The sequence below is a fragment of the Bombus terrestris genome, chromosome 5 (genome assembly GCF_910591885.1).
Source record: "Bombus terrestris chromosome 5, iyBomTerr1.2, whole genome shotgun sequence".
NCBI lineage: Eukaryota > Metazoa > Arthropoda > Insecta > Hymenoptera > Apidae > Bombus > Bombus terrestris.
The window spans coordinates 7,846,327-8,049,111 of record NC_063273.1 but is presented as its reverse complement, the minus strand read 5'-3'; the positions used below and the strand labels follow the sequence as shown (position 1 = coordinate 8,049,111).

At 34.1% G+C, this 202,785-nt stretch overlaps 18 protein-coding genes and 3 long non-coding RNA genes across 51 annotated transcripts; 9 read left to right on the top strand and 12 right to left on the bottom strand.

Moving 5' to 3' along the window:
• Window positions 1-24,781: 24,781 nt before the first annotated feature.
• LOC125385088 lies at window positions 24,782-27,647 on the top strand. Of its 2 annotated transcripts, none has more exons than XR_007224052.1 (2): window positions 24,782-26,565; window positions 27,094-27,647. It is a non-coding gene; the product is annotated as an uncharacterized LOC125385088 (long non-coding RNA). The 2 variants fall into 2 exon arrangements; XR_007224051.1 differs by having other exon boundaries at window positions 24,782-26,575.
• Window positions 27,648-28,198: 551 nt separating this feature from the next.
• Window positions 28,199-34,350, top strand: LOC100642688 (transcription factor mef2A). Its single transcript, XM_003395445.4, has 4 exons — window positions 28,199-28,335; window positions 29,124-29,226; window positions 29,375-29,572; window positions 29,650-34,350. The coding sequence occupies exons 2-4, from the start codon at window positions 29,131-29,133 to the stop codon at window positions 31,327-31,329; spliced, it is 1,974 nt and encodes a 657-aa protein (XP_003395493.1). The 5' UTR covers window positions 28,199-28,335; window positions 29,124-29,130; the 3' UTR covers window positions 31,330-34,350.
• A 1,610-nt stretch (window positions 34,351-35,960) lies between these two features.
• LOC100643158 (proline hydroxylase buaE) lies at window positions 35,961-80,222 on the top strand. 11 transcript variants are annotated; one of them, XR_007224138.1, is made up of 9 exons: window positions 35,961-36,324; window positions 39,953-40,271; window positions 41,237-41,470; window positions 41,977-42,212; window positions 42,278-45,229; window positions 45,509-46,171; window positions 46,791-46,885; window positions 47,094-48,260; window positions 49,248-49,442. XR_007224138.1 is itself a non-coding variant. In XM_003395450.4 (8 exons), exons 2-8 carry the CDS (start codon window positions 49,623-49,625, stop codon window positions 79,841-79,843), a joined length of 1,194 nt encoding a protein of 397 aa, XP_003395498.1. In that variant the 5' UTR covers window positions 48,017-48,260; window positions 49,248-49,622; the 3' UTR covers window positions 79,844-80,222. The 11 variants fall into 11 exon arrangements, 7 of the variants coding, with proteins under 7 accessions (XP_003395498.1, XP_012163907.1, XP_003395497.1 ...); XR_007224139.1 differs by lacking the exon at window positions 35,961-36,324 and adding an exon at window positions 38,041-39,566; XM_003395450.4 differs by lacking the exons at window positions 35,961-36,324; window positions 39,953-40,271; window positions 41,237-41,470; ... (2 more) ...; window positions 45,509-46,171; window positions 46,791-46,885 and adding exons at window positions 68,664-68,852; window positions 71,868-71,983; window positions 78,238-78,350; ... (1 more) ...; window positions 79,143-79,325; window positions 79,490-80,222 and having other exon boundaries at window positions 48,017-48,260; window positions 49,248-49,716.
• Window positions 46,018-47,168, bottom strand: LOC110119324. 2 transcript variants are annotated; one of them, XR_002307722.2, is made up of 5 exons: window positions 47,026-47,168; window positions 46,688-46,878; window positions 46,526-46,611; window positions 46,247-46,463; window positions 46,018-46,158 (listed from the first exon to the last, which is right to left on the bottom strand). It is a non-coding gene; the product is annotated as an uncharacterized LOC110119324 (long non-coding RNA). The 2 variants fall into 2 exon arrangements; XR_007224140.1 differs by having other exon boundaries at window positions 46,034-46,155.
• LOC125385137 lies at window positions 55,979-57,450 on the bottom strand. Its single transcript, XR_007224141.1, has 2 exons — window positions 57,350-57,450; window positions 55,979-56,961 (listed from the first exon to the last, which is right to left on the bottom strand). It is a non-coding gene; the product is annotated as an uncharacterized LOC125385137 (long non-coding RNA).
• Window positions 80,216-83,766, bottom strand: LOC100651367 (translation initiation factor IF-2, mitochondrial). Of its 3 annotated transcripts, none has more exons than XM_003395433.4 (11): window positions 83,650-83,766; window positions 83,231-83,369; window positions 82,772-83,082; window positions 82,519-82,679; window positions 82,131-82,357; window positions 81,780-82,050; window positions 81,449-81,702; window positions 81,089-81,374; window positions 80,857-81,021; window positions 80,630-80,770; window positions 80,216-80,469 (listed from the first exon to the last, which is right to left on the bottom strand). In XM_003395433.4, exons 1-11 carry the CDS (start codon window positions 83,697-83,699, stop codon window positions 80,297-80,299), a joined length of 2,178 nt encoding a protein of 725 aa, XP_003395481.4. In that variant the 5' UTR covers window positions 83,700-83,766; the 3' UTR covers window positions 80,216-80,296. The 3 variants fall into 3 exon arrangements, with proteins under 3 accessions (XP_003395481.4, XP_048261962.1, XP_048261961.1); XM_048406005.1 differs by having other exon boundaries at window positions 83,673-83,692; XM_048406004.1 differs by lacking the exon at window positions 83,650-83,766 and adding an exon at window positions 83,515-83,576.
• A 948-nt stretch (window positions 83,767-84,714) lies between these two features.
• LOC100649878 (beta-mannosidase) lies at window positions 84,715-94,619 on the top strand. Of its 2 annotated transcripts, XM_048406003.1 has the most exons (16): window positions 84,715-84,848; window positions 84,935-85,055; window positions 85,202-85,317; window positions 85,457-86,104; window positions 87,138-88,118; window positions 88,196-88,517; window positions 89,894-89,923; window positions 90,005-90,151; window positions 90,243-90,391; window positions 90,468-90,673; window positions 90,739-90,982; window positions 91,061-91,787; window positions 91,857-92,285; window positions 92,361-92,572; window positions 92,655-92,876; window positions 92,947-94,619. In XM_048406003.1, the coding sequence occupies exons 2-16, from the start codon at window positions 84,965-84,967 to the stop codon at window positions 93,193-93,195; spliced, it is 4,773 nt and encodes a 1,590-aa protein (XP_048261960.1). In that variant the 5' UTR covers window positions 84,715-84,848; window positions 84,935-84,964; the 3' UTR covers window positions 93,196-94,619. The 2 variants fall into 2 exon arrangements, with proteins under 2 accessions (XP_048261960.1, XP_048261959.1); XM_048406002.1 differs by having other exon boundaries at window positions 84,738-85,055.
• LOC100651834 (transmembrane protein 245) lies at window positions 90,242-97,779 on the bottom strand. Of its 2 annotated transcripts, XM_003395437.4 has the most exons (11): window positions 96,959-97,779; window positions 95,939-96,868; window positions 95,702-95,866; window positions 95,435-95,633; window positions 95,163-95,347; window positions 94,978-95,078; window positions 94,871-94,888; window positions 94,491-94,793; window positions 92,972-94,404; window positions 92,780-92,894; window positions 90,242-92,299 (listed from the first exon to the last, which is right to left on the bottom strand). In XM_003395437.4, exons 1-9 carry the CDS (start codon window positions 97,472-97,474, stop codon window positions 94,221-94,223), a joined length of 2,601 nt encoding a protein of 866 aa, XP_003395485.1. In that variant the 5' UTR covers window positions 97,475-97,779; the 3' UTR covers window positions 90,242-92,299; window positions 92,780-92,894; window positions 92,972-94,220. The 2 variants fall into 2 exon arrangements, with proteins under 2 accessions (XP_003395485.1, XP_012163917.1); XM_012308527.3 differs by lacking the exons at window positions 90,242-92,299; window positions 92,780-92,894; window positions 94,871-94,888 and having other exon boundaries at window positions 94,169-94,404; window positions 96,959-97,778.
• A 261-nt stretch (window positions 97,780-98,040) lies between these two features.
• Window positions 98,041-112,843, bottom strand: LOC100649448 (ubiquitin carboxyl-terminal hydrolase puf). The gene is made up of 12 exons (XM_012308532.3): window positions 112,705-112,843; window positions 112,133-112,229; window positions 111,666-112,014; window positions 111,298-111,595; window positions 110,475-111,218; window positions 104,391-110,379; window positions 103,593-104,310; window positions 103,340-103,530; window positions 103,089-103,266; window positions 102,836-103,002; window positions 102,085-102,755; window positions 98,041-102,016 (listed from the first exon to the last, which is right to left on the bottom strand). The coding sequence occupies exons 1-12, from the start codon at window positions 112,745-112,747 to the stop codon at window positions 101,184-101,186; spliced, it is 10,278 nt and encodes a 3,425-aa protein (XP_012163922.1). The 5' UTR covers window positions 112,748-112,843; the 3' UTR covers window positions 98,041-101,183.
• LOC100646377 lies at window positions 112,694-116,502 on the top strand. 2 transcript variants are annotated; one of them, XM_003395478.4, is made up of 3 exons: window positions 112,694-112,827; window positions 113,970-114,312; window positions 114,776-116,502. In XM_003395478.4, exons 2-3 carry the CDS (start codon window positions 114,169-114,171, stop codon window positions 114,968-114,970), a joined length of 339 nt encoding a protein of 112 aa, XP_003395526.1. In that variant the 5' UTR covers window positions 112,694-112,827; window positions 113,970-114,168; the 3' UTR covers window positions 114,971-116,502. The 2 variants fall into 2 exon arrangements, with proteins under 2 accessions (XP_003395526.1, XP_048261818.1); XM_048405861.1 differs by having other exon boundaries at window positions 112,694-112,831.
• LOC105665731 (AT-rich interactive domain-containing protein 4B) lies at window positions 116,009-125,742 on the bottom strand. The gene is made up of 7 exons (XM_012308534.3): window positions 125,507-125,742; window positions 124,279-124,715; window positions 123,954-124,199; window positions 123,535-123,739; window positions 119,010-123,468; window positions 118,791-118,931; window positions 116,009-118,686 (listed from the first exon to the last, which is right to left on the bottom strand). The coding sequence occupies exons 1-7, from the start codon at window positions 125,510-125,512 to the stop codon at window positions 118,643-118,645; spliced, it is 5,538 nt and encodes a 1,845-aa protein (XP_012163924.3). The 5' UTR covers window positions 125,513-125,742; the 3' UTR covers window positions 116,009-118,642.
• Window positions 125,743-125,944: 202 nt separating this feature from the next.
• Window positions 125,945-129,581, top strand: LOC100644398 (protein arginine N-methyltransferase 1). 2 transcript variants are annotated; one of them, XM_003395460.4, is made up of 3 exons: window positions 125,945-126,093; window positions 126,786-126,926; window positions 127,800-129,581. In XM_003395460.4, the coding sequence occupies exons 2-3, from the start codon at window positions 126,861-126,863 to the stop codon at window positions 128,880-128,882; spliced, it is 1,149 nt and encodes a 382-aa protein (XP_003395508.1). In that variant the 5' UTR covers window positions 125,945-126,093; window positions 126,786-126,860; the 3' UTR covers window positions 128,883-129,581. The 2 variants fall into 2 exon arrangements, with proteins under 2 accessions (XP_003395508.1, XP_012163925.1); XM_012308535.3 differs by lacking the exons at window positions 125,945-126,093; window positions 126,786-126,926 and adding an exon at window positions 127,288-127,427.
• Window positions 129,582-130,596: 1,015 nt separating this feature from the next.
• Window positions 130,597-133,671, bottom strand: LOC100652158 (exocyst complex component 5). Its single transcript, XM_012308537.3, has 6 exons — window positions 133,403-133,671; window positions 132,869-133,312; window positions 132,208-132,785; window positions 131,651-132,139; window positions 131,073-131,580; window positions 130,597-130,994 (listed from the first exon to the last, which is right to left on the bottom strand). Exons 1-6 carry the CDS (start codon window positions 133,433-133,435, stop codon window positions 130,896-130,898), a joined length of 2,151 nt encoding a protein of 716 aa, XP_012163927.1. The 5' UTR covers window positions 133,436-133,671; the 3' UTR covers window positions 130,597-130,895.
• A 141-nt stretch (window positions 133,672-133,812) lies between these two features.
• LOC100645673 (ras-related protein Rab-1A) lies at window positions 133,813-137,449 on the bottom strand. The gene is made up of 4 exons (XM_003395472.4): window positions 136,974-137,449; window positions 135,569-135,965; window positions 135,273-135,503; window positions 133,813-135,161 (listed from the first exon to the last, which is right to left on the bottom strand). Exons 1-3 carry the CDS (start codon window positions 136,994-136,996, stop codon window positions 135,303-135,305), a joined length of 621 nt encoding a protein of 206 aa, XP_003395520.1. The 5' UTR covers window positions 136,997-137,449; the 3' UTR covers window positions 133,813-135,161; window positions 135,273-135,302.
• A 1,832-nt stretch (window positions 137,450-139,281) lies between these two features.
• On the bottom strand, window positions 139,282-149,128 carry LOC100642924 (cactin). The gene is made up of 12 exons (XM_048405862.1): window positions 148,740-149,128; window positions 147,819-148,660; window positions 147,566-147,742; window positions 147,285-147,483; window positions 146,713-147,211; window positions 143,778-144,244; window positions 143,145-143,616; window positions 141,981-142,097; window positions 140,850-140,939; window positions 140,524-140,784; window positions 140,136-140,307; window positions 139,282-139,600 (listed from the first exon to the last, which is right to left on the bottom strand). Exons 1-12 carry the CDS (start codon window positions 148,985-148,987, stop codon window positions 139,392-139,394), a joined length of 3,753 nt encoding a protein of 1,250 aa, XP_048261819.1. The 5' UTR covers window positions 148,988-149,128; the 3' UTR covers window positions 139,282-139,391.
• Window positions 149,129-149,326: 198 nt separating this feature from the next.
• Window positions 149,327-151,344, top strand: LOC100645907 (cyclin-dependent kinases regulatory subunit). Its single transcript, XM_003395474.4, has 3 exons — window positions 149,327-149,520; window positions 150,133-150,260; window positions 150,403-151,344. The coding sequence occupies exons 1-3, from the start codon at window positions 149,465-149,467 to the stop codon at window positions 150,456-150,458; spliced, it is 240 nt and encodes a 79-aa protein (XP_003395522.1). The 5' UTR covers window positions 149,327-149,464; the 3' UTR covers window positions 150,459-151,344.
• A 1,092-nt stretch (window positions 151,345-152,436) lies between these two features.
• Window positions 152,437-158,237, top strand: LOC100645369 (excitatory amino acid transporter 1). Its single transcript, XM_012308544.3, has 10 exons — window positions 152,437-152,571; window positions 155,032-155,301; window positions 155,751-155,934; window positions 156,003-156,045; window positions 156,123-156,162; window positions 156,245-156,431; window positions 156,503-156,736; window positions 156,820-157,011; window positions 157,104-157,238; window positions 157,318-158,237. The coding sequence occupies exons 2-10, from the start codon at window positions 155,046-155,048 to the stop codon at window positions 157,463-157,465; spliced, it is 1,419 nt and encodes a 472-aa protein (XP_012163934.1). The 5' UTR covers window positions 152,437-152,571; window positions 155,032-155,045; the 3' UTR covers window positions 157,466-158,237.
• On the bottom strand, window positions 154,627-159,205 carry LOC100645242 (vacuolar protein-sorting-associated protein 25). 5 transcript variants are annotated; one of them, XR_007224095.1, is made up of 6 exons: window positions 158,929-159,205; window positions 158,672-158,817; window positions 158,369-158,587; window positions 158,117-158,291; window positions 157,096-157,414; window positions 156,783-156,947 (listed from the first exon to the last, which is right to left on the bottom strand). XR_007224095.1 is itself a non-coding variant. In XM_003395468.4 (4 exons), the coding sequence occupies exons 1-4, from the start codon at window positions 158,976-158,978 to the stop codon at window positions 158,179-158,181; spliced, it is 528 nt and encodes a 175-aa protein (XP_003395516.1). In that variant the 5' UTR covers window positions 158,979-159,205; the 3' UTR covers window positions 158,114-158,178. The 5 variants fall into 5 exon arrangements, 1 of the variants encoding a protein (XP_003395516.1); XR_001098702.3 differs by lacking the exons at window positions 156,783-156,947; window positions 157,096-157,414 and adding an exon at window positions 154,627-154,798; XR_007224094.1 differs by having other exon boundaries at window positions 156,783-157,414.
• Window positions 159,206-159,330: 125 nt separating this feature from the next.
• On the bottom strand, window positions 159,331-161,141 carry LOC100646500. Its single transcript, XM_012308543.3, has 2 exons — window positions 161,008-161,141; window positions 159,331-160,927 (listed from the first exon to the last, which is right to left on the bottom strand). Exon 2 carries the CDS (start codon window positions 160,724-160,726, stop codon window positions 159,455-159,457), a length of 1,272 nt encoding a protein of 423 aa, XP_012163933.2. The 5' UTR covers window positions 160,727-160,927; window positions 161,008-161,141; the 3' UTR covers window positions 159,331-159,454.
• A 1-nt stretch (window position 161,142) lies between these two features.
• LOC100646139 (NEDD8-conjugating enzyme UBE2F) lies at window positions 161,143-162,797 on the top strand. Its single transcript, XM_012308541.3, has 5 exons — window positions 161,143-161,376; window positions 161,635-161,755; window positions 161,841-162,002; window positions 162,074-162,235; window positions 162,313-162,797. The coding sequence occupies exons 2-5, from the start codon at window positions 161,648-161,650 to the stop codon at window positions 162,427-162,429; spliced, it is 549 nt and encodes a 182-aa protein (XP_012163931.1). The 5' UTR covers window positions 161,143-161,376; window positions 161,635-161,647; the 3' UTR covers window positions 162,430-162,797.
• Window positions 162,798-162,803: 6 nt separating this feature from the next.
• Window positions 162,804-200,064, bottom strand: LOC100649328 (obscurin). 9 transcript variants are annotated; one of them, XM_020863075.2, is made up of 29 exons: window positions 192,938-200,064; window positions 192,341-192,450; window positions 190,334-190,495; window positions 187,074-187,196; window positions 186,844-187,014; window positions 185,705-185,786; window positions 185,522-185,617; window positions 182,270-182,362; window positions 180,224-180,388; window positions 179,993-180,130; window positions 179,451-179,688; window positions 179,160-179,420; window positions 178,734-178,937; window positions 178,457-178,495; window positions 177,444-177,689; window positions 177,221-177,362; window positions 176,743-177,134; window positions 175,643-176,547; window positions 174,943-175,522; window positions 174,144-174,296; window positions 173,494-173,598; window positions 172,055-172,945; window positions 170,952-171,354; window positions 170,303-170,486; window positions 169,928-170,228; window positions 169,226-169,804; window positions 168,644-169,068; window positions 163,502-168,561; window positions 162,804-163,434 (listed from the first exon to the last, which is right to left on the bottom strand). In XM_020863075.2, exons 1-29 carry the CDS (start codon window positions 197,528-197,530, stop codon window positions 163,188-163,190), a joined length of 17,088 nt encoding a protein of 5,695 aa, XP_020718734.2. In that variant the 5' UTR covers window positions 197,531-200,064; the 3' UTR covers window positions 162,804-163,187. The 9 variants fall into 9 exon arrangements, with proteins under 9 accessions (XP_020718734.2, XP_020718735.2, XP_048261815.1 ...); XM_020863076.2 differs by having other exon boundaries at window positions 179,160-179,405; XM_048405858.1 differs by having other exon boundaries at window positions 179,160-179,378; window positions 192,938-200,063.
• Window positions 200,065-202,785: the final 2,721 nt, after the last annotated feature.

Here is a 202,785-nt window from a genome sequence, read left to right as displayed (position 1 = left end):
ACGGCATTAGGCGTCCATCAGTGGCACGAGTGCGAAAATGAACCCTCGATCAGTTGCTCGACAACTGTGAAATCGTTGTCTGAACGAGTAGCAGACGATGTATCTACTGATTTTATACGACCTAGCGTTGTTACAGAATATACCGTTAGAATTTTTGGCTACAGTTTGGTAATTGTTTGTAGTATTTGCGAGTTCGTTGCGTAAAGGATAAGATTATTTTATTTTATTCTATTTAGTTATTTCTCCATTTCACTTGGAAGTGTGTTAATATGGAGAAGATTCCTAATTATTTATAATACTATATGGTTCGAAAGTTTATATAAAAAGGAAGATCCTTTTATTTTATTTTGTTTACTTGGTGTTCCACTCGCTTGGAAATGTATTACACAGAAAGGAAATTTGTTTTATTTTATATTTACGTTTATATGGTTCATAAATAAATGAATTAACATCAACGGTACGTATTGTTGTATTGTTGTATTGTTGTCACCGTATTGTTGTATTTTATTATAACATATTATCGCGCAATAATACACAATTTACTACCGTACACAAATATCGGTACTGTATAGATCGTTTATAGGAACTGTTGATTATTAGATTTCAGATTAAAGCGGAAAGTTATAAACGAATTATAATTTTTGCCCTCGCGAGTATACAAACTGTCTTCGCACGAATTAGACGCAACATCGATGTAAGTGGCACGTAAAAATGACGATGCACCGGATCATCGAGACAGATTCACAGCACGTGAACATTATCGCAGACATTAGACGGCACGTGGCTTCGGTGTATTATCTGTGATTTTGGTTTTCAATACTGTGATGCGCCTTTCGGGATATATTAAAGGATGAAAGAGCGAGGAATGAGGGGGCACGGACACGTGGAAGGGAGAACTGGCACACGCAGATCATTATTCTTCTTAACGATCCCCTCATTATCGTGTCTAAACAAATTGATGCTCCTGTTCGCTGCACTCGATGCTACCATTCTTCTCATTTTTCCAAACACTTCTTCCTCCGCGATTTTTGTTAGTAACGAATGTTCCTCGTTATTTTAATAAATGTATAGTCAATCGATATTGCCAACCATTATATTTAGATTATCAGAATTAAATATTATACGACAATATCATATTTTATAACTGTAAATGTTATCAAATATCGTGACATGGATCTTGACTCCGTTGGATTGTACTATTGCAAATTGTTAAATATTCTATCGCAAACATCACTTGGGTTCTACGCTATCGGGTAATTTTTTTATTAAACAAGGTATGATTCAATTTTTAATTATATAGTAACTCGCAATTTGAATGTCAGATTGCCCACGATTAATATTAAGAAAATATGCAAATTGTTATAATTCGGAAACTTTTCCAAAAATATGTAACTTTTTAACCAGTTCGGGTTCTACACTATATCATTTAATGATCGTAATGTTTGAAAAATTTTGCGTATAATAATAAGTTCACAGCTTTTTTATTTGTTCCACTGGTTTATGTTAGTCTCAAGAAATTTTCAACGCACTTCAATTTGCTATACAATTTTATACGTATCTGAAAAACTCATTTGTTCAAAGAGTGGGCTCAATATTTTGGATGGCAACAGGATCGAGATTGTGGAATTAGTTGCAGGTCGTGATGATGGTAGTGGCATGGTCACGGTTGATGTGAACGACTCCCGTTTCATGGGATCCGACTACGACGACTCCCATGTCGTGAGACACGAAAGAGACCACCCCCAAATTATAGAACCCAATAGGGACGACTCTTGTCTCGTATAACTTAATAGGGACCCATAAAGTCGCAAAACACGATATTATACAATTAATACCATACTTGGGAACATCTTATTAAAACATATACAAAGAATATTGGCCATTGAGTATCTCACTTCCTAATTGTGCAATTTCATAGAGATTTTTAGTCAAGCCATAGGATCTCGTTATAAATGGAACAGAATGTGCGTACCATTTTAAGAATTGTTCGTAAATTTTCTCGTTTCTTTTCTCAATCTAAATGTACAACGGTCTGCACGATATTGTTACTATTAAAAGAAAAATCCATGTTGAAACGGTTAAGAGTAAAATCGGAGGAAGGATGGAAATTAAATGAAATAGAAACCTCAAGGTAAACAAGTTAAATAGAGGTGTTACTACTCGTCGATCGTTTTATTTTATTTTATTCACGTTGCCATTGAACGAATGCAAAATTCATATAATCTGCAAGTCATTAACTTTCACTAATTGAATAGAGAAGACTTCATCAGTCTTCAACAACGACTGTAAATTCGTATAAAATATACAATAAGAAGATAATACATATAAAGACCAATGTATCGAATATTTCCAAGTACAAAGCTTTCGTTACATCCGTTACACGAAGAAGAACATTACAATTGTAAATTTACAATCGTTCTACGATCTACAATAATCCGCGTTGTAAATTGTTATTGTAAATTTACAGTCAGTTTTGATTCGATGGGCTTCTAACAGGCATCATCGCGTGAAATCGTAGTCTAGACCGATCAGCGAGCATCTATTCCATTCCACGATCGAACCATCGAACATAAACCCTACATGATTACTCGTTTATATAGCAAGCAACGTTTCTGATTTGTCTACGAGCAGGCAGAGAAGATACAGCCTTCTCCATCGCGTTTAATTTCCAGCACGATGCGTTCGCAGAGCTCTAACCAATTTCCTTGGAACAGTCTCTGGCTAAATTGAAAATGCTAATCCTGTTCTACATTCTCTGTCTCGTTACTTAGGGTGACAGATTGGCAGATAAATGATTTCTTCTTTTCACACGATTAACGTTCGCTTCTTATTCTATCGTCTTAATCAGATGTTTAACTCTGATGTATCAGGTTGTTCGAAAAGTTTCTTTCGTTTTATGAGGAAATAATAGACGCAATAATAGACGGTTTTTGTTTTATATTATTTTGCCAATTACGTACGATTCATTTTATTTTGTTGAGATAAACACCGCGACATTTCACGGACTTGGTTTCACGTTTGTACGAAGGTGCAGTGTTGTAAGAAACACGTTTGCGAAAGAAAGACACTTTCCGGACAACCTAATACAATGGTGAGAATATGAATAGGAACATTTTGTTTTCCTGAATTTCTGTAATAATTATTTAGAATAAATTATTCAAAAAATTGCGATGATCATTTGCAGAATATATCTATTTTTTAGACAATAGTTAAAAAGAAACTATAGAGACGTATATGGAATATCTAAACCTTGTGAGGAAACACTTAAGAAACGTAATATTATCGCCATAAACGACAATAATAATCTACATATCCATTATCAATAGAGGTAATAAAATACAATCAAGTCATGTTACCTATGAATGAACCATCCACCATTCAGAACCTATTAACAGGATCAAATCATCTTCATCAAACCATCCTCCAGAACTTCCAACAAATTTAAAGTCAACACCGATTAATTCTCAAGTCCCACATACAGGATTCACTGCGGATTCTTCGATCAAACACTGGGCAATTAATTAATCTAATTACACCATCTGACTCCCACCAAGTCTTACGATCAACACTGGCAAACTCTCAGATCTTCATCATCAAATTTCACTGCAAAACCTTCAACCTATGAACCCTAGGATCTTGAATGAAACAAGATGAATCTAGATGATTAATCCTTCTGACTCTCAACAAATATAACATTAAAACCTACTAATCCTTAAGTCTCCACATGCAGATTTCACTGTAGATCCTTCGATCAACCACTGGGCAATTAATCAATCTAATTACCCCATCTGACTTTCGCTAAACCTCAGGATCAATACAGGCGAACTCTCATAGAATGTAGAATCTTCAACCTATAAAGCTTAGGATCCCAGACGAATGTAGATCCAGATGACCGATCCCTCTTGACTCCCAACAGAGACACCAAACGAATCGTAACGTCAAGATTTCCAAGCAGAACTTCGATTCAGCCCTTAAATAATTAATTATGTGAAATCGCAGCATAAACCAATTCCACCAGCCAGCAATCTGAAAAGCAATTTCCTAGTCGTTGGCACGATGTGAGCCGACCTGGCATGTGGCGTTTGTGGCAGCAACACACGAGCAAACGAAGGATCACAATGGCGTCGTACGGCTCGTTTCCTCTGGCCGTATTTACGAGTCGTGGCATTATGGTCGCGTGACTTTGGCGACCGGTGCCGTTGGTATCCGGCAATGCATCGGTAATGAAACGAGCCAGGCAAGAGGCAATAGTCGTAAATAGCCGGCTACCTACTTACTCGAGAGGCGCGAGAGAGAGAGGCGTGGTAATTGTTTTGCCAACGTTGGCCCCGTTGTTATTGCCGGTCATGGGGGGCCATCGCTTCAACCGCATCGTGAAGCAACCATTCTGTCAGCGAGCTCTTCTAAATCCTCCGGGTTCCCTCGTCCGTCTCGTCGATCACGATTCAATAACCCAATGACAATCGCGATAAATCTTTTCATCGATTCCTGTTATGGCCGATAAAATCGCGCTTCCTGACACGAATTGGCGATAGCGAGTTATTAAACGGCGTGCTAAACGGGCAATGACAGAAAGGTTGTATAAACGTGATTCGAAATAGGATCGTGAAGATGGATATGCAAGTGTTTGGTGCTTATGGTTTTGCGTTTATCGTGTGCGGGTGTGTGTCTATGCGGTATACACGAGGTTTTTAGATGTGCGCGATTAGACGTTATATACCGCCGCTCGAATGATTCAAGACATCTCTCGTTCTTAATGAAATTGTTGGCATTTCACGAACATCCTGAATCTTAAATTGCACACATTTTTTTTTAATAACGTTGTTTATACATTAGCAGTGCATCCGTGTTTTTGTCGGGCCAACTACCACATCGAATGAACTATTCGACATAGTACATCCATGACCTTTCCAATTATGCAGCGAATAACCGGTCGGTGTGTACGGTAAACACTTGTTTGTTTCGTTTATTAGAAAATTCGAAACTCTCGGTATAACAAAAATTCCTGAAAAAGTGCAATTGAAACCTGCCCAAAAACGCCGAATCTTAACATCATGCAAGTGCTGCGAGTCTCACGAAAAAACTGTGAAGCGTTGGTCGAAGGGGATGATGCACCAAAATGGTCACCGCGTGGTCAGGACGAGCGATGGGTGCCGTATATTTGCAGGGGGCGCCCGTGAATTTCCGGTCGTATCTCGATACAATCTTCGTCGTGGTCGCGAGAGCAGAGATTCTTCTCGATCCGGTCGAAGACTGGCGCGGGAAGACAACGTCAGGATAACAAGAGAGGAAGAGAAAGAAGAAGAGGAAAGAAGGAAAGGAAGTCGAGGAGAAGAAGAGGGAAGAGGTGGAGAGTGGCCGAGCGCCGAGAGAAACAGAAAAGAAACACGCTACACTCTATAAATACGGACGGGTAATTGATTCAGTAATAACTAACTCAACCGAGCCAACGTGAGGCGTCCTCTCTCGCGCATTCCTCACTCTCTGTTCCCTCTTCGTTTCCTCGTCTATCTCGTTCAGGCCCTTCTCTTCTCCTTTTTACTCCTCTTAGTCGTCGTCTTCTTCTTCTTCTCCTCTCTTCGTTCACCTCCTTCCACCTCCACTACGATGGTCTTGCGTGCTCCACGCATAAATATGTATGCCGGTAATAATATAAGCAAGCCACGGTGGTGGTGCTGTTTGGGGAGAGGCGCTTTCGTATCGTAGGACCCCAGGGTACCATACGTCACGCCCTTTTTCTCGCCACGGTACCACGACGACACCGCTATCGATACGTACCAACGACACACAGATCTCGAACGAATACACGTCCGAGGCTATCTCCGAGGTTTTGGACACCCGGATGTTTCCTTTTCTCCCCGTTGCATCATCGACTCGGTTCCCTACCTCAACGAGACTTTCGTTCGTTCAGATCGGGAATTGCTTGGTTCTTTATCGTTTTCTTTTTGTCTCTTTTTGGTCAGCAAAATTTAAATTTTTTTATTTATTATAATATCTTATATCTTTTTCACGCGATTATTACGTAATGTGTATAGGTCATTGAATTATATGAGCAAAGGCAGGATTGGAATATACGTACTTAAATGTTGAAATAAGATCACGCCAGCGTTAGATCTTGGAGTACAACGATTTCTCTTGTGGATTTGAACTTTATCTCATATAACAGCTACCAATGTAATTATACGAATTCTATCATTATATTCTATCAAAATCTTCATTAAAGCTTATCACAACCCATAATCCTCAAATTAACATTTCACATAGTACACTAACGAAAGAACACTAACGAAGATGTATGAAATCAATGAACAAGTATATGCCGTATTTTCTGTATTTTAGGTTCGACAACTATTGGATCCTACGAGTCAAGGCGTTTGTCGAGCTTTGCAATTTGATCGTGGCATTCTTCGCGATCAATCGCCGATGCAATTACAAATTCTATTTGCGAGCCACGTAATGGTTTCGTCACTTTAACGTTCGAATAATCCTGCATCAGAAAGTCTACGATGTTTCAATCGAGTCCAACTTTTGTCAATTCGTTCAGACATCTAAAGATTTTAGTTTATCTAAAAATCCAATTTATCTGTTCGAATAATTACATTCCTTATTTGTAATCATTTTCACAATTCTACAATCCTATAATTCCTCGGTACCTGTTGACGCTAAAAACTGTTTAACGTGCTTCGATCGGACTCCACGTTCGCTCCGCAGAGCTTCTCGATCATTTCCAAAAGCACGCCAATTATTCTTCATTGGCGTTTCACCTCCATAACTCAGACTTGCTTCAGAAAATTTGCAAATTCATCGACCGAACCGAAGCATCCCTCGTGCAGGCTCACGACGGGACAGGGTAAACGCGTTCCCCGTCAGCACCCATAATTCTATATCAATTTGTGGGTTAACCGATAATTGCGTAACGCCATTCATATTCCCAGCCGGCGTATATTAATTCCCCGGGCCCGTCGTATTTCTTGGGCATCCGGCTGAAACCACCCGTCCCACCGTGGCCGATGCGCGCGAGGTTAAACGGCATGCTGGCCAACAACCCCGCTTCGTTCCGTGCTTTCGCCGATCCTTATCTGTTATCCGGCCCCTCTCGACGAGGAACCTCTGGCGCGGGTAGAACCTTCCTAGAGCCGCCACCGTGCACCACCTCTGACGCCGCAATTAGAGATACAGGATGCACGGTTATTATCCGACGGCCGCCGTAGCCATCGCGAATGTGTTGCATATAGCTAACGAGACATAACCAAGAGTTGATATATGTCCAGCGGGTAGAACGTTATCAGAAAGGAACGGCGAGTTTCTACGGTTCTAGCGAGATTTTTCACTTTATTGTTGTTACGCGGATGAGGGAAAACGAGAGAAAGTGGAGGAAATAAATTTTAGAAATTTTCAGTCAACGGTATATTTAGTGTTTTAATGTTAAATTACGTCTGTAAATATTGCAGATATACGTATCTTTCGGTTTTTCGTATTTTTCAACGAAGCTCCTTTTTATTACGTTGCATGTCTCGTTTTTATGGTATTAAGTTTGTCTAATCATATGGAAGTATTATTTATAGATGGTATGAAAGTTAGTGGGTTTGCTTAATTAGTATCAGGTCATCCGAAAAGTGTCTTTCTTTTACAGACACGTCTTTTACAGCGATGCATCTTTATACAAACGTGAAACCTAATCTGTCGAACGTTGTGATCTTTATTTTGATAAAATAAAATGGTCATATGTTATTCGATAAAATAATATAAAACGGGAAATGTGCATCCATTATTTCCTTATAAAACGAAAGAAACTTTTCGGACGACCTAATATATAGAAGCTTTGATACGTACAACGAAGAATAAATGTACGTACGATGTGTAAATAGTTTCTGTAGTGTGTCGTTGTACATTATGCGTATACCAAGAAAGAAGACCAGTTTCTACCGGAATTTTCCACTTTATTTCCGTTGCTTAAATAAGAAAAATTGTTACAAATTTTCTGCAGGAAATAATGTGAGTAGTACATGGTGTTTTGACCTTTAATAGTACTTGAGTATATCGTTATTTTTTAGTAAGGCGTCTTTTTATCATTACATGTTTTATTTTTATAATATTCAATTTTTCTAGTCACGTGCAACTGCCAGCGGATGATACGAAACCGGTGAATTTCATTAATTAGTATACAAATGCTATAACAAATACAATGATGTAGAAATATTTTCTACAGCCATCGTATGTCATACATCGGAAGGAAACGACGAGTTTCTACATGATTTTTCACATTATCGTAGTTGCCTGAATGAGAAAAACGAAGCAGATAAATTGTACAAATTTTCTGGCAGAAGTAACGCGAACTTGATTACCCGGTATATAAATGCTGTAATAAATATAATGATGTACAAATACTTCCCGTAGCCACTGTATATCATATATCAGAGAGAAACGGCGAGTTTCCACCAGGATTTTTTACTTTACGGTTTGAATAGGGACAAATGAAAGAAGTGAAGGAAATAAATTGTACAGATTTGCCAGGATAGTCAAGATAGTGAATATGAAAATCGAACATTGTGATGATCGAATAGTTTAACTTTTACTAACGTCGCGACATGGTGCAAATGAATTTTTTAAACAAAAAAAAAAAAGAAAAAAAAGAAGAAGAAAGGAAGACGCATGGGCGTATTTTTAAATCAAGCCCATAAAGGGTGCGAAAGAGGGAATTTTAATTTCGTTCAGGTAAAATATGCAAGTTTCAAAGAAACGGACCGCGCAAAAAATGGAATTAATGCGTCGTATGCGTCGGTGAGAAGTTGAGAAGTAGCGCGGCAGTATTGGAAGACGGAGAGATAGGTCGTCGCGGGTTTCGGTAGGGATTTACGAGGAACTGGTAGCAGTAATATCTGCCAAATGTATAATTAACGGTGGGCCGACAGGCTGCTTCGAAAAATGCTGAAATTCGAGCTCCCATTGGGCGCGGTCGCTTCTGGGACGAGTGATTTCGTCGCCCCAGGGCCGGCCAGAGCATTCCGTGATCGATCCGCCGATCGATTGTTCTGCCTACCTGTTACCGATCGTCAAGAAAACGCATTGCTAAGTACCAATCGATTTCTCATTGCCTAACAGAGTTGTATCTTTTAGCCGATCTCTCTTGATCCTCCAGACATTGATACATAGAGTAGCAGCGTTGCTATGTATCGCCATTGTCTTTCAATCACTTTCTATCATTCTATCGTATTTTTAATCGTCGTGATTATGATGGAGTCGTTGTTTCAATACTATGAGAATTGTAAGGGAATTATGATATATCTTCGGTCACTGATTCTTTCTTTCTTCGCGTCAGACCTACAATCTTGCCTCCGTCACCTCACTCATTGTCGAGTATTATGTTTTAATATCGCGTTCATGCAGATAAATCGACAGGATTTTCTCGCTTGGACCCTACAGTTTGACGAATTTTTTGAGAAGACTGAAGTATTTGTAGAGTGATATAAAGTATCTTAATAAATGATTCGGATCGTGGAATTTGCAAAATGTATTTATTATTAATACATACGATAATTAATAAATACGATATACGTACATTCCAGGATAAATGATTGTTACCAACATGGAAAAAAACAATGTTCTGTAAGCAATTCTACCGCGGATATTTATGCAAATTCCTATTTACATTAACTCAACTAAAATAATAGAATCTCGATGGAGTCTTCTTTCGGCTGTTAAATATTAAAGCGAGAATGATACCCGCGCGCCTAAATTCCCCATACTCCAATACCAAACGCTCATCATATCGAACCTCTTCCAAGGTCTCAATCAAATAAACCAACATTTCGTCCCCGCGTGGCGACAACAAAAGGACCAAGGGATTCTACACAATGGATTCGTGTAATGCAACGACACTCATTAGTCCCTCGTCGGTGATGGTGGGTAACAAGAAACGAGCCGGAGAAACCGCTTATGGAAGCTCATAGAAGACGGCCCTGGCGCGAGTTCCGCGGCAAAGAAGAAGAGAAGCGAAGAGAAGAGAAGAGAAGAGAAGAGAAAGGGAACGAAAGAGAAAGAGGTTAAAGAAAGGAAAAGAACGAGAAGAGAGAGAAAGAGAAAGAGAAAGACAAAGAAAGAGAGAGAGAGAGAGAGAGAGAGGGCAAAGCTGGCAGGAGCGGAGGCTCACGGGCAAAACTGGTGTGGGGCTAGGTGTTAAAACACGGTAATTAACAACGAGGAACGCCGTGGAGAACCGACGAGGACGAGAGAGACCACCTTCGGCCGCTCTCTCGGTGGCTACCAAGATTTACTGCCAAATGGCAGCGTATTTATGAACTACGCCTGGTGCAACCACACAGGAGGGACACGTATAAGCGAAGACGCAAGCTTGTGTAATCACACGTACGAACGAAGACACGGTTAAGGGACTGGCCATAAGGGCCGACCAGTGGAGTGCTAACCGGCCATCGATCATGTTTCGTGGATAGTTAGGAGCCATGAAACATTCATGCACGATCGACCACCCATCGCAGCCTTCGTCTTTTCGCTCGAACGGACAAACGCGCGACCAGCCCGTTTCCATTCACCGTTGTCCACGCTCACGAAAATCGTTTCCCGGATAATTCTGCGCGATCTATCAAGAGGCCGTTTTAGAGCGTTTAGACCGGGTGATAGAATGCTCGTCCTTCCCCTCCACTTTGGCGAAATATTTGCAGACAAGGAATTGTTACTTACTTGAAATTATAAGTTTACTGGTTGTTTAGAATTGAACGGTTGTCGGTTGTTTGGAATTGAAAGTTCCTTAGTTATTTAAAATTGACAGATTGTTAGTTGTTTGAAATTGAAATTTTCTTGGTTGTTTAGAATTGGAAGTTTATTAGTTATTTGGCATTGAAACTTCCTTAGTTATTGGATTTGAAAATTCCTTAGTTACTTAAAATTGACAGATTGTTAGTTGTTTGAAATTGAAATTTTCTTGGTTGTTTAGAATTGGAAGTTTATTAGTTGTTTGGCATTGGAAGTTCTTTAGTTGTTTAGAATTGGAAGTTTGTTAGTCGTTTGACATTGAAAGTTCTTTAGTTATTTGGAATTGAAACTTCCTTAGTTGTTTGGATTTGAAAGTTCCTTAGTTATTTAAAATTGACAGATTGTTAGTTGTTTGAAATTGAAATTTTCTTGGTTGCTTAGAATTGGAAGCTTATTAGTTGCTTGGCATTGAATGTTCTTTAATTGTTTGGAATTGAAATTTCCCTAGTTGTTTGGAATTGAAATTTCCTTAGTTGTTTGGAATTGAAATTTCCCTAGTTGTTTGGAATTGAAATTTCCCTAGTTGTTTGGAAATGAAAGTTCCTTGGTTGTTTGGTATTCAAAGCTTACTAATTATTTGGAATTCAAAGTTTCTTAGTTGTTTATAATTGAAAGTTTGTTAGTTATTTGGAATTGGAAGTTTCTTAGTTGTTTAGAATTGAAAATTTATTGTTTGTTCAGAATCGAAAGATCTTTAGTTGTTCAGAATTGAAAATTTGCAGATTGATTGCCAAATCGAACATAAGGATGCTCCAAGAGTATTGGAGGAATGATCCAAACATGCTTGGTCGATTTCTGTAGCTATGGACAGAGTGAACGAATGATTCCATGCAACATTCTTGCAAATATATGTTTTCTTTTTCCCTAAATCATGGGAAACAGTGAAATGGTACAAATCTGTGTCAATTCTATGAAAGTACATTCCTTTAAATCTTTCTTAACTTTTGCTATACATTGCATGAACAACTTAAGACACAAGTGCACAAGTTCACGAAAGATGTTGATATAGCAATTGATTTCAAAGTGTATTTTGTTGGCTCTTGAACTTCTGGAAAAATCCGAAGAACAACGAAAGTAGTTATAAATATAGTAAGATTCTAATCCATCGCTCGATCTAATACCTAAAACAGAACAGACACTACCTGTCAAGTGTTCAACAAGATAATATAAAACTCCCGACTAACATCTGAAAATTATCTTTAAAAAAGAAGCATGCAGCATAATGAAGCCGATCTAACAAGCACAAAGTCATCTCTTCGTCTCCACGAAAAAAAGACTATTCTAATAATTCCATCTCGCGATACCATCTTCGAAAAGCCCACAAACCCTACCTCGGCAAACACTCGGGCAGAAAAGACGCTTACACCATTCGAAAGCCTTCGATGCGCCTTTACCCCGAAGAAAACGGTGTTTCTCGATTGTCACGGGAACGAAGCGTGATGAACGTTCGTTCGTTAGCGGGAACAGGCCAGCGATGGTAACTCTTTCAAACGAGGTCTGTTTAGACGGTCGGAAGAGCGCCGACAGTATATACGATGAACAGCCACGGAGGAAGGAAGGAACGAAAACGAGGACGAAGCTTGGAGTAAAAAGAGAGAAAAATAAGCAGCGAAAAAGAAAACTTAAGGAGAGAAAAAAAGAGGAAGATACGGACAAGGTTTGAGAGACGAAGAGGAGGAAGGAGAGACATCGGGGCGGGGGATGAGGAGAAGGAGGAAGAGAGAGGGGGGCACGTCAGACCCTTGGGCCGTCATAAACAATAGCAAGGAGTAATTGATTCTCTAATAACTTAACGCGCCAGCACGAGGTGGCCACTAACAGCCTTAGGTAGGTATAATGTATTATAGCCGGCAACAACTCGACTGCCAAGGAGAGGAGGCTTCGACGAGCACGGCCTACGAGCGCCTACGAGATTTAAGGCTCCGTGCCAATAATAAAGCAGCCACCTTGGAAAATGGCAAGACCCGGCGAGACGCGTCCTTCTCGTAGCCGCTTTACACACCACGAGGAAACCCACCACCGACCACCTTTCGCGACGCGAACCAGCGATATACGATCTTCCGACCGGCACCTTTCTTTCTCCACTCTCCTAGCGAAAAATAACTGATTTTGTCAATGAAATATTCGCGACGCGAGCTGAAACAGCAAGATCGATGACAACGCGGCTACGCTCGCTTATATTATATTCCAGCCTCGGGGTAGATCGGCTTTCTTTTTGGCTGCGATGGATTTTTTGATTTCGAGGAATAGTTGGTGTTCGATGTAGACGAGAGACCAGGGAATTAGAGTGAGTATTGGTTTCTTAGGGGAAAAGATTGGTGTTTCGGCTTATGATTGTGGAGACTGTAAAGATGTTAATTGGATATGATGTATATGTTTAATGTGGATACTTTGATAGGTAGTTTAAATAAATATGTATTTACGTGTATACCTTGGGTGATCACTTTGAATGTTGATCGCGGTGAAATATATTTTTTGGATGATCGATGGATCGATTGAAATTTGTTGTATAGATGTTGAAAATAAATTATACTTATCGCATAGACAGGTACCTGACATAGTCTTCATGCAAAAGAATTTATCGATTAATATTTCGCATTTCCCTTCATTCTGCAATTGTTTTTCATTTTTCTTTTCTTCTTTTTTTTGGCAAGTTTTCTATTCCTTCTGTATAAAATTTCTATCGCTCGACTCTTAGAAAAATTGTATTAGATACGATACGATTTAATATAACGATACGTGTTCGTTCGCTGATGCGAAGAACCGATATTAAAAAATGAAATACGAAATGGATGAAAATGCCAATATCTGTTTTCACTGGATTTAACACTTCTGTCTGTATGATCCAATCGTATCGTTAATTTTTAATGAATGCAATTCTTTGATGTTCAATTTTATTGGAATCAGACATTTGAATTTTGTTTATTTACATATAATTATAATTATAAATTGTTACGAGTGCAATGGAAGGGTTAAACAGATGAAATTGTATTAAATTAATTATTTATTATGTTTTAACCGCACTATCAATTTTCTCTGCATATTAATTTTGTCTTTATGGCGTCAAATATATTTGCAAATTATTCTGCTGGTTGTATAAATGTTGTAATGAAATTAACTTCTTTACGCAAAATTATGAAAGATATATGTGTACCGGGAGAATTAAAATTGATCCAACAATAATTAATTGTATTTTTAAGCTTCTACTCTTGTAGAAGTCCGAAAAGAATTTCTTTCTAAGAGAAATACTTCAACTAACTTTTTTAACGATATACACCGGAATTGAATTCCAAAAAGTTTCAATTCTCTGGAAAATGAAATCCGAACGAAAAAAAGGATTCCAATTTACTAAATAATAATTACTAAAAGAAAGGAGAATTCTACTACCCCTTTGAAAAATGAGTTTCAAACGGAGGAAGAATGTCAAATCACTGAAGAACGAATTCCAAAAGAAAGAAAAATTCCATCTTTCCGAAAAGTGAACTCCAAACGGAAAAAAGAATTCCAACTCGCTTCATAATCAATTCCAAAAGAAACGAGAATTCCAACTTTCCGAAGGACAAGCCCGAAGAGAAGAAATTCAAATCACTAAAGGACAAATTCCAGAAGAAAAGAGAATTCCATCTTTCCGAAGAGTGAACTCAAAAGAAAGAAAGAATTCCAACTCGCTTCATAATCAATTCCAAAAGAAACAAGAATTCCAACTTTCCGAAGAACAAGTCCCGAAGAGAAGAAATTCAAATTACTAAAGGACAAATTCCAGAAGAAAGGAGAATTCCATCTTTCCGAAAAGTGAACTCCAAATGAAAAAAAGAATTCCAACTCGCTTCATAAGCAATTCCAAAAGAAACAAGAATTCCAAGTTTCCGAAGAACAAGTCCCGAAGAGAAGAAATTCAAATCACTAAAAGACAAATTCCAGAAGAAAAGAGAATTCCATCTTTCCGAAAAGTGAACTCCAAACGAAAAAAGGAATTTCAACTCGCTTCATAATCAATTCCAAAAGAAACAAGAATTCCAACTTTCTGAAGAACAATTCCCGAAGAGAAGAAATTGAAATCACTAAAGGACAAATTCCAGAAGAAAGAAGAATTCCATCTTTCCGAAAAGTGAACTCCAAACGAAAAAAAGAATTCCAACTCGCTTCATAATCAATTCCAAAAGAAACAAGAATTCCAACTTTCTGAAGAACAATTCCCGAAGAGAAGAAATTCAAATCATTAAAGGACAAATTCCAGAAGAAAGAAGAATTCCATCTTTCCAAAAAGTGAACTCCAAACGAAAAAAAGAATTCCAACTCGCTTCATAATCAATTCCAAAAGAAACAAGAATTCCAACTACCCGAAGGATGAGTCTCGAAAAGAAGAAGGAATGTCAAGTCACTAAAGAACGAATTCCAAAAGAAAGAAGAACTCCATCTTTCCGAAAAGTGAACTCCAAACGGAAAAAAGGAATTCCAACCGATCGAAGGGCAATTTTCTCCACAGAACAAAGTCCATATTATAATACGCGTGCACGAAAATTTTCTGTCGTAACGACAACGGAGATCGTTGGACGAAGTCAGCCATCGCGAAAAGCGATGAAAAGTCGCGTAGCCTGTGGCGTTGACCGAAAAAGGGTGAGCAGAGTCGCGAACTTGAAATAAAAAGATCGAAAGCGGGGAGTATGAGGATCGCGCACGGCGGCGGCACGGCGCGGCCTGTCATTAGGCCCGATATATCTCACACCGGCAACAACACATCGCAAACAAGAAATGACATCGAAGCCCTGGCTCTCGCGGCCATTAACGCGTCTGCGCGTACCTGCAACTTCGACGAACGCCTCCTCCACCCTTGCCCGATGCCAACCCCACGAGACAACATCGTAGTACCTCGACAATTCGTGAGAAATCTCACGGTACACGCTCACGTTTGTACGCTGGACAGTCTCTTGAATCGTTCGCTACATGCTTTTCAGCTTAGCTATCCGTTTCCCTTTCGCTTCTACACTTGTCCCAAAATTCATATCTATCCTTTCATAGTTCTTGCGTTAGGTTGTTGCTATTGTTATTATTTATCGATTCAATCGTGTTATTGTAACAAGGAATATTTGTACATCTGCTCGTTACAATTTAAAGCTATGTCCAACTGATTATTTACCGTTAAAACTTACCATTAATGTTTTATTTGCGGAAAAATTTGTCCGCCTTATATACGAAGTTAGAGAAACAACGATAAAGCCATTAGATGAATAACAATTTTTTGGGGGAATTGTTTAAACGTTGCAGAAGTTATTAATTAGTTAGTTTGTTTTTGACGAGTATATTCGTCGTGCGTAAAAAGTAGTTACAATTTGTTGTTTAAATTGTAATTTTAGTGAAGATTAATATGTATTCGTAAATTTGAAGACGTTTTAAATATTTGCAGGCCAAGGCGAAATAAAACGAACAAATAAAAAAATATAAATAATTATTGTGAAAAAACTGTATATGACAATGCGACACATTTTAAGTACACACTTTTCAAAGTGATCGCAACAGCTGATTGGTTAAGGTATGCATATATTGTATAAAGTATTTTGCCAAAGAAAGCAAAGTCTATTTTGCATTTTATACACTTTTTTCTTTTAAAAATTTTTAATACAAATACTTCCTTTTATAAATTTATAATAGATCTATCGAGTCACTTGAATCGAAGGATTGCAGATTTTTAAGGTTTACTTTTATTGCGAATATACATATGCGTGTGGAAGAATTAGTATTAAGTTTTAATAAATCAGGAACAAAGTTACGTATATTATACAGAAATGGACAAAACGTATTATAGTTATTATATGGAGGTGTTTTAAAGGAAGTATAAAAATATTCAAAGTGTGTTCTGTGTGATAAATTTTCAAACAGCAGATAAAACGTGATATAACATTACAGTGTTAATAACATCTCGTTCCTATTTCTCGTCCGCATTTTTCCTCCGTTTATTTCGCAATTTAACTTTCCCAGCAAAAGGCAAACTAGCCCAAAAGCTTCGGTTTATAAATTTTTCGATTGAATTTTTGAATTTCACTATATAAGTACGTGATTAATATTCAACTCTCAAGAAACGAGTTCACTTACTTCCGCAAGTTCGTTCGTTATGCAACAGGATAACGCTAATAATAGTAGATTCCAACTAAATTTAGAAAACAGCGTTTGTAACTTATGACAGCGTGTACTTTCCTGTACTTTCCTATCTATAAAGTCGATCAGTATGGTTTCTTATGATCGGTACAACTAGTCGCTATAATCGATCGATGAAGCAAACACGAAGAACGTACCTCGCGAAGAACAGAAAGCCATCTTTAGCGAAGGATAATTTAATTTGAAATGTTTTCTTCGGTTAGATCTGGTTGCACCGATAATTACAGAGACCTTGCCGCTTTCGTGAAGCCACCATCGTGCCCCTTTGTTCAGGCGAGTCTGATTTCCGTGCGAATCAATTTTTTTAATTTATTCTCACGCGCAAACAGACACACGATCCGTTCTCCGATAACCGATCTCAAACCATCTACGACAAACCATATCGATGTTTGTCCAATCTTTTACCAAAGACGCTCGTAATATCCCAATTTTTTTCAAGGAAATGAAATTGCTTAAAGAAAGAGAGAAAAGTTGAGAAGATGCTTCGTGATAAGAGCGTAAGAAAGAGACAAGTCGAAGAGAACGAAAGAAGTAGAATTTTAAAACTCTGATGTAAAAATCTTTAACGCAAAGATCCTTTGACGATCAATATTGCATACTGCCAATATTTCAAGGTTCTCAACATCGTTGTAGCTACATGTAAAAGAAGCCTCAGATGAGTAATGTATATTATTAATACAGTGCAATAGTGTTGAGTACTCTAAAATATTGACAATATGTATTCGTCTGAGAGTCTCGTATGCATAGACAGTCGGGAAATGTAACAATTTTTATTGGCTGTTCAACAAGTAAATTTGAAGCTCCGATATGTAAAACCTTTGCATTTTAGTTAAGAGACTTAAAGATCGTGATATCTGATTTAGGAAACAAAAAATTGCTAAAAGAAATATAGAAACGAGTAGGTACTTGATTGCCTGCACCAAACTTAAGGAAGCAAAAATACCGCTATCGTATTTTTCCTACGTAAACTGTGCAGTTATCCTGTAAACTGTGCTGCAAACGAAGACCTGCGGTTTCCTATCCAACAGCGATAATTCAATATACATCAAGCCTAAGAAAGCAAAAATAACGTCATATTTTTCCTGCATAATAGTCGTCCTGTAAACTACGCTCCAAACGAAAACCTGTGGTTTCCTATTCAACGGTATAATTCAATGTACCCAACCAAAATAGGGGATGTTCTATGAAAGCGAGGAATAGAAAGAGCAGGTTCGACGTTCGTGTCTAACGCTTTTTGACAGTTCCCGAGGCAACCGCGCCGCCATCGTGGTAACCACAAAGTTTCAATAAGGAGGCACCGATATAAAACCACTATCTCGGTGGTTCGGTATATAGGATGATCGGCCGTGTAAAGCCAGCGTAAAAGATAGCGCAAGAGCGTGAACGGGAATGCGCGAATAAGGTGTACGTCAACGTTACTAAAGAGGCCTCGTTACCATAATCGTCGATGCAGAGAGAAGGTGGCCAGCCGGTGTATTCTTAAATCTGGCAAGCCAACACCTAAACACGGTCATCATCGCTTTGCGGTATAATAAGATCACACCGTGCCAAGGCCTGAACGAGCCGCTCGTGACCCTCGTACCTGCGATATACTTACGCCACCATATTCCTCTTCTTTCTTCATCTCCTTCTTCTTCTTCTTCTTCTACTTCTTCTTCTTCCTCTTCATCTTCTTCATCCTCTTCTCCATCTTCTTCTGCATCTTCCTCTGCATCCTTCCTCTTCATAGCGTTTTACAACTCGTCCTTTCAACTTCGTCTTCTTTTCTCCTTCATCCCCCTGTAACCCCTGCTCGACCACCTCTCGTGCCCCCTAAAGGCACGAAAAAAACAACGAAGCAAGAAATTATCGGCGGTTTAAAGATGATTTTCTGCACGGTCGACGCCTTACCGCCTGCCCCCTATACACGTGTACTTTGTTCCCCTCGTTATTAAGCCTATCTTCCAACGAATCACTGTAATACGCCCGTAATGTGTGACAATTCCGGTGATTTGTATGTGGCTGCTCGCACGCGGAAGTTACACGCTGTGTCCATAGGTACATGTGGCTGTGTACATACGCGCGTGCACACTCGTAAAACGTTATTAAGGGTCCTAAAGTATCGCAGGATTTTCAACGTTCCTGGCATCTGTTCCTGGTCTCTGGAATTTTTAACACACAAGATATAACCGTTTCTCATAATCATCCTTATCGGCGTCGTTCTGTCTCTGATTTTCAGTTTCTTAAGTTGCAGCAATGATTTTGAAAGGAGAAAGGATAAGATTCGTTAGGTACAACAACGAGAAGAGGCAATCGCATTCGGATAATTTGGATGTCACAAAATTTTACGAGCCGATCACCCGGTACCTCGGTGGGGCACTCGATACCCACGGCACGTCCCTCCAGCCGACAGACGAGGACGGAGAAAGAAATTATCGGCGATTTAAAGCTGATTCCCTGATCGATCGACGCCTCCTCGGCCGGCATACACCGGGTATTCCGTAGCCTGGTTATTACGGTTATCACTTTCCAATCACTGTAATACGCTCTTAATGCGTGACGATTCAGATGATTTGTGTGTTTCGACGGGGAAGAATAAAGGGCCGGCCGGGAAGGGAGACGAAGAAAATGCGAAAACGCGAGCCGGTGCGCGATCATGGTTGCGTTGCCGATCAGGAGAACGGTACATAGCGAAAGGTGCTTATCCTTTCCATGATCCTTTAAATTCCTCGCTAATTCTCGTTTCCATCTTTCCCTTACGGGTCACGGAATTTATATAATTTATATAAAACAAATACCACGTCTTTGGTTGTTGGATGTTGAATTGTTAATTGAGTTTTAACCATCAAGCTGTACATTTCGTGTTTCTTTAAAAGAAACTCATCGACAAAGAGCAATATAATGTAGAAATTCTTCACTGATTGTTTAAACCTTTTCGATAGTTTAGACTGTTTCTGGTTTGGCTAATAGGACGCCGTTTTTAGTCGTTCGTTGTTAAATTCGTAATTAAGTTAATCATTAGGTCGTGTATTTCTTTAAAAGAAACTCATCGACAAAGGGGAACATAATGCGAAGATGCTTTGCAAAATCGTTTAAATTTCTTCGATGGTTTACTGATCTTTCACTTTGTTAATAAGATTTTCATTTCGCTTTTAATTCGTTTTGCGAGCAAGCTATTAGGCTGTGTAATAGATGAGACATAAACAATTCGATGAAATAAATTCAGTTTTATTGTACGTGAAGTTGTGCAAACAAAGGAAGATGTAATTTTGGAAAATGTCTTTGAACAATTCAAAAAGCAAATACTCGCTTTAATTTCAAATAACGTATATACGTAAAATCTCCCAAGACACTTCTATATTTTATACATGCTAATATCTCAGAGTATTTTTATGTTTCCCTAAATTTCGTACACTTTCGTATCCTTTCTCTTATCTTTTTCCTTTTATTAGCAACTCTATCAAAATTGGAGCGTAAATTGATACAGGCAAATAAAATACTAAAAAACCGAACAGAATACAAGAATAGAAGGAAGCACGTTAAAGAGGGAAGGTCAGCGAAGGAAGGTGAAGATTGGAAGGAAGGGGAAACCCCGAACCTGACCAGGTGCGCGGAATACCCCACGTACGTGCCCCCATTGGCTCGTCTGGCCGTTTAAACGAACCTCCTTATGAAAATTAATTGACATATCGATCGACGTCGATACGTGTTCCATGCACCAGGCTTCTCGTTCCTGTTACTATACGCAACAAGACGAAAACGAAACGAAGCGAACAACCTTTTCCATTCTTCGATCAAGAAATCAGACGAGAGTGAAAATGCGAAAATAACAGAACAAAATAGGAAGAAACAAGAAGGAAAAGTTGCTGCAAGCGAAGATTAAGAACTAGATTAAATTTCGTTGTTAATTCAATCGTTCGGATTATCTGATTCGTCGATTCTCGTGATAATCAAGGAAATAGCTCGCAGGCATAAATTAATATTAACACACGCTGCGAATTATGATAATTACAAAATCGAGAATATTTTAATACCACGTTACGATATTTCCATATTTTATAATACCACATTACGATATTTCCATATTTTATAATACCACGTTACGATATCAATTTTTTTTGCTTTGCTATCTGACTATTTATCAAAACCATTTTTATAGATCGTTCTAAAAAAAAAAAATTGAATCCTGATTTTTCATTAATATACCAAGGGAGAAAAAACGCATCTAAAGAGTTAATAAAAATTCCTATGTAGCGGAAAAATGAATCACAGAGTTAGCAAAATGTTCGGGCACGAGAGCGGTATGTAACACGACCTTTAATCGCCTCCTCAAATCAACGAAAACGAGCATCGAACGTTAATACTCTTATGCTTTGGGAACACGGAGTCGAGACGAGGAAAGGTCTACCTACCCTGACTGGTTGTAATTAATTCACACCTACGATCGTGCTAAGGTAAATCTTCTGGATGGAAGCACGAAGGAAGGAAGAGTAAAAGGAAATCGAAAGGTGGTCCATCGAATGATAATTCAACGACATACGTGGAACGGAAAGACGATAATAAAAATATGCTTCTCTCGCGTCGTCGGTATTACAGCTTAGCGATCTCGTTTACATTGTTTATCGTTGGTCTCGTGCGACACACGCACGGGGTATACGAGAACAAATACAGGGTGTCCCACGCAACGTTGTATAACGTGCATTAATTTAAAAAATATAAAATAAAATTTTGTCATAGGACGCCTGGTTTGTCAGAAAATTAAATTAAAAAATTCAACAGGTACGCGTATACCAGGTGTATATCAATTTCTAATTAATCTTTAATTAAACACGTACAATCTCTATGTTCTTGAAAACAAAGCCCCTCAACGGGAAAATGTCATTTGGGCGCTTTTTTACTTATTTCCGCGAGCAAATTTTTACGGTTCATTACTCGATTCACGACTCGGAGATAATATCCGGCATGCAAAATATTCCGCTGCTATGACACTTTCTAGGGGTTTTCGAGGTTGTTCAAGTCGAAAATGAGAATCGTTTTTCACCGAAATAAGGTGGAAAAAATTTCCACCAATCCTTTGCTGCGCGTTTTTATCATAGGTTTTGAGGATATCTTTTTTTCAAATTTGGCGCTCTTAATCTACTCTATATCGATCATTTCCTATCGCTTTGTATGATCACGGTTTAACGTAGATTTCTACAGTTCAGACGTTCATCGGCCAAGTGTTCATAAAGCTGAATTTTCAGAACCATTGGTTTCCGCGAAAAATGACCCATATTTAATTTCTATTAATCGCTTCAGCGATCTAAAATGCGAAAAACACGCATAAAGATAAAAAATTTTGTAGTTCGCGTGTATATTATACCTTGATCCTTGATTTCCCCGAAAACGAAGCGTCCTGTAGAAAGATTGTATTCCACGACGATTTCCAAAACTGTTGCAACACGTTTTGAAACTGAATAACTTTTTTAAAATTGGACCGAACGAGTTAGGTTTCTTTTAGAAGTTAGCGGAATCGATTTACTAGATAACGTATAAAAAAAAAATTTTTTAAATTTAAAAATTCATCAGAATGGCGAAGAAAAAATGTAGAGACCGGAATTTTCAATTTTTTATCTGGTAAACTTTTAGCGAAAATTTAATCAACACTTTTCAAACATTCGTATCAACGTGTATATTATATTACATATTCACTTTTTCATTTATTTTGTTATATCGTATTGAATGTGTGTTATGAATGTGGCGAATGCATGTGATATGTAATCCTATAAGGAAACCAACAAAGATATACATGCTGAAAATAGCACGCAAATCAGTTAACCTTGCAACGAACTGCAAACGGTTAAAAATGGGGAAAAGCACAATTTTCACGATTTTCTGAAATCTACGTCCTTCGATGCGTGTCGATTGTTTCCTCATCGACCGATTTTAATAACATTTTCAACAAGCATATATTTAATATGAAAATCTAACTACTCTGTATATACATATATATATAGAACTGACATAAACGTGCAAAATGTAGTTAGATTTTCATTACAAACCGGAATAAAAAGGTTGAAAGGTGCGATCTTTACTTTCTTCTTCGCCATTCCGACAAATTGCTATTCTCTCGCGAATTTTTGTTTCATGCTTCGTCTAGTAAACCAATTCTCCCAATTTCTCCAATTTCAAGGATAAAAAAAATTGCTTGGTGGAATTTCAAAAAAAGGTTACTCAACTTCACGGTGTGTTGCAACAGTTCTGCAAGTCACTGTATATCGTCGACCTATTTTTGCGCGTAGGATCACCCCGTTGTCGGTAATACTCTACGTTATAAGGGCACCCTGTATGTCGGCGCAGTGTGCACGACGGTCACGATTAGGAACGAACGGTTCAGGATAATATAATAACGAAAAAAAGGCATGTAGATATAAAAATAAATAGTCGGGGAACGGAGAACCCGACGTGCCACACGCAGAGACCACGCGAGACGTGTTTATAGTAATGAGCCTTGTCGTTATTTGTCCAGCGAAAGGGATTTATCGAGATACCTCGTGAGATCTTGTTGCTCGATCTTCTTCTTCTTCTTCTTCTTCTTCGTGGCCGTAGTCGTCGTGGTTATCTTCGTTTCTTCCTCTCCTTTTTCCTCGCCTTCTCTCAGGAAGTCCCCTTATTTTCATCCTCGTCGCTCGCTTTCTTCCTTCATACGTTGGTCGCGAGATGGCCATTCAATTCTCCCCTGTTGCGGCTTTTCAGACGATCCACTCGTATGAAAGGTTCGTGTCGTAGCGAGTATTACTCGAATTAAAAAATGTACGGGATCCACGAGAGATGGCTCGCGAGCTTCGAGGCGGGGGAGCTTTATGGGGTCTTAAATGGAAAGGGAGACGTGCAACATTGTTGAGACGCGTGGTCCACGCTAATGAAAGCGCGTTTTTACGAGCGTACAGACTAGTTTCCATAATTAAATTAAAGGACTGAATGTGAGATATTCGTAGTGGTAGACTGGTGGCTTATACGTCGCCAGAATTGAAGAAACTTTTATCGAGATCGTTCATTTTTTCTGGTCTCGTGGAGGAACGTTTGAGGAGGTTTCAAACGCGGCTGAATCGTTCATCTTCCTTATTAAAATATATCGATATACATTTGCAATACATATTTGAATAGTAACAAATTATAATAAGGAAAAACGACATCTTATTTCAACTAAAAGAAGCAGAGAATCTTATCGTTCTTCTTCGTTCAAGGTGCTTTTTTAAGAAACAATTTGTCGTACAATTGAAACGAGAAGTCACGTACATTGATAAGTAATTTCTTGGCGATGAATTTTCTCGAAGATAGACAAAGTTTTCGACGACAGAAAAACACTCTGCGCTCGAAGACAAGTAGCATATCATCCAACTGAACTGCAATCGTAGATTCCTATTATTTGGACTACTGAAAAATCAACTCTCTATCCACTTCGTGAAAAATAGCTGATCTTATCTATACAAATACGACAAACTACGAATCGTGTTACGAACATTGTACGAGCCGCTTGTCCTCCTGTTCGTCTTTACGCGAATTCCTATAGAAAATCTTCAAACTATTTCAAACTATGCGAAACAACTTCCAAAGGCAATTCTCTTATCCTCAACGCTCTCTATATTCGCAATAAGAATTTCACGCAACAGATGTTAGAAACCACCAGCTGTAGCAAGCTCGCGTCATCTTGCAGCTCCGTATCGATTCGATATCTCGAATCTGCATCGCTTTTAATTACAGCATTCGCGCCTGCTAAACAATTATCCCGAAAACTTCAGGGTTCCCTACGCGCGCGCCATCATCTCCCTCCTCCTTTTATTATTTTCTCCTCTTTTTCTATCTTTTTTTTTTATTTTTTTATTTTCACATGCCCTTCAGGATGAATGTTGGAGCAGGAGGGGCAGGGGGAGAATCGGTCGGTCCGAGGGGCCACGTCTCGTGTAATTTTCATCGAGTGGGTGGATACCCATTATTTCGCATTACAGGCTCCTTACCGGCACCGATCGTCCTGTGGAATCGCGGCCCCTATCGCGACTTTGCGTTACGTTCGCACATCTTCCGCCTGTTAACACGCTTGCCAACGCCGCGACTTTAATCTTCCGCGCGAGAGTCAAAGAGGAGGAGGAGGAGGAGAAACGTTTCTGGAATATCGTCGACGAGGGAACGCGCGAGCAGCGTGCTTTTAAAATTCGACGATCGAGAAACGCGATAATTCTCTCACGCCTTTTTCCTAACTCTCTTATTACGTTCAATAGTAGGCTAATTGCGCTATAATCGCATCATGTTTGAATTGAACAGTAAATGTAACTATGTACATATCGGTAATTATGTCGCGATTTCAGATCTGCGGCTTTTTTTAGATTTTGAGCTTTCTGGTTGATAAATGTCATGCTTTTGGTTTTCTGGGATCGATCGTGTTATGCGCTTTTGCTTCGAGTTTCAGGTCTGTCCCCGAAGAAGTGAACTATAACGTTCATGAAATGTGAACGCAAATGTGTTGCAATTTACATCTTGAGTACATTATTGAAATCAGAAAATTATCCCTTCAGATTTTCATACTCTATCGTGCAACACCACGAACGAAATTTATATCTTGTATAGGTTTGTCATAAATATGGAAACTTTTAATGCGGTAACAAGAAACAGGGTAATAGCGTAACCCCGTCAAAATTAGCAGGATAAGTGGAATAAGTAGTTTCAGCGTCGCTCGTGGTTGGGAGATTAAAATTAATACTAGAAGGACGTTATCAAAATTATAAAAATGAATATAATAAAGAAAATTGAAGAAACTTGGAGAAAATTCTGTGCGGAAACACGTCGTATATAATAAGCAAACCGGTTGCTTTAGACAGTAGGAAGAAAGCAACCGTGATAAATCATTTTGTAACAAGGTCGTCGCTTCTAGCATATTAATATGGTCATGAGATAGAGTAAATAATTGATGAAGATGAAGAATGAAAACGAGGTAGAAACACACCGACGGGATACCACAAAAACTAGAGAAGTTTACTTAGAGCCAGGCAATAAGCTTAATGTATACTCAACGCGCTGATATAATTATAGTGATCGATGAATTGACAAGAAATCGAGTAGAACTTGCAAATCTGTAATTTTGCATTTACCTACGAAGAAAAAAAAATACAGGTAATTTCCATACCAATTGTTAAAAAAGAAACACCATAGAAATTTATATAACTAGACAACAATTTAGGTTTCCTTCTAAAAACTAGAAAAAAAATTCCCTAGCATCTCGTCGCTTTAATGAGGAACGACGCAATTCGTATGTATTACGGAAACTCCGCAAATTTCTTCCTCACTTAAGGGCAAATTTATTTACGTGTCGACTATCACGAGAAGATAGCGAGAAACGCGAGCACGCAACGATTCCCATGGTGTCCCATGATGCGCGGCGGTTTGCATGGTGTAGAAGAAGAAAAAACGCCGGCTCGACTGGCGAAATACAGCGTAGAACGCGAGCGGTGTGGAAGACTGTAGTTAGCGACTATTAATATCATCGATCGGGATCGATAGTTGCCTGCGAGGCGTCATAATGATACGGTGGATTCAACGGGGCCCCATCGATGCTCTTCCGATACCCGGCCACGTACACACCATACACCCGGCTACAAGTGGCGCCACTAACGATCACCGCAAGATCATGTACGATCGAGTAAGCTAACGATAACTTATTTGAAACGATCGCCCAATTATCATTCCACTAATTGCTCGAGCTAATTCAAAATAATGATAGCCGAATTGGAATGGATGGGAATGAACACGTGCGGACCACTCGATTTACCAAAAATCTTCATGGAACGTGTTATAATAGTCTTTCTTCGATATTTTTGATGTTAGGTTATATGCTGGATCTCTGTTAATCATAATATGTCGGTAGATAGAACAATTCGGATAATTCAATGCTTTCGATAACAGAGATTCACTACATATGTATGTGGCTAATCTCTCTAAATATTCTTATTAAATATTCTGATATATGAGCTAATGCTTAGAAAATTAAAATTGCATGTGTCTATACACTTTATCTACGTCCGTCTATCATATTCAATTGTGCCTTCTTATTGCTAGGTTATTGATACGGTCAATATCGATCTTTTGTTGAACTTTTACTGTACCTATAAAAATATTTGGAAAGTTCGTCGAAAGTGTTAAGGACTTCCTTTATTACAGATAGTTTAACCGACTATGGTACGTTAGGTCGAATGGTCTGTTTTCGATCAGTGGTTCATGCCAAGAAAAAATATTTGATGAAACGAAATTAAATTGGACGATTTATGCGTGGGGAAAAAGAACAATTATGTATACGACGAAGAGTGGTTATTGTTATTTGCAGTTACGAGGGAGCTTTTATTTTCGCGGAAGCGTAAACGATGCATGGAAGGATATAACGAAATGCAAAATATAATGATAAATATGATTGAAAGTATGATATATATAGATATAATAATATGATTTTTACTCATAAAATATTTCCGCACGTGTTACGATAAAAACATTTGTACCACTTGAGTGCAGTGGTAAATATTGCGATTTCATCTCTGGGAAACCGATAAAAATAAAAGCACGTTACGAACACAGTAAGAGATACGTGATGTGTCATCGTAAGGCGTATTTTGTGGTACATGGTAACTGAGATAAAAAATGCAATAAAAAAATTGTCGTATAAATAGAAAAGATGTATGTTCATACGTATAAGGTAATATTAAAAGATACGTGAGTACGTACCTAACTCGTTGATAATTATTTTCCAACAGTTTCTTCCAATTGTCCCATGATGTATAACATAAGATCATTAATATAACACATAAAATAATAGAACATAACTATCACAAAAAATTCGTGACACTAAAAATTACACATTTCTTAATTAACAATTAATATCACCATTGTTATAAATTAAAAATACTACTATCCAAGAACCAAATTCTAAGCTGCGCGTCTGCAGCTCCCGCTAATTTCGCTACTGAAACGATTCGATTATTGATTCAAATATATCGATTACCTTTCAGCTAATTTCCTCCAAATTTTACAACGCAAAATATAATCTGATCGAAAAATATTTTAACATTATATGATATACTTGACCTTTCAAGCTTTTATTTATACATAAATCAACGATAACAAAATTACATAGAATGAAATAAAAAAAATAAAAATTGAATCTAGGGACTTTTTAGGCCACTTCACACTAATGCACAAGCATGATTTCCGTTTCGGCCATCTTAGATATTTTAGTTCGTTATTTAAACACATAAAGTAGTAAAGCGCCCGTGGTCGATTCAATCGCGCAAACTCCGGAAAAATAATAAACAAAAGGAGCGATGGATCTTTTCCACCGAAGCTGCTCCATAATGTGTCGTATCGTGTCCCTGTTTGTTTAAGTGTTTATACGCGTGAAACAGCACCGCGGGGGTGAGTTTACGTAACAGAAGACTATATATTGTTATTTCAAAGTAGTGCATCATTTAAATAAACCTTCCGCTTACATTTATTGAAACATTTACCGTATAAACTTAGAGAATTTTGAGGTTATATTGACAATCTATGATGGTCGCGTAACGAGAGGGCTCTAATGCAACGACGATATCATAGAAATTGTTCGATTTCTGTATTCAAGTGATCTCATGAAATTTATACATGGTGCATTTGATTTAAATAAGTGTTTATTGTTAATATATGAATATAGAAATTTGTTAAAAGCAAACTAGCATGCAATTTTTTACGCATTTGCTCCGACACATTTGTTAGTACGAATTTTCAGCCGCCCCTTCTACTGCTCCTATTTACAGTCGTATCGTAATACTTACGTGACACAATTACTGATATTCTTTAACTGATAATTTTCTTCTCCGTGCTCATTAAACATAATAATGAACGACATAACGTTGTTTTTCTTGCCTTTTTATTTCGAACATAGAATCTCATTGTTAGCATTGTTATTAAATAAGCGTAAAATTTATAAATAAATTAAACGAGTGAAAGCATCAATGATATGATATTTATTTTTATAATCTTTCTTTCTTTGAAATATTGTTTGTTATTATATATATCTACCATAGAAGCTTTTAACTTATTGTTGCAATTTATTTATTAATTTGGAAGTGTTTTTTGTTTATGTTATTTATTTAAGTTTATGGAATTTGTTTATGTATATATAGTAAAGTACTATTTTCACTTACTTAGAATACTTTTATTTTCAGTTACAAAATGACAGAAGGTGGCGCAACTAGAATGAAGCGCAATGGCGCTCGTCTTTTTAAAAATCCTCCTCAGCCTCATATGTGTATACAAGATTTCATACAGGTATACTTAGTTAAAAGAGAACTTCACGTGTTTCAGAAACTCCCAATGATTCCAGGATTTTCTATGAAGTTTTACCAATGCATTTATAATCATATTGAAAGTTCATGCAATTAAGATTAGTTAAAACTGTATTATTCTGTTACTTTAGGGCACTGCTGTTCCATGTTACGTAAATGTTTTATCTTGGGAAAAGATTGCGATGCCATTGAACCCTTCACAGCCTGTACGGTTTTATGGAGGAATGAGGGTTCGACCACCACGTACAAAAACAGAAGCTGTAGTATTCGCGGTAATGGCCAATCCCGAAATTCTTCGAATTAATGGCAAAAACGCTCAAGATCCAAAGGTACTTGTAGTACACAATTGTTATACTGAACACATTTATGAAGAACAATTTCCTGCATGGCTCTATTTTTGCTACAGAAGCGTACCAGCTTAATAGAACATTTACTAGACTTTGTGGAAAGGATGAATACAGGCATAACTTTTATGCGACAATATACAATACTGAAAGATCGAGATATTACCGGTGAATTGAAAGAAGTTTGGAATGCAGTACAGGCGAGACGGGATTTGGAACAGCCTCCGCCACAGCAAGAAACTTGGATCGATGCGCAGCCACCTGTTCCTCAATATCCTCAGTACCAAGATCATCAGCAACAGGATTACACGTCACAACCTCCACAATATCATTCAAGTGTAGCATATGGTAGGCCAATGAGTAATGAAGGTATGCATTATGAAGGCTATGGTCATCAATCTCAGAATCCAGTAATTACACAAAACGATCAGATGTACCAATCCGGGCAATTAGTACCACAACAATATCATGGAAACGTTCCTCGGATTACACCGATCGCTCCTAGAGATCGTAGAGATGGCATAGTACAGAATATTCCACAGCAAAACTGCCCTGCATATCCAGCCCCACAATATCAATTTCAACAATTACCTAGACAAATGGTACCTCAATATGTAAATTCGAATGTTCATCCTAATGCCGGCCTTAATTACGGCCCAAACACAAACGCGAACGTTAATCCAGCTATGAATACAAATTTAGCAGCACCTTACCAACAATATATAGCTTATCAACAGAGAATGGACCTTGACGTGCGCAGAATGCAACCACATCAGCAACAAATGCATTTGAATCATGTGCAATCAGTTCCACAATATGAACCAGCAGCACCGTACAATGCTCAAACAACTTCGTCGATTAACGTTCTTAGATTAGGTAGACCGCATATGGGTGTTGCTCAGAAGAACAATGCCAGTAAGAGACAAATGAATTCTCCTACTCATTCCAAACAATCCTCTTGTACAAATTGTCAGAACAAAGACACATCCGATAATGGCACAAAACCGAAAAGTCCCGTTAAGGTCTTGCAGCGCGAGATATCATCGAATGATCGACAAGATACAAATAACCATATACTCAATGATAATAATAAAGTAGTCATAGAAAAAGGTTCCATCGAAGAAACAAACAACGTACAAGTAACGGATTTAGACGAAGAAACTAAGAAGGTTAATGATTCTGATAGTGAAGAGTTGTCTAGAAAACCACACGATATTCTTACTTCAGATTCGTCGTCGACGAACACGATAGGACGAGATGCAATAAATTCTGTCGAGGAAAATACATCTGCTTTCGAGGAGAAACAGCAAGAAGTAAAAAATACGGATGTTCCAAACGGGCAGAATTCATCAGATCAAAAATATCCAAAGTCAAAAGCTATCGTGATGAAAGGAAACAAACACAAAGAAAATACGGAGAATAACAGAACGATTCGCATTAGATTCGTTTCCGACCAAAAGAACGATAGTCCAAAACGTTCTCAGACGGTTAATAACATTATCAAGAGCGTTTTCAAGATTCATCCTGGTATGTCTGGCGAAGAAACGTCAAGTAAACGAAAGAGTAATGGACAGGCGAAGAATAGTGCTAAGATTAACGGCGAAAACGAGGAGATACAACCAGGATATATGATATTAAAGAAAACAGATTCAACCACTCAGGAAGAAATAGTGAGCGAGTTAGCTCAACTATCCATTCAAGACTGCAAAGATGCGACTGAAGTTGGTGCCGTGCTCTCGTGATAACCTTGTTTGTAGCTAGTATCAGATACTAGCTTGCAACTAAAGAGTAATGTAAATAGATAGAAGATTAACCAATAAGAAAAAAAGAAAAAAAAATGTCAGAACGATAATAAATGCAAAAGAGAGGGACATGAAATCACAATATATATGAACACAGTCATACCAAAATATCAAGACGTGCTTTTGCTGACCGCCGTTTATTTTTCGACGAATCCATTCGTCTTCCTTTGCATAATTTTGAAGACGGATCATAGTGAAAAGTTTTTCAATCGTGAAGCTGAATAATTTTTCACTGAATTTAGAATATTTGCTGTGGATATACACAGATGATGAAAGATTTTAACATAATCTATACATATATGCTAGATACAGGTGAAACTTTTAGAAGAATGATCCCCGTTAACTGTTAAATAACTTAAGAAGTGTTCATAATACAAGTTCAAACGGCAACATTAATTACATATTTGTTTATCAAGATCCGTCAAACAATTTTGCTTCCAGTAATATCTGTTGATAGTCTTTGAGTGAAAAAATTAAAACCATGGGACATCATCAACATTTGCATGCTGGATGCAAGAAAACAAATTTGCAGCTTCCAATCTTGGATTTGAATAGATACATGTCCAGAATAATACAGTTTCGAAACAATTATTATCGAGAAGAAAAGCTGATCAATACGTCTGGTATTTCAGTAATATATGTAATTTAACGTAAAATATTGAGTCGTTCCCGTAGGTTAGACCAAAAGAACAGTTTCACGATGGAACAACGGCTGGTCATCGCGTACTTACCTTTCAACCAAGCAATTAGTGGAATTATACCGGGTGGTACAGATTAGTACATGTTCGATAACAATATCGTGGATCGTAATGCGTATAGCTTTTAACAACTGAACTCAAATTCGTGTCTACGCGTTGATGCTTCCCTTGCGAGGACGTTTTCTGCCTCCTTTATTTTTCATACTCGTATGCAGGATTTCGCACTTGAAAAGGGAGATTTCGAACATTGCGTTTTAAGATTGAAAAAACAGGAAAACGGGAAAATTTGTCCACCCGGTACATTCTCTCATAGTATCACTAGTATCATATATTGAAAAAGAGGAAAAGACACAGAGCTGCCAAACCTCCATAAATCATATCAAAATATTTGGAGGGATATTACACGAATAATTTATTGATTGACAAGCTCTTTCTCGTTGACTTGTTATTCTACCGCAATTTTTGTAGCTTGCCTAAGAGGCTTTCAATCATTCACAGAGGGAAAAAAGGACAGAAAGACAAAAAAAAGATAACGGTTCACCTTGCCAATGATCTACACCAATAGAGATTGGACGGTCAATTAATAAACTTGGCTTCGTTCATGGCACAACCGTACCATATCATACGGTGCATTAGTTCAACATCGAATTAACTACGAGGCCTCTGTAAATTCGACGTACCGTTTTGCACTCTAAACATAAAGTATCGCTGCCACGCGAAACGATATCGTCTGCTATCAATTTATTTAGCGTTATTATATTACTGTCGTGCCGTGTGTTCTCCCGACGCGAATTGCATTCTTTGATATTTTATAGGAATATACCCTCCATAATTCGTTTACAGTCGATACAATAATCGAGAAACTTTTAAAATGAAACCAAAAAGCAACAAAGATATAAAAGAAGATACAGAGGATACAAACAACATCAGCGTGTTCTGTCCATGCAACTGAGCTAATTAACTTCAATATTTTTGTCGTTCTCCTAATTTTTTCTTTTTAGATATCTAGAAAACATTTTTCTTTTTTAACTATCTAGACATTGTCCATATGTTTTCTTTTTTAGTATATTCAAGGTGCTTCGTTAGTAAGTTTAAGATCTCAGCTCGTGATACACAAATAATAAATTTAGTCATCAATGATCATGGCACCGGTGGGAAAGGACCAATCCGCAAGACCAGGGTGCAATTAACGATTTCCAGATGTCTGGAAACGGCGTAGAATTCCTAAAACGAGCTGGCTCTCGAGTGGAAAAATGATGTGCTCGATCTCCTTTTTTTCTTTTTTTTTTTTTTTTTTTTTTTTTGTTTATTTTTTTCATCTTTTCTCGCTCTCTTATCGCCTTCGGTTTGTATGAACAGAAAAAATGAGGGAAACGCGATAATAACAACAACTCGACGCGTATAAACCTGTCGTGTACTAACAAATGTTTTTACGTGCGTACGCTGCGCAAGTAATGTTACGAATAATATACTGAGAAACAAAACATTATGTGTACGTATAATGCAATACATATGAAAAGGTTTTTTCCTTAGTTTATACTACAGCACGAAATAAGATAAAACATTTACGGGTTGCGTGTTTAATCCAAGAGATTGCCCGAACAAATTATCTATATTTTATTATTTTTCGAAAGAGAAAAAAATGAAAAGAAATTTACATTTTATATAAATCAGCGCCGTGAACGCGTTGTTTTTTTTAAACAATCATAAATTGCTCATTAGCAATTTATCGTAATTACTTTAGCAGTAAGTCTTAAACGCAGCCGATTGTCATTCCTGTCATTGTATTTCGTTTTACTTATTTTTTTCTCGTTTTTTCGTCTTGTTCTATCGATTCAAAGATATAATCTTTTTTTTGCATGCGATAAGAGGAGTGGATCTCAAATGTGACTGAAATCGTCTTGCGGCGGATTATTTAGTTTCATTTTAAAATGTTCGAACAACTGGAACATGTCGCGAAATGTTAGGTTATCGATCCGAAGATCTTATTGGTTTTATCGAATCTAATGTTTACTACCCCTTCTCATCCCATCTCTCTTTTTGTTTTTTTCATTTTTAAATATAATTCTAAGCGGCTTGGCCCCTTCCTTTGCCAAACATCCCCAAAGTCCCTCCTCTCATTATTGTTAATAATATGTATTCAGTATTCGTGTTATTTTAGATTCTTATTATTATTGTCAGATATATTCTGGTTTATTATATCATTATTACCATGAACAATGTAATCTATATTATTATTCTATAATACATGGTTTTTCCAAAGCTTGCCTGTCGTTGTTTATCTATCTATAAAAACAATGTACCTTATAGAAATCATAAGTGTATGAATCAAAATAGAGTAAACATTAAGCATTTTACAAAAGAATAAATGTTTAATCTGTCATGGCTGACACGTATATAAATGCAACTTCGCGTCTTCGCAAACTCTCCATTGTTTAATATTGAACTTACTTTTGTAAATATTGATTACGCTTAATTCTTTCATCTGTATTTAAGTATAGTTACTTAAAATCAGCAAGACATATCATAAAACATCTCCATCATTTTCGAAGTTCATGTAGGAGTATTGAAAATGTGTTAGTATCTTTTTCTTTATATCTATACAATAACAAATTTATTTGTCGTGATTATTGTGGACACCGCGAACAATGATCTTTTTTAGTTTGAATGATTTTTTGCACTTTCATCGTCAATTTATTTCTCAAGAAATGATAACAAATTTAATAATTTTCACATTTTTTATATACACAAATCTAAATTACGTATAAAGGACACAATTCATACAGATGGTAATTAATAGTACTGAGGTACAAGATTTACAAACCGAAGAATTTTATTATGTATGTTACAATATTTCATAATATGTAATTTGTATGTTTTCGTGGTAGTTAATAATTATGTTATGTTTCAATACAGAACTGCACTAAGGTATCCTATTGCATCCTTAAAATGGTATTAATTATTCTTACTAGAATCATCGAGGAGTAATCAAACATATAAAGACTATACATATTTCATGATAGGTGTATGACAGTTCTAAGAGATGTCTATTCTTTATCTGTAGTTTAAAACATTAATACGTGCAGAACGACATAAACAACGATATCGAAAATACACTAGCTATCTACTTTCTCCAGCGCACGAACACCATACGAGTACTGCGTGCATATACGTACAAAGTTAGAGCTGACAGAAAAGTAAAAGTAAACCACTTTCCCTTTCTCTTCGTACGAAACACGATAAGCCGCGTTTTAACGTTTATTTTCGCAAACGAAATGAGGGAGTTTCTTGCTCTACCGATAATTTCATCCACCGGCATTTTCGCTCTATCGGTAATCACGTGATCACGAATATCGCCTACGCTTTGAATTTTTTTCAGGGAGAATTAAATTAAGATACGCGATATAATTAAATAAATTTAATAATATTATTTTTAATATCAGCACCATGTATTTCTACAAAATATTAATATAATATCTAATTCAGCAAATCTAATATTTAACTTCCGACGCAATTAGATAAATGAAAAAACCATCCACTCACAGAAAGAGAAACGAATATTAATAAAACGGAATGAAAACTATAAATAACTTAAAGATTCAAAATAAGTTTATACAGTATCAATATGAAATTTTAAATAAAAATTCGAAGTTCGTATCGTAAAAAAAAGAATAACATTTCATATTTTAATTTTTTCTTGAATAAAAAATTGTTATAATATTTCATATAAAAAAATATATTTCTTATATAAAAAAGCATTCGATATTCAAATTTTTACATCAAGGTTGTTCATATACTCCACTTACATGTCTCCCATATATATTTAAAGAGAGCGTTGCACAGCTAGGAGAAGGAAGGAACGAACGAAAGGTAGGAGACTTACCTTTCTCCTAAGATGTACGCTAGAAACTTGTTCCTTTCATTCCCTTGCAATGCACGCAACTAGCACGATCAAGTAATGAAGACGTGACAATCTTGCAGTTCGTTCGCGGGGAATTGTGCTTACGTGACGATAAATTGGTTCGTTTGATTACCTCGTGCATGTGGGGCCGACAGTGTTCGCCAATGAACGTGACATTTGCAGCTGAACATTAAACAGTTTACGTATAGTGCAGTGCACCCCGCGATACATGTGGCTTAAATGAAAAAGGAGTGATTCCGTTATTCGCGTGTACAAAAATGAGAAAGAAGATCAAGCAGGATACAAAAAACACAGAGAAACAAACGGACTTTACAGGTCAGTGGCTTTTTTCGAGAGGTGCAGTGCACCGACGATATTTTGTTTACTCTTGGTGAACCAATTTGTATACATGTGCCAGATATTTTGCTTTCATTCCTGCGAGATATAGTTCGTTTCCAAGCAGTATTATGTTTCTTGTTTCAGTCAGATAAGAATATTTGCGCAGTGTCGATCTCTTTTCTTGCAGAATTGGGAACCTCGAATTTCATAAGTTTAAGATCTTATAGATGGAATCGTTGTGAGATGCAGAGATAGTTTTAAATATGTAATTATTTAATGTAATATAGATAGCAGTATGAAGGTTAAGTTAGCGTAATTCTTTGACTTTAAAGTGGAAATTTACTATCTCCAGTTTTCGTCATGTTTAAATGTAGATACAGTTACATAATTTTGGTTCGTGACCAAAATTATTTGTATGTAGATTTATAGAATCATTACTATTATTAGTTCTCTCATGTAAAGGTCGCGTGATATTTTATCGAGATTATTTAAAGAATTTCAGAGGTGAAAGATCGTGATTATTAGATTATAGATGATTTCCTATATTAAAAAAAAAAAGAGTAAGCACTCGAACAAAAAAGAAAAAAGGTTTATCTTACATCGTTGGCCTCTCTTGTCTCTATGAAGTATGCGTAAATACATGTACAGGAAGGTTTCGTAATTCCTGACAAATCCAATTTATGATTTTTCTATCGATCGTGAGACTATACCATAGTTGATATAATAGTTTTTTTCTGTGATATAACCATTCTTTTTTCTCCGACTACTGAAGGTTTTGTGCTAAATATCAGAAATGTTACGTATTTAAATCATGAAATAAAATTTGGAATGATTCCATTAAATAATTATTAAAGATTATTATTACTACTATAATTATTACTTATTATATTATTATATTAATTTACTATCATATTCTTTATTTATTCATTTGTCTACAAGATAAATAATAAAAAAAAAAGAAAAGATCAATAGAAATATCAAATTTGGAAAGTTCAAAGATTATTTCTATTTGAATTTATATATGAATTTATAACTAATTTTCGAACCAATTATTACATATAATAATATTTAAAGACTGAATAGATATTTCCTCACTATGAATGACCAACGAAATCGATTTGATAACTTACTGTTAATGTAGAATATTAGCTATCGCCAAACATCACTTAACACGTTCAGCGTTTCTCGGAGGATTGCACGTTCCTTCTAAACATGCAGTAATTGACGAAAGTGCGAATAGAAACGGACGTCCTCGACTTACTTTTCTCGGTTGTTTAACTACGAATGCAATACATGTGCAACACGCGAGAAAATAGCTGAATTCTATTTCTTCTACGTTTTCATTGTTCAAATATTCAACTAACGTTGTTAAAACAGAAACAGAAACGACTAACTGTTAACTAGAGACTATATCGAAGAATTGTTCAGTGAAAGCAATTGTTTTCGCAATGTGCCGGTGACATAACCTCGATGATCTAACTTTCTACATACTATGCATGAGTAGAAAATCGAATTTATAAAGTAATGGTAAAATAATAATAATAAATAATAAAAGAAATAAGATATGACGAGATAATTTTCTTTTAAAAAGATAAAATAAATTTTGTTGTATGATTGATATCGACTATATAATATATTAGAAATTTTTTGATATATCATGAAAGAAGTTTTAATTATATATTCTTAATTCTTCTGAAATAAATTAATCCCGTAATATTATTTATATATTGCACTCAGTGTTTTATCCTTCTGTGATGGAATAAACGTCTATCGTTCGATTAGACTGAACTGCATTTTGAAGTCTGAACAAGTTGACAATTGCAAATAATTTCTTCGATGTTTCGCAACCTCTTATAATAGCTCCTCCGTGATCAATCAGACGGAAATAGATTTTATTCATTATATCATTCTGCAAGTTTCTCTGGTTTGTAAATCGATAGCTATTAGAAAATATTACTCGATAGAAATACAATATTTTTAGTTATATAGTTAATTGAAAAATTACATACGAAAGGATTTGGAACTAATTACAAAATTAGATAAAAGAACTGTGATCCTTTGTTTTATCCTTTTATCTTCTATGGTTGCATCTATGTATGATAAAATGTTAAAAAGCGGTAAAAATTAACCTATAACAGGGGTATTGGTGTTCGTAAGTATTCAGTATTACAGGATTATTTACTTACTTCAAGAGTTCTTTATCCTCGCGTTATTTAATTACATACGAAACTATGAGTCAGATAAAGCAGGTTATTCTAATTCTAAACGAAGAGAAACACTACCATGATTAATTCAGATAGAGGTATCTAATTCTAGACACCAATTATCATCGTATTTAATTATAGTACATTATATTTTACTGCTTGCTACTTCTATAAAATCAATACAAATCGACTAAAATACCTATTAAATACTTATTAAAATTTGGCCATAAAATGACCGATCTCTTATAGATTTGATCATAGGACAATCTCGAACACTTTCGAACAACCTTCAATTTACTTTATATGATATGTATCTAGAAGGCCATGTGGTAATCATTAGAAATCCTTGCATGGCATGATTGCATACTTTAAGTGAATTCGATTGATCTATTTCAGTTCAATTGAAGACTGTACTTGAACCGAATTTGTACTTTTAAAAAGTGAAAGGTTCGAAAGTACGGGAATTACTGGAATAATCCACCATGGTTAAATCAATTCGATAGTGACCTAATGATAATGGGCCTAATATGAGCAAGCACACCGTATTCGATTACGCCTCATTATGGGCATCTATCGATCTTCTTTATTCCTGTCACGTCTGCTGCACAGATGTACCCACTTTCGATGGCTCTGAATACCAAATGAATTCCGTTGTATCGAATCGTAAGATCACCCACACGATCTACGTTCTATGTGCGTGCGCTTGTTTTACAAAATCGGTCCGTTGTAAATTTTTTGTCAAACAATGATCGAATCACGAAACAACTTCATTTTTACGAAGATTTGTTGTCATTCGTAATACGGTAGAATTGGGATTTATCAGATTCAATGCTAGTTTGTTACAAGCAATCCGTTACAAAGTATGACATAGTATTTAATGGTATTTTAAGATACTTCGGTAGTTAATTTATTTTAGTTAATCGGATTTTGGAAATTTCAGTTTCCTGGAATTCTCTAAATTTTAGACTCATCGAAAGATTCTAGGAATCATCTAGGTTCTGAGGATATCGAGGACTTCAGAAGAATTTAAAGACGGTGAGTCTCAAGGACTTTCAAGAGTTTGGAATGTTCCTATAGTATGTGTATTAATATCCGTATTAGGAATTCGAGGTCAGAAATTCAGCACCCAAAAGAAAGATTCAAGAATCAGAATTCGAGAGCAAAATTCTTGGTTCTGCATTCTGAACTCCAGACCTTTATTTTTCAGTCCGGTATAGCGCTTCGCAAATATTCTACATTTCTTCATTATTATTTATATAACTAATTTTTTAATGCATTAACAAGTCATCCTGTACATTAACATTAACAATCCTATAACAAGTCATAAATTTAAAACATTGAAAAGTATTTCGATCGATGAAAATGAAAAGAACTTTTCATTATTGAAATAACAAATGTCATAAGCCTGCGTCTGCATTTAGATGCGGAATCGAAGCTGCAGACGCTCCTCAAAGATGGAGCAAGCACTTTCATGGACTTTGAATGGCTACAACCAGAATTACCGTCGTTCTTCGACGAAAAAAAGTTTCTCCTCGGACAGCAGATGTTTTATAACAACGCTTTCACCATGATGATTGCCAAACTATGTGGATTATTATCTTTATTCGCTGTACCGTCGATCAAGGACGTTTTAATATTCACCAGACGGAGTGGTACACCGTGTGCTGCCTTTCGCAGATACGTATCCACCATTCTACATAATTGGGTTTGGTATGGAAAAAGAGCTGGCATAGAAAAAGAGTAAGTACACCTAACAATGGTTATTTAAAGATCAGACGAGAGTAACATAAATATTTTCTTTTCCATTTTATAAACACTTTTCAGTAATTGCAGAAACAAAAAATCTGGTTTTTAACTGGGCAGCAATTTATCTACTAAAGAAGTCTTAACTTATTCATATAAGATACCTGGAACAGTGTCAAAAAATATTCAAAAATGATAAATGAAAAGTAAATCATTTTCCTGCGAACCAGTAACTTACTAATTCAATTCCTCGGAAACGCGAGGCGTGTTAAGAATACCGTTTTCTTTAAATAAGTTTCTATTCTTATCATTTGTCGCTATCTATAACAGTAACACTTCCAACGCGTGTTGACCATTGTTTATCATTAAATTGGCGCTTTGAAACATCTATAGTAACGTATTCAACATCGTGTCGAAACGTTGATTTTTTTACGAATTCTGACAAAGTGTCCTGTGTACGAAAATATGAAAGAGGGGAAAATCCATCGGGTACTCGTCGTTCATTGACATTCAAGGAATCATCGAACGCGTGCAGCGCCGGTATTTTAATCGATTTATCTTGCCGGATATATATTCCTGTGTAGACGAACGAACGGAATAATTTCGTGTCTGGGAAAGTCCAAGATATTCAACACGAGTATCATACATATTTTTTCAATAAAACCCAACCATATAAAATATATGCGTATAGAATAGAATAGTCGAATATCAAATGGAAGATTCGATCGTAGGATTCGACTTAAATAGACCGTAACGTAAGCGTAAATAAGAGAAAATAAAGAAAGAGAAATAGAGAGAAAAATAAAAGGATTTAAACTAGGTAGATTTGTTTGGTATGAAATATTAAGAAAGATTGCTAGATCGATAAATTAAAGACGAATTAAACACAAATTTTGAGTTCATTCTGAATAAGATCTTTTATAAGAATAATTTTTTTGCTTTTTCTCTTTCTTGTTTTGCAGATTTCTCGAATCGCTGAAAATCGTACGGAAAAAACACTGCGTAGCGTTTCGAAGAAGTTCAGAGGCGGGGCTGAACAGAGTCTCGCAACTGGATATGGCATTGGCTCAATTTGGATTCATGGGTTTCACCCTCCTGGCTGGTGACTATCTTGGGGTGAATAACAGTTCCGAGGAACTGGAAGGACTGATTCACTTTTGGAGAGTCATTGGCAACATGCTGGGCATGGAAGACAAGTTTGTAATCCAAACACGAATACTTCTTTCCTTTCAAAATCTTAAAATTAATTTCAATTAAAATTTCTTTTCCAAAGTAACGAAGAGAATTTATGTAAGTTCAACATTTAATAGCTATAGTAGTAATAATAGAAATAGTTAGAATGTGGATATTTATGCAAACTTATAATTACATAAAAATTTACAGAGAAATGAATGTAAATAAAAATGTTCTTTTCACTAAATTATATTTATATTTCACAATTATATTGTAAAGAACACTTTGCATATTTTGTATATTTTTATATACATATTACATGCACTTCTAAAAATTTTAAATTTTCCATAAATGTATAAATTTAATAATAAATTATGAATTGTTGAAGTGGATGTGAGAAGGGTAAAGAATTTTCTATGTAAATAATAAGGAGAATGCTCTACATAAGTAATAGAGCTAAGATCTTCTACATGTATAAATAATAAGGATAGAATTTTCTATGTAAATAATTAAATACATCTATCCATAGATACAATCTTTGCACCGGAAGCGTGGAAGAGACACGGGCTCTTTGTAGAGGACTTCTGGACGAGGTTTTTCTCCCCTCACTCGCCAGTGGTAGCAAAGATTTCGAAGAGATGAGTCGTATTTTAATAGAATCCCTATGGCCGGTGAATCCTTATATGGATTCGAATGCTTTCATTGAATTCACATTCATTCTAGCCTCCACTGCCGCAACGAATAATAATCACTCGTTAAAAATAGGTAAATCTTCTACTATATAGACGTAAATTGAACTTAGCGTATATGCAAAAAGATAATATTTTTAGATTCATCAAGGATGTCGTGGTACGGTAGATTTATCTTGAATGTTCAACTAATTACACACAAATACCTATTACCAACTACGTATTGGTGGTCCCGATTCTTCAGGGCGTTCTTCAACAGCCAAATGCGATTGGCCATCTATTTAACGGAAAATTTACCGTTTCTGGCGTTCTGGAGTTATGGTATAAAACACTCTTACGTCAATATATACAAATACCGCGTCGTCTGACCTTAAATGTGGTAATTGTCTTATAAAATAATCAAAGAGTAATTTTCATCGAAAGTGTACATAATCTGACGTAAAATGATTCTACAAACGTATAATGTATTCTTAATAACTTATAATCATTGCAGTATATGTATTTAGGATATGTTTCACAGTATTTTTAGACTCGTAACATGTTCGCAGGTTACTACTGCGGTTCTCGGATTTTTATGTTTTCGTTTTATTCTTTTTTTTTTAACAAACAATGAGATTTTTAATATCTTAAGAGAAATTGTAGTGGATAATGAAGATATTACTTCCCTGTAATTTAAGAAATTTGTTAGTAACAAGAAACAGAGTCGTGTCTAATATGAATCAAAAAATCTAACAGGGTTAAGGTCGATTTAAGTCGAAGCTCAATTTAGAAAATAAGCGATATATAATAATAAGATTAAATAGCGCTGTGTTTAATGTAATTGTTTCGGTACCTGCAAAGAAAAGATTTATTACATTTATTACATGTATACTTAAAACGTAGTTCTTATCACCGTATTTATAATTTTATAACTTTATATTAACTACTTAATGTAAATATAGATACAGTAAGCGACAAGTTAAAATTAAAGGAACGCTATCTGTCTTTATATTAATAAATTGATTGAATGAAAGTGTGACGTGTGAAGTTGGTTTCAGACGAAAGACAATGACCCATCGAGCGTGCATCATACCCGCTTACACGAAAACCTTAAAAACTGTGTAATATTTCCACGCAACGTATTGTAATTTTAGTCAAGTCTGCCTTATCTCTCGCATCATGGCGTCTGGTAAGTGTTCCTTCTTCAGGCGAGACTACAACAATACTTTCGCACAGATCGTAAATCTGTCGTTTAACCAGTATTTCATTCGAGATGTTTCTTCATCGTTTATTTTCTTTACAAACAGATATTCTTGGTAAATATGAATATCTAATTAAAAGATTATCAGTAATCGAATCTCAGATCGGTGTATCTCGAGCGACTTGAGCAAGTGCACGAGTAAAACTTACGTCCAGAGACAATTAACCTTGGATGCTATCCACGACACTAAAATAAACACGATGATTGAACAGATGTATAACTCGTTGGATAAAATATGCTTGCGATTCTATCGACAGTAGTATGAGACGTTGCCTTTCTATTTGCTAGATTCTTTAACTCGTTAAGAAGGTACTCTGATTTAGAATGCCATCTTTTACATATTTTTAAAGATTTTTTTGTATTATTTCTTGCACGCATATTTATTAACGCTTGAAAAATATTCAACGTCTTTTTCAAGTGAAAATAATCATTATTAATTATTAGTTATTAGTTACTAGATATTAGTTATCAATTATCTGTCATTACATGCAAGCATTGGAATAGTTGATCAGAATTGCATAAATGCAAAGGTATTGAAGGACGTAAACAAAGTAATTTAGATATCGTTTTGCCAGTATAGAACAAACACAGTAGAATAATAGTGTATGTTAAATGAGAAGCATGTCAAGTGTAATCTAAGAATTTTAAGCGTGTTTATAATATAACGATCTTTTTAGGTTCTTAAGCCCCTCAAATGCTTTTATACGAGTAAATTGTATGGAATTTCGGTTCCAATTTTTCCATGGAACTGCGCCAATAGAAAGTCGAAACTCGTCACGTGATTTCAAATCTCGACCCGAATAATTGCGCTCGAACCTCAGGGAATTGTTTCTTTTTCTTTGGTAACTTCCTGTTGGTATCATCCTCGATGAACGTGCATAACGATGATAATACGACGTCGCGTGTCGCCGGCAATTTTACGTTTTATGATTTACAAAATTGAAAGATAAACAGTAGTTTGCATATTTCTTAACAATTTTACGGACAACATTTTCCTTATTTTTAGAATGACAGAATAATTGAGATTCCTTTTATTCGAGTGACTCTATTATTCAGAAAGATGTAGCCTTCTTTCGACAGTTTCGATATTCTGTTAGGTTGATGCATATGAAATATCGTTTCCTCCAAATTTTCTACCGACGTATTAAGGTAGAAGAAATTTACTATAAATCGTATACGTAGGTATATTGAATGTTAAGGATCTGCAAAATTTCTAATAAAAACATAAGAATTTAACGATTAATCATCAACAGGTCGATTCTACAAATGTTTGACCTGTAGAATCTTCGCTTCTAATTCTTATAAATCTAAAATAATGAAATCAATTATTATTTAGAAAAATGCATTGAATCACGTGAAAAGTTTTTGTTTTCGTTAGACGCGTGATCTTTTAAAAAAATTACGTTAGAATTTTATTTAAGAAAACAAAGATTTCATACGTATCAACATGGAGTTATCCAACAAGTATAGGAGGTTGTTTCATTTTAATATAAACTGGTAATTCTAGAAGACATTTACAGATAAACCGACGAAGATTCACTGAATGAAAAATATAGAATAGCACGTTAAGATTGTTGAATGTCGAGCAACGAGTGCAGCCGGAAGAGCAACGTAGTATTTAAGAAAAATGCAAGAATTCCATGCAACTGTGGATGGGAAGTGAGATTCGGTTACGGTGTCGCGGTTACATTGGCCATCTTCGAGGCTAAACGTTTTTTCATGTTGATCCTGGAGATATTTGCCGAATGGCAAATCATTCGATTCGCAGGTGGTCTACGACCAGTCATATTTACGTTAATAAACGTCAGCTTGGGTTTACCGACTGCTCTAATCACTGTCCGCAGTATACGATCGTAAGTATTTTATCATAACATTATACAAATCTCGTACATAAATAATTTAACGGATTCTATAATAATCGAATTGCAGAGAATTGCATAAAAACCTCGTACAAATTTAAATTAGTATATGCAATCTGTATTTTAAGCCAAACTTTTTTTACTGTTTTGCACTTTCTAAAAATCTTACGTCATCTCAAGTCTTACGTTATACATGGTTGTAATAGTATATTATACATACAGAATTTGTGAATAAGCTTTCATCAATTTTATATCCATTATTTCTTCTTTTAGACGAAAAGTACCACGCTGCTGCGCGGAAACAAGACGAACGCTAAAATGCTTGTTAATAGTGATCGCGATATGCGCCATAATGAACGCGGCTACTCTGGTCTCCATAGGATATCACATGAACGTCAGACAAGAAACGTTAATCGACATTTTCAACAATTCGATGCAATTGTACGTGAGTGCATCGTCTTACAAGTACGCGCTCGACGAGATACAATTCATCTTTCAATGCTGTGGCCATTCCTCCTACACAGATTGGTTTCTCTTTGACTGGCAGGTGAATCCACCATTCAAAAATGGTAACTCAAAGCACGGTATAACAAGTGTGAACAGAATAGTTTAAGAATATTGAATAACGTAAATAGTATGAGAAAAATATTCCACGATCAGGGAGTAGACTATGCTTCGCGAGATGAAATGGCTGTACAAAGTCCAGTATCTGATGAAAGATACAGAGACCGAAGTGTCCCGTTTAGCTGCTGTAATTTACGTGCAATGACACCGTGCGAACACACGGAGATCTCGGAGACTGACGTGAAAACCATAAATACGAATGGCTGCGTCGAAGTCGTTACACCTGTCATCCTTAGGATCGTCATCGTCGCTTACGTCATGACCAGCACGCTTGTAATCATTCAGATCTTCTTAGCCTTCTTAATTACAAAGGTAGTTTTAATTACAGTATAAACTTCTGTTGTTACCGCAGTATGTTACCGGATGTTTATGCAAATTCGTAAATACCTTTGCAAAAATTGATAAAGAAGTGAAACTTGAATAAAAGAAAGTATATCTTAGCATTTGTATTTTGTAATATGTATTTTATATCTCGTTCATTTTATTTTTTTGTATTTTATATAATCTGTTCTTTGTCCATTTTACTCTTTGTATTTTATGTACCTTCTCTTCGTCCATCTAATTGGTATTATATTATGACAGTTGTTGCGTTAACCATTTCCCACTAGATATTACATATAAGTATGTAAATTATGTATGTAAAGTACGTAGTTAAAGTAAACTTACATTTCACTACGTTATGCTTTCCTTATAAAAACCTTGGGAAAAAAGGTTCCTATCATTAATCGATAAAATGTAATTTTTTCCATTGTCTAAAGAAAATTCAACGAAGAATTAGTTGTAAGAGCTAACAGAGTTCTCTGATAGACTCAATGACAATCTATTTACTTTATATGACGAAATATTCAATGACAAAGACATACAGTGTCAACAGTGAGCTGCAACTGGATTTTTAATTTGCTCAATTAGATCTCTTGGATCTTTCCTTTAGATCATACGGAAACTTTTATGCGGAACGTGTCTCACGTACCATTTTCCAAAAACCTTCGCCAATGAGTCCACCAGCGCATCATTAGATGCTACAAGGTAAAGTTCAATTAAAAAGATAAATTTCATCATTTTTGTAACGTTCGCGTATTAATACGATATAAAATTCTGTATTCCCAATAATACAATTCTTCTTAATAAAATAACACCGTTTAATAATAAATTAATGCTATAAAAACCTGTAAGAAAAGATGTAGCCCAATCCACTTTTGCTGTTGATGCTTAATTTCATTTTTCTATTATTCAGTTCGGAAGCAGATGGACGAGATCCCAGCACATCTTCCTCAAACTGGGAACAGCAACCGAAATCTACAAAGAAACGCCATAAACGTATACGAAGCAGCAAACGCATGCCATCGAACAAAAATACTTATCCAAGAAATAAAAGCAACTCCAAAGACGATTCTACTTCCTCGTCGCCATTCGACTCTTCGCGTGGGACCAAATACTCCAGTCGTATGTCTAGAATCCTCGATGCCGCTAGAATCAGACCAAGTACTCACGAGGAGCACACGATATTCAAGAAACGATTGCGCGACGATGGAACGCGTTGAACAAACGAACTACCTATCATTCGCAGTGTTTATTCCATCCGTCGTACAAATCAAATCACGTCACTGCTGATGTTTTACGAGCGTTTAGCTACATATATTCGCGTCTAAAAAAAGCATGAGCGGGTTAAACATGGAATAAACTCGCGTTCTCGAAGAATCGGAATAGGTATAAAGATCATTTCCTGGAGGAACAGCTGGTAAAAGCACTGCAAAACGAGGAGGATCTTGTCGATGTCTGAAAACAGAATCTTCTGTCGAAGATATTCGAAGAAAACTCGGGGAAATTTAATCGGAAGACGGGCTACAATTTTGGAAATTATTGGATGAAGAAATAGGAAGAGAGCTGTTAAGAGGTAGCTAATTATTATGTATATATAAGAAAATAAAATTCACTCCATGTTATAAGAAAAATGATAATAAACGCGTGGAAGAGGCGTTAAGACACTAAGAGGCTAACTATGCGTCTTCGATAACGATGAAACACAAATTCCGTGAAGAATATTCAAAGAAAATTCAGCGAAATTCGTTCGAGAGACGAGATGGAATTTTTTCGATATTGGAAACAGAAACACGAAGAAGAATGATGATAAACACGTGGAAACGGCGTTAAGACACGGCTAACTACGCGTCTTCGATAACAATGAAATACAAATTATAATGATTAGAAGTAAGCGACGACAGCGAAGAAGACACGCGTGGTGGGGATCGACGAATCTTGCGTTTAGTAACACAAGATCGTCTACTGGAGTGCAGTACGATTCAAAGCACCGTGGAAGGCGCATTGGTAAAGTCGCTAATCCTAAGTTCCATATAGATATAGTCGCACTACTTTGTGTCTTTAACGAAACGACTCGTATCAGGTTTGTAAAATTCTGTCTCACAGATTTTGCATACGTAGGATTTCATTTAATACCTAGGATTAATTTGGTAAGACGTAGAGCATAATATTGTATAAGTCAGGCTTGGAATCTTTTGTAAATGTGTAGAGAGTCAAAAAAGAAGCTTATCAAGGATCGCTTGATTTTTTAAATTCTTGAAACCAATCGGAGATCAAATACGTAATTACGATTCTCGGAATTGATGGTATTTTCACATTTTTGTGATAAAAAATTCAATTGAGTTTATCATTTCCGAAATACATCGGATAACATTTCTTCATTCTAAATTCCAATATTCCGAATATAATACATACATACAATAATACTTTATAGTGTAAATGAAAGTACCGAAACGTATGTATGTTACGATATTAAGATGTAAATAAAGTTAGAATTATACAAATAAAAGCAAAAAGTCCCTCCAAATTGATTCGTGTCTCATTCGATGCGAGCGCGCGAATATCTGAACGCTCCCCACTCTCACGTTCGACGAACTTCGTGAGCGTTCGAGCGCACTTCGGTTCCCACTAGAGCTGTTCGTGATTCTCCGCCCCATTTCGGCCACGCTCGCACCATACAGGCGCGCGCGTCGGTTAGTTGCGAACGCTGTCGGTTCAGTTGAGAAGCGTTAGCTTGCTAGTGGTGATCGTTACGATTATTACGTTCTTTGTTAGTAGTCGGTTATCCGCCACTCTGTCGATATCATAGCATGTGCCCACCAGTTCACAGTCACGTATACGTCTACCTGCCGCACCACCAGCCCCATAATAAACTCGTCTCTTACGGCTACCGTTAGGGTTGCCGTGACACTGTGTCTGTTTTGTGTTCTTTCCTTCTTAAAAAAAAACCGGTAACGCCATCGTTTACATTCGCGAGCTGTCCTTTCTTCCGGAGAATGTCCAGGCTATAACTTAAGAAATCTTCATCGGTGTGCATAGTGATAGCATGATTTTTTCTTGGATATTCTAGTGAATTTGTTCCAAATTGTGGCATTCGGTGGGTGGGTTCGCACGTGGTTGAATGATCGGCATACATGCGTTAAGCACGACCCACGTATTTTCCGTCCGTATAGTGGTGCTAGTTGATCGAACCTAAGCGGCGCGATCACACACAAGAGATCAACGAGAAAGAAAGAGAAGAGTTACAGGGGGAAGAAAAGGGCGGCACACGCACGAAAAAAGAAGCGATCGAGTGAACGGAACAGAGAGAAAGATCGGGGACAAGATACGAAATTGCGAGGGCAGCCGAAGACCGTGAGACGAAGAGAGAAACTAGTTAAGGAGTAAAATAGAAAGAGACAGCAACAGAAATCTCATTTCGACCGAGTAACTAGCCACAAGCAAGATGAGCTGCTGCACGAGTGCTCCGATTGTAACCCAAACCTGTGAGACTCTTCTGAGCAAGTGCGAAGTGCCGATCATCGACCTCGCTCACATGGGTAAGTGTTCGTTGTTCTATTCGAATTTTTTCACTTGTTCAGCGTTAACGCTGTGGCGAGCGGATTATGGATGAATATTACTGAATCGTTTGATGCCCATATGCCTTTAACAGTAAATGTTTGTAGTATTTAGGTAAATGGTATGTTAAATAAGGTTAGAAATGTTATAGTTAGGAATTTTATGGGAAAGTTGTGTGTATTTATTCATTATAACTTTGTTATATATTTAGTATAAAGTAACGGAACCTGTGAAATTATATAGGTATAGAGATAGTACTATATGATGAAAATTATGCAACTGTGAAACATTATAAAAGCTGTATCGTATAACCAACAGTTTTAGAAGCTATGAAACTATTAAGGATATAAACGTGCGATTAACCGAATTTTCAAAAATTTGTAGAATGACCCAGCCATCTAATCGCGGGGGTTAAAATATCTTATCTTCATTGAAATATCAAATGTATATTCTCATTCGTAGCCCAGTATTAATGTATAACTCGCAAGAAAAGGAATGTAATTGCGACGATACTATTGTAGGACGATAATATTAATCAAAATAATTCGCATGAAAGTTTCATTTATGATAATTTGCAAGGGTTAAACAAAAATCCATTAAAGAAGAAAGAAAGATGTCACGCATCGCAAACTGTAGCAACTCGGAACATAGGTCAAACTGGCAAAATTAGCTGCAGTAAAATCGACGTAGTTCAAAATTAACCGCGATACAAAGGCACGTGGCAATGCGCGACGTGATACATTATTTGCCCCCAACGCTCTTAATGATTAACCGTTTCATTCGCTATGATGACTTCACGCAAAAGTTCATGGTTACATTGGTTGCCGATTAATCCACCGTATAACCAAAGAGAAAGACTCGACTGTAAAATAGAGAATATACGCGTAAACATTTTTTCCTTTTTCTTAGCCAAGAAAACAGGTTTTTTAGAGTCGTTAACCCTGCTACGTCTTTTATGTCATTTTTTAGTCAATCGTGTTCTTCTTTCGTCATTTTGAATATTAAAAAATATAGGAAGTTTGAATCACGAAGTTGAATACACGAGATTTTTCGCCCTAAATTTTGATTCGCCTATTCGAAATCTTTCTATCTATTTGAATGAGATTGGATATTAATGGATATAATACAAATTTTAAAGATGGTGGAGAAATTACTCTGTCGGTAACTTGAAAGCCCACGAAAATAATATTGCACAATAGCTTAATTAAATGCAATTTGGGTAGAAAAGATGTAAAAGTAAGTGTGAATAAATTGCAAGCGTTTCAGTTTAGACCTGTATTATAATTTCAAATTTTGGTCTCATGTTTAAAAGCTCTTTATCATTTCTTTAAATATTACAGTAGCCATTTTCAGTTTCATTGCAGGCGGTTTCTGAAGTGTATTTGACATAGTTTGAAGATGTATTCACATCATTATGACAGAAAATTTCCTAAACTTTTTCAATTACTTGTAAATATTAATAGAAATGTAATTGGTATTCTAAATTACATACAGTCAAATAAATTCCCCAATGTAAATTTATATTTTATTTTGAGTCCATAGATACAAAAGAAAGGAATGAATTAGGATTAAATTACAACGGTAAATAAACTAATTAGTTCACTACTTTTAGAAAACTCATTTAAAAACAAAATGGAGTCACATAATACCATCTTCTCGTATTATACCACAAGGAAACAGTAAATAATACATACTATGTTTGTATTGTAACGGTTGATTTTATACGTTACCGAATGATATGCTATAAATACGTGTACTTTTCTAAATATATAACGTCGGGATCTAAAATCGTTGGCCTTTCACATGTATTTTTAAACTGGATCGTTTTCTCACGTGGAAAACGTGATCGCCTTGTGGCATGAATAATGTTCTGTGGAAGGTTCAATGTAAAGAGTAAAGAATTTTAGAGATTCAAAGGGTGACGCTTTTACGGTTGCTTGGCAACGAGGCCAGGCAACTGGCCAGACAGACAAGCAAACCAACAAGCTTCGCTTCGTTCAGTCAGAGGCGCCTACCTCAGGCCCGACGATCCGTTGAGGTCATAGCCCAGAGCCCGTCTGACAAAGAAGGGCCCCTCCCTTGGCGCCCTCCTCGATTCATATAGGGTGTCTTGTATACATTTTCTGTCTGTATTTGAAGCACTTTATTTGAAACATGTTATTATCTACTTTAATATAAAATTTAATTTAATATAAAAATTATTGTATATCAAAATACCATTTAAAAAATGTAGAATATAATTTATTACTCTCAGGAATAATTCAGATATTTTTATAAAAGATTTTTTTTAGTACTTATTACGTTATATCTACTCTTATCAATATAAGAATTATGGTGTATTCAAATTTGATTAAAAAGTATATAAGATGTAATATATCACTCTCAGCAATAATTTAAATGTTTTTATAAGAAAATTTAATATAATTTTAATATAAACCGTGAAATAGAATAATGTAATATTGTTTGCATAAATTTCTTACTTTCATTTTCTCTTTGAATTTTATTTTCATATTATTTTTTATTAGAGGAAATTGATTTAAGTACAATAATGATTCATAATTAAATTAGAACAATTGTGATTTCAATCACACATTATCTTTATCTTTTCTTATCCATTTAGCTATCTAATTGATTGCAAATGAAAGCAGATAAAAGTAAGAACATAGTTAACATAGTTCAATACATAACAATTATAAACAATTTTTTATCGTAAATTTGCTTACGTAGATCAATGGTTGTTTCATTTAATATCACTTTCTACTGCATGATGTTTCGATTCTTTTATGTTCGAGGACTAAAACGATAGTCAAACAGCTCGACTGCAGCATGTTCAAACAACTCATTCAGTCGCTAATATTGATAAACCACACTGACGCTTGTGCAACCATTTCGTCGACAAATACAATATTGACAGTATTTGTGGAAGAATAATTATTCATTATATATTATTAGATCCTCTAACATCTTAAACAGTAGTTGGCATTCTGACAAAGATAATATTAAACTCATTGATTTTTATATAATACTATATAGATTAGGTTCACCAAAAGGCCACTTTTGTTAAATTTACAATACGACATCTGCTGCATTGAAATGGTATTTATTATCGTTTCGGATATTTTTAATGTATTATAACTTCTAGATTGTAGATATTTATATAATTATCAGAAATTTAAGTATTGAAAAATCCAAAATACGTATGGAAGAATATACGAAATATCCAGCAAAGTACCCATTGTAATATTTAGATAAATAGATTTCTATTTGCCTCCTATTTCTTTATTGCATTTATAAAAATAAATTGACAGTGATATGCAAAAAATCTATATAAAATTACATTTTAATATTACCATTTATTACCGTAACAGAATAGAACAAAAAGTATCGAATGACGTATCGAACACAGGCAATAAGCAAATGTATAGTTTACATTCAATATGAAATGAAAACCGCACGAACTTATGAACCTAACCTAATAGGTTCTCAGGGTTGTATGGATATGTTATACTGATCATAGAGCTTCCTTGTCGATCAATACAAAAAACGTATAAATACTCGTACAACTCGAATAAAACATCTCGCGTGCCTCTTCGTGATTGTAAATGTGTTGGATAATGATTTAAGTGTTCCCTACAGTGAACGTCGTCGAGAATAATGGATTGGCGTGCGCGGTGTAAACGAAAAGATAGCCGCGTTTGAATTTGCGACCCAAGCCACGAAACGTTTCACCGTTTCTCGTTCTGTCCTTCTCTGCCTTCGATTCGGTTCAGTTGAATCGTTTCGTTGCTCCTTCTTCGTTTGTGTATATGTATGTATTTCATGTCTGGGCGGCAGGCCAACGACTCGTGTACAGTATTACTGGCGTCAACAGAAAGAGACAAGGGACAGAGTATCGTTTCAAAAGTGTTTCTCGATCGAGATCGCAATCGGCACGGAAATATCGTTGTAACGGTCACTCGATAATCATCGATTATGTAAATGATGACGAAGTGTATGTAGTTAATTGAAATTCCTCAGTGATCCCCCTTAGTCATCATTGATCTCTTTGTGTCTGGTAATATCATAATATAGATATGTATGTTATGTATAACAAAGCCGTATTAACTAGCCGTCGCTATCCCCACAAGAATCCTTTCGCACAATGATTTATTAGCTGATAATATTAGTCGATTGACGACTTGCATATGAATTATAGGGTATTTCCTTCTCTTTTACAATTTCATCATTCTTTGTTAAATAAAATAATTAAATTATTTTCAGATAGAGTAATTTCATGATTTTTTATAAAAATTTAGTTAAATTTATTATAAACTTGTTACTATTGTGCAGGAGAACGTTGTAAATCTAAAATAAACAAGTGTATCAGGTATCTGTATCTCACTTGGTTTCAATGGCGAAGAAAGATACTCAAAATTACCTGGAAATATATCTTCCTTGATAATCAACTAGATAAAATCCTAACCAACGGTCTGTTAATGGAGCACCTTAACCACCTGTTGAAAAACATATATCAATGAAACCAAGATAGAATAAAGATCACGTGAAATCGGTACTACGTTCTTAACCTCAATCACAACCGCGAGAAAACATTTTTTATCGACGCACACGATCGTCCCTGTACATAATTGGATGCACGATACACTCCTTTGTTCTACGCTCTTTGTTTCGATTGTTATTACCAATTTTACTTTCATCGCACGAAGACAACCATAACTAATACATAGTCGTGTTATTACTTGCATCAGTAACCATCACGCAATTTATCGCGGTCAACTTCCGACCTTCTTCGAAACGTTTCCTTCTGCGAGTTGCTCAGTAATCTTTTCAGTAGTATTTATCTTTAATTATGTAATCAAGTATATCTACGTTGCATCATATTTTCAAAAGGTACTTTGATTCATCGTTTCCAGGTATCGAAGTACAAATTAAAGTTGAGTCAATACATACCTCGCAAAAAATACATTGACCTCCAGAAGTCTATTGCCGGAAGTGTTACTTCTGCGCAAAAAGTTCTAATCTAAAAAGCCTTTTACGATAAATTTAAAACGTATAATGCGTTATAAGAATATTTATCGAACTAATACTAGCATAGCTGACTAGATTGGTCTTTTTATTCACTAAAAGACATAGTACAAGGTTTCTACGAGAGGAAAACCTTAAGAATAAATTCGTGTTATCGCGTGTACCCTTCAAAGTCTGGAATATCGGCCTTGACAAGATTCTCGTGTTTTCAATGATAAAACATTCAGGTGTCCCCTTTTTGGTGTCTATATTTACATATATTAAATCGAGGGACGTATATATGTGTATATTTTATAGTACTACCAGTGTCAACTATAAACGATACTAAAAAGGTATCGTTTCAACATAAGACTTGTTTTATTTTATTTTAATAAGTAATTATTTAACTTATAATAGAAAAGGAACACATCCTCCGCATACATGAGCTAATGGCTACAAAAAGTATTGGCATACCATTATATTTATTACATCTATATACTAATTAATTAAATTCAAGTATAATAGATTTCATATCATTTAATAATACTTTCATATGATTGCAATTTGATACTATGAAAATGAAATGTAGAATTTGATAAAAAAGCAATTCATTGGAAGATAAGGGTATGTGCTAATAACTTTTGTACCTGCTGTAGATGTATATTTTGCGTAAATCGTGCGACAAAGTTATTTTATCCGTTAACTTTTCGCGTTGTTTGGTTGTATCCTCGGCACAAAGCGTTTGTTCGCAACGTATGTGCGTGTGCACGCGTACGCGTATTGACATAGATGAGCGGCGCGATTTTTTTGCAGTGTGCAAGCGGTTACACGTGCCTGTCCCCTGTGGCCACGATCTGCAACGACGCGAATAAGCGGACGCTTACGCGCAAGCCCAAGAATAGACTTCCAAGCAACGTGAATTTTTCATTTGTTCGTTACGCGAATGCATCATTAAAATTAATTATTGGATGCATCAGCGAACTCCGGGAAAACGAGCTCAGTGTAATTACGCGATCTTATATAGTGTCCTTTCGGTCATAATACTTCATTCACGATCATCGTTCTGATAGGCCAGCTATTGATCGACGATATTATTTACTTTGAATTATTTAATCGTAGTTTTTTTATGATTTCATAACATGTGCAGCTGCAATGCAAATAGAAAGAAAACGAATAGGTAATCGCTTTGAGGTTAGACTTAAACGTTATGTATATTATGAATAAATTATTAACGCTGTTAAATGTTGTTTCTACGATCTTTCGTCTATTTTCTTTTATTAATAAATGAAATGGTAGCAAAGGACTATATAAATATAGTGAACACTCCATTTAACTAATTTCTTTCGTAGTCTTCTTTTAATTTGCGATATTTTGTAAAACATCGTATAACACTTTGCACTGAAACACGTCCAGTAAGCTTTTAATTGTTCCGTGCCAATCATCACGAAAGAATTCGGTCGATAGTGTTCGCGTCCGTAACGGGAAAAACAGCGTGACGCGTATTTCAAAACCTTTCCACCGAAGCGTCGCCATTGTGTCCGTTCGTTCATAGTTCAACAACAAACACTTTTAAATCCCGGACAAGTAACGTAAAGAAATAGAAGAGAGAAAGGAAAACAACAGCCAGTCAAATCAACGAGAGAAAAAGAAACAATCAAATCAATAGGTAGGCAACAAATCACTAGAATAAAACTGCCAAAAGTCACTCTAGCGACGGATACTAGAAACACCACCATAATTTCCCCTGAATTTCGTTGGTAAAACCCCCGAAATTCTACCGCGAAATGCCACCAAGAATATCGCAGCGCAAACGATAATAATACTTCACGACACTGAATGCATTCGCCGTGTAGCGACAAGATCTCTTTCTTCTTCCTTTCTTTTTTTCTTGTCTTTTCCTCTCAAGCCACATTCTCTGGTAAGACTTAAATACCCTGGAGGTTTCCACATTAGCGTTGGAGCGTCTCAGGGAGTCACGGAATGCGCAAAGCGACGAGACCGTAGCGAGAGATCGGTCGGTATCCGGAGAAAACACGTAGGCAGCAAGTTGCAAAATTCGTACTTGCGCAAACATCGTTTACCATGGAAGCGTAATGGGATGACGTTGTCGACTAGGATCGTGTGAATTCTTATCTGATTTGTCGATCGAGCCAAATTTTGCTCGTTACTGCAATTCGTGTCATCCGTTTGCTGGAAACGCGACATAACCAAGAAACATTGAACATCTGTAAAGGAAACCAGTTTGAAATAGAAAGTTAGAAATAGAAAATTGATATTAGCTCTATTTAAAATTTGTCTTTTACGTTTTAATTAATAGTTTTTAGGTTATGTTGGTCTCAGATAAAATGATATTTATGCGTCTTGCTTATTCTTAAGGGAAGGATTAAAATTTTATTTTAGATTGTGATATTGCTTTTACTAAATAATATAACTTAATCGACTAATTATGATATCCACATTATAGAAAATATGTGACTCGCTTTTAGAATTTTTGCAGATATCTTATGGTAGATGGTCTTTACAGTGTAAGCTAAACTCTTTGAGCAAACTGACGATATAGACCACGTGCAAAAATAGCAACCGTCTATGAATAAGTTATTTTCTAGTATATACCTTGTACTTGAATCGGAAAAATTGTTGCTGGAATATAAATTAGAGAATGCAACCGAGGCTTCTGAGAATCGTGCGACAGACAATGGCGTCCGGAAGTGGTGCGAGGCGAATGGCCGATAGTATAGCGGACGTATAAAAAAAATTTTAGTTCTAATCAGATTGAAATTAAACCCCCATAATAAACTTAACTAACAGTCAAAATAATAAATAAGGTGGGGAAGATAAGACTTAAGGAGGAATTAAAGAAGTAACCGAATAGATAAAGAAGCGGGAAACCAAGCTCACGAAATAATAAGTAATTCTAAGAGAATGAGTGAGAGATATAACTATGTATAGAAGGAAAAATACGTGAGAAGAAGTTTTAAAAATTGGGACATTTTTCTGGGTCGAAAACTCGAGAAAGAATGGTAATCATCGAGCACGTTAGGTTCTTGTATATTTTTGAGGAGAAATAGGGAATGAAATGTAAACAAGGTCGATGGTTACTTTAATCGTTTGATCTTTCACTGAAAAATAATAACACGAAAAATGAATATCTCTGGATGTGTATCAAGTGTAGCTATTCTTTTCAATATATCACATTCTTGCTTTGAAAGTGATACGATTTAAACTATCAATTTTGACATTCAATTGAAATATGCTACTTTCTCATAACGATATTTATTGTCATAGTAATATTTCTCTAGTAAATAGAAAAGCGTTTCCTTCGAGTTTCTTCGAGACTCAGTATTTCACTTTTATATAGCAAAGAAGCGATATCATCGGCAAATTTTGTTTGTTTTTAACTCCAATAAACAAATTGATGGTTAAGCTAAAAATTTCTCATGATGATGTTTCTCTAGCAAGTAGGGAAACATATTTTTCGAGATTTATCACTTTTATAATAAAAATGCGATATTATCGTTAAATATCGTAACATTCGTGCCTAATAAATTTTGTTTGCTTTCAATCTTAATAAACAAATGGATCGTTAAAGTAAACAGAAATCGAGCACTTAACATTCTGTTAACAGAATGTCCAAACAATTTATGGCTTGCGTAACTGCGATATTACTAACGTGTCTGTCTTTACGAGACAACAATACACACTAAAAACAATGGAAACCGCAATAAGGAATTATGATCTCATAAAGAGAGAGAAAAAACCGTATCATTGAAATACCACAGACGGTACTAAAAGAAACTTAACATTCGTAACAGTTATATCTTGAGACGCTTTTATCTTGACATGCATCATAAAAACGGTAATACAGCATTTAGAAATACATATTTCAACGAATGTTGGCAAAATGCAGAGTTTTAATTTTGTATTTTAACTCCGATAAACAAGTCTGCGTTCCGTCTGATTTATAGACATATCGTCGCTCGTACTATTTGCTGATTGTCAGAATTATATTGTCAATCTATTTATAATATTATGTTAAGTAATCCTATCGGTTAGAGAGTTTTGTTAGAATTAGTCGACGCAAATTTATTTCTCCAGTTTACATAAGAGTACGAAAAGAGTTTTATTCTTATTCTAGTATTATGTATTATTCTTGTTACGTGCTCTTTGCCAAAAGTCGAAAAATTATACAAAATTTCATAAAATTGAAAATGACGTTACTCTGATTTTCTTGGCTCATATTGTGTATATTGTACAACTACGGCATTACAGTGACGTCATTGAAATCCTGGCTGTTAGTACAGCCGGTAGGCGATATACCAAATACACGTGTTACGAAATAAAATGGTAGGATGCGTGTTCATTAAATCGGTAAACGAATCCATATCAGAACAGTAAATGCTAGATAGAAAAATTATACGAATATAATTAATGTATATATATTCAATGCATTCTAGTTTTTAATGTTAATTGAATAACAATTGTAATTACCTAATTATCGTTTAAGCGATTAATAAATGTATTACGCATAGTCGTGCAATTCTTTGTAACATTGAATCGCGCGTACCTAATTTTCCTTAAAAAATATATCACATTGTACGAAATTAATCTTATAGGAAAGATAGATGGTAGAACTGCTTAAAAAAAAACTTTCTCTTATCATTGGTACTATTTATATTAATTTAAACGGTTCAACATAATTTCTTCAATGTCCAAAGTATAATTTTTCTTATGATATGAAAGAAAGAAGAAAAAGAGATATTCATTCAAAAAAAAGATTATTTGAACATTTAATAAAGTAAAGTATCGTTTAATTTCTCATAAATTTAAATTCAATGTGTTTAGCGAGCGTCGGTTCAGCACCTATAATTAACTAGAAATCGGCAAGATGGCTGACTGCGACTCATCCAAGAAAACGGTTGTTCTAAAAAAGTATTGGTTGCATAGCTGGCGTCATGTTCCCTAGGTACAAGCAGCGTAACGGTAGTATTCCAAAGGAACGATGAAATCAAAATTTCATCCACGCGATATCGCGTTCGATTGAATTGTGAAATATAGTTGGCAAGTAATCGCAAAAATGTGTTATCCATGTTGTAGGCTGGCACCGAGTTCTGGCTTATTTGTATGCGGCTGAAACATTAGCGAATGAATGATGTAGATCGCAATCATTAATTTCACTTTCATCCTTGCGACCATGCGCTTTAGCTGTAACAGATATCCGTGTTACCTGAAAGCTAGATCGGCGTGGTTATCACAATTCAGTTGAAAGCGATTACTGTGTCCTATTCTGCTACTATTCACTCTTTGTTACATTATACGTTACAGATTTCACTATCCACTCCATCGTGTCTAATAGAAGAAAATTAATTTCTATATCTATTTTTGATTAGCTTTTAACCAGTTAACTGCGTACGACGTGTATACACGCAAATTCAAAACCTTATTTCGATGCGATTGACGTGTATACTCGTAATTGCTTGATTTTAACTACGCACCCTGTAAGGGATTTTTGAAACTAAACTCCGCAGATAACAGGTTAATCATAATGTTCTACAAGTAATTATACAATTTACTGACTCTCTTCAATTTAGCTATTTTATTCCGATATCGTTTTACGAAATCAGAATTTATTATCTTCTTATTTACCTTTACAAAATAAGATTCATTTATCCATTAATCGTCAAACTTATATATTATATATAAACTTTTGTTATATGTACATACTAAATTCTTTTTTGTTCGGTTTACGTTCAATAGAATTCATAATTATGCAGAATTCCCTTGATTTTAATGTGAGCCGTTGCGTGTTAAACAGTTCCACATCTATATGTAAATAGAGTCTCGTTCCAAACAGGAAACCTTCAATTTTTCCACCACCTAATATGTATCATTTTTTTCAATTGCTATCTTATTTTCGAAATAGTTCATTCTAAAGTTGTTGTAACGGCGTAACGATCGTTTTACGTGATAGATTTGTACAAGCTTCGAAAGAAAGTAAAGTAAAAAGGACACGAAGGAGAAAAATTCGACGGAACGAGATTTCACATTCAAAAGAACGCGTCGAAAAGGTGAAGCTGTCAGTCGACGTTACACAGCGCTCGAGGCACACATAGTTTGTTTTCACACGGTAGTCGTATGTACCGTTATCGTCTGTCGCGATCGCATTTTATCGTTGCCATTCCATCGAAACTATTTTTTCCTCTTAATATTCAACCGTTCGCCGTTGTGCAACGATCGAGTCTTCGGATAAAATCGAACGTTGAATCGATTCGATAGATTCCGTTTGGTAACGGATGAGAACAACCGTAGATAGTGAATATTTCGTACATGTACTGCAAAAGAGTCACAACTTTGAATAATTCAATTCTGTGTTAGAAGTACATTAAAGTCTTTAAAATCCGATTTCAGGGGCCATGGATGGATAAGTGCAAAAAATATTTCATCATTGCCTTTGATATGTTTAATATAAATAATGTTTTTATAAATTTATGAATAATTCCTTTTTTCACCATGGAATAGAGACAAGCTTTTCGATGGGAACGATTGTGTATCTCAGCTGCGCCACCATGCGTTTTGATCAGGAAACACGTAAGCATTTCGCACTAGTTCTAAGATCTTATCGAATGTTTCATAAATCGATGTACACTCCGGTGACAACTTTTATCTATGACTATTGCACGTTACTGTCAGAAGCCTCGACCGCTTCCGCATTGGTTGATAGTCATTTTGAATGCGCAGTAGAATTTCACAAAATAAATTGCAGATTGAATATTAATCCGTATTAGCGGAAATGCATTCACAGGTGTTGTGGTTGCATTACTGGTAATAACCCTACGTAGTTAAATACAAGCATAAAATGTAGAATTCCCAACATATTGCTCATGTGAAATCGTAACAAGCATATTATCACAGAATATATCATGCTGTATTATAAAAGTTTATAATTTTTCGATTTAATTGCACTACAGTTACTTAATAATAGCTAATTGATTTAAGCTACATAAGCTAATAACATCAATATGATATTTCACGTCCATAAAGCGATATCGAAGTTATCGGAATCCTAACTTGAAATTTTAATGTACATTCCAGTAATATCAATAAGATAACGAATAGTTCTACGATCGTTCAAATTAAGTTTCATAGCGTTCTCGTTCGATCTATTGATCGAGTATCGATTTAAGATAGTTTCTAGGATGCACACACATGACCAGGAGAAAATTTTCGCTAGTTTCTCCTGGTACCGGCAGTCTCGCCGATACTTTCGCCTAGTAAAACGAATCGAATATACCGTTACCGAGTCCATACATAGCCATTTAATATCTCGTTTGCCACTATTCAAAAGAATAATCGTCTGGACAGATAAAAACAACTTTGCAGTCTACCTGACTGATAGGACTCGTTTTCGCTGCAACGTTCAGTTTGAACGTCATCGCTGATACGCATGCTCGATATATCGCAGAATGTCTGCCCGCGATACATATTTTTACGTTGACTTCTGTGAACACTGTGATAAAGTACGATGCTAAGTTGACGATATTTATCGAAACTGCAACTTTATGGAACAGACGATGCGATATAACATAGTTTCTTTTGTGCCAGAACTATGAATGTGTAAATTTGTTTGATAAAAAACAATGGGTAATTTTAAAAGTTATGCAGTTTAGTGACCTTTCCTAATCTCAACTATTTCACTCGTGTTTCGTTTTACAAAATAAGGGAAAATTTTAAAATATGACGCTTTCGTAATAAAATACAAACTATACTAGTCCCTTGATTGATTTTCTGTTTTACCGACGAAACAAAACAAAGCTTGTCGAAAAAAAGAACTGCTATTAACTAATCAAAATTAGAAAAAATTACTAAACTGCGTGATTGCCTTTAATTTTTCGTAGGATATAGAATATCTATCGCTTTCGAAACACAAAGCAAGAGGTCTGTAAAGAAAGATATCGCGCATTTGTATCGTTGTAAAATCAATCAGCCAGTAAATAGGATTGCAAGATATCATCTGACGATATCGTCTGCAACAAATCGTCACAATGACATCGAACTGTCGGACAATAGATTTTCCACTCGCTCCGTAAATTTACCTAGGCCTTGTCGATAAATCAACGTTTCACAGTCGCGAAAGAATGGTAATTTATACTAGAAGGTTCGCGTAACGACCATTTCGACAATGCCTTTTTCTACGCTTGGTACCAACCGGTCACGTTTCGTCCATGTTTTCACGTGAACAACGAATGTAACGGCGCCTCTCGAGACAGGAGTGCGGAATCGTCACGATGAAAAATCGCAAGTAGATGTTTGCAATAGATTTCCAACGATTGATTTACTGTACGATCACGCGCGATCAGAAGCTAAGAAGGGAAGAAGGGGAACGATTTACGACAAGCATGTGACGAAAGACCTTCGCTACCGCGTACTAATATTCGCGGAACCATTGCCATTCAGCAGTTTCGAGCGAATTTCCTCAGCATCGCTAATTCGATACGCTGGGCTTAGTCATGCTGTTTCCACGCTTGCTTTCCGGATTAGGATCGTGTTTGTTGTCGGAAACTCCCTGTTGTATTGTATTTTATGCTAATCACTCGGTCATACACGATTTCACACATAATCACAAATTAACGACTCGTTTTCGTTAGTCTTGAAGGTCGTATACATAGTTAAGTGCTGTTAATTGTTGGAGAAGAATTTTTCCGTCTATAGTAGAAGATTTTCATAATTCGTTTTCTAATTTGTCCGATTATTTTCATTGTAAATTACATTTAAAGAATGAAATTGAAAGATTAATTGGAAATTGGATCGAGTCAGTTTACTTTTAATTCGTTGTTTTCACTTATTAAATTTGTTATTTTCAGTTGGAATTGGAGAAGAATGTTTGCCTAACGTTCAATTCAGGTTAAGTGAATTAATCAGAAGGATTATTTTGTAATAAACGAAGCTATTTATTAAAGCGTATTACAAAATGATTTGAGAATGTTCGCGAGTCGCTGATATCGAAAAGTGAAAATTTCGCAGCTACGGTCCCTTAACTCCGCCAACTCTCGATGTTGCATAAGAAATGAGTCATGAACGTGTTTAAAAAAAAAATATAAGGAAGCAAGAAATCGAAAATTATCAGCCAAGTATCACCCTTTCCCCGTGGACAAGCCAGTCCACTGGGACTGCGTTCTCATTTTTTATTTATCAGAAACAATTAGCAGTTGCCTTTAAACGTTACCAACAGGTTATACGTCTCATTGTTTCGCGTCTGCCTTCGCTTTCCATCGGTGTTCGATAAGGAAACTCTTCCTGTATAAGATCTCTCTAGGAACCATTGGAGACAATTTCTAGTTATTTTTCTATTTCGTAAAGGAATGAATTAACGAATGGGGAAAATACAAATTCGATTAACCCTAGAACTACTTAAATAATAAATATGTGATTTGTTAATAAAATTTCCTAGGTCCACAATGATGCACTTTTGTGAATTTCAATAATTTTTCGTATAAGATTTACGTAGAAGATTTTTTTCTCGTCTTTTATTTATTTTTCATTTTCTTTTCTATGGTCAAGGATGTCGTAGTCCTTGACAGTAGTAATATTAAATACAAATGTGGCAGAATTATACGGAGTAAAAACTTGCAACACAAAAAAATTAAGAAAACAGAAAAAAAGATTAAAAAGAATTTATTCGATATAATCTTATCGGTAATCTAATACTGTACCATAAGCTTTCTTATTTTATCTGCATTTATTATTTCGCTTAATATGTACGTTTCTATCGTGGATAAATGGAAGTTTCAAAATGTTTTCTAACAAATCGCCATGATTATCTTCAGTTAAAAGTTATTAATATCAAGTTACATGTTTCCATTAATGTTTTCCTGTGCATGTTTTTCATTAAATGTTTTTTCTAAATAAACGGATTGTTATTTGCCAATAAAAATTAATATTTATGAGATAACAAGTACTGTACACTTCGGTGATATCATGGTGTATAGTTTTAAATTTAACACCAGATGACATATCGGAGGCGGAGTAATGACGTACGTATATGCATGATTGTTGTGAATTCTCTCTCGAGCTGTCCACTTACTGTCTAATCGACATAATGTTTTATTCTTTTTTTTAAGGTATTGTTGGAAAATGTGAATTTTGAAAGAGAAAAGAAATTCGGTCTTTAATTATTTTAAAAGAAAATTTCTCTTCAGTTCTTAAGAACTTTGTTTTTCTCCTTTTATATATGTATTTTAATTATTAGTTTTATATGTAGATAAAATATCGCTCATAAGTATCGGAATAATGGAAACTTCGCAATTCATTTTATTTCTATTGTAGCTTAAATATTTGAATTACTTAATATATATTGTCAGAATAAATTTGAACTGTAATATATATCTCGAAAATAAACTCCCTCACTTTTTATGATAAATGCTATGAATGAGTGATGAATGAATCGCGTATATAACATGAAACGTATTAATTATTTTGGTCTTTAGATCGAAGATAAGCAATCTATATTACCTATACAGGAAAACGTAAGTGTTTGTTGTAGTATTATTTTTCTTGAATATATCTAGCTGACATTAATGCCACTTGTTTTTAACTAATATAGATAACGCATCTGGGTTAGTTGTTTTCGAAGTCCCGATAATCTTATGATTAATATAAATTCCGATATTAATTACATAGTAATTAGACTCAAATTTTCGCAATAAAAGGACTATACCCAAGACGGTGTAAGACCAACAATTTAATCGTATAAAATGTGTACTACAGAAATGAAACTGACTTTCTCCGCCAATAACAGATAAAGTTTCGATAAGGAATCGGTCAAAGAAATGCGTTCGAAACACGTGGAACAAGGTATCAAGAAGCTTAAGCAACACTTTATCGGGAAATGGAATATAAAAGACTTATCTACTTAAAACAAATAGCCCATTGAAATTAGCAACCTAACTACGGAATAATCCACGATCAATCATCTTCTACTAAGTAATACATTTTATACCGTGACGCATTAACTTCGATTGACTGGAAATGTTGCAAACAAAATATTGAATGGTCACTCGATACGACTGATTTATACTTTTTTATTCCTAGAAAGATTTCTAATTATCTCGTTCGTTCTTTTTTTTTCTTTCTTTTTGTAAATATTTAACGACTAGTTAAAGATCTATACAGATTGTTTATCGAAGTAAATTTCATTACTCCGAGGCTATCTCCACCGATTTTATAGTTCTTTTCCGTGTAACGAAACTTCGTAGAAACGTGATCGATAAATTGACGTCAGAGTTTTACAGCTTTCCTTGATTTCGATGTTTGCGTACAAAAAAAAATTACACAAAAAATAACTCAAATGCCACTAGGTCCAATCTCTTTTAACCAAAATTATATAGCTATTTAATCGATTAGTATTCTACCTCGATGCTCGTCGAACGATTTCACGGAAAGCAATCAAGACAAATTAGATGCAAATTCTTCATGGTCGTTATCCTCGGATTCTTCTATAAAGCATGGTCGTGCTTATGCTTTTGAGAGCCCTAGGCGTGAATTTATTACCAGAACTAATTAAGTTTGAAATTTTGTTGCAAAATGTGATCCCATTGAGAATAAGGCCTCAACTTTACGCCTAAGACGCCTTATGGTAAATGCGTTTAAATATTAAACTAGCGTTTCATAAAATAAAATAAAAATATTGTATATGTACTTATTTATTTATTTATTTATTTATTTATAATGTATCTTTTTTTTCTAGTTTTTTTTCTAGTTTTGCGAAAAGTTCGCGACGCCAAAAAATTATTCAAAGTAGGTCCGTGATAAACAAATGATTAAGAACCGCTGTATTGGACAATTATGGTAACCAGAGATTGCTCAAAAAAGTATCGTCCTGTTCGAGACATTTGACTGTAAAAAGATTACAGAATCAAGATAAAAGATTCTTCAAGAACGAGCAACCGACCTTTGAATCTACAAAGTGTTTCACGATCAGGGTCATCGAGTTTAAAACGTAGAATTGTTTAGAATAAGTGGGTTGTAAAGAAGATTGTTATGGAGGTTTCGACTGTTATTCAGATTTAAATGATGATTTATCGTGGTCTGTTTTGTGGCTTGAAACGCGATGCAAGTAAAAATTGCGCAGTTCTTCGCAATGAAAGGACTCAAGTGTTTGGAAACAGTGAGAATCTTGTTGGACATATGTTACAGAGATAACGGCGAAGGTTATTTGTACCGTAATAAAAATCGATTGCAAAGCAAATTTATAGTCTCTAAAAGTTTTATAATCTCTTTGTACTCTTAAAGATTTTGTTTTCTTGCATGTATATTGCTAAGACTACACGATATGCAGAGATAATAAAAAGTACCTTAGCGAATTAACTAAGGTCTTGTCGTCGTATTCTGAATACCAATTGGCAGAATATAAATTCCTCATAAACTTGTTTGTAGAACCAACGACCTCAGCAAGTGCGCCATGACCTTCAAATTCACATTGTTGAGATACCGTTAATTCCTGCAATTTCCGCATTGATTTTTACATCCGTAATCTTTTCGCAACAAAATTTACTTTATAAGTTCCCCTAAATCTGATGCATTTATGGATGATGATATTTATACATAATGTATTGTATATTAAGTATCTTTATAGAAGATATCAAAAATAAGAATTAATTCTTCCCTAAATCCCCTAAATCCGATGCATTTATGGATGGTGATATTTATACATAATGTATTGTATATTAAGTATCTTTATAGAAGATATCAAAAATAAGAATTAATTTGTGCAACCCAACGTTCTATCACTTTGGCATTTGCGAACGATCATTGGGCGAAATGTACATATTTCGCGATACGTTATAGTTCATGCGAAACTGTAGGTGCGTTCTAATGAAAAGACACGCGACGAGAGTGATACATGGCTCGTAAACGCGAAAGGATTAATTAACGTGTCAAGGTGATATATTTAATATATTTTTAACGTATTTTTATCATAAGGCCTCATTGATATTCTAAATAAAGTTACTAGAAGTTTAGATTAAAATTAAAAATATTAGAGGACCGATATAGCGAAGACAATAAAAAACAGAGAAAGTTTGCGTCCTCGAAGATAATTATGTGTCTTGCACCATGAACAAATTGCATTGATGAAAGTTTCACAAGGCCAACCTTTCCTGCACATTGTTACTGCAACATCAGTGTTTCGAAGCATTTCAAAGTTGTGTTACAATGATATATTTAAAATGAAATTTTTTAATAGCAATAAATAATATAAAAATGTATAACACGTAATGGTATATATAAAATTGGAAAATAGTATTTATTGAATATATAAATACATAGACAACGTTTTAGATTTTGTATAATTATTGCTTAAGTTTTATAGGTTTCATAGATCTTACAAAAGAAAAGGAAATCTTAGATGTTATATAGCATACAGGATGCGACCGAATAACGCGTGCAGGCATGAAGTGATTTTTTATGAAATAACAAAAAGAAGATATAGAATAACATTTTTTTATATGAGGCTTCGTTTTCGAAAAAATCGAGTTCAAAAACTTATCAAGTATTACTCAAACATGGCTGATTCCAGACTGGACAAGAATAAGTAATCGACAGGACGTTATTCTACGCGTGAGAATGAAAATGTAGAACGAAATTTTTCCACGCTAGGCTTTGTTTCTACGAAAAATAAATTGGATATTTATTACACGCATATACTAGACCAATGCTCAACTAAACATGTTCAGACCCTCTATCTTCTTGAAGATGAAGCCTCAAGCGGAAATTTTACTACTTATTTTTATTACGTAGAATAGGCTCCCGCTGGTCGTTTATTCATACTCAGTCGGTAATTAGCCAAATTCCAGTATACCTGACAAATTTTCCATTTTCTCAACTTTCTGAAAAACCAAGCCTAAAAAGATTTCATTCCATATGTTGTAAGAAGATGTGAAGTTCAGGCATCTGGGACAGCCACCCGGCCTCCGTCACCCTCGACTGTGGAAGGAGAAAGCGTCAACACTTGAGGGTATCATAAATTTGATGCCCCCTTCCGGACGGTGTTCTGGGATTAACGGGCCCCGACGTTCTACGAATGTGACGCTTGATATTTTCGAGTATTCGTACAATTCCCGAGGTAACACGACACGAGTTCGGCATTTCTGCATCTATAGAACGTGCTGTAAACGCAACTACCTTGAATTCACCTTTAGTACTTTGTCATAATTTTCTCCTTATTTTGTCACGATCAAACATTTCATATCCGCGTACATGTTATTCGGTCCACATCTTGTATTAGCATTATAAAATTCATTAATTTGTATATATATATAATTTACTCTCTCATATGTTTTGTAGATCAAAAGATATCAATTGTCAAGCGATACATAAGAATAAGATATCAAATGGCTGACAATTTCAAACACGATCGCGCCTGCCTGATGCAAAATCAAGCGAGCCAATTGCTGTTTTCGACACCTAATGTCTCGTATTAAGTTAAAAGAAGGAAAAACGTGTTTATGTATACTATATACACCTCGGTGTAAGGGGAAACGTGTCCGTATCATGGATTTTAACGAGATCTCTCGTGTCGCGAAGTGAAATCACGTTCTCACGAGCGAAGAAGCACCGAGAAAGCAATCGTCGTCGCCACGTGGCGTTGAAACAAGATCTGTCGGCGAGCGCATCGTGCGTGAATCGCGATAACGTTTCTTATCGGCATCTGGCGAAAAATGAGAGCGTGGCACGACACGAACGAAGGTTTTTGCTTCGAATCGCACAATTTCGCAATTTTTTTTTTTTTCGACCTTCTTAATTAACAACAGCCGGAAAAGCTCATCTTACCATTAAGTCTTTTATTTGTTAAAATGCTGGGACTTTCTTTTTTAATTCCTCAGAGGTATTGGAATCAGATTTTATTTCAAATTATCCGTTATATGATAACTTGCAGATAACAAAATTGATGCATATGCGGAATTAGTTGTGCCTTGTCCTGTTCGTTACTCTGAGATTGAAGAGAAAATGTCGATTATTTTGCGCAAAGTCGTACGTTTGGTTTCGGGTAATAATTTTAAATTGATTACAAATAGAATGAAACATATTTTTAGAAGAAGTTATGATTCCTAAGAAGAAGGTAGATGAGGTAAGACGAAGTAAATAAATTTAACGTTGTTAGAGTAAACCTCTTAAGTTTATCTTAATTTTAAAATGCATCTGCCTGTATAATCGAAACATGGAAAATAGTTCATAAAATGCCTCGAAATATCCTTTTATTATATCGTGCTATCGACGCAAAGAAAATAAAAAATATTAAATAAAGAATTAGAAGTAAACTACTAAAAGTTTCAGATATTCATAAAAAAAATAATAATGATACAAAAAGACACAAACGTATACGAGTGAAATTTTAGATTGTGCAGTACCAGTCTTTCCTTACTGTCAAAAATAGCTTGAGGAAGTGGTTTCATGCTCGAAACATTGAAATCACATTATCCTCACGTTTTCTACTGATCGATTCACTCGCGAACGTAATACGTCGGACTTATCGTCCAAGAACTTGATTCCTATAAATAATTGTCACGAAACAATTATCGCAATTATCGTTCAAGGTTTAAATCATCCTTGCTGTTGAAAATCGCGTTCCCAATTAAATACTAAATACACGTTTTAGATAAGATTGAAGAATTCATAACTTCATCGGAGAATAAGCGTGTAACAGACTACATATCGAACGATTTCGTGATCTGTCTCGAGTTTCGTGTTTTAACACGCGATAAACAACCAAAGTAAAACGCATCTATAAAAAGGATTTCAGGAAGTGTATTTCCACAAGATACATCATGCACGTATTGCGTTTTGATAAACAAACAACATACGTAAATTGCATTGAACGAAAAGAATGAAGAAAAGCTACGTAAATAAAATAAATAATAAAAAGGAAAGTTAAGAAATGTACGAAAAAAAAAAAAACAGAACGCGGTGCATCAGATATCTTTGGAATTCTGGACGAAGATGTTAGAAAGAATGACACGAATTAAATCAAAACTATTGCGAAGTATTTGGGTTTACAAAAATTTCCAGTGTTAACGATGTTTAAGAAACCGTAAAAATTTCGAAATGCTTGAGAAAGTTGCATAAATCAAACACAGAAAGTCGTAAAAATCGTAAGAATTTGAAGGAACGTTGAGTTCATGTACACAAAAATTGTGCGTAACATTTGAAAATATCTGGCCGAGACCTAAAAGACTCACCGTGTCACCCATTCAGTGATTCTTTTACGAGCTTCACAAAGCAAAAATATAACGATTTGTCGAAGGAACGGTCTTGTCTCGCGAACGTGACCTCGTATCAGAAAAAGATGAAACTCATCACTTAACGTCAATCCATCGCTCTTCGTCAGCGTGGTTCACCGAAGAAGAAAAGCGTCCTCATCTTTTTGCATTCCGCGCGCCGATAACCGCGTGTCTATCAATGAACGTCAATCCGTGAATGAAAAAAATAATCGATACACACGTCTAGGGGGGCGAAGAAGATACTTCATGGTATTATCGCAAGGTTAAATAGCGAAACGAGCTGCTGTAAATACAAAGAAAGAAATTTGGCTTTGTCTATAAGTGGATTATGATATATTTATATTTGATTATATTTAATATTTGAATGTTGTAAATCTCTAGTAGATAAAGTAAATAGAAATAACTTGGATCAAAGTAAAAAGTTTGAATTTTTTGATCAATTAGATCGTGTGCTGAAGCGAGTCGAGTGGCTCATGAATCCGATTCTTGAGTAATTCGAATGATTTACAAAGTTCGGTTTTCAGATAACTCGAGCGATTAAAAAATTCGATATTTGCTTGAGCGATTTAAATTAATCCAAAAAATTCTATACTTCAGTTTACTAACGAATCGAGATCGATTCGAATCTAAAATTTTCGATTAATATTATGACGTTTGACTTCCCTACAATTTAATTGCGATTTCAATCTAATCGAAACCACGCAACGCTTGAGAATTTGAGTACACTTAAAGTAGCACTCGACCATCAACTTGAAAAAAGCTCAACATATATGGAAATCCCTGGTATTTATGATCTGTTCTACTGTCTCCCATGTTTTTGTCTTTCTGCTTCTATCGCTCTTTTCGTTTTCTTGTTCCAGGGACTGAGAGATATCCTCAGAAGGGTGTCGTGAAGCAAGTAGCTTCAAAGCTGCTAAGGGCGCTGTCCGAGAAAGGACTGGCCTTGCTCGTCAACCACGGCATTCCAGAATGCAAGGTACGCATTTCCATCGATACTCGTTCTACATCGTAATCGTTGGATCGTACAGCATTTCGAACATTAGGTACACGTATCAGGACACTTGCGTAATTATACGCGTCAAAATGTGTTAACAAGTTGAATGATCGGAATATTTGAAAAAATAAAATTCAAAATTCTGTTGAACGTGTTTATCAAAAGTTTTATGATAGTTTAAGCTTGGTTGAATAGAATACGTATTTTTAAATATTTATATGTTAAATAATTTTTAATTATTTATATACATATATTTACGTATGAACACTTACGTATTACAGAAAAGAAATATAAGTCTATTCTTATAGACTTCTCTGATGTTAATATACTAAATGTACAAAATTTAATAATATATTTGATATAAAGATTAAATTATCGCTCAGTTTTTAATTTTTTCATACTGAATCTCTGTGCTCTAGGTTCCTAGTATCTTAATTTTATTCCTGAAATGTATCGAGAATAAGGTATGACAAGAGATACTATATCTTGATTTTACTATATTTTTAATGTATGTTTTCACCGTTTATATTCAAGTTTAGTTATAATTGAACTCTGAATGAATAAATACATACGTTACGGTATTTAGGCAATCGAATTACTTACTATCGCAAAATACTATACAAATAATCAAGTTCCAAGCGTCTACTCACGTTTCAAGCATACAATGTCGTTTTAGTAAAAGGAGTGGCCGACTCGAATTTCGAATATTTGACTCGGTTCAATAACCAGAGCCTCTACCCCAGCTTCGATGTCACCCGCTTAAATTTTGTAAAACAAACATTTTCCCACTTCCAGTTGCTCGAATCGTTAATTCAACTTAAATTTCACCCACTTTGTTAATTGGAATTCTCAAATTTCTCCATTAAAGATTATAAGGAAGGAAGGCTGTAATTTTATACTGATTTAATTAAGCATGAATTATTTAAAAAAAAAGAGAGCATATATCCAGTTGCAAAAGTGTAAGCTTGTTAAATGGGCAGAAGTATTTTTGATGGCCACGCGTTCCATCATATTACACGCACGATGAGACCTTACCTTGTAACAAAACTCGCGTCCTCGGCTGACTTACAAAATTACTATCTCTCATGGAACCAGAATTAAAGGAGTCAAGGCGAAGTACGACGAAATTTACGTCAAAGGAAATAGGTATAAAATTCGCAAGGTTGCAGCGAAAAAAAAGAAATTTAACCCCTTAACGTGCAAACTTTTCGTTGGTTTATCACTGAAAATGATAACACTTTTTACGATATGAGAAACGAATAATAAAAATGAATGATACGCATTCGGACATTTACTCGTTACATTTGTTGCAAAACTAATAGCTTTATTTAGTATCTTTTATTATAAGACACATATGATGCGAATGAAGTAACATTTTTTATAATAAAATAATTAAAGGATACAAATTCTGAAAAATGTTAGATTGCAAGTACACAAAGCTTACATAAAGGTATTTATTGTAATAAAAAATATCAAACAATATCCCAATATTTATGGGTGACATTGTATTCTCTTTCTTTTATTTTTTTTTTTTTTTTTTTTTTATAAAATATAATATATTTTAGTGTAAGATATCGCAGCTTCGATTGGTAAAAATCAGTGGTTAATTGTTAAGGCTACGCACGTATATAATTGTTGATCAGTCGTAAGATTATGTCAACGGAGATTTCTTAATGCCCTCGTTACGATCATACGTCATGACAAATTTTCAAGGGTTCGAAGATAATGTAATAAGTGGATTTTACGCGATGACCTTGCCGAAGTTGGTGAGACCTCGTATCAAAGAAGAAGCCCGTTATCATGACCGGTTCGTTACAATTTCACGAGATAATTCGCGCGTGATCTACTATAAATACGCGAACGTATTTATCGTTTATCTTTACGCTACGTCCACCCATACAATGTATTAATTCATTTGGCGCGTACGCGTAATACTTTGCCGATGACTTGCAACTGAATGGGAATGAACATCCGGTATAATTGACAATTTGGAGTTTTGCAATTGTTACGAAAAAAAAGGAACATTTGCTTAAATAAGGAAAATTTGAAAACTTACGATCGGAAATCTAAAATTGAGAATTGAAATTTTTGAATTCTCAAATTGAAAATTTCGAAATTTGAAGGTGTAAAAATTGGAAAATTAAAGAATTCCGATATGATGATTCAAGAATTTAAAAATATTTGTAAGCTCAAACATGTTTATATCTTCCCCCCTTTCTTTTTACTATGAGAGTTGGAATATTAGAAAAGATACAAGTCTGAAGGAATTTTACAATGAATATTAGAATAGATCCGAAGAAAAAATATTCAGCACCTGTATCGTACCGTATTATGGGTTCTTCCATAATGAATAAACAAATTTCTTTCGCATGCTTGATAAATTCCATCTAAGCAGTTTAGCATTAATTATGGTGATTGATAGCTTAGCATCAAGTAAGGAAGGTACTTAGAAAATTAATTAATTATTGGTATATAACTAGTTCGTTCAAACAAATTCAATGATTTGATTTCTCTTAATTATCAGGAAACAATTATACATATCCAACAAGATACCTAACCCCAATCTTAGACCAGACAACTGAAAAACAAGTCGGAAAGATACGCTTTACAAAACAAATGTTTCATCTATTACATTTTGTATTATTTTTGTTACTTTCATTAAAATTTTAATATCAAAATTATTTGTTACATTCTCTTTGAAAGACTTCCTCAAACTTCATTTTCTCACTGCGTTAGTTCTTGACTATTTTCCCCATAAATTGCACTAAAGACCTAAACAATATGATCGCCCGCTGCACATGCACATTGTATGTGCATCGATATCACTTTAACATATACTTTTTTCTATTTTAAGGAAAATATCAACTACAAACTAAAAAGCAGAATCATATCCACATTTGAGACATTTTTCCAAAGAAGAAAAAGGAAAACCAACTAATTGGATGATTACATTTGTAATATAGGAAATTCCCTATTGGTCGCACCTTAATTTCTTATCAGACATTGCGTAAAAGATACATTACACATCAATAATAGATAACACTAAAGCATTCACTATTTCACAAATTTCACTGCGCCATCTGTTACAGTAGTGCTTCGCTAACTCACTATGAATTGATACCTTAACTGGTCAGTTATCGAGGGAGATATGTATCTTTAAAATTCTGAATATCTTTATTGATATGTATACCTGATTTCTTTATTTTACATACATGACACAAAGGCCTTTTTACATAATTAAATTTGTCGTTTCACAATCGACGAATGAAATGGATAACAAACTAACTCTTAATTTGTAAAATTCACATTATATTTAAAATGTAAAACTCGCAAAATTTAAAATTTATTAATTTTCAAATTGATTATACGTATCACCAAATTTCTAAATTTTCAAATTCCTATATCTCAAAATCCCTAAATCTTCATATCTTTGTGTCTAAAGATATCGCAATTTTGAAATTTGTACTAAAAAATACTAAAGTACTAAGTACTAAAATTTGCCTAAAAAATTTATAATTTTTTAAAATTTTGCTTTGTTACCAAACTATTCTTATCACTGTGCAATGGTAATTTATGATCTGTAAAACTTCACTATACAATAATATTAGTTCGGTCATTCTGAAATTCCGTCTAAATACAAATTTAGTTAGCCAGTTAACCAAACACGCTCCCTCCTGAAAAAATTCCATGTTACTTTTCGACGGTCCTACAATTCGCAATGACGTCACAATATTTCGTTATCAGCCACATACACAGCTCAATTGGTTCAAACAAACCGTCGGTTTTAATTACCTCGGCTGGAATCGAATTAAAAATTATTGGCGAGAGGAATACGAGTGATGAGGTTAGGAAAGGGGGAAGACTAGCGAAAACAAGCATCCGTACGATGCCTTAGAATCTCTCGAGTAATTGCTTAACCTAAATTAGGTACATATTGGTTCATGTGGCAGTTGTTGATTCGATTAGATAGTCGCAATCCATTAACAATGTGAAATAGATTGTTTACTGGCCAGCATGCCTGGTCTATTCCAGCCTGCTCTCATGGTAAACAACGTATTCGATCGATGGAAGAATTCTGTGGCAATCAATGTTACTAATTGGGTAAAACGATCTTCTTGTGGGATAGGAGCGTCGAAAAATAGTACGCAGATGATCTATGATTTGCCTTGAATTTATTGATGTAATAATTAATATTAATTATTTATACAGGCATAGAATTTTTTATAGTTTAGTCGATTATTTTAGCCACTAATGTTTATAGATTCAAGACTTAAGATACCATATAAAAATATCAGCACATATGACGTTTGTAAAGAATAATTTTACCATAAAAGCTTTCATTATTTTTATTAATGAAGCAGTGAAAAATTTGTTAATTTTGTTTAAGTAATTAGGTGTATTATTTTTTGAAGTAATAAAACAAGCTACTATTTTGGTTTTTCGATGCTGTGTAAATATTTTTATTTTATATTAGAACAAATTTTCTACTAAAGTTTATATATAATATTATGGATTTTATTATTTACTTTATTATATGTTGTATCATCATTATAGAATATACACATAATAAATAATATATAACTGATCTGAAAGCTTGTTCACCTTTAGAAAATTATATTTTATTTTAACTTGATGCTTGATTGTTAGGTTTGTAATTAAAATCTTTTATTATAATTTTCTATTTCGTTGCAAAAATCTTAAATTATTTCCAACGTCTATTTTGTTTCACGATCAGTAATAGATTCCAAGCAACTTAGATGACTAATTGTAGGTAAAGTTCACATCTTTGGTCATTTACAGGAAATAATAAGCAATAAAAACGATTTCTGCAAAAAGGAGCATAAAAACCAAACATGAATATTTTATATGTTTCTTAACGGCGCCACACAATTAATTATTTAATATATGTAGATCCAACTTCAAAATATTTTTCCACTGTAAAATTTTATTTTGTTATAGATAAGTTGAACGATATAGTCTTCCAAAATAATTCGGTTTGAGAAACGCGAGTCGAACGTGTCGTACAAGCTTATTTTGGTAATCGAGAAGCTTGAAAAATATTTTGTGAACTCAGAGATACTCCCAGGGATCAAGGCGCATCTTGCAGACTTGATTTTGCAATTTACAACTGTCTTACTGTCGCACTAATTTTATGAAATTTGTTGGATTTTCCATAGTGCTAAGCGTTTATTTAAGTAATAATATAAAGCAGAGTATGTAAAAAGTACGTGTTGCAAGACATGTGGCATTGCTTCTGTTATATGTAGAATTTAAAATGACGTGTCAAAAGGTCACATGAAGATTACATAAAAACACATTTATTCTGTTTTTTTAAATACAACGACGTTTCTACTAATATTCCTTCAACTTCAAAATAAAATATGTACATTATAAATTTCTATAAAAATAATCTCTTAGATTTTTCATTTTTTAAATAATCATAGCTTCTTTCAGATTGGACAAAATTTTTTTTAATTTCTTCAACCGATGTCATCGATTAAAGTTTTGGTAAATTAACTCATAATGCCATTGAAATATATTATCTACATCTACATTATTCTTCAAGGAATTTTAAATAATCATAAAACACGAATGATGGCATTAATGCAACCAATTAATACAACAAATTATGTAACCCTCCTCATTGTTTCACTGAATCTATCGGAACTTTCTGTCAATGATCTCGTTGAAGATCGCTAGGCATGTTAAGTCAAAAAGTCATTTTTCTTTGGAATATTATTCTTACTTTTTTCTGTGTCTATTAAATTTTACAATATTCTTATATATTTCACATACTTTTTTATCATTCTTAGTATTGAGTATATTCACAGTCAATGAGGCAGGTTTTTACACAATTTCGTAAGTCATTTAGTCAGAAGCTCGTGATAACTGAAGTGACACGCATCAATGTGATGACTTTGTCGTCACCGGTTTTGTCGATATCTTACGAATGTTACCTTGGAAGGTTCCTGATACCGAACTCAGACATTAATTACATAATGTTTTACTCAATAAGGTGTTACTACTCTCGGGTGTCTTTATATTTGGATTATTAACCGTTTGAATTTATATATGTACTTCTCATGAAATCACATATTGCTAATTCATAAAAAAATCTTTGATCTTGTAAAATTCATTAAAAAGTCTTTTTAATCTTGGAAAATTTATAAAATCTCATAATACTAGGCTTACATAGAGTTTTGATAATTACTATTATAATAATATATTATTTACAGATGAAAGCAGCTTACAGAGCTTTCGATGCATTCTGCGAACTCCCAGAGGAAGTGCGAACCAAATACGAACGCAATGAGAGCAACTACGGATACGTGAAACCAGGACCATCAAAGTATAATTTATTTGAAACTGAATTTATTATAAGAGAATTTTTATTTAAACTTGTTAATATCTTTTTGTGGTTTATATTCATAGATACACCGATGAGAAAGAAGCTCGACATGTTTTCAATGTGACCGGAACCGGAGGACCTCTTCCGGACGAGGAAGTACCTGGTTTTAAATCGGCGGTCGACGAACTTGCTCGTGATTTCAAGCAACTATCCGCAATGCTTTTAACTGTAATGTCACATTTTTCTATTATATATGAACATACAAAATAGATTTTAGTTGTCTTCTAATTTATAAAAGCAATTTCTAAAGGTTGACGCAAGATCCAGCCCTTTGTGTTATTAATTTCTACTAGTTGAGCATTTTTTATATTATTACTTCCTATTAGACGTAAAAAATCTGGATCTCACGTTAAGCTGCTTCTTAAAACACTCGAGCATTTTTATTCAAACTATTCTGAAGCAAAGAATTAATAAAATTACATTGAATAGATTCATTCACAGCTATAATCTCTTCCTTTCGTAATATTAAACTACACAGCGTTGCACAAATATTTAAAACGCTTCTAAATATATTTCTTTCTCTTTCTCCATTGATGTTTGTTCATAACGATCCGGAAGCCTTTATGGACAGATAATTTAACAAAAGTGAGTTGCTTTAACTGTGAGTAACCCTACAAACCAATCTATCCCGCAGGCAAACTAACACGATTGGTTTCTTCGGTTGCTTTACAGCCGTCATTAGGTACTATAAAATAAAAATAGGGGCCAATGTATGTGATCTATGCCTTGTAGGCTCTGGCCGTGGGCCTAGAGCAATCCCCTGATTTCCTGATGTCGAAGCATTCGCGCATGCTGGAACCTGGTAACGAGTCGACTCTTCGTCTTCTTTACTATCCTCCTCTTGGTGCACCAGCGCCAGGATTGGCTCGTTGTAGCGCTCATTGCGATTATGGAACTTTCACTTTGTTGGCACAGGTAGATATATCTATAAAACTTAATAAAAATTCCGATTACATAAATTTTTTTATTAAATTGTATTTCTAGTTTTCAATTCTATCTAAGTTGGAATTAAATTTCTTTTTAATCCACCAAGATATAAATTATAACATAATAATTTTTAATTATTTAATCATTTTTAGGATTGCGAAGGTGGTCTAGAAATACAGACTCCTTATGGTGAACGATGGGGAAGAGTCGGTCATCTCCCAGGTGCAATTTTGGTGAACACTGGCGATATATTAGCGAACTGGACAAACAATCAATTACCAGCATTAAGACACCGAGTTGTTGTACCAGAACATTGTGGTCGAGGTCGTCATTCCATTGCATTTTTCGTGCATCCAGATACTAATACTCTTATCGAGCCTTTAGATACAAAAATCGCACAAGCCAACCAAGAACCAGCACTTTGTCGTTTGCAGAAAAAGAAGCGCGGTGTTATGACTGCGTATCACCATATTCAACGTCGATTTCGAGAAACTTATGCTTCTTAACGGTGTTAACATAATAACATCTTTCTGTTTCTGGATAAAAATGTCTTAACTTATTATTGAAATTTGAGCAGAAAAAGACGTGAAATTTTTAAATACCAATGTAACATGATCAATTCTTATGATTCTATGACATTGTACGTTTTTTTTTTAAAGAAGCTAATACACCAATAAGAGACAGAATAATCAACTACCTATTGTGATAAAATGGCTCATATTTTATATGTTTCAAACAAAGGAAAATTTCCATCGATAAAGTGCAAGAACTACAGTGTTGCACCAAGAAGGCAATAATAAAGAAATTTGTACTTACATTTTGTAAAAATCCATTTTATATAAATAATTTAATATGCCATTAATAAAACAGAAGACAGGTCAGTGATTTGTGATTTGTATTTTTTTATTTTATATTGTCTATATATTATTCTGTAATTTTCTAAATACAACGATATCCAATTAAAATCCAGGATCCCAATCAAGCTTTTGTTTATCCCTTTTTATTATGGCGCAAATAATATTATCCCCAGGTTGGAATGATATCATCGGATCTTCAAATCTGAGACCACATTCGAGATTAGCTTCTATCGATGACATTTCATCCTTTAAATGCCTCATTGATGCCAATCTTCCTACAACAAAATATTCAAATATTGTCGATAAAAATATAAAAAATGTATGTTACAGGTATTAAAATTAATATTCAATGGAAAATAAAATACTAAATGAAATTAATAAAATGTAAAGGAGTGGATTAGTAAATGAATTTCATAATTGTCATAACAAATTTACCTGTAAAAATAGTTTCATTTCCTCTTATTATATGATACAGTCCAGATTTTAAAAGAACGCCTTTAATGCAACGGCAACCTGCAACGCTTACTTTCTTATTTTTGACATCTATATCATATTTTTGTAATACCGTTGCTTCACCTATATTTAAAGATCGAAAAAAAATCATTATTAACATACAGTGTTTATACTATAATTACCTGTTATATAATATTAATAATTATTACCTGTTATTTCTTCGATATTGACTTCAGGTAGTAAACTATTAATTTCTGCCTTAACATTATCGATAAGTTTATATACAATATTATACAGTCGAAGAGATATGCCTTTTGCAGTGGCCTCTTGTTCTACTGTTTTAATTGCCTCTACATTAAACCCATAAATAATTGCTGACAACAGATAAATAATTTAAAGTAATATATAGTAATATATAACTTTATTTTAAAATTTTGTTACCTTTAAATGTATCCGCTAATTCTATGTCCGAGCTTGTGATGGATCCAATACCATAGTGAACAATGTTTAGTTTACATATTTTATCAGATTTATATAAGTCAAAAATATCTAATAATGCCTCGACACTTCCTGCTACATCACCTTTTATAATAATATTAATTGTTGGAGTAGGATCCTCTATTTTATTTTTATTTTTTTCTTTTTTGGCCAGTTCCACCCTCACCTTTTTCATTACTGTTTTATCTCTTCCAAATGTTCTTCTAATTTCTAACAAGTTTCGATATTCCTATAATAATGAGAAATATATGTTGTACTTTCATAAATAATTAAAGTATACATTCTGCGTTCACTGAATATTACAATGAGATGTTCTTGTAGTCTTTGGTCAGCAACAGCTTTATGTTGTTTAGCTAAAGTTTCATTGCGGTCTTTCTCTCTAAATTTTAGAATTTCTTGCAATACTTTATCATTTTCTACTTCTAGCATTTCATCTCCAACATTAGGTAATTCTTTCCATCCAGTGATTTGTATTGCGTCAGATGGTTTAGCTTCCAAAATAGGGTGGCCAGAATCATTAAACATAGCTCTTACTTTAGCCCACGCTAGTCCAGAGACTATTAAAAAAAAGGAATATCGATAAAAATTATTTTAATATATTTAATTTATAAAAGTTAGTATTGCTATTCTTTACCTAACAAACATCCTTTCTTTAAAGTACCACGCTGAATTAAAGCCGTCACTAATTTTCCACGACCAACATGATTACTACATTCAATAACAACACCTTCTACTAAGCCTGCAGGATCCCCTTTCAAATCCATTAATTCCGCTTGTACGACTATAGCTTCTGTTAATTCTTGTAAATTAGTTCCCTTTAAAGCAGATATTTTCACACATTGTACTTCACCACCAAGTTCTTCAACTACAATTCCATGATCTGCAAGTTCATGTTGTGTCCTTTTCTGTGAAAACAAAATAATTAGAGATTTAAGAATTCTCAAATTTTGATCTTTAATCTGAACTCAGAGCTCTAAAACATTACAATATCAATGTTAGGTTTATCAATTTTGTTGATAGCCACAATAATTGGAACTTTGGCATTTTTTGCCATTTCTATACTCTGTAAGGTTTGTTCTTTGATACCATCATCAGCTGCTACTACTAATATTACAATATCTGTTGCATATGCCCCTCTATATCGCATAGAGGTAAAAGCAGCATGGCCAGGTGTATCCAAAAATGTTACTCGTTCTCCAGAATCCAAAGTTACTAAAATTTAGGTATAATTAAAGTATATCTTATTAAGTATAATAAAATATTTTTCTTCAAGCTATATATTTCTTTTTTCAAAATTATATTTCAATGAAATTTTAATTACATAATAATAAAATATATATAAATGAATATTTAAAGATTAATTTAGAACTAACCATCAAAGGCGCCAATGCATTGTGTAATTCCACCAAATTCAGACTGTGCAACAGACGTATGTCGTAATGCATCAAGTAAAGTAGTTTTACCATGATCAACATGCCCCATTATTGTTACCACTGGATGTCGTCTCACTAATTGAGACTTATTTGGTAGAGATCTATACAAAATATAGTTATATTACAGCCTTAAGAAAATTCATAAGAATTGCTATTTTTAATTAATCATTTAAACATATTAATTTTATATTACCTTCTTGTAATGTCTTTATACTTTGTTTCTATATTTGAAGTTTGCTTTGAAATAATTTTAGATTTTACACCAAGTTTTTTAGTTATGGCAGATATTAAATATTTATCTGATAAAATACTATTTTTATCATAAATATCTTTGCCACTTACAATATAAAGTACATCTAAAACATCGTTGATATTCCTTTTAGCAGACTTTGCTAATTCATTAACTGTCATATTTTCCCATACTTCTATTATTGGGAGTGACTTTTTCTTAAATTTTTCATTTGAAAAATTATTTAACATTTCTTCATTAAATACCATAGTTATCTGAAAATAATTTATAATTTTATATATGTACATGTATTGAATATAATGTAGTAATATGCATTAATATGTATATGTATTGAATATAATGTAATAATATGCATTAATATGTATATGTATATATAATGTATTAATATGTTTAAAATCATACTTCTTTATTATTTCTTCGTTTAAAAGAAGCTAGGGTAATATGATAATATTGCCGTTGAATATGTAATACATTCAAGGTTTGTAAAATATGATTTATACTTTGTTCTCGCCATACTACTTCTGATACTTGCCTTGATAAACTATAAATAAATAGATTACATTAATAAAAAATATATTTAGTGACACGCATTAAATACATTAAGCATTATAAATAATAACATTAAACATATTAAAAAATTTATAATTTAAAACTAGCATTAAATTATAAAAGAAGGTTATGTTTACGATCCAATACTGTCTATAAATAAACGATAGGTATTATATGTAAACATATGTCTAGAGCATACTGTATAACGAATGTATTAAGAGCAAAAAAGAAAATACTCTTAATTTATAACATTAAACAAAAATACAAAATACCCAGATTGAATATATGCTCTGACCATGGACGAAGCCATATTTATTTTCATCCATTAAAATCATACATCCATGTTCCGCCAGAGAGCGCTGTGTTGTTACGTCTTAAAATTATATTAAGGTATAAAGATATGAAGGCAAATTGGTCCACATGACTGTGTTTCAAACTATTAGAGATGTTTATGATTTTTCATAACAATGCATTGTACAATGATAAAAAATTTTAGATTAAATTTTAAATTACGTTAATGGAGCCCAATAGAATTTTTTAGGAGGGCAACAGAATTTGATATTCGAATTATATTTTATTATGTGGATTATATAGTTCATCTAATACGGGTCTTAATAAATATTTTGTCCTTTGTTTAAGATCTACTTCTTTGGCAGATTATCTCCATGAAATAAATGTAGGAATTAGTGCTATTAATAATAATAACATGGTAGAATGGCTACAATGCTCATTGTAGTTCTCAAGTTGGAAATTCTGGTAGGTGTAACCACATGATACGCATTCACCTTGAACGCACATTATTATTTTTGAATAGATAATTAATTGTTTATTTGATATTTTTGACTATGATTATAAATGTGATTTATTTGCAAAATTAATATGATAAAGGAATCAATTGAACAGCTGGGCTAGTCGGTCCCAGCTTTTAGGTGGCTTTTAACGTTTTTGGTATAACTGTAGTATAGAACCAGATATATATCCAGAAAGGAATCTCCTTTTTAAAATTTATAACTTTCAGCAATTGTGAATACTTCCGCTAAGTGGGATACTTTTACTTAGGCTTATAAATTACATTATTAAAATTTTAAGAGGGTAGAGGGTGGTCCAACTAAATGGGATTATTTGTATAATTAAATATTTGAAATTAATTCACTTCATTCTAGAGTAGATATATTTATACTATTTTAACATTAAATCAGTTAATAATAAAATTTTCTCTATTTTATAATTTCGTAAAATATGATAAATTACATTAGTAACATACGTCTAAATCTATTTATCTATTCACGTAAATGGATTTTAAAAATCGAACAATCTGAAATTGCTTATCATCAATATCGATATATTCTTTCGGTTCGATGTCACTAATCTTCAGGTTATCCATATAATATAATACATTCGCCTCTTTCCATCAATTTTTATTCTTTCGTCATCGTTGTCTATAAATGGATATTATTAAAACAATTAAATAGTAATGAGGAAAAATTCGAAATTACAAATTATAAGCTTTTTACAATTAAATTACAATTTTTTACGTAAAATACGTTTTGTTGACAGCTTCTGATCTAAACGTGCGAAATTACAAATATGTCAGATAGCATGGAACGAGATAAAGTTGAGATGTTCACATCTAAAGAAAGGGAAGAAGAAGAAGAAGAAATGAAACGAGAACTTATAGGTACCTGAATCTTACTCTTTTTAATAAAATACTTTTATTAAAAGCATTAACTTTATTAATTATTTTTCTTTTAATCATAACAATTTCGTCATTTATCTATTAATTTTTAGAGACGCTAATGTGTTATTTTATAAAATAATTTTCAGATATGAAAATGTACGAGACATGGTATACTTACAAAGATATGAAAGAAATTTTAGGGTTTATTAATGAATCTAAGGATATGGCAAATATGGCTAATGATGAAAAAGATACACAAAAGGTTGATTTACTCATATTTAATAAAGTCTTTGTTTATTTTGAACATAATTGTTTATATTTATAGCTATAATAGAATTTATATTACTATAGTATATTATGTACAATAAGTAATTAAGATATGTATATTAATATGTTTTTAGGAATTAATCCAATCTTCTAGTGAATGTACCTCCGAGGTAATGCTCAAGGCAAATTTAGCACAAGAATTGGAGATACAAGAACACAATGATGCAACTCAGTCGATACACTCTTATAAACCTAATCATATATCACCAATACATGAAAGAACATCTTCACATGGATGTAGCAATTCTGATCTTGCCACTGCTATTGCTGATTCAAGAAATCCTATGTACAGAGGGAAAAAATTTGATAGCAAAGATACATTTATTAGATTACAAGACAATTCAAATATCCGAGATAATTATTCTCATAGCACGAGTAAATATATTTCTTTAAAATCAAAAAATTCTTTACAAGATTCAGATATTATAAATAGCGCAGAAACAAAAATGGATACACATTCTGAATGTGATCAAAAATTGGATCGATGGCAAATTAATCCACTTGATTCTTGTGTTAGCGAAAATGATGTGCCTTTGCAAGAGCCAAATCGGCCAGTAGTTGAAGATCGCATGCCATTTAGATTATGCAAAGATGCACAAACACCTGAGACGCTTGAGAAGTTACTGCCTGAATTAAACTTTTATTTGAAACAAACAGCAGAGTTGTGGCATAGTTGGCACCGTACTACCGATACTAAGTTTCAATGGGGGTCACCCATTCAGGTGGGTACCTCCATCCAATCCATTTCTTACAGATCCTATCATTAATGAATATAAGAAAATATTGGATTATTCGGGAGACTTCATTGATTGAAATTAACATTTCTAAAAGAAATTAAGTTCTGCTATGTTTTTGATGAGATTGAGATATTGGCTCTTAGCTAGAATGCTCAATTCTATTCATTTTATTCAGTGGATATACTGTAATCTCACTGTCATTTAACCTATCTTTTATAAAACTTTTTTAATAACGAGGAATTGAATACTTTAGTAACCTGTAAAAATTATTTAAAGGAGTTTATTTCCCAAAAAAATATCCTTCAAAAAATGATATTCATGAAGCTATTTAATAGATATCTAAACAGTCATTATAAGGAATGATATAAATGTATATTCGACTAAATTAAATCGAAATCAAACTCATTCTATTAAATTTTACTATGAACTTTCTGAACAATCCAATATTTATTTTTTTCACATATAAGTTAAATTCTTCGTAATACAACATTGTGCCATGGAAAAAAAACTATCTGTATGCACAGATTTATGTTTTGGATGATAATGTTTTCTCCTAAAATATTCATAATTTTAATATAAATTTCTCTTAATTCTTTTCAATAAAAAATGTGTAACTATTTATTAATGTAATATCTCTTTGGTATAAGTAGTATTAAATTTGATGTTGTCTCTTATGCATACAATTAGCAGTACAATGGTTGTGATAAAATTTAACTAACATATTAAAGATAACTTTACTAGCAAAGTTTACATATTTTTTATTTATATATATACTGATAAGATAATTTGAGAACAAATAACATTAATGCTTTATATAAAACTGATCGAAGATTATGATTGGTATTTCTTATAAAAGTTGTAAAGTTTGCATTTATACAAACATATGTATTTATAAGTGTTTATAAAGAAAGAACAGTAATTAAAACTGTAAGCTACAATCCTTGAATAAATCATATTTCTGTAAAAAAAGAATAGTTTTATTGTTATAATTCTAATCCTTCTTTCAACATTTCTATAGGTGGGTCTTGCTAAAGATAACTTGGATAAAAAATTAGTAAAAGATATTAAGACTGATCAAAATCAGATGGAATGTACAAACAAACATAGCAATGAACGACCTCATAAACGTAAATCAACTATGATTCTTTCTTCTTTCTCTGATATAACATATTCTAGCAGTGATGAGGATGAAAATACTATTAAAAAAAAGAAAATTCAGTCTCATGAAGATACAAACAGGGTATTACGTTCAAATAAAATGGTATGTACTGCTAGATGCAGTGAAAAAAATAAAAATTTAAACCAAGACAATGATAGCAGTCTCTTAGTAGATAATATGGAAACTGAAAATTTTAAAGCAGAATGTAAAAAAGAATCTAAAGAATATTTATCATCTGAATCAATTCCCTTATGTCCAAAAAAAGTACCTTACAATGTTAGAAGAAGTATTACTAAAAGGAGAGAACATGTTATTAATATGTCTTCTAGCAGTCCATTAGCACATAGTAGCAATGAAAAACAAAATGCAATAACATTAATATCTAAAAATAAAAGTAGTAATCTCACTGATGAAAACATTCTCATAGAATTAGAAAATGATAATGCTAACGACAATGTTAAAACAATATTTGAGAGTACAGAAACTAAACCATTACCAAAGAAAGGTTTTTCAAGTAGAATAAACAATGTATATGTTTCTTTGGAAAAACTTCAGCTTGAAAAACGAAAAAGGCATGAAATTGAAAAGGAAGAAGCTGAGAAAAGGGAAGCTGACCAAAAGAAAAAGAAAGAAGAATTTTATAAAAAACAATTAGAAGGAAGGCAAAGAAGAGAAAAGCAAAGAGAAGAAGAGGAAAAGCATAAAGAAGGAAAAACCAAAAAGTGGAATACTATAGTAGACGTGAAATCTTTAAAAAAAACTAACAAAGATGAAGAAAGATTACAAGATTTAAATAGACAAAACAAGTGTACAACATCAGTAGAGGATAACATGTCCGAGGTAATCATATCCTTTTCTTTCTTTTTAGTAATATATACAGGTAAAATGTTATATATTTGTGCCTCAATTCTTTTTAGGATGATAGTACTTCTGTATCTAGAGAAATGAAGATAACAGAGAATAATCTCACAAATAATGTAAATTGCCCCATTTGTAATAAATCTTTTCCAAGTGATAAAATAGAAACACATGCTGCTGGATGCGAACAATATATATCTGATAATGAATATGAAAATGATTTATATATAGTGGAAAATGAATCATCACCAATAAGCATTAACAATACTGAAATTCTTGAATGTGGTGTTTGTTCAAAATATAAAACCACTAACGGAATACATTATGAAGATCATGTTAATAGTTGCTTACAAAGACAGCATGAAGAAGAATCGTCAAATGGTAATTATTCTCATTTTTTCTTTAAATTAGGTGTAAACAAGGTTATATATTAACAATATCATATATTTTTAGAATATTCAAGCAATGAAACCAATAACATTCCTAACTCGCCTATTCGTTGTTTCCGACCAATTAGTGAACAAACTCATTCACATATAGATTATAGAAGACAATTCTCCTCAGACAGTAAAAGACAAATATATCCTAGTAGAAAAAGAAAACGTTAACAAGTACTATTGCTATCTTTAAAATAACAAATGTATATGTATGTATGACATATATATACACTGATAAAAGAATTGATATTCTATCATGCTTTTAAAGGTACTGTTATACCATTCATATCTATCAGAAAAAGATTATAACAATATGAAACGTACACCTCAAATTTCTTATAAAATACATAACATAACTCTTTTTGCGTTTATTGTAGCATTCCATGTTTCGTAAACATTTATGTATATGTGTGTATTCTTTTATTACAAACATATTTATTACTTTGGATCAAAACTAAGATAAAATATTTTCATTTACTTTCTATTTGTTGTCAAATAACAAAGTAGTGATTAAAATCAGAAACGTTATTAAAACATCAGTTTATTTCTTTGTGGGTAATTAATTGTACAGTTCGCACAGTAAATTTAAATGATATAAATTAAAGATTCTTGTTAAAATGCTTAAATAAAACTGCGTTTGATAAAAAGGAACGTATAAGAGATTAAATATGTAATATCAAGTTTTGTAGATCAATTGTAAGCATTTATACTGTATAGTAAAATGTATTTTTCTACAAATGATTCTCGTTGTGAATAAAATATTATATTATGTCTTTTGTATTATTTATTCTAAATTAATTGTAAGTAACGTGTTAAGAACTACAAATCATAAAGATAGTTAAATATTAATTGTGTATTGAAATTACATTTACATCAAAAAGATATACTCATCGTCATAACAGGATATAAGAAACACGGTTATATAAGATAAAATTAAATAATATTCAAGATTATTTAACGAAAGAAATACTTATAATGATAAGCAGATACATATCTCAAATATACATGATAAGAATTCAGTTGAATTTAGACTTATATACATACATATTAGAGCTTAGATATATATAATATTTATAAAAATATTTATCAAAATCTCTATATAATATAAAAAATTCATTGAATTGTCGTAAAACAAGTATTATGAAAACAATTTTTCAATTTATAGTCATTCTACTTTTGATTAACAGCACTTTGTCCCTAACCTTAGATGGTTCATGGATAGGTATTAAATATGTTATATAAAATACACTAATAAAACTTTCTTGTAATATCATGTAGTATCAATCCTATCAATAAATAATATATGAATTTCTGATTTAGGTAAAATTACGACCAATAAACATGAACATGGTAAGAATTTTTTAAAATTATTCTCCAATATTATTATGATATTAATTATTATTAATTATGATATTAATTATATCTTATTAGAAATCATATTTCCTGCAACTGTACCAGGAGGAATTTATACAGATTTGAACAAAGCACACATTATACCAAATAATTTTAATGAAAATAATGATGTAACTAATCGATGGGTTGGTAATCAATCAGTTACTTACACTAAAGGTTTTTATGGTAATTATTTTAAATTTTTTAGTATAAGAACGTTAATATGTTTATACAAGTGTTCTTAATTTTAAATAAATTTTTAATATTTGCATTGCAGTAAACAATACTTTATTAAATGCACCTAAAGTAGTATTAATTTTCCATGGTGTAGATACATTTGCTAGAATCTTTTTAAATGCACAAAAAGTTGGAGAAACATCAAATATGTTTTTAAGATATACATTTGATGTAACAAAACACTTAGAAGTAAGCAATTCATTTTTTATTTATTCATATCATACAATTATTTATTCTATTTATTTATTAATATTCTATTTTTCAGAGAGGGGAAAATTTGTTGGAAGTTTCTTTTTCTTCCCCTGTTAAGATAGCTGAAGCCTTACACAATAAACAAGCATTGAAGTATGTTATTCCTCCAATATGCAATCCAGATAGTTACAATGGAGAATGTCATGTAAATTATATAAGAAAAATGCAAGCAAGTTTTTCTTGGGATTGGGGTCCAGCTTTTCCATCAATGGGTATTTGGTGTGTTTAATTTTATTATTTATTTACATTATTTGTCGTTACATATTAATCAAAAAAAATTTTAGGAAAAGTGTAGAAATAATTCCCATAAATGAAATTTATATTATGGATGTTACAACAGATATTCATAAAGAAGGAAAATTTTGGAATGTTATAATCACATTATTTCTTGAAACTACCTCACGAAGTAACACAACTTGTCATATCTCATCTATTCTTAATATTAATGAACAATCAAATATTCATAATACCAGCAATGTTAATTTACAAATAGACACAAAAAGTACTATACTTCTTAAAGTACCTACAGTACGTTCCCAATAGTGACATATAATTTACTAATATTTGACCAATATATGCTTTTAATAAAATAATATTTTTACATAGAACCTTGTACATGAATGGTGGCCGAATGGTTATGGCAATCAAACTCTTTACTCATTAACTGTAACTGCAGCTACTTCTACTAATGTTAAGCAGAAAACTATACGCATTGGTTTTAGAACAGTAGAGCTTGTACAAAAGACTCTGAAACAAGGATTAAGCTTTTATTTTCAGATAAATAATATTCCAATATTTGCGAAGGGTAGTAATTTCATTCCAGCTAGTATTTTTCCTGAGTTAACTACTAAGACAGATACAATTAAACACTTACTAAGATCTGCCAAAGAAGCAAACATGAATATGCTTAGAGTATGGGGAGGTGGACTTTATGAATCCGAATTATTTTATAATATAGCTGATGAATATGGAATCATGATTTGGCAAGATTTCATGTTTGCGTGTGGAATGTATCCTACTACAAAAGACTTTCTTGAATCAGTTAAGAAGGAAGTAATACAAAATGTACAAAGATTAAAAAATCATCCTAGTATTGTTCTCTGGGCTGGAAATAATGAAAATGAAGCAGCTCTATATGGAAATTGGTATGGAACTGGAACTAAACAAATATATAAAACTGATTATATCAAACTTTATGTAGACTTAATTAAGAAAGAAGTGGAACAACTTGATTCCACACGACCTTTTGTAATATCTAGTCCTAGTAATGGATTGTATACAGAGAAATATAATTATATTGGAAAAGATCCATATTCGAAGTTATTTGGAGATGGTAAAATATATTTTTTCACTATAGAAACAGTTTGTATTTGAAAGCAGGTGTAATATAATAATATTTTAGTTCATTATTACAACTATTTTAATAATGGATGGGATATGAAGCAATATCCTCGTGCAAGATTTTCATCTGAATATGGGTTTCAATCGCTACCGTCAATTTATACTATGTTGCCGGTTACAAGAACTATTACTGATTTAGATATAGACAGCAATTTCTTTAAACATCGTCAACATTTACCATTAGGAACAGTATATTTGAAGAATCTTATTTCAAAAAATTTAAAATTACCTGATACTCAAGATAGTCTAAAAAGATTTGAAAATTATATATATTTAAGCCAAATTAATCAGGCTGTGTCGGTAAAAATACAAACAGAGTTTTATCGGCAATCAAAGTCGGATTTAAACGAAATAGGAGAGGGAATGACAATGGGTGCTTTATATTGGCAATTAAATGATGTTTGGCAAGCTCCATCTTGGTCTTCCATAGGTAGATGATGATTACTGAAAATAGGATGTAATATTTAAATTTATTTTGATGCCACTAATAATCTTATTTATTTAGATTTTGATGGACGATGGAAAATGCTTCATTACTATGCTATGGAATTTTTTGCACCTATTATAGTTACATACTATATCAATAATATGCAGCTTTTAATCTATATTGTCTCTGATATGACATATTCAATAAAAAATGCTACTTTAGAAGTGAATCTTTATGCATGGAATAGCATAAAACCTGTACAATCGTATGTTTATCCTAACATAATTATTGTAAGTATATGACAAAAATACTTAGCAAATAAAAGAAATGCTTTTATATTAAAACCTTGCAATCAACATTTCTTTTGAATAGGAAGCAAATACAGTAACTAAAGTTCATAATAGTTTACTAGAATATTCATGGATTTTAAATTCTACAACACTTAATGAATGTCAATCTAACTTTAGTACTAAAAGCAATTGTATTACAACACTCACCTTGAGAAACAAAACTGGAATTCTAATAGCACCAAGAAATTACATATATCCAAGGAATGCTCTGAAGAATATTGCATTACCAATTGCAAATGTTTCTGTAAGTTTATCCTTGGATCTACAAAAGAAATGTTATGCATTTTTGTTTAATATGAAATATTTCATTTTAGGTAAAAGTAAATGATAATTATTTACCTGGAAGATATTTTAATTATTCAGATATTGAACTTGAATTAATAACAAATAATATAGCACTTTTTGTATGGCTAGAAGCTGGTAATATTTGTGGTCGTTTCTCAGAAAATGGTTTCCATATGTTTGAAAATAAGAAAAATGTTACTTTCCATGCATGTGAATTTATCACACCAGAAGTGCTAAGAAAATCTTTAAAAGTTACTACACTTTCTGGTATTTATTAAATTCGTCTAATACTGGTAACTCTGATTCTATTTAAATAATGATTGTTTACCTTTGTAATATTAAATTTCAAGTCCTTCGTGGAAAATATGTCTCGCGATGTAAATAAATTTCGAATCCAATAAGAATAACCAGAATAATTAGAAGTATACTAATTATTAAATACATTAAATTTGACATTTTGCTTTGTTAACTTATAAATTTGTCTCTAATTTTGGACAATTTTTTATTGGTTACTATTGAAAATTATACAATGGCTTTTTATAACAAAATATAACATAAATATTGAAGTTAGTACATTATCACAATGAAACATGAAATCAATGTATACAATATGTATAATAAACAATATTATTAAAGAAAGTATATATAATTAATATAATTAGATTATTAAGAAGAATATATATAATTAAACATTATTATATATTTGTTATTTTTCTATTAATCAGTAATATCAGGAGTTAATAATTTTAAAATAGTACGTTTACTTTCTTTTTCTATTAAATTCTAGTATTTAATCTTAAAAACTACGGAAAAATAATTTATTGAATTGATGCAATAACGCACTTACAATGCTAATAAGCGTAAGCTGAGATTTGTTTACTGAATCTTTTTTAAATATATTATTAGCAAAACACTTTCATGTAAAAAATTCATCAAAAAATAATAAAATATACAAGCAATTATTCCATAAATATATGTACATGTAACAAAAATTACATGTTATAGTAAACTATCTTTTTTAAAGACTAGATAAAGATATCTTATTTTGTAAATAGTATTGTGTGTTAAAATTTTTCATAAAGATAAAAGTTATTTTTTTTATACTATATATGAACGTTAAACATATATAAATATGACTTATGTTTGATCGTTTTTAAACTTCATTTAAAGCACTTGTTAGATGTTAAGATTCACCATTGCCTATATTTTTAAAAGTTAACCTACCAAGATCTGTTAATTTTTGTTCAACTATTGAATAATAAGTATTACAAGTATTATATAAGTATTATTAACAACTTCCCTATTACTGTTTAATTTGTGCATACGCGGGTATAACTTCTTCTGATGGCGAATGTAGATAACGACGACTTAGATTAATTGCTACCATTATACAGCATAGCAATAAGGGACCAAAAATGGCACCTTCTACGCCTAAGCAAAAGACACCACCTACTATGGAAAGACCTGTCAGATACGGATGTCCACCCCTAAAGTAAAAAAGCGATTAATATAAATGTAGTTATATGTATTTAAATAAATATATTTTTATTGCAATTTTTAAAGATTATAGTACCCCTTAATTTCTTTGTAGAATTCAGTTACAACAATATTGCAAGGAAGAAAATGAAACATGAAAAACAGAATAGCAGTCATAGATCCTTGAGTAAACCAAAGTTCCAAAGTAGCTGGGATGCAAGCAAAATATGCATCCAAAAATGGCACGGCACCGAGTATTGTTGCAAAAGCTGATGGTAAATAAATCATTTTTACTTGGAACAAATTATGTGTAAACCATGTCCACATGCCAAAGAAAGAAGCAAGTTTAAACGTTGCAGCAAATACTCCAATTACTGCTTCTTGTAATGCTACAGCAAACCTACAAAAGATAAGATGTTAGGCTTTTTTGCCAAAATATGTAATAGCATATATTTTTATAATTCAATATATACATACCCCTCAACATGGAAAGTGCTTATAAATAAAAAAATTAATTTTTCAAAATAATTTATATTACAATTAATACAAAATATATTGATGTATTATAAAATATAAACATTTACCTGTGACAATTAATAGGACTAAATACTGTAGTTAACTCAATAGGTTTGTATGTTTTTTCACTAGAACTAAGGAGGTAAAAAAGCGTTGTAAAAAACACCACCTTAAAATGAAATTTTTATTACATAAAATATATATTCTAAATATTTTCAAAATATATACGCGTTTTTTGTAATTAATTGATTACCATACTGAGAGTGAAGTTAAGTACTGCTGATCCACTCATAAGTATAACATAAAATAATTCTGTAAAAATTGTTAATATCACAGACATATTTCCCTTCACTATGCTCCAAATGGAGTCCAACACTGACATACAAATCCCAATATTTTCTTTTACAAAGTTTTGTATGTTGGTCATGTTAAACAGTTCTACATAAAAAAAGAAGAACAAACACACTGAATAAATCTGGATACTGCTGCATTTAATTGCATTTAATTTTAAATATGAAATCTTACGTAAAGGTGTTTTGCCAAAACTTTCTTTGAAGCTTTCCCACACTGAATAAGCTGCTGTAACATCTACAGTAGGTCCAATTAAATCAGGACTTTCATTAGACATCATCCATGCTTGATAAAGTCTATCCCAAAGTTCTAAAACTTTCTTTTCCAACTGTTCAGCCTTTGCAGTATCTAAATCTTTTACCAATCCTTTTACCTACATCATATATTACATATTAGTATTGAAATATATTTAGTAATTATAAATATACACATATATCTCACTCCGTCAGAAATAGCACTTCGTCCATATGTGTAAGCATTATCTAACACACTATTAACTGAATCTTCCCATTCTTCAGGTAACCAATCAATGTCTGAATTATTCATTAAAGATGAATTGAGTATCTCTCCAGTAATATGAATAAGATGCATACCTTCTGTATAAACCTAGGAAAAGCATAATAATTTATAATCATTTATAGGATGTATAAGGTAGCATTTATTATAGTTTCATTGTACCTGTATAGTTATAAAAATAGAGGTACAAGTAGTAAATATAAGTAGGCCAAAAATCACAGCAATTGTTACTACAGAATCAACTGAAGCTTTCAAGGCTTTTGTTAATTTTTTATCAACCATGATTCCAATTTTATATAAACCTCTAACATTAACTGGTAAGAGAGCTTGATGTCTTTCTATACACCATGTTTTTATAATTTGTATAATAATGTTGCATTGTTTTTCAATCATCTTTCCTACTCCAAAATAACTTCCAAGTTGTTTAATAATATAAAAGGCTATAGGAATAATTAAAATGTATATCATCCACCTATGTTTCCAAAGAAGCATACCAATGCAAGCATATAATGCACCATACATGTATTTGTCAGTATCAACCTTATCACTTTCTATATCTATAGACATTCGTAATTCTGTTTTCAATCTTCTTAACAAATAACGATCACGTAATGGTATACTAGGTGATTGCAGTCTCTTCATTACCCCTTTATTAGTTGCATCCAATGACATTGACTTGTTGGAGAATTTTCTAACTTTTGTTTCTTTGTCTTCTTCACTTATCTTGTCATCCATGTTCTCTTTACTGATATTTTCTACTTTTTCACTTTTAGGAAATGAAGGAAATGAATCATGTTGTATATTTATAATTAAGTTATTTGTTAATGCAAAGCATATTGCTTCCATGAATGTCATTTGTTTATTTTCTAATTCTTGGTTTTCCACAATGCCTATTACCTCATAAATAAATCCTATCAAGTATAGTATCTGTAGTGTTATAAATACAATAATTTGATAAGCACCTAATATGTTTGAAACATATAAACTAATCATGAACCATATAACAAATGAGGTATAACGGAAATGTATGGAATTATTCGGTGTCCAATAAATATACAACACAGATAAATATCCAATAAGTATAACAGCAATCTGTAAAAATTACATTACTATTATTGATCATTACCGATATATAATGAAATATATTTCTTATTAAGCATTTTTTAAATAGTTAAAAGTTACCGTAAACGTGTTGCATGTTGTTATAAAAAATCCAAAAATAGTACTAAAAATTAGACATATTCTCCATATAAGACAACTTAATATAGTAGGTATGTAATGATATATAGTTAAAGGTATTGCAGCCAACAAAAATGCACTGATAATGTACTTAATGCGTTTCCATAAAAATGATCCTATACTGTCAGATACTTTGTCTACTATTTGTACAGGCAGCACTATTAAATTTATTACTAAAGGAGTATGAGACGCTTCCGTTTTTTCAAACCATGACTGTACCATCGTAGTTAACGAATATTTGAAAGGGAATAGAACAGAGCCACATAATAGAGCCCAAATTAGAGGTTTTACAAAAGGTCTCAATATAATATATAATCCAAACCCCGCTGCTGAAACTAGACACAAAAAGAACAGTGCCACGGCATTATAAATGCCTTGTTTTAAGGCTTTTTCATGACCCGCACTGAAGCCGGACAGCATGTTAAAGAGGTTATCCATAGGCGACCGTGTACTATCCATTGTGAATACGTAATCAATTCACTATTAGAGCGCTTATTATTTAATTTTGAATTCTGTTACTACTTAATATTTTGTTAAGAAAAGTAAAAAAATTATACTGAATAGGAAAATAGTAATAAGAGTAAAGTTTACTGTAAGAAGTAACAAATACTGTATACTGGTATTGTGCAGTAGTGATTAGTGAGTAGTCGTGCATCGTGCAGTATCCCATATGTACATATGTATGTATGTATGTATGTATGTATATACACTATGGTATATCAATTAATGTCAATAAAAGAGTGAAATGACTGAAATCAGAATAAATAAAACTTGTTTTTTTCTCTATTTAAAAAAAAAGATAATTTACTTATAAACATAAATTATCAGCCAAATTAATGAAATGAAATGACATGTTAAAAGATTGTTAAAATAAATTACAAACTCCAGAAATTTATTCTTCGCAATTTAATTAATTACATCATAGAATATAAAATGTTAATATCATAATTCAATGCATCATAATTTTTATATATGCGCAAAACAAAATTTTAAAATATATAATAAGATTGTTCTTGTATACGAAATTTAAAATGAAAAGATTTTATTTATTATTGATCAAGAAACTATACACCTTAAATATGTAAATGAATACATAAACGTAAACGCATGCTAAAGATATAAATCTGATAAGATAGTTCTGATATTTTCGGAAGGTTAATAAAATGACAAAAGTATTGTAGGATGCCTCAAATACCTTTTTTTATACAGTCTTAACCATCTCTGAATTGAATTAATTCGAAAGCACGAACGTTCTATCGCGTGTACTCGTTTTTTTGTTTTATCTATAAATATGAAAAGATTATCGAAACGCGTTTCATGAGACAAAGGCATTCGTCGCTTTTAATAAATAAAAGTAAATGTAAATGCTTTTTTCTCGCATTAGTTTTACAAGATCTTATGCTCTTCTTTATACCATTTTTCTTTTTTTGCCTTTTTTTGTACATTTTTTACTTTTTGGTTACTACATTTTCGATCTTACTAAACTCAATAAATCACCGCCAGCACATAAAAGTTAAAAATACATGATTTAGTGAAAAATTCATTATATCGTATGTGCGTATATAGTACGCTTGTTATATTCATGTCTGTTGCAAAACCAGCGAATAGATCTACCATCACTAATCACAGTATTTTGATCACAAACACGTATGTCGCATGTTAGAAATACAATTTGTGACATGGATACTCACTTAGATTTCTGTAAAACTACTGAACATAGTTTCTTTGTATTTTGTTTTACATTTTGCTAAAGAATAATATTGATAGCTGAAAGGACGAACATTTTTTTAATATATAATGTTGACGTGCTTGAAAATAGTAATTACGCGAGGAAATCTTGACTTAAGCATCACACTTTCATTTTTTACTTCTTTTTAATTATTATTGTTATTATTATTAATACTTATCGAATTTATGTCACGAAGGTTAATTAATAATAATCATGTAATTATTTGATAGTTGTTTCTAAAATCTGTAGTTCATTTCAAAATGCATTCCCAAAAAGCCGTTACTTATTCTATCGTGATGTTGTAATATTTAATCCTTTAATCTGATTTCTTTTTTAAAAGTATGTTTCGTAAGTAGATAAAATTCTACGAAGTACTTCTCGACTTGTGGTCATTAATTAATTAAGTAACATTAATGTGACGAAGAAACAGAAGAATATCGCACAAGAACACCATGTAATCAACATTCATTGCTTTCACTTTTCCAATCATTCGTTAATTTGCTATTGTATTGTATCGTCGAAATCCAAAATGCGCGCGATGATTCTTGAACTTCAATATGGACAAGTTATACTTTAGTGCCATTGTCTGATAATAAGCTCAATTATGATGAAAAACATGTCAGTGATTACTGTTCGTATATGTAATGTGCATACGTATACTCGCACATTAAGCATATACGTATAATAAATTATGACTTTATATTTAAATGAAGTACTAGGCTATATTATAGAGCTGGATAGCGCAATATTTTCGATATTAAAAATAAGAACATTTCAAGAAACATATTTTGTTAAATAATCAAGATGTAATATTTCTAACGAAATTATCAATTAGATACACTATTTTATTTGTCTAGATGTAGTTAAAAAAATATATTTCTTGAAATATATGTAATTTATTGTTAAAAATTCTAGTTTTTACTGAACAAATAAACTTATTCAAAAAATTCTAGTTCCCGTTTGTTTTTTTCCAATACAAAAATATTGAAAAAAATTAAAATTTAAAACTTAATTATATCAATTATCTTTTGAAACAAAAATTCTCAAACAATATTTGACAAGTGGCGGCAAAGTAACTTGTTTATGTAACGAATTAATAAGAAAATAATAAATATATATATATATATATTTCCTTCTTTTTTTAATAGCGCACGATTATTATATAGTAATAATAAATATAATAAAGCAGTGCACGTAAATTAAGCGCATACATAACAATTTATACGGATATGTTTCCAGGTTCGTTTGTTACATGTTACAAAAAAATTATATTCAAATAATTTTCTGCTGATTTTTTATAAATGTTTACAAAATTTGATAATGAAATTGTTCATTGGTGATGTGAGATATATTTATTGCGATTATACGAATAGAAAAAGTGATATAGTGATATTACAAACACTAAGACTTTTTACTTGTAATAGTTATAAATAAATGTTTTATCATGATGACACAAAATATGGTTAAAACTTAATTTGAATGAAAATCAAACTTTGTTTTTGAGAAACAAAACTCAACTGCCTAATAATTAATAATATTCTGATTTTACAGTTTTTGGAGAAAACGATTAAAAATATCAGAAAATATATCAAAGTTGTTAGCACATTGTTCACTTATCTAAATAAACTAAATCTCTTATTATTACATTAAACATAAAAAAAGTTTATAATGTAATAGTTCACGTAAATTTTTTTAGGAAGATATGTTGAGTAAGATGTGCAATTTTTATATAAAAATACTCATTCACAACTCACACAATTAATTATCTGGAAACGTATTAAAAATATAATGGAAGTATGTTACAATGACAAATTAATGAAATCTATAGATTAATGTGTAAATAATATTTAAACATATAAAATTTCAGAGCTGATTGAAAAATATGTTATTTTATATTTTATGTTAAACGATTGAAAAAACCCTGTAATATCTTGCAATATTGAGATAAGTACAGGAAAACGATCATAATTTTAACAAAGATTTTATGATTATATTTCTTAAATTATTTGAAGCTTTACACAATTCCTAGTATTGAATATTTGGTAATTTATATGTATTATTGTTTACATTACCAGAAGATAGACAATCTCACAGCACTAACGAACATTTGTTGTATAAAATGAAAATTGTTTAGCCCCAATTGACAATTTGTTTTTCCTTCTTTCTTGAATATTTTAATATAACTTAAATAAACAAAGATATCTTATTTACCTACATTTGGAAAATAAATCGCATTTGATACATACATATATGTGATATAATAGATGTATCTTTTTCTTTACAGAACACAAGCGCACTAAAATTTTTTTGTCCATTTAGATCTTGAATGTATTAACGAATTTGCATCTTGTTATTTTAAAGAATCACACAGTTACACATAATCTTAGTCCTGTATTGTATGCTTCTATGATAAAAGCACCATTTAAAACACATAGAGAATTAGTTATTTTTCGTTTGCAATTGCACAATAGTTTGCAGGTCGAGAATTGTCTTTTCCAACATTTCAAACCAGGAAACATTAGTTAATGAACATCGCAATTGGTTCGTACAATTGTTGGTTGTCACGGTATCAATTAAACCCGGAGATATCTCACTGATGTTTGTAGGAATATTTTCTGCTTGAATATTATTTCTTGATATGGTTTTATCATCTCCAGAATCAGAGGAAGTCATGTCATTTACTTCTACTTTATCCTTTTCTTCAATGTTTATGTTTGAAACGTTTTTCTGTTTGTTAAGTTCTTTGATTGGTAGATGCAAGTCTTTATCAGTGGTTTCATTGTTTTCATTCACCATAAACTTACGCTTTTTTGTAGGGGCTTCTACTTCCTGTTGATTAGATTCTTTCACTTTAATGGCTCTAGTTCGGGACAACAGCGTTTCTAATGCTGGTAACAAGCTACTTGGTGGTTTCAGTCTTGTACTGCTATTATAGACAAGAGCCAAAGCTCTTAAGTCTCCTGTTAATCTATGTGCAGATGCTTGAATATCTACTGCTTCCACCATTGCTACCATAGAACTAACTAAATTGTCAATAAGTAAGCAAGTTTGTTCAGTCAATACATGATTAGCAAGTTTTGGAAAGAAAGTCTTGAGAAAAGCATGAATTGCCGGTATTCCTAATGACGATCTTTCATCTAGTAATACAGCATCTACATAATCCACTGTATAGGAAGAACAAAGAAGAGATGCAATATGTTTTCTGTCTATGTGTGTAGCAGCATGAACATCTAACCATAATCTAGGAAATAAAGCTAAGTGTAGTGGAACACCTGTAATTAAATAATATTATTATTAATTATATTAATTCTATAAATTTTAGACAATAAATGATATTTACCTTCAAATCCTAACATAGCGCTCAGATTTACTAATGTATCTGTCATACAATCATTATTTATTGCTAATCTGCACATTACGTCGATAAGTTCGTGATATGGTAAATAAAATTCGAGTAAAGCATTATCATATTCTGGATCTACTCCTTTTGACGCCTCTAATTGAGAGTGTGGTACGGCCATTTGAACCATCGGTCTAGCAGGTCGAGTAGGCATCTTTCCTGGAGGAGTAGATCTTCTTGGAAGATACGGGCCAGGTGGAACGGCAGCGTGAGATTCTTGAAGAGCTGCATGGCAGTGTGACAGCAATGGTGCCAAAATTGAGATCGCTTCAGCAGGAACAAGCATCACAAGTTCTTTCAAAAGATCTATAGCAAGATTTCTCATATCCGGAGGATTGTATGTATTTAACAATGTTGCTAATTTCCGCAGAATATCTGGCCATTCTTTACAATTCGCTAATATATTCCTTGCATCAGGTCCATCTCTTGCAGTTCTAATACATCGCACAAGTTCAACAATAATAGCTATTAGTTCAGCTAAATCACCAGCAACATGACACGCTGTTGCTTCATGATACATAATATGCAGCATATGAAATGCTTCCAAAGCCATGCTTAATCCTCCATTATATACAACATAAAGCCTATCATCATCTGATTCAATCAGGATACTGTAAGGTATTGACTTTATCAATTCGTGTTTCAAATTGGTATATTAAAATAAAAAGAAATATTATTATAAATATTGTACCGAAATGCAGAAATAAGTGTAGCCCAACATGATCGCCCGTCTAATCCTTGTAAGTACGAAGATAAAGTTCCTCTCCTAAACGATGCAATTTCAGCTTCTTCCTGTTCTGTTTGATCAGGATGTCTTGCAACCAACAATTGCATTAATTTAAATAGTTCGTCCACAGCCTATAAAAAAAAGAGATATATTTTATGTTTTAGATATAACTTTTATAAGTAAAGCAAAATAGAACTTAAATTAGTAGAAATCTTACAGTCGAATATTGAGTAGGATGAGGTGTTATGTTTTTGAATGCCCATTGAATATTTTGATGTGCAGCTAGTTGCCTTGTAAAAGTGCGTGATTGTTGACAGCATAATCGTAATAAACCGTAGTAAGCAGGTAACATTACTCTATTAAATAATACCACATCCTGATCCTCATGATCAGCACTAGAAAGACATGTAAATCTTTAAAAAATATTCTGCGATCGTTTATAACCATATAAAACAAAATTATGCGTACAGTATATAATTAAATGCAATATTCTTAGTTATATGAGGATTGTGAAGTATAAGAGCGACATTTTCCGGACAATCAGAACAAACGTGGTACCAAAACAATAGCACAGCTTGTTTATTATGATGCACTGGAATGCTAGGCTCAGATAGTTTTGGGTGAAAAAGTGCCCATAAATCATTCAAATATTGTCCAAACTAGAAGTAAATATTATATAATGAAGTAGTTATACTAAGATTTATCATTATGTAATACTTACCATTAATTTTTCTGTCTTAGAAATGACACAATATGTAAGTAATGCAAAATAGGCAGTGAGTTTCATTGTACCATGAGTTTGTATATCAATATAATGTCTTGCTGGTTGCAATAATCGTAGAAGTGCTGTATATATTTTATGCAAAATTAAAGTAGCTTCTGGAGATAATTGTAGTTCTCTAGATGTATTGCATCCTAAACCTAATCTATGAGCACTACGATAACCTTGTCTGAAATGAGTTGACGGAACCAATGATACGAGAAGAAAAGCAGCTGCAGAGCGAACTCTTTGATTTGAATGTTCTAATAGAAAATGTTGTAACCACGTGTCTAATCCTTGTAATACCCAAGCATGTGCAAGTTTACTTCTTGTAACAGCTAAAGCTAGCCATTCTAGTGCTCCATGTGGAGCAACTCTAGCTGCTTCCCAAACTCTGCCTAAAATCAATTGCGTCATACAGGGCAACCCACTTAATCCTGAACTTTCAGTTAACAATGTCAGAAGTTTGAAAAATGGTTGGCAGACATCTGTATGTTTTGTTATAGCTTGAAATATCATTGTTACAATATGTATTGCCAGTCTATCATTCCAACGACATAAAGATTGTATCAAATTTCGCGTCTGGTTAAGATTGATGACATCTCGCGTTTGCTGATACAAAAAGGGAAATCCTTTACCTCCTGCTACAGCGCTAAGATCTGCTGGAGACAATGCTAGTCTGGAAAATGAAAATATAATATGTATATAAACATATAATACAGTTTTTACATTAAATAAAAGTAAAACTTATTTAACTACCTGTGATCGGGTCCTCTACTGCGTTCAACCAAAGTTGCTATTAAAGTGATCATTTTATCCAAAGAAGCAGGTCTCAACTTCTCTGTTGGCATAGCAACAACCTCTTCTTCTTCTTCTTCTTCACTGACTGCATCAACAAATTCGTGTGTTTTATGTCCAAGATAAAAATTTACCATAGTTGATATAGCTTGTACCCTTATTAGAAATAGAGTTTCTTCCTCGCCCATTTTACTAAATTCATATAAAAAACTGAAATATTCAGTAAGATGTTTCAAATGTTGTTTTGCATGTTCCATAAGAGATAAAAGCATTCTAACAAATCTTGTCACGCAGGATCGCGTGCCGACAGTATTTACGTCATTTTCTTCATCACAAAGAAGATATAAAGGTGCTTGAGTAGCGCGCAAACGTTGTATCACGTGTATGCATAGCCTTTGAAACATTTGTCTTACCATTTGATTAGGGCACTTGACTAGAATTTGAATTGGCCACCACGAATCTCCAGCCATCTTTTCAAGAAATCTAGCGCATGCACCAGCCGAACCATTAAATTGTTTTGTTAATAACTCTACCCATTGCACCATAGTCGGTTTCTCCTTAGCATGAATAAAAGTTTCCATAAAAAATGACGTGGAAAGATCTGCTGACATCTCTGTTATGTCAGATTGTACAGAAAGTAATGTTTGAGGTATATAGCCACATATTTGCCACATAAATGTGAAATACGTATGTTCAAATATATTTTTATCTTGTAAAAAATGCATGTTATCTTGCCATATCCAATCTTCAAGTTCTTTATTTAGTTCCAATGGTGGTAGTTTATTAGTATTTTTATGAATTAATGAAGAAGATTGTCGTCCATTTGGACTAGAAACAGTGGCTTCTTCCTCTTTTGCTTGATCACCAGGATCAGTGCACCATTCGTAAAATAGCATATATGCTGAATTCGTTTTTTCAAAACTGAAGTCCATAAATTTATCTGTAACGGAATCATAGGTTTTACTAGTCATTTCTCCACCAAAGCACTCTGCCGCTATTTGATTTGGATCAAATGGTTTAACTTCTGCATCATTAAACAAAAACCATTTATCTTTATTAGGGGATGTACGATCTCTAATAAAACTATAATAATGTCCACCATCAGCTGTGCCAGTATGAACTGTTACACCTATTAAATCATATTGATAATGTTCCATTTCTGCATCATCATTGTCTAATTCTGATTGACAATCACTTTCAGATTTTCTCTTTTCAGATGCCTTCTTTTCTTCCTGATAATGCTGTGGCATGAGTTTTTTTTCAACATATCCAGACATATCTAATCTTAATGGAAAACTAAAATGTGTATTTACTTTTTCTTTTAACATGGTTCCCATATTAAATGTATATCGCATTGTATTGAAACACAATATATGTGGCAACTTTTTAAAACAAGCTCTCTTTTCTGCTCTTGCTTTTTTACCACATTGTGAACATGTATACATATTATCTCCTTCCAAAGTATCTTTAACTGTAACTTCATCTAAACTTTCGTAAAGATTTCTCATATCTGCCACCTGGCAACGTACAGTATAAAATTCTTCAAGAGTTCTACTTACATGTTCGCAATCTAATGATACGACATTATTAGATATTACACCACAGAATAATGTCTTCACCAAGTTCTTTAAATCTGATGTCATTTCTTCTAATTTAGATACAAGATCTATAAAAAATTCAGCCATATCCTTTTGTTCTCCAGTATTTAAAGGCTCATGATTCATGGTATATACTCGACAAAAGCTTCGAGGATTATACGCTTTTCTCTCAGATTCTAAAAGATAGGCAAACATTCTTTGTAACTCTCTTAATGTGAGTTGATGTTTATTTGCCCTATTACAATCAGCCCCTAATATAGAGATGCGTGCTTGCGGCATCATATATAAATGCTGCATACAACTAGCCATGTAACAGGTGGCACCTAAGTTTGTTAGACCTACATATCCACAATCAGAACGTCCATCTTCATGTGGCCAGTAATCCCATGGATATGGAGAATGCGGGCCAGGTTTATGTTGAGCTAATAATTTTTCATGAAGAATTCTATAATTATCAGGTGCAGATTTTACAAGTTCGACTAAAAGATCGAAAGCTGCTGATCTGGAGACTTGACTTTTACATTTCGGAACATGTTTTGATCGAGGATTAGGTAATGCAAATAGAAAATCGAATACTTCATGTAATAAATTTTGCCCAATCTTTCCTTGTTTGCAAGGTGGATTATGTGTCATGATATTGCAAGTGAGATTTAATAATCCAACTAAGCCATCATCTTCCACTGTGTTATGACGTGTTTCAAGATGGTCTCTATTTAAAACAGAATCAATAACTCTTATTGCTAGGGTTTCAAGATCTATCGTTAAATTGGAATCGTCCGATCCTTCTTTGATAGCTTCTTCAGGGAGAGAATCAACTAATCTGCAAACAAGCCAAAAATAATCCCTACAAGCAGGTCCATATGGTTCTTTTCCATCATCAAGTGCGGGATGTAAGTGCAACGGTAAATCCGGTTTTCGATGAGAAGGTTGCATTGCTTCGGCAATTACCAGATGTTCCAACAATGTATTTAACATTGGAACGATTAAACTGGGATTACCAGAATTTTCATCTTCAGATCCTGTAGTCCCCAGACATAATCTATACAGTGCTGTACAAACTTCTCTTCTTACTTCTGGTTCGGGATCTTCCAATACTAATCTTCTTAACCAAGTTTTCCCAAATGGTTCTGATGATGAAAAAAGATACTGCTTCACTGTTTCGTCACTATGTACCCAACAAACTAATAAAGCCATAGTATAATGTATAACTTGTGATCTTCCAAAAAGTCCTGTCTTGTAATGATTTGGATCCCTTGGCAGTGATGCCTCATTTAATATACTTGTTATTCGAGACATAACAGCTTCAACATTCATCATTGAAAGCATCACTTCGCTCAGTTTAGGTACAAGCAGTTTATCTGCTTTACTTCGTTTTTTCTCTTCTTTAACAACGCCCAAATAACACAATTGTTTTAGTAAACTAGCGAGACAGTCCTGCTGCCACTCACTACCATCACCTTGTTCCAAGCATCCAGACATAAAAATATCAAATAAATGACGCAAACCTCCATGCTGAACAAACAATGTAGACCAAGCAACATCCTTCTCTTTGTCTTCGTGATTATCATCTGTATCGCCATCACCCTCGTTACCGGATGCGCTGGATGTACAATTTACAACAGCAGGTTGGTTTGTTGTACTATGTCTACTCAATGACTCTACTATATATAAAGAATACATCAATTTTTGAGGACTAGCAGGATCTAACAATTCTGGCAAAGTTGTTTCTCCTAGTTTTTTAAATCCTCTCAATAAAGTTGGACTAGTTGGTAGTAATGTTAATGTGTCCCAAACTCTTCTTGAAAGTACCTGTGCTTTTGTATGAGGAATTTCTTGCCCTCCTTTGACAACCGTTTTCATAGCACTTAAAGTTCTCATTAGTGTAAATAATTGTTCAAAATACTGTGGACGTAATAATAATAATGTCGGCAAAGATTCTCGAGGAGGTGGTGGTAAAAGAGATGGTGAATCCACATCTCGTTTGTTACATCTACCTGTACCATTACCTCGACCAGCGCCGGGAGAAATGAACACTAGTTGACCATCTTTAAATCCCATTTCTTGCAATGTCTTTTCGTCAAAATCAATAGTTAATTCCTGACCTTGTGTAATCATCCTAATTGGCCCATCAGTAAGTAGAGAACCTAATACTGAACCATTATTTTGATTCGAATTTGTAGTAGATGTCGATTTCTCTTGATTATTTTGTGTATCATCCCACCATTTAGCAACTTCGGCTCTTAAATCAGCTACATAATCAGTACTCAGAAGAGTGAAACTTGTTTTTTCAGGTATTCCTGCAGGTTGTACAAATATTCTTAGCTGTTGGCCTTTCTCTGAAGTGTTCATAGCAACGTGACTACCAGCACCTCTACCTTCCAGAATCCAGCGACGTAAATGATATGCGTAGCGTTTTCGGAACGCTTCTAAATGTGTTCTTAATAGTAACAAAGCTCTTTGTATGCAACGTAAACTAGCTTCTTCGTTCATTTCCAAATCAGCACTAGCTGCAGCAAGATGAGTCATACATTGTGAAACAAATTCTGCCTCTTGAGTTAATTGTCTAGACATGTAATATCCATTTAGATATTGTATAGCTGCCATACTGACATCTGTGCTTTTAGCTTTTAATGCAATTCTCCACAAGAAATCCATACCAACTGAATCTACGTCTCTTAAAGGTCTATCCAAGTGTGCAGCAGCTAAACGGGCTAAATTACATAATTGTTGGAAAAGACTAAGGCCTGTCATACTAATAGTTTCGGGTGGTAAACTTGGTAATTTACGCATACATAAATGTTTAAGCGTATCCATTCCAAGTGCATGCTGCTCTGTTGATTTTGCTTGACTAAGCAACCAACTGAAAAGTTCATCGGCGCATGTTGTGTCTTGTGACAAACACTGCCATAATATGTCGACCTGTTCGAGACTTAGACGAAAACAATCAGGCGAACCTAAAGGTGAAAAAATAGAAGATAAAAACTGTAATCGAACTTGTATTTCTGTTTGATGGGAATATAAGTTATTTTTTGGCCCTGTACTAGTGTATGTTTTCAGATTATTAAAGAAGTGTTTCATCATTCCACGTTCACGATCGGCCCACGTTGTTATCGTATGTGCGTCCATTGCACCAAATTGCTGGAAACTGGCAAGTAATTTAGGTAATAATCTTAAAGATACAACCACAGAACGATTGGTTGCAAGATTTTCTAAGCAACCTTCTATGAATTTCATAGGTATTAATCGATCAACATTAAAGCAAAGAAGATTGCATAAAGCTTTCTCAGCTTCCAGAGCTAAACCTTCTCCTAATTGACCAATTTTATCATCTTGCAAAAGATCCCATAATAACGTATTTCCAGGCTTGCATACAGTGTCCAAGTTGAATTGGGAACTAACACGTGTTACCGTTTGGCGAATACTTCTCACTTGTGGAGGGCGACAAACAGATCGTCTAATGGTCATTGTTGGATGAGAATGATGAGGATGATAAGCCTGCATTTGTATAGCTGTTAAATGACGCGCAGCCAATTGAGCTAATTCCTCTTCGCATCCACTTTCCTCTCCATCAAAATCTGCCATATTTTTTTCGCTTTTGTTAGATATTCTGCTACTGTAAGATCCTTCTTCATCTGAAAGCATTTCATCTAATCCTGAAGGCAAAAACGTAGGTCCAGTCGCATGTACTAGACCGGCAAGTTCTGATATAACAGCTCCAGGTCCATCGGGTGCTCCGAGAACACCAGCTACATCACTATCATCTTCATCATGCGAAGTATCTGCTGAGTCAGGAGCTCGATCTACATTATGGCCTACTAATGACATATATTTGTTTTTGTTAGCTCTTCTTAGGAGTGTTGCTGTTGTTGGAACTTGTTGATCGCTTGGATCTAAAGCCATTGCTTGCTGTTTTACACGATCCAGCGCATCAACACCTTTTGGATCATCTATAGAAACTAATCCACCAGTATCCAAAGTACTGTTTAGTACATCCTCTGGCCTATATTTCATATCTAACATTAACTCTTTAGTTTTCACATTATTTTCTTCATTAACAATGCCTTCTAATGTCTTATCTGCAGTAACTAGTGAACGTTTCTGAGGTTTTTTCCGTTTTCTTAATACTTTTCTCTTCCTCTTTTCTATTGCAACTGTTTCTTCTGTGTTTGATTTCTCTGTGTCTGCTTCTGCATCTGACCCACTCTGTTTTTCTTTTATATCATCTTGTATACTACATGCAGAATCTTTTATTGATTCAGTAAAACATTCAGATTTTTCTATTACAGGATCTTCTCCTTCATTCGAGCTTGTTTGTACAACTGCTGTGCCCACACCTTTTGCTTTAAACGGACCTATTAATATTTATATTTTAAGTCATTTAAAAGTGTTTTACATTTAAAGACAAAAGTATTAAATATTAATTATATATGGGTAGGTATTATTTTACCTTCTCCATCACTACTATCCCCTCTTGCTTGTTTTCGTGGTGAAGGTCCTTCAGATGGAGCAGGACTAGGTTCTTCTTCATCCTCATCTGGACTACTTCCATCTATTCCACTAGGATCACTAGTACTGCTACCACCTATACCACTATTACCTCTTAAAATTTCTCTGTTTTTTATAGATAAACCTCTTGGATACCCTGAACCACCTGCTGTCCAAATAAATTTTATCAAAGCAGATGCCAGGAATAAACTTTGTTCTGTGTGGTCCTTCGGCTCCAATTTTCCTAATAAAGAGTATAAATGTAAAACTGGAGTTGGAGCCAAATGTTTTACTAAAGGTGCCAATAAATCATATACTGGGCGACCACAGTGTTTCAATTGTGCTGCTTGCCACATAGTATCCATGTCAGAACATGTAATTCTACCTTCCATAGCTAAGAAACTTAGTACAATATGACTTTGTTTAATAACCTCTACATGCAAATTTGGTCCAAATATATGAGCTATTATATTATTTTCTGTTAACCAAGCAGCCAATGCATGGCCTACTTGTTCCACTTCAGCGACAGTTTCACTATTGCAAAGTTCATTGAATGCAGTGATATGAGCATTTATCTGAGCTATTCCTGCTAGTCTCATAGTTAAAGTTGTACTAGTAAAATATTTAAATGCTAGATCCAATCCATCACGATCAAAGCTTGGTAAAACAGCGTCGATAGGATCCTTTACAGCACTCCACATGAAATCTAAATATAGAAGGTTATTAATTCAAACTCGAGAATACACGCCTTAAATTATTATAATCTTATTTATTCCAAAATTTACCTGCCATCGTTCTAACTGCTGGTGTGCGTAATTCTTTATCTGCTAAGCGACACATATATTTCATAACACGACTGCGTAATGGTATAAAGAGCTGAATAACACTACCATAATTCAACCAAAGCTTTAAGTTACAAATCACTACAACCATTGAATGTGCAAGACTAACAGGTAATGTATTTTCCATATCAAAACAAGCAGACATTAAATTGAAACCACCTTGATGACAAAATATGGAAACTGCTCTAATTAAAGGAGCTGGCACTTCTGGATCATGAGGTTCACAATATCCTCCTTCGTCCTTTAAAATAATAAAAAATAATGTATAAATGCATAGATAAAAAACAATACATCTTATTGTAATATATTACTTTTACTGGAGCTAATGGATTAATTGCACCACCATGTTTCATTGCAATGTAAAGAGGAAAATTTAGTAAAAATATTTTTGAAAGAAGATGATACAATTTTTCTCTATCTTGTTGAGACCAGTTTTGTTTTGTTTCTGTTTCTGTTTGTGCAAAATCTGAGTTTTCTACTTTATTTTCATCTGTTTTTCCTTCTTCTTTTTCGTCTTTGGGTGATACTTTTCCAACGTTTGTTTGCTGACCATTCTGTTGTATAATTTGTAATTGTTGTAATGTACATAATACAACACTTTGAGTTAATCGTATAAATCGATCAAAATTTTTTATTTCTCGATAGCAGCACATGCATTGTCTATAAAAACAAAAGAAAACAAGTTGTATTAAAATAGAAGTAAAACAATCTTATTAAGTATTTATATCAATTCAAATGTTTGGTTTATATGTTATAAAAAACAAAAATGGAATCAGACCTTTGTACCCATTGATTAACATAATGTAATGTAGTGTCCACATCCGAAATACAAAGTGTTGCCAATCCATCTTGTTCCTTCGATGATCTTTCATCATCTGGATATATATTATAAACAAACAATAAACAATACGAAAATTTAAATAAAATTGCTATAAATATATATAAATAAGATTAATGTATCACTATTCTAATCTATCATCATTTCTTATATATCAAACATTTTCTACTTTAATATGTCGTACAATTTTACTACTAATTACGACCTTTGAAAATATAAAACATATTTTAATATTTTGTTATTTTGTATATTTAACGTTGAAGCGTATTCGTGCATCAGTTGATAAATTTTAAAATCATACATAGGCAAATAAGGTTATAAATTATAATATTATAAACGGACTTTTATAGTAGAAAAAGTTAAGTGTAATTATGAATCTGGTAGATTTCTACAACAATTTGTTACTAGATTACTTATACTAGGACATTAGTTGTTGATACGAAATCAAAATTTACAACATGCAGCATAATACACTAGGTTAACATGAAAGGTATAGTACACATTTTGCTTACAGGAGAGCAGAAGGTCGTGAAAGTCAACACATACATCGCACATGGTTTTCTTCCTTTAGCCTCTGAAAAGGCTTTTAATCACGTCAAGTTCATCACTCAACTTCACCACCATCCATCGCAAAAGTTGGTAATATTATTAAACATTTGTATTCTTGATTATCCTCTCAACACTTGATTAATTCGTTAGTCACCATATTGCTTTTTTACGCAGCTGCGTTCACTTGCCGCTCACTTCAGATGAGCAACAGTAAATATCTTCCTCTACTTTTTTTTTAAATCTTTCATACCTATAGACAAATGATATAATAATGATAAACTACTTCACTTTATTATCGGAGTTTACAAATATCTTTATCTAAATTATTCCTAGAAAAATGTAATGTTTTATTTAACAATATGAATGTCATTATGACAGAAGACAGCTGATCGCCGCCATATTTTATTGAAATAATGTGATATTTAAAATGATCCCATCAGTACTTTAAACATTAATAAGACATAAAAAATAAAACATTATTTTTTTTTTATTTAACCGAATGATGTATAAAATGAAAAGGTCTAGCCCCAATTTTTTTCTAACCTCATATTTTTTTAATTATTTTGGACTTAAAAGTTTATTGAAGATAATATATAATTTATTTTATATTTGTTTTTGTAACATTAACATCAATAAATTGTAGCGTTGCTAAATACATAAATCTTATTAAAAATCACAATTAGAAATTTACTTATAAGATAGTAATACTATCGATAATGACTACTATAAATATACTATAAATACATTAATAAATGAAGCAATAATATTAAATAACAAATATTATATTAAAGAGCTAATAATAAATTTTTTAAAGTTTATCAAACAATAACTCTGAATTGTTTAAATAGAGTGAAAATGAAATAAATGAAATTATTTTTCTTTTGTTTATATTATATCAATTAAATCTTATAATGTATTAGGGAATAATCAATGTCAAAAATATCATTTAAGAAAGTAAATCTATTAATTTTTTTGCTTTAATTATAACCTTTAAGACTTTCATCATACAATCCTTAATTTTATTATAATGAAATATTGGTTATAAATTTTAAACATAAAAATTCCTTCTTATAATTGTGATATAATTAATATATATTTACTTATATATATTTTCATTTGATTAAATATATTTTGTATTATGTACCTAATTTGTATGTAATATCAGGTAATATGTACCAAGAAAAAGATATATATATGTACTCATAAGCTATATTATATGTATGTACAGTTCGGAGGAGAGCAGTAAAAGAATACAGTGCTGGTAGCGCCAGTTGTTCAGAAGTATGATAAACAATCTTGAAAGGAGCATAACATCTTGTGCGATTTCATAGAATAAATCTTTGTGTGAAGATATTGACGTGTGTATTGGGTTATAGGGTGTCGATAAGTGCCATACGAACAAGAGTAAATATTAATAAATAATTGAAATGGGTAGCACGGATAAAGCTGAGATCACGGGTTTTATATGCAGACTTTGCAGTAAGATGAACCGTTTCGTGATCCACATATACGGTGAAGAGGGTGAGAGAATGAAACTTGCTGAGAAAATAAATGCTTATCTTCCAATTACGGTAAAAATCATTATCTGCTTTGTATTTTTTTAAATTAGGCTTTCATCGATATTATTTTTTAATAAAATTTTCATACTTTCTACTACAATATATTCTGTGTATGACTGGTTAAGGTTTCACTTTATTTGAGTTACATTTATGGTTTTTCTTATATGAATTTTTTATCATATTTGACAGCTCTGCCTTAAACACAACAATAATTGAGAAATTGTAAAATTACATAATGTAATGATAAAAATAGTTTGTTTATTACAAATTTATTAAATCTTTCTAAATATAAATATATATTATAGCTACATTAAATCAGAGAAAGATTAATTAATTGTGGTGTTTCAAAAGTTTCATAAATAATGTTAATGTTAAATAAATATATTTAAAGATGTATATGTGTATATATGTCATATAATGAATATTTTTTATATTTAGTTTTTAAAAATACAATTTTTACCCTTTTGTCATATAGGTAAACATGAATGATCCATTACCTAAAACGGCATGTCTACATTGTATTGAACGGCTTGAAGCTCATCATGAACTAATGGAACAATTTTTCTTAGTCAAACGAAGGTTAACTACTCAGAATAAATCATCAACAGTTGCATCAACCTCTACACAAACTGCTGATACTGTACCAACATCTAGCCCACCTCCTTGTTAACATATAGAATTAAAAGCATAATTTCTCGCTCAATATTATTAAACATTTTCTGTATATCTTATTTGTATTGTTATTTTAGTAATTTATTACTAGGGAAACAAATTTTTTTTGTTAAATGAAAAGATATATATATAATTGATCAATTGATTCAGCAATCTATAGAATTATCTTTAAAAATTTTATAAAATATTTTCTTCTTAAAATATGTTGGTAAATGTTTGTGATGTGCAAATTTAATTTACTGTATAAACTTTTTTATTTTTTACACCAGATATTACAGATATTTTTTATTGATACTATAATATAAAATATATGAATAATTATATTTTGTTTGTATTTCACATTTCCAAAAAAATTGGAATTTTTTTTTCTTGACTAGTAATCAGCAATAATAAAGTTATAGATATGTTTATGTAAATGATATATCCAATGAATATTTTTAGGCATGTTTAATAATGTTCAAATTATTGAATTAATATTTTATTTGATGTATCTTGTATAGTTTTTATTAATAGAAATTTTTAAACATCTTTTAATACTCTAGGATAATATTGTTTCTTTAACAGATCTATACTACTGGTGTACAAAGATAAATAGATAGATATGTCAAAGTGATTTCTTAGAATATTAAATGATGTTATATTATATAATTGAATGTAAAAATAAGAAATTTAGTTGGCAAAGTTTTTAATAATATTGTGTATTAGATATATACAAGATTGTCAATACTAATGTACATTAAACCAATCATGTTACTATTCATCCTTTACTATTAAATATCAATAGTTTTAATATGTCAACTTTTATATATAATATGGTACAAAGTATAATGAAAAAGTATCTGCATAATTATATTATATTAACATATATTATTCCACAGAGTTTAACAAAATTTGAATGTTTACCTCTAAGTTGCAATATAATAAATAATTTATAAAAATTTTTAAATATATAGAACTTTGATTAATTATAGTATTTTACATTATAAAAACCAAAAATCTTTATAAAAATGACACAAGGATAATTGATACTACTATAATTTGTTAAGATTATTTATTTCTTAACAACATTTGCTAACACAATTAAATGTTATGTGGAACAATATTATTGGTTAGCGACACAATCCATATTGTGCTTACTATATGTATTATTTGACATGTAATTCATCATTTACAAAGAGAAAATTTGTTTTTAGAAGACAAAGTTGTGTTCGTCACTCAAACATTATTGTAAAGCCTTAAATATTTTAACGTTATTTGAGAAATTTTACTTTATTTTACTTTTTTATTTAATATATCATTATCACTGCATAAGAAAAGACAATATAAATTTGTTATATCTGTGATCAATATGTGTATATAATATTTTACCTATAAATGTAGCCAATATTCTCAAATTAATAACTGATGACCTGTATAATAGTGTTTTCCTATAAATATTACTGCCTAAATGTAAATTGCAAATAATAAATTATAGTAATAAAGGTAATGAGAAATCATAATAAAATAACGGGTGCACCTATATAAAATCTGCTTAGGATGCATTTATTATCTTACTTACCCTCCAAATAAATAGAGGTCCATTTATCTAATAGTATATTCTATATTTCTAGATATTTTATCTAGAAATATTACTATTTTGCAAAACAGAAGTAGAATTTGAATATTTATTTGAAACCATGTGCATACTAAAAATATATAATATCTAAGCAGAGCTTTATGTAAGAGCTGTATGCAACCAAAAGAAATAACAATATTATTGATATTAACGTTTTAATATTACTGTTTACAATTTTGCTGTCAATTATCCTGTAGTTTATTAAACTGAATTGTACAATATGTATATATATTTCTACGTATGTTTTACAATACTTTTATATTTAAATATCTTAAACTATTTTCATTGTTAATTATAATAATGGAAATCACTTTCAAAATAAAATGTTTTTACATAGTTCTGCTGGAATCATACAATAATGTAAACAACGAAATATAAAGAATATTTTAAATAAAATATTCTTTCTTTTAATACAATTTGATGAAATGTAAATATTTTTGTAGGTATTAATTGATTGTAAGTATTACTTGATTGAGTGTCGATACACATTCTCTTGACTTCTTAAAACAAACATTTAGTATGTGCTACTGCAAGATTTCTGAAACCATTATACAATAATATGCGTAGCTATATCTGTGTGCGATAAACTACTAAAACCTGACTTATGAGTGTTATCAACACACACAATGTAAAATATGTACAAAGATTTATGGAGCCCAACTCCTTATTTTCTTTCATTTTTCCCCCAATCAATGTATGATCATGTTGTCTGATACCATAAAGCATGTCCGCGACTGATTTTTTTATAAAAAATATATAATATATATCTATATAAAATTTCATTCTTTTTATCAGCCAACATGTCTTCGTACAAATTTAATTCCACTCAGGGGTATTTGATTTTGTTTTCTGCAACTTGTTTCTTAAGTTTAATTTTTTTTGTTTCCTTTTAATTTAGTACCTGAGGTACTTCAACGCTCAAATAGAAATATAAATGCATCTTTGACCAATTACGATATACACGACGACGAACGTCTAATACCTATCTGATGATTAAAGCACAATGGCAGCAATTTTTCAAATATAATGCAAAAGGCTGTAAATTGATAAACGTTGAGCTGCATTCATGACAATTGCATAGTTGAAAATCCAATTCTATGCACTTTGTCAAGAAATTTGGTATGAAATACGAATAAACTTGAATGCTTCGTATTTTAGAATAATTATAATAGGATATTCTATTTACGTAAATTATATACATAAATTAAAGTGATTCACTTTTTGGAAGTTAAAAATTGTGCTATATCTCACATATATATCAATATACAATCATCCGTTCATTTCACAAGTTGTTTACGTACAAATGAACATTGCTTTGAATATGATTAACTTCTTACTACTTTATGAACCACATTGCAACATTTCCTTTTATTTCTTAAATAAAAAATTTCGATCGCAAAGACGCTAAAATTCTATTTACGTATATACGTATATTGCGAACTACTATAACATTACTACTTCTAATATATACAAAATTTTCTATTCTAGGAAATATGTGATGGTTGTTGCACTTGACATCTTTATTTTATCGTCTTGAAAACAGCTCAACCGCCAACGGTGTTATAAGCTATACTCGAAACGAAAATGACAGACGGCTTAGACAATTATTTGTTCCCAAGATGTCTTTACAATAACACACTACCGGTAACATTTTTCTCAGCCTTTTCTTAAAAAAGAAGAATGAACGATGAAATGATCATCAAGTTCGATAATTTGTACTTTGCATCTGAGCAGGTGAAATGACAAATTGAGGATAAAAATTTTCAACTGTTACGTTATGTTCTTGAGAAAACAATGTACAACACAAAGCATATGTGAATATATATCTTCATTCTGGTAAGTGTTCCTCATTTATACTAAATCTTATATCTATATCTACAATTTATATTAATGGGGGAAAATTTACCTAAACGATATTAGGAAGGTAAAAATTGTCATGAAATCTGCTATAATTGCAGGATGTCCATATAGTGATACTATCCTATTATCTTCCGGTGTTGTATAAAAATTTCTTTAGTGGAGGTTAAGATAATTAGGATGTTTCAAGGCAGCTCATCACGAACAGGCCTGTTGCATTTCTGCTTTAGCTGCCTTTATAGCTAAAATCAAAATGAATACATTTTTTACATATAAAATAAATTTCATATAAAAATTTCTCTAATACTTTATTCATAAAAACATTAATTATTCATAAAATATTTACCTTCTCGTTCTCTTCTTCTTAACTTTTTTCTGCGTCTTTCAATAGCGGCAAGTTCAACTTTCACAGCATTATATGTTTTACGTAACTCGGCTAATTTTTGCTGTAGTACAGCTATCCTTTGACTGCCATCCAATTCAGGATCTATGTTAAACATAAAAGGTTAACATTTTCTTTTTATAGGTAAGACATTAAAATTAAGGAAGAAAACTAGTCTATTACCTAATTCCACATAAAAATTATATTTCGTCGGTCGAGGTGATCTCGATGAGTAATTACTAAGATCAGGAACACTAGTGATATTTGTGTGATTTGCTGAAGTTGTATTAATTCCACATAAATTAGAACCTTCACTTGTATCATCGCTATCGCTTCCACCACCATGTCTACCATGTCTATTACTATGTCTTCCCGCTTTTTTAGTAGTATTTTTATCACATTCTGAATGCTTCCTACTCCTCTTACGTTTTTTAGGCGATTGTGTTTCTTCAATGGATCGCTTTGCTGGTGGTTTTAATATTCTATCTGCAGAATTTCCTTCAACATTTGGCAATGTGTCATCTTCACTGAATCCTGGACCTTTCCCACCACTATCATTGTCTGCTTCAGAACTATCACGATTATGTTTCATATTATCCTCTGAAGTTGGTGATGAACCACCTGTTCTTTCTTCTCTTGGGGATCCAGAGATATTGGAAATGCTTGAATCAGGTGTAGTTGGAGGTGTATTATCCATTACAGGTGCTGCTTCATTGCTTTCTCTCCTCTGTGCAGGCATTAGTGCAGGTAAATGTTGATGATGAGACTGCTGTTGTCTCATACCTAGAGTAGGATTTTGTTGCATAGATAAAGAAACTGGGACAGATGTCTCCACAGTTTTTGGCAATGCCATACTCAGAGTGGCAACAGTGCTGCTGGTTGTACTCTGACCAGATGTAGGAGCACTTGCAAATGGCATTTCCATTAATACTATACTATTTTCTGTAGTTTCAACTTTTGGAGGTGAACAGGATGGACCAGCGTTTATTTGTTCTATATTTTCAGTAATAGGTGCTGGTGAACCTGGTATTTCTTCCTCACATAGTAAAGAATTAATTGCCTCTCCCTCTTCATCTGTTTTTATAACAGGCGTTTCTTTGATCTCAGTTTTAAATTCAGTAATACATTCTTGTGGTTGATGTTTTAATGGTTGCATAGATTTTTGTGTTTGTAATTGTGAATACCTTTCTTGTGTGTCTTGAAGCCTATCTAACTCTGCTCTTAACTTAACATCAAAATTTGACGAACTTTTCACATCTTGTGATTCCTCATTATCGATTATTAACCTCTGTTCAGAATCACTACTATCTGCAGAATCTACCATATCTTGACTGATTATCTTCTTATGATTTTCCTTTTCCTTTTCTTTAAAATCGTGTTCTTTAAATTCATCTTCTGTTTTCTTAGACTTCTCATTTTCTATATGTTTCCATTCTTCTTCTTCAGTTTCATGTATCTTTTTATGTTCTGTTTTTGTTTCAACAAATTTTTTTATTTCTACTTCTTTTTTAAGTTTAAATTGTTGAAGTTCTTCTTCTTTTTGTTTAATTACTACACACATTATTTCTTTACATTGGTTTTCATTATTTATTACAATCTCTTCCTCTTCTCCTTTCTTATTCTCACTTTCAGTCTTAGGCCCATGCTGATCTTCTTTACTTTTTTGTGCAACTACGATATCTAACTTCTTAGAAATTTCTTTTGAGGGTTTCCATACAACTTCTGGAATTTCATCTTCTTTTTTAACATCTTTAGTTTTATTACGAAAAGCCATTGCAGCTGAAAGTTTTTCTTCGATTGTAGATGTAGCTGGTAATCTTGCACTAATTGGTGCTGGAATTGTTACAATTGGAGATGAAACAGGTGTAATATCTAATAACTTTGGATCTAATGGTTTTAATTCTGGAGATTGACAATGTAAAGGAGATTTAATGCTTTGTTTCTGTTCAACAGCTATATCAGGTTTATTTGAAACTGTTAATGTTATATCCTCTCTTACCGATTCAATTTGTAAACTTGTGTCTTCTTTATTGGATTCCATTGAATCATTTCCATCATTAGAAGGAAACATTTCTTGCTGATATGTAAATAAGTTTTCTTGTTCTGCTTCTGAAACTTCTGCCTCTGATATTATTAAACGATCTTCTGAGTCGTCATGAGTAGCATCATCATCGCCAGGTAAATCGCTAAATAAAAGATCTATACCATTATTTATTTTACCTGTTTCCTCAATAATAGGTATTGGTTTCACCGGATTAAATGAAGGTGATTCACAAAGCTTATCGAACGCTTCTTCACATGTTGCTAATGATGTAGATTGTAGTGATTTGTGAGAAGGTAAATTGTCTGTAATATCATCAGTCCTTTTACTGAATAATTTCTTTACTTTCTTTCGTGAATCGTTGTCGGTTTCTGATTTAGTTTCTTTTACAACTGGTGATACAACTATTTTTTGTTTCTTTTTAGGGCTTTTCGGTTCTTCTTCAAACACTCTCTTTTTTATCTTATCTTTTTCTCCACTTGTATCTCGTTTATTTCGTACCTCAAATTCAAATGGTTCTGGTTCTTTAAATTCATATATATCTTCTGTATTATCTACTATTTTAGATTCAGGCATTATTTCTAATTTTGATGGCTCTAATTTTTTTTCTAATTTTGGTGATACTGAAACAACATTCTCTTTTTCTTCTAGTTTTATTTCATCCTCTGGATCAGGTTCAACCCTAACAAGCTCTAATTTCACTGCTTTATCAAAACCTTTTAATTCAGATCGTATTTGATTTAGGTCAAAATCTCGACCTTTCGGTTGTTCTTCATCACTATCTGGTTCAGATTTTATACCTTGCGATTTACTAATCGTTCTTCTTAAACGCCTACCTCTACGTGGTTCTTCTAAATTATCTTTGTCTTCTTCACCCTCGCTGGTTTCATCAGGTTTTATTCTGTCTTCAACTCTGTATCTCGCTTCTCTACGTTTTCTTTCCTCTGTAATCTTAGATTTTGTTCTTGTTTGTTCAGATTCTGTAGTATCTGAATCATATGTTTCACTTTCTTCAGTTTCTGATGGAACTATATCCGCATGTCCAGAAGTTCTCCTAGTACGCCTTCGATGTTCTGTACTAGATGTATCATTATTTCTTGTTCGTATTTGACGATTCGCTGGTGTTGCTGGACTTTTGGTTCTAGAACTAGAACTTATAACAGACAATGGAGTCGTAGATCTAGTTGGTTGAGATATTTCTTTTTCCTTATCTTCTTTCTTGATTTCTTTTGTCGTAGTAGATGAAACAACTGATGTAGTAGGTGCAACACTTTGCGCTCGACGTCGATTTTGAGATGCATTTGAATTAGTGTTAGAAACAATTTTTGATGACTTATTGATGTTATTTGATAAATTCGTACTGGGAGTTTGAGGTCGTGAACTAGCTTTAATTCGTTTTACTCTACCTTGAGCTTGTGTAAAATTCTGTGCTATCCTCGATGGTTTAATCCATTCATCATATCTCGTATTCCATCCAGTATAATGCACTAAATACATTGGTTCTGTACTATCTTTTTCCATATCAATAACTTTAGCTTCATAAGTAACTTTAGATTCATGAGTAGGTCCATAATATACTTTTAGTCTATCTCCTAATTCTACAGGTCCTTTGTAACAAGGAGCTGAGTCTGTTGATTGTTCGTCTGTACGTGATTTTTCTGCTTCATACTCTTTTCGTTTTCTCCCCCGTTTCTTTAAATCTTCATCCATCAATCGTCTTTGCTTAGATAAAGTTTTTCTTTCCGATTCTCTCGATGGAGTTCGTGTTTCCCTATTTTCAGAAGACATTTTACTTTTTGCATTATCATCTTTAGATTTAGACCTTGTTTTAGCAGCATCCTCTTCTTTCATTTTATCGTCTTTCTTTTCTTGTCTTTTAGGTTCAGTTTTCTTTTTTTCTATTACTTTTTTCTTTGTGTCTTCTTTATTCTTAGATTTGCCTCTGTTTGGCAAGGATAAGGATGTTGAAATTTTTTGAGATTTTTCACTGCTAGATGAAGATTCAGCTTCACCTTCAACGTTTACGTCACTGTCTTGTCCACTACCGCTTTCTTCAAATTCATCTTTCTTCTTTATCTTCACAATTTCTTCCTCTTTTATTGGTTGTTCTTTCTTAGTCTCTTTTTTCTCTTTCTTTTCTTCTTCCATGATTTTTTTATCTTCTTCTTCTTTTTCATTTTTAATGATCGACACTTGAGGTGGTACGGGCGTATTTCTGTCTTTATCCCTAATCAGACTTCTTCCAGGACGTTGTTTACGCATAGTACCCCTTGGATGATTTACCATAGTACAACCTAACTTCCTATAAAAATCTTCAAAGGAATGTAAGAATTTCTTATAGGCCTGTTTAACCAAATTGTGCGTCGATGGTGAATTTTGCATTGTAAAGCTCAAGCGACGTGTTATTAATTTCCATTGATTTTGATTTGTTACACGATTATAACCGCCTAACTTATAGACAGCTCGAAATAACCTGTATAGATCTATGTCCTCAGAACCTATCATTGGACAGTTGTTAATAGGTGTACCACGGTCATCCATAAACTTATACAGTTGTGCCACAAAGTGATCTTTTTCTTCACGCGGTTCATCATCAGAACTCTGGAAAATAAATTATGTTTACAACAAATTAAATTTATTTATTGAAATTAGTAAAAGAGAGCTTACATCAGAATCAAGTTCCCCATCTGAGTCACTGTTCCCGCTTGATACAGAATGTCCAAAAAGAGAATCTCTATCCCAATGGGGAGGTAACTCATTCTTTTCTAAAAATAGCAGTGCCTTCTCTACTGCAACCTTCAATGTACTATTCTCAACTTTGTTGACAAGTTCTTTTGTGAATTCAGTGGCCTCTTTCTTTGGAACTGTATAACTAAATATGCAAAAAGTAACAGTAATACAATAGAAAATAATAAAATAAGTATCAATGTACAGCTGATTTTTAACAGACACATTTAAATAGATTTTATAGTTTTAGAATAAGCTTTAATAGGAAAAAAAATATTTTGTTATCATTTCAACCATTTTGCTTTTTTTTTCATAGTTTTCATAAAATCTGTTTATATATGAACACAGATCATACTTACTATCGTGCATCCTTAAATGATCGCACAAGGTAGTCGTCTCTCACTCGAATTCTCACTGTATCTTGAGCAGTTGGAGCAACCACTAATCCAGGGAACCAATTATCTTTCTTCTTTTTATCTCCAAGTTCCACACATACAACTCGTCCAATTTCAGGTTCTGTCTCCATTCCTTCTTTGCCTGTTCCACTAGAACCTGAATCACGAGTTCCTCGTGGAGGACTATCTTCATCATCACTACTTTCATCTCTATAACAATTATTTTTATAAGTAATAACACAAGTTACTTCATAAAATTATATTGCTGATATTATTTCACAACACTCACTGTGCTTGTCTAGACCGCCGTCCTCTTCTTCCTCCAATTACTGGATTTCCAAAATGTTCTGGATGTGTCAAAGGAAGTTGGTCCAATGTTTCACTCTCTGCAAAATGTCTTCCACTTTTCAAACAAAGTGCAGTTCTTCTTAATGTAGTAATATCTCCATCATCAAAAACTACAGTATATTGACTACAATCTTGAATTTTAGTGATAGTAGCTTCCACAAATTCTTTTCTATCTCCATGTTTAGCTTCAACAGATGCACCTACTCTTAAAGTCCCTTTTATCTGATCATCAGCTACTGTTGCTGTACCCAAGCCTTGTTTATATGTCACCCTGCATTTCACTGATCTTACTACTTTCCGAATTTTTGCTTCACAAAAGGCACCCTTGTATTTAGCACTAACCTCCGTACCCACTGATAGGTACGGTGGATCGTCTCCCTGTAACAAAAAATACATGTATATTTAATATTTGTACTTTTTAAATCTAACTTTTGCTCATGACATACTTCCATAGTCATCATACATTCACTCTCTGTCTAAACTAATGAGATACATATAAAGACAAAATTTTAGTATCTTGTATTATATATACATGAATATATATATACATATATATTGCCTTAAGAAAAAATCATAACAATGACAACATGATATTAACGAAATTTGAAATAATTTTGTTTATTATTTATTATTTATTAGGTCTTGAGGGTTTATCGAGAACTATGATCTAATCACATACAAAACATTATTTCGACTGTTATCAACGACAGAACTTAAATAATAAAAGCATGAAAATTGATATAAAAAGCCAGCTGCCTCGTATGATGAGCTATTGTTTATGTAGGCGGTCATGCCTCGCAGGTACCGAAGATTATTTTTATATCGAGATTGCCTTACGATAAACAAGAACTTTCGCACGAAGATACGTTTTCGTTGAAATAAAACTCATACTTTGATATCTTAACCACGTTTTCAAAACGAAGTCCACTACGTTTGTGACAGCCTGTCGATTTCTCAGACATCAGGTAATAGTTGTAACCTCGAAGGTACTTTAGGCGAGACATTCGTCCGAAGTAAATGACCTGCGAAAGCGTTGTAACTACATAACAAAAGCACGGATTTTAACTTTCTCTGTGCACGCGGCAGAAAAAAAAAAGAAAGGAACTCAACTATACAATCTTTGCGCACTTGTTTCTACGTCAACTTTGCTCCCGCCTGTTTTTCCTTACCAGCATCTTCTAGCGCTCCACGATCTCCATATAAATAATCTTAAGACACTGGCACGTGAGTGACATTAAAATCGAACAGTTTTACATTATATCGTTGAAAGTAACAACACAGGAAAAATTCCACTTGACTGTGAGAATCTGACCCCCTTCGTGAAACCAACACTTCACGGCCCGAATGCGTACAAGCTCCTGTTCCCTGCCCATTTCCACCCCGACGCAACTTGTCAGCTAGCCACTCGACTCCTATTGGATGATGTCTTTGCACTTTCTGAAAACAACTGAGTAAAGATACAAAATTAAAGTTACGCTCCTACAGTGAAATTATTCGTGATCTCGATAAATATAGGATTACCTAAATAAGTTACAATTTTTCAATAACGTTTCGAAATAAATGAATATCTCTTTCCAACAAAAATTGAAATAGTAGAAAGTCCGCACTGCGCATACGACAGGGATGTATCAATGTTGTCCACAGCATCACAATTTTGGATGGTCGTTTCTGTTGGAACATTTCAGCGAGAAGTGATCTCAATACGTTTCGTACAAACGACAAACATTTGGTGTAGTTTCCTCAATAAATTTCATGTGTGCGTATCCTGTGGATTGTAAAAAATACAGATATATTTGTTTATAGGAGAAAACATTGCATTAAGATCTATATTTTTTGTAAAATAATCGTATGATGCATTGTGCGAAGGATTATATAATTTCTGCGTTCTAAAGAGATTGGAACGATTCTAGTACATGAGAAACATATAAGAAACGATAGTTTAAATAGTTTCTATGATCTTGCACAAAGAATATTACAACTCCAGATTTGTAACCAAATCTTGTTATAACGCACATCTTTCAAATGTTTAAATTATTTTTAAATTAGAATATAATATAATATATTGCTCGTATTAATAAAACGTATTAATTTTAATCTTTAACAATAATATGTATAACCATATTAAATATAAAATTGATTACTTTATATATTTGTTATTGTCATGTAAAAAATTCTGTAGTATCATTAATAGTAATATTAATTATAATAGCAGGCAAAAGTTTCTAAGAAAATTTGTATGTAAATAAGGTAAATTTAATACCGTATATAATAATATTAATATTGTTATAGCCATACTTTCAATTATATTTGTAAGTAATGACAACCAAATCTAACTAGAATATTAATTAAATTGATACGTAAGTTTTAATTAAACGTAATTGTAAATTATAAAGAACGAGGAAATTGGTAATTATATTTACTAATCATTATATGAATATTTGTTGACAGAACCATATTTAGAATTTGCCATGTGCCTTCGTACTACGTTCCTGCCTATAGTCGTCTGCTGTGACGCGGAACAAAATGGCGTCGAGTAATGAAGTGCCGGTAGAAATCAACCAGAGTGGCATGTGCACAGCAGAGAATTCAGTAAGTTTTAAGCTGAATATTTACATAAAATTGGAGACAAAAACACCATAACTATTTTATTGATGTATTAACATTCATACGAACAACATACGATATTTAATAAATTTTTAAAAGAAGAATATGTTTGAATGTCGTTTGTCATAATAGTTTTTCACTACTGCTAAGTATCTTAAAGACAAATTGACTAGTCCAATCTTCATTTCTTACTTTCTCTAAAAATATCTTTAAAAATAATTTTTGATCATTTCGAGGTTATTTATGCATATTATTCGAAGGAAATTTGACTATATTCAATTGCGTATGGCATATATGTACTAATCACACGATGGTATAGAAATATGTGTGCGTGTAAAGAATCTCGTCTGATCATTCGATCTTAAACAGACGCCATTCATTTTGGCGGGCACGTGTGTACGTTTCCTCGGTGTCGGCCGAAACAAGAATATTCGACGATTTCATCGTTTCGAAATCTTGCGTTCCCTGTTACTGATGAACGACATTGTAATTAATGTTTAATTATAATTTTTTTTACTATATTTAAGTGAAAAAGAAATTTATATATATTAATTTGAGATAATGAGCTCATATCACGTGTTAGTAGATAATTGTAGGTTCTTTTCTTATATATATAAATCAATTAGTTTTAATATCTTTTATCAAAAGCCATACTTTAACAAAAAATAATATTTTTTTATTTCTAAATAACGATTTAATATTATAAAAGTAAATTGTTTTAATAATGTATTTTCATCTAATTTTGGTAATATTAATGTATTAATCTCAATTATGAGATATTTATTTATTTTTATATTAATGCATATATGCATCATTTTTTATTATTATTATTAATTTTGGCTTTTTGTATTATTACAGATATCAAAAATGGAATCTATGGAAGTTACAGAAAATAGCACTGCATCAAACAAAGATGCTACACCATCATCTTGTAGGGAATCTATTTCTGTGGATGATATGACATCTCGAGATTATTATTTTGACTCATATGCACATTATGGAATTCATGAAGAAATGCTAAAGGATGAAGTGCGTACAGTGACTTACCGTAATTCTATGTATCATAATAAACACCTTTTCAAAGGAAAAACCGTTCTTGATATTGGTTGTGGAACTGGTATACTTTCAATGTTTGCTGCTAAAGCTGGAGCAGCCAGAGTTATTGGTATTGAGTGTTCAAATATCGTTGAATATGCAGAAAAAATTGTAGAGGCAAATCAGCTGTCAAATGTTATAACAATACTGAAAGGAAAAGTTGAAGAAGTTTCATTACCTGATGGCATTGAAAAAGTTGACATAATTATTTCTGAATGGATGGGTTATTGTTTATTCTACGAATCAATGTTAGACACAGTGCTTTTTGCTAGAGATAAATGGCTTCGTGAAGATGGAATGTTATTTCCTGACAAAGCAACTCTATTTATTTGTGGCATTGAAGATAGACAATATAAGGATGAGAAAATAAACTGGTGGGATGATGTATATGGATTTGACATGAGTAGTATAAGAAAAGTAGCAATTAGTGAACCTCTAGTGGATGTTGTGGACCCAAAACAAGTTGTTACAAATGCATGCCTCATTAAAGAAGTTGACTTATACACAGTAACTAAGGCTGATCTGGAATTTTCATCGCCATTTACTTTACAAGTTCGCAGAAACGATTATGTTCAAGCATTAGTTACGTTCTTCAACATCGAATTCACCAAGTGCCACAAACGTATTGGCTTTAGTACAGCACCGGAAGTACAGTATACTCATTGGAAACAAACTGTATTCTACTTTGATGAATATATGACAGTTAAAAAAGGAGAAGAAATATATGGTGTATTTTCAATGAAGCCCAATGCAAGGAACTACAGAGATTTGGATTTCAGCATTGAATTGGACTTCAAAGGAGAATTGTGCCAAGTACATGAAACTAATACTTATCGTATGCGCTGATACCTATCAGATTATTCATCTTTTTATTTTCATGGTTCATAACACTATAATCAAATAGACACCAAGACTTTAGTTATCATTGAATTATATTAGATGATTTAATGAAATTTAATAGTACGGTACAATGAATGGTGTGAATTATTTAAATGTTTTTAATTTTTAATTGTAAGAAAGTTAGAGGCTTCCTACTTTATATTTAACAAAATGTCTAGATTCCTTGTTAATCTAGTAAGAGTTTGCAATATGATGACTTACAACTAAAAACAATAGGGTTGGTATATTACTTGATCACAAATAGTGTACATTTACAAGTGTACATTACTTCATGTAAGTGTGTATTAGAAATATGAATACTATAATTCATAATTTAATTTTTCTCTGTGACCATTTTATATTCCATATTGTAAATTTTCTGTCTGTTTTATGTATAACTCAATTTTGGCTATTAAATCATTATTGATTTAATATTGTATAAGTTAATGAATTTGTTTAAAACAACATACATTTTATTTACCACATATTTGTACCGTATTCTTAAAACATAACTTCTTTCCAAATTCATGACCTGTAGAATATACATGTAACTATATTCCAAATAATAAAATAATTTGGAAATGCTCGCTTATATTATGTATGACAAGTGGAAGATTTATAATATTATATTTTGTTAATTTGATAGTAAATGGAAGCTTATTGTTAGTACTATTCATTTTATCAACACCTATCTACAATTATGCTTAATATTAGTAATATCCATGTTGCATTCATTAAAAAAAAAACTACTAATATTATTTTAATTTTTATATATAACACTTGTGCTACTAATATTGTTAGTATAACAATTTATACAACATTTAAGATTTTTGTGATGTTTTGATGGAACATTACAAATCTCTAGTGATGGTTAAGTTCAATATCCAGTTAAATTAATTACGCATGAAAATTTTACAATTAAATATTACTTTATATTATATCACTAATCCTATATATAATATATGGAAATTTTATATTTTGTATGTACTTCCAACATTTTTCTAAATTAGCAATTACCACCAATTAATAAATTTGGAAATAAACATGTATTCTACACTTGCAAAATTAATAATCCATTTTATGAAGATAAGATCTTAATTCATGACACAACTTCAAAAACAATGCGATATATTTAAAATATGCATGTAAATAAACAAGACAAAAATTTTTTTTTATTTGCTTTAATGTATAATTTCAATACTATAAGTTCTACTTTCTAAATTCTCTTTACAGAAATTAGATCATTAAAATGTTATATTTTGATAGTTCTTTTTCCCCAAATCTTAATACTTATTAATTATAAAATATTTGATTTAATAAAAATATTCATTAAAATTGAAAACTAAAACAAAATTATGTACACATAAATACATTTAAAAATGGTATTCTCCAATAACATTATAGAGATCAACTACAAAATTTAGTACAATATATGAAAATGTGCTTTAATTAAAGTGGTATGTAATACGTTGAAAAATATATCACAAAATTTTGAACAAATAATTGTCTGACATCAATTTGTATTAAAAATAACCAAATGAAAATAATATATAAATAGAAAAGTTTGACAAAGTTTGTCTATACATACCATTTTCCTCTAAAATAAGAAAAATTCTCATAACAGAAACAGCAATTGTTTATGACAATCTTACAAACTAATAAAATAAATATTTGCTACAAATATATACATATTTAGCATTTATTATAAAACTAGGAAAGGAAAGAAATTATTTATCTTCTAATATATAATCAAAGCTTAAAAGATGAGGAAGTCATTGCTTTTATATAGTTTAACTATATAATGACAAAATTTTGTACAACAGGGCAGATAGTATAGCATTATTATTACAATGAAAGCAATATCTTCACTTATTAAAATTTAGTTTATACAATAATATTATTTTGGTTGTATTATTCATCCTAAATACTGTATATAACAAACTTCAAAAATGTTGACTATTTACAGATGATATGAATTTATTATGTGGCTAAACCCTTTAAATAATTTGCTAATTTCTGTGTTTTATAATCAGTTCTTAATTGTATAAAATTCACTAGAACATTACGGTCTAATGTTGCCTGTAATAATAAAAGAAATAACTGTTTTAATCTTGTAATTAATCTGGGAAAATTTATAATTAAAAGTACCATACATACCAATTGATCTCCTGTACAAACTTGTTTCAAATTTTCCGGTTTAACTAGTAATAAATTGCATAAAGCATGTAAGGTATCAAATAAATTAGTAACAAGATCAATTTCAAGTTCCTTGACACATTTACGATATTCGTTCATATCGCATATTGCACACATAGCACCAGCAGAATTAAATTGAAATTGTTGTAAATGATCATAAATAACTTTATGAAATCGTACTCCAAGTTCAGTTAGAACAGTATTTAAATTTTTCCCATCTAAAGTACTTCGAATATGTCGAATCATTCCAGTAACATATTGTACAACTGTTAAACAAGCTGGAGTGCTTAAGGTATCCACATCAGTTTCAAGTTTAAAATCAGTCTTTCGTTGTTCGCTTTGTAGGTACACTTTTACCCAACCAATAATAGCATTTATACTTCTATCTAATCCTGTCTCTAGTTTCATATCTATTTGATCTAACACAGCTTTTTTCTTTAACATGCAATCTCCGTGCTTAGATGTAGACCTAAAAAGATTATATTTTATATATATTTCCAAAATAAAATTATATGTAAAATAAATGAAGTAAATCTTACACTACAAGAGGTATCACACTATCATTAAATTGTTCCTCTAATAAGCGTACAATTGCATTACATTGACGCACAACATTGAAAAAATGAATCTCAGGTTGAGTTCTACTTTCAGGAATTGGTACACTTTGTAAACCCAATTCCAATGCATAATCAACATGTTCACTTATTAAATACTGTAATAGTATCTCCAAAATCTGAAGTGTATTTATTGGTATATCGTCAGGTTTTGATAATAACTGACATCTTTGAAATGCCAATTTACTTCTTTGTAACAAAGCAATTGCAAGTTCCTCTGATAAAAAGGTCTCTCCCCCATAATTTTCTATTTGTGCTATATTTATATTAGTCCTTGCACCTAAAACTGCTTGTAAGTCTCTTCTTAACTCTTGAAATCCACCACTTTGTAATTGTTTCTTTTGATGATTTTTAGATTCATAATATTCAATAAGAAGTGCTGCTGATTTTTCCCTCAATACTTTTGTTTCCATGCTAGAAATATTGCACTGATTAACATTTGACTATTACAGATGTATTAACTACTCTTTATGTGAACTTACATAATATAAGCATCCAGATATTTTTGAAATATATTTCTAGTGAGCTTGGCAAGATATGTATCATCAGTACCCATATTAAACATTTTCAATTCTGTAGACAATTTCACAGTTCTTGTATATAAATCATATAAATTTCTAAGGTACTTATCAGGGTCAGTTTTATCTGCTAATTTAGCAACTGCATATTTCTGAAGTCTTAAATGATAAATATTTAATACAAATTTTGCCATCACCTGTTCAGGATTTGTAAATACTTGTTGCATTAATTTATGATATTTTGTACACATAGGTATTACATCTTGAAAAACATCCTTTCCACCAAATGAGCCCATTTGGCTTTGCTCTATAAATGCATCAATACATTGAGAATATCCTTTAAAATGAGCTAGAACTGATGCTAGTTCTCTCATACGAATGGCATCTTCTCTATTATGTGCTCTAACAAATTCTTCTATAAGATTTCTTTCAATCTCATCATACTTAACTGCAATTTTTTTCTTGGCATGTTCAAATTTTTCTGATGGTAATTCTTGCGATATAAGATGGAGTTTTTGTATTACATCTGCTGCTTCATCTAGCTATTATAGAATAAAGAGTTTTAATTCTTGTTCCATGTACAATACAATCACACATTAGATAGATAAAACAGGTGCACATATACCGAAGACTTATCTGTAAAAATTGGATCTGTCAAAGGTCCAGGGCTTAAAAAATCTGAAAAATGCCTCATTAATTTTTGAGCCTCAACAGCTCTAGCTCTTGGAGTATTAACACTTTCCAACTGATCTCCTAAATGTAAAACCTTAGTAGCTACAAGATTTATTCTTTCATCTAATTGATGAAACAGATCAATAGAATGTTTATTTCTTTCTTGTAACTCAAGTATTTCTAGTATATGCCTTGCTTCTTCATCTTTCAATGCTGTTTCAAGTTTGTCACATTTTTTTTGTTGACGTTCCTGTAAAATTTGTAAATCTTTAATTGCTTGCAAGAAAGTTTCATGTACTATTGTAGGATCAAAAAATGTTTTTCCATCATCTTTTGTAGTATCATTAACTGTTCTCCAAGCAAGTCTTTCAACGAACTCTTCAGGATCAAATGGATCCTGAAAAAATTTTATTAAAAGGATATTATTATTATTAATGTTTTATAAAACAAGGACAATTCAAATTTATTATTTTAATATATAATTTACCTGTTCTAACTCTTTCATATATTGTTGCATCATTTTGACGAAGTTTAGATGACACTTGTATGAAAGTAAGGTTATAATTTTATTATTAAATACAAATATTGATTTTGTTGATAAAAAATAATATAAAATATATAAATTTTAATAAAAGATTGTTGTTAATCATTTATTAAAATCTATAAGTACTACAAAAAACATTTCATTTCGTAATCGTTGAATAGCCTGAATATGTATCGTTCTTGTCTAACTCTATCTTACATTAACTATACTAAAGAACGTACCCATATGTATCAAATTAAATATCTTTAAATACATCGAATACTATTTCATATCATATACATAGTCCATACAATATTACAAATTAATACAATAAAAAAATTACAAAGTATATGGGTGAAATAAGAAATAATTAGTTCTTAACTTACATATTTTTATTTTCTATAGTCATACATTTACTTGTTATATACGCCTTTCTTATGAAGAACTTCATACGTTCTTACTAACTAATTCGTGTAATAAACAAATATTATTATAATGAAAGAAATCCCACACAGTTTCGAAATATTCTTATTTTGTTTTCATAAACCTTTTTTAATAACAATACAAAAGCAAGATCATTTGCAATCGTAATATGAGTTTTGTACAAAATATGTCTTTTCTTCTTTTTTTCTTTCTTTTTACCCTTTTCAGTAAAAATTAGAATAATATATGGTATATGAAGTTTTTTTTGATATTATTATTGCATAGAATAAAATTTTATTAAAATAACCTGACTTATTAAATGTTTTTCATATGTTCTCATCATAGGAAAGCGAAAACAATTGAAATAATAAATATGTAACATAAAAAACGTGAACTAGATGTCTTGAACAATAAACAACCAATATAAGAGGAAGATAATATTTTGCCAAAATTTTCATCTTACAAACTCGTATGGAATACAAAGCTTTCTGAATATAAGCTTACCGTTTAAATATAAGACAAAACATATCGGCTATATTTTACAAACGACGTGATGTATTCATAATAGGCAAATAGTTTTATAAATTTTATAAGTAGCACATATTTAAAAAAATTGACGTAACTTTATAGAAGTTACCAACTGGAACATATATAACATATTTAATTATTCTTGTACGTATAGGTATACTATTTACCATTTTTTGTATTAGTGTTGAAATATTTATTAATATATTGTTATTAAATTACACTAATGAGCACTGAAAAAAGAGGGAGGCAGCGATGACGGCGTGTTTCAGTATGTTATTACTCTAATTCTTGTTTATCTCAAGAGTTTGGAATAAAATGTGGAAAAATGTTTGGGTAGTACAAAGAGTAAGAATGACTTCCTTCTAAGACAAAAAACATTCAATTATACATGTTACAATTACGCTAAAAAATAAGAATGCTTATCTTTATAACCACGATACATAGTATTATGTAATTTACTTTATAAATTCGAATTGTCGTAAAACGCATCATTGCATAGAATCAATGATCCTCAATGCTATTCCGACAAATTTTCCTATGGTCAGTTTTTTGCACTAGATAATTAGCAAGTTAATAATTATGTTCTCCTTTCTTGAAAAAAAGATAGAACAAAACTTGTTTTATTCAACTCTGCTAACAGAGTTGGTGGTCCATAATAATGCTTCACACCTCCTTATTTTTATTAATATAAACTGAAACTTCCACAATCTTTCTTGTTTCTCTTGGTAATGTTTTTTAATGCAGTATGAAACTGCTACCATAAGATGTCCTTCTGTAATTAAAAGATTTAACATTAATGTACAAAGAAGAATTTTTTATATTATAATTTTCAGTTATAGTTGTACAATTAGTAGTCCTTATTAGCAAACATAAAAAAACTTACTTTGGTTACAAGGATGTAAAATTACATTTCTCAGCAGCACCCAGATTTAGAGGATTCAATCGGACGTCCATGTTCTATTTTCACCTTATTTGCAGGATCACTGTTTCCACTTGATGGAGGACCTACTCTAAGTTTTATTTCTGCAGCCATTGTCATAAAAGCTTGTTCTACATTCATTGCATTTTTTGCAGATGTTTCTAAGAATGGTATACCAAGCTGGTCTGCATATTCCTATTTACAAAATTATACAAGAAATTAATGCAATTAAAATGTTAATATTATCATAGCTTTCTTACTTTTGCTGTTGTGTAATCAACAACTTTTTTAGTGTGAAGATCACATTTATTGCCAACCAACAGCTTATTCACATTATCACATGCATAACGATCAATCTCTTCCAGCCATTGTTTAACATTATTAAATGTTTCTTGATCCGTACAGTCATAAACAACGATAATACCATGTGCACCCCTATAATAAGAACTTGTAATTGTTCTAAATCGTTCTTGACCTGCTGTATCCCAGATTTGTAATTTTATTGTTTTTCCATCTAGATCAATTGTTCGTATTTTGAAATCTACACCAATAGTACTGATATAACTTTCTGTGTATGTGTCATCAGCAAAACGGAGTAGAAGACATGATTTTCCAACTCCAGAATCTCCAATTAAAAGTAACTTAAATAAGTAATCACTGCAAAAAGATGTTTACAATAAATAAGGTTAAATTATATTAAATAAGCAATGTACATAATTAATTTCAATTTATAATTTATTTTAGTTAATTTATGGCAACATTTATTTTTGTTAATATTTAAAGATGTTTTGTTTAATTCCAAAATAAAAAAACAATCAATACAAGGTTATAAAAGCAAGTAAATATATTGTTAAGCATTCTTTGTATACAATAATATATTTTGTTTAATGATTAAAATCTATAATAATTAAACTGAGTTGATATAAACATAACTATTTCTAAACAATAAATAACATATGTAAAAGATTATTATAATCAGGAAGTAAAATTACATTGTATTACACAATAATTATTATATATTTGATCATAAACATAAAACATGAACAATAATTAGAAATCTGGAAAAAAATTAATTTGTAAATATATAGCAAAAACAGCAATCTTTTTTTAAAATTTTAGATATAAGATCATAAGTTTTTTTGTTATATATGTACTTTATTTTATTGTTATTTGTATTATTTTCGCATATGTAATTTAACAAAACATTCAAACACAATACAAGTAACAACGAACTTTGCCTCATACTTTTTATAACATTCTACAAGATCAATTTTCTCAAATCACTTAAAAAAATTTTTTCATGTATTTGCGTGTAAGTTTTCCAGATTTAAAGTTTGAATTTATCAAAAATAGTTAACACAGATTAAGAAATGAATTTATACAAAAATTGAAAATAAGAAAAACAACAGAGAATGAATTTCTAAAATATGGCTTGTGAACATGGGTAGAAAGAGACAAAGAGGGGGCGGGGGATAGTAAATCTGTCAGATAGTAAACGTTAAACAAAACTTTTTCGTACTAACGTGGCTGTATAAAACATTAATAGCATTAAGTTTGTCTTTTTAGCCTCGTTCGTTGTTACAGTTATAAATAATTGATTATAAATTTCACGAAATGAACATATCTTAGATATACTTATGTCTGCGCAAAAAGAAGTTTACTTACTATTCAGGATTCATTGTGGACATGCTACGCTCAGAACACGCTCACTAATATCGTGTACCGTCGTTAAGGAAATCTAAAAAATGGACACGATTCGTTTCGACGATGTGACGGTAAAGATTCACAGATCACGTTCTTCAATACGAACGAGCTGTAACAATGGCGGTCACGGTAACTCCTCCCAAACCAGCAAATGAAATGTCTACCATTGACGTAATGCCAGAATGGCAGCAGATGCTGTTTCACTCCCTCTATTTGACGGGACACGAGCGATTCCAACACGAGAACCACGTCTGCGCACTTCTTATCTTTTAGGAACGCTTCTCTTCTCTCTTTTTCGGGGTTTTTTTTTCTCCTCTTATTCTCTAATTCGTGTATTTTTTCCAATATGCATTATTTTCAAAATTTATGTTATTATAAATAAATATAGTACTATATATTTAGAAATGCCATACAAATGAAATTGATGGTTAAGCTTTTTCAATTGGATATCGATATCGGAAATTTTATTAATCTCATGTATTGTTATACGTGCATCTAAAATCACGGCCTTAGAACGTATTTTCAAGCTACTGCTACCTGAGTACTATCAGAGATAAGTAAGTAGGAAGATCGCTGGTGAGTATAGGGGAATTTCAGCCAAAAGATGCTCTACGAATTACCGCCTCTAACGGTCAGACGGCCGAACTATACGCACATTCCCCCCCTCCCCCAAATATGTTTGGTGGAAGAAACCACGATACATATGCCGTGAACATAGGGATATATTACTATGTCCATGATGTATGCACAGTGAGAGAGGAAATGTGTGTTTATACGTTCGATTGTATATACGGGATTGAGGACATATACTGATATACGCGAGATCACGATTATGCACAGGATCGTAATTTGTACCTACCTGGCCTTACAGAGTTGAACGAAAGCATGCGCTTAATGGTGATTCGAAAACGAGCGACAAAAACGCTGCGGTATGTCGTAAAACGAGCATTTATAAATATTTGATCGTCATTTTCGTATAAGAAGAGTTGTTTAAATTATTATAAAATTATATAATTACCAGAAATATGTTAAATGTAATTTGTGTCGTTAATTGTAAATGCCATAAATGTACTATAAAGTGATCGTAAATGACCTAATATTTGGAATGAAGATATATACAGAGTGTTTCTAATTTATAAAAAGTTTTTGAAATTTGAAGTAAAAAGTATAGGTCGAAAGGAAGTGCTCGTTTATTAATATTGTAATTTTGATTAAAAAAATTAAATTAGGTTAGATTGATAAAAAATGGATATTGAATGGTTAATAGAAGAAATACATATAGAACAATAAACATAATCTGACACGTATAAAATGGTCTCACAAATGGTAATAAATGTATTTACGACGTGGTGTAAAATATGTGCATACTTCTGACAATTACACAAATTGTTATACAGAAAATTATGAATTCGTTAAAAATTATACAATTGTTGTAAACTTTCATATTGAATTAAATAAAAAATTTTATTTTGCAAATGAATAAAGCGTTTAATTATTTCAAATCCATCCGACATTCACAATCCTTAAATTTTTTCCAATTTCGATTCCTTTAAGGAAAATTACAAAATTAAATTACAAAAAAATTACAAAAAATAACGAAACAGTTCAAGAAAATTGATAAGTATTGGTAAGTATTAAAAGAATAAAATAACATAAAATGTATTTGCAACCAATTCCTGGAAATAACGTCATTTTCTGACAAAATCTTAGAGCTAAAAATTTGGCGTTCGAACGAGCAATTTGTCGGCCAAAATAGCGATTTTGTACGAGGAGAACATGATAGCATATGAGATGATACAATTTCACAGATTCTTGAAAATAACTTTATATTGCAAGACTGTTCTAAAACTGACATTTTCGATTACTGCAAAAATTTTTCAACCGATTTTATGATTTAGTATTAGCAGAATAGGATAGAACAGGAGGTGGCATAATTTTGCCGATTCTTAGGAATGATGTCATACTTCAGGAATTATTCAAAGTTGAAATCCTCAGATTCTCGAAAAATTTATTCATCAAAATCTCAATTTTGAATCAGGAGAATATAACCTTATAGAAGGTGACACTATTTTGAACTAATTCTTAAAACTTGACATCATTTTTTAGGATTTTCGAAAGTTATTTCGTGGTCTTTTTTTTACACAATTCTTCTTTAAATTTTGCGTGTTTAAATTTTTAAATTTTGTGTTTTTATCTATTTCCCGAATTCAGCGTTTGATTTTTTATGAGATTGGGTAGTAAAAAGGGCATAAATAGCAAGATTTTAAAGTGCTGTTAAACTAATCTGACTTATTGAAACTCTTCCTAACTACATTTTATATAATTATTTTACAATAAATAATCTCATTTTCTATTGTAGATATTGCATAATCATTTATTCTAAGGTTGCTTGTGGTTGCTGTTGGTTGCTGCTAGCTGCTTGTGGTAGGAGCACGGGACCTTACAGCTTCGCTCGTGGACGCTTACACGGTCAGGATTGAAAGTCCTTCCACATTGTTTACACGGGACCAATTGACTTAAGTGAGATTTCCAACTGGCCTCAGCCATTGCATCCAAGTCAACTGTTATATCTCCCGTTTCTAAGTTACCTGCATACAAATTACCATCGTAAATTAAAAATAATAAATTATTGCATTCGTAATTCGCGCATGCAATGGAAAAGAATATTATTTTTATCAATTCTACATAATAATTATCAATTGCAGATCACTTCACTTTGCGTGATGAACCAATGGCACAAGGAGCATTTTCAGTATTTGATAAAGCTCGACTTTGTGACTTCCTGACTCTAATCGTGTCTCCCTCTAATCGATATAGTTACACTGACCTTAAGTTCATTGGTAAGGCGCGGATCATGCAACTGATATTTAATTTCCACGCACAATATTCACTGACTATCAAAGGCTACTATAAAGATTACTGATTCGATACGAATTAAAAGTGAAAAAAGATCCATGCACCTGTGCTCCGAATAAAAGCATTCAGGTGAATCGATTACGGGGGTTGTTCAACTCTTGACATCAATTAAACCAAAGTGCATTTTTCCCGCCAATTGAAGTTGCTGCATTTAAAAAATGAACGTAATTATAAAGACATGCAAGTATAATAAGATATTTGACTCACGAGCGTAAATAATTTCAGGTCTCTCTGGCTCTTTTCTTCTTTGACCTGGCGGTAATTTTTTGTTCTCCACGTGCCATTTTTTCAAGCATTGTGGTTCGTGAATGGCTATGCTAGTAGATCCGAAATCTCTACCACATATGTAGCATGTGACCGTCTTCTTCTGCACATTATCCTAAAACCAATTTTCTCCAAATAACTATTTCGTTGATTGTCTTCGCCGATTTAATAACACTTAAGCGTAAAACGACACAACTTTTATTCATAACAATCGATATAAAAAATTTGTACATAAAATTTAACTCGTACAATAGAACACCACTCGTGGATGATCGCGTGGGAACGCTTATGCAAATTGGATAATATAAGCATGCCTTCCGACACGACTCACCCCCGTTGGGCTGCTTAGATTTTCTTGCACGTTCATCATTTCTGACTTCTGTTGTCGGATCGAATCCTTCTTTCGAGGCTGAGATGATTGTTTTTCCTTTTCTATCTGCATTCGCTTGATGCATTGAGGCTCGTGTATTTTTATACTCTTCGTGCCGAAGTTTCTGCCACATGATTGACAAGTAAGCATAGGAGGTCCTACTCGTGACGTACCGGGAGACTTTTCACTAAGGAAGCTTTCTGCTTTCTCTGGCTCGGTATTCTACAGTTTAAAGAATATGTAACAAACATCCTATTAAAGAGTTAAGACTGGATAAGCACTTTCACCTTTATAGAAGCTTTACAGCTTTTCTGATGGACTGTCAGTCGTTCTGGTAGAAATGTTCTTCCACATTTCGAGCAGGGAACCAATTGTGCCTGAAATACAATTTGTCATCATTATCTTATCCCCTGCTTCCATTCAGTGTTCTCTATGATTAACACGTCAGTCAACATGAGAACTTTCAGAGAGGAAAAGTTCTTCTTAACGAAATTTTGAACTTAACGAGTCGCAATGCGGTTCTTAGTTTTTAGATCAAACATGCCGTTGCTCTTAAACAACCAAGCCCGTGATAAATCTAGGGCAGCACCTTGAACACGATAGGACTGGGATATTACAGTGCGTGACATACTCCCTGTGTGGAACCAGAGACTTTACACACGGATTCCGCTGAATGCACTGGTATTTCTGTTTCTACGTATACATAAGAAATGTGCAAGGGTAAACCTTAACGAGCCATTCCACTATTACGTTTACTATAATCGATTTAATCAGTAGGAAGCATGTTTGTCCATAAAAACATTTGCATACTTTAAATTAACATGGAATTTGCAATTTTGCATCTATTAATACTAATTCTTACAATGGAAGAAAAATGGATAAATAAATATAAAATAAATGAATGAATATAAATATAAAGTATAATATAATATAATATAAAGTATAATATAAAGTATAATATAATATAATATAGTATAATAAAATATAATAATATAAAGTATAATATAAAGTATAAATAAATCCAAAATATACGTAAATGAATTAAGTATGTAAATAAACAACAATTTCAATACTATGCATTTTTGACAATCCATAACTTCTTGTATTTAATTATATTACGATCAGATTGCAGAAAGTCATATAATAATGTTACATCACCGTTTGGGAGAGACAATCGTCAGCCGTGACAAACATAGTGGAATGACTCATTCAACTAATCGAAGTATGTTACTCCATAAAGACAAATACGGAAACGTTTAACGATTCAGACAACTCTGCCTGAACTCCTCTCGATGACTGATCAAACCGAATAAAATTTACTTGAATTTTATCGGTTCGACAAAAATCTGGTTTAAGGATGCTACATTTGCCGAATGGAAGACTCACATGCTTAAGAAAATATTTAAATCACAGGATACCTGAATTTCTTCCCATGCTACTGCATTCCATTCTGAATGATTGATGGCGATGTCAGGCTTCTGAGGTATCGGGCGCCTTTGGTTCACGGGCAAAGAATTATTTTCCCGTTCCCACTTCTGCCACCATCAATATTCATCAATTATTCGATTAAGCTTAAAGTTATAGCTTTATATATCACTGATGAATAGTGATTATGTTAAATGATAATTATGCTAAATGGTAATTACTTCCTTAAACAGAAATTTATTGCACGAACTTCTAAAAACAAATAATGCCTTCACGAAAATTAATGCTTATATCAGTGGCTATAATTTTCTTTACATACTCTAATTCATTTTCAGAAGTTCATACGAACGTTATACCAAAAGCTCTAGTGTCTCAAGTATCTAGTACTAAATTTACAAAGACTCCTTCATAAGACGCAATAAATATCAAATTGGAAGAATGAATTTCAAAGCGATTCACGGTAAAGCAACGTAACGAACACACGATCGATCTACACACGATCTGCAATACAGGTAATGTTCTTTCATGAATAGTCTATAGACAAATTTAGACCCAGTCGAAGAAGTATACGAATTTATCGAACCGAATGTATATACACTAAAACCGCGACATACATGTAAATTACAACGCTTCGTGCCAATGTTCAACTATAGCGAATAAGTGTCAGTTCTTGTGTACGTATAAATGTTTCTCATATCCACTAAATAGATATGATCGCGTATGTATATGCATATCGATCTTGCAAAGGGCCTTGATGTATTACGTGTCTTCAGAGATATCCAATGATATTCATGCATTGTATCTCACATAATCGCGAGTATGAATAATATATAGAGTTCAAGTTCAATGTGAAATTAGATGCTCCTTTTGCAAATACATACCGGGTTACGGTAAACATTTTGTCTATTGATAAACGTGAGATACGCACGCAATTTCTTTTTAACATTGGAATAAATTAAATTTTAATTCAGTAAAACGAAATCTGACGTATTGATAAGGCTATATGAAGTAGCGTGAACGTGTAATAGGAAAAATATTAGCATAGAAACTACTTGCATTTTAAACGTGATAAAAAAAATATCGTTCTGAAGCTTTATGAAATTTAAAGGCACGAAGTAAAATAATAATTATAGTTGCGCATTCACGATGCTACTAACCTGCATGCATCTAGGCTCGTGAATAGGAAAGCTAGCTGTACCAAATTCACGGCCACATATGTAACAAGTAATGGTCCTTGGCCCCTTCTTAATTGGCGCTGACGAAGGTCTACTCGATCCATTAGATCGTTCTTGAAGATTGCCTGATTTGAAATCCTGAACAACCATTTCCTCCACTTTGTTCTTGCTCTTATCGCTACGAAAATTCAAGGCAATGGGCTTCTGAACAGTTTTTGGTATCGTGGTCCTTGATTTGGAGATCGTAGAACTGTCCTTCGCCTTAGGTTGACTACCCTTCGGATGACTGTGAAATCGCTCTGGTTGGTCCGGCTTTCCACAGCTCTTGCAAGGTTCCGGAGCGCTCTTTGTTGAAGAGGCTGTGAACACTTCCAGATCGTTCTGTATGGTGGGTCTTGAGCTCTTCTTCTTCAACGTAGACAAGGAAGGTACCTTGTGGCTGGCTGTTCCGTTTCTAATTGTAGATACATAATTTTATTTTTTATTTCCAACTTTGAATTTATTCTGTTTTTGGATATTTTTCTCACAAACAATTTTTACCATTTCTACAAGCGGAATTTTCTATATATTCTTGTCTTTAAATTTTCTTAACGAATTCCTTAAATTTTCACGAACCTATTGTTGTTGTCATCCAGTTTCGTGTTATCCAAGCTCTTCTTTGTAAACGCCGGATCCTGCCTACTTATGCGCGCTTGTTTCTGCATCCTAGATGATACAATCGACACGTCGATGTGACTGAACCTCGAGTCGAGAATTTGTTCAAAGCTACGTCGTTTGTGGCGTATGGAGAAGGGTCCGCTGCACCACGACACCTCACCGTTCGATGCTGGGCTATATTGTTGTCGTTGTCGCTCGACACCGGTGACGTTTTGTCGGTACCTTGACGACGAAGGGAATGACGATGTTCCCCCACTAATTGCTTTTGAGAGACGAAACCGCATCATCGAATCAACAAGTAACTCTTTGCTGAGAAGAGACATATCCAGCTTGTCGACCAGATCGGGGTCCAGCACAGTTGGTTTTTCGAGATTCGCGGTCTTCGGTCTTTCCGGTTCATTGTGTAAGGAAGCACCGCGTTTCATCTTCGGTGGCCAGGTGCTTGTATCCGGTATCTTTAATTTTCCTCGCTGCTTTCCTTTTTCTAAATCATTTTCGTACTCTTATATTTTTGGATAGAAAGGATTCTCTAGATAGTTGCTCTAAATAATTTTTTCCATCTTAGATCTTTGGATAGATAGGGGTCTCTACATAATTGATTTAAATAACCAAAGAATTCACATTAGTGGTAAAAAACGTCTTCTTATGTATAAAAAATAATCTCTGGCTATGGATTGATCGAAACTATAATGTAGTATGATACGTAATATTGATATAAAATACAACGTAAAGGTTCAAGGTTAATTCCGCTTTAAAAAAAGTACATTTCCATAGCCAGAATTAGAACCCTCTACTTCTAATGCTAATTATTTGGAAGAAATTACCGCCTACGTTTATTCTGGGTTTTTGCAGTTTTATGAGTTTTAAAGAAAGCCTATATATAAAACAAATCATTAACTACTACAACATATGCAGTTTCTCGGTGTTAATTAATTGATTAATTTTCTTATTTAATTTCATTACCATTTCCTAATTCAATTTAATATGTAAGGTGCAGTATTAGAGTACAAATACAATGTCGTTTATTTTGCTTCTTTTTAATAAAAATGTAATAAACTTTACTTACTATCCAGCATATCCAAGTCATCCTTAATTATTAGAAAAGTTTTTTCGGATAAGAACTCCGTCGAGCTTTTTTTCCATTTCATGATTTTTGCAGTCGACGCCGTGATATTGGAGTGAATTATCACTTTGAATTTACAAACAACGTCACGATCAATTGGAAATATTTTGTACTATTTCGATAGCACTGATATAAAAAAACGTTTTTATATTTTAGAAGTAAACCGGTATTTAGAATTTCATAATAGATCTTTATATAAATTTATCGTGTTTTAAAATAAATAAAAAGTATAATCGATCATAATAAGACACACTTGAATTTTCATCATTCTTTCAATCGATTATTGGTAAGAATTTCTGACTCTCTGACGTTTATGGTTATGGAGATTGTAAACTAATTTTTCTTCGGCTATTAAATCGTCCTTTCTCACTATTAGTTCACTTAATTTAACTTCCAACAAAATATTCATGTTGTCACTTTTTAATTATTCTGTGATTCTTTTCGATCCCCATAAAGATTATTATTATGATTATGGTTCCAATGATATATTTATATATTTATGTATATAAATATCAACTCGATTGCGATATTTTAAACACAAGCGATCTTAGTCAATGTTCTAGATTGTATAGTCACAACGTTGATAGTTCCACGTTTTCAGAATGATCTACAAAACCAGAAGCAGTAAACATACACTCTGCATAGGAGAAAATTACGAATTTCTAAAATAAACCATAAATACACATGTCTTCCTTTTCAAACACTGTGCAATGAGTACAAATAAAACATAAACATTTTTTTAGACGATCGACAAAAATGTATTTCTATATTGACCGCTTCGTGAAGATCATCGAAGCGGATTTTATCTTGTTTTATTCAATCAAGAAACTTCATTGTATTGATTTGAATCGTGCGCGACTTTTAGAAATGAGATTTTAAACACGTAGCCCTTTGTCAGCGAAACAGCCGGTATACTGAGCTTCGGTTTACCTTACCATTGGTTACATATAGCTTTTACCTTTTGCTTTGTGGTCGACTGTGTGAGAATACAGGTGGCTACAAAAATCGATCTAACAACTACTATTAAACAACTATGCCATTGTTCGTTTGTGTATGTTCACGGCGTCAGATGAAAGTTTGTTACCACATTGATATTTTAAACGTGGGTGTATATAAAGAATCTTTTCAAAAATAGACGAATACTTCTTTTCTTATTAATATGTTAATCGTTTTAATGTTCTTTATAATTAATTTTTATATTGACATAGTTCGTATGTACTTTGAATATAATTTTAATATTACTGGATTGATAATTAAACTACGTTATACGATAAAGTGAAACGCTATTTAGATAATACTTTCAATTTTGTAACGTTTTATTTAAAAAAGGTGCGGGTATATTTCACATACCGAGAAAGTAACTGCTCTTGCATAGAAAGTTGTGCAATTTTATTCATCTACGTCATGAGAAATGTGGGTATGCAATTGATAGAATTTTGTAGAAAGTAAGTATTTACTATTTACAATAGTAGTACATATAAATACAAAATATTAATATATTATCGTCTGTATCTATATCGCTTGAAATGGAACCACAATTGGAAAATATTATTGTGGAATTGACACCTAAATCCACGTTTATATGAATATTCCCATTCTCTATTAACGATTTTGAATGCAATATCTTCATAAGGTGGGCCTGCATGAAAACGTAAAATAGCAAAGTCCTTATTATCTGCACAGGGTGTCTGAAAATGATAACACTTTTGTTAATTAAATATTCAAATTAGCAATAAAATAAAATTAATTTGAACGATATATATATCTTACCAAGAAATATTCAGGAGTCGTGTTTTTATCTATTAAATCCGGATAAAATATATTAAATTTGTAGCCTTGAACGATTTTCGGTGGTGGATTATCCATATCATAATGGGTTTGATTATATTTATTCCATTCGAAACCAGTATGAACTCGATTGAAATATCTTGGTTTTCTGGGTCTATACTTGTCAGACCAAAGATAGATCTGTGCTTCTAAAGATGACTCAACACTAAATTGTGCTTCATCAGAACTCATGTTTTTACGTGCTTCTCTATGCATTGCTTGTTCTTCCGCAGTCATAACATTCTGGATTTTTCGACCTGTACTGAGTACTTGATTTCTTGCATATTCCAACCGTTGATTATCGTCCTCTTCTAAAGTTACTAATGTTCCTGGTTCAAGTTGAGAATAAGGTATATATTTTGGAGAATAACCTCCTGATTCATATTCACAGAAAGATTCTGACAAAAGATCATCAGCTGCATTATTAGTCTCTGGATCATCACTGCAAATTTATAAAAAAAATTTATATATTTGGAATTTTTCATATGAGTACATATGACAGAAAGACTACATACTCTGATTGACTTTCTTCACTTTTTTCTGTGACTGTATTAGCAGTTTGTTCTTCTTGTTTCTCTGGCTGTTCATCAACTGGTTGCGAACTCTCGGTTTCATTTTCCGTTCTAGCTACACCTTGTTCGGCAATTAAAACTTCCAATTTTTTACGTAAATTTTCTTGATGCCGATCTCTTAATCGTGCTCTTGCCATATGCGCTGAGGAGCATACATGACTGATATAATCATGCGAGTTAAATAATATAATTCAAAGTATACGTAGGTAATTTTTAATGCTTACCTTTAAGTTGAGACAAAAGACTTTCCCAATATCCTATATCAACGCCTTCAGGCTTTCCTGTAATTTTTGCTTCAATCTGTAGTTGCAAAGCTTCTAATTGTGCTGCCGTTTTTCCTTTAAAAATAGCAGTCACATCTTTAGCAACTGATTCATGTATTCCTTCTCTTCTACCCACAGCTGGAAAAATACAGTAAATTTGTAAAAACTATAAAAACAAAATTTCATTTGTACAAGCAAAAAAAAATGTACCTACCAACTTCATACTCTGATCTCTCTAATTTTCTCAATTTATGCAGTTCATCTTCAACAATTACTGTAATGTCATTCCAATAATCTAAATTTTTTCCACGTTCTAATTCTTTATAAACTTTAATATCTTCAATGAGATCTTCTAAATCCTTCACATGTAATCCACGTAAGTAAGTGTAAGGTTCATGCATTTCTACAGCATCAACTTCTTCCTCTGCACTGATGTATTTGGCAAGAAGATCAATTGGTTTTGCACGACCATCTTGTATTCTTATACGTGACCTTAATCTCGCCTGTTCTAAATGAAACTGATCTTCCTGTCTTGCCCATTGTTCCAATTGAGCAGCTTCTTTTCCTCTTTGGAGCATTGTCATCTCTTCTTCTCTTTGTTGTCTTTCTAATTCTCTCTCCTGTCTTCTTTTCTTAACTTTTTCTAATTCTCTTTTATTTTCTTCTTGTTTATGCCTATTCCTAATTTCTAGTTCTTCTCTACTTACACCAAGCAAACCTTCCTTTTCAAGTTTTTTAGACCATACAAATGTGGAAAGTAAATTTCCATCACCAAATGGATTATCTGTATTTGTATAATGTAAATAATCATTATCCCAGCCCATTCTTTCTTTTCTTTTACGTTCTTTAGCTTCCTTCTTTTTTAAACGCCGTAATCTTTTTTCCTCTGGTGTTTCTGTAGCTTTCATCAATTCCTTTTGACGTTTTTTGTCTTCGATTTGTTTCTGGCGCTGTTTCTGAAGCTTTTCTAAAAGCTTTGTAGAATCTGATGAAGAATTAGATGAGGAAGAATCGCTAGAATCACTTGGACTTGATGAAGATGATGAAGATGATGATCTAAAATGAAAGAAAATTAGAAAATAATAAACTTTTAATCCATAACCTCAAAAGTGATCATTTGAAAATGTTTACCAACCTTCTTCTGCTTTTATGTTTCGAGGATTTTTTATGAGATTCGCGTGATTCTGAAAAATCTCTGTATCTACATTTTTTATATTTTTGACTACAGCTTTTAGAATGTTTATGTCTCGACTTTGATCTTTTAGAATGGCTATCATAGTCACTGTCACTGTCCTTACGAGAAATTCTACCTTTATATTTATATCGATTCGTATCGTCCTTTTTTGATCTTTCACGGTCTTTTCTATGAGAATACTTTTCCATTTTTAATAAAAATATGAATATTGTATATTTCCACAGAATGTTAATATTATTTGATATTACTATCTTGACACTTAACCTCACGAAACATATTTTCTCAATGTACTGAGGACATTGAACGCCATCATTGAATTTAGGACAGCTGATTCCTGTTTACTACGTGTGTAAATTTCCGTTTATATTTAATGAAACAAAAATACACAATAAATGTTAAATATCTTTATAATTTCATAAAAGTATAATGAGTTGATAAAAATTATTCGATTATTGTTTCTATCTTTTTCATATAATCATTTTTTAATGAACTATCAATGACTAGGGAGTAGCTTTCTTCCACTCTTCTTGATGTTACATCCGTTAAACTTTCAAATTTGTGGGTATACGTTGTAGAAGGAAGGTTTTCGAAAACACTCGGTTGCGTTTTATAGTGTTTAGTGGTGAATTGCCTCGAGCATTTGTGATAATTCTGATTGGATCAAGATGTCGAACAAGATGTATTATTCGGATAAATACTACGATGATAAATACGAATATAGGTTGGTATAAATAACAGCAGCATATTATAATGTCTCATTTAGATTTCGATTTTGGCCAAATGTGCCATTTTGGATCGTTTTGCTATATGTACAAGTATATACTTTCTAATTATATATTCATATTGATATTTTCTTGATGATATTCGAAAATTTTCTTGTAATGAGGAATGTATTCATTTCGTTATATTTTATGTACCTAATTCCGTAACTTCTTTGTCTAATTTTTGGACGCAGAGGTAACGTATCATTTAAATGGCCGTCTGGCACGTTCTTTTGTTTGCTTAGTAGTCTATTCATTCTTAAACAATATTGAAATTGGGATGAAGAGATGAAAAGAAAGATAGAATATTATAAAATGTTAATACAGTCATGCAAATTTCATGATCTCTCTTATTGAAATATGTATATTTTTACTTAAAAAAGTAGTTTGTAATTACCATATTTTACAGTATGTTACAAATTTCTTTTACATTACTATTTTAATTCGAACTAGTTTATTCAATTGTTTATTAAAATTCACCATTTTAAAAACAGTGTATAAATAAAAACATAAGATTATTGGTAATACATATTATGGATGTATGTATATATTACTTATGGTTCTTTTATTAGGCATGTAGTACTACCAAAAGAAATGATTAAATTGGTTCCAACTACTCATCTCCTCTCGGAACAAGAGTGGAGAGCTATTGGTGTTCAACAAAGTCAAGGATGGGTTCATTATATGATTCATAAGCCAGGTATGCCAACTGTTTGAATTCTTTATATACTATTCAAATTTTATTATTATCCTCTGCTCTTTACTTTAAATTGTATTTACAAAATAAATTTTTAATAGAAGATTAGTAGAAGTATTTTAATTGGTAAATACTTGTGTTTCAGAACCTCATATTTTACTCTTTAAAAGGAAAATAACATCTCCACCACCAGAAAATTAATTGTACTGACAACATTGTAACAATTTGTAAATAATACTCCAAATCATTGTTAATATTCATAAAACAACTCAATTATAGCAGCTGACCATTCTAATGGCTTGTAAAATCAATATTAATGCAATGTTAAGTTGATAAATCTATATTTAAAATTCACTGAGACAGAGCAACAATTTTATTCTTTCTAAATTCTTTGTGGAAATAACGTAATTCATTGTTTTAATTTTTCCTTTTAATGTCATTCCAAAAAATCAACAAGAGAATTGTGTATATATGTCTATAAAATCCCTTAGTTCTTAATTACAGTTTAAATAGTACTTATATTTTGGATTTACCATGACAGCTTGGTATTTCATTTAATAAGTAAAATTTGAGTATTCTGATTCTTTTCTGAAAATCATAGTTCTGTAGCAGAATTAGTTATTCTGTTAAGGATTTATTGAGTAAGGAAAATTGTCATTTTGTGATTAAAGTGCCTTATACAAATGTACTAACTATTAGGATATATTTTAGTATTACATGTTTAGAATAATCATTCCTTATGTTTAACAAGAATGATATAATGGAAAAGTGTGACCTTAAACATTAAGCTTTCACCAGTTACATTGATTTTAATCTAGGATTCCAATATTAATAATTAAGTATCAAATTCTGCATTCATTAGATATCTTGCCATACAATTTCTTATATCATTCAGAATTACATATTGCTCTTAGTCTACATATAATGTAATCTAGAAGCTGCTCTCTAATTATATGTATTTCTTGCAACATTTTATCAGTATTTCCGAAAAGTAATTTTTACATCTAAGTATTAAACGATTCACTTATTTTTATTAAATGAAACCTATACTCTTTGTCCATTCTTAAATAAACATTTGTAACAAATACATGTCAGTTTAATTTTATTTTCCTTAAATAATTTTATTCGCGAATATGTGATATGTATTGTAATTATTTGTATCAGAATATAACTTTCAACGCAGAATTATGCAAACCAAGTTGCGTTGATACAAGATACGTGTATTTCTTCATTTGTATTCTTGGGCGACAAAAAGTGAAACAAATTTAGCCGAATATGCGAGAAAGGAGGGGCAGAATAATTAACACAATCACGTGACTGACCTCAATCCAATTATACAAACATCGTCCCTAGCGGTCAAGTAATTCTCACACTAATTTTTGTAAATTTTACATTAATTAAATCATCGTTTATGAACTGACGTATATTGCGTGCTACAGTTCGTTTCACTTTTATTACATAATTTCGTTACCATTTCTAACAAGGAAGCAAGCGATTAGCGAAATCCATCAAGATTAGAAAAAATTAATTTACATCTTTATAATTAAACCAAATAACTAAAAATAATATCTGCGAATCAAATAAAAAAAATATTGCGCTATATATGTATAATAATATATTTTTTTGAAATTCAAAATACTAGCGCTATATCATTTTTTCATTAACAGTTTCATCCAAAAATATACGGTACGTATTTCGTAATAATTATGATTTGACTTGTACGTGTGCCAATTACCGAACTGTCTACTATATAAGGTATAACCATTCATTCAAGTTTCGAATGTATGTGTCGATTGAGGCACACGCGGTTTCGCAAACCGCGTGTATGTTTGCGCGCGTGCAACATCGTAGGATCTCCGGCTACATGGTGAAGGTACGTAAGAAAAACGACGAAGAGGGAGGATAGAGTAGTCGGAGTTCGGTGAAAGGGGGCAAAAGGATGCCGAGGCACAGAGAAAGAGAAAAAGATAGAGGGAGAGAGAGAGGTGGAATACCAAAAGCAAAGGGTGATGGAGAGGGAAAGAGATAGTTGATTTCTGACGCACACATGGTTGCATCCATACTATTCCGTACGATACGAAGGGCTCTGTTCTCATGGGCCGGTCGCCGTCGCCGACAGTCCACGAGAACAGAGCGTACCGATAGTATGACGATCGCGCTCGCGGGAAGAACAACATTTCGCGTACTCTAAATCGAAGCGTGATCAGCATCCCGATTAAAAAATTAGCACGCGCGCAACGTGATTCGATTGCATTGCCGCGCACGCAGTTTCTTCTATCGACGACTACAATCGTGAATAGAACTAATTTATCGGGTAAGTCAATTTTTTTTTACAAATACCCAAAGCGAATGTTTATAAAATATACGAGATATATCATTCTTAGGGAAATGAAAGCATTCGAGGTTGAAAGCCGTTGTAGTTCAATGACATGGTAGTTTTGTAGAAACCTGATAGCGATAATTTACTTTTACTTTTTTAACAGTAATAGGAGGTAAACGTCTAAACAATGTGACAGGAATCAAAGGGTAAATAAAGTCGTGTCTCGTTGCACTCATCTTTGCCCCGACTGTAATTATGATCTACATAACACTTAAGACTTTTCTCATTGCGTATCGTTAGATGTATCTATTGTGCTAGTAAAGAGTTGAATGATTTGATACAATGCGCATCTTGTCTCCGTGGTAGTCAATCCACGTACACAATAGAGAAATAGAAATTGATCGCGCAAAAATATGGCCGGAAAATGTTTGATTTCGGTATTGTTTTAAAATGTATTATATATCGAGAAAGATATATGTATCTTTAAACAGTCATAAATCAAGGAAAACTGTATCTTTATAAAAGTGTGCAAAAAACTAAAAAGGAAATTCTTTAGTCATTACCATCTTGATATGGCAAACAAACGCTTGAAATTACGATTTCCCACGCGTATAATTTTTTCTTTTCTTCTAGACATGTGACATCAGTGTTATCTGTGGATTGAACATCTTTATTTAGACTTACTCATAGATACGCGCTTTGCACAGTAAATCCATAATTACCATGCTTCTTTGTTCATTTGATGAATAATATATCAAGTGTGTTTCAAATTTTTAGAACGCCGCGCGTTCTTCATCGTACGGTTACTATCGCCATGTGCGGTTCAAACAAGAATGGCACGTGTATTTGGTTCCTATCGTCTACTTTCATTTGCCCTCGCCCGGAGCGCATATAAATCGAATCTTCTATCTTACTTAATAATCATGCCAATACAAGATCAATTTCGGTTACGTCTCTCTTATTTTTCTTTTTTCTTTTTTCATATTCGTGGAATCAGTATGAAAACTTCCACCGCGCATGAAGAAAAATAATGACAAATTTTTCTGCAGTATACAATTTTATTAGTGGATGGAACGTAAAGGCAGATTTCCAGGACAGTTTAAACCGGTTAATACCAGTTTCTGCGAGATATACATACATACATATATGTATACATAGCACGATGACGAGAAAATTTGTAGTTTTAATTTACATTTTTATTCATTAATTACTCTTATCAGTTTAATATTAATTGATCGAAAATTCCTGATACAAACATGTATGCATCTTTTATAATAAATTTGGATAGATTTAATTACGCCATACCGTTTTTTATGATAAGAATATTTGATACCGGATGCTGCGGAATTAGGGAATAAACATGAACTTAACACCATGTACTATAGGGTTAATTGGTGCTGTCAGATGATGGGTATGCTTGCACGATGGGTGTCGCGGGCAATATTCAAATGAACAATTAACATTTATGAATATTTCATATCGTTTGTGTTATATAATAAGTTATATTATGCATTATCTGACATGATGATTAGAATGCAGGATCAATGAGTCTTGGAGCACGCCTTCAGGATTGTTTTTCTGTTCACTTTTGTAATTATATGGATAAGTATACGTTTTGTGTTTACATTCCATCTATAGAATATTTTGCTAGACTTACGATCAAGAACATGTTACAAATACTCTGATAATATCGGTTTCAATTATTATTTAATATATTTTATCGATAACAAAAAAATTTAATGTAACAGAAAGTTATAAAAATATTTTAATTTACTCGAATTAGGTCTGAATGTACACAGCATATAATATTGAAAATACATAAAACTTATATGTAATTTTAAATAAGCCAAATTATGAATTAAAAAGTTCAAGAAATTGATTATTTGTAACCAATAAAATTGATGGAAAACGTAAATAAGGTAATTGCATTATGGAACAATACCTCCCGCAAGATAAAAGCGTAATTTATGATAGTGTATTAATAGGGGCACAGACCATTACTGTGTTTAGAGACGTTTAGTAATATAAAATTAATTAGTCTATATTTACCTGCATTAATTGTTCATGAATCTCAACCAACGTTTAAATCTGGAACACTCTATGCTATCTTATATTTATCCATTATTTCACTCTCACATGTCAGTCTTATCACGGTCTTCCACACATGTGCAAATATTTTAATATGTTTACAGTTATAAGAACGACGTTACATTTCGACAGGCTGGAATAAAAAGATAGTAGAGTAATTAGAGTGCTATCTCTTTCATACATATACTATATATATAATTTAATGTTTCATATATCGTGCCTGAAGCAATATCTTATTACTATATTACTAGAACGACTTGTGTAATGTATTTCTGAGAAATGTTATGTTAATTTTAGCTAAAACGCAAATTTACATCGATTCCGCGCTGTATTAAGTAATACTAAAAATATTGTTACTTTTTTTAGGATAAAAAGACGATATGGCTCATCCAAAAAAATGGAGAAGTTGCATGTCAGAAAACATGCTGACAATGCTTACAGTAGCCGCTGTAGTGGCGGGTACAATTCTCGGTTTCATCTTAAGAAATGTCAGAGACGAACCATGGACAAAACGCGAAGTTATGTATATTCAATTTCCGGGAGACATATTTCTTCGAATGCTCAAAGCGCTTATATTACCACTAATCATTGCTAGCATCGTTAGCGCAATCGGCGGATTAGATCTTAATTTATCCGGTAATTAAAAAAACATGTGTATACTTTTTGTAAAAAAAGTTTTGCAGATAATCGTTTGTGACGAATGGATTGCGTGGGTGTACAAACTTGTTTACGTTAAGATGCCTGGTTTGGTAAAACACAGATTACCGGTATTTTCTGGTGTGATTTAGCTTAGTCAGAGAGAAAACAATTCCGATAACAGATGTCCTATCTTTCTAAATTATTAATTTGGAAGCATTAATGAAGTAAAAATTATATAAGAAAGAACAATATAGATACTCTCTCTCTCGAATCAGCATTTTTCCGTTCATATATTGTTTTTCGTTGTTTAAACGATTGAAAATTATGATTTGTTATTTCACAGTAACAATTCCAGCGTCCACGTTTTGTGAAATACTATTACATATTAATCCTAGTATATCGTTAAAAGAACGAAATAAAAATTTTGAAATATATTTAATTTATAGGAAAGATTGGTATAAGATCAATTTACTATTATGCATCAACGACAATATCTGCTGTAATTCTTGGTATAATTTTGGTCTTAATTATTAGACCTGGAGAATACAGTACGCATGGTATGATCGCAAAGGATAATGTAGCGCCAACTAGAGATATTACAACTACAGACACAATATTAGATTTAATCAGGTATAGCAATAAATATTATATTTGTATTACAATAAGTTTCGATTTTTTTTACGAAATTTTATTTTTAGGAATGTGTTTCCGCCGAATCTTGTACAGGCTTGTATTGCTCAGGTATATTAATTTTTCTATAAACATTATTGATTAATATTGTATAATAAAAATTTTAATTAATTAATATTGTGCTTTAGTACCGCACAGTACTAATAGAGCCCAAAAATAAAACAGGGGGTAAATATTACATTTAAATTAAATTTGTTTATAATTGTGATTCTATTAATGTATTTTATAAACAATTTAATATTTTTTCCAGTAAACAACATACAAGATTGGGATATAAGTCATAAGTATGGAGATGGTATGAATACTTTGGGCTTGGTTATATTTGGAATTGTGTTAGGAATAGCTCTTAGTAAAATGGGTGAGCAAGGAAAAATTCTCTTATCTTTTTTTGACGCTTTATCTGAAGCAACAATGCTTATTACTAGATGGGTCATATGGTAAGCAAATGACATAACAAATTATTTATTTAATTAATTTAAGTCATGCAAAAAGTTTTATTTTTTTATAGGACATCTCCAATTGGTGTGCTCTTTCTTGTTACTTCGAAGCTTTTAGAAATTGAGGATATTGGTGCTATTGCTGGACAATTAAGTTTATATTTCATTACAGTATTATTAGGTTTGATTATTCATGGTTGTGTAACACTTTCTGTTATATTCTTTATTTGCACAAAGCAGTTGCCATTTAAACTCATAGGCAAGATGACTCAAGTTTTAGCTACAGCATTTGGTACCTCATCAAGGTGAATTATATGAATTCATTCATTCTAGAAAATGTGTCAGTAAAAGTTTGGGATTTATAAATAATGTATTTCTATGAATACAGCACTGCCACATTGCCAGTAACAATACAGTGTTTGGATAATATAGGTGTAGACCAGAGAATTACACGATTTGTTGTTCCAATTGGTGCTACCATTAATATGGATGGGACTGCATTATACGAAGCTGTTGCTGCAATTTTTATAGCTCAAGTCAGGAGAATTCCATTGACCCTTGGCAATGTTATTGGTGTTAGGTAATTGTTGAATTAAACGAATTAAATGAATTAAACTTTGAAACTTAAGCTTAAAATCTTAATAACTTTGATGGTTTGATATACTTTTGTAGTATAACAGCAACTGCAGCCAGCATTGGAGCTGCTGGCATTCCACAAGCTGGTCTTGTTACAATGGTTATGGTGTTAGATACTGTAGGATTGCCTGCTGAAGATGTAACACTTATCATTGCAGTAGATTGGCTCTTGTGAGTTATCCGCTCTGGCATAATTATTAATCAAATTAAAATTTTTTACATTTTAAATAATTGTTAAATTCGCCTATAGGGATCGTTTCCGAACCACGATAAACGTCATATGCGATGCACTCGGAGCTTATGTTATTGAACATTTAAGTAAAAAAGATCTTGAAGCAAGTGCAAACCTTCAGGAGGAAACAATCGAATTAGCCAGAGTGAGGAAAGCAGATGCATAATTTTTTAGTTTTCTTGTTACAAATTCGCCATGTTATTATATGAACACAATTTTACTGTGTTCATAATATTTTTTATATACTTTATAGTCAATAATTTGTATTAATGTATATTCATGTTGACTCTAATTTTAATTTATATGATAATCTACATATAATTATGTAATTACTAAGTATTTTAATCACAAGAATGCTGTTAGATACTTAAAAAGATTGTTACTGTTACATACTTAACAAAAAAAAGTGATTGAGTATTAATGTACTTTGAAAGATCAAACTTTGATTTATTTATGTTCATAAATGTACTAAAAATACATAGTTTTTCTTATTTAAAAAAAATATTTTATTGCAATTACTTTTCTATGTGAAATTTTAAATATTATATATTCCATTATATTAAAACATTCCACAGATTTATAAAATACAACTAATAGAGAAATTATATTTAATACTGTTTCACTTCTATACATATATAATATTTATTAATTTAGATTTTATTAATATAATCTTAGGAATAATCTCTTCTAATCATATTTGGAAATGTAGATTATGAATTCCTTCTATAGTTTCATATTTTTAAATTATATGGATTCCTTTAAAATTTGTTTAATTACATCTTTAAAAATGCTTGTTTAATTATAAACATATATATACCTTGAAAATAGCGAAGATTTGTATTTACATTTACAGAGCAATTCTTTTGTACAATTATGTGTCTAAAAGAATTTAACACCTTGATTATCATCAAATAAAATTAATTCTGCTTTCTTATTTCCTTCCAGTGTTTTAAGTGCTCTGATTAATACTTCTGTATCAAGTCCATAAAATTCTAAAAACAGGAAGCATTTGTTTTACATCACAATTTTTCTTATCTTCCCTAAATACAACTTTTATAAAAGTACATACCCTGATTTGTTGTATCTTCTCCTTGTGTTAACTCAAATAAAGTACATACGGAACCGACAAATCCATTCTCTTGAGCCCAGTTATAAATAATTTCACCCCATTCTTCCAAAGTATGCCAATAAATTAGCCACCTTTGTCTTGTCTTATCTAATGGGCTTGCATTCCCTGATCTTGCTAATTCTTCCAATACCAATAAGATAGCCTCTGGTGATAATTTGCCTGTTTCATATATTAAGGAATAAATTTATAAGCAAGTAATAAGTTTATCATTTTACTCAATCATTGTTATTGTAAAAAGGATACGATTAATTGCAGTATTATTAAATAACGGGCTTGAATGCACTTCTCTTATATCTATAATAGCTTGTTTTGTTATACGATAATATTCTAGGATTAAACTTTTCCATGCTGCTAATTGTTTAGCTCTAGTATCTGAATGAGGCTGAAGTCTGAAAGTTTTCATCAAATATTTAAATATATAGAATGTCAGAAGCTATGCTTATGTATGTACATAAATCATAGTTTAAAATAGATGATCAACATAACCTATTAATACTTACGTAAAAAAAGGAGGAAAACTGTATTGCCATGGCCATTCAATTTCTGCCATTATTATTAATATATCAAAAAAACTTATGTGAATCACACGATGATACAAGTAGTTATATCTCCGAAATATTCTTCATAACAGACAAGGATATTTCTGAAAATTCTAACAATAGAAACAAGTATTTCTGAATATGTCATCTACTATTACAATATACGCGAATTCGGCTGGGTGGTTGATTGGCTATCTTATCACTCTGAAATTGTTTTCTTAGAATCAAAACTATTACAAGAAAAATTAATCAGTTATAAAACTAAAAAAGTAAATATGAAGAAAACAAAAGCTAATTAATAAAGTTATCAAAATATTTTAATAACATTTCTAAAATGATAACTTTTCTTTAAAAAAATGCTCGTTTTACAAATAGTATTACACATTTATTTAACAATAAATTCATACAAACAATGATGTAAACATATCAAATTAAGTATAAAATACATCCTATAATATCAATTACAAATTTAACCTATAAATATCGATTACTGTAGTGTATTTAAATTTTCATAAATGATTATGTATTGGTTTTGGTAATATATTCCTCCATTTTCAAAATCTCTGTATGGTCTTAAACTGGAAAATGGATTCTGTTCAAAATATGTATACTTTACATGATTGTTTAAGACTTCATTGAGTCTGATTTGTTCTTTTTCTGCTTCTGTTGAAGTATAGGATGTTAGAATCAATGGGCAATTTTGCTCAGCTACTATCTCTAAAGATTGTCTCCATGAATAGTTTTCAGATCTAAAATCTTCACATTCATGTATTCCTGCATTATATCCAACAATAAAATCTGGTTTCACATATGAATCATTATCTGTATAATTCTCATAAAGCATACTACATACTTGAATTAAAAGTTGTTTATTATCATATTGACAATCCTTACACAGATTCACTGATACGGAATCTATAGATAATTCAGGTCCTATTAGAAAAATTTGTACTGTTGTAATGCATGGTAACCAGTGTAAGAGAATTTCCCAAAATTCTATACTATCAATGTCTATCATATTGGCTGCAATAATATGAACAACGAAACTATTACCATTCAAAAGATATCGCAATTTTTGTATTGCGTAAAGAAATGTTAAAGGTCGTGAAAGATATTCTGAATTAATCATTGTTTCCTCTACTATTGATATATGTGAATTCTTCCATGGTTCAATGTAAGAATCTATAAAATCTTTCATGCTTTTTGGTAAATTTACATGATTTATATGATATGGTATTCTTATTTTTGGTATCTTTTTTTCATGTGTTATTGAGATTACATCTAAATTAAAACATAATTTTATCAGATCACAATATCTTTTATGTACAATATCATCTTTGTGCTTTGTGCAAAAACTAGTATTTGGACAATTAGGGCAATCTTCAAGAACTCTTATATTTTGATCATGACACACAACACATAATCTAAGAAATTTGAACATTTGCTCTTCATAATGCTCTAATTTTCTACCAACCTTTATTGCTACTAATAACATGAAATTCATTTTCATTTGAGTCCAAGCTTTTATATCAACATTCTGTTGAATATTTAAAAAGGTTGATAGTTGATTGTCCTTTAAAATATTGCATATTGCATTGCATAAATCTTTATGTTGTGACCAATGCATTTTTTGGTGTTCCTTGGAACAATAAGAGATCATAGTGCAATTACCACATCTTTTTAAAGAGATTTCTCCCCCAAATTTTTTACAAACATGGCATGCATTTGCATAAAAGAAATAATTATATTTAGGTAACATTTTATGTATAAAATTTTGTATAAAAATGTACAAATACAAAGGTATGTATGTAATATAAAATCTTCAAATATTATAAAAATTGTTTTCTTTCTTCGTATTGAGTGGCGATGTATACGATTAAGTATCATTTTACATAAAATTTTTCTTGATCGTTCAATCATCGTGTACGTTTCACATTTTATATAAAAGATTATGTAGGATCTATAATACTTAGGTAGATTATGAATACTATACACCGCAAATATTTGTAAATAAATAAAAACTTCACTAATAATTTATACCTTATATGTATCTGTTTCAATAAAAGCAAAAATCTTTTCAATAAAAGTTGTCCACAAAACAACAATTAGATCTTGCTATATTATAAACAAACTTCCGACATAAAACCAAAACCAGTATTGCCATCTACAGTATAAGATTTAGACTTTGAGTACGCTTAAATATTTACCGTTTGCTTTTAAATGTTTGGTAATGGGAGAGTTTTAAGATGAAAATTAACAAAATACAGATTCACTGAGTTGATTATAAACATATATTACCATATTGCCATATTTATAGTCTAAGATACAGTTTAATAAAACGAACTAAAGAACTCTATTCGATAGTTCTAACCTTGAAATCGTGTTGTTCCATAATAAATGTCATAGATGGTATTTGACAATATAACTTTTTAATCTTATATGAAAAATATTCTGGATATAATAAGTCGTAAAGTGATAAATTAACAGTTTTTGAAACTACTAAAATATTTATTTGTCTTTGATATTTATCAGAATGGGGTTATCAAATAAATACGAATAATGCCTCAATTGTTCTTAAATGATTAATGGAATTGTCACTGTGTTGGATTGTATTTTTCTTAATTCTTTTTCCAATTTTTATTATTGTGAAATTATTATTCCTTTCAGAATTGTTGAAAATATGATTACCTTGAGAGGAAAATTGAAGAAGGATAGTGATATACCAAACTCAAAAAACAGAGAATATAATAAACGCGTTTCTGTCCGTGATAAGCTATTAATAAAAGAGGTATAATGAGATAAGAATTTATGAAATCGTCTTGAAATTAGGAAAAAAATTATAACTAGCTGTTTTAATTTTTTCATTCATTTAGGTTCAAGAAATGCAGCAAACATTACCTAGTACATGTCAGGTGAAATTTCAAGATCCCGATTGTCTACATGAGTTTATTCTCTTGATTGTTCCTGATGAAGGATATTGGGTTGGAGGTAGATTTCATTTCCAAGTTTATATACCTGAAGAATATAATATGGCTGTAAGTGTATCATCATTAAAACTTATATATATGAATTTGTGATTAGTCTGATATTAACAAAATTATTTTAGCCACCAAAAGTTAAATGCCTAACAAAATTGTGGCATCCTAATATAAATGAGGATGGTAACGTATGTCTTTCAATTTTAAGGCAGAGTAGTATAGATGAAATGGGATGGGCACCGACTCGTAAACTTAAAGATGTTGTATGGGGTTTGAATTCACTTTTCACAGTAAGTCTTAGTAAGTCACAGTAAATTCTATTAAAAATGTTTTTATGATTATATTAATTAATCATATCCTTCTGCAGGATCTTCTAAATTTTGATGACCCTTTAAACAGAGAAGCAGCTGATCTATTTGTAAAAGATAAGGAATCCTTTCGAAGTAAGGTTAAGGATTATGTTATGCAATATGCAAAAAGATGATTCAGATCAGTGGGTAATGTTATAACAGTAACACTTTACGTTTATGGAATTAGCTTCTTATTTTGGTGGAAAGTTCGAGTTTGATTAAAAAGAGTTGTTTTAATTTGATATCAATTAATTTGTATTTAACTATCATTCAGTGCTAGTCTTCTTATTCTAGGGAGATTGTTTTTGTTATACTTGAACCTGTTAATTATATGCAGCTTTTGAATGTTATGATACTTCCTTGCAGTTAAATTTATGTAACTAATGGTACAGAGAGCGAGAACGGAGAACATGTCATGTGTACAATATACTTATCCTTTTTATAGAGCATTGTAATGATGAAAGACCATAATTTGTAAATAAAGTCAATATTTAATAATAAAGCTTTCTTTAATTATTTAGCATTTATTGGTGATTTTATTAGAATATAATCATCATTTTTGTACAATTTTAAAGGTTTGTACCTTGATTCGTTAAAACGTGATTTTATCTTACGTTATATTCAAATATCGATCGGTCGATTCTTTCTTACTCATAGATCTTAGGAGTAACGATATGAGTAGACGGTAATATTTCGTTAAAATAATTAAACGTAACAAATAAATAATAACAAAAAAGAGAACAAGGAAGGAAGATTCTTATATTTCGATACTATCCTCTTCTTTTTTTAATTGCTCTTCCTTGTTCTTTAAGAAACTGACTAGATGCGTGCATGAAATTTTACAGTCACATAAAGAAAATTGGAAAATCATTGCTTAATAATATCTTATTCGTTAGAACGTGGTGAGCAGTTCTTCTTGTATGCTAGTCGATCTAATGAGTTTTTGAGTGGAACCTAACAGGCTTTCACTCGCCAGGCTTTGGTTCTCAGATGCTATTTTCGATTTCTCTTCGTGGTACTCTTCGTTATACTCTTTTAGTCTGTTACCTAAGAACACTGCTCTCTCGCGTTTCCTAATCATAAATTCCGATAGTTGTAGCCATCTGTGTTCGTGGCATTCTTCCACCAATGGTCTTTTACTAAAATAAAAACAAAACATATAAAAACTCTGATTCATGTAGTAATATTAAAACAGAGAATACAAACCTGGGTGCCCGTTTAAAAACCAACATAAGGAACCTAGTAGCCTCCTGACTTAACTCTTTATACAGATGTTCAAATCTGTATCTCACAAACAGAATATTTTGTCTGGTCTCATCAGGATCCTTGCCACGGAACGGTGAAATACCAGATAGGAGTACATACATTAGTACACCGACCATCCAAATGTCTGTTTGAGGATGAGCCGGTTCCTCATTGTATACCTCGGGTGCTCTATACTCTGGATGACCAGCTTTCGGTACTGTTGTACCCAACTTACTAACGAGTCGAGCAGAACCCATATCAACAAGTTTGACTTGGACCGATCTGACATTAGACATCACTATATTGTCAGGCTGAATGTCAAGATGACAATATCCTCGCCAGTGAAGGTACTGCAAACCGTCCAGAATTTGGGTCATAGCAACTGCTACGCAATTTTCTGTATATTCATGTCTACTCGAGAAATATGTGAGAATATCAGCTCCCTGAAGCTTTTCCAAGATGAATAATGCAATCGGAGAACCTTGTGCTTTGTACGCTGCCTCCAACATCGCTATCCTCTCGTGTCTCAACGAACGAAGAGCTTCAAACTCTCTGTTCACTTGCTTTTCTGTTTCCGTATTCAGCTCCAAAATCTTGGCGACTATCACACGGTCTGTACTTTTATCAACACCTTTTACTACAACGGAGAATTGGCCTCTGGAGATCTCAGAGATGAAGCTATACTTGCTTGAGAGATTCGTGTCGGTCGACCACTCGATAGGATGGTCCTCGATGGAGTAATCCATATGTGGCTTGTCTTCATCGAGCACTATTTCTTGACCTGACTCAGTTAGTTCTTGAAGGTGCCTCATAGCTCGAGTAATTTGAACCTTTGGACATCCTGGTAGTCTAGTTTTGATCAGCTTCGATGGGATACCCTTTTCGCTCCAACCGACGCGATTTCGTGCTGCTAAACGGAAGTTATAAGAAGTGTCCGGTGTCAAGTCTCTTATCATGTAAAACTCGTGATCGATGTTCGAGGCTATATCTATCCAATCGACCGAGTCACCTAGTTTGTATTGGAGATTGTAACACAAGACTGGAGAGTTGCCATCGTATTTGGGTTGCTTCCATCGTAGAAGTATTTCTGTGTCTGAGACATCGGAAAGCTCAGGAGAATCAGGACCTAAAGGAACAACAGCTTCCACTAATCTCGTTCTGACCACAGTCTGTCCGAGGGAGTTCCTGGCGACGATCTTGTAACTACCAATATCGTGTTCCTTCGTTGGATTGAAGCTAAGTATAGATCTGCCGTCTTGGTCCTCGGTGACCTTTACTCTGTTGCTCTCCTGAATCATCATGTCATTCTTGTACCATTGAATCACTGGTTTGGGACTTCCAACAGCTAGACAAGCTAGCTGAGCAGGCATTCCTTCTTCCATAGGTTTAATTTGCGGTTTTTCACGGAAGAATGGTAGATGTCCCTCCTTCTTCGACTCTATCATTGCCTCTGCCTCTGCATAACTATCCAACCGAGTACCCAATTCGTGTTTCAAGCGCCTCAGAGTGAAGTTATCTGCACCGTATCTACTGATTCTTGCTCGTCTCTCGTCGTCGATTTCTTCGTCCATAATATCCGTAAAGCGACGACGTTCTCGTATAATAGGCGTCCTCCAGTCGAAACTTTCTTCGGTGATGGTACGAGAGAATCCAGGACTACGATTGCACGCAACCTTCATGTATTCACGCAAACGCACAGGGAAGTCCGTGTCACGTAATTGGAGAAGATAGGTATCTGGACCATTTTGATAGTGGCTTTCGCTCTTGATGATTCCAATCTCCGTGTCAATCGGTTCCCTCGTAGCAATCTGGTTCTCCCAAGGTTTAGCCGGAGGTCTCTTTATTGGACTGTATGATCTTTCCTCGCTGGGCTCGGGAGTGTATTTTTGGCCAGGCGGATAGACCATTCTAGACGGATGCTCGAAGGCTGTATTCAATTTGCGTCTGCGGAACCACGTGCGGCAGGAAGCGTTGTTATACCAATCGCGATACAGTTTGTAATAGTTCTTCAAGTTCTCCGACGGGATTTTGTACAAATCAAATGGAAGTCTGTCAGCATAGTTCAACCAAGGATGAGCAAGAGCAGCTTTGACATCCATTCTTCTATCAGCGTTGTACATCAGTAGAGAACGAATAAAATCTTTGGCTTCCTCCGAGATGTTCTCCCAACGATCATCGAACTCCCATTTTCCTTCCCTGATCTTCAGCATCGTCTCCCTGTCGTTGTTACCTCTGAATGGCGAAATTCCAGAAAGCAAGATGTACGTGATAATACCAACGGCCCACATATCCGCACTGAAGGACACTCCCTCGTTGTTGGTAACTTCCGGTGCCACGTATTCGGGCATACCATATGTCAAAGTCATTAATTTCGCGTGTGAAATTCTTCTTGCGAGCCCGAAGTCGCAGATCTTCAGGTCGTCACCGCCTGTATGTGAGATCAACAGGTCTCCGAGCGTCAAACCAAGATGAGCAAAATGATTCGAATGCATGTAATCCAATCCCCACAGTAACTGTCTGATATATCCAGCAATATCTGCTTCGGTGTAGTATGCTTGTTTCGTCAAAGTGTCCACTAGCTCACCACCAGCAGCTAGTTCCATGATCAGTGTGACAGATTTATCAGTCTCATAAGCGTCGTGCAGTCTCAGCAATTTCCTATGGTTCAGACTGTTCATTATATCTATCTCGTTATACATGTATGGCCTAAGTTCTCCCTTTCCATGCATGACTTTGGCCGCGAAATTCTTTCCGGTGCTTCTTTCAACAGCGTGGTAAGTGACACCTTGAGTACCACGGCCAAGCTCGTCACCGAGGTCGTAGAACTCATCGAGAGGCTTATCGTGATGAGGTTTAATATCAGACTTCCTCCTGTACGTTCTGTATCCGTACTCGTGCTCGTTCTCCTCCACGTGCAGCATCACGGAACAGGAAATGGATCCGGCCACGTTTCTTGCGCTCACCGAGTATAAACCTTCATCCTTCACGATGGTATCGCTGATGGTTAAAATCGTAGTGTCTGGTTCGGTGAATTCGATCCGAATTCTGGAAGAGGTAGTAAGAGGTTTCCAGTCCTTGTACCACTTGATCTCCGGGTAGGGTACACCAATAACTTTAGCCATTAGTTGCCCAGTTTTTCTAACCATTACAATAGTTTCCTCCGGTCTCTGAATAAATGTTGGGTATTCGGCAATCTGTAGCCAAACTCTCTGTCTAGCTTCACCATGTTCGTTAGTCGCGACAGCTTCATACATTCCCTCGTCTCTTTCGAGCATCCTATTAATGAATAAAGTGGCTTGTCCGTTTCTCGTATAGCTCTGATCGTATCTTCCACCAGACTCTATCAATTGGTCGTTGAAATAATAGGACATCTTGGGTTTTGGATAGCCATAAACGAACCAGAAGAGGTTACAATTGTGATTCTTTACACCATATTGAGTATCGTGTTCTTGACGAAGGAATCTAGGTGCTTGAGCGTAATTGTCGTGAGGTGGTCTTTCGATGTCGAAGTCCTTGGGGAAGTAAGGACTGGTCTCCGGACGGAAGTCGATGCCAGGAGGCAAGTAAGGGAAGAATTTCGGTGGATCTGGCTCCAATTTCGCGCGATACGTTTGCGCATACGGTGAAGGGTCGCTGATTCCGTATTTGTTTTCTACACGGATACGGAACTTGTAGTCTCTGAAGGGTTCAAGGTTACGGATGTCACACACACAGCTACGAATACCTGTGCGGACAGTGAACCAATCACCATCCGGAAGTTCGCACATTTCTATTTGATACGTCACTGGAATGCGAGGTCCAATGGGGATGGATGGCTTCCAAGAGAGTGTCAGATGACGATCCATCATTCTGCTGATAATTGGACGATCGGCCAAAGGTAATGGAACGCCAGACTTGCGGTACTTATCGAAATCTGCATATTGATCTCCTAGAGCTTTCTTTGGTCGTGGTTCCAATGACTCATAAATTAAGTCCGCGGTGCAAGAATCTTCGCCATGGGGGTTTGATATTTTTAACATATATTTTCCCGCGTCCAATTCGTCGGCATTGTTTATAACTAAACGCAACAAGCTGCCTTCTTGGTTCATCCTGATCCTATCGGTTTGCCACATTTTGGTACCATTGTGGAACCATTGGAATTCAGGTTCTGGGATACCTGTGACGCAGGCTGTAAATTTGGCTGCCATTCCTTTATAATATTCACAGTCACCGATTTTTTTCAAGAATGATGGTGGCTCAGCCTTCTGTATCTTCTCGATTGTATCAACCACTGTCAAATTCGCTACACATTCAGCTTCACCACCCTTGTTCACTGCTTTGCACTTGTACGCTCCGGCGTCATCATAGGTACAATCTTTCACGTACAAACAGCAAACATCTCCGTCACGTTTAATTTTGTATTTATCGTCATCATTTAAGATCGGCCTGTCATTGAAGTACCATGTAATATCCGGCCGTGGTACGCCGGTGATGCGAGCTAGGAACTTGACATCGAACGAAGGCAATTGTTGTAGATCCTTGAACTTCTGCAAGAAGTTTGGTGGTTGGAAGATCTTCCTGATGTTAGCTGTGGATTTCGTAGAGTCTTCACCGAGTGGATTCGATATACGACATTCGTATACACCAGCATCTGCGGACTCGCAAGGGTTCATCTCCAGTTCTGTCTTCTTTCCATCGCAAGTCACAGTTAAGCGATCGGATGGCTGCAGAGGAGCACCGTCCTTGGACCAGCTGACTTCTGGCACGGGATTGCCAGTGAAAGAAACAGATAAGTTTAATGGTTGACCTTCCTCGACGTAGACGTCTCGCATTGGATTCACAAATCCAGGTTTCTCTTCTGGTTGATCGGATAGAAGTTTTCCGAGTACGCTGATCGTTCCTGTACAAGATGAAGTGCCTTCTGTGTTGCTTGCAATCACTGTGTATTCTCCCGCGTCTTCTGGTGTTACTTTATCTATGATCAACGCCTGAGTTCCATCTGGCAGATCGACAGCCTTTATATGCTTTCCATCAGGTATGAGCTGAAAACACAAAGTTGATGAAAATAAGGGGAAAGTATTCTTAAATTTTCAAGATTTGAAGAATTCATGATGATTTACGAACCTCTTCGCCGTTCTTCAGCCACTGAAGCTGTGGTGTTGGTTTGCCTAGAAGTTTGACTATCATTTTCGCCGGGAAACCTTGCACAACATTCAATGGTTGAAGTGTGGTTATGAATTCTGGTCGTTTCTCTTTCTCTTCGATCTCTACTTTGGCGGAGCCAGTAATTTCACCGAGCGAGTTGGAGACAGTCATCGAGTATACGCCAGCGTCTTCCGGACGAACATAGTCGATCCTTAAACCGATAATACCGTTGGGTTCGTTCATGAAGTATATCTCTTTCGATTGTCGTAGTGGTATGCCGTCTTTGAACCATTGAACTTGTGGATTCGGGAAAGCAACCACTTGGGCTTCCAATTTCAGTGGTTGTCCTACGGTAGCCTTGGCATCTTCTAATGGTTTCGAGAAAGATGGCTTTCTTCTTGCAGCTGAAATTATATTTATTATTATTATCATTCCTAATTTCATTTCCTCACCAACATTTAATATAAAGGAAATTCCAAAAGATTTAATTATGAGTTTAATTATTTAACTTTGAATTAATCCCTAATTTGATTTTTCACCTAATCGTAAAACGTCACTCACGTTTAATAGCCACGGCACATAACGAAGATTGTTCGCCAGTAGAATTGGACATCACGAGTTTATAAGCTCCACAGTCTGTCGGTTTCACGCAATCGATCGTCAATTTAGTGCTGCCATCCGGAAGTGTCTCAATCTTCATGTGTTCATCAGGAACGATCTTCTCTCCATCTTTATACCAACCTACATCAGGTACAGGGCTACCATCGATTTTCGCTTTAAGCTCCAGACAATCACCCTCGTCCACTTCTTTTGTTTTAGGCAGAAGATGGATAAAGCTAGGGGAGATCAATTGCATCGTCAAATTACAACCAGTTTGCGCGCATCCATCGACGTTGGTAGCCCGGCATTTGATCTTTCCAACATCGTCTATAGAAAATGTCGCGATGGAATAAGTGCTGTCCACGATGCCATCTACGTGTGTAGTAATTATGTGTCGATCATCTTCTTTGATCACTTCACCATCTTTTAGCCAGGTTAGCTTTGGCTTGGGGACACCGGTTACGCGAACTTTCAGTTCTAAATCTGTGCGATCTTTGCACTCTACATTGGCCAAGTCCTTAAGGAAGGTTGGTGGCTCGGCTGAAAATCGAATTGTATAATTAAAAATTCTTTCTCACAACACAATGACGAAGATAATCTTTTCGAACAGTTAACATAGAACAGTAACCAACAGTATTTACATAGATAAATTTTTATACTCACTGTGTGGAGTTAGGGTTGCTTGTCCAGTCGCTTCACCCAGATAATTCTTAGCTGTAAGATGATAAGTTCCCTTGTCTTCGACTTCCACGTCTTTAATGATAAGTTTGAACTTGTTGTTCCTCCTATCCTCCTCGAAATCGTATTTATCTCCTTTCTCCAGGACTGTACCATCCTTGGTCCACGTGATATCAGGTTTTGGATTTCCTTTAACGATGGCCTCCCATGTAAATGAGTCTCCAACGGACGCGACAACGTCTTTCAATTCTTCAATTTCAGGATGCAGAAGGAGATGTAAGAAAGCCTGATTACAGTAACAAATATTTTTATATTTTCAGCTGAAGCGAGTCTTCTTTATGATGTTGAATTTATACTAACGCTAGCTTCAGCTTCGCCGTATTTGTTTTTCAGTTTCAGCGTGTATTCTCCAGTGTCTTCATTCGAGCATTTTGGCACGCTCAAAGTGACTGTAGTACTGGTTAGATTGTCATTTGCTGGCTTGCTCTGCGTGGTGAACTTTAGTCGCATGTCGTCTTGTGGGATTTCGTCACCCTTGAAGTACCTTTTTAAACGAGCGACATGAATTTATAAAAAGTTATATAGCTATTTGAGGGAATATGGTAATGAAGTCCTAATAGTAAGACTTGCATGCTTCTAACATTATAATATATCATTACATGTACTCATAAAGGTCTGAAATTTCGTAACAATATTTTCTAAATAAATACTCATGTTTCTATATTTATTTCATTTTTTTGCGACAAAGTGCATTTATGTTATGTTTCCTTTGAATTTATTATTTAACATAGTGTCGCTAAGGATAATTTATGACTTATAATCAATAACGTACCCAATATCCAAATTGTGAAGCAGTAGCAAAGGAAATAGGGATAAAATAAGTAGTATTACAAATAGTACTGATAAATAAAGTATGAATAATACTGTGAATACTAACAAATCACGGATAATATTTAAAGAACCAATACAAAAGTCTAAAAACTGTTAAAAAATCAATGATGAAATATACCATGTTGTGTCAGGAGCAGGATCAGCAGTGAACGTAGCCTTAAACTGTCCGGTCTTTCCTTTGGCCACATCCACGTCATTCAAAGGTTCAGTAAACTTGGGTCTTCGAAGTTCATCCACAGTTTCAACAGTCAAATATCCTTCTACCATAACTTCGCCTAGTTTGTTCGTGAACGTGCATGTGTACACTCCTTCGTCTTCGAGAATGGCCTTTTGAAGTTCCAAAGTAAAAAGTTCTCCAGCGCTGGTGATTCTGATGCGCTCTCCGCTTCGAAGAGGTTTCCCATTCTTGAACCATTTTCCATCGGCCCTTGGCAAACTCGTCGCTCTGATACTGAACACGACCGTCTGGGTTTCGTAGATCGTTTTATCGCTGAGGGTCGCTTCGATGATGTGAGGAGGCGCTAATTGGGAAATATCAAGATTAGAATGCTTTTCATGAACAATTGAAGACTAGATTCTGGATGGTCAGATCTAAAAGTTCGTTTTCGTTTTTGCCGTGCATCTAGTGCGTCCTTGCGCTTGCGCCACGTGCTGCATTGTTATTTTATACATTTTTAAATCTAAAATACCAGACAATTTTTTGTATTAATTAAATTAATTTAATTTTATTATATTTATAATTTGAAATTGTCTAGTACTTTTTCTAATTGCTTACCTTGATGAAAACGAAAAGTACCCAGTTTCAGCCAAGTTCGACTGATTATTCTTGCACTGTATAAGCGGTAAGTGTCTAGACTGAGTATAGAAGCGCCGACAAAATTTAATGCTTCCTCTTGTATCATAATTTTAGTGCAACAGAGAATATAAACGGTAAAATAAAAAAATAAAAAATAATATTAAATGACTCTCGAGAAGGATTAAACTTCGTTACGCGCTTCGTCAGGTGTTAACATGCAAAGGCAACATACATATGATGATTCGATATGATTAACACAAAGCTTGAAAGAGATATTACACAGAGACAAACAAGGAAAACACAGGAACAATGCTGGAAGCGTGTAAAAAAGATGCCAGAAGAACGCTGCGAATATTCGATCTTAGACTCTGTCGATCTGCCAAAACGGATGCGTTCGAGCAGCCGATGGAGCAATCCGGTCGTACCTGAGTCTCTGGAAGATTCTTTTTCAAGAATATCGTCCAAAACGCTGCGCTGCCGTTTAACGCGATCTAGAAGAGCTTCGAGCTCTTCGTCGACCTCTTCATCGCCGCTTTGAGCAGCCTTCGACGCGCTTTCCCTTGATACCGATCTTTCCAATAGTTTCTTCGATTCCGTCGAGTCCATTCTCTCTATTTTCGAGCTTTGTCTCGAAAGTCCATTTTGTACAGATTCTCGACGCTCTTCCACGTTCATCTCGACAACTTTCTCCGCGGTCGAATTCACTCGTTCGATCTTTTGCTTCGTTAACTTGCTTTCCTCGATCGTAGGAGTCTGTGGTTGCTCTAGCTCCACGGAAGACATCTTCCTGAAAGAACCACCGTTCTCAAGGACAGCGGATCGAGGTAGCTGTACGTTTTCCTGCGTCAATTTCTCCGATGGCAACTCTTCCAGGGACCGTTCCTCCATGATGGTTTCCGTGATTAAAGAAGCTCTGTAAGGTTTCGCGTCGTCTAGGACCTTTTCGTCAGGCAGACGGCCGTTGCCATTGAACTCTTCGTAGGATCCATTCGTCAACTTCACGTCTTCGGATAATTCAGCGCACTGCATCACGTCCTCGGTGCTGACGTCTCTTGAAATCGCCTTCAGAGTCGATTCGTCGTCCGAAACAGAAACGATCGACACACCACGGTTTACCTGAAGTCTCGATCTGTTATCCTCGCTGTTCTCCGAGAATTCCTCGATTAACACGCCGTTCTGTGGTTTCTGGACGGATTCTTCTTGCACGCTGTAGCTATAGGTGGCAATCTCTTCGACGCCAGGACCGTCCGTGTTCGTTTCCTGGCACTCGACCTTTGTCGCGGTCATCTTGCTGATCGTGTGGCTCTCGTCGGGACCTGTGAACGCTTGGACTGGTCACAACAGCTCTTTTGACTACTACCTACTAGAGAGCAGAGACGATCCGTGCTACTCGACGACTTTCGCGACGATCTGTCTCCTCTGATCTGTAGAGGAGCTATAGCCACTCGAAAGCAGTTTCACTTTGATCGAGGCTCGTGAAATCTCTGGTCGGTGTGGCGTTATTGTATGCTCTCGTGATCACGGATTTTGTGACTGACGTGGAAGATTTTATTCGAAATTGAATCGCTTATCGATTTTATAGAAATTTTTGTAGTAAGCGAAAATGGTAAATATTCAAGCTACATCTTTTCTTTGGATATTCTTATAGTACATAGGATTTGAAATAGAATCTTCGCTTCTCAATATGTTTATATGAATCGTTTAGAAGCTGCAGAAGATTAAGTTCGTCAAAATAATTTTTACTTAGTATCGTAGTTTTTGTTTTAATTGTTTTCTCAATTAAGTCAATCACAAAGTTCCCGTTTACGACGATGGTTACATGAATGTAAATAGCGAGTAGTTGTTCAGCGTGTGCGAAATTTACCTGTGAGTATAGCTTCGTGGGTCGTCGTGGAGGCCACGGAGATCGTGATCGTTTCACCCTGGCCCCGTATTACTTGGACGCTTTGTTTCTCCAGTTTCACTCGACCTGAATTTATCAGACATGTTTTTTGGGCTACGATTCTACGTCTACGATTAATCAGCCATCGTTTTAACATCAATTAGCATATCGGCAAGGCTATTCGTATCTTTTTATATCTTGCCTTTCGATCGTGTCAGCGATACAAAATTAAGCTCCTATCGCAAGGATTTCGATGGATTAGAAAAAGGAAAAAAAAATTATATACATGTATGATGTTAACAGAAAAAAGAGGATATAACGAAGCTCGCTTGCTTTGCGTCTTAAATGTATACTCAAACACAAAACGCACTATTTTTATCTTTCTACTCCCTTGAATAGATTGAAAAAGGAAAAAGAACGGCTAAAAACGCGACACGTTCTCTTGGAACGTTTCAAAAGTCTTACCAAAATCTTGCGACATCGCGTTGATCGCAGAAGACAGATTTTTAGAGCTTTCAAGCGTTTCAATAGCAGGCTGACTATATAAAATATTCTTTCCCTGTTACACTCGTTGTTACAGTGTTATCGACGATCGTTTGTTATCGTTTCGTTTCGACGATCGTTTTGATTACCTTCCGATCCGGATTCCTCCGCGCGTTCCTTCTTCGTTTCAATCTCCTCCTCCTCGACTTTCTGTGCTTTCGTTTCCTCTTCCTCGACGCTGATCTTTTCGACGGTCTCCTTCTTCATTTCCGTTTTTTCCTCCACGCTTTCTTCTGTTTTTGCTATAGAATTCATACATTTTGGGACTTTTTCAGAACACAATGTGATAGGGGACATAGATGAACTCTATGAAGATTCGTTACAAACGTTTGAAACAGAATAGGCAACGTATGATAGTGACAGTAGTACAGGTGTACATACAAATACATCGTAAGAATGATTTTTTTGGTTTTATCAGAAGAAAAAACAACAGAAAACACGGAAAACGTGAGATACATGTATAAGGGGGCAGAAACAAGAGGATAAAGGTACGAACAAAAGGTTCATGTCAGCGTCGGATTCGTGACGCGAGATTATTCTCTCTGCGTTTTAGAGATTATGCTCGTCACATCGGTATGAACAATAAACTGAACATGAAACCGTACCTTTCCTTAAGTACTTACTGAACGTGGGGAAAATCGAACGCACGACGATTCGCTGGCAAGTTTCTCAAAAATGAAAAATGTATAGGGGTACGCGTGGCGTTTGATGAGCTGCCCCGTCAATTCTGTTAATTCTGGAAAATTCTAACGTCAATAAGATCGAACTTGCCGTTCATCTTTTTGAATCTTTTTCTTTAATAACGAATAAAGAACAGGAACGACGGAGCAGCGCAACAATCGAACCCTATTTTATTTATAGAATATGAAAAGCTGTTTGGATTCTTACTCAATATCATAACTTTGCTCTTGCTAGTCACGTAGCCTAGCTCGTTTTCTGCTCGAACCTCGTAGATGCCTGCGTCTGAACCTTTCACTAAAGTCACCGTCAGATCGTAGTTTTCCTGTCGCTTGCTGTCCCTCGTAATTTTAATTCTCGCGTCCGTTGAAACCTCCTTGCCATCTTTGTACCATTTCACCTCGGGATCTGGCGTACCGGATACTTCGAAGATCAGTTTCAATGTATCGCCTTCGTTGATTCTTTGGTCGACGAGCTTCTTCAACAATTTCGGTCTGGTGTTCACGATTAACGTAGAGCTGCTTTTGACTTCTCCAAATTCGTTCTTCAATTTGCAAGTGTACGTTCCTTTCATCTCAGCCTTAACCTCGGACATGATTAACTTGACGAAATTGCCTTCCTCCGTGCGAACATAATCTTTTTTCTTTTCTGTGATCTCCATGTCGCCAATATACCAATGGACGCTCGGTTTTGGGCATCCACCGATTTCTACCTTGAACTCGATGTTCTTCGTTCCTTCGTTGACTGTGACGTCGTACATTTTCGTTTTGAATCGTGGAAGACCATTCACCTGGAAAACGAGAAATGATCGTGATTATTCTAAGCGTCGTAAATTAAGTATGAAAAATAGTAATCTTCTCTTATTTAAAAAGTAGTTAATGTCATTTAAAAACGACGCTGTTCTATTCACCTGGATCACAGTTTCATCAGTGACAGTTCCATGATCGGAGAAGATTTCCGCCTTGTAATCTCCTGCGTCCTCGCTTACTATACCAGTGATCTTTAGAATGAATGTCTTGCCCTGCTGAATCATTTTTATGCGACTGTCTTCAACAAGCAGTTCTCCATCTCTGTACCATTTAATATTAGGTGGCATCAGTGAGTCCACGTCTATGGACAAAGTAAGAGTGCCTTTTTGATCTAAAATTTGTGGTTCACCTAATCCTTTCGTGATCTTTGGTGGACTTAATACTTTCAGCTTCCAAATCTCTGTCGTCTGATTAACTTCATTTCGTGCAACAATCGAGTAGGAACCAGTATCGTCCAAACGAGCGTTTTTTATTGTTAATTTATAAGTTTCGTTGCCTTCTTTAATGATACTTATACGACTGTCTTCCCGTAGTTCTTGGCCATCTTTGTACCATTTAACTTCTGGTGCCGGCGTGGCTTCGATTTGCACGAGCATCGTCAACGTTTCGTTGATGATCACAGACATGTCAGCTTGCTTTTTCGTGATTTTTGGCGCAGATTTCACGATCAGCTCGATCTGAGTGGTATCTTCGCCCAATTCGTTCTTTGCTTTGATGGTGTAGGTGCCTGCATCCTTGGCAGTGACGTTCTTGATCACCAAGGACATAGATTCTTCATCCTCCCAAAGGTACTTGTATCTTCCACCAGCAACGATTTCCTCTCCATTTTTGCTCCATTTGATGTCTGGTTTTGGATATCCTCTGATTTGTAGTTCCAACATGGCAGATCCGCCGGCACTTACTTCCGAATGCCTGGCTTCTGAACACAGTTTTGGCTTTTCTGGATCTTTCAATAGCTGGTTTACCGCGCCTTGCACCGTTAGTTCTGCGCTGCAGCTAATGTTACCTGGGTTTTGAGTTTTTTAAATTAATACATCAGATCATCTACATATATATTATTATTATTATGACATCTATAGGCTTCTGAAGATATTTTTTGGAGCATGGCTGGTCACTTGAAGATCATGTCGTGGTCGTGTCATACAACATGGACATTTAGAGTCTAAAAAACCTATGAAATTATTAAAAAATGGATTATTACCTGTACTGGTTTGTGCAACGCAAGTGTAAAGACCAGCATCCTCAGGTTTGACATGCTGGAATACTAAAGCCAAGGTGTCTTCGTTGTCCTTAAACAGCACTTTGAAGCGTTCTTCTGGGTCGAAAGGCTTTCCATCGCGTAACCAGGTGAACTGGGGTTCCATGCCAGGTTCGAGGAAGTCTTCAGGAAGGTATAACATTTTTTCATCCGATACAGTTACAGTCGCCTCGCAGGAAGCTTCTCCAAATCGATTCTTCGCGGTGCATGAATATTTGCCAGCGTCTTGCTTTTGGACGTCTGCGATTACTAACTCGTAGAAACCTTTGTCCGCCTGTTCGGTGACGATCTTTACACGTGGATGATTCACATCGATTAAAACATCGTCTTTGAAGCTGTATTAAAAACAAATTAAAAGACATAAACTAAACACATTCTTCGAATATCATTCTTTGTTTACAACTGACAAAGTATAGCTTACAATTTCATCTCAGGATTAGGATCTCCTTTCACTTTCACCATGAAACGCAGATAAGTATTTTCCAAGAGTTCCGTGTCCTTTAATCGCACCAAGAAGATTGGTGCATTAGCTTCTGCTCTTGCTTTTTTCTCTTCAGGGGTCACTAAAATTAATAAAAAAAATACAATTTTTAATTTTTACATGGTACTTTATCTATCATAGCATGTAAATGTCATAAACGTACGTTTTTGTACAATAAGTTGAGCGGTGCAAGTAGCCTGGCCTTCACTGTTCATAGCTCTAGCGATGTAAATGCCAGAATCCGACTCGAGAACGTTCTGAAGTTGAAGTTTGAAGGTTTTTCCAGTCGCAGAGGCTGTTAGACGATCTGCCAATCTATCATCTAATGGTTTGTTGTCCTTTAGCCATTGCACTCTTGTTGTTGCATCGGTGTGCAATAGAGTGCACTCGAAGGAAGTCGTTTCTCCAGCTATGTAAAACAATGATTCATGAAATTGTTAAAAAGTATTGATGAATGAAACACAAGGCAAATTGTTATCATACATCTAGTTGAAAAATTTATATACAATATGGTAAAGTCAAAAATACTTGATCTTTATACAAAAGAATTGTAGGGGGTTCCCATCGGATATAACAGTGTCTAGAACTGAAGTAATTCTTGTTGCGTTCATATGCAAGAACGGAGGAAGGAGGCCACTATAAAATTTACAAAATGGATGTATCGAATATCTCACAAATGTTTAGTACTTTACAAATTTTTGTATTTATACTTCATTTTGTCTGGCCGATGATCGGAAGCGTGTTGCGTGTGTAATGTGCTTTTCCTATATAAAAAAATTTCTATATAAAATAAAATACGTATAAAAAAGAAGATAATACAGCAACCACAGAAAGAACAGCTATTTGAAAAATGTAGACAATAAAGCAGATCGTGTTAAATCGTCAAGTGTGCCAGTGTTCTAAGATATAAAAAAAGGAAAATATGAAAGTGTGAAATGTAACGTGAGTCTGTGATGTATTTTCGTGAATGATAGACAACATCTAGGATTAATTTGAAGCTTGACCAACCGCCTAGTGGAATGTGTTGAAGCAATTTTACTCAGCTGGCTAGAAGAAAAAATACAAGAAGAAGAACAAAGTAGAAACTATTCTTGATACAGTATGACAGAAGATTGATAGAAAAAATGTGCAATACAGTGGATGATCAGAAAGTAGTCAAATTCTGTGTCACTTTACCTACGGCGTGTATCAATTCCACGTTATTTTCTGGTATCGCTAGAACAGTAAAAATGGATCTTATGTCATCCGTCCGAGCAAACTTCCTTTACTTGTAATCACATACTTTCATTCTCCATTGATAATCTATAGACCATATTCCAGTGAATTTTTAAAATCTAGTACCGATTATACATATTATTGAAGCCTTTATATGTTATTTATTTTTTAGTTACGAACTACTCTATATCTCCTAACTATATCTCAACTATATCTACTTTCACATCTGATCACTTACGTTCAACGTTGGATCCCTCGAGAGTCTTGACAAACGCAGGTTTTCCTATTCCACCACCACTCTCGATCTTTTTGGTGTCCGACCTGGTTTCTACCGCACTGCCACCAGCTTGGTAAGTACTGGAGCTCGCCTCCATCCTTACTGCACTGCTCATGGATGATTCCATGTATGCCGCACTCTGGCTACTGGATACTGAAGAATACTCTTCATAGGTAAATACAAACAACTATTAATTATCAATCCAAAGGAATCGCTTCAATTGTTAAGTTGCTTAGGATCTTCTGAAGTTAGATTTTCCTTGTATGTTTAAACTCTTATGTGTGAATTGATAGAAATTTTACTTAAAACAATTCATTAAAACTATTCCGTTCTTTTTAAAGAAACAAAAAATCCTCGATGAATCTAATAAAACTACTCGTTCTTTACCTTCGACAACTTTCGAAGAGCTGCTGTATCGACTGGAAGAATATCTTCGAGACATGTCTGCACCTTCTTCCTCAACTTTAGCTTTCTCCGGATTTCCTGGATTGTCTTTCTTCTTTTCGTCGGGATTTGGTCCCGGATTTGCTTTCTCTGGTCCTGGGTTTGCTTCCGCCTTCTTTGGTCCTGGATTAGCTTCTGAAGGTTTTGGTCCTGGATTAGCCTCTGAAGGTTTTGGTCCTGGATTAGCCTCTGAAGGGTTTGGTCCTGGGTTTGCTGTTGCCTTTTGAGGACTACCTGGGTTTGCTTTAATTTCCTCCTTGATTTCTGGCACTTCCGTCAGTTGTAAGTCATCTGCAGCGTGTTCAGCGAGTGCCACCACGTCACTCGCGTACTGTCGAATTTCTTTCAGCCAGTAGGCCTTCACTAGATCCTTATGGGCTACTAACGTAATGGGGTAGGCCGAGCTCGCTGGATTGTGTAGTTCGAAAGACCGTATATCACCTGGATGGTCCTTCAACTCTACTTCCGGTAGCTGAGATTGACATTAGATGATAGAAGTAGATAAATAGAATAATGGATGATTCTTTATCATAATTAGTCTTATCGTTAATTACCCTAGCCGCGGTATAATTTCTTTATAGAGACCATAATGATTACAATAACTTCTTTACTCTAGGGATTTTACTCTATTTTTTTTACATGTTATTTATTTTCCATCAAAAATAATTCTATTATATATATTTATACTTACAAGTTATGATTTATCTTTAATAACTTGTAATTTCATAATCATTGAAGTTTCTGATTAAGGAAGATTATTAAGTGTGAATACTCACTCGAATAATATCTTTGAGGACGAAAACCGATCTGTCTTCCGATATTCGTCTGACTTTGCAGACGAGTATGCGAGCCTTAAAGAGGAACAGATACCTTTCCTTGCTCTTACCGTCCTTGTCAATCACAGTGTACCACTCCTGTCAATTGCACATCACATGTTATAGCAATTTATCAAAGTATATACTCTAATATGATCACGATCAATAAGAGTCCACTTGAAATATACTGACGTGTGTGAGTAATCGGCCAAGTTTGTGAATATTTCCTTTATACCCCTCGATATTGCTTATGAACTTATTGTCTGTCGCCCTATGAGGGATACCTAGCATCAACTCCAAGGCCTTTTGGAGGTCGTCGCAATTTTCGCCTAGTCGGGTCGAATACTTCACCAGCTCCTGCAAACATCATTTAAATGGTACAGAAATCTGTTGGAAATTTTCGAATATAAAACAGATGCTATTCATCAGTTGCAATTTTTCCAATCAAAATATTTGCAAAGTGAGTCGAAAATACATCATGGTTTCAAACTGAAATTAATAGTATTGAGTTCACGAGCGATTGAGAACTAATTTTTCATTTGTTCAGTTCAATAGATCTCGCGTGCGGTTTTTCTATGACAGAGAGGCGGCGGGAAAGATAACACGTCGTGAAGATGACCCGTTTTTAGCTCGCTAAATCCGTACTGCGCCCACTCGTTCCAACACCACGACGAAACGTTCTGTTGCGGCATTGCAACTATACCACGACGAACTTTGTGACTTCCCTTGATCTATATCCAAGCATACCGTATCATGGAAGTGAAACGATGCCATTCAGGTCGATCGAATATTCGACAGATCTCGAGCGCAGACGTGAACGGATACGGTAGCTTACCAAATGTTCCAACAATTGTAGAAATCCTTTATGAATATACTATGTGCGTTGATCGAGTATGACAGTCTCGTTACAGCTACAGTTAATCTCAAATTATTTCGCATAAAATATTCCAAAATATTCCGCATAACACATACGATATAAGCATAAAATTGTTCATGGTAACTGTCCAAGTATTTTCGTAAGCCACTACATAACATGAAAATAGAGTGTTCTTCATACATTTTATCTTTGCAAAATAATTCTCCGATCATTTCGGATAGAATCGTTCGAATTACCTTCTCACAAATACCACGGACGAAGTTTCAAGCTGCATTGAACTATCTCGAACAGGTTTGAAGATATTTGAAAAATAGTTTAACTCAGTCGCGTTACGTCCTCAGCGCCTCTCGTCGCCTTTATGTTCCGGGCAACCGGCCCAGACCAATTTGTGGCTTAAGCCAAAGGTTTAAGGTAACAAACCAAGATTATATGTATGAGCAATAACACGATCGTTATCGATCACGTGCAATCTATTCTTCCGTGCCATTTCACGCGATCCTCTCGATCAAAGTTGCCCACCGAGTTTAATTATTTTCTTTCGTTTTCCTATTATTTTACGGAGATGGCATTCAAATTTTTGAAGAAGGAGCGTCTGAAATAATAATTATTCGTTTGGAATGCATTTTCAAGGCGAATCGGGAAGTATTTTAGCGCCGAGCTAATTTTATCTGACAGATTGAAATTTCGACGCGGATATAGGTCACGTGCGGATTCTACAGGTCGTCGTGTCTCGTCGTGTCACCAGTAGGTCGATTTTTCCGTTTATAGATATCGAGGTAATACAAAAGTTTTCCTCTCTCTCTCTCTATCTCTCTCAATTTCTTATTCCAGTGAAAATAGAACCAAGAAATACGCGTATGAAATAAAAGAGAAACTAGAAACACGACGTAGGAATTCGGTGATTCACTTTCTTCTCTGCTATTACAACAAAACGGAGAAAATAGAAAACGACACTATACGAACGTATAACGAACGTTTTTCGCTATTTTTCATTGTCCCGACAGTTTATCGAAAGCGTCGAATTTATCGCCGAGCGTCTAATAAACGCGTTTAAATACGTTTAAGTGTTTGAACTATGTTCGAAACGATATCATGCGAATAGGGACATCGATACATTCGAGCTTACGCATCGAGTGTCCTATCGGATTTCAGCGAGAACTTTATACGAAAATCAGCGATGCGGGTGCAAGTTCGTGCAAAACTGCTGGAATGCTTTCAAAAGATACACTAGCCATGCTGTATTTCTGTCATAACACCCTTGAAATGTATTTTCGATCTGGATCCGCGTTAACAATCTTCCGCCATTCAGCGCGAGATTTCGTAAAGAATGGGTGAAAAAGCGGGTTAAAGAGCAACGTTACCTTGAGCAGGAGCTGGTAGTCGTTTATGCGTTGTATCGGAAGTTTCAAGTGTTCCGATAGGCTTTTGTCGTCACGAAGAGTCTGGCTCAGCTCCTGTAAATAATTACATTTTTCCAAACATTATTCTACGTCGTTTTAAATAAGATGTTGCGCAAAACGTATTGTCCTAAGATTTTTGTATATTTTGAACACGTTAAAAAGTTCAAAACGTTCAAGATTCTTAAACATCGGCGTGAAGGGTTGAAAATATTATTTTTTCCAAATTTGAAAATATCATTCGTTCAAGATCGTTCGTCGTGGAGCAGAGAGAAGATAAGAGATCGATCGAAAATTGACGATTGTAGTTTCTCATCGTAGAATACCGAATTGTTCGACGCCGTAATTCGACACCAGGATGAAGAGACGCGTATTTTTGGATGCGACTGGATTTTCCACGCAACTACTATATTTCCTATCGATCAGATTAGGCAAATCTAGCGATATAGGAGTTATATATCATCCACCAAGGTGAGCAATATTTTTAATTAATAATTTATTGATGGTTATCACGCAACTTTACTACTCTATTCGAAACTCCATAACTTACGTGTCTCCTACTATCGAAAATTCCAAGTAAATCATCTGTCACATGTATCACTGACACTGTATCGATTAAATTAAACGAATTTCGTAACAAAATGTCTATATGGGGATCTTCACAGTATCGTAGCATTTACAAGAAAAGACGAAGCAATTTCAAAAATCATCTTGAAGGCACGAAATATTTCAAGGAATCGGAAAGACCTTGTCTATAAAAATGATAAAAAATCTTGTTCACCAAAGAATAAAATTCCTATAGAATCGTAAGTATTCGAACGAAAGTGGTTCACCAACCAAGAAGTTGCAAGGTCCACGTTGAAAAAAATTGTAGAGGGACGGTGGAAGGGCTGACGCACCTTAACGAAGGTCAAGGGAGGTAAACACCGTTGTTCGTGTTTCGAGTCGTTGGTTCGAAGAGGACACCGTGGCTGGTCGCAGACTGGACCAGGTCTCTGCTCTTCCACCGATCCTCTTCCTCGAGGGGGATCCACAGTCGGTGGTTACCGAAAAACATTAGTCGGGAGACCAATACAGCCACGGCTATACTTAGACGCCGCACCGGACGAACTCGTGGACTGACCACGCACAAAAACAACGTGAACAGTTCTATAGATCGTCGAGAACTTTTGCTTCACACGCACTATTCTGATCTTCTTCCAGAAACTAGGAAGAATACAGAGAATCTTCTTTGCTTTTGACGTAATTGACTTGTGCGTGGAATTCTGAAGATTCAACTTGATTTTTTGATGCGTGGAAGAGACGTTTAGTGAACGATGTTGGCATAGAATAATTCTTTTTGAAAGATTAAATTGGAAAAGTGGAATGCATTTCTTTGTACGACCTTTCGTTTTTGAAGAAACAGAATTGGAAAATCCACGGTGTCCTTAGAACGTACACCTATTGCGTGCAGTATAAAAATGGTATATCTCGATTTAAGTTATACGCATTGTTTTACTATTTATAAATTCTGTAAACAATCTTGCATACGTATGTTTCAATGTGTAGAAACCTCTTCTGTTTTTCTTCTCATTAAAAGAATTTGCTAATTTAAGATTATAATCTTCTACCACTGTGATGATTGGATACTGCGAAGAACATATTCGTATAGTAAATTAAAAAATCAAAGGGTAAATTCAGAGAATGAAAATAAATGAACGGAGTGGAAAAACTTTTGTCATCGAGTGTTTTAGTCCTAAACTGAATCAAATGAACATATAATTGCTTATTTCTCAAACATATCTTCTAGGATGGTAATAAAGGTAAATCAAATCAGAAAGAGAAACTTGTGGACAAGTTCGAGTGTTGTAAGTACAAGTAAGCTACGAGAAACCCTAATGCACTTAAGATGTTTCACTTTGAAATCGGACACGTTCGGCAAGGTAATATCGTGCAATCTAATTTTAATTTCGGGTCATTAAATGATATTCATACACGACAGCTATATCGTGTGAAAATCTCGCGGTGGTCTTGAGTCAAGTTCTAGAAATAACGGGGCGAATCACGAGAAAAAAGCGAGCAGCATACTTGAAATAATAAAATATTCTAATACACTATGCTTAGTGTACCACCTAAGTTTGCGTGTTGGATCATCGCTCTTTTATTAATTTCGAAACGAAAACTTTCTTCTGTTGCTAATCATTGAGCTTTCGATGTTCTAAAATTCGAATCGGGAGTCAAAGTTCGCTCTCATAAACATTTTTATCTGGACTGCGGATATTTGTTTACATAATTTCATATTTCTATAGGTATAATTAAAATGAAATCTAAATAGAAAGAAAAGAAGGAATGTAAAGGCATGCTAATAAATTTTGAAACAAGAATACAGTACAATTCGAAGATCCATTGGATCGACGACGTACAGCTGAGACACTCGAGTCGTGCGATTCGTTTTTTCGTCGAGCAGAGATTACGCTGGCTGCTGTCATCGCGTAATGACAGCAACGGTGACGCCGTCAGCCGATAACGTGGCCACTTTCTTCCTTTTCTTTTCGTGGCACGCGTCTCGCCGCGAGTCTATCGTGCATAAGTAAGAGGAGCGAAAGATGTTCCGTCCGTTAAGAATAAACCAAGCTATTTCGAGGGCTGGATAGACGCCCGCTTACCCCCGCTCGTTATGTAATTGCGAAATTTTCTTCGATTCATGCAAACGCGTGCTTCAGTCATGGAAAATCCTTGAACTCTGATCCTCAGTTCGATTACGTTGTCCTTTATTATGTCAAAGATGGTCTATAAAAAAATAATTCTTTTTCTTTAAAAAAAAAAAGAGGAAAATGATAAATAAAGTATGAAAGGTGAAAAGAGCAGCGCGACGATGTTTTATAAATAGTAGGAGTTTACGTTCTTACTTATGGAGAGTAATCTTAAATTATCAAAAGGCGTAGAACTATCTATAGAACATGTCAGTAAAATTGTCATAACCGAATTATATTTGGAGCAAACGTTATTATCGACGTTGGCGTCGCGACGCCAAACTACGATGTCGATGAACAGAAATCTCTCTTACCATCCGGCTCTCTACTATGAGTAGGATAAGTCCATTTTACACGCCTGTTATTCGTAATTTCTGCTCTTGAGTTAACAATAATCGCGTCACTGAATCGTATTTAATAATCGAGTTTCTTTTATCAACAGATTATAGAGATATTTTACTGAATCTATAATTAAATGACTGACCTCAAAGTAATCTCGTACCGCGTCGTTCATCTGAAGGAACTCTTGGGCCGCCGGTTCGTCTCTGCAGTAAGCCACATGTTTGTCGAAATCCCTTTCCTGAAGCCACGAATAATTTAAACATCAAATTTGATAAAAGTCTTTACAGCATATTAAGATATACTTGAGCAAAATTTTCAAACTTACCAATCGCAGAAAAGTCTTCCCCAGCATACGTGGCTGATCCGCATAATACTTAACACCCTCGATCAACACCCTGCCGAACGATCTAAGTAAGGTACCGATTAATTTTCACGCTAAAAACACACCATGCCTACGTGCTGAAGGCTGCGCCCTTCTTGGCTTCTTTTTTCAGTGCGACATATAGGGTGCAACAACATTAAGGTACGTCCATTAATCCTCCATGATTTAATTAGGCTAATATAGTTTCTTCTATGCTGAGATTAATCCACGATAAGTTACGTCCAGTGGGAGGTCGTGAAATGATGATTAATTAATATTGGGGCGGGGCACGAGTGAATTAATACATATTTTATTTTCTAGTTGGGCTAGTAGGGATAAGAATCGAATTTTCTTTAACGAGAAACGCTATGATTAGAGACGGCCGTTCAGTGAAATCATTCTTCCTTATAATGTCTGACTATGCACGAGGTACTCTACTGAAACGTCGGACTCGACGCAAATATTACGCGTGAAATCACTCTCCTTATATCGTCCGACTATGAACGACGCACTCTACTGAGAAGTTGATTCAAGTAATATACCGTGTGTTTCAATGATAATACACATTCTTATAACGAAATATACTTTTGGAAGAATGAATTGACACTGGCAGGGTCAATCGAAGCGTGCTCATAAAACGATGACAGGAGGGTGCTCAAAACTTTTGAAAAAGCAATACCTTGCTGAATTAAACATACAATAAGATTAACTGCCACGAAACACACGATCACACAAAGTATGCACATCGTTATCAGACTTACGTTGCTCACACATCGTTTCGCTAAAGAGAGAATAATGTCTTTGATGTCGATTTAATGACGAGCATGCGTGACGTGTCTTGTGTGTGCATGTGTTTCTTTTCGCTTTGATTCTAATGAAGAACATCTGTCGTGAGTTGTCGCCATAGTTTGCGAGTAGACACTCGAATAACACTTGTGTCGGCTCAAATAACAACAAAGCAACGTAAAACGAGCCTGATGTATCAAATGGAATTTGTAGAGAAAGATCGTGTCTCGTGTGGGGCCTTTGTAACGACTGTTCAATTCGATTGTGTCGCAGTGAATTTCTCCCCTTGGCCAACCTGGTTCATCGAGTATACGTACGTATTGTGGAAGTCGGCAATCTGCTTCAGATTTGTGAAGATGATATCTTTGTTGTCGCGTACGATCCGTGGAACATCCGGATTATCGAGGGGTTTCAAGTAACGTTCAACGACCTGTTGAAGATCCCTGCCAAATTCTTCCTCGGTTTCCACCAGTTCTTTCACTACAGCTCTAGAGAAATCGATCATTGATATACAAAGGTTATTGTTAGAGAGGAAAGAATTACTTACTCTCGTCGATATTGAGAGTCTTCCGGCCGATGTCCAAGTGCTGAGTCCTCGCTGAGGGCCGTTTGCATCAAGATGGACATGGGCAGCCATCCTTCCCTTGAGTCTGCTGTACGAACATATACTCTGTAGAAACGAATTCTTTACTTAGAACATAATCCTGTATACTTTCTTAATATACTAAGGTATAATATAAATCTCTAAATTTAGAAGTTAAGATATGTTACCGACCGTTTATCGGTGAATTTAGAAATTAGTTGGCTGCGTTTTCCAATGTAAAAAACGACTAAATAAAGGATATCCAAATGTAGTATAGTTGGACATTCTTCATCTAATAGATATTTTCTATGATGTATAATTTTATGCCAGACACGTCAAGTTTATGCTGTTCATATATTTTTGCTTTTTGATATCGCAATATTCTAATTACTTCTAATAAAGAACAAATTTAATGTCATATGCATTCGATTAATTCGCAAGAATTCGAGGTAAATTTAGACCAAACATATTTTCATCGTTGGTAGTATAATCGGTTCGCTTTAAATGGTACTGATAAATTCAAGGCTTAATGGATAGAACAGGCCGCCAACAAATTTTGCGTTCCGCTGAATGAACGACGAATACGCATACAGAGAGGCCTGTCGCCTTAGTCATTAAACTTAAATTTAACTTTCCAACACCCACACATTTCTAACATCTAGCTATTCTTTATAATACATAACGAAGTATATTTTGATCTGTGCAAAGTTTCCTCTAATTAATCGCATCTTCCTCTATTTCCATCGCAGGAATAAGGAAGTCTTCCAAACGTTTCTGTTTGTCGCACAAAATGTACCCCTTAATTTATCTAATCTTACATCTACACAATAATATCTGATAATGAATTTTTTACAACTGTCAATCATTAATTTTCACGAAACTTTTACAGAAAGCAGTTTTCCAAAAAAAATTTCAGCCATATCTACTTTTAAGGAACGAAGAATGTATTTTCCTCGATATTTTGAAAACTAGTAGTGAATGTTAAGAAAATTGGTAGCTAACATTGGACAGGGAGAACTCTTCAGCGAGCCCTGAGTCGATTCGATCTCCTTGAAGCAGACGTTTGGTTTATTATTTTATAAAGTGCAGGAAAATTCACAAAACGATACAACTGAAGCGATTTACGTCGCCAGGTAGATGTAGTAGATAGTAAATAATTCGCGATCCATTGAACGAGGCCGATGCCAAAGTGGCAAATCAAACTTTCCGCTTGAACCTCACCTTTGCGCGAACCTATTTTCAGAACTGGCTGGTATTTCGCCTTCGTTGGAATCAAGCGTTTCTGACAGTCAAGTGGAGCCAGGCGTTATGCATTATGCAATTGGAATTTATTTTGATGCAATATTTAACGTCAAATCGATGGTGTATTTTCTTAAACCTGACAGCTATTAGTGGCACGACAAGCGAATGCTCGTGTTCTCGTTGAATAGAACATCCTTGAGATTAGGTCAACGATATAACGTTACGTATTTTTCAAACTGATCACACCTTTTTAACCAATAATTTATAAGCACGTCGCACGAATCTATCCTGGCTGACAGCCAATCATTAGTACCTTACAGACGTATCATCGGTTTTCAAGACATTCATAAACGTTTTATCTTCGTTAACGTCGTCCTAAATCATCGCGATCCGTAGATGACAGTCGAACGTACCAAAACAGAGACCGTAGGAATTAATACCGATTAATATTCCTTATTTTGTTGCAAATGAAACATAGATGAAAATTTAGATTCTTGAAAATCGTTGATTACTTTTGAAAAGTTTCAATTTCAGACGAATGATAATATTCTTTCATTTTTAACTCTTCCTTATCGTTGTCGATTCTTATATATGGTTCAAAGTATTCTTGGGTTTCTAAATTTCACCTGTGACATTTATTTAAACAATATTCAAAGTATCTACAAATATTAAAAATTAATTTCGAATCTTTTTCGAATTTCCAGAAGCTTGAAATATCAAGAAAATTGAAAATAAAATGAAATCCAAGAATTCTCAGGAATCTAACGAACCTAATAAGGCAATCTTTAACATAAAAAGAATTTGAAGAGTTAAAAATATTTCTAACTTACTAACTTACTATTCATAACTTCGATAACTTGCATCTGAATAATAAAACGCGGAAATCAACGATCTCCAAGTGAAAGAGCAATAAAGGTGGTCGAAGATCCGCATAATAAATGTTCGTGTAATAGAGGGTGCGTTTCCCCACAAAAAGCAAACAGTTCGTGCTTGATAATATCGTGACCACTTAAACAACCGTTTCCGTGTAATCTCAAGGGATGAAATACGATGAGTTCATTGGCTTCACCGTTAACATAATGTTTGGAGGCTACTATTTGACCGGAGCACCTGTCGTTGCTATAATTTCGTGCACGGATTTAGTCGTCCACGTAAATGCTCCTTTGCTTTGGATATTTCTCGTTCGATGGAAAATTTCCGCTTTCCATGCGTTTCATTTGCCTGTCACTCGTGGTTTTGATTTGGAAATTTAGATCCTTCGTTTGTATTTAAAGGTTGGTCACGCGTAAATTCAAATTATTTCGTCCAGGTGATCAGGCGATCGTACCAATAAATGTGAAAGCAACAGCTCCATTTAGTTTCTGAGTGGCTGTTGAAGAAACGTGATTTACTGAATAGGCTGCACCTGTTTGGCGTATATTTCAGTCACTCGTACACAGCTTTGCGGAACAGCGATGACGCGTCCTTGGCTCTTCCGAGTTCAATGCAGAATTGTTTCAAGTTGACGATTTCTATAGAACATCTTCTTAGATTTATTTCTCTCATTGTTCGATGAAGATATTCAAATTGTCCTGTGCTTTGTGACTGTTGAATTCTTTTTGTAGTTAATTATACGATTCCTCCGGATATTACAGCGATCTGATGATACAAATTGAGAAGATCCGAACGACTTCGTGTTCGAAGGAGAGAAATGGCTTCACTTGTTCATCATTCTAGAACTCGTTTGAAACGAACTCCTTCTTCTTTTCATACTGATCTTCTCCAGCTACAACCTCATCGTGTCCTCTTTCCTTCTCCCAGAACTCAATTTCATTGTACAATTATTAATATTTCTTTTCTATAAAAAGTTGAAAGCGTGTATTTTTTTTGTACCTGATATCAGAAATGTAGAAAATCTCGGAATAAAGAGATAATTATTTTCTGAATCGTTTATTGTGAATTCTTCGTCATTTTACGACACAGTCAAAGGGCTGATACTTTACCTCTGGAAGCTGCTGTCCGAGGAGAACCTCGGGATGCTTCTAGCACGGGGATCTGCGTACTTTCGACGGGGTCGAACCGACAATTTGTGCCAGGCAGCGGAATTGTCCAACATTTCGCCGATCTCGCCACCGATTTCCAGATCAGGATCCAACTTGATCTTTCTATAACACGTTCAAACGTGTACACAGTGAGATAGTCCCGTCCATCGTGCTCCCTTTCTTATTTTATTTGCAGCTTCATGCAGACTAAACATCATTTCCCATTAACCGAAGCGAATTAGCGTGTTCGTTAAATGAAAAGCAAGATCTCGTTGCAACGGACTCAACCTCGTTTAGATCGTCAGGCATTTGCGGTTTCTTTGTTACTTGGTTTGCTCAGCGTATTTATAGCGTGTACAAGCGAAGACAATTCAAGATCGTGTTTCCACCGTTGTGTTCTATTGTCAAAAACAGTTTGATTATTTTAGACTGGAGGGAGGGGAAGGGGGAAGAAAAGCGATGCAACATCACTATGGGCTACATACTTTTACAGACGAATATTTATGTTTTCTGGCGATGTGGATTTTCTGTTATTCATTTCCTCTGAATCTTTAAATACCGTTATGGATCGTTATCAAAGTTCATTTTTAGATTGTCAAAATATCATTTTGCGACGTATATAAAAGTTATGGACATGGAAAATGTAAATTTGCCGAAGCGCACAATGCAAAATCGCAACGACCTGACTGTATCGAGCATTATTCTCGTCGTACGACCCATCGGGTCCGAAATTTTCCATTTGCCTCGTATCCAAGGCACTCGTCGACGTATTTTATAAACGCGAGAGAAACGCACCGGCGAAAACGCGTTTCGCGTAAAAATATCGCCGCGAAAATAAGCAAAGGGGAGACGTCCACGGAGTGATCTTTCACGTTTGACACGTAAATTGAACGTGCCTTAATTTCTCCCTTGTGTCTTCAGCATTCGAATGCGTTTCTATTAATACACACGTGCAACGTTTGATCGTGCATTGTGCAGGAAAATCTTCCATCGAGCGTTTCCAGCTTACAATCAGAACACCATGTGATTTCGCCTCATTCTTTGTCAGAGGATCTCTTTATTTTCTCAACAATTTCCGTCGGAGATATTAGTTTCTTCTTTAAGAATTATAAGCGCGGGAGAAGAATTGTAGTAGCTCTTAGTCGGTTTGGAGTCCGTTTTAACTATGTATGTTTATTTAGTTTTATGGAAACAACGGTGCACTCTTGCTCGCAAGTAACGATTAAGAATTAGTAGTTGGCAGTTATATTAAAGAAATCCGAAAATATATTATAACTATCTTCCTTCTAATATTGATTAAATGATTCATCGATACTCGATTGACGAAGAGTTTGTTGAAGCTGTGAGTTGTATTAACAGGAAAGAAGAAAGATACGTATACTATGATATGCGGCCACTTTTATACTTAAAATATTCTATCTACCATTCTAACAATTGAAGAAATCTCATGTTTCCTCGTCTTCTTTGTATCATCTTACTTCTTCTTCAAATTTAAGTTTATTTCATAACAACTCATACAAACTTATACAACCTATGTAGCTATATAACTTCAACATTAAAAATCGTCTTGGAAAATGGAAAAATTTTAGATTGAACATTTGAATTAAGAAGAAGGACGGTATTCCATCCAACACATGCAGCTTGTAAGCGTAACAACGTTGCAGTTAATTGCAGCCACTTTGATTCGCAACGCGCCACTGGATCGTTCGCCATTAATTAGAACAAAGTAAACTGCGTTTGGTAAAAGTGACAGATAGCACACGGTATCGGCATCGTTTGAACGCGTTAGACTATATACGACATGCGGCGATGATTATTTTCAGCCCGGGCGCACGTTGCGTACACGGAAATAGACTTTAAACGCGAACGAACGGTCGGACTTCGCGCGAAGTCAACGTTCCGCCAGCGAAACGATCGCGCGGAAATTTGTTTGTCCGTCGATTTTATGAAGCTGGAGGTTTCGCTTACTTGGCCGGGTCGGCGTACTCGAGCGCCTCGACGATGTCGCCGACGTTCACGGAGAATCCATCGGTCTCGCTTTTGTAGTCCTTTACCACGATGTAATTGTCCGATGATTTCTGTAACAGCGCAATTTCGAAATGAATTTACTAAATGATCGATTTACTAAATGGTCACGCGTTCTATAGTTTCCTACAGTTCGTTCGATCATGGTTCGGGTATATGAAATGTTTGGAAGTTTCGAAGAATATCTGTTTTCAAAGAAAGTAAACTTTTGGACGATCTTGTTTGCACAGTGACTCAATTCGAAATATTAATAGGACTTGTGAATTTTGTAGGTTGAAAATAGAAATAGTGCTTTCTAAAAAACACCTGTTCTAGAAAGAAATAAGGAGTTAAAGTTTGTATATCTGATCGTGAAGTGTGCTGTTTGTCCAGTGACTTGTTTGAAAATAAATAAAAGATAAGTGGTATTTAATGGCAGAAAATAGGACTAAAAATGTTCATAGTACACCTGTTTTCGAAGAACGTTAGGGGGACAAATTTATCAAAATCTTGTCTTATCGTCCTCTGTTTAATGTAAAATTCTATTTTTCATTACGTTACCCGCTCAAAGCAATTGTCCTGAAAGTTGCTTAATCTCCTCAGACTCGGTGTATTTTCTCTGCTCCCAGAATATCCAAATGACTTATCAGACCTCGACAGTACAATGCCATTACACTCCTGCCTCTGATAAGTTCCAGTACCGGATCCATCGAGGCTACTAGCCATCGAGATGGTCCCGTACGTGGACATCATTTCAACATCCACATCCTCTTCCTTTGCAACGGGACAACAGTACATGGAAAATCGATGTGCGGTTGGACGAGTGAGTTGGAGCGCGGAAAAAACGTGGAGTGGTTCAAAATAATGAATTCCATCCTCGTCGAGAACCGTGTAAGCCACTTCTCCAGTTAAAACAGATCTAGAGGCTTCTCTGGGTACCACAGCTTGTATACCTTGTTTTAGAATCATAAAAATCGACGATGGCTTATGGTTTCTTCTTAAAAGGAATTCTTCCATGGCTAAACTATTGTCAGACTGGAGCAGAACCGAAGGTACGTCGGCTGACGACTGCAGAGGACCTTCTTCGGGTACAATCATCAAAGCTGCGCTCTCTCTGACAAGAGTTCTCAATCGTGGGTCAGTTCTGGCCAATTCTGGATCGCTACACAACTGTGTTAAAGCGTTCATAAACGGCGGCCTCTCTTCAGCTAATTTCCTCATCACTGTCAGTCGTTTTAAAACATCCAGCGTCACTCTGTCACTGGCAAGGGCTCGCGTTGATTTTTCGTCGCTGATCACTGTCAATAAGCTACTAGCGATATTAGACATACCTAGAGCTCTAGCCAATCCTACAGCCTGCAGAAGCATCTCTCGAACGTTTTCTCCCTCGTCGTTTAATAATTCTTGAACGTGAATTTCACTAGATTCTCTGACTGCTTGAACGATGGCCTTGTGAACAGTTTCAGCCGCTTCTTTCTCCGTGACAATTGTGGAAACTTCTTCAGATACTTTTCGGAGTACCCGAGAGACCAGTTCCGGGTCGTTTTTAGAAACTGTTCTGAACGCTGGGCCGACTAGATCTGTACCGTGTTCTTCCTCGAGAACCATAGATAACCTATCCAGTACCACATCTTCTTTCAGAGACTGGCTGCCTAAAGTGGATTTCAGAATGTCCACTTTATTGTTTTTACTTTCTAATAACTCTAACAGAGCAGACTGACACAAGTTACTTCGATTTTGGGGAACTAGAAGTATCTGCAGGATCTCTTCCACAGATTCCTCGATACTAATATTCCTTTGACGTAAAAGGACATTGAAAGCTTCGCTGATGGAAGAATAAACGAAATCTTGTTTAGAATCGTTACCATTTTCCATAGACTGACTGGTGATCGCCAGGACAGCGCTTGTCATTGCTATTTTCACCGCGTCTTTCAACCAGTAGCCACCTTCGTCGTTTTCTCGTCCTTCTCCGTTTCCATTATCATTCCTATTACCATTTATAACGGGAGGATTCGTACCATTCATCAACTTCGATTCGATGTGATTCTCCTCCAGTTGTTGTTCCTGTTGAATCGCAATATTTTTAGCTAGTTGAGCCACAGTGGACACTATCTGTGCCATTTTCACTGCTGTGATACCATGTAAACCGAGCTTCTCCGCCATTACGAGAGCTTGTTCCAAAGCTACCGCCTTTGGATCTACATCAACATCCACAGCTGGCAAATCTGTGGCTACTTTCCTTCCCACGGACAAACCAGCTTCTGATAATTGTCGAAGCATCCTTGCATCTATGCTAGTTTCTCCCTGATGCTGAACATGAGCATTGTAATGCAAATTCTGAGGCCTGAGTAATTTTAATTCTTCAGGAGTGACCTCGAATCCTTGAACAGAGAATTCTACCTCACCTTCAGGCGTGTCAGTCAAATCTGGAGCTACGAAACGAGGACCTTCTTCAGTTTGAACTATCTGACCTGGTACAAACGTCACGCCCAGTTCTCCAGACTCTACTACGCGACCTGGAACGAATCTCGGTCCCTCGGGTGTATCTACCACTTGTCCAGGTACGAATCTAGAACCTTCATCGTCCGTGGAAATCACCTGACCAGGAATAAAAGTGGGACCAGCTTTGGTTTCAACGATTTGACCTGGTACGAAACGTGGCCCATCTCCAGTCTCCACGGTCTGGCCAGGAACGAATTTTGCACCTGTTCTAGTTTCCACCATTTGACCAGGAACAAACTTAGGACCGGTACTAGTGTCGATTACTTGACCTGGAACGAATTGCTCACCTTTTTCTGTCATTACTATCTGACCGGGTAGGAAACCATCTTCCGTCATCACACCAGGCACGAATCGAGGTCCGTCTTTCCCCCCCTTCACTAACTGACCAGGAACTATTCTTTTCCCTTCGGGTAAATTTCTTTCGCTCTCTGGATAGAATTCTACTCCTCTGTCGGTTTGCACCATGTGTCCAAAGATTTCGCTCTGTTGGATAGAAACGTTGGTTGTTTTCGGATCAACAGGCATGCCAACAGGCCCAGCATCGTAGAACACAACCTCGTCAAACGTACTAGCTGCAGCAAACTCGATTCCGTTATCTGTTATCCTAGTTTTCCCTGGTAGAAATTTTTCACCTACTGGTGTCCTCACTACTTGACCTTCCACGAATTTCTGTCCTTTCGGAGTATCCAAAGTCATACCGGGAACGAAAGTCGAACCTACTTCAGTATCTTTGACTATACCAGGCATGAAGTAACTTTCTCCAGAATTAGAAGTCACGTATTGTCCCGGTACAAATTGTGGTCCTTGACAGGTTGGGATCGTCTGACCTGGAACGAACTTCGTTTCTCCAGTCAGAGTTTCGATAGACTGTCCAGGAATGAATTCCCAGGACTCATCGATCTGCACGCTCTGTCCTGGGACAAATATCTGTTCTCCATGATTGTCAGTGATTGTTTGACCAGGCATAAATCGAGGTCCATCAGGAGTAAGAATGGTTTGACCAGGAACGAAGGTCCCATCTTTCGATACTTGACCAGCGACAAATTTTGGACCATCGTCTGTTAGAACAGTCTGACCCTGAACGAATCTGGCTCCTTCGTTGGTGTGGAAGGTTTGACCCTGAAGGAATCGATGACCCTGTTCCGTGGCCAGTGTCTGTCCAGCTATAAATACGGGCGTCTCTTTGTTATCTTGCTCTTTCAAGTTGAGGATCTGTCCAGGGACGAGAAGAGGGCCGTCAGGAGTGTTCACGGTTAGACCAGGAACGAACGCAGGACCCTGAGGTGTTTGCAGCGTCTGGCCAGGTACAAAAATAGGTCCGTTCGGCGTCTGCACTGTCTGCCCGGTGATAAATCTCTGCGCGGATTTGATGTCTAATTTCAGACCTTTCACGTTGTGCTGCGTCGTCTCCTTTCCTTTGCCCAGGTTTTGCACCAATTGCGGGATTTCTTCCACTCTCGGTAGCTGCTCTATCGCCTCGTCACCAGCTTGTAGAAGCTTCACGTTTACGTTAGACACCTCTTTCAAGTCACTGGCTGGAATATTCCGTATGGCTGACTGCAGAGCCGCGTCGGGTTCTATTTTCAGCGACGTCAATGGCTTCACGATTGATATCGCCTCGAATCCTCCTGTGCTCTCTGAGATAGGGCTAGTGCACGAAGACGTAGCACTTTGTTCAACGACTTGTGGCTTTACTTTGATAGGAGTGGGCAATTTGTCCACGATTGGTTGCATGGATGCTTCATTAGTATCCTGGAACGAGTTCCAATCCAAAGTTTCTGGTAGAGACTTCTCTGCACCCTTCAGAGGACTCGTTACCGAGATAAAATTACACGCTCTGCTTCTAGCCTGCTTCAAATTCACGTTTTTCCATGTTTCTTCCGTCGTTTCCTCCTTCAAGCTACGAAGTTTCAGTTGCTTCGTCTGCCTTAGTTCTTCCTCTTCAGCGGCCCTTTCCTTCTCTTCGAAAATTTTTTTGGCGTAACTTAAACCAGCTTGTCGTTTCCTCTTTCGTTTCTTAGCCTCGGCTTCCAGTCTCTCTCTTTCCTTTACCACTTCCTGGCTCGGTCCAAGCCCATCGTAAAGATTCTCAAAATCCTCTAAATTCTTGAAATCCACAGAAACATTCTTCCCTTGCTTCAGCCTAAACAAAACTGTGTCGCAGTCTCTGGATAACATCACGTCCTTTACATCGCCATCTCTGACTGCAGCTTCCAGTCTGGATGGAAATACCAGACTGCATCTTCTTTCTCCCACCGTGTATACGAACTTTGCCTGTTCCTCTTCGACAGGAGGATGTTTCGTGTTTAACAAGTCTCTTAGAACTCTCTGTTGTTCTCCTTCTCCCTCCAAGATTGGGAACACGTAGCGATAGTCCTTGAGGATCACGTGTTTCTTCTTCTCGCCTAGGACGAAGCCAGCTGTGTAATGATGCGGTCCTAGACCGGAAGCGTTTGTTATCTTGCATTTCGATTTGTCGTGGGCGTGGACACCCAATAAAACTGGAATGTAATGATGAGTAGGCAAACCATAGGATTTGCCAGTGATCCGACAGAAACGTTTTGCATCAGCTGGACTGATTGGTGGTAAAAGAGGGAAGTAATTTGGCTTAGGGAGGCCCCTGCTTCTACCTGTTATCCTGCAAAAGGACATTGTTCGTCTCCACTCGTGGAGCTTCTTAAAGATTCATTTAATCGATTTTCTTTATTATTCTTCGTTAACTTTGATTTTGTTTACTACTTTTTCAACTGTCTTGCACCTTGTTTTCCTTTCAGATATTCGACGATATTTTCATAGTTCGAGTTCAATGTTGTACAGAATTAATAGATTATATATAGAATGGTATACAAAGATGCTTGATTATTCGAAAATGTTAGGAAGTCTTTGTTATCTACGCCAATTGCTAGAATCTTGGCATTCCATCCACGAGAACCACGGATTCTAGCGTTTGATCATTCAATCGTGACTTCCCCTTGGCGTTCTCCTTGCTCACGTCAGTTAGCGAGTCCAATGTCGACGCGTGAATCAACAGTTCACATTGTCCCCTCCTCGCCATAATTCGTTCACACGGCGACCGACGAAATCTCTCGTGACTCCGGTCGAGTACCACGCGACTGGCAAACTTCATGAATACTGGCGTGTCTTCGCCGCAAATATCCTTTATCTTTCACGCACCTCCAATAACTAAATCCAAAATCCCCACTGTGTCAAGATTTGTTTGAAAAGGTCGCAGTTTCCTTGCCAATGAACTATGACGAAAATATTCTATTTTTCTCTGGTTTCAATTACGGAGATCCTCTAGGAGCTTCTTAAAATAAAGAGCCCCTGCTTACTTGCAAAGGTCGTTTATGCGAATTCTGCGTTCAATTTTCTCTCGAGGATGATTCATACCACTCATCTAGCAAACTACGGCCCGATCCAAAACGATTCATTTGATTTATCTAGCAAATACGATATCCGTTGATCGATTAGAACGAAGGTAATTCTTGGAGCTAGTAAAACAAATCTCGTAAGCTGCTTGGTTCTTAAGCCGATGCGTCAATGTGCATGGGCTTATTTTTACCGTAATTTCTCTTCTCGAGGTTTCCACGTCGTTTTCATCGTGTGCTCGTTAAAAAGTATTTCGTCGAACCCGAAGCCGGTGGCTCGTGCCTCGTCGTCGAGGCACGGTTTATTTTTACGTACGGGATGCCTACGAGGATTCCGTGGGAGCTGTTCGTTCGTTCGTTTCGTCCCTTGGTAGCTGGCCAATTCGGTGATTTCCTCGTCGTAGAAAAGAGCCACTTTTTTTCGTGGCGTTGCTCTCCCTCGAGGCTCACCAAAGTGACCCCTTCGTGCAATAGTTCACCTTGTTCGTGCGCAAATTTTTGGCTGTCTAACAGCTTCTAGACGCCTAGATTGTCAGTGAGGCTTCGACCACTGATAAAACGTAGCTTGACATATTTGCCTACCGAATTGTCAAACGTCGTCGTGTCTAATTCGCGTTATTTTTCGGCTGTTTTACGATTTTATCGCGAAATTGTGTTAGTTTTAGACTTATTTCACGATGAAATTTTTTGCATGATTCAGTTGCCAGTTGTTTTGTGATTTTATAATGGAATTGTATTATAGTTGGGCTGCCTATAAATTTCTTGTCTCGCCTTTCTTAATAGGGTTGGTTATTAGCTGTTTCACGATTTTCTCGTCAGATTATATCATATTTCGGCTTATTTTGTGTTTCGATACGTTATTTATAAATTACTTTATAACTTTATTGTGGAATCAAGGAATATTTGTCGACTGTATTATAATTTTGAGCTTATTTTGGATTTTAACGCGTGTGATTAGCAGAATTTCATTAGTGCTTCGTTGTGGTCGAGCAGGTAACTTGTATCGATGTTAATGAACGCGTTAATCGGTCCGTCACACCGTTTTCGTATGCTCAAAGGTGGTCGCTAAACGTTGAGCTGTTCTCGGTTCCTATTCATTTACGATAACTACGGGTGGCAAGTCCTATTTATCTTCCCCTGGCGCGATTCGGCGCGGCAAACTATTTCCACCTCGTCACTTTCACCAACCGATCTTCACCAACCACCAACCCATCTATTTTCACGTCGGTGCACTGCACTCGTCCTCTCGGTATCGGTTGTCAGACATTCGCGTCGACGACGATCAACTGCTGTTATCCGACGGCCGTACGCACTTTCGCTTCTCTAACAAGTCAACGAGCAAAGGACAAAGAAGTACGCGAAAAGTATTTTAAATGTACGTCAATTTCAAGTTCTTTGGATTATTATCGATTTTCTTGAGATCAACGATCCTGGACCCACAAATCTCTTCGTCGCCAACGTCCAACGACGATAATCACAGAGAAATCTTGTCGCAAACTAGCCACGAGATTCAATGAGAACGCTTCGATAGATCAATTACAATATAATTCTTCTATGGATCATTCTTTCGTCGCCAACCATAATCGTAAATAACGATGATGTCATTCGATTTTCCAGAGAATCGAAGGGTTCCGCGTTTCCCCCAAGTTCCGTACACTCGTTTATTTTTCTCGTTCACTAAATAATTGTGTTCGACCCCCCTGATTCCTGTCCCAACGATCACTGTCTCTCTGAATCAGACTCGCGTGTCATGTCGAGCAGAGTTCCCGTGCTGTTCCTTACGAAAAGCGTTTTGCGATACGCGGCGAACGCCAGACTAGCCGATGCACGAAGTGGCTAAGAGCCGTTTGCGCGACGAGTCTCTCGGCTCCCCACGACCAGAAATAGCTACCCTTCTTACACTTCTCCAATACATCTTTAGAACGGAGTACACGGATCCGCAGCTGTGCGTGTCGCGCGTTCGAAGGGTGTACACACGCGTGAAAAGCTGCGTGTTCCGCGGACACCACGACACCGTGTCTTTTCCCGCGTCACCGAGGGAATTCCCCGCGGAGGAACTCCGTCCTCGGAGTTCTAATTTGGCGGCATTTTGGGCTATAGGTGAAGGTAGTCCTTAGGGTGAAACGCGAAGGTTTCGAGTGGAAGTTGAAAGCTTAAGAGAAAGAGAAAGCTGAGAGAAAGGCGATGAGTAATATTAGATCGTTGCATAACGTATCGATAAATATAAATCATTCGATGTAACTTTTTAAAATTTCGTCTCAGAGTAAAAATGATCGGAATGGATGCTGTTTTCAATTGTGTTAGGTTGTTGGGTAACGAAGGTCTTTTTGAGATAAACGGTGTATCTCCGAGCATAATTCGTTTAACGTGTATAGTTTGATTACATTTTTGATCAAAGTAAGAATCATCCGTACCAACTTGTTACGTAATGAATATTTTCCTGAAATAATTGGTGCCAATAAGCACAACTCGCTTGAAGATGAAAATAAAGACCACCTATGAATATCTATTTCGTTTTATGCAATTGCATAAGTTCATTGATTTCAGTTTTATGAAAATCCAATACTCTTTACTGAGCGTTTGAATGAACTAAACTGTGATTTTGTGGTTTACTCGCGCTATGTGCGATTCATAGATGCAAATGGGTTGAAGCGAAAGCCTGATAGGATCTTGTGAAAACACCAACGAAAATACCGTTCGATATAGGACAATGAAATCACCGATGGAGCCTTCTAATCCTCGTGCGCTTTCTTATTGGAAAAATAGAAAGTTGTTGCAGTTGGTGGTCGGTAACTGTACTGGACGGCTGCAAGGTTTATTTAACAAATAAGCAGCGAAAAGGGCAATGTTGATGTCGACTATTTCAAGCGATCCGATTGTTGCCACAAACGCCTACCTCAGGCCCAATTTCTTTCTTTAGGACCGTTGCGTCATTATTTGATATAAATCGCGCCGCATTTCGAGCTGTACGCATGAGAAACTATTCTCGCGACCTACTTACGGTCACGATATGAAATATCGTTCGTCCGATTCGATCCTCTAAAATTATCGACCCACCGAATTGTTCCGCGAAAACCGTAGGGTAAAAGACGAAAACGATCGTAAATGAACAATCTTGGCTATTTATAGTACATCGACATAAACCATAAATTGGCGATAATGCTTCTCACTGCTTTTAGTTTTCATAATTATTTTGTTTCTGTTCTTCAAGATCTGTTCCCTTAAAACCTGTTACTATAAATCTGTGTAACAGCCTTTCTTTTGATGTGAATTAGAGTGTACAAAATGTACAGTTGCAATTGTTGCAATTGATATAATCGACAGTAGTAACAATTGACAAAGATAATACCCATAACAATATATGCCTTAAACATGGTCAAAAATGTTTAGTAAAAAGGTTACCTATACTCGTATGGTGGCAATTTTTAATTTCCTCTTGTCCATTGACCATTGTAATTAATTCAACGAATAGGAATTTATTTATTCCGGCGTACATCGAGCGATGCAAGTGATCTACCGCGTAATAAATCTGCCGCGCACAAGTGTCAGAAACGTAATTTACAAAAGATGGATAAGGCACCTGTTACCATTTTTCAGTGATTATCGGCCGAATTTTCGCTTTCAAGATGCCAGATAAATTTCGATACGCGCGATGTATTACGGCAGAAGGTGTCAAACAATCTAAACATCATTTGAATCTTGCAAAGTATCGAAATGGAATTGACACATTGCCATGCGTCTTCGACGTTTGATATTGCGCGTGCGATTTCGGTAAATTTATGATAACAGTGCGAAGAAAAAGGGAATATGCGTAGATAGAATGATACAATTGCTGATATGTGCACGTTTAAAACCAAAAACTGTGGAATGTGGAACGTAAATAAAGAGCAACAATATAGTCACACCGAACAGAAATTACTCTGTTCTGATTATTAATTTCCTGATGACTGTCTTAGCGTTGGCAACTACGACTGCATCAAGAATAATGATATTTACGTGGAAAAATGAGCATAAGATGTCTCTCTCAGACTATAACATTGAAACGAACGAAATGTCTAAGGTCTTTGCGAAATGACGTCTGAAGCACAGCTACGTTTAGAGGTTTGCATTTATGATGCAAAATCAAAAATTGCTCTAATCGCTTTTACCCGATAATATTATTATATTGTTAGATTATATATGCTATCACACCAAAGCCATAATTCTTTATAAAAGAGGAGGAGGAGTGGGAAATATCAATTTCCCTCATTTGCCAGACGTTTCATAACTTTGTAGAAACAAACAATCGCTCAGAACCATTTTGTTCGGAACGATTTACGATAAAGCTTGAACTTGCAGCCAGACAATAATTGGACGTTCCAAGGTTCGCGCTGATTTACGAGAAATCGCCCGTGCGTTGAATTTTGGCCGATTCGATGGCGATAAGTTATACAAAGATGACATGAAATTTTAACTCAAAGCACACTGTAAAAACCAAACAAATTAATTTTCTATTTCAGTGAGTCATCGGATACATTTACGTGAATAATATAAATTGCG

Excerpts from the sequence above, each read along its gene's own strand:
- LOC100646139 (XM_012308541.3), top strand. The coding sequence starts at position 161,648 with ATGATTACCTTGAGAGGAAAATTGAAGAAGGATAGTGATATACCAAAC. Across the intron at positions 161,756-161,840 it reads ATAAGCTATTAATAAAAGAG|GTTCAAGAAATGCAGCAAAC; the intron begins GTATAATGAGAT and ends TCATTCATTTAG. Across the intron at positions 162,003-162,073 it reads CTGAAGAATATAATATGGCT|CCACCAAAAGTTAAATGCCT; the intron begins GTAAGTGTATCA and ends AAATTATTTTAG.
- LOC100643158 (XM_012308517.3), top strand. The coding sequence starts at position 49,623 with ATGAGCTGCTGCACGAGTGCTCCGATTGTAACCCAAACCTGTGAGACT. Across the intron at positions 49,717-68,660 it reads CATCGACCTCGCTCACATGG|AAGATGTGAAGTTCAGGCAT; the intron begins GTAAGTGTTCGT and ends ATATGTTGTAAG. Across the intron at positions 78,351-78,433 it reads GTGAAACCAGGACCATCAAA|ATACACCGATGAGAAAGAAG; the intron begins GTATAATTTATT and ends TTATATTCATAG.
- LOC100651834 (XM_003395437.4), bottom strand. The coding sequence starts at position 97,474 with ATGGATAGTACACGGTCGCCTATGGATAACCTCTTTAACATGCTGTCC. Across the intron at positions 95,079-95,162 it reads TTAACTTCACTCTCAGTATG|GTGGTGTTTTTTACAACGCT; the intron begins GTAATCAATTAA and ends TTTCATTTTAAG. Across the intron at positions 94,405-94,490 it reads TTCTACAAAGAAATTAAGGG|GGGTGGACATCCGTATCTGA; the intron begins GTACTATAATCT and ends TTTTTACTTTAG.
- LOC100642688 (XM_003395445.4), top strand. The coding sequence starts at position 29,131 with ATGACAGAAGGTGGCGCAACTAGAATGAAGCGCAATGGCGCTCGTCTT. Across the intron at positions 29,227-29,374 it reads GTATACAAGATTTCATACAG|GGCACTGCTGTTCCATGTTA; the intron begins GTATACTTAGTT and ends CTGTTACTTTAG. Across the intron at positions 29,573-29,649 it reads AAAACGCTCAAGATCCAAAG|AAGCGTACCAGCTTAATAGA; the intron begins GTACTTGTAGTA and ends TTTTTGCTACAG.
- LOC100645907 (XM_003395474.4), top strand. The coding sequence starts at position 149,465 with ATGTCGAACAAGATGTATTATTCGGATAAATACTACGATGATAAATAC. Across the intron at positions 149,521-150,132 it reads GATGATAAATACGAATATAG|GCATGTAGTACTACCAAAAG; the intron begins GTTGGTATAAAT and ends TTCTTTTATTAG. Across the intron at positions 150,261-150,402 it reads TTATATGATTCATAAGCCAG|AACCTCATATTTTACTCTTT; the intron begins GTATGCCAACTG and ends CTTGTGTTTCAG.
- LOC100644398 (XM_003395460.4), top strand. The coding sequence starts at position 126,861 with ATGGCGTCGAGTAATGAAGTGCCGGTAGAAATCAACCAGAGTGGCATG. Across the intron at positions 126,927-127,799 it reads TGTGCACAGCAGAGAATTCA|ATATCAAAAATGGAATCTAT; the intron begins GTAAGTTTTAAG and ends GTATTATTACAG.
- LOC100649878 (XM_048406003.1), top strand. The coding sequence starts at position 84,965 with ATGTCAGATAGCATGGAACGAGATAAAGTTGAGATGTTCACATCTAAA. Across the intron at positions 90,674-90,738 it reads TTTCCATCAATGGGTATTTG|GAAAAGTGTAGAAATAATTC; the intron begins GTGTGTTTAATT and ends AAAAAATTTTAG. Across the intron at positions 92,286-92,360 it reads TCCATCTTGGTCTTCCATAG|ATTTTGATGGACGATGGAAA; the intron begins GTAGATGATGAT and ends TTATTTATTTAG.
- LOC100642924 (XM_048405862.1), bottom strand. The coding sequence starts at position 148,987 with ATGGAAAAGTATTCTCATAGAAAAGACCGTGAAAGATCAAAAAAGGAC. Across the intron at positions 147,743-147,818 it reads GAGATCAGAGTATGAAGTTG|CTGTGGGTAGAAGAGAAGGA; the intron begins GTAGGTACATTT and ends GTATTTTTCCAG. Across the intron at positions 140,785-140,849 it reads GCTGTAAAGCTTCTATAAAG|AATACCGAGCCAGAGAAAGC; the intron begins GTGAAAGTGCTT and ends TTTAAACTGTAG.
- LOC100649448 (XM_012308532.3), bottom strand. The coding sequence starts at position 112,747 with ATGTGCGATGTATGTGTTGACTTTCACGACCTTCTGCTCTCCT. Across the intron at positions 103,531-103,592 it reads CTAAGACAGAAAAATTAATG|TTTGGACAATATTTGAATGA; the intron begins GTAAGTATTACA and ends ATTTACTTCTAG. Across the intron at positions 103,267-103,339 it reads ATTGCATTTAATTATATACT|TGCTGATCATGAGGATCAGG; the intron begins GTACGCATAATT and ends ATGTCTTTCTAG.
- LOC100646377 (XM_003395478.4), top strand. The coding sequence starts at position 114,169 with ATGGGTAGCACGGATAAAGCTGAGATCACGGGTTTTATATGCAGACTT. Across the intron at positions 114,313-114,775 it reads ATGCTTATCTTCCAATTACG|GTAAACATGAATGATCCATT; the intron begins GTAAAAATCATT and ends TTTGTCATATAG.
- LOC100651367 (XM_003395433.4), bottom strand. The coding sequence starts at position 83,699 with ATGAAAATAAATATGGCTTCGTCCATGGTCAGAGCATATATTCAATCT. Across the intron at positions 82,051-82,130 it reads ATAAACCTAACATTGATATT|AAAAGGACACAACATGAACT; the intron begins GTAATGTTTTAG and ends TTGTTTTCACAG. Across the intron at positions 81,375-81,448 it reads GACTACAAGAACATCTCATT|GAATATCGAAACTTGTTAGA; the intron begins GTAATATTCAGT and ends TCATTATTATAG.
- LOC100645673 (XM_003395472.4), bottom strand. The coding sequence starts at position 136,996 with ATGTCCACAATGAATCCTGAATA. Across the intron at positions 135,966-136,973 it reads TCCACAATGAATCCTGAATA|TGATTACTTATTTAAGTTAC; the intron begins GTAAGTAAACTT and ends ATCTTTTTGCAG. Across the intron at positions 135,504-135,568 it reads TTGATTACACAACAGCAAAA|GAATATGCAGACCAGCTTGG; the intron begins GTAAGAAAGCTA and ends TTTTGTAAATAG.
- LOC105665731 (XM_012308534.3), bottom strand. Across the intron at positions 123,740-123,953 it reads TCATTTAAGGATGCACGATA|TTATACAGTTCCAAAGAAAG; the intron begins GTAAGTATGATC and ends TTGCATATTTAG. Across the intron at positions 118,687-118,790 it reads AAGAAGAAGAGAACGAGAAG|CTATAAAGGCAGCTAAAGCA; the intron begins GTAAATATTTTA and ends TTTTGATTTTAG.
- LOC100645242 (XM_003395468.4), bottom strand. The coding sequence starts at position 158,978 with ATGGCAGAAATTGAATGGCCATGGCAATACAGTTTTCCTCCTTTTTTT. Across the intron at positions 158,818-158,928 it reads AGTTTTCCTCCTTTTTTTAC|ACTTCAGCCTCATTCAGATA; the intron begins GTAAGTATTAAT and ends GAAAACTTTCAG. Across the intron at positions 158,292-158,368 it reads AGAAGATACAACAAATCAGG|AATTTTATGGACTTGATACA; the intron begins GTATGTACTTTT and ends TCCTGTTTTTAG.
- LOC100645369 (XM_012308544.3), top strand. The coding sequence starts at position 155,046 with ATGGCTCATCCAAAAAAATGGAGAAGTTGCATGTCAGAAAACATGCTG. Across the intron at positions 156,163-156,244 it reads GCCCAAAAATAAAACAGGGG|TAAACAACATACAAGATTGG; the intron begins GTAAATATTACA and ends TATTTTTTCCAG. Across the intron at positions 156,737-156,819 it reads GCATTTGGTACCTCATCAAG|CACTGCCACATTGCCAGTAA; the intron begins GTGAATTATATG and ends CTATGAATACAG.
- LOC100649328 (XM_012308538.3), bottom strand. The coding sequence starts at position 197,530 with ATGTCCTTTTGCAGGATAACAGGTAGAAGCAGGGGCCTCCCTAAGCCA. Across the intron at positions 187,197-190,333 it reads TCGGACAGCAGCTTCCAGAG|AGTATATGTTCGTACAGCAG; the intron begins GTAAAGTATCAG and ends TCGTTTCTACAG. Across the intron at positions 168,562-168,643 it reads GGCTGAAGAACGGCGAAGAG|CTCATACCTGATGGAAAGCA; the intron begins GTTCGTAAATCA and ends TTGTGTTTTCAG.
- LOC100652158 (XM_012308537.3), bottom strand. The coding sequence starts at position 133,435 with ATGATGCAACAATATATGAAAGAGTTAGAACAG. Across the intron at positions 132,786-132,868 it reads TTTTTACAGATAAGTCTTCG|CTAGATGAAGCAGCAGATGT; the intron begins GTATATGTGCAC and ends ATTCTATAATAG. Across the intron at positions 130,995-131,072 it reads TTTGTACAGGAGATCAATTG|GCAACATTAGACCGTAATGT; the intron begins GTATGTATGGTA and ends TTATTATTACAG.
- LOC100646500 (XM_012308543.3), bottom strand. The coding sequence starts at position 160,726 with ATGTTACCTAAATATAATTATTTCTTTTATGCAAATGCATGCCATGTT.